At 40.6% G+C, this 288,358-nt stretch overlaps 11 protein-coding genes and 5 non-coding genes across 23 annotated transcripts in view; 11 read left to right on the plus strand and 5 right to left on the minus strand.

Annotated features, from left to right (window-relative positions):
• Positions 1-6,153, plus strand: part of RC3H1 (ring finger and CCCH-type domains 1) — a 91,463-nt gene extending 85,310 nt beyond the window's left edge. The window contains exon 20 of the mRNA XM_070746754.1: positions 1-6,153. This exon is cut by the window's left edge and continues 1,444 nt beyond it. The gene's annotated coding sequence lies outside the window, so the exon portion shown is untranslated.
• A 13,863-nt stretch (positions 6,154-20,016) lies between these two features.
• SERPINC1 (serpin family C member 1) lies at positions 20,017-34,118 on the plus strand. The gene is made up of 7 exons (XM_070746786.1): positions 20,017-20,229; positions 21,652-22,018; positions 23,108-23,323; positions 25,024-25,161; positions 28,042-28,435; positions 29,738-29,802; positions 33,869-34,118. Exons 2-7 carry the CDS (start codon positions 21,656-21,658, stop codon positions 34,040-34,042), a joined length of 1,350 nt encoding a protein of 449 aa, XP_070602887.1. The 5' UTR covers positions 20,017-20,229; positions 21,652-21,655; the 3' UTR covers positions 34,043-34,118.
• A 17,596-nt stretch (positions 34,119-51,714) lies between these two features.
• Positions 51,715-69,223, minus strand: ZBTB37 (zinc finger and BTB domain containing 37). The gene is made up of 4 exons (XM_070746783.1): positions 69,103-69,223; positions 57,128-58,078; positions 55,268-55,371; positions 51,715-54,067 (listed from the first exon to the last, which is right to left on the minus strand). The coding sequence occupies exons 2-4, from the start codon at positions 58,048-58,050 to the stop codon at positions 53,583-53,585; spliced, it is 1,512 nt and encodes a 503-aa protein (XP_070602884.1). The 5' UTR covers positions 58,051-58,078; positions 69,103-69,223; the 3' UTR covers positions 51,715-53,582.
• Positions 69,224-70,165: 942 nt separating this feature from the next.
• On the plus strand, positions 70,166-70,242 carry LOC139166096 (small nucleolar RNA SNORD74). The gene has a single exon (XR_011558897.1). It is a non-coding gene; the product is annotated as a small nucleolar RNA SNORD74 (small nucleolar RNA).
• Positions 70,243-71,339: 1,097 nt separating this feature from the next.
• On the plus strand, positions 71,340-71,419 carry LOC139166098 (small nucleolar RNA snR60/Z15/Z230/Z193/J17). The gene has a single exon (XR_011558899.1). It is a non-coding gene; the product is annotated as a small nucleolar RNA snR60/Z15/Z230/Z193/J17 (small nucleolar RNA).
• Positions 71,420-73,706: 2,287 nt separating this feature from the next.
• LOC139166097 (small nucleolar RNA SNORD44) lies at positions 73,707-73,773 on the plus strand. The gene has a single exon (XR_011558898.1). It is a non-coding gene; the product is annotated as a small nucleolar RNA SNORD44 (small nucleolar RNA).
• Positions 73,774-74,790: 1,017 nt separating this feature from the next.
• Positions 74,791-74,868, plus strand: LOC139166095 (small nucleolar RNA SNORD47). The gene has a single exon (XR_011558896.1). It is a non-coding gene; the product is annotated as a small nucleolar RNA SNORD47 (small nucleolar RNA).
• A 2,230-nt stretch (positions 74,869-77,098) lies between these two features.
• LOC139166088 (small nucleolar RNA SNORD79) lies at positions 77,099-77,176 on the plus strand. The gene has a single exon (XR_011558890.1). It is a non-coding gene; the product is annotated as a small nucleolar RNA SNORD79 (small nucleolar RNA).
• Positions 77,177-86,343: 9,167 nt separating this feature from the next.
• On the minus strand, positions 86,344-130,415 carry DARS2 (aspartyl-tRNA synthetase 2, mitochondrial). Of its 3 annotated transcripts, XM_070746766.1 has the most exons (18): positions 129,948-130,081; positions 126,721-126,820; positions 126,141-126,207; positions 125,863-125,920; positions 115,921-116,022; positions 114,830-114,925; positions 105,633-105,756; positions 105,499-105,545; positions 102,742-102,848; positions 100,037-100,106; positions 98,728-98,907; positions 96,145-96,252; positions 93,284-93,346; positions 92,177-92,329; positions 91,580-91,798; positions 91,107-91,217; positions 90,328-90,403; positions 86,344-87,183 (listed from the first exon to the last, which is right to left on the minus strand). In XM_070746766.1, exons 3-18 carry the CDS (start codon positions 126,143-126,145, stop codon positions 86,996-86,998), a joined length of 1,707 nt encoding a protein of 568 aa, XP_070602867.1. In that variant the 5' UTR covers positions 126,146-126,207; positions 126,721-126,820; positions 129,948-130,081; the 3' UTR covers positions 86,344-86,995. The 3 variants fall into 3 exon arrangements, with proteins under 3 accessions (XP_070602867.1, XP_070602866.1, XP_070602865.1); XM_070746765.1 differs by lacking the exon at positions 125,863-125,920 and having other exon boundaries at positions 129,948-130,415; XM_070746764.1 differs by lacking the exons at positions 105,499-105,545; positions 125,863-125,920 and having other exon boundaries at positions 105,673-105,756; positions 129,948-130,272.
• On the plus strand, positions 130,296-150,296 carry CENPL (centromere protein L). Of its 2 annotated transcripts, none has more exons than XM_070746787.1 (6): positions 130,296-130,493; positions 131,659-131,812; positions 135,679-135,927; positions 137,151-137,699; positions 140,445-140,610; positions 148,920-150,296. In XM_070746787.1, the coding sequence occupies exons 1-5, from the start codon at positions 130,333-130,335 to the stop codon at positions 140,514-140,516; spliced, it is 1,185 nt and encodes a 394-aa protein (XP_070602888.1). In that variant the 5' UTR covers positions 130,296-130,332; the 3' UTR covers positions 140,517-140,610; positions 148,920-150,296. The 2 variants fall into 2 exon arrangements, with proteins under 2 accessions (XP_070602888.1, XP_070602889.1); XM_070746788.1 differs by having other exon boundaries at positions 130,368-130,493; positions 131,636-131,812.
• KLHL20 (kelch like family member 20) lies at positions 147,610-163,865 on the minus strand. 2 transcript variants are annotated; one of them, XM_070746767.1, is made up of 13 exons: positions 163,599-163,865; positions 162,668-162,770; positions 161,881-161,939; positions 159,757-160,330; positions 157,029-157,187; positions 156,720-156,814; positions 156,313-156,428; positions 155,034-155,217; positions 153,211-153,354; positions 152,983-153,116; positions 152,232-152,440; positions 150,732-150,838; positions 147,610-149,320 (listed from the first exon to the last, which is right to left on the minus strand). In XM_070746767.1, the coding sequence occupies exons 3-13, from the start codon at positions 161,901-161,903 to the stop codon at positions 149,236-149,238; spliced, it is 1,830 nt and encodes a 609-aa protein (XP_070602868.1). In that variant the 5' UTR covers positions 161,904-161,939; positions 162,668-162,770; positions 163,599-163,865; the 3' UTR covers positions 147,610-149,235. The 2 variants fall into 2 exon arrangements, with proteins under 2 accessions (XP_070602868.1, XP_070602869.1); XM_070746768.1 differs by having other exon boundaries at positions 163,732-163,820.
• Positions 163,866-163,908: 43 nt separating this feature from the next.
• Positions 163,909-195,780, plus strand: ANKRD45 (ankyrin repeat domain 45). Its single transcript, XM_070746793.1, has 7 exons — positions 163,909-164,005; positions 164,462-164,779; positions 168,862-169,029; positions 183,760-183,854; positions 184,819-184,957; positions 192,564-192,608; positions 194,896-195,780. The coding sequence occupies exons 2-6, from the start codon at positions 164,476-164,478 to the stop codon at positions 192,596-192,598; spliced, it is 741 nt and encodes a 246-aa protein (XP_070602894.1). The 5' UTR covers positions 163,909-164,005; positions 164,462-164,475; the 3' UTR covers positions 192,599-192,608; positions 194,896-195,780.
• On the minus strand, positions 175,682-177,284 carry TEX50 (testis expressed 50). Its single transcript, XM_070746801.1, has 2 exons — positions 176,964-177,284; positions 175,682-176,117 (listed from the first exon to the last, which is right to left on the minus strand). The coding sequence occupies exons 1-2, from the start codon at positions 177,282-177,284 to the stop codon at positions 175,857-175,859; spliced, it is 582 nt and encodes a 193-aa protein (XP_070602902.1). The 3' UTR covers positions 175,682-175,856.
• On the minus strand, positions 187,753-203,583 carry PRDX6 (peroxiredoxin 6). The gene is made up of 5 exons (XM_070746795.1): positions 203,282-203,583; positions 196,633-196,789; positions 191,782-191,928; positions 189,715-189,861; positions 187,753-188,557 (listed from the first exon to the last, which is right to left on the minus strand). Exons 1-5 carry the CDS (start codon positions 203,371-203,373, stop codon positions 188,432-188,434), a joined length of 669 nt encoding a protein of 222 aa, XP_070602896.1. The 5' UTR covers positions 203,374-203,583; the 3' UTR covers positions 187,753-188,431.
• On the plus strand, positions 203,141-241,474 carry TADA1 (transcriptional adaptor 1). 4 transcript variants are annotated; one of them, XM_070746791.1, is made up of 8 exons: positions 203,141-203,616; positions 211,449-211,540; positions 215,269-215,334; positions 231,665-231,762; positions 236,709-236,918; positions 238,223-238,374; positions 239,775-239,937; positions 240,819-241,474. In XM_070746791.1, coding segments are annotated over exons 1-8 (936 nt in total). In that variant the 5' UTR covers positions 203,141-203,614; the 3' UTR covers positions 240,972-241,474. The 4 variants fall into 4 exon arrangements, with proteins under 4 accessions (XP_070602892.1, XP_070602893.1, XP_070602891.1 ...); XM_070746792.1 differs by having other exon boundaries at positions 203,511-203,616; positions 238,226-238,374; XM_070746790.1 differs by lacking the exon at positions 203,141-203,616 and adding an exon at positions 205,391-205,762 and having other exon boundaries at positions 238,226-238,374.
• A 3,776-nt stretch (positions 241,475-245,250) lies between these two features.
• On the plus strand, positions 245,251-276,879 carry LOC139164502 (regulator of G-protein signaling 5-like). Its single transcript, XM_070746708.1, has 5 exons — positions 245,251-245,418; positions 250,236-250,337; positions 263,832-263,893; positions 270,091-270,257; positions 272,418-276,879. Exons 1-5 carry the CDS (start codon positions 245,375-245,377, stop codon positions 272,577-272,579), a joined length of 537 nt encoding a protein of 178 aa, XP_070602809.1. The 5' UTR covers positions 245,251-245,374; the 3' UTR covers positions 272,580-276,879.
• The last annotated feature ends 11,479 nt before the right edge of the window (positions 276,880-288,358 follow it).

A 288,358-nucleotide genomic window follows, 5' to 3' on the forward strand; every position in this document is an offset into this window, starting at 1 on the left:
GCACGTGTATGTTCATTTATTGCATTTTTTAAAATGTGCAGATGTGGTCATATACACATGTGCACATTTGACTTTTGTCCTCCTCTCTCCATTTTACTGGCATTAAATAAGATGCATATGTGGAAAATCTGAAAGAAAATTTTTGCAACCTTTCTCTCTATCTTACACTTTAAATTTCAAAATGCACTGGCTATGTAATAATAAATTGCTTTGGTTGGGTAAAAGCAAATGTTTATTAATCTTGTTCTAGATTACTTTTCTTTCCTTAAAACATCCTTTTATATCCATTTTATTATTGAATAAAATAAGTTGTGAGCATACAGGCCCCCTGTTGCCTACCAGTAGGAAGAGTCAAAATAGAGACATTTGCCAAGTACTGATTATTTAATATACCGGTAGTTACCTAGTCAAGGTGTTGCATATTTACATATTTCACAACCTGGCTGGCCAAAAAATTAATGCCCACATTGCCTTGGGATTTGAGCATTCATTTAAAGAAAAAACTAAAATATGTACATGTGTGAATGCTTGCACATAAGCACATGCGTGCACATATTCATTTTTGTGTCTGTACCTATGTTATTAAGGATATTTCCTCACGATTCCCACTATTTTATAGCATCCAGGACTTGAAAGCACTCTGTGTGGTGTGTCTTTGTGTATGTATGTATGTGTGTGTATATGTGTTTATATATGTATAAACACACATGCGTACACACCCTCTCTCTTTTAAAAGACATTTAAATTATCTTTTCTTTGATTTATTTAATTCTGTATCAAAAATCAATATTGATATCATACAGAACTTTATCTTCTTTTCATACCCAGTCTTTCACTGTTCTTAAAAGAAAGTAGAAGAAAAACTTTGCTTTTTTAGATTCTCATTTAATGTTCTTTATGTACTCGGTTATATCTTTCCTGTCTTTCTTTCTGAAGTAAACTAATGTCATGGCATAATTAAAAGTTTGCTTATATAAATTATTTTTCTTGCCATGTTTCCAATATAAGAAGTCTTTTTAGTGAATCAGGTTCACTATTCCCAATATAAGGCCATTCTTGAAAGTGTTATCTTCCAAAGAAAATCCAACTTGGAATAACAGAAAAATTGGCTTCCATCTAGATATGCCAAGCAGACTTATTTCCTACAGAAAGTTTTCTGGCTAAAGAAAGGGAAGACTGAACATTTTTCATACATTTAACTATATATATCACACATAAGTATGGAAAAGTTGGGATTGTAATGACAAAACTATCCCCTTTTACATTAATCCATTCTTTAGACCATTTATAGCATGTCTGTGCCTCTAGATATTGTATATGCATAGGCCCATATTTTGTACACATGCATATTCTTCATGTTGTACATACGATTATTTTACATATGTACATGTACATATGTTCATAAAGTAGTAGGCAAAAAAGTGTGTGGAAGATGCTGTTGTTAACATTGAGAAATCTCTACTATAAAATTAAATGCTTTGAATCTGAGCTAACAAGACCTCCCATTATTTTCCTGTAGTTGTACTTTGTGCCCTATCTAGGTTAATGCCCTTTATGAATAAGCAAATAGTTTCTGTTTAACCTTTGCAGAGCACTTTGATCTTGGCTTAGTTTCCTGTTTTCTTCTTTAGGTTCTAGAGGACAAATTAAATTGATAAGCATGTAAAGAACTGTCTAACTTTCATACAGAACAATCTATAATACTGTATTCTCAGGTGTCTTTTTTAAAAACAAGCTTTTTCAAGTCCATGTATTAAAACTCCATAAAATTTATATTTGGGAGCAGAATTCAGGTTGATGTGGAAACAATGACACTTTGGTCTTATATAGCCATCTTCATGAACCTTGGCATTAGCTTCACATTTGGGGGTTTTATTTGTTGCAGGCCTGAAAAATATTTGCCTTCTGTCCATTAGAAAAGAGGAAACAAGCCAATTTGATGGCTGTGTTATGATCATAGCTGAATTTTTAAATATCCTTCACTTTTCATTTAGACTGCTTGTGGAGCTATAATACATTTTTCTGAGAATTGTTGAATAACTTTCATAGTTATGATCAATATCTTTTTTCTATAGAACATCAATATCACTCTCATCCAGCTCTGCTATATGTAATAAAGAGCAGTATGTAATTTTTTAAAACATATTTTATTTTAAACTTGGCTGGAATAAACTGAGTTGTATGAAATAGGTTGTTCTTTGTACTAGGATGCTATAGGCAAAACTTGTATTGTGTACTTAAATTTTAAAAAGTATTTGAGAGATACTAAAATATTTAACCTCAAGCACGTTTTATGAAGGATTTAGGTCATTTTTTAAAAAAAGAAAGCAAAAGCCCAGGTTTCAGAATATTAATTCAGTAATACTTGATTCAGTACCAGTACATGCAACTCAGACTTCCAGATTAAATATGTTTGGCTAATTAGGACCTGCAAGATCCATTTGAACATTGCTTTTTAAATTTCTGTTTCTTGTCTCTACATCTCTCCTTTTTATGTTCGCATCACCCTCCCTTTTTCATCCACCAGATAACAGCACGTTGCCTCAAAATAGAGCATTCAGATGAATTTGAGTACCCAATAACTTCTATGAAGTTGCATTTCCTTATGGTATTATTACTCAGTGATGCATAAATGTGGTATTGCCCCTACTTGTAGGCAAATGGGGGTCTGTATAAATATGGAAAAACCCTATTCACTTAAGGAGAGCCAAAGACTTGTGCTTTACTCTTGGTTTGTTTGTTGTTGTTTTTTCTTTCTATTTTTTTCTAATTATTTTACTACAATAGCCAGTTTGGATTTAAAATCTTATGTTTTCAAACATTAACAGCGGTAAATAGATTTACAAATTCTTGACTGTCAAGTCTTACAAACTGCATTCTATGATGACTTATTAGCTCATTTCAGAAGTGCTATGTTAAGCATCATTACGTTTGCAGCCATTTACCTTAATTACTTTACCTTTTAAAAAGATATGTGAATGTTGTCCCAACACACTTATATGTGTGTTATAATGTAATCTAAAAGTGTTTTTAGAAGAAACATTGTTTATTTTCACTGTTCCTGCTTGAAATTTTCTATTGAACTGTACTAGAAGTAAGTATGAGGAAACTTGAAAGATACTGGGGAGAAATTCTGAATAGCATCATCAATCTAATGTGTTTGCATAGTCAAATAAGTTGTTTCTTTATATTTGGCTGTGAAAAATATGTTGCACTGTTGCTTGGAAACACAACAAATAGTAACCTATTGTCTGCTTTTCCAAACCTATACAGAAATTTCTCTCGATAGGAATCACAAAACACATCCATGAATATCAGCAACATATAATGTAGTCAAAAAGCATTCTTATTTTCTAATTCTGTGGCAATGAATTGCTAATGGTAAGCATGGACTTAAAGCAAATAGTCCCAGAGAGAACCTCCTGCTTCCAATGTTACATTAATTATGAACTGCAAGTCTTGAACTATATTTTCCAGATGTCGTTTGACATTTTGGTTCCAGTCTCAGATCTCTCATATGCTTTCAAATCTTGCTGTTATTATGAACATCTGCTTTACTGTACAGCAATTGGTGTGGAGTGGGGGAGACGAGCTGTTGAAGAAATGAATTGGAAGTCATGCAGGTGCCTAGTTCTTATCCATCACAAAATACTAATAAGGATGGGCAAAAACTTTTCCAGATTATGACAATCCTATCCAGATAAGCTATTTACTTAGTGTGTTTTGCTATCACACATTGTAATGTCATTTACTAATATGAGTGAGAATTTTAATAGAGTTTTCTTTTAAAATTCTCAAAATACTGTTGTCAGTAACATGAATTCATACTACATATCCAGTCTCTGAACTGATTTGGCCAGAAAGGACACATGATACAAACAAGGAAGCACTTGAAGATGTCATCAATATTTGACAAACACTCCCCCCCCCAAAAAAAACCCAACCCACCCTAAGGTGTAATTTGATGTAACTAGAATGAGCCGCTGTGAGCACTGAGCCTATATGTTTCCCCTAGAATAGCTAAGAGTTTACAATAATTTTGTTAGATTTAGTACAAATTACCATGTTATCTAATCCTTGATAATATTTTGTATTGATTTCAAAATAATCCATATAGTTTGTTTGTTTGTTTCAAACAGTGATAAGATGAAGCACAGTTTAACTACTTAACCACCTAATCAAACAATATGGTGAATCAAATGCAGAAGTAATCTTATTTCATGTGCAGAAGAGAAATGAAATGCATTTAATAAAAACACAGTTGAAGTTCATTCTCATAGCACTAAATCATGGTTTCACATTAAATATAGTCATTCAGATGACAGTACTGGAGTTCCCTTGTTCAGGCCCCCTTGTACTTGTGGTACATATCACAAGTATCGGCACATAATTGTTTCATCATAATACACACAACAAAAAACATCAGTTAGAAGTTGCAGTTTTCCTTAGCCTATAGACCTATTCCTGTGTCATAATTAGTCATGAGGCAATTATGGGACATGAATAGGAACTACTAAACATCTTTCTGTGGAAGCATGATTTAACTTTTTTTTTTTTTGCTACAGAACAGGTATCACCTCAACATTATAACAGTCATAATTAAGTGCCGTTTGAAGTTCACTTTGCACACAAAGAAGTGGCTCCATTTTTTTTAAGATCTGTTGTGCAATATTCAGATATTAAACATGTCTTTTTTCATCAAAACAGCCCAGAGATTGGTATCTTTGTCACAAGATTAATAAGGCAATATAGGTGGGCTCAGTATAACACCAAGAAGTGCCATTCTCCTTTTATAAAATTTGCAGTGAGATTTCTGTGTTCCGTTGAATACTGTAGTGAATGCCCAACATGAAATGTTATAGCTGGGACAATTGCATTTTGACATCCATATGAAATTTAAAATTTGGAACAGTGAACCTCATTGTGTTGATAGTGTCTTGAATAGCTATAGTTACCATTCAATGGCTGCAGAGCTTCTATTCTGGTATCTAATATTACTTGCCTGCATGTTACATATGGCTGCCTGATGCTTTTTTTCACATATAAAAAGTATCTTGTTCGAAGACATACTGAAGGGAGGAGTCTAAAAGAACACACCAAAGTGCATCCTTCTCTCTGAAAATTAAAAGTACTAGGTATGCTAATGTTAAATGTATACATATATATATATATATATTATAAAAAACAAAATCCTGTGGCATATTGGTGTTTGCTGTAAACAAAATTTGTTTGCTTTTGTGTATGTTAAAAGTGACTTCAGGCACAATTGTAGTGGGAATGTCTTTCACACAAATCCCTCCAAAAGTGTGGGATATGTGCAAGAAGACTACCTCTGTGCTCTCTTGTTGTTAATGTTAGTTTGTTGTAGCAGACAATACTCACAAGTCTTTGGCATCCAAAACCAGATTGTGTAACTGGATCAGAATCCCACAGCTGGATTTGCATAAGGCACTCTTTCCAAGTTAGCCATTCAAAGGGAGGGATAGAGGTGGAGAGCAGGATAGGCAGACTTAATGAAAATTGTCTGTTTGGCCAGCTATCTTGGCAGCCCTCAGTTCTAATCCTGCACAACCCCCTAAAGGGTTTCTCTGCTGTCTGTTATGAGTTTACAATTGCCTTGCAGTCTCTGCTTGCTATGTAAGCAGCCTTGTTGCTAACCATGAACCCTTTTCCTTGAAGGCAACTTTAGTTCATTTGTTTTTTTTAAATTAGTTTTCAAGGATTGGCAATCAGCAATCTGGATTTTGCTCCTTATTTTTATTCAGCCAACTTGACATACATTATTCTCCCTCCTCCAAAATCTCCTAGTCATTTCCAGTTGTGGGATTTCTCTCTCTCTATGTGCATTCTTTATGGTTTGGGGGGGGGGGTGTTAAGCCAAGTTTCCTTTGATCTTTTTAGGATTGTACCAGTCTCCCCGAGACATTCTTAAGTCATTATCACCTTTTTGGGTGGAGTTCATTTTTTTTAATAACTTTTTTGACATTTTGGTGCATTTATGCTTGGGATAGAGCTCATGTAATTTACCAATCGTATTGATTGTATGTGATTGTGCCCTGCGGAGGTATATTTAACAAAAAATAAAATAAAGAAAAGAAAAAAAAGAATTAGTCTAGGGTGATGCTGATGATAATAAAGATTCCAAGATACTAAGTAACAGTGTGGGTGATTTTGTGAATTTGCTTAGATTTATCTGTTGATTGGTATTATAAAATGTTTATTCCTTTTCTCTGGCCTTTGCCTTCCTTCTGCTTGGTATTTAAAGTTCTCAGTATATGTGTGAAATATACTGAGAAATGATTGTTCCAGGTTTGGAAGGGTGCACTGATGTGGTATGAGCATGGTTGGGCAAATATCCCCTACAGAGCAGAGATGGGTTGCTGCCAGTTTGAACCGGTTGTTCAAAACCGGTAGCTGTGACTCCAAGACGAGAGCCAACCCATTCTTGGTCTCTGTGACAGTTGGCCTGCCCACCCCTGAGTTAAACTGACCTTTATTTTTGCTTCCAAAGCCCAGCTGATCAGGGGAGGCAGATTGAATTGCCTCTCCACAGCTGTTGGCTGCTCCTTGGCTAGTTCGCAACGCAGAAGGGTTTTTTGTGAAGTACTGAGCATGCCCAGCTGATCCGTTCCTGGAATGGACATGAGCAAAGCAAGCACATGTATGCAAAACATGCAATTGTCACCATGCACATTGGTGGGGAAGGTAAGTAGAACTCACCCCTAGCCACAGAGTGCAGGCAGGGAGGTGCTGGTGTGGAAACATACTACAGAGCTCAGGATCCCTGAGATCTTTTAACTGAACTTCTCAAGAGAAAAAATTGCAGACACACACTTTGAGAAGTGGTTTGGAGCTTTCTTTGCCAGCCCCCCTGATGACTTTGCTTATGGTAAACTGCCAGAAAAGGTTGCAAATAATAACCACGTGGCCACAGGACACTGCAGCCCAGGTTGTTCATGGCTGTCCCAGTTCTCTCATGCCTGTCGGTCGTCGGAGAGCTGGTCGAGAAGGGAGCGCCCACTTGCCTGGACTCTGCCATTTGGGTTATTTTACCTTCTGAGCATGCTCAAAGCATTTTGAGCATGCACAGAGGGTAAAATAACCCAAGCTGCAGCATCCGGGCAGGTGGACGGAGCCTCATGCTCCCTTTGCGACCGGCTCTCTGACAACCGACAGGCACAAGCGAGCCGGGAGCATTTCACCCCTACTGCAGCCATTTTTAAGGACAAGCCAGTTGCCAAGAACCAGATTGCAATCTCATGACCATGGAAGTACTGAGTCAGAACCTGAAAGACTGTACCACCTGTTCCACACCATCAAACTCTGAATGGTTGCTGAATGAGTAATCATTAACAGTTCTGCTTACACTCCTTTCATTAAAAAAAACAGGGTTTTCACTAGAACAGGTAAAGATAATTGATTTTGTAGCTTTTTGCTTGTTTTACACTTATTGTAACCAATACTATCAGGCTGAGAGCCACTAATATGAGTTATAAAACAGAAAAAGTAACTAGGCTAGGACAACTTAGGGGAAAGAAGAGCAAAATTTGACTTTAAAACAATTACTGTGATAGATGATAAAATGTTTTCTTGCTCCTGGTTCCTTTTTGAAACTGCCTTGGGCTCTTGATTCCTATAGCTAGTTTCAAGGCTCATGAACAAAGCTCATTAAAAAAAAAAGAATTCTTCTAATCCTTTCACTTTTTGGTATTGACTTTGGATTGACTATAGATAACTATAGAAGTTGAATAGGATTAGATTTTGGGGCAATGTACAACGGTAAAACAAACCAATATGTATTAGCAATAATTTTAAAAATAAAAATGGAAAGAGATGCTTAGAAAAGCCCCACATGAGAGTCAGCTGGAACCAAAAGCTCATAGAAACAAATGTTTATAGAGTCTTTTTGCATACAAGAATACAATGTTTTTTGAGCCTTTGGATAACATTGCATAATATAGGTAACCATATAGGAAAGGCTTTGTCCAGGTCCCATGAGCTGTGCAAGAAGAGATTTTGCCAAGAATTTACTCTGGCAAAGTACTACCTATAATAATTGAAATTGGATGATGACCCCCTGATATGTCAACCTGTGGTGACCCTCACCCTTCCAGTAGAACTACGGGCACCATCATCTGGTGCCGAGGGAAAAATGCTGGCCTTTTTGGATTCTAGGTGTACTAGGTGTGTAATCAGCCCAGTGGTGGTGGAGAAAATGGGATTGTGACTCGTATCCATGAAAGTGCCCATTGCCTTCTGTCAGTTGGATGAATCAGTAGCTGGAGGGACCCCCATTTTGAGGCTGAGCCAGTGGAAATGAGGATGGGGGACCACTGAGAGACTCTGAGTTTTATTGTGGCCCCAGGGATTGAGTGACCCCTCATACTTGGGTTATCCTGGCTCCAAAAATGGAACCCTGAGGTGAATTGGTGAGGCCACCGAAGAGTAGGTGGCAATAGGAGCCGAGTGCATCGCAGGAGATTAGAAAGTACCTAAGGAATACTGGGACCTTTAGCGAGAGGATGTCAGACATGCTCCCACCCCACCTACCCACAAACTGCAATATAAAGATCCAGCCAAGGGTGAAACTCCCTAAACCTAAAATTTACTCCATGACCCCTCGCCAGCTAGATGAGCTGCAAAACTTCATTGACAAAAACCTGAGATATGTCCATTCAGCCTGCTAAGCAACATGGCTGCTCCTGTGCTCTTCCAAGAGAAGTGTTGATTAAAAGAACCTAAACACCATTTGCATTGAAAACATGTACCCCTAGCCCTGATAAAGGGCATGCTAGCCCATCTAGCCAGAGGGAAGATTTTTACTAAACTGAACTTAAGGGAGGCCTACTGCTGAGTCCGAATTAAAGAGGGTGATGAGTGGAAAACTGCATCCAACTATCTGTTTACAATTGTGGGTGCTCCCATTTGGTTTATAAAGGGCACCAGCAGTGTTCATGCAACTGATAAACAAAGTGCTCTATCAACACCTTTGGGGGTGGGGGGGGAGTTGGTTTATTTTGATGATATTCTCATTTACTTGGAGACAATGGATGAACACATGAAACTGGTGCGATCAGTCTTGAAAAAAACTCATGACAGCTGAACTGTAGCCAAACTGTCAAAATGTAAGTTCCTCCAAAACTAAATTGATTATTTACGTTACCGCATATCACATGAGGATATTGAAATGGATCCTGAGAAGGTGTGGGCAGTCCTGGAGCGGGCAGCACCATGTACCTGTAAGCAACTACAGAGTTTCCTCAGTTTTGCCAACTTTTATCAGCAGCTCATCATGCCCAGATTGTGCTGCCAATTACAAACCACCTTAAAATGAGAGGGGAGGCCAAGCCTAAGCCTAGTTGGCCCTGGATTGGACCATGGAAAAGCAGCTTTTGAGAATCTCAAGCAACTATTTGCAGTCAAGCCAGTCCTCAAGCACCCCGACATGGATGCTCCTTTTGTGGTTCAAGCCAATGCCAGAAACGTGGCTGTCGGAGCAGTACTACTGCAAACAAATGCTGATGGGGCCCTATAACCTTGAGCTTACACCTCCCATAAATTAAACAACTGAAACCAAAAAGAGGTGGGCATTTGGGAGAAAGAAGCTTTTGCTTTCCATTGGACCCTACTGACCTGGAGGCATTTCCTCGAAGGGGCCAAACATCCCTTTGAAGTGTGGACAGATCATAAAAACTTGGAGGCCTTGAAGACCCTAGGAAGATATCATCTCAAAAGGCCTGATTGGCACAACATTTTAACCGATTTAATTTCTCCCTGGGCTACATACCTGGAAGCGGGAGACTTAATGGCTGATGCCTTATCTAGGTTGCCCCAGTATAACAGCACATGGCAAGAAATAATCCGACCTGTGATCTCTTCTAAACAACTGGCAGTTCCAGTTGTCACCAGATCTCAAAGAGGAGGGGCTTAGATCTTTCAGCTAACATATAACACTCAATTCACATTAGCATTGAAAACTTGACGAATGGTTTCTATCTCACTCAAATGAGTACACCATTGGCAATGGCCTCGCCTGGTTGAGAGCTAAGTTCTTATGTCCCAGCATTTACTAGGGTGCTGGTGCTGCAAAAGGCCCATGAGTCAAAGGCCGCAGGTCATTTGGGGTTTATCAAAACATTACATTTAGTAAAGAGACAATTTTTTTGGTCCTCATTGAAAAAGGACATTGAGGCCTATGTTGCTAGCTGCCGCAAAGAGGCCCCCTGGGAAACAACACTGGTTACTTCAAAATGTTGCTAGACCAGGGGTCCCATGGAAAGAAATATCCATGGATTTCATTGTTGAACTGCCTGAGAATGGGGAGAATACTGTCATTTGGGTGATCACTGACTTTTTTTTCCAGACCGGTCCATTTTGTGCCTTGCTTCAAAATTCCATCAGCAAAGTTTCTGGCTAAACTGTTTATTCAGCATGTCTACAGGTTACGTGGAGTACCTGAGCAGATAATAACAATGGACATGGGTGTCCCTTTCACGTCCCAATTTTGGAAGGAGTTGCTGATATTAGGCTCTGCCCATCACCCGCAAACTAATGGGGCCTGTGAGAGAGGTAACTCAGTCCCGGAGCAATAGCTCATATGCTATGTTAATTATCAACAAGGTTAGGGTGGTTGGCTACCTTTTGCTGATAGTTACGCCACAATATAAAGGACCGTTGAACTTACCTGAACGGTCTTCTCGCTGCACTGTGAGGAGAGTCCAATGTGGGTTGTTCTTCAGCCTCATTGGCAGGGACTGAGTTAAAAATTAACATAATTATTATGTCCCGCCCCCCTCTACCTCCTCAGGTTCAGTCAAGAAAAACGAAGGAATAGTGTAAACAAACCAATTTTATTAACTAAGAAGTTAAACTGGTAACGAACTGAACCCCTGGGCCAAGAAGCCGGGAGGGTTTGGACTCTCCTCACAGTGCAGCGAGAAGACCGTTCAGGTAAGTTCAACGGTCCTTCTCCCCTGCACTGTTCGGAGAGTCCAATGTGGGATATACCCAAGCAAACCAACTAGGGCGGGATAGGCTGGACCAGGGGTGTCTGAACACAAACCCATTGCAGCACTCTGCGACCGAATGCCGCTTCCGATGAAGCGAATGAGTCTATACGGTAGTGTCTGATGAAAGTCGTGGAGGCCGCCCAGGTTGCGGCCCGACAGATGTCATCGATTGACGCCTGTGTGTTCCAGGCGGCAGTGGTGGCTGCACTTCTGGTAGAGTGAGCCGTGATTGTCCTTAGCAAAGTTGTCCCACGTGTCCTGTATGCCTCCATAATGCAGGACCGGATCCATCGGCTGATAGTTTTAGAGGACACCTTGTTGCCCATGGATCCTGGGAAGAAGGAAACGAATAATGCTTCTGATTTCCTGAAAGAGCTGGTCCGTCGAATGTAAATCTTTAGAGCTCTACGGACGTCCACTTTGTGCCAGCGTAAGACTGACGGGTGTGAGCCGTGGGTACAGAAGTCCGGTAATATTATGTCCTGGGATCTATGAAATCTTGTGTTGACCTTCGGCAGAAAGCTGGGATCTAACCGAAGAGTAACCCGATCTGGGTGGAACACGCAAAGGTCCGGCCGGACTGATAATGCCGCGAGTTCCGACACCCTGCGAGCAGATGTGATGGCCACTAAGAACGCTACTTTGATTGATAGAAGGTGAAGCGTGATTTCTCTCAGTGGTTCAAAAGGAGGTCCTGTAAGGGCCTGTAAGACCAAAGTCAAATCCCAGGATGGGAAGTGATGGATAACTGGAGGAGAAAGATTCGAGGCTCCTCGGAGAAAGTCTTTAACCCATGGATGATGGGAAATCGGTCGAAGGGGGTCTGGTCTTAAGACCGTGGCGATAGCTGCCACCTGCCTGCGAAGGGTGTTTGGGGTCAGCCCTTCGTCCAGCCCCTTCTGTAGGAAGTCTAATAGATGTAAGATGGAGGCTGAGCGAGGGGGGATCTCTCGAGCTCTGCAGAATCTACAAAACGCTGCCCATGTCGCTTGGTAAATGCGAGTCGTTGACGGGCGTCGAGCTGATTGGATGGTATGGATGACCTTTTCCGACAGAGATTCCGCCCTCAAGCGGTCCCCCTCAATCTCCACACGGCAAGCCTCCACCACTGAGGCTCTGGGTGCACCAACGACCCCTGGGTGAGGGAGAGTCTGTGGTATGGGATCCTCCATGGCGGGGAGGTTGAGAGGTCCATCAAGTCCGCGAACCATGGTCGTCTGGGCCAAAAGGGGGCGACGAGAATCACCTCCGCCTGCTCCGAGAGTATCTTGGAGACTACCCTGGGTAGAAGGCAAGTCGGAGGGAAGGCGTAGAGTAGACCCCTTGGCCATGGGGAGAGGAGCGCATTGATACGGTCGGCTCCCGGGCACGGGAACCGGGAGTAGAATCGGCCCACTTGATTGTTGAGGTGGGTCGCGAACAGGTCCACTACCGGTTCCCCATAATGGTGTATAATGTCCTGGAAAACCTCCGGGTTCAATGACCATTCTCCCGGGTCGATGGTTGTGCGGCTCAACCAATCCGCCTGGGTGTTGTCTGATCCTGAGATGTGTTCTGCTTGGATCGAGACCAGGTGTGTTTCCGCCCAAGACATCAGGGAGTGAGCCTCCTCCATCAAACGGCCCGACCTCGTACCTCCCTGATGATTTATATGGGCCCTTGTTGCTACGTTGTCCGTCATGACGAGGACATGCTGTCCCTCTACCCGGTCTTTGAAGGAGTGGAGTGCCTTGAAGACTGCCCTTAGTTCTAGCAAGTTGATATTGGGGTCCCTCAGGTCGTCTGCTGTCCAGAGACCCTGGGCCACTCTGGAGCCGCAATGTGCTCCCCAGCCGGAGAGGCTCGCATCTGTAGTGATCATCACCTCCCGATGGTGTAGGAAGGGAGAGCCTCTGGTCAGCGCTTGGGACGTCCACCAGGGCAGAGAGTGACGGACGGGTAACGTGAGACGTACCTGGTGTTTGGAGTGGCTCATGCGTGCTCTTTGGAAGGGGAGGAGGAGCCATTGAAGCGGGCGGGCATGCAGCCGCGCCCATGGGACGATGCTGATGCAGGAGATGAAGACTCCTAGCAGCTGGGATAGAAGGGCCAAGGGGACCCTGGTGCGGTGCTGAATAGAAGCTATCAGCGTCCTCACCCTCTGCTGCCTCTCTGATGACAGGTAAACGATTCCGGCTGCAGAGTCTATCAGAGTTCCCAAATGTAAGAGCTGTTTGGTTGGATTCAGGTGGCTTTTCACATAGTTGATCGTGAAACCACAGGTCTCTAGAGAACGTATTGTCCGTTGTAGATCTAGTCTGGCCTGTTGAGGGCTGCTGGACAAGATGATTACGTCGTCCAGATAGGCCATGAGACGAATGGATCTGGTTCTCAGGTCGGCTGTCAGTACATCCAGAAGCTTGGTGAAAGCTCTGGGGGCCGATGAAAGTCCGAAGGGCATTGCCCTGTACTGGAAATGATGGTCCTGTATACAAAAGCGGAGGAAACGTCGATGATGTGGATGAACTGGTACGTGCAGGTACGCCTCTTTGAGGTCGATGGAGGTCATCCAGTCGTCGTGTCGGATGGATGCCAGGATTGACTGTAAGGAATGCATCTTGAAACGTTGGTAGCGAACGTAGATGTTCAGCTGCTTGAGGTTGAGAATCAGGCGGTAGCCGCCGGACGTCTTGGGGACCAAGAACACGATAGAGTAGAACCCCTGTCCTTGTTGATGTACTGGCACCGGTTCTATTGCCCCAATGTCCAACAGGTGTTGTACTTCCCTGGCAATCAGGGAACATCTTGGTTGAGATACCGACGGGCATTGTAGGAATCTGTCCGGAGGAGTCTGTAGGAAGTTGATGCGCAGACCATTCTTCACGGTATCTAGCGCCCAAATGTCGGTGGAAATAGCCGCCCAAGAGCCTGAGAAGGACTGCAGGCGTCCACCGATGGGTACCTGGATGGGTAAGTCATTTTTGTTTTCGGTACCCTCCTCTGTTCCCGCCCCGAAAGGATCTGCGGGGCTGTTGGAACTGTCGGTTCCTGTCTCCATAACCTGTTCTGTCGGACCTGAAGGATGGCTGCGTGTAGGAGCTCTGTCCATATGGCCTGGTGTTTGAGGCCGCAGGCGCGGCCGTGTCCGCTCGAAAGGGCTGCCTTCTGTAGTATGGGGCCGCCCGCCTGTCTTGCCTCCTCGCCGACCTTGGCAGCACCTTTTTCTTGTCTTTATCCTCGATCAAGACTTTATCTAGTGATTCTCCAAAAAGTGTGGTCCCTTGGTAGGGCGCGGTTGCAAGACGCCATTTCGATTTGGCGTCCGCTTGCCAAGAGCGGAGCCATATTAGGCGTCGAGTGGAAAGGTTGGTAGCCATCGCCCTGGATGAAAACCTAGAAGCAGCCAAGGTGGCATCGGCGGAGAACTCCGTGGAGGCGATCAATTTATTAATGTCTTGGCGAAGGCGAGCGTCCTCCGGGCCCAACCTGGGGAGGATGTCTCGAAGCCAAAGGATTGAGGCCCGGTTGAAGAAGGAGGCTGCCATAGCAGCTCTCAAGGACCAGGCACATAGCTGGTGCATTCTCCGGATCAGGTTCTCGGCCTTCCTATCATCGGGCCGCAAACCATCCGCCATCTCCGATGGAACCAGGGCATTGGAAATTAGTGAGGTAACCGGGGTATCCACAGCCGGGTATTGGAGCAAATCCTCTATTTCTGGATCGAAGGAGTAAAGCTTCTTGTCCAGAGCTGAGGGACCCAGAGCTGCTGCTGGTTGCTGCCAGGGCCTCTTTATGTTTTCTGCAAATATGGGCACTGCAGGAATAGTTTCTGAGTCCCTTTGAGGCTCATTAATGAGTCTGGAAGCGGGTAATGTGCCCACATCCTGGTCAGCCGACTTTTGGGCACTGGTCAAAGTTAGTGTGGTTCTGGCCTTGTTTAGGAGAACCCTGAAAAGGGGTGCCTTGAATACAGGCTGTTCTGGTAAGGTGGCTTCATCCCCCGACAGCTCATTCTCTGGGTCTGAAAAGGCCTCTCTGAACTCTTGCTCCTCCTGAAAAGAGTCATGCAGGGAAGGTGCAGGTGCAGGAGCTGACCAGATATCCTGCCTGCTGGGGCGAGGTGGCAGTGGGGATTGATGTTGTTGTTGGGCCCCAATTGCTATGCCCTGTGCATAAGCTGAAGCAATCATGTCTTGTACCGAGGGAGTCATGGCTTGCCAGTTATCTGTAGAGCCCCTGAGCCCTGCTGCTGTGGGCGTGAATGTGGCTGTAGCTGCTGGAGGTTGAGAGGCAGGCCTGCTCCATTCTGATCTCTGAAATCCCTCAGATGGTGGGGGGGCACTTAATGGGCGGTCTGGTGAAAGACCCCCAGCGCTTTGAAAGGGAGGCCCCTCGAAGGTGGCCGATGACAGGGGAGGAGGACCCAGCGGGCTTTGATAAACGGGTGGAATAACCATGGCTGAGGGGCTAGGCCCCTGTCTCGGTTTTGCTTTGTCCAGCTGGGCCTCGAGGGCCTTTATTTTCTTCTCAGCCTCCTTTAGTGCATTGGAGGACTGAGAGCTTTTCCCCTTAGATTTTGAGCTGGGCCCCTTGTCCTTACTTTTATTCTTGGAGGAGGAGGGCACAGGAGCGCTGGGACTGGATTGAGACATGTTTGTAACAACACCGAGCCAAAAACACGAGGTTACTGCTTAAAGCAAGTAAAATGGTGGACTAGGGAAGCTGGTGTCCCCTAAATAACATGTCATCTGTTTTTCCTGCTCGTGATTGGCTGGATACTAGGTAGAAGCCCATAATAGCTTCGTTGTCCTGGCAACGCCCTGAAGCAAGATGGCGGCCCTGGGATAGGCTGAAAAGAGCCTAGTCACTCTGACCCCTTAGCAAACAAGATGGCGGCCGTGATGTCAGGCGGGAAAAGCTCTGCTTTTGAAACGGCCGGAGGGGGACTCAGAGGCTTTGGCCCTGCGCCAAAATGGCGGGCGCAACTTCGGGCAGCTCGGCGATCACCTTCTGCACCCCCCCCCTTCAATTCCTTCGATCGCTGCTCCTCTGAGCAATCGGGAACAAGTTGGCTGCAAAGGGCCTCCGAACAGCTGATCTTTTTTCCTTTTTCCATTGCCGATCGGCAGGAACGCTGTCTGGGAGCTGCTGGGATCGCCTTACAGCTGATTTCCCCCCATGGGGAAATTCTGTGTACTGATTGCTCCTCTGATCGGTAAGAACCGATACTCGGAGACTCGTTGCGCTGGAAGAGTGGTTGGGGGGGGGGTCTGATCGCGGGCGTCAGGGACCCCAATCCAGCGATCCCTTTCAGCAAGGCAATACTCCGGAGAGCAGTGGCCTCTCAGGGATTGAAGAGACGGAGAACAATACCCCGGAGGGCAGTGGTTCTCGAGATCCAGGTCTTCCTCCTATAGAGAAAGGGAAAAAAAGGAGAAAAAATTATTGTTAGTAAACATCCTATAAATCTCACATACTGTGAGAAGAAAACTCATAGTCCCTACACTATGACTGAGTTTTTAAGACTGAACCTGAGGAGGTAGAGGGGGGCGGGACATAATAATTATGTTAATTTTTAACTCAGTCCCTGCCAATGAGGCTGAAGAACAACCCACATTGGACTCTCCGAACAGTGCAGGGGAGAAGAGGGTTGTACAAAGACATCAAAGATGGCTGTAAGAGGGACACTTTAAGGGACAAGAGAGATAGTTGGCCAAGAGCTCTGGCAATCGCAAAGATACAGCAGGGAGAGTGTCCTAAGATACCATGTGCTTTGCGCAAAGCAGTGTGATTCTAGGAATTAGAAATCTGGATCTGCCAGTAACAGGGAACTCTGGGCAGGGGAAATAACATAAATGAACCTGCCGTGGCCTTTTACCATCTAATTCAAACATTCTCCAGAAATGCGCTCTTGTATTAGATGCAGCACATACAAAAATTATGTTGCTTTGTAGTCGTACAAGAGTAATTACACCTGTGTGTAATATGTACCTGTTGTTGAATTGATATAAAAGATTGAATGAAAATAAAAATTACCTGAAATTTTTACAAATAATTTTCTTTAATACAATTAAATAAGATATGAATTATATCAATGTAAATTACAAATATAAATTACAAATATAAAAATTACAAATATGTATAGGATGTATAGAATAATACGTTACTGACAGGATGTAGAAGATAAGGGTCAACAGGATGATTGACATTTATGTTGAATGTTCTTTATATAAATATTTAAGGATATATGTTTATATACAGTATGTGTGTATACATGTACTTATGTGTATGTTTTCTTTTTATGTAAATATTTAATAAAGACTATTTTTAAAGAAAAGATGCTCTTGCAGCACATACAGTAGGTCATATTCAATAATTTCACCTTTCCTGTTTCCTACAATTTTTTCACTTTATTTTTTTATTTTTAAAATTGGATTTGTATGCCGCCCCTCTCCGAGGACTCACTGTTGCTCCATTCCACCATGGAACTTGAAGCTAGATCAGGGGTGGGCAATTAATTTTGCCATAGAGCCGCATGAGAAATTGAGATGGTTTTAGAGGGCCGGACTAATATAATTAACTCAGTTCTACCCAATACTGTATATTATTGGGTAGAACTGAGTTAATTATATTATAAGTATATATTATATATTATATATATAATTATATATTATATCTTGAACACCCGGTTCTTATCTAGAAAAGTTGGACCGACCTCCACGGGCCAATCACAGACAGCGGGCGGGCCGCATCTTGCCCAGATCTGAGCTAGATCCTAAGTGGTCATTAAAATCAGCAAATTTTAGATAAGTCCCTAATAAATGCCTCTCACCCACAAGCTCCATTTCATGGGTGATAATAATTTCTATGGGACAAGAATCTTCTTCCCACCCACCCACACCAGAAAAACCCCCCACCTGATTTCAATTTAATTTAAACGTTTTAGGTTTTAGCTTTTGCTTTATTTATCCAGGGAAAATAATAATATCTAGCTATAGGTAGAAGAAAAAAGATGTTCGAGGGACTGTATTTTCTGCTCAGCTGTGAATCCTTTAGCAACCATGAGTTTTGTTTATGCTCAAGTCAGTGTAACCACAGCTGTTTGTGGCTGGAAAGGCAGAGTGGGAGGAGCAACTAGAGACCTATTTATTTATTTATTTACAGTGATCCCCCGCTCGTTGCGAGGGTTCCGTTCCAGGACCCCCCGCAACGAGCGGGTTTTCGCGAAGTAGCGCTGCGGAAGTAAAAACACCATCTGCGCATGTGCAGATGGTGTTTTTACTTCCGCAGCGCTAGCGAGGAGCCGAAGATTGGGGGCAGCGCGGGTGTTTTAAAACGTCCCCGCCGACATGGGGGGCTCGCTAGCACCCCCCTAACCCGGGTTGGGGGCTCGGGGGGGTGCTAGCAAGCCCCCCATGTCGGCGGGGACGTTTTAAAACACCCGCGCGACTTTCCAATGAGTCCCGAAGACAAACGCGTTGTCTTCGGGACTCATTGGAAAGTCGCGCGGGTGTTTTAAAACGTCGCCGCCGGCATGGGGGGCTTCCTAGCAGCCCCCCAAACCCGGGTTGGGGGTCCGGGGGCTGCTGGCAAACCCCCCATGCCGGTGGCGACGTTTTAAAACAGCCGCGCCGCCCCCAATCTTCGGCTTCTCGCTAGCGGGCAGGCAGGCGGCTCCTCGCTAGCGGGCAGGCAGGCGAGAGCTAGCGCCAGCGAACGGCTTGTCCGCGCTCGCTCTGGCCGCTTTCGAGCTGAGTCCTGAAGCGAATTCGCTTCAGGACTCAGCTCCAAAGCGGCGAGAATGAATGGTGTGGGCGGGCGAAGGGCGGGCGGCAGCGAGGAGTTTGCGTGGGCGGTGGGGAAACTCCTTGCTGATGCCCGCTGCTCACCCTCCCGCCAGCAAGAGGGGGAAGACCCAGGGAAGCCGCCCAGCAGCTGATCTGCCGGGCACCATCTACGCATGCGTGCCCATAGAAAAAAGGGCACGCATGCGCAGATGGTGTTTTGACTTCCGGGTTGAAAAATCGCGAATTTCCCTGTTCGCAATGGTCGGGGACGCAATAACCGGGGGATCACTGTATTAGATTTGTATGCCACCCCTCTCCGTAGACTCGGGGCGGAATACAAATCTAATAAATAGATAAATAAAACGTTTCTGGACTTGCACACTCTGGTAACTCTTCTGGATGCAGCCACCAAGCAGAGTAGGGTGAAATTGATCAGAGGTCTGGCTGGGGCCTTTTTATTTCCCCCAGAGTCAAATGGAATAGCCAGAAAACTACTTTGTGTAGGTATGGGTTGGTATTTCTTATCGAAGAGCCTTAAAATGAAAATTCCCCAAAGATACACTCCAAACTGTTGTAGAGGGTATGAAGAGATAATCATGGCTGCTGTTCTTCAGGAGACAGTGGAAAGCTGGTAGAAAACGGCTCAGAAGCTCAATATTTTGTGAAAGGAGGTTTTAGCTGTGCTTGCAGTACCAGATCTGAGCTGCAACAATCCTGACAATCGATGGATGGTAGCAACATGTTAGAGATTTAATAGCTATAAGCATCTTGGAGGTTTCAGTACACAGGGAGGGAGGGGGGGAGTGGAGGAGAACACTATTCTTGTGTGGAACTACCCATTGTGAAAATCCTTGAAAGATGCAATGGGAGCCTGCACTGATGCATGGGAGCCTAACCTAGTCGTACCCCCCCTCCCATTGTTCTCCCCACTATTTGTTATTTGCAGGCTCTGACCTCACCAAGGTGTACTTTAATCACTCTTTCTGGCAAAGGGCTGGAATTCTAATTCAAGCACTCTTCAGAAATCACCATTGTTTGCTTTCCCCCCAAAGAATTATCTCTGATCTAACAGGGATAAGTCTTAAAATCTCTCTCAGTTGCCAAACAAAGATTATGTGCAGCAAAGAAGGTAACTTCCTTTTCGATGACTTTTCTCACTGGGTTGGGTCTCTGCCATATGTGTGGGATGTGTTTCAGATTGAACATTCCAAGTTCTCAGAATAAACATTGCTTTGCGCCACTATTTGTTTAACTTGCTTTTTGAGATCAGTGGCCTTTGACCCTCATGGCTTTCCCAACCCCTTTCCCCTTTTCTCCCTCTCTTGTTTTGGAGTTGGTTGAGGAGAATAAGCTTCATCAGAAATATTCGGCAGATTGAAATGTTCTTGTGCCCAAATTAACAATCCAGCCCTTTGAACATCCTACGCTACCAGAGAGCATAACACAAGAAAGAGGTAAGAAGTTTCAGATATTTATTATGCAAAGAAAACAGGACACAATGGTAGAAGTATGCAATTATTTTCACTAGAAAATAGGGATTGGTTAACAGAATGGGGGGAAATATAATTTTCCACATTCTTTCACAACATTTATTGTGTTTTATTCGCATTAAAGGTTTTCAATGAGAAATCTCAGAATCTTCTTATGGAACCACTTCCAAGTGAAATAGCAGCCTCCTCCGGTAACAGCTTTTAGGGAAACATTAAATGGCCACAAATGGTCAGTTATCTAGCTTATTGTTAGATTTTTCTCCAGAATCATTTAAATGTTCAACCTTTGGGGCTGTTTTTAAAAAGAAGAATGTTGGGGAGGTGCTTGCTATAAATCAAGAGGTGGTGAGTTTTAGTGCCACCTTAGGCATGAAAGTCCCTCTGCTCAACCCACCTCACAGGATTGTTGTTGCAGAGAAAATGGGAGAAAGGAGTATTAGGTATGTTCATTACTTAAATTAATTTACTGAGTTACTTAACTCAAATTAATAAAGGCAGGACAAAAAAGGCTAAGTCTAAGATTTTTTTTCTGATCTAGAACTATCAGAAAAAAAACATCAGACTTAGCCTTTTTTGGCTCAAGACAGTTTAATGGAATCTGATATGGTAAATAATAGGGCAGTCAAATGAATGTTTTTCTTCACAGACATCAACTTTAATGCTTTTTCAAGGAAGGTTAGATAAGTGTATACAAATTAGGCTCTATATCCTTAATAATCACAATAATATAGACTGCAAGTTGCTGAGGAAACCATGGCAGGAGATGGCTATTGTTTGTGATTGATTTTTATATAGCTAACCAAATATCTAATAAATGTATCTCATACCAAAATATCCTCTTTATAAGCAGTTGAACATCCTATAAAAATCAAAGATTCCATTTTATGTGGAAATTCCATTATTAAATTGCAGGTTAAAACAACATGCGGGATATATGCTAATTGTATTATTTTCCTTTTGGATCTGCTAGCTGAGATAATTTTTATGTTTTTCTATTTCAAAGTAGACAATCTCTTCATTTATATGAAGAGATTTGCATACTTGGTCAAGACTGTGGGCTGTGACTCCACTTACCCAACTCAAAGTAAAAGGAAATGTTGGGAATCTGTTGTAACTGTGCTTAGAAACCTATCCTTCATTCCTTCCTATTTCTCAAAGCAATCGCTAGGAAAACCGAATGCCAGGAAAATGCTATATTTCAGGGGAAATATGCATGTATCTCTTACTTTGGGTGTTTCAATGAAAAGTAGTGTTAGCTTTGTGTCAACCATTCATACCACTCCTCCAAATGGTTCACCACCACACTTTAATGTAAAATGGTCTTGACTTGACAAAAAATACATATTGTAATATACAGTCCCAAATGTTACTTTCTCTTGATTACAGGAAGATGCAGTTCCTGATACTGTTTTTCTTCTGTTTGTGCTTTATTGGCACCACAAAGCCCTACTCAGTCCAAGACATATGTACTGCCAAGCCAAAGGATATCCCTGTAAATCCAGTCTGCATTTATCGTAACCCTGAAAAAAAGTTGCAAGAGGAGGCAGATCAAGACAGAATTCCAACTTCTACCAACCCTCGTGTCTGGGAGTTGTCCAAGGCTAATTCCCATTTTGCTGTCCTGTTATATAAGAATTTAACCAATGGCAGGGATGAAAATGAAAACTTCTTTATGTCACCAATCAGTATTTCCACCGCCTTTGCCATGACCAAGTTGGGTGCTTGTGGCAGAACACTTCAGCAGCTAATGACGGTAAATCTCAGGTTAGGATTCTGGTCAGTTCCTTGGTGATTAGGTTGGATTTAGCTACTCCTGCAAAGATCATCCTTAAAATATTTTTTAAGAAAAATAGATATCTATCAAGCAGGTACAGAAGTTGGTGATAAATCAATGGATTACCACACTATCTGGAGAAAGCCTGATGTTTATGGGAACTTGGGAGGGGTGATTTTCACGAGGGAATAGATACAGCCACAAAGCACTCTTTCGAGAGGTTCAAGGCCATCACATGTCTACCACCTGGGTGAAAGCTGAGGGAATTGCCATGCTGGCACAACCTGAGTGGCAACATGACATGTTTGTGGGTGGGGAGCAAGGGATGTGAACTTTCAACTGGGCGGGAAGCTCAGATTCGGGTTCCCTAGTGTAGGTACCAGGATGGCTCCGGAATTAAATTGGAACTTTGAGGAAAACCTTGACTTTGATTTAAATTTGGATGTTACCTGGAACCTTGACAATGTCATTATGAAGGAAGTGTATTGCAGGCACTGTATATAAGATACTTTCGGCAATCATCTCCTTAAAATCCATGGATACTAGAATCGTTATGCACTAAATAATACATGTGCATGTACACACTCAGATTCTAAAAATCTAAATTAAAAACCTTTAATTGGTCAAAATGAAGGCAGCTTCATTGCTGTGGATCAGCCCAGCTTACTGAATTTTGAAAGCCATGTTTCTATGTACTTTGCACTGAAAACATTTTTGAATAAGGGTTCCCTCCAGACATTCAAATATTTTGGGGGGGCTGAGATTTCAAAGTCAAATAAAAAATTGTTATTAAGCATAAATCCAATCATTCTTTGCACAATTAATTTTCTAGGCTTCTTAAATAAGTAAAAGTAAATTTTCTTAAATACCTGAAATCATTACAATGTTAACTTTCCTCTGTCCTCCAAATGTGCCTCAAATGTGCCATGTTAATCTGGCATCACACTCTCCAATTCCAATATTCTAACTGAAAATGGGCAGGCCACCAAGTGGCATTTCTAGGCAGGGCCACTTCTTCCACTAGCTGAACTGCTTTCCAATTTCTTTCTCCTTGGTTTCTTTTTAAAGGTTTTTCAGTTTGATACCATTTCAGAAAAAACATCTGATCAAATCCACTTCTTCTTTGCCAAACTGAACTGTCGACTGTACAAAAAAGTCAACAAATCCTCCGAGTTGGTGTCAGCCAATCGCCTTTTTGGGGAAAAATCTCTCAAATTCAATGAAACCTATCAGAACATTAGTGAGGTGGTTTATGGAGCTAAACTTTGGCCTTTGAATTTCAAGGTGAGCTAAGCACAAAATATAATAGGGTAATGCTGCAAGTAGTTGAATATCATCTGTAAGCCTCAGAATCCTGTAATGGCCCTGAAAACCTTGGTGTGGCTCTGTGACTTTTTAAAAGCACCCTTGATTGTTGACTGAATGCTGCTGTGGGTGAACGCAACATAACATTTTCTGTTGTACTTTGGCTTTTGGCCTGGTGATGCCTCAACCTTTGAATACTATTGATTTCACTGTCTTTGTCTTACCCCACACTTCTTGGTTCACCACCCAGCCAGAAAAAAAGCTTCCAAAGAATTCAAACCTTTATACACTCTGTTATGAGAGTTTTGTTGCCTTTGTGTGTGCAAATTTTTGTATAGTCAGCATCACTTTTCTCCCCAATCCATATACATACTGTATGCTTCTTGGATACACATGTCTTAAAATGCTAACACTAATAATATATTGAAGTTATAATCAGTGTTGCAAACATGACGTTACCTCCTGGCTTGGCAAAAATGATTCGGTAATATTTGAATATTTCTCCAGTGATGATCCAACAATATAAATGCTATACCATCCTGTCTTGCAGGTGGATTAGCATGCCAATAATCTTTTCTAATTCTGAGTTTATCTGGACTAGTTGAGAAAAATTAAGAAATAAAAGAAAAGAAAAGAACTAGTACAGCCAGTTTTGATGCTGTCATTCTCCATTCAAGAGAGCAATTGTTCTGGCTATGATCCTACTGATTGTAGCATCCAAGTATAGTCTTGTTGCTTAGTTATTGCACTATGAAATTCTTTTTAATTTGCAAGGTTAGCCATGAGGTTGTATTAAATATGAGGTAGCTTTGATTTCTTTTAAATAGTTTAATTCAATCTTTAATACCATATAACCCCTAGAATTCCCCAATTGGCATTCCGGCTGGAGAATTCTGAGATCCAGGTTCACCTATCTTAAAATTCCCAAGCTTGAGGAACACTGCTGTGAGAAATGAGCTGATAATAACATGGGGAACTCAATTGAGGGGAGAGAATCTCCAAATGGCCATTAATATTTTATATTAATAACATTTAATGGCTTTCATTGTCTCTTGTATTCATTGTATTTCTTGTGTGTCCAATCATACTTGGCCAATAAAGTATTCTATTCTGTGCTGTGCTGTTCTGTTCTATCCTATTCTTATAAATATCTCATTGATATGTTAGTTTTGTATGCTATAATTTTCCTAGAGCAATGATGGCGAATCTATGGCATGGATGCCACAGGTGGCATGCGGAGCCATATCTTCTGTCACACGAGCTGTTGCCCTAGCTCAGCTCCAACATGCAAGTGTGCTTTGGCCAGCTAATTTTTGGCTTGCACAGAGGCTTGTGAGGGCGTTTTTGGCTTCCAGAGCCTCCCGGGGGAATGGGGGAAGGGATTTTTACCTTCCCCCGGCTCCAGAGAAGTCTTTGAAGCCTGGGAAGGGTGAAACATGAGCCTACTAGGCGCACCAGAAGTTGGGAAACAGGCTCTTTTCAGCCTCCAGAGGGTGGAGGAAGCTGTTTTTGCACTCCCCAAGCATTGAATTATAGGTGTGGGCACATACGCTCTTTCGGCACCCAAGGAAAAAAAGATTCTCGATCACTGTCCTAGAGTCACTGGAATAAAGTGTATTCAAATAGATAGACAATATATAAAATAAAAAAGCTAATTTTTTATTGTGTTTCCATTTCAGGAGAAGCCAGAATTATCCAGAGCAATCATCAATGATTGGGTGGCAAATAAAACTGAGAAGCGTATAACAAATGTGATCCCAGAAGGAGTCATCAATCAATTAACCGTTATGATACTAGTCAACACAATTTACTTCAAGGTATGGAAAATAAACCTTAAAACTGAAACTTGCAGATTTTTCTGAAAAGCTCCACTTTAAAATAATTTGGTTAACTTGACTTATTTTTGGGGTGGGGTGGGGGTGAGGTGGTATTCATTTTTTCTTTTTTTCTTCCACATCTTACAGAAATAGAAATTCACATACTTTCAAATTGGAATAATATACAATATAATATCAATTGCCAAATTCTTAATCAAAATTCTTAATTGTTTGTCTGTTTTGTCATTCACAGTGTGATAATCTTCCCTATTCTATATATCTTCCAATCTCATACTCAGTGTAATAATCTTCCCTGATCTACTTAATTTCAGTCATTCCCAGTGTAATACTCTTCTCTACTCTATATTATATAGTATATATTGTAGAGTATATGCATACTATAGTACTGTATATAAATACTATACAATAATATATATTGTATAGTATGTATATATGTATATATGAAAACAAATGTGTATATATATATACTGTATATATATATATATATACTATATATATTAATATACTCCAGCACAATTCTTAGCTCAGTTCCTCCCGCTCCAGCACATTTCTTAGTTCCTCTCTCCAGGTGACTTCAAGCTTACTTTTAAATCCTTTTGTTGCGATGTCGGCTCAGTTTCATCGGCTTAGGCACAGCAGCCAGAGACAAGCTGGTTCGTCTGATGGGGTATGCCAACCCCAAACCAGACCCCCAGTAGCATTCCAAGCATTGCCGCCCCTTTAGGGAGGATCCGTCTTGGTTCCATTGGAACCAAAGCCCCCTGGGCAGCGGGGATTTGAAGTTTCCCCATGGGCGAAGGGAAACTCCATGCCACCGGTGACATTGATTCCATTCCTGTCCCCGGCTAACTTTGAATTCAAATTGCAACCCACATTTTTTCAAGTTAAGACAAGCAAGAAGAACAAAGCTCACCTGATTTGATAAGTGCAATCTTTAGACCAGTTTACTTATTTCTAAAGGATGCTCCTCCTTCAATGAAAAAATGAAAAGGAAATGAATGAAAAAAAGGAGGAAGCTTGTCTGACGTCTTCAATTTATTTAAATGCCTTTGTTTAACTCCAACACTATGTACAGAAGATTGAATGCCTTTTGGCACAGTACCTTTTTGTAAAATGTAGTCAATTCTTTCATTGCTTAATTTTAAATTCTAAATTTTTCACAATTACATTTTACATCAAATTCTTTTATTATCATCTCTTCAGAATGAGTGTTGTATGATTGGTTTGACAGATTTTCCTTTTTTAATTAAATTAAATGGTTGTTTTAATGTAGTATTAATTATGAATTAATTAATTGGATTCATTTTATTGTTTTGTTTCTTGCATATGCTGTGAGCAGCCCCGAGTCCTCAGAGAGGGGTGGCATGCAAATCCAATTAAATAAATAAATAAAATAAATGTGATAAGATGGAAGCGCTCCAGGTCAGCTGCCAAAGACTTCCTCTCTAAAACCCTGTTATAACTATCATCAGGTCAAGAACCCCTGATGACCACAGACCTAATGCCTCCTGTGCAATTACAGTATTATTATTTCTTTTTCTGAATCTGGAGGAAATTAAGAAATATCAGTCTTAAGGCAGTGTGTAACAGAAAGAAGAACAATCATGCCTGGTTCTCAGTCTACAGGTTTTAGAACATCCTCAAGCTTTCACTTTTTCAGGATGCCTGGCCAGCAGCTAATGACTGGAATATTAGAAACATACTAATAAAATTTCCTATTGGTTCCAGCAACTATTGCAAGATTTTATATTGTGCAAGGAAACAAGCTGGCACCAGCATAGCTTCAAATTTAAAGTTAATGTCATGTTCCAGCAGACAAGAAATCCAGACAAAATTAATTGGATATTTTTTATCTTACAATCTGGAAACCCAGCACAGAATGACAAACAGTAAGGAAAACAAAGTCAGTGCTACTGTGGTGTAACCCTCCACCATTAAATGCCCCTCACCCCACCCCACCCTGGTTCCATCCCCTGTGCCCTGCTCCAATTACCACCCCTCACACACTGCCTCTTTACCAGCATCCTTGGAGCTGCTTTTGGCATGCCAGGCTACCTGTGCTTGCACACACACACTGCTGCCCATCTGGTCTGCTGCACATTAGCTGTTTATGAAGCCCGCAGCCCGGCTGGCCTTTTCCGGGTTCCATAGCTTCAGCAGGCTTGTCAGGGCTGTGCCCACCCTCCCCACAGTTCAGGAGAGGCCCTGTGGTGTGTATGCCTGATGCGCGGCTCAGTTGTGCAGCTTGTGGGCTGTCGGTGGGCATGAGTTTTAGTGGGCGAGGATGTGCGTCCCAGTTGACCCATCGAAATGGCAATCTCTGCATAGCAGGCGACCCGGGGACTGACAGTTAACCTTTCCCCCTTTCCATGTCAAAATATTTGCAACCTACTAAACTTCTATCTCCCAAATACCAATAAAATGTGCTTAGACCCTGCTTCCTAGTGGCTTTCTCCTTCCCTATTTTACTGTTTGTCAAAAAAGGTAGTGAAAGGACATGTATCTGTTTCTGCTTCTCCCCTTCTCCAGTGTCTAGTGGGATTACATTTTGTTTATGTTGTGAACATTTTCAAGAGATGTGTAACTCAATGTATCTAACATGGATTGGGTTGTATATTCCACTTTCCTATTCTCATAGTGGAATAGATTTTCCTTACAAATTTTCAATTAATTTTGTGGAAATCTGGATCCATTATAAGAAAATAAATGCACAGTTCTATAAAATATTTGTTCAGATCACATTTGTTCAACTAACACTTGAAGGTTTAAGAACAATAGTTTGAGGCGAGGTTGGTGTACTGCCCTAACCCATTCAATTTCTGGCTGATGATTGTGTTTTCTGTCACTATGTTAATTTAGGGTCACTGGAAATCCAAATTCCCTCTTGAAAATACAAAGGTGGAGCCTTTTTTTAGAGTCACCGCTGAACCCTGTCAGGTGCCCACAATGTACCAAGAAATGACATTCCGTCATGCTTCCATCGCAAGTGCCAAAGTCCAGGTGTTGGAGCTTCCTTACCAAGGGGATGATATTACAATGGCCCTTATCCTACCTTATCTGAACACACCATTGGCCCAAGTGGAGCAGCAGCTGACTGCAGAGAAGCTGGAAAGCTGGTTCCGTGCCTTGAGACATGTCTCTCTCTCAGTGCATTTGCCCCGTTTCAAGATAGAAAGCAGCTTCAGCCTGAAGGAGAAACTTCAAGAAATGGGATTAAGGGATCTTTTCAGCCCTGACCAGGCCAGTCTGCCAGGTCAGTTGGGATGTGCTTTAATGGGGAGCAACCATTATTTTGATGAATTTAGTAAAAAAATTATATTGCAGTCCCTCTCATCTATGGACCAGAATTCCCTCTTCAATATACAGTACTGTACTTTCCTACATGCATTGTGGGGGGAAAGGCTTTCCGTTTTAGTTCAAATAACCTTTTTGAAATGGCATTATAGCCCATGCCAAGGAGACTGGTAACATGCTATTTGATTAATCTGTTTTATTTAAAAGATGTCATGAGCTAACTTGTTTCCTCCAAAATAAGACACCCCCTGATAATAAGCCTAATCGGGCTTTTGAGTGCATAGCAATAAGGCCAAGCGCTTATTTCAGGATTCAAAAAAATATAAGACAGGGTTTTGTTTTCAGGGAAACATGGTATAGCTGATGTCTAGGGAATGAAGCTATGCTTTTTTATGGGTTAGTCAGAAAATGTGCTACTAGGTTCCTAATACTCCAGATAATTCAGAATGTTCATGCTATTTTGTTTAATATCTTGAAGAAGACTAAGGGTGGGAAAAATACTCTGGATGGTTGAAATAAGGACATCTCCTATTCCTGGATCAGAGACCCATGATTAGCAATGTGCTTAGTTCCTCTTCCTTGCAGATGCACAAGGATCTGATGGTTATTTGTAAGAATATCACACAAATGTACACAAATTTATCCCTCAGACTTTAACTATTATTTTAGCATACACCTATTTTCTAGTTTTAGATGAAGGGTGAGAAATGTGGATCTCCAGATATTGCTGAATTATAACTCCCACTGTTCCTTACTATAGCTCAAACTGGTTGGTGCTGTTGAGAATTGTTATTTTTCGACAATACCTGAAAAACAACCAGAAAAACAACCAAAGATCTCCTGCTGTTAACCATTAACTTGTAGTATGAATTGCAAGTCTCTTCTCTTGTAAAATGATTTTGCTGATTACCTTCCACAAATTCTTCACAGCCAGACAATACTGAAACAAATATGCCTGCCATTTTATCACAAAGCTTCATCGCACTTAGAGGTCCACTCTCTCCCATCGAAGCCAAGCACCGAGAAAGTGCATTCACTATGCAGCACCCCCAGAATGGTTTAACTCTGGACTCTTGACCTTGGGTGGGACAGAATACCTAAAAATATTTATAGTGTCTTTTATTCCAAATAAAACGATTGGCTTCTGCAGACCATCAGCTTTAGACCCCTAGATCATTATTAACTTCTGTGCCTTTTTGGTTTCTCCCACAAGAAAATTCACTCTCCCCCCCCCCCCCCTTTACACTGTTGTCCTTTTTAGGCATTGTTGAAGATCCCCAAGCGGGCCTCTATGTTTCTGACGCATTTCACAAAGCCTTCCTTGAGGTGAGTCAGCTTTCCTTCTTTGTTTCCATTCTACTTTGTTCTCTTTCCTAAATTACCGGTAAGCTTCAGCTCTTGAATAAATCTACAGTATTTGTTAGCTGAACCTAAAAGGCAAATCATTCTGGATCACCCTTGCACCACAGTAGAAATTGGTACAGGCAGGATCTATTTAAAGGAAGTGAAATATTTTCAAGGGAAATTATTTTATAAATTCTGTCCGTTTAAATCGTTTTCATTGTTTTCCTCCATGCAACATTGTGAGAAATGCTAGGCAGAGAGAATGGTTTTGGGAGGGTTTCATGATTGAGTTGCAGTTAAATCCAGATGCCCTTTCAGATGAAAAATCTCCTTTGGGGGTATCGAGAGTCAGTTTGGTTTAGTGGTTTATTACCAGGGTAATAGTTGGAAACCGTGAGTTCTAGTCCTGCCTTAGCCAATGAAAGTCAGCTGGATGTCTTTCAGCTCTCAGCAAAACTCACCTCACAGGGTTGTTATGGGGAAAATAGGAGGAAGATATGTTGGGTATGTTTGCTGCCTTGAGTTATTTGTAAAAATAACAAAGGCAGGAAGAAAACAAACAAAGCCTCCTCATCTAACTGTTGCCACTTGTTTAGTTGGATGGAAAATCTTCCTAGACAAACAGTCTTGCTAGTCCAGTGATTTTCAACCTTTTTTGAGCCGTGGCACATTTTTTACATTTACAAAACCATGGGGCACATTGAGTGGGTATGGGGGGGCGGCTAAAAAAAGTTTGGACAAAAAAATTCTCTCTCTCTCTCTTCCTCCCTTTCGCTCTATTTCTCTCTCCCTCCCTCCCTCTCTCTCCTTCCCTCTTTCTTTCTCTCTTCCTTCCTTCCTTTTTTGCTCTTTCTCTCTCCGTCCCTACCTCCCTATGTCTTTCGCTCTCTCTTTCTTTCTCTTTCTCTCTTGTTCTCTTTCTCTCTTCCTGTCTTTCTTTCTCTCTTTCGTTCTCTCTTTTTCCCTCTTTTGCTTTCTCTCTCTTTCTTTCTCTCTGTTTTCTTTCTCTCTCTCTCTTGCTTGCTTTCTCTCTCTCTCTCTCTCTTTCTTTCTCTCTTTTTCTCTCTCTCTCTCTCTCTTGCTTTCTCTCTCTTTCTCTTTCTTTCTCTCTCTCTCTCTTGTTTTCTTTCTCTCTCTGAGCTTCGTGGCACACCTGACCATGTCTCACGGCACACTAGTGTGCCGCGGCACACTGGTTGAAAAACACTGTGCTAGTCAACCTGTTTGGTTCCATCCACATCCTGAGATTATGCATCATAATATCAGCTACTCTCACTTAGCAGCTTCATGTAGACATTAAAGATGAGGCAAGAAGGGATGGGCCTCTGGGGGGGCTCCACAGAACACTGTGCTCACTGCTTCTCCATTCTTCCTGTTTGACTGGAAGCTTTGAAGCCATACAGTACAGTAGAACCTTTGGTCACACGGCCATAATCCATCCCATAACTTTAGTCACAAAACCGTTTGGCTGTAACCGTAACCTAATTTTAGAAATTTGGCATTTGCAAAAAAGAAAAAATGGTGTGGAAGGGAGAATTTGCTAGCGGGGGGGGGATTTTTTGGGGGGTTGGAACGCTATTTGGTTGTGGTCAGAAGCGTTTGTAACCAGAGATTGTACTGTACTGAAAAGAACAAGATAAAAGAATGACTGCATGCTCTGCTGGATGAAAGGAAAGAAGAGACAGATCTCTGACTACCTCACTGATCTCTTAGTAGAAACACTTTGAAATGAGATTAATGTTTACTGTGAATTAAATGACTAAAATAGGCAACTTTTGGGAACGGACAGCAAGGGGAAGGAAGTAACATTACTGTGTGTATTATAACATGCAATCCAATTCCATTGCTTTCATATTTGCATTAGACATTGTAACACAAAGACAAAAGGATGCCACTTGGGTTGTGATGTTGTGATGCATATTTTGTCATTTTAACATCATCGTGGAGATCTTTAAACTGATAATAGGAAGAAATTTTTAAAAAGATCAAATGACTTTATTGCATTTGAAGTCTTCTGTAAAAAATATTTTTGATCTTAGCTTTTTGGCAAACCTAATTTACCTCTTCTACTTTAGAACAGGATAGCAAGGAACCTTAGGACAGTGTTTCCCAACCTTGGCAAGTTGAAGATATTTGGACTTCAACTCCCAGAATTCCCCAGCCAGCTGGCTGGGGAATTCTGGGAGTTGAAGTCCAGATATCTTCAGCTTGCCAAGGTTGGGAAACACTGCCTTAGGACATGGAGTGACAAAGACAGGGGTGGGTTCTAACTTACCTCTCTTGACAGTTTGCTTTCTCCCATGTGGTGTGGGGTCTGCATGTGCAAAGCATGCGTGCGCATGCACAGTGCCAAAAATTCATTTTTTTAAAATAAAAAATGCAAAAACAAGATGGCGAGGCATGCACAGTGCCAGAAACTTGGCTTCGGCACATGCACAGAAGGAAAAAAACCCAGAAAAAATATTCAATAAAAATAAAAAAAATTAAAAGCTGGTGATATCATTGGGACATCACCAGTTACCATATTTTTTGGTGTATAAGACACACTCTGTATAAGACGCTCCTAGATTTTAGGGGAGGAAAACAAGGAAAAAAGTATTCTGAACCAAATAGTATAGTATTATATTGTTTAATAAAATACCAGTGCAGCAGAATACTTTTTGCAACCATGTATACTTTTTACAAACTTCAAACTTGACAGCTTCAAGACTTGTGGATTTCAGAATTGAAGTCCACAAGCCTTAAACTTGCCTGTTTTAAAGACCTTTACACTCCTAACCCCTAACACAGGGGTCTTCAAACTTGACAGCTTCAAGACTTGTTGATTTCAACACCCACAATTTCTCTACCAGTCATGCTATTAGGGGAATGGGAGTTAAACATGCCAGGTTTGAAGACCCTTGCACCCCTAACACAGGTCTTCAAACCTGTCAGGTGGCTTGCTTCAGGAAGTGGAGGTGGTGGCAGCGCTTTATCCAGCAGCATCTTGTGGAAGGGGGGAAAAAAGGGCAAATGTCGCTCCAGTCCCTTCAGTGCAGAACGAACGGAAGGGCAATTCCTTTCCCCTTCTCCCCTCATCCTGAGTGCAGAAGGAAGGCAAATTCCTTTCCCTTCCCCCCTCACCCCACCCAAGCATGTCCTTTCTGGGGTGTGGGCGTGCGGCTTGAGTCGCTCAGTTTGGCTGGGTCCCTTGACTTTGTGGCGCTGAGGCCACCTCCGTTTTGGAAATGGGGGGTAAGGAGGGTCCCTCTGGGCGCATCAATGGGGTGGGTTGGTGCAACTCTTGACAAGGGAGGTTTTCCAAACCAGAGTCTGGCAGCTGATGACCGGGGAAGCCCGCCCGGGTTCAATTCTTAGCCTAGCAGTCAGTGAAAGCTCTGCTGGGTAGAAAAGGGCACTTTCTATCGCAGTAGGGAAAGGAGAACCAGAGTCCCCACTGGTGGAAACGGGGAAGGTTTGTCTTCTTTTGTACTTGTTTAGTACTGTTTCTCATTCTCTTTGAAGATCCCCTGCCACCGCAGGAATACAGGAAAGCTGCTACCGCGGCTGCTAATCCTAATTTGGCAGTAAATTCCTCACCCCTCTCTTCCCTTTTCAAAGTTGTATGACTCAAATGAAAAACGAGTAAAATACAGGGCTGAACCTGAAATATATACTGATCAGATGATTTTGTTGTATGACTCATTTTATCAGTTCAATCAATCAACCTTGCTTAAAGTAGCATAAGGTTAAAAGATATATATTGAAACAAAAGACATATTTTTAGACCCTGCTTGCATATATTGCAATAGCATTTTAGGGAAGAAGCCCTCCTAACCTAAAAGGAAATGTCTAAAGCTTTGATGTATGCATCTCTGTGGCAAAATAAACCAGGGATAGCTATAGTCAATGACCCTAACTATGAAGTATTGCAGCTCTAATTATGCTCTTAGGGGAATTTTTTTTGTATGGGGCTGTGTGTGTGTGTATGTGTGTAAATCCCCACAACTGTTTCTGTTTGGTCTCTGACGAATGTTCTTAATCCAGCATGCACATTTTATTTCATCAGGTAAATGAAGAAGGCAGTGAAGCAGCTGCTTCCACCACAGTTGTAATTTCCGGTCGCTCATTTCCTTTGAACAAAGTTGTCTTCAATGCCAACAGACCTTTTATAGTACTCATTAGGGAAGTGGCTATAAATTCCATCCTTTTCATGGGCAAAGTGGCTGATCCATGTTCCTAAAATCTCTGATTTGCTATACTCTTGTCTTCTTAAACTAATCAATCAGTTAAATAAAAGAAAAAAAAGATTAAACCAACATCCAACTCTTGGTTTGTTTGTTTATTTGTTTGTTTGTGTTGGAAGGAACCTTGTAGGTTATCTAGTCCAACCCCCTGCTCAAATAGGAGACCCTATACCACCCCAGACAAATGTCAGTCCAATCTCCCCTTGAAAGTTTCAAGTGTTGGAGCGCTCACAACCTTCGCAGACAAGCTGTCCCACTGATTGATCGCTCTCACCATCAGAAAGTTCCTTTATTTTAGGTTCCATTACAAGAAGCTTACAAGCTCGCTGCATTCAGACAATCAGAGGAATCAGAGTAAAGAGTTCAATATACGTGTGCATGTCCAGAAATGTACCTACTTACAAGAAGCAGAGTCCAGAGCACTTTCTCAATAAATCACACTGTCTCAAGAGTTCTTATCTAGATATTTAGGGGAACGTGTAGCATTAGAAATGATGAAATTATAACAAATATATGACTGATTCTCTAAATGAAATGTTAAGATGATAGTACTGTTTGAAGTTACAATGGCACTGGAAAAAATGACTTATGACCATTTTGTTCACTTATGACCGTTGCAGCATCCCTATGAGCATGTGATGAAAAATTCAGACCCTTGGTAACTGACTCACATTTATGATGGTTGCATTGTCCCTTGATCGTGTGTTCTCCTCTTGTGACTTTCTGACAAAAAAAATGCTTGTTGAAGAGCAGGTGGTGGTCGTGGCCAGGAGGGCCTTTGCACAAGTGTGGGTTGTGTGCCAGTTACGCCCTTTCCGTGACCAACAGTCCCTACTCAGTCACTTATGCCCTAGTCACTACCCATCTTGACTATTGCAATGCGCTCTACATGGGGATGCCTTGAAGAGCATCCGGAAGCTCCAGTTTGTGCAAAATGCAGTGGCCCACATGGTTTTGGGTAGATCCCAGTGTGCACATGTTTCCCACCTCTCCTGCAAGAGGAGCATTGGTTGCCAATTTGCGTCTGGGTGCAATTCAAGGTGCTGGCTGTCACCTTTAAAGCCCTTCATGGCTTGGCACCAGGTTTTCTGAGGGGACATCTCTTGTCGGTCACATCTACCCAACCCATCAGAGCGGGGAGCCAGGGAATGTTGCAAGTCCCATTCCTGAGATACATCTGGTGGGACGCAATGCCAGTTTTTCCCAGTTTTATGTTGACCCATATAGAATCTAGGAGGTTTTTGTCCTTGGTTTTATGTATTATATTTCTGTAGAATTGTAGTGATCTTTATAATGCAACACCACCTCCTCTTGTGTTAGGTTTTTTCTTTTGAATACATGTATTACATGTAACTCATACTGATGAGTTACAGTAGATCATGAGGTATTATCATCTTCTAAAGATAAAACAAGGACAGAAACATGCCAAAAAGTTTATTACTTGGGGGAAAAAACAGTAAGAAACTTCTACAAATGAAAAATGAATATTTGCTAGAATCTTAAAGGTGAATTTTATCTGTTAAAAGAAAGCATCAGAGGTGGGATTCTACCAGTTCTAACAGATTCTCTAGAACCTGTTGTTAACTTTTTAAGCAGTTTGTAGAATTGGTTGTTAGAAGAAAACTCCATCTGCTTTTTTCCACTTTACAGGGGTAGTCCTGTAAGGTATTACAACATTCTGATGTTGTTTTTATAGCCTAATCCTTACTCCCCTGCTTTCAGAAATTGCCTAGTTAACCCTTAATACATTGTTAGCAGTACACCTAGACTTATTGTCTCCAGAGGGTTTTTTTTTCCTTTGCTGGTACTTTTTTGAAACCCACCACTGGTCAGTATCAGTGTTCCCTCTAATTTTTTGGGGGGTGGGTGGAAAAGTATAGTGTCTGAGCGGCAGTCCCTTCGGGACTGGGCGGCACAGAAATATTAAATAAACAAACAAACAAACAAACAAACAAACAAACAATTAAAAAACCCACCCTGTTTTGCCTCAGAGAATTTCAAAATAAAATACTGTACTGTGTGTCTATAACAGTGAGCTCATAATAGGGCAACTCTATCAATATCAAAATGCCACTTAAATAGTTGAGCTAGTTTCAAACTAGATTTTGATTTTCTTTCTCTCTTCCTTACTCCCATTCTTTTTCTTTCTCTTTTCCTTCCTCTCTTTTTTCTATCTGTTTCTCTCTCTTCCTTCCTTTCTTCCTCTCTCTCTCCTTCCCTCTCACTGTTTCCCTCTCGGCTTCTGGGCAGGTTTGGAAAACTCTGAGTTGAGGATGATTTTTAAGTGAGCAATTGCTCACTGCTCAGCTTAGAGGGAACTATGGTCAGTATGTAAAACTGCAGTGAAATTAAAAAAAAAACTCCATCTTTGAGTATTAAACCATTTAATTTTCAAACCACTCACATGCATAACATTTCTTTTATACAGTGTTAAAGAGGAAAATGCATTTGTTTTAAAATACAAACAGAGGTTCAAGTATACAGTTATAGAAATTTTCAGAATTCTAACCAAGTTGCTAACTTCTCATTCACATTTTAAAGCTGTTTGATAAGAGCTTTTTTTGTTGCTAAACTGCTTTAAAAGGAGTTTTATGCAAGTCTTTATCTTCACTATTATATTTTGTCATCTTCTACCTACATCAAAAGGAACACCTACAAAATCATTACCATCTAGCTTCCCTTTTATTCTCCCTCCATGTGCTTAAGGATCAGCGGGACAATAAGAGGGTGCATGAGCTTGGAAAATGAGGATCAAAAATAAATTGGGCAGTTATGCTGTCAATCATTTGCAAACAGCTGGCTTCCTTTTCAGCCCACTGCAAAAGAATACATTGATTTTGGTCATTCAAAACAATGAAAATCAACCCTAAATAATATACAGCAATACTCCAACAGGAAAGTAATTATTATCCATTTATTTCAGGTTCATGGAGGGCATCATATGGGGAACGGTTTGGTTTTAAAAAGGAAATCAGAAACAAAACCCACCTAGCAAAGAGAAGGAAAAATATATTTTAATGCTAAGAGTGAACAAGTATGGATGAGTGACAACAGCTCCCAACCCCCAAACAGACTTAAATCACTCTTTTCTCAAATTCTTACACACCCCATTAAAGCCAGGGCCACAACCTATTGCTCCCTTTATGAAAATTATCTAGTATCTGTGCAATCCAACCAATCCACTTTCATTTCCATATGATGTGGCCAAAAGATAGAATATTTTCTACAACGCAGTCAGTCAGGTTAGCAGAGCAACTGAACTCATACTGCCCAGTACAGGCCCAGCTTTCACTCAGCCACCATGAAAGCGCCACTCTCCCACTCCAATACAGTACAGTATGAATTTATTTGAGGCAGAGATATTTGCAAGAAAGTCTAAAACTTTCAATACAATCTAATCTGATGAAAATTCAGCCCATTTTATTGCTGCGAGTTCTGTATATGTTGCAAACCTTAGTAGTGTCTGTTGCATTTTCTTATAGCTCTGTAGCTTCCCAAATAGATGCAGAAACACAGCCCATTTCAATAAGCAAAAGCTATCCTATTTCACAAGAAACCATGCACGCCACCCTTCCAAATATTACATATCTGAATTTAATATGTGGGATGCAAACACAGCCTTTTGCTTTTATAGCTTTGAGGAGTGCAGAAGTACTGATAAAGAAAAGTGAGCATATATAATACTTTCACCTCCTGGGATGCAGAAGGAACTAGGCAGTCCAAAGTGTTAAAAAAATGTTTTCAACATGCACACATCTGCAAATTAAGCACCTCTTTTGAAAGCTGTTCTCACTTGTCTATCTATGCATAAATATGCACAGCAAGCAACACTTTGTTGGGACTCCCAGTGATGTGGTTGTGCATGCTCACAAACAGAGAGAGACAGCTGGGGATAGTCGTACAAGGGATGCAGAGCTGTTCAAACATTCAAGGAGGGGTCACTCATTTGTGCTACCATGTTTCCCCAAGCACATATCCCAGAAAATAAGCCCTCCCCCAAAATATTTAAACACATGTGCAGCCGGTCCCCTCCATTTCCTCTGGTTAGGGTTAAAGAGACAGAGCTGGAAATCAGGTAAGATGGCAAGAGGAGCCCAATCTTGTTCCATGTGCCTCAACATAATAAGACCTCCCCCAAAATAAGGCCAAGTGCTTAATTCGGGGTTCAAAGAAAAATATAAGACAGGGTCTTATTTTTGAAGAAACATGGTTGTTAGGGCTGCAAAAAACTCTATTCTAATCGCTTTGCACCAGGATAATCAGTGCTATCTATTTTCTACCTAAGACAATTCTCCTGTATATCATAGTTAACAATATCCATAGAATTTAAAGTGCTCGTGGGAAAAAGAAGGGACCAGGAGAAGTTAAAAAAACATACTTAAAGTGCCATACTACATTTAAAAGCTGACTTGTGAGAAATAATAGCAAAAAAGTATAATAATGAAATGGATTCTTGAAATAATGCAGACAATGCCTACTGCCTGTCAAGTGTGTGATGCTTTCTTTATCTTTATGTATCATGCATGTGCTAAGCTGCTAGCAGACTCCCCAAACATCTTGGGAGTTTGGGTTCACAGTGAGGTCAGGGATTGAGAGTTTCACTCATGTAGCATCTAGCATTGCTCACTGAGCATGCCTCTTATGGCTTGCTGCAGTGATTTTTTCTCAAAATTTACAGATTAATTACATAGTTTACAATCTAAAGCCTCATATGAGCTTTTCTTCCGGAAAAGCCTGGCCCAGATAATGTTGAGCATGGGAAGAAGAATTGGTATTTGTCAAGAGCCACAAGAGAGGGGGAACCAAAAATTCATTCTCAAATATTGTAAAACATATCCTCTTCCAAAAACACTGATAATCTGTCCATGGTGCATTTTATATTGTATATAAAACTCATAAAACACCAAGATACTTGTAGATACTTAATTCAACATACAGTGATTTGCAGTCAAGGTAGTAAAAAAAGCATAGTCCTTGAAAATCTATATTAGATATGCTTTGTCAAGAGCTATAAACAAGAATGTAGTTAGTTATATAAAAACTCAGTGGTAAAATAAATAGCACCAGACAAAGAGGCACGGAACTTTTTGCTGAAATTGCACAGCATTCTCTTCCTGAGCAGACTACAATTCCAATCCCCAGTGGCTGCAAGAGGAACAACACTAATTTCAATATTCTTTCAAGTTACATTTCCTGAGGGTAGGACATGTTATTCAACTAGACCACTGACATACAAGCCAGTACTACTACTGCTTCCCCAGTTAAATAGATCAATTTCAACTTCCTCTATAACAGTCTCTTCAATGTGTCACTTGTATTAAAAGGTGACTCCATGTACGTATAATGTAGAGGAGTGTCAAACTCAAGGGGTGCTTAGATCTGGCTTGTGCCCCCACCCCCACCCCCGGAAACAACAAAGGACCAACCTGCGGTTTCTCTGCCAGTGAAAACAGGGCTTGGGAGAGCTGCGTGAGGCATTCCCAGACTCCCATTTTTGCTGGCAGAAGTCTGTAGGAGGCCGTCGAAGCCAGAAACAGAGCTCACAAGAGCTGTACTTGTCCCTGCCAGATTCCGCTTTCACTGGCAGAGGGTTGCAGAATGCCAGCGCGGTCAGAAACAGAGCTCAGGAGCCTGTTTTCATTGGCAGAGTGCTCGGGACAACACAGGCACCCCCAAGACAAGTAACATTTAGCTGGCCATGCCCACCCAGGCAAGCCCCCACCCTGTGCCCCGAGATCAAACACAGCTCTGATGTGGCCCTCAATGAAATTGAGTTTGACACCCCTGATGTAGAGAAAAAGAACATATATTTAATTATTATGGATTATACCAAGAATAACTAGAAGTCACTAGTTTGATAGAAACAGAATGAGTTATAAATCACACACACACACACACACACACACTATCAGTTTTAAACAAACAGAAAATACCTTTTTTATGATCCCCATGTAGGATAAGTAGTCATAATTTGTTCTCATTTATCTCTTTCTTTGGGGCTTCTAGAGGAAATTTTCCACTCAGTTACCTTGTGCTTCTCTATTTCCTTTGAAGACCTTCCCATCTTTATTGTCAGTTGTGATTATTATTGATTTAGCAAACAGAATGCCATCTCCAAGTTTCATTCTAAAATGTAGTTCTATTAATGTACAAAATAATTGTTTCCATTATCGCAAAGAAAACATTATCACTACGTGCTGTAGTTTGTTCTAATACATGTAGGTTTGAATCGACATTCTTGAGATACTTAATTAATATTTTTCTAATAATAAAGTTAAAAAAATACACAATCTCCTTTGAGTTCTATTTCCCTACAAGCATGTTTCCATAATTCTCTTGGCATCAATATAGAAGTAGTTTGCCATTGCCTTCTTTCTGGTCTGGTCCACAGCTTTAGGAATCCTGATAATCTCCCATCCAAAGCACTAATTGGATCTCTTTCAAAACTGATCCTGCTTGGCTTTTTCAATATCTGCTAAATGACCATGGGCTGCCAGGCCGATAATCAAAAGAATTGCATTTGATGTACAGTATTTCAATAAAGAAACAACATTGTTGCCAGTGTATCCATTCACAACCTTAGTTCAGACAAAAGGAATGCAGTTTCTGTCATGTTTAATTTGATGGGAGGAAGCCAGCAGGAGCAAAATAAAAAGAGACAATCCTTTCTCAGCTTAATTTCCTAGCACAATGAGATAACACATATTTTCTATTTCCTATTTAGACAGATCTGTCCTATTATTTTGACTCTTCAATCACACAATTACGGTACATTCAAGTACAGCGGAAGAAAAGGAACTCTATAGAGTTTACTCAGCAATTAAAGCATGTTTTCCTAGCCTCAATTTCAGGTACCTCCTTAACCCAAAAGGCTTCCAAGGGACAACATGATGATTCACATTTAGTTTCCCCACTTTTCTCTACTGAATGTTAATTCATTAAATAAAGAGCAAGGCAGCTATTTGACATTATAGCCAATGTGGCTCATACAACTGATGTATGAGTGCAAGAAGCATAATATCCTACGGTAAAATTGGTAGTTTTCAATTCCCCCACCCACCCACTCAAGGATCCCTTTTGACACCAACTTGCTTACCGCAAATATTGGAGTGTGAAATTTATAGAATAGAGATTCAGACTGGAAGTACTCCTGTTGTACTTCCAGTCTGAAGGTTCCTTTCCACAACCAGGAATTCAGACTACATTTCTCCATGGTCTCCACAGTCTTTTCCCTTTATAGAATTTGGTAACTAATTAAAACATGAGTAATGTCTGTAAGTGCATATAAAAAGTGTGGTTAAAGAATATTTATTGCCATCTGTATTTCAATATTAGAAAAGCCCCTCTGTATTAATGGCACAGCAAAGGAAACAAAAGGTGCACCTGTATTCAGCATGTATTTGTCTTCACTACTTTGCTTTTGCTTCAAATGAATGTGAATATGAATATAAGGATGCAAATATAAGTACTCATGGAGATCAGGTACTGATGTTCAAATGCTCAGAGTAACATAAGAACCAATCCTATGCTAAATCAGTTGGTCCACTTTGCCTAGTAAAGCGACTCTCCATGTTCATAAGTACAGGTCATTTAGTAAGTTTTTTCTGTTGGAGACTGACTGCAAGCAAAGCATTTCTGAAATATGAACTTGACATCTTAAGATACAAGATTCTTACAGGGAAATTGTGACAAAATGAACCAGTTCTCTTCTGCATAAAAAGAAAAAAAAATGTAGCATCTATGGAAGGGAAAGAATTTTCAGTGTGCTTTTAACATTCTGGAAGCAATTGTGTGTTTATTTTTAAGAAGAAGACTGAATACTTTTTCAACAAGAAAGGTATCTACATTTCAACTCAAATCTTATTTCATATACTGTATTTGTTTTCTGCAAAGAGAAATGCACTTGTCAGAAATTTATTTATTTTTCATACCAAAAATATGGAGTATTGCAAATTCATCAATACACATTGAATCAGGCCCCTTGTATCCAGTTTCCAAATTATACAGTACCTTCTAGTTTAAACTATTAAACTGTGAGATTAAGGGTAGATTACTTAAGGAAGCACAAATGAAAGAAAAATATTTTATGAAATGCTGCACTGCAATTTTAAATGCTTAGTACAAATGTCTCAGCTTTTCATCAATAGTTAGAAAATAGTAAACTTCTGCCCCAACAACCATTTGGCAGCATTCTATTACATTAATTCTTGGGAAGAGACAAGGTCACTAAAGACTCCGTAATCAGCACTAATTCTCTTATTTAAACCACCAATTCACAGCAATAATTTCCGAGTACCTTATAGGAGGTTTTTTTTAGATTAAAACTGTATTGATAGTTACCTGAACTCTGATTTCTGCAAAAAGTGTGTATCTACCAAACAAATGGGATTAACAATTCAGTCACTGAATTAAAGCACCTTTATGTGGTAAGTGAAGGACTACACCTTCTGTTTCTCTTTAAACAGAAACATTTAGCGCTGACCAATCAGCATAAATGTAGGAATGATAGGTCTAACAATTAACTGCAGATTTCTGAACAGCACAGTTAGACGTATGCCTACTTGAATGTATGGGTGCAAACTGTTCTCAGTTGTGATTGGCTGGGGCATCTACATGTGAAGTATTGACTTCCTTGGTAAGAGACGGAGTTGCAAGAATATCTTGGTCATGCCCCTCTGCTGGGCTGGCTTCTTCCGTTTTTTTTATGACTTAGTAAGCAAGGAGACTTGTTTCCAATCTGCTCCAGCTAATTGAAGTCAATATTTCACTGTATGTTTGCATTTGTCTTTGTTTTTCCATCTTTGTTCGACTCCTTTTCCTAATATCTACCTCAAGCAGACAAAGCTCTCAGCGAAGCAGCTCTTGCTGCTAAACTTGAACCCGCAGCTGCTGATGAGTCAGTGGTTTTGTTTTAGCTCCTGGAACAGCCATTTCCACCTTCGGGACTTGGGTGGCATATAAATATGGTTAATAAATTCCTTTTCTATTTGGGCAGCTTTCTGAAGCTTTCCCCTTGAAGGGATTCTTCATTGGGGCAGGTTCCTACAATCTCGTGTCAGCTGCTGGTGGTGAGCTGGGCTTTCCCCAGTAGGCTGGGATGATCCCTGCCACCCAACGATCATTCTTTCGGCTAGCCCAGGGGTAGGCAAAGTTGGCTCTTCTATGACATGTGGACTTCAACTCCCAAAATCCCTGAGCCAATCATGCTAGCTCAGGAATTCTGGGAGTTGAAGTCCACATGTCATAGAAGAGCCAACTTTGCCTACCCCTGGGCTAGAGAAAGCGATTCTGGAGTCATGAGCCGCTGCAGGACCACAATTTGATGAGGGCTGTTCCCGTGCCGTTTATGTTTTGCCTGATTATTGCGGTTGTGGCTGGCTGCCTCATGATGGCACCACCATTTTGAATCAGACCAACTCTTAGCTGACAGTGGCCATTTTGTTTTTTGCCATTTGTACTTTCTTGCTGGTGCCTGCAAGGTCATTTCTCTGGCCTCAGGAGTATTTCAAGTCTGGTTTTTCATCTGATTCTTCAGTATCATCCTATGCTTGGCTACTTTTTTTTTTTTACTGGATTTGATTTTATTTCCATTTTCTGCAGGGAGGTGATTTCCAGTTTCAAGATGGCTGACCCCTCTTTCCCTTAGGAAATCTAGTGAGGGCAAAGAGGTCCACCACAAGAGCTTCCAGATCTACCGCAAAAGGGGAGTCTGGCCACATCAGGTCTTGACCTCCTACATCCTCTAAAGCATCAGCAGCTGCAAATAGGGGTACAGAGTGTAGGAAAAAAAGCATTGGACCATCTTGTTTCCCAAGGCTGCCAGGTTGGCTGAGGTTCCATAAGCGGAGGAGTTGTCCCCAGACAACTAGAGTCACCTTTTCCAAAATTTTCTCCCCATTCACTTAAGGAAGGGCATCTGTCCTGTCTTCAAGGGGACCCAGTGCAGCAGTATCCAGTTGCTTCTGTCCCATCTTATAGGGAGGAACATTTTTTGCCTTTGGCCCTTGTGTCACAATCTGCTCCTGCACCACTAGACGTGCTGTACTAGAAGTAACCTTCACTCCAACTTCTGTAGGGCTCCCTTATGGAGAAGGCCAAAGGCCCGTTGTGTCCCAGGATATGAGCCAAATTATAACACAAGCTATTTGAGAAAGTTTTGCTTCAACCTTTAGGCATCATAGCCATACACAATCCCTTCCCCTTGGATTGATCCATGTCCATGTATCAGGTTTGGAGCAGTGACTATGGTACTCCAATTCCTTCCTTGGCTAATAGCAAGGAATCTTTCAGGGAGGAAGAGTAGATAGATGATCAGGATGAAGGAGTGCTTCTGGAAAAACTGGCATTTACCGGTCTTTTCCATCTTACAATTTAGTCTCCTAGCAACGGAAGTCAATACCCCACATGTGGATGCTCCAGCCAAGCAACTAGAAGGAACGTGTCAGGTAAGAACCAACGTTCATTCTACAACAAAATGAAAAATGGATGCACCTCTCAGGATTATGCAGCAAAATAGTTTATATCATTGGAATACAAGATTCAGTTAAAACCAGAAATAAATGGAAAAAACCCAAGTAGATTATATATGCATTAAGCAACTTACTTTATCCAAACAACAGCTTCTTTCATATCCAGCTGCAACATTCTGCTAATGTTGAAACAGTTTGATAAGTGCCACATTCAGTATTTTTTGAACCAATTTCAATATGGAACTATTTGCAGCAATAGAAGCAATTCTTAATTCTTCCAATGCTACCCAGAGCAGAACTGAGTGACTCTCACTGAAAGAACCAATAACTTTACTTTCTCAGCCTCTTTACAAAGGAGGGCTGGGGAGTTATATAGTAAATAAATAAATAAATAAAAATAAATACAAGAAGGAGTTACTTACTAAATGAAATCTCAATTCTATCTAGTTGGATGTTGTGTGTGTGTGTTTATCTACACACACACACACACACACACACAGAATCAGGATTTGGGAAGATGTGCAGGAATTGGCCTTGAAGAACTCCTTTTTGTAGAGACATTTGACTCAGTGACTTGCAGGGGCCCTTGAAGAGTAAGGCTCATCAATGTTTAAGAAAAAATTAAACTCAATGTTTGCAACTGGAGGCAGTTTTTGTGTGAAAGATACCTAATCTTAGACATCAATGGTAACATTTTAAAACTGTTAACAAACATACAGATTATATGGAAGTAATATTAAAACACCTGAACTTGTTTAGTACTTATGTGACTTGGCAATTTCTGGATATTTGGCAATAAATATGCTACCGGACTTACAGTATTTGACAAAGAACAGGATAAGTTAAAGCCTGATTCCATAATCACTTTGACTGGTTTACGATTTTATGGCATTTGATGACCAGTGGTCATCAATTAATCTGTGACTAGTTTTTTAAAAGCTGCATATTGAGAATAAACTAATTCTATAGGCTCTGGTTCACATTCACTTGCAAATCTGAGCTTCCTTTCTTTTCAGCAGAACCCCAAATTCATTCCAGTCAAGATTAGCTTGTATAGTAAGGCAAAAGGTATTTTCATACTCTGCTATTGGTTTAAGCCATAGAAAGCTAATCTAGGCCATAAAGCTTGGAGGTCTACTAGCAGTTTTCATTCTGAGAACAAAAAATTCGAACAATGAATAATGAACAATTAAGGACATCAATGCCATGTGAGGCATGAATGGGGTTAGTCCAGTAGCATGTCAGATCGAGACACAGCAAGCCATATATTCCTGGAGCAAAAAGACATAGGATATTATGGGCCCATAAAATTTTGATTTCATGAAGAAGACATTAAAAATACTCATCATAATTAGCAAGTGTTAAAGAAATGGCTTCACAGGGGAAAAAGAGAGAGAAAGTGGAAGGCACCAGTTACAGGTTTTAAACAATCTTGAGATTTACAAATGGGGAATTACCTTTATAAAGACCAACAAATGTTCAGAAATATATCTGTAAATGTAGGTGTAGGAAGATACCAGAATTGGACCACAAAAATCCAGATGGCCCTTTAAAAAACAACAACAACTGCTCAAACGTGTCAAGCAAAATACTGCACTATCAAAACTCTCTTTCTCCTTTATCTGGGTAATATGTCCACAGGACAAGCAGGGGCAAATTCTGACAGCACACTCTCTTTCCCTGCACATGTAATGTCCATCTCCTTCAGCTTTTCACCAGCAAAATGAAGCCCTGGCTTGATCATGAGAATTGTCTTAGTGCTTTATTCCAGAATATATCTTGCTTGACAAAACTAGCATAGTAAAATTCGAGTAGACAAAAGTTAAATGAGTTAAATGAAAATTCGGACTTCAACCAAAGTAAAATTTTAAGGAATTTTCTGTCATTTAATTCAGGGAAAATTTTTTGTACTACTTCTTAATTGTTTTCTAACAATTTTTGTAAATATATATACAGGTAGCGAGAGGTGGGCTGCTATGCTGGAACGGTGACGTGTGCTCACCCCCGTGGCTCTGAGTGCTAGCAGAGTCCAGCACAATTATACTATTGCACCTGGGCAGGTAGCTCATGGTGCACCTGCGTGTCCACACATGATTTCGCTACCTGCCCAGGTGCAATAGCATAATTGCACTGGACTCCGCTAGCACTCAGAGCCACGGGGGCGAGCACACGTCACTGTTCCACCTTAGCAGCCCACCTCTGCAGGTAGTCCTTGATTTATGACAGCAATTGGATTTGGAATTTCGGTCACTAAGCCACAATCTCATAAAATACCACTGCATCCCTTAGTGACAATAATCCCTGCAGTTCTAGTTGCCATTGTAAATCAAATCTCAGAGTCCTTAGGGAAGGAAACTTCCTGCTGGCTTCCCACAATCAAGTCAGTGGGGAAACTGACAGGAAGTTACAAGTCCCAGATGGCTCTTAAGCAAGTCAGCAGGTAAATAAGGAGATGCTGCCAGATGGGAGAGGGCATAAGGGATGTGCATTTTGCAGTGAGGCTTGGGGGTGGTGGTGGCAAGGGTACACAGGAGTAATGTGAAATGTGGTGAAGTTCAGTGAAGGTATTCAAGAATTGGGGAGGGTGGGATGTCACTAGCATGTCGCAAGTGCAGACGGGCTATGGAAGAAGGGTGCATGAGTGGGCAATGACTTGCGACCTTCCCTGCCAACTCTCCCATTGACTCTCTGGGGAAACCAGCAGGGAAGATAGCAAATGATGATCATGTGATCATGGAGCACTGCAACCAGTCATAAGTGTAAGCCAGCTGGCAAGTATCGAGATTAGGATCACATGACTGGGGAATATGTTGGAATGGCAGGAACTCCAAGGACTGGTCATAGCCATCATTCAATCGATGCCATTGTAACTCTGAATGGTCACTAAATGCATGAGACTACCTGTATACGGAAAACATGACTTAAATGGCAAGTAATGGCATAAGTAAACAGGTTTTCCATAATGCATCCCTACAGAATATAACATGACACATAATCTGAGAATATTGAGCATATTTTTGTTCCCTGGTTGTGACATTCTGCAAGATTCTAAATCTAATCCAGCAATCTGTTTTATGTAGTAACTTTTCCTATAATTGATATATAGAATTCTATATCACAAGATGCAAAGACAGACATTAACTGACTTATTTGAAATAATTAGGCAAATTAAAAGGAATATAACTGCCAATACAGAACCTATTTGCCAATATGTCTCAATGAAACATGACCCTGCATATCAGAAGTGTTAAAAAAGGACATTCCCCAAAATATCAGCCTGCTATTGCAAGAAACAACATGCTGAATTCTGATCCAACAATGGTTCAATTTATGTACCTGCAAAAGTTGATCTTCAGTATTCAATTTGCAATTCCAAACTTGGCTTCCAGGCACTTATGTCCCCCTGTCCACCTCCAACTAAGCATCCTTTAGTCAACTTTGGTGAACTTGTTCCCTACAAAATAAAAATCCATTGCCAAGGAACAACAGTATAAACATTCAAAATATTTATATCAAAGAAAATATGCCCTTCAAAATTCTGAAGCACAGAAGTCACAATCAGAATGGTAGAGATAGTTGTCTACTAAGAAATTTTTAAAAATGCTATATTTAATTTTAACACCTCCTATCAAAGGCCAATGCATTGCAAGCAATTGACAAATAATCTAACCATTTTAAAAGACCTACTGTAATGTTATAAACATTATCTTAGAAAATAGATTTACCTAATCTGCATATAACCTATTGACAAAACTATGCAAAAACTCATCCTTTCAACCAGAACAGAATCCTTTAGGTCTGAATCCTGTGTTTCCTCCAACAGACATCAACTATAAATATGTAGCTTCTGATCCTTTTATAGTTCAGGACTGCAAAACTCCAGAAAATAATTTATAAGATTCATTCAAAAAATGTGGCATAGGCAGCAATCTCCAATAAGATTACAATTTAATTTATTTGTATTCAATGTATTTCAGATATTTTCTGTTAGTATATAAAATTCTGATATACTTACAGATCTTATATTAATAAGTAGATGAATCTTTTACTAAGAAGAGTTTACTTATACTAATAAAAAAGACATCTTTATATAAATTCCAATTATAATCATATTTCCAAATTCCACTTTTCAGGATCATTGTAATATATATTAACTGTGCCATGAAGCCTCAAAAGAGGATTTTCTAGAGCAATTCTGTGTTAAACCATGGAAAAGGGTTTTTTAAAACAAAATTAAAGGACAAGTAAAGCTTATAAAATATAAAAGTCACTTCAGTTTAGAATAACTGAACATTAGAAATTGAATACATCAGAAGTAAAAATCATTAAATCTAAAATTATTGGCAATAAATGTTTTCAAATTCAAAGATTAAGCTCTCTTCTGACAAAAAATTCTGTATTCTTAAAAAAAATACAGCTTACTGATCAACCTTTTCAGACATGGAAGGTATGTGGATCTCTAAATATACCATATTTTCCAAGTATAAGACGCACCTAGATTTTAGAGGTGGAAGAACAAAGAAAAGAGTATTCTGAACCAAATGATGTACTAATATATAATTTAATAAAATACCAGTGTAGCAGAATACCTTTTACAAACATGTACACTTTTTTAAAACTTCAGAGTTTTAAGATTTGTGGATTTCAATTCCCAGGCTTCCTTCTCCAGTCATGCTAGATGGGGTAATTAGAAGGCAAAAACAACCCAATTTTTGTGAAAACCAAGTGGGAAAAACAGCACGGTTTGCAAAACCAGGAACATATTTGCCATTCCCCAACACCCAAGAGCTCTCTTCAGGTTGGGGGTGGGCTTTGGGACAGCAAAAATGGCTGCATTCTTCCCTCTTTTAGGGAAGGTGCGTCTTATTCTCCGAAAAATACGGTAAGTTGGAGTCTCACAAGTATTTGAGAAAAGCATCTCTCATGCTCAAGGAAAAAACCAATACAATTGTTGAGCTTCTATTTCCTCTTTTTTTGTTCTACCTTTGTTTACACTAGCTGTTTTAAAATAAATCAGGCAATTCAGACATGCAATGCAATGATGTGTGCTAAAGTTATATTAATTTTACTCTATTGCTTTTGATAAGATTAATGCATAGCAGCAGACATAGGAAGATAATGGCAAAATTTTCACACTGCAGGGGAGGACAATTCTAATGCTCTGCCGTTCTTTGAAAGAGAAGAGGTAAAATGTAAGTTCAACCTACCAAATCTCATTAAAAACAGGAGATAAATTACTCACTACAGACAATTTTTGACGTTACGCATTAGGTAATGAGGTATAATATTAAATAATTTTACTTCACTTCCCTTTGAGTCACATTAGGAATCAATTTAGCACAGATGAAAAATGTCCTGATGCATTGAATAAAAAAATAGGTTACCAACATATCTGTACTACAGAATCCAGAGAATAATAATCCTTTGAGCTTGGGTGGCACCAGTGCCTAATGTCTCAACAATGATGTCCTGAAGCTCACTTCCAGATTTGCCTGTAAGGTTAAAGCACTGAATACAAAAATTCAAGCACAAGTAAATATTTCATTGCAGAACAAAAAAGGAAGCCTTACTGCAGGTTTGTTCCAATTCTGTCTAATGCAAACACTTTTATTTGCCGTTTTCGTTCAAACACTGCTAGCATTTATGAAAATGAATACTTTCCATTTTAGTTACACAAAGCATAATAGTCTAAAACAAGTTTAAGTAATGAAATAGGCTTTGTGAATTTATGCACCATCAGCTCATAACTTATTTGTATAAATAGCACATTGTTTAGAATAACTAAAAAAAAAAGAATAATCAAGATAGAATCTGAGAGAAAAGTAAGATCTCAAGACAGAATCAAGCAGTTCTTTCAGCTCCATCTGCATCAACACCACGGGTTTCCACATAAATGGTCAAATGAAGCTAGATTCTTTCCTAAGTGGCCCACTGCCCATTCTAGTATTTATATCCTGTCACCTGGCAGGGCAGAAAAACAGTTGTCAACAGATACAATGCCTTAATATTTGGCACAATTTGGATTATACGAATCGTAAAGACCTGCATATATTCCTGCAAGGCTTCTAACTCTTTAAAGAGTATCAGGCTCTTTAAGAACCCAAGAAAACCCACCCTTCTTTTTAGCTTCTCCAGTAATGCACATTTATGAGGATTTCTTGATTACCCTAGAAATGTACTCTCTGAATAAAGCCACAAAGCTCAGGATATTTTGGCAGCTCTTATATTTTGTGAAGCAACAGATCAAGATGTACACACACATGCACCTTCACACAGACACACAAAACAAAATATGGTCTCATTGAACACCACAACTGCATCCAGAGGTAATATTATTTGAACATAAACCCATAATTAACTGTAATTATGCTTTGTTGGAATAAATCAACCTTCACAAACTGTGATTTGAAATTGTCTGCTTCAATGAATGAATCATACCTAAGGTTCACATTTGCATGGGTCCAGCTTTCAAAATAAACTGTGTTGCTTTATAAAAGGAAATAAAAGTTTCCCAACTCCTCTGGAGATATTGAAAGAAAAGACAGGGAAGATTGCTGGCACAAGCCTCTTACAGGCTTTTTCCTCATAATGTAGTCTTCTGTTTGAATAAGCTGTCTGGATAACTAAAGCTATAAACCCAGTTCAAAAGAAGAATGGGCAAGAATATTGGCTCATTTGCATGCAAGTAAAAACGACATAATTCAATGGCTGCAACTAAAAGCACATTTCACAAGCTTTATTTTTCTTTTAAAATGAAGCCTAGGCTAAGAGGCAAGAAATTCTCAATGATTCTGGCCAGGCTAAATAAAGAGGAGTCTACCAGCAAGCAAGTAATGACTGATGACACAATCCTGGATTACTTGGTCACTCCTCTGTTCACAGTATCAGTCCAAAAGGAACTCACAGCTCTGTAAATGCCACATTCAACAATCCATTACAGCTCCTTGCCCCCTTAATATGTATGGATATTTACTGCATTCTGCTTTGTAGGAAACTCTTATATAGAAATGCTACACCATCGTCAATTCAGCAAAGAAATATTCCCATTGTAATTATATATTTATATATAGATATATATATTTATATCATACTTGTAGATAAATAAATGTATGCCTTACAAGTTTGATAACATTTTTAAAATTCTATTCTTAAATGCTTAAAAACTTTGTTATAAACTAACTAGAAATATTTTCCAATTCTTTTTAATGTAAATTGTCTCTTTTTGGTAGATTTGAAAGTTATGATTAAAGCAGCATATAGATAGATATATTCACATCTATTATCCTTCCTACTTCATCCAGAAGAAAAGTGTGTGTGTGGCTTTGGGAGAATCTTGTCAAACTCTAAAACAAGCGTAAATTAATCTTTTCAATGAGTTTTGAATTTATCTTTGTGATCACAAAGAAAAACCACTGCTTGCTTTATCATGAATTGGGGAATGGAACAAAGTCCTCAGTTAACATAAAAAAGAAATGCACACACAGGGAGGAAAGGGGAGAGTGTTGAACAATTTTCATTCTTCCTGCGAGCCTAATCAAAAGAGTTTCATTCTTAGAAACAAGAAATGTGTGGAGCAAGAAGGCAAGATTGGCGAAATATTATTATACAAATCTAAGCATGCTCAGCAAGAAACTGTTTCTTCCTATACCATAACATTATAATTCTTCTCTCTGTTCAATTCATGGCTCCACTACATCTCGTATAGTTTCTCTTATAAGTTTTGCTTCAGCCATTTTAACTCCATATAATCTATAATATTAGCATTATGCCAACTCTTCACCTTTATTCTACAGCATTGCTAATAAATACCAATAAAGAACTTATTTTGCAAATATAAGACACTTATTTGAAATATTTGCTCTCCTGCACATGTATTCTTTTAGTTATAAACAGAATATTAAAAAACATGAAATGCATATTTGCTGCATTGGTAAAGAGAGAGAGAAAGAGAGATCTTCCCAACTTCATATGTGAAATATTATAGAGATGTAAAGGAAACGTTTTCATTGCTTACAGGAAATGAGAGCTTTTACCCTACTGAACAGTAGGGGCATGTTTTTTTGCATGTTTTTCATATAAAAATATCAAATAGGGAAACAAAGACAAACCAGGATTTTTTCTCCCACTGAGATCCACCTATTTTGATATACAAATAATATTGCTGTTTCATTAGATCAAGTGCATGGGAGGCAAAGGATGACCTTTGGAAAAAGCCACTGTTTTAAAAATTCATCATAACTAGAAATCTACTTTTCAGTTTTTGCAGCACACGTAGAATACATGTTCTGCCCTACTCATATTTCACAACTGAAAATAATCACTCAAACATAGCAGACCCTCATACTGTAGTTACTGCCTTCTTTTTCAGTAGCTTAATTGCTTAAATATTGTGTAATCTTTAAAATACTGCTCAAAAAATTGTTAGCCTTATAACAAATAGGCAAGGCCACACATGTTGAAATGGCAAGCCTCCTCCCCCTAATAAAAGCCCTTAGATAATGGGTCAATTTTTAAAAAGATACATCAAATGAAAACAAGATAAAATACACTCAGGCATGGTTGGTTATAGTACAACAGCCATTGTTCTCAAAAAAGAATTACCTGGGAAATAAGAGTGGGGCACAAAACAGCAAAAAACAATTCTTGACCCCGTGTATCTTATGGAGGTATGATTTTGATAAATACAGATGCTGATGCTCTGCAAACACATAGCTAGATCTCTGCAGCACATCAGACCACAGGATCTCGTGCCAAGAAATGAGAAAAACCTATTTCTCCTTGTTACTACTGAATACTTTAAAAAAAACAGCCCACCCCTCCGAAGTTGTTAATCCCTGAATCAGAGGTTAGTTGACTCAGTTTCTGTTTTCTCCTTTCCAAGGAGATGGAGAAAAATAAGGGAAACCATAAGCACTTTAGTTACAGTACTGTATCTTTTCTGTTTTGGCAACCTCTTGGGAGTGTCTTTGTCCAGTGGCAACATAGCACAACCAACTACAGGAGCTCACCATCCCAGTGGGGTTTGCTTATCCTACAGAAGATCCCCTGATCCACTGGGCATATGGTCTCAATCTGGCCCAGTAGTCGATACAGATCCCTGTGCAGTTTCCCCAGCCAGACCAGCTTCTTCCCGAAGAGGAGACTCTTCTTCAGCTTGCCCTCTGGAGGTGACAGTGGTCTCTGGAGAGATGCTGTGCGACCCCTCCAGTGGCATGCAGCCAGGGTGATTCTTACGAAAGTGCTGGTTGAGGATAGCCTGGAAGGGGAAGCTCTTTCCACAGACATGGCAGTGAAAGGGCTTGTTGCCTGTGTGCTTCCGGATGTGGTACTCCAACTGATCCTTGCGGGTATACTTTTTGCCACACATCCGGCAAACAAAAGGTGTGATGCCCATATGAAGCCGCATGTGCCGGTCCAGACTACCTTTCTGGTTAAAGGATTTGGCACAATAGATGCAAGTCAGACGTGGGTTGTAACGAAACCATCGTTCAGACACTTCCTGCTCACGGAGATATTCCACATAGCCACTTACTCCAACAATAGCTGACTCCTCTACCTAGAACAAGAACATTATGAAGAAAAATAAATGTCGATTAAATATGATGATGGACATTAACAAGAAGGCTTAGACATCTTTATGGTTGATCAGCAAAATCCAGATTTAGAAGCATTATTTCTCAGAGTATTAAAGATTAAGACAAAAATACAAACACTGTTATGTTTATGCCTTGCCTGAAACTTCCTGGAATCATATGATGATCACTGTAAAAAACAAGATATATTGTAGAACTAAATGGTTTGATTGGCATGTAATGTACCATGGAAAGTTTTAATTTTTAAAACTCTACATGCAGCTTAAAATACATATACAGATTTCTTTTTTTAAATTTTAACCATGCTTTGTGTGGATTGTCCTTGAAGTACTTATAAAGCTATAAGAGCCTTGCATATTCATCAGTTGGACAAAATTAAAAATGTTTAGTTTGATTAGACAAAAATGTGGGACTGCCCTGTTTCACTAAACTGTCCTGTGCTTATCATACAAAAATCCCTAATATGAAATAAAAACATTTTCTGTATCCAAATGTAGAGGGTTTTCTTATGACGGTGGGATGACTAAAGCCAAATTTCTAAAATGCAATACGTATATTATATTTTTGCTTTTAATATGTTTCTGTGTGCATTTGAGTGAGCAGACAGGATTAGGAAACAAGATAAAATTCTGAAATATAGAGTGTTTATACTTCCAGATACATCCATAGAGGTCTCTGTATTCGTTCACTGATTAATAGTGTTTAGATACATATAAAAATCAGTTTCTTCACATTCCTTCCCAAAATTCATTTGACCTATTTTCTGAAGTACTCATACCCTATTATAATTAATAATAGAGCATATCTAATTCACCACTAACCCACTATATAACACATAGCAGAGTGTGTCTGTGTGTGTTTGTGTGACTTATGCACATATTGCAGTAATCTACATGTTAGTAGATAATGACTTTTGACTTTCCAGTCTAGGACTGATAAAATAACTGACCAAAGTCATTCAATTGGGTTTCCATATGTAAGGATCTTCCCATTGTTAGCACAACACCTTAATACTTGCTCTCTCTTCATCTCACACACACTCCACACACACACCCCAATAACACATAAACACACTCACCAACTGCAAAATGCTTCTCTATAGCTATTCCTATAAAATATCAGCATCATAATTATCATCACAGAGTTCATCAAGAGACACCTACCTGGGAACTGGGCTGCTTAGGTTCATCCATCCGCCACGGAGATTCACTTTTTGACCTGTACCGATCATTTACAGTAACCACACTACCTGAAGGGCTAAATCTGCAGATGGAAAATGTGATTAAGAGCTATTTGTGTAATATACAAATGCTCTAAAAAAATAAGAAACAGAGGAGATTCTGGTTCATCACTAACTGAAAACAGGAAGAACAGGAGTTGAATAAAATACAAAGCAAGCAAAAATAAATTAAGAAAACCCTAAAACTATAAATGGAGCTTGAAGTTTTATGAAGCAATTTAATTTCTCAACTCAGGAAATAAGTTAGTACTGTATAAGAAATGATGGCTTCACCTGAAACAAATTTTCAAAACAAAAACATGAGATTATTTGTACATTGCCTGCATAAGAAGTAATAAGAAAAAAAATAATTTTTAGAATTTTTACAGACTACTAAATCTACTGATGCATTCTTAACTTCCAAAAACTGTTGCATAAAATGTTAAACAGAAAATTAGCATATCAAAATGTAAGAAAAGCAGATTATATCTGATAATCAAACCATAGAGACCACCTCCTACACAAGATCAGGCAAGAGTATTTCTTCAATATTACCTAATTAGAGTTAAGAAAGAACATTCTCCAAACAAATTATCTTAATTCAGATTAAACTATCCTTAATCACTAAGGTGACTATAAAATTATGTTTGGTTTGTAAATTGGTTGAAAATAAATAAATAAATAAATAAATATAATATCTGAACTAGCAAATAGGTTATAGCCATTGCTCCGGAGGCTCCTATACTTAGGTACTGGAATGTTGAGAAAAATAAAATAATAAATAAAATAAATTTATTCAAACAAAACAAAAGAAAAGAAAAAATCTGCTGATATTTTAGGAATCAACTGAAAGAAAAGGGTACAATTTAGTCAGACCAAGTTAAGAGATTTGAAATTTTCCTCATGATGACTTTCAAACATGCAATTCTGTATATTTAAATAGAGAAAAATTTCGCTATTCACTGTCTTTGGTAAATGCCACTAATCATTGTATCTCATGTATTACAATATCCAGGGAATATGTTAAATAAAGTTTGGCCAGAGGCAATTAAGTCCTACTTAAAAAGCTCTATATTTAGAAGTTGAACTGTCACTATAATACTCTAACTGCTTCTTTGTCCAGTTTACTTCTTTAAATGTTGACGTTACAGACTACATCCAATAAGCTTTTTTTAATATATGTTTTGTTCCACTTCAATGTTTTTAGTTTATGAGCTTTACACAGCATTATCTTACTAGCATTATATTACCTATAAAGCCCTACATAGCTTAGGACCAGATTATTTACGGGACTGTCTTCTGCCTCATATTTCTCAGAGGTGGATTAGAACCTACAGGGTTGGCCTTCTCCGTGTCCCATCAGCCAAACAGTGCGGACTGGGGGGACTGGGCAGGCAGAGGGGGGCAGGGTTTCTCTGTGGCAGCCCCATCACTCTGGAACCAACTGCTCTCGGAGATCAGCACCGTCCCCACCCTCCTAGCTTTCTGGAAAAACATGGCTTTTGCTGGCAGGCCTGAGGATGTTGAACTACAGCACTCTGCTCCAGCCCCAGGAGTATGGTTGTTTTTAATTTTTTAATTGACTGCTTTATTGGGTTTTTAATTGTTGTATACTTTTTATTATTGTACACTGCCCAGAGTCCAACAGGAGTTGGACAGCCTATACATCCAATAAAACTTAAACAGCAGGAATTAAGCCTTAAGTATTCTAACATTTTTAACATGACATACAAAAGGTAGACTTAGACACAGTAGTAGTTGACAGTATTATTAAAAAGCAATAACAACATTCTGTCTTACCTGTCCGTTTCCGTGCTAGTTGGCCTGGCCACTTTTGTTCCTGATGAACCCAAACTGTAACTTTCTTGTCCCATTGATCCATGTCCTGTTGTATCAATCACCATGGCAGTGACTTCCTCAGCACTGCTCCCATCTTCTCCAGATGGCTGATTCTCTGTCCCCAGCCACTCCTCCAAGTTTTCTGTTTTGATCCGCACTGCTCCAAGGACTTTAACATCATCGTCCCCCTGCCCACCATGGTCTGCCATGCCTGTCTCTACATACCACTGACCTGCCCTATTAATCCTCAGTATGGGTTCCCGGCTTTCCACATCTGAGCTCTGTTCAATTATTTGAGGACTTGTAGACTCCTCAGGAGGACTCAGTTCCCGAATGTCCAGAACTGTGCTAACTTGGCCCATACGGCTGCCTTTTGGAGTACTATGATGAGGACTCAGGGAATGACTTAGAGGCGGGGAAGCCCAATGAGATTCTGGGGGCCTTTCTTGATGCTTTGTTCTTGTTTGGCTCAATTCCATTTCAACTTCAGCCACATTAATTTTGAAATGAATTCCCTCCAGGATTTGTGTACATTTGTCTATTATATGTTGCATTTGTAGAAAACTAGCTGCTGTCAGGTAACTTATTATATCAGCAAGCTGGAGGCATATTCTCCCTGTGTAGCAAAAAGAGAGGAGCTGCTCAAACACAGTGGGATTCTTGATAACAGAGATGGAGACTGTGCTCATTTCATTGAGCGACATATGATCTCGAAAATAAGGTGAGCTAGCAGCCAGCACTACCTTGTGCGCCCTAAAGGTTTGGCCTTGCACATTGACCACAATGTCACACAGCCGGCCCTGCATGCGAAGCTGGTTAAGATGGCTCAAAACAGAATTGCTGAAATCAGGAATCTCCAACTGAATGTTCCCATTTTTCTCCATGACGGCTCCAGTTGCAGGTGGAGCAACCCTAATGATGGAAAAATACACAGCTGATTTAGAAAGAATTTTTCCATTTCTACATGTTTTGCAATGCATGACATTTAAAAAAACCCTACGATTGATTTTTTAAAAATCCATTTGCATGTGATTTGAGTGAATATGACACATAAAATGCTATTTCCTTGTTAAAAAGCTACATGGGAAAAAACACAGAATGTTGACAATTGAGCATTAAATGCTCTTTTTTCACAACTGTTTCTCTTTACAATATTGCCATTGCTCAACATTCCAAGTACAATTATGCTAGCTAATAAACAATGTTTACCAATAAAGGAGATGGGTAATGTTACACTATATGATAATGTTACTTATTTCATGAAATGAACTGGGATTTTCATCTAGTCTTTCAGTAATTAGTGGGAAGATATGAAAATATGTTTTAATAGTCTTCTGAAGGGCAGAGCAATAAAATTATGCAAATACTTTGGCTTACTTTATAAGAAAACAGTACAATGTACTGTATATACATTCTTTCCATCACTTTATACATAGGATTTGACTTCTGCCATCCTTCTTGATAATCAGAAGCTCAAATTAAGATGTAAATTCTGTCAAAGCTTTAGAGCAAATGTAAACTATTTGCTTTATAATGTTGATAAAGGGGCCTCTCCAAGCTATGTAGTGATGTGAAGCATCTATGCAAGGATATAGTAGACTACTAATTCTCATTTATCATTTCATTGGTAACATACCTTTCACTCACTAATACACATAGAATTGATACTATTAAATAAAAATTCATTGATAATAAAACTACTGTACTTTTTTGGAGTATAAGACGCAACCCGCCCCCACTAAAAGTGAGTGAAAATTGTGGTGTGTCTTATACACTGAATCTTGTCCAGGCTTTGCCCACCCATCGACCCCCACCCTTTGGACATTTTCTGCTTCCGCACGTTGTAGTCTACTATATCCTTTGGCCTCTGCACATGTTTTTGGCCTCTGTACATTGCATTTTCGTCCGGTTTCAGGCAGCAGGGATCAGCAGTGGCAAATTGACCACATAAAATTGACTGTGGAGGCAGCAAACAGGCTGTGGCAAGTGATCAATGATGAATAGGTTGCACTGTTGGCAAAAAGGTGGTGGCAAAAAGGCCGTACCGAACAGGCCACAGCGGTGGCAAATGGGCCACAGTGAACAGGCTGCAGTTGTGGCAAATGGGCTTGTAGCAGGGGTGGCTAATGGATGGTGGTAAAGAGGCCGTGGTAGTGGCAAATGGTGGCAGCAAAAGGGCAGCAGCAAATGGGTAATGCGGCGGCAAGTGGGCTGTGCCGAATGGGTCACAGTGACAGCAAGCGGGCAGTGGCAGCGGCAAACAGGGGAAGGACCGTTGAAACTTACCTGAACGGTCTTCTCGATGCACTGCAAGGAGAGTCCAGGATGGGTAGTTCTCAATCTGATTGGTCGGGACTGAGTTTAATTTTAATATTAGGCAGGCACCGCCCCCTTAGCCCTCCAGTCTAAAGGAAACGAAGGAGCAGTAAAGCTAACAAACTTATTTTATTAAACCCTCAGGTAATCAAAAACTTCCAAACAACCAAACAAAACCACCACCTTCCAAGGGGACCCCGGTCCCGGATTCGGGCGGGTCTGGACTCTCCTTGCAGTGCATCGAGAAGACCGTTCAGGTAAGTTTCAACGGTCCTTCTCCAATGCACTTGCAAGGAGAGTCCAGGATGGGATATACCCAAGATATTAACTAAGGGAGGGAGAAGGACGGACCGGGGGCTCTGAGAAGGAAACCACCCGCTGTAACACCCTCCTCCCAAAGGCTGCTTCCGCAGAAGCAAAGGAGTCAATTCGATAGTGTCTGATGAATGAAGACGGAGCTGCCCAAGTGGCTGCCCTACAAATGTCCTCTAGAGAGGCCTGGGTCCTCCAGGCCGCTGTCGTAGCCGTACTGCGTGTGGAATGTCCGGTAAGTCCCTGTGGAACAGGTGATCCCTTAGATCGGTAAGCCTCCCTGATGCACTCACACAACCAACGGCTTATCGTCCTAGACGAGACCTTAGTGCCCAAGGACCTAGATGCAAAGGAGATGAATAAGGCCTCCGAAATCCTGAATCCCTGGGTCCTGCGGATATAAATCTTCAAAGCTCGTCTCACATCGAGCTTATGCCACCGCAGTTCCGAAGGATGAGTCCCATGGCTACAGAAGTCTGGTAACACAATCTCCTGCGCCCTGTGGAAGGTAGAGTTGATCTTAGGGAGAAAGGCTGGGTCCAATCTTAATACGACTCTGTCAGGATGAAATCTACAAAGGTCCTCCCTAGTAGAAAAGGCTGCAATTTCAGAGACCCTCCTGGCAGATGTGATCGCCACCAGGAAGGCAGTCTTGAGTGTTAACAAACGGAGCGATATATGGCGAAACGGTTCAAATGGAGGCCCCGTTAAGGCGTGAAGCACCAACGACAAGTCCCAGGATGGGAAGCGATGAATTGGTGGTGGCCTGATGTTGGCGGCCCCTTTCAAGAAGTCCCTAATCCAAGGGTGTCTGGCGAGGGACCTATAACCATCCCCGCCTATGATTGTGGATAGGGCGGCCACATGGCGACGTAAGGTGTTGGGCGCTAGCCCTTTCTCTAGGCCCAATTGAAGAAAACTTAAGACCAAGGGAGGGGAAGCTTTTTGTGGGTCCACCTCCCGCTCCTCACAGAACCTGGAAAAGGAAGCCCAGGTTGTCTGGTAGATTCGTCTTGTCGAAGGCCTGCGCGCGGCCTGAATAGTATTGATAACTGACTCTGGTAAGTGATGACGTTCTAGGTGTTGCCGCTCAATCTCCATACGGTCAACTGCCACCATTGGGGCTCTGGGTGGGAGATCGAGCCCTGAGAGAGAGATATCCTGTGATCCGGAATCCTCCAGGGGGGAGACACTGACAGTTGCATCAAGTCCGCAAACCAATTGCGGCGCGGCCAGTAGGGCGCCAGCAGCAGCACCTCCGCCCGTTGCTCCAGAATCTTCCGGATTACCCTGGGAAGGATGGAGGTCGGCGGAAATGCGTACAGAAGTCCTGGTGGCCACTGTAGCCGAAGGGCGTCTACCCCTTCCGCACCCGGTGACGGGAAGCGGGAGAAGAAGCGTGGGAGCTGAGAGTTGTTGTGGGAAGCGAACAGGTCTAAGATTGGGTTCCCAAACCTGTGTACAATGTCCAGAAAAATTGTGTGGTCCAGCATCCACTCCCCTGGGTCCAAGGTCTCCCGGCTCAGCCAGTCCGCGCACACGTTCTCCACCCCTGAAATGTGTTCCGCGGACAGGGAAGCTAGATTGACCTCCGCCCACCTGAGCAGGGTCTCCGATTCCCTCATCAGTCGTCGAGACCGAGTCCCCCCCTGTCTGTTGATGTGAGACCGGGTAGAGACGTTGTCGGTTCGGACTAGGACGTGCTGACCCCTTATTAGGTCTGCGAAACTCAGGAGAGCTAGGGAAACTGCCTTCAATTCCAGGAAATTGATGTTGACTTTTCTCAGGTCCGATGAATCCCAGAGGCCCTGGGCCATATTTGATGAAAGATGGGCACCCCAGCCCGTCAGACTGGCGTCTGTTGTCACCGTGAGAGGGTATCGTTCCAGAAAGGGGGAACCCTTTGCTAGGGCTGGGGATACCCACCACTGTAAGGACCGTCGAACCCCGGAGTCTAGACGCACCCGTAGGTGTGAGTGACTGATCTTCCTTCTCTGGAACGGTAAAAGGGACCACTGGAGGGGGCGTAGGTGGTACCTGGCCCATGGAACGATGTCGATACATGACACCAGTGTCCCAAGAAGCTTGGAGAGGAAGGAGAGTTGAGGGTGTTGTTGTGACGCCAGGCCTCGAATCATTTCCCTGATGGTAGATTGCCTCTCTTGGGACAGGAAGACCTGGCCTTTCCTGGAATCTATATTGGTTCCCAGGTGAGCCAGCCGAGTCGTGGGGTTCAGGTGGCTCTTTTCGAAGTTGATCGAAAAGCCATGATCCTGTAGCGACTGAATTGTCAAGTGTAAGTCCTGTAATGCCAGGTCCTTCGTTCTGGACAGAATCACGATGTCGTCCAGATAGGCGAGTAGGCGCACCGATCGCTGTCTGAGCCCAGCTGTTAGGACATCTAGCAGTTTTGTGAATGATCTTGGGGCCGATGAAAGCCCGAAAGGCATGGCCCTGTACTGAAAATGGACCCCATCTAGACAGAAGCGCAGATATTGACGGTGAGGAGGAAAAATGGGGACATGGAGGTAAGCCTCCTTTAGGTCTATAGATGTCATGTAGTCCCCGTGTCTGATGGCAGCCAGAATGGAGCGTAGAGAGTGCATTCTGAACCTCCTGTATTTTACGTAGCGATTTAGTCCTCGAAGGTTCAGAATGAGCCGCGCCCCCCCTGACGACTTTGGAACCAAGAAAATAGCCGAGTAGAATCCCGTACCCTGTTGAGGCAAAGGGACCTCCTCGATGGCTCCTATCTCCCTCAGGTGAGCTACCTCTTGGTATAGGAGCCTCCTTTTGGGAATGTCCAAGGGGGCACGACAAGGCAGATAGCGGCAAGGAGGAGGGCATAGAAACTCTATTTTTAGGCCCTGAGAAACCGTGGCAGTCGCCCAGGGGTCCGATGAGGTGTCTGACCAGACGTCCGAGAAGTGGATTAGTCTGCCGCCCAGAGGAGTGTCCGCAGGAAAGTCACTTAGTCTTTCTGTACCCCCTGCCTGAACTTCTGAAGGGGCGTCGGCCCTGGAAAGCTCTAGTGCGGTCATATTGTTGGGTCCTATCGGAACGAAAGGAGCCCTGACCAAAGGATCCAGTAAAGTAGGACCTCGACCCCTGGTTGTTGGTCGAGGAGGAGTCGTTCCGAAAAGGCTGTCTCCGGTTGTAGGGGGTGAAACGCCTTCCCTGCTTCTTGGTGGAGTTGGGCATCACCTTTTTCTTATCCCTGTCCTCCACCAATACATCGTCCAAGATGTCTCCAAAGAGCTTCTTGCCCTTGAACGGGGAAGAAGCAAGGGCCCACTTAGACTTCACGTCGGCTTGCCAATTCCGGAGCCAGATTAGTCTGCGGGAGGCGACCGACGAGGCCATCGCTCTGGAGGCGAACTTAGCGGCATTGACTGTTGCGTCCGCGGAAAATTCAGTGGCCGCTAACAGCTTGTTCAGGTCCTGGCGCATTCTCGCATCCTGTGGATCGACTCTGGACTGGATGTCTTTAATCCAGAGGAGCGTAGCCCGATTAAAGAAGGAGGCTGCCGAGGCTGCCCTTACGGCCCAAGACGCCATTTGATGGGTTCTGCGAACAACATTGTCCGCCCTTTTGTCCTCGGCCCTTAACCCCTCCTGAGATTCCGAAGGGACGAGGGCATTGGAGACCAGGCTGGTGACCGGCTTGTCCACGGTAGGCAACTCCAGAAGGTCCTCCATAGCCTGGTCAAAGGTGTAAAAGCGTCTGTCCAGGTTGGACGGGCCCTGCCCCGTTGCAGGGCTCTCCCATGGCCGTTGCACAGTCTCCAGAAATAGATGAGAAGAAGGTACGTTAACCGTCTCCTGCTTCGGGAACACGAAGAGGCCCCCTGAGGGTTGACCTGGTGCCGAAGGAACACCTTGACCTCCTTCGCCCGCCTGGTCAATGGTCATCTTGGCCTTGTTCAACAGGACCTTGAAAAGGGCGGATTTGAAAAGGCCAGGTAAAGCAGGAAGCTCCGGTGGTTGGTCATCGCCAGAGAGCTCGTCCTCCGCCTCGCTGAAGTCATCCCTGGAAAATTCATCCTCATCCCTGGACTCCAAGCCGGAAGGAGAAACTGGAGCAAGCCAGGGGTCCCTGAATCTCGATGGAATAGGGCCCGCAGGTGTTGGCTGTTGTTGAGCCACGCTTGCTTGACCCTGCGTATAGGCGCTGACAACAAGGTCCTGTAAGGCCTGGGGCATACTCTGCCAGGCATCCTGTGCCGTGCGCAATCCAGCAGCCGTAGGGGTGAAAGTGGCTGTTTGTGCCTGACCACAGTGAGGAAGGACTGGCTGTTGAGCAGAGTAGGAGGAATGCCATGCTGCTTGTCTCGCAAATGTGGATGTCTCGGGCCTAGAAGAGGTAGAGGGTTGGAAGGGCCTCTCCGGTGACCAATCCCTCTCAGATGCCGAGCCTACAACCCCTGGAGCAAATACGGGGGAGACCGGCGGAGGGATGGTAATAAGGGGCTGGGCAGACATAGTTGGTGGACCCCCAGCCCTCTGAGAAGATTCCAGCTGCTTCTCTAGCGCTTTAATGCGCTTCTCAGCCTCTCTAAGAGCTGCCCCCTGCGAGGATTTCTGCTTCTGAGGCTTTATCTTGGGGGTAGTAGGCCTGGTGACGCTGGCCTCCTCCCCGGCCGGAATTGACTGGTCAGCCATAGTATAAAAAGCGCTTCCTCAATTTACTCACAGAGATCGCTGATCGGAATCGTAGTGCTTCGCAAACGCTAGCAATAAAGACCGCCAATTGTAACTGCTCGGTTGACTACTGCGCCTGCGTGCCCCGGGAAGAGGAGACACTTGGCGCCAATTGAGGAATGATTAAGGCGTTCCGGCGAAAATTGCGTCATAAAACATGGCCTCCGGACCGTTGTCCTGGCAACCAGAGACGCTCGCCGAGCGCGAACCGGCCTGCCCGTTCAATTTCGGGCTCTCAAGATGGCCGGCGCGACATTACCCAGGAGGCGGGCGGGAAGTTTCTCTGATCTGCCCGTCCTTGGTTCTTTCTAAACGCCTGGGGGAAAACGGCTTCAGCCGATACTTCCCCTGCCGCCGGTATTTATCTGCCAATCGGCATCCATTCATCCTCTGTTGATGTCGAGGGGGCGAGGGGGGGGGGGCGCGGAGCCACTCCCCTGCTGAAGAGCCTCCCTAGGCATATCAGCGATCCCAGGTATGTTCGCAACGGGCGGGGCGGACCCTCCCGAGGCGTCAACCTCTTCCTCTCCTCCGGGGTCTACCTCGGAGGTAGTCTCCCCGGGTGCTCACTCCAAAAAAACCGGCTTGCCAAGGAGGAGCAGCAAGCCCCTGGATGAAACCCACTGGAGGTTTTAAATCCAGGGCTGCATGAGGAAAAACTTCCCCCCAACTGCACCTGCAAGAAGAAAAAGACAAAGAAGAATTAATACATATAAAAAAACACAATAAATACACATTTATTGAAGAGAAAACTAACTCTAAGTCCCTTTACTGCGACTGAGTTTTTAGACTGGAGGGCTAAGGGGGCGGTGCCTGCCTAATATTAAAATTAAACTCAGTCCCGACCAATCAGATTGAGAACTACCCATCCTGGACTCTCCTTGCAAGTGCATTGGAGAATGGTTGGTGCTGAATGGGCCATGGCAGCGGCAAACGGGTTGCAACGGTGAATAGGTGGCCAGATGAATATGGGAGGGATGCTGGGAGGCAAAGGCAGTTTTTTTTCTTTTCCTCCCTCCTCCAAAAGGTAGGAGCATCGTATAGTCCAGAGCATCTTACACTCCAAAAAATATGGTATATTTATTTTATTTTTTTACAAACAGTAAAAAATCTCCTTTGCAGTAAACTCTGTGTCAGGTTGTATATTAGTCAAGTTGATAGTTAATGCAAGAATGGTATACTGCATCTGCTCTATATGTTTTTCAAAGATAAAAACTGAAAATAAATAATTTAGTTTCTAGCCATAACTACTTATATTCCTGGTAGATACATAATTCAGGAAAATAAATCAGAAGACATCAGAATGGGTTTCATTAAGAATACTACAAGAAAATATGGATATGAAAACAGCTTATGCTGATAATGTATCAAGAAGTGTAGTTGTTAGTTACAAAGTCATGTCCGACCCATCGTCACCCCATGGACAATGTTCCTCTAGGTATTCCTGTCCTCTACTATCCCCCGGAGTCCATTTAAGCTCATGCCGACCGCGTCAGTGACTCCATCCAGCCATCTCATTCTCTGCCGTCCCCTTCTTTTTTTGCCCTCAATCATTCCCAGTATTAGGCTCTTCTCCATCAACAAGAAGCATACAAGAATAAATCTTGGTTAGGTATGTTATTTTGCCAAGTTCAACATAAAAAGCAGTACGTTGTATCTTATTTATTTTGTCTATTATAAGGATGATCAGTTCATCTATATCAGGGTTGTCAAACGCATGGCCCACAGATTAGATGTGTCACATGCTTAGCAAGGGGGGGGGAGTCCTGAATAGATCATGTGATGCCACTGTAACACAGGTTTGACACCCCTGATCTATATCTATGTCATATTTTTAAGACAAGAAAGTTTCCTTAGATTCACTCTTACTTAATTAATGTATGCAGCCTATGCTTCCAATATTTCTTCTACAATGAACAGATAACAGTTGGAACTCTACTTTCACCCATGGCAAGAGGGAGTTTGTTATGCTTAATGCGTGAAAAAAGGGATACAAAACCTCATTTATTACATTCCTTTTTTTCCATTAGCAATTAGCAATAATTAATTATTATTCCAATTATTAGGAGCAACATACATTTTACATCCTTTTGTTTAGAATTCTCCATCTGCTTCTATTTTTTCAATAGTTCTTTTCCTTTTTTTATGAAATAAAAATGATAGTACCAATAAACTTGTTTTTTTTAGTGTATGGCAACTACATAGCATAGGACCAGACTATCTCTGAGACCTTCTGTCGCATGAATCCCAGCAACCGGTGAGATCCCACAGAGTTGGGTCTCCTTAGGGTCCCATCGACCAAACAATGTCAGCTGGTGGGACCCAGGAGAAGAGCCTTCTCTGTGGGGGCCCCAGCCCTCTGGAATCAGCTTCCCCCGGAGATTCGCACTGCCCCCACCCTCCTTGCCTTTCAAAAGTTTAAAAACTCATCTTTGTCACCAGGCCTGGGGTTACCCCTGACCAACAAATGTTTTTAGTATGATTTATTGAATGAATGTTAATGAAAGTTTTTAAAGTTAGAATTTTTAAAGATTATTTTTATGTATATTAATTGGATGAACTGTACTATTGTGTCTTTGTATACGCTGTGAGCCGCCCCAAGTCTTCGGAGAGGAGCAAAATACAAATCCAATTAAATATAAATATACGGTAAATATAAATATTAATCTTGGATTGGTACCCAGTTCTAACTCCAAATCTCTTATTGGAGTGAAACAGGATACTCAGTATTCACTTTTAATTATGTTCCCTTACAGTACAGTTAAAAATTATGGTAAAATATTCCGTAATTTGAAATTAGATATGAGCTTTGAAAATGGAATTTTTGACTTACACAGAATTAACAGAGCCTGATAAGATGCTTTAGAATTCTTTATTTCTATTGTATTACAAAAAGAAACATCCATTAGCTGTATTTTATTGCATTAGTCTACTATGGTATTGCAGGGACACAATAGTGAACACGTTTAGAATTACAGTATTAATAAAGTAGTAAAATAAGCAAACTTCAATCTAAAAGCTAGTTAGATATCAGCAATAATTATATGCAGACTGTTATGCACAAATTATAGAAACACAATGAAAATTAACAAGATGGGGAAAGACCTCCTGAATCCATTGTAGGGATAGCGTAGGTGTTGAATAGATTATTCTGAGCAATTTCTTAAAATGTACAATTGTTTTTCCATGTTCTTCTAGTCCAGGGCTGTCAAACTCCGGGCCCATGGGCCAGATACATCAGGCACTGGCCATGTGGACGCCCAGTTTATCAAAGGGAGAAAATGTCCTGATACATCACGTGACACTGCCTTGATGATGTAAGTTTGACACCTCTGCTCTAGTCTATGTATATAATCTATAAAGTCAGACTTCAAAAAATTGATTTTTTTTTTACCATTAAGTGAAGTGATAAAGCACGTTATGTTTCTTTTTAATTTTAGTAAATATAGTTTAAATATATTTTAAAAATTCAATTTAAAAAAAAAAAAGAAATTTAAAATCTTATTGTCAAATCTTCCTTTCCCTCATATACACTTGCTCCCATATCCTGATTCCAGACCAGATCTGTGTTCAGATGTCCAATAATAAGAAAAGCACAGGTGAAAAATCAGAATTCCATGCAGTGGAGCTTCAACTGTGGCTAATCAAATATTTTCATTAAGGCTGATGCTTCATTATTCAATAATATTTACACTATTTCTACATTTGTTAAATCTGCTGTTTTGCATTGCACATTTTTTCTTATAAATTCAATTTAAACTATTGTAAGCAATCAATTGCATATATTTATTTTATTCACATATAGAATTAATATTCTGGCTTGTCCTAACCCTACTGCTAATCTTGAACTTTGGTTGGCTCTCTGTTTAATTAAACAGGAAAAAATAATTCCCAACATTACAAACAATTAGATAAACTTTTTACTCAGTTTTTTCCCCAAAAGAAATCAGGTGATTTCTCCAGCCACACATAATTTTGAATGAGGATCTATAACATCTCTTCGAACGAATGCAGGTTTAAGAGTATAAACTGCTGAATTCATTTTTGGAGTATTTTCAAAGAGGCATGCAGGCAAGAGCAAAACTACCAGGCAGCATATTTTCAATCCTCCTTCCAACTTTCTAAACCTTTCTCCCCACAGAACCCTTTTCTTAGTTAGATCCAAACAGTCCAAAACCCCCAGCAAATTGCAACGAAACCAAAACGCTTTGCTCTTACAAAAAATACCTGAAGAGGACAGTTAATTAAAATGACAAAGCTGAGGGAGGGATGTATGGGTGAATCAAAAGCCAAGTACGGTGGCTGCAAATCGACAGATTGCAGCGGATTTGGGGGGAAGGTGCAAAAGATCGAGGAAGAGGTCAGGCAATCTTGCCCAGAGAAATATATTTTAGGAGGAGCAAAACTCCGTTGCTAAGATACAGCAGGGGAGAGAGAAGTGAGGGTAGAAATTCGGGGGGCATGCAGAAGCCACCCCGTTCTTCTGGGAGGCAGCCCAGAGTGACTGTCCTCGAGTGCGCCCGAGGGTGGGGAAGAAAGGAGAGAGAACAACTCTCCGGAGCTCCTTCCCTTTCCCGAGGGGACCGAAAAATGCATCGCCTACGTACCTCCAAGGGGGGGTGGGACGAGCCCGAACACCCTTCCGGAAGCGAACCCCCCCAGAAGAGAAACGCCCCGGAAGTACATATCCCCCCTTTCGTCTTTCTTGATTGACTTGCTTTCCCCCCAGCGCCCACTGAAACAATCTTCGCGTCAGGTAGCCCCACCCACAGGAATGAGCCCACCACGGAGAGGGTGGAACCTGCGCCTGGCTGACCGCCTGGGTAACTTGTGGCGCTGAAGGGGCGTGGGGAGGGGGAGGGGGGACTGTTGTGCGTAAGAATCATTTTTCCTAGGGCGTGGCCACGAGAGGTGGAGCTATGCAAAAAAAGCGTGCCCATCACGTGACTCCCGGAGACATTGCACGGCCTGTATAAAAAGGAGGGCTGTGGCCCTCGCTTTCTCTTTTGGAATCTGCCTTTGACTGTGTTGCTGTGTGAGTATCGTGAATATTCTCTGTCTCTGTCTCTTCCCCCCCCCCCCATTGATGTTGCTTTGCTAATTTCTATAGAGGACGTTGGGCCTTTAAAAGGTAACGTTGGTTGCGGATGACCTTGGGGAGGCACGGATGGCGTTGGATTATAGAGCACGCGCTCCGTTTTCCCCCTCCATATTTTCTTCTGCTTTTGCCGTTGAGCGTAGGTGGCGCTGCAATAACGGCTCAAAGGAAACAGCCTTTCCAGATGGGCCTCGTGGGTGAGGAAAGCATAAGGCTGACCTTCTAAAAAGTTTGAAAATGAATCCCGCACGCAATAATAATGCGAATAATCCTCATTAAATCCATAGCTTCAAAGAGTAGAACTCAAAAAAGAAAAAAAAGGAATTTAATGTACTGAGAATGGGAGTGAGCTCCAGCCTCTCCGCCTTGATTTTAGGGATGGATCCGAAATGTGTGATTGCCGGGATAGAACTCTGATCTATTTAAAGATCAATTTAAAATAGATATATTTAAAGCTCTTAAAAATGACTGGCGGGTATTTTACTGCAAAACATGGATTTAATTACATTGCAAAGCAACCTACGAGAGGGGCTTTCTGAGTAACAACCTAGAAGAAGAACCCAATTTTTTTTCCTACCTGCAAATGATGATAAATTATGTTGGTAGGGACATCTGAGACTCTGATGAATGCCAACAATAGCTGAGCAGGATTCGGACCTTAAATTTAGGTGTGGCAAGAATTAACTATTTTTTATTTATTTATTGGATTTGTTTGCCGCCCCTCTCCTAGGACTTCTTTCTAACTGTCTGAAATCTTATGCTCTGGTCTCCCAAAATCTATCCCAAAATAGATCTTAAAATAATAAATTTTAGGGAGGAGAAAACCTTTCAATTAGGTTCAGCTTTATTCAGATGGAATATTGCTTCGTTTAATTCTAATTTGTGTCACGTGGCCTTTTTAGAAAGGGCTACCTACCACGAGGGACAACTTGTATTCAAATTACATATTTCATAATTCATAACAAAAAGCAACTTCTATATCTGATCTGAGTTATGACTCTCCCAATAACTGCAGGTTGAGAATCTTGTTTATTGAAAGGTTAAGTGTGAATGCAAATTTTGAATCATTTCATATTTGGAAGTGATTGAGATGACTATTTTGTCCTGGTGTAATTTGCAAATTAAAAAATGCCTATGGCAAGGAACAAGTGCAGTAATATCCTGCTTTCTATATCCTATTTAACTGAAAGTGAGAGGAACTTGCTGCTTTTGCTTGAAGGTTGTAGGCAGTCTTTATTCCCTCCTAAAAGAGAAAGTAAGAGTCCTCATTGTTGGCATAATCAGTGTTAAGGTTGCAGGTCAAAAGGGCAACTGGATTTCTATACATTCCTAACCAAATACTGCCAACACTTATATCTACTTTGTTTTTAAAAATAGTTCTTGTCTGATAAATGCTTATTTACTTTGTAGATCCAAAATCTCAAGCTAATGCTGTCTGTAAAGGTATGTTTCTGTCCTTGTACATACTAAGTAAATAAATGTAATACTTTTAGTTGGGCCATTGTGCCATAATGATGATGCTTATTTGCTACTCTTGAGAAATTAATGATGAGAATGCTTAACCCACCTTTGTTTCAAACTGAGGCACAATCTATGCTCTTAAAAAGCATCTTCATCCCTTTTTAAAATTCAAAACAGACATTAAAAGATTTGCTGTTTTCTTTACAGGGTTTCACGAATGATCATGCAACAAAGATTGGTAAGTTTTAAGATATAAATAGTCTGTCAGCTTCTTTTGTCCATAGAAGGATGCGTGTGATGAAAACATAGTTCAGCAGATGATCCGTGATGAACTCTTTGTCTTTCGCTCCTATCTGATGCATCCTCTAGTTAAAGCTGGTCTGATCCTAGATTGTTCCTGTTACAGATAGTCCTACTTCAAGTAATTACTTCAAGTAATTGTTCATTAAAAACCCCTCTAGCCTCAACAGTAACTTGTTAGCTGATTAACATTTTTTAGATTTCTGCTGATAAACATGAAAATTGTTATTTCATTGTATTCACTTAACTATCTGAATTTAAAATAAATTGTATGCTCCTCCCACAATATTACATTCATGTTGTATGTCCTAGCAACTGAATTGAATGTCTTTTACAGAATCTCTGTTTGCAAATATGGGAACACTACCCATTGATGTGCTGGCTTTTGGGTTTTCTAATATGGACCAGCTTTAGATGAATAAACATGTAAGTTGTAAAGAAACAAAATATGATCTATTAGGCTTTTTCTGCATTACCAGGCAGAATAGTTTCAATGTTGCCAGGAAGGTTCTTGGGTATTCTGAAATTGTCACAGTCCTTTATTAGTTTTTATTTAATAATGGTTCTTTATTTACAACAATTTTTACAGCATTTTTGTATAGTTACATTGGCAAGCATCCTAGTTTGGTTAGTCTTTGTTAAGCGTTATTTAATAAATTTGTACACTGCCAGACAACCAGTGATTCTAAGTGATTTATAAATGAGAAACAAAACAACAATAATCAAAACCACAAAAACCAGAAAGCAAAAAAGCCCATTTTTATAAGCCGGCTGTGCTCCATCTTAATCAAAGAGCCATGTGAAAAGCCATGTCTTTAAGGCCTCTAAAATAGTATTGAGATGGGGGGCACTTGTGCCCTGTGTTTCTGCTGTTTTTTCCGTGGTTATTACACTTTGAGTTTGGAATTCATTCAGCTTGCCGAACAAAAGAAAAACAATTGAGCCATGGTTCTAAGTTTAATGATTTTCCATATTTGGGATCTGTTCATTTTCTGTGACTTGCTGTAATAGTGCACCTTCTGCCCTTTAAAAGTTGTATTGGATTCTATTTGCTAATTTGTTGTGCTGTTCTGCAATTACAACATTTCAGGCTGTGTTGCTTAGAAATGCAAAGCAAATTTGCTAATGCAACCATTTTAATTACGTCCATCTTTAATTTATCTGTAACAATTAATGTTCAATCAATTGGATTGGTAGCTAAAAGGACAAATTAATCTACTGTATATGATGCTGAATCAGGTCGCTGATACATATGAGGATAAATTGAATACACTGATACAGTAGATCACAACAAGATTTGGAAGAAAAAAATTGCAAAAAAAAGCTAGTGACTAAAAAAATAATTCTCTTTATAGGTCTTAATGGGATTGAGCTGTCTTTGAAGAACCTCAAGAAAAAGCAAGATGAAATACAGAAAATTAATTCACTGAGCAACATTACAAAATATTAAGGATATTCCTTTTTTAGGTATATTTTATTTTATTTATATTTTATTATATTTTATTTGGTATTCTAATTTAAGGCTGAGAAACTATTCTTCAAATTTCTGTCATAAGTTCCTCCAATTAATTCCCTATATACCTATAAGGAAGGAATTTTGCTGTACTGCATAAAATTAAAGCAGGCAATTGCAGCTAAGGACTTATGAAAGATTGAAGGGGGCCAGGCAAGCATGTTGGGGAGGGGAGTATCTTGTGAATTTAAGCATATTGCCTGTGAGATATGCAAATTCAAAGGCAATGGCTAAGTAAGGTGGGCAACAAAGCACCACAATTGATCTATGTCAGTGGGAGTATAGGGTAATGTACATGTAAAGGTTAAATTTCAATATAAAGTAAATAGAAAATCAAAGGCCTGGCAAAAAAAGTGAATTTTTACAGAACATTGAGTGGAATCAAACATTCCATTGTCCCAAAGCAATTGAGGATGTCTTCTCCCACTTATCAGAAAGAAGCCTTCCAAAGGGCTTAATCTTCCATATAAAGATTTGTAATGGGAGAAGCTTCTTTGATAGTTCCTACCTAAGCCATTTGGACTGGTTCTAATAATGGTCTTAATCATTTGTAGGTTTTAATTTTAATTGCTGTTTTATAGTTTATTAGTAACCATAAAAATGATGGATAATAACAAATTGTAATGAGAACAATAATAAAGTAACACTGAAGCAGTTTTCCATTCTGATCTTGTCCGCTTCTGTGGCAAATTAAATATTGCAAATTGTTGGAAATCCATAAGGATTTTCCCAAGCCGCCTTGGAAAAGTTTGAAAAGTATTTCTTGCATACATGTGGCAGATTGTTCTTATGTGTTAATTAAAATATACTTGATAATTTTAAGCATTTAATGATGCCAGCCTGTATGATGAAAAGCTAATAAAACTGACTTTAAAGATGGAGGTCTGTGATTAGCTCTACCTGATTGGGTACTTATCTGGATCCTCCATGATTAAAAAAATAATTTTCTTGGCTATCATCAATCTTTCTTTTCTCTTTAGGACTTGGAGTAACGCGAGGAGGAATTTAAGAGCAAAACTGACAGGTAAGCTACTACAGATAACAGCTTAACCATGTTAGAAATTGCATAGTGTTTTGCAAACAGGATGGTCCTTCAATGTAATATAATATTTACTAATACTATATTAGTAAATACAAAAATGACTATTTGACTAGATATTCTAAAGATGAGTTCAGAAGATTATTCTGCAAAGAGATCTGAAAACCTCCCAACAGCATATCTGTCATGGTCACCATTTTGCTACCACTTTGAATCCTGCTCCCTGATATTTTTGCAGTGGGGGAGGGAGGAGAATGGAATGTGGGAGCGGGGTCTGGGAGCCAGGTAGTGCTGGCCCAACAAGGAAGAAGTACCCTAAAATAATGTGGGGATTATTATTTATTAGTCAAAGACTGATAAGGTGGGGAGGAGTCTCAGCGAAAAAGAAAGTTAAGCATTGTTTTTGCACTGATTCAGCAGATTCTGGTTTGCTACTTTTTTGTAACCATTTTGCTTAGGAAAGTATACTCTTGGTCATAAGAATGGTCCAGGGGTCTTCCTTTACTGAATGGGACAAATGATAATATCCTTTTGCTGTTAACTTTACTGTTAAGTCAGTTTTATTGGAGACCTAGAAACATTAAGTCAGTGGAATTGCTGTGGAGCTACTATCATCAAGACTGATCTGCTATACTTTAGAATATAACTAGTAAAACTTAAAAAGATTATGAAATATCTGAACTGAAATTGGGGTGTGTGTGAAAAAACACTGCAATATTACTTTGTTCTTGTAATACTAAACTTCCAATGTTTTGTGTTTGCATATATAAATGGGCATTTTTTATATTAACTAGGCTTTGAGGATGGAATTACTGTATTGAGGTAAGAGTTTAGTTTTCATTATTCTGTACTAATGATTTGGTCAAAGTTTTTTATCCAGTTGTAACCAGTGATGAGATTAGATTCTGCCAAATGAACACTCATGATATTAGCATCATTCCGTTCCACTTTTCACTGAGGTTACATTGTTCAGTCCTGTGATTAGGCATTTATAGAAAATAATTGCTTTCCCAAGCAATTTAACTTATTGATGTATATTTAACCCTGCTGTTCTGTTCGGGTCTGTGAGACCCGAAATCAAGGTTTGAGACCCTGTAAAAAATTTTCCCTGCATATCTGAAACTTGAAATTTCATGACTTTTCATCATTTCAGGGGTTCTCTCTATGAGAATTTTTTTGGGGGGGTGGGAGGTTTCTTTCTTGCTGAAAAAAAAAACCTCCCTAATGTTATGTTCCCAGGTCACCCTGACCCGGACCGAAAACTCTTCATTTGCAGTGCTTATGTTTGGTCTTTTTGAAAGCTTTTTTCACTTGGAAAGTAGTCTGAACATTTCTTCACACAATGGAATGAAAATTGAACTGAAAAAATTAATCCTTATTGGTTTATTTTGCCCATAAATGTGCCTCCCCCCCCCCCGTTTTTGTGAAAGTTTTTTCAATTTATGGATAGTTTTGCTTGCAAAATGCAGTCTATTTTACTGGAGTTGGTGTGGGAATGGTACCTTGAACATTTCTGAATATAAGAAAAATATAAAGGAACTGAAAAAAATGATTCTTACTGGTTTTTTAACATCAGAAATAAGGCCTCCCTCCCCCCCTCGGCTGCTTGCAACCATTTTCACTTTATATTTACGCAGGCTTCAAATCCAAAATATTTTTAATATCTTAGGCATTCATTTACTCAATTTAACAATGCTGATCATCAAAAAAATATTTGTGGGGGTGGGGAAAAATTTTTTTTTCTGGGCAAAAAAAAAGTCACGTTTAGTCTGTTCGGGTCATATAGACCCGGACCAAAATGATTTTTTTTAGGTACTTGAATTTGGTATTTTTGAAAACTTTTTCAACTGGAAAACTAGTTTGAACATTTATGAACATAATGATATGAAAATTGAACTGGAAAAATTGAGACTTATATTTTTATTTTGATCAAAAAGCCCCTCCCCCCATCCTTTCTGAATTTCGTGTCAATTTCTATTTTTTAAGGCTACAAATCCCTAAGGAATTTTCCCCCAAAAGGTTTGATATACTAAATTGAACATTTCTGAATATAAGAAAAATATAAATGAACTGAAAAAAATGGTTCTGCAAATGAAGAGTTTTCGGTCCGGGTCAGGGTGACCCGGGAACATAACATTAGGAACTTTTTTCGAACAGAACAGCAGGGTTAAAAGTACTGTACCTTCTTCATCTTCCTCAAGAACATAAGATTGCAAATGTATTACTTTGTGTTAATTCTGCAGCTTTAGCAATGTGCAATTCTAGTCAGCAAATTTTAGATTTGGTTACTTTCCACCAGGAAATAGGCTTCCTTACCCAATTTGGAGCAAAAATTAGAAAGAAATTAACTGAAAATATTTCTGAAGTCTGTATTGAAGTTTTATAATTCCCCCCCCCCCCCCCATTTTTCAAAAACTTAGGTTTACTGTTTTATGGAATTTCTTGATAAGGTCAGTATATTATTTTTATAATCTAATTATTCAGTCTTGGAAGTTGATAAAATGGCTGAATGACTTGCAGGCTGAATTGCTCCTATTAATACTTCTAATATGTTCCCTATGAATTTCACCATGTCAGATTTCATGAAGGTGGGATGAAAAATGACTAAAACTAGATGTGATGGTTTTACATAATGCCTCCCAAAAACCTCATTGAAATATTCCTGAGCCAGAAACAGCAGTCTTGCCTGCATGGATGATATCAATGCCACATTGGGCCTCCACTCAGTTCTATAAAAACAATCTTGTAAAAAGAGTAGGGACACCTCAATACAGACATAAAGGGTGTTTCCAAAATGCAGTGTGTGTGTGGTAAATAAGCACATTTGCTGCATTTGATTTTGCTGGAAAAGCCAATGATGTTTTAAGAGTAGTGGACAGAAACTTTTCTGAGAACTGAAAACACTGAGGCTTTATGTTGCTAATATTTAGTGATATGTCATAGTACCATAACTTAGTTTAAAATCTGAGACAAAATTGTTAGCGAAAAAGTGTCTGTTTTGCACAACTACATAAACTGCTGATGGCTTACAATATTTTTCATTTCAGATTAGTTTAAAAACTGGCACCTGATGGATAGAATAGTTTTGACCTCACACTAATGGTAAGTTCATGTTAAAGAGACGGCATTAAATTTCAAAATGAAGCTTGTGTTCTTTGACCTTATTTTGTGTTAAAATAAATGTTTCCTTTGTACTGTTAATGATGAAATTGAAAAAAAGATGGGAATCTCTCTGAAAAGTAGTGAAGATACAATTTTACTGAGACAGTACAAACTATGTGAACTACATAATTATTGTGTAGTGTTACATTATGAGATATATAATCAACATAAAATTTTGGGTGGTTTTTGAAATAAATCTGTATTCCAGTTTGAAAATCTTTTTAAGCAACAATAATTACCATGTGTGATCCTGGCTTTGCAGGATGCATAAATGTGTTTTAAATCATTACAAACTCAGCTGTCTAGGGAAAAAAAGTACTTAAGAGGCAGAGAATTTATAAGAATTACAGCAAATACCACAGTTTGTTCCTGTTTGAAGTATCTGCCTATGTGGCTCAAGGTAGCTGAATTCCATTTCATCTCTTCTCCACAATTAATAACTTTTAAGAGAATGGAGTTGTGGAGACATGGAAATTGTTTTGCTGTAAGCGCAAAATGGAATTTTCAAGTATTCTGAAAGTTTGAATTGAAAGCATCTATAATGCTTTGAGCTGGAAGCTGGTCTATTGAAACTGCTTCAGTTTTACGGGAACTTAAAAATGTGATATCTGGATGAAAATAAACATATCTTGCCATATTTCTAATTAACAGTAGACGCTACTAAAGCCTGAAAGCTTTGTTTAGCTTTTAAAATGGTGTTTCTCCTTGTTTTCAGCAGAATAATGCAAGTTTTGTAGAGCTATTATAAGTTTGTTTGTAGCCGCACTTCAACCACGCATGGAAGAAACAATGTAAATGAAAAGTCAATTTTGTGCAAGTTGGAACTGACAGTTGGCTTTCAAGGTATGTATACCCTATACTTAACATGCTTATTTTCTTGAGAATGGTGAAATGATGATACCGCAATCTTGAACTCTCTTTCTGAATATGTGATGGATTATCCAAGATCTGACCCATTCACGTTTCACATTGCTTTGTATCTCTAAATAGGAAATATATTGGCTTGATTCCTTTTCCTTTTTCTCCTTCCAGATCTGAGAACCTGTCCAGAAATTACTGTTTTCAAAAACATTGGAAAATACTTTGGAATCCAAAGTAGATGTCATTAGATTAAAAAGAAACACTGGACAATAAAGATTTTACTTCCTGAACACTTTTGAGTTGCATCGGTTTTTTTGCTATGAATTATGGAAATAAACTAATCTATGACAATACCATTTAACATAAATCTCTTCACAATTTTGTTTATATATTTTTAAGTTTACTAATTTTCACTGATGTTATAAGTTGCTTTGCATGTTCAGGTTTGCACTTGGGATATTCCATAACATTTGTAGAACTTGGATATGTTTTGGCATGCTCTCAGGCTTTAGCTGTCTGGAAAGACCATAAAAGTAGCTCACATGGGTGGCTGCTGCTCATTTTTTTCTATAATTTGCTTGTAATGCAAATTACACAAAAAGACAATGCTATGCTTTGAACAATCACATTAAAATACTTGGAAACTGATTATTAACAAATGCTGTAGGGTAAGGATGTCAAACTCACAATGGCACAGTGGTGTCATGTGAGATGTACTGGGACTTTTCTCCCATTAGTAAATGGTGTGGCCAGCACATGATGGGCCGGGAGTTTGACAGCCCTGCTGTAGTGGAACAAGAAAAAATAATTGTGGCCTTGTTAGTTGTTATACTCCAGTCCTTGTACTTAATAATGCTTGAGTTTTTCATTCAACAAAAGTGATGTTAATCCAAAGTTCCTTCAGTGTCAGGAAAAACCTCACTGCTTTGAAATGTGTATAGCTTCGCCCACTGCTTTCCTGTTGTGGATGCTGTGGTGGGCTTTGAGGTACACAGCAATTTGGGTGCAGGTTGGCAACCTTATCAAAATCCAGGACATCTTTGAAATGATTTTCTTACCTCAGTGTTCTGTCTGGGTCCCTCCAGAAGCCAACACCAACCAAAAAGTATCAGACACACTGGTAAAAAGCAAAGGCAGTTTATATAATTCAAAGCAAACACAGGTAACAGAAACTGTCGTTCCAAATAGGAACACGCTGGAACTCCACAGATGTTTCACGAAGGCCATGAAACAAGACAGGATACTTGCTGTCAAAATCAACGCTGGAGATAGACCGTTGAACTTACCTGAACGGTCTTCTCGATGCACTGCAAGGAGAGTCCAAGATGGGTTATTCTTCAGTCTGATTGGTAGGGACTGAGTTTTAATTTAAATATTAATTACTAGGCAGGCACTGCCTCCCCCTTAGCCCTCCAGTCTAAAGTAAAGCGAAGGAGCAGTAAAGCAAAAAACCATTTATTAAACAATTTAACTTTCAAACACTTAACTGTAACTAGACAACTCAACCACCCACAGTAGCCCTGGTCCCAGAGTCGGGAGGGTTTGGACTCTCCTTGCAGTGCATCGAGAAGACCGTTCAGGTAAGTTCAACGGTCTTTCTCCAATGCACTTGCAAGGAGAGTCCAAGATGGGATATGCCCAAGTTATGATCACAGGGAGGGACAAGACTGGACCAGGGGCTCCGAGTAGGAACAGACCCCTTGCAGCACCCTCCTCCCAAATGCTGCTTCCGCCGAAGCAAGAGTCAATCCGATAATGCTTGATAAAAGTTGACGGAGCTGCCCACGTGGCCGCTCTACAAATGTCCTCCAAAGAAGCCTGGGTTCTCCAGGCCGATGAAGTGGCCGCACTTCGAGTCGAATGTCCTGTTATCCCTGGTGGAATAGGGGATCCTTTAGTCCTATATGCCTCTGAAATACATTCCCTCAACCAGCGGCTGATAGTTTGAGAAGACACCTTGGTGCCCATGGTTCTAGTGGAAAAGGACACAAACAGGGCTTCTGACGTCCTAACAGGTTGAGTCCTCCTAACATTTAGGACTCGTCTCACGTCCAGTTTATGCCACCTCAATTCAGAGGGGTGAGTCCCACGAGCACAGAAGTCCGGAAGTACGATATCCTGAGTCCTGTGAAAGGAAGTGTTTACCTTTGGGATAAACGCCGGATCCAGTCTAAGGACTACTCTGTTTGGGTCAAAACGACAAAGGTCTGGTCTTGTTGACAAAGCGGCTATCTCAGAGACCCTCCTGGCTGAAGTGATTGCAACCAAGAAGGCGGTCTTAAGAGTCAGCAACCTTAGCGACATCTGGCGTATGGGTTCAAAGGGAGGACCTGTCAGTGCGTGCAACACCAAGAGAAGGTCCTAAGAAGGAAAACGATGAATCACTGGTGGTTTAAGATTGGCCGCTCCTTTCAGGAAGTCCCTGATCCAGGGATGTCTGGTAAGGGAACGATAGCTGTCTGTTGAAATAATGGTGGCCAGAGCGGCGACATGACGGCGTAAAGTATTAGGGGCAAGGCCCTTCTCTAGGCCTGCCTGCAGAAAGGTTAATACAACGTGCGGTGACGCCGTCTGAGGATCTATCTCCCGCTGTTCACAAAAGTTGTAGAAAGCAGCCCAAGTTGCCTGGTAAATTCACCTTGTAGATGGTCTGCGGGCTGCTTGTATAGTGTCAATAACCGTGTCTGGCAAAGCTTGGCGTTTTAGATATTCCCGCTCAAGCGCCACACGGTTAGTTGCCACCACTGTGGCTCCGGGTGAGAGAAGGACCCCTGTGTTAGAGAGATCCGTTGGTCCGGTATCCTCCAGCTGGGTGACATCGATAGTTGCACTAGGTCCGCGAACCAGATGCGACGGGGCCAATACGGGGCTATCAGCAGCACCTCTGCTTTCTCTTCCAGGATCTTCCGTATCACCTTGGGAAGAATGGATAGAGGCGGGAACGCATATAGAAGACCCCGAGGCCATCGAAGGGCTAGGGCATCCACTCCTTCGGCGCCCGATGTCGGAAAGCAAGCGAAGAAACGAGGAAGTTGGGTGTTGAGGTTGGTTGCAAACAAGTCTATCACCGGCTCCCCGAACCTCCTCACCGCCTCCTGGAAAATCTCGGGGTCCAGTCGCCATTCGCCCGGGTCGAGTGTCTGACGGCTGAGCCAGTCCGCCCACACATTCTCCACTCCCGAGATGTGCTTCGCTGACAGCGAGGCCAGATTCGCCTCTGCCCATCGGAGAAGTGATGTCGATTCCTTCATCAACCTCCTTGACCGTGTTCCCCCCTGTCGGTTGATGTGGGAACGCGTGGAAACGTTGTCGGTCAGGATGCGTACATGATGACCACGTACTAGATGAGCAAGGCTGTGGAGGGCCAATGAAACAGCCTTCAGTTCTAGGAAATTTATATTGATCTCTTGCAGGTCCTGAGGATCCCAGAGTCCCTGAACTATGTGTGAGGAGAGGTGTGCTCCCCACCCTATCAAACTGGCGTCCGTTGTTATTGTAATAAGGTCCAAGTCCAGGAATATGGAGCCCTTGGTCAGTGAAGGGGACCTCCACCATTGTATAGAATTGCGTACCCTGGTACTGAGAAAGACTCTCCTGTGAGAGTGACTGGTCTTTTGTCTCTGATATGGCAGCAGGAACCATTGGAGTGGGCGTAGATGGTGTCTCGCCCATGGCACTATATCGATACATGAGACTAGAGTTCCTAGGATTTTCGACAATAGGGCAAGAGTGGGGTATTGTTGAGGCCCCAGTTCTCCTATCAGAGTCCTGATTGTTCTTTGTCTTTCCTGGGACAGAAAAACCATGCCCAGGCTGGAGTCTATAGTGGTGCCCAGGTGGGGAAGGCGGTTTGTAGGTGTTAAGTGACTTTTTGTCCAGTTGACTGTAAAGCCATGGTCTTGCAGAGTCTGAATTGTCAGCTGTGAGTCTCTGTGTGCCTGCTCTCTGGTTCTTGACAAAATGACGATATCGTCGAGATACGCCATCACGCGTACCGACTGGCGTCTGAGACTGGCCGTGAGGACGTCCAGTAATTTTGTGAACATCCTGGGAGCGGAAGAAAGCCCGAAAGGCATCGCCTTGTATTGGAAATGTGTGCCGTTTAAACAGAATCTCAGGAACTGCCTGTGATGCGGAAAGATGGGTACGTAAAGGTAGGCCTCCTTCAAGTCTATAGATGTCATAAAATCGTTCTGCCTTATGGAGGCCAGGATGGACTTTAGTGAGTGCATTTTGAATCTCCTGTATTTCACGTAGAGATTCAACTGCCGAAGATTGAGGATCATTCGAACTCCTCCTGAGGATTTTGGCACGAGAAAAATTGCCGAGTAAAATCCCTTGCCTTGATGAGCCAGGGGTACCTCTTCTATAGCCCCTATCTCTAGAAGGTGAGACACCTCTCGGTATAGGAGCTTTCTCTTTTGTGGGTCTGACGGGATACGGCAAGGCAGGAAACGTTGGGGGGGAGGTTGAAGGAATTCGATCCTCAGGCCCTGGGAAACCGTAGATGTCGCCCATGCGTCTGAGGACGTGGTTTCCCAGATGCCCGGGAAAAGCAGCAGCCTGCCGCCTAGGGGGGCATCGCTCGGAAAGTCATTTGTTTTTCCTGAAGCCCCTGCTGCCTCCTCTGAAGGGGCGGCGACCTTGGAACGATCTACTTCGGTCCGTCTGGTAGGTCCTATCCGACCTGAAGGATCCCTGGTTGAAAGAGCCCTGGAAGTACGGCCTCGTCGTCTGGGAGTTGGACGAGGAGGGCCCTGCTCGAAAGGGCTGTCGTCGTTGATAGGGGGTGAAACGCCTATCCTGCCGTCTGCTAGCCCTGGGCATCACCTTCTTTTTGTCCTTGTCCTCGATTAGGACATCATCAAGGACTTCCCCGAACAGCTTCTTTCCCTTGAACGAGGAGGAGGCTAGACTCCATTTGGATTTGACATCCGCCTGCCAGTTGCAAAGCCAAATGAGTCTGCGCGAGGCCACAGAAGAGGCCATTGCTCGTGATGTGAACTTTGCGGCATTGATGGTGGCATCCGCTGAGAACTCTGTGGCCGCCAACAATTTGTTGAGGTCCTGACGAAGTCTTCTGTCCTCTGGGTCAGCCCTGGCCTGGATTTCTTGAATCCAGAGGATCATGGCCCTGTTGAAAAACGAGGCCGCCGAGGCAGCTCGCACGGCCCAGGCCGCCATCTGGTGGGTCCTGCGAACCACGTTCTCCGCCCTTTTGTACTCCGCCTTCAGGCCCTCCTGTGACTCAGATGGTACGAGGGCATTAGATACCAGGCTCGTTACGGGCTTGTCTACCGATGGGAATTCCAACAACTCCTCCATCTGTTGGTCGAAGGTGTAAAATCTGCGGTCAAGATTGGAGGGTCCCTGGGCTGCCGCCGGGTTTTCCCACGGGCGTTGAATGGTCTCCAGGAACAGATGGGAAGATGGGATGTTCACTGTCTCCTGCTTAGGGAAGACGAACAGGCCTCCTGCTGGCTGAGATGCCTCCGGGGGGACCGCCTGGCCGTTCTCGCCAGCCCGATCGATGGTCAGTTTAGCCTTATTCAGGAGCACCTTGAAGAGGGAGGACTTGAACAGGCCCGTGTAACTGGGCTGTTCTGGCGGCTGGTCATCTCCAGACAGGTCATCCTCAGCAGCGCTGAAGTCATCTCGGTAAGAATCCTCTTCATCCATGGATCCCATCAAGGACTGCGTGGCAGGAGCCATCCAGGGGTCTCTAGACCTCGTTGGAGGGAGTCCCACTGGAACCTGCTGGTGCTGTTGTGCCCCCGTGACAAGGCCCTGGTTGTATGTGGTAGTGATCAGCTCCTGAAGGGCCTGGGGCATGCTCTGCCAAGAATCCTGGGTATTGTGAAGGCCTGCCGCCGTAGGGGTGAAGGTGGCTGTCTGCGCGTATGGCAAGGATTGCGAAGGCGGGTAGTTGGAAGGCCACCCTGCAGCTTGTCTCCCCAGGCCATAGGTCTCAGCCCTGGGTGGTGGCCAGGTCTGGCTCCCTCTCTCTGGGGACCAATCCCTCTCTGAGGCTGAGGTCGCTGCCCCCGGGTAAAACGTGGAGGGCGGGGAAATGGAGGGATTGGTAAGTAATTGCTGGGTGGAAGGCAAAGCCGGCCCCGTTGCTCTCTGTGAGGCCTCCAGCTGTTTTTCAAGCGCTCTGATGCGCTTCTCTGCATCCCTTAATGAGGAGCCCTGCGCAGATTTTGTCTTAGAGGCTTTTTCCTTGGGGGTGCTAGGCTTGGAAATGGTGGCCTCTTCCCCAACTGGCGCTGCCTGGTCTGCATGCCCCGAAAAGCAACTCACGATTTTGGATTAGTGCCTAAAACCTGCTGCGTTGTCCACGGAGCACCGTGCGATCGTGGGCAGTCTCCAAGAAAACGAAAGCGAAGTGGGAAAAAGTTTCCCCTTCTGCGCCTGCGCGTTTTCCCTGCCGGTCTCAGCAAAGGCTGTGTCCGAGCACAGTTCCGAGCCGGCGACCTCACCAACATGGCCGCTGGCTGGTTCCCATAGCGACGGGAGCTGATTGGGTGAGAGTCGGCAGCCGGGAGACTCCGGACCCTCCCAAGATGGCCGCCGATCGTTGCCGTGTCGACCCCACCAAGATGGCTGCCGGACGTTTCCCTGGCAACCAATTGTAACATTGTAAGCGGGCGGGAAGCTGACGATTCCCGCCCTCTGCGATCGGCCTCGCTATGGCTCCAAATTTTTTCTTTAGAGCCGATCCGCTGCTGCGAGCGAATTGGGGGCGCGGATCGGCTCTCGCCTGCCTTCGTTGGGGGAGGGCCAACGGCCTCCCCCGTGGGCCGCTGGTGAGAGGCGCTACCTCTCGGCCCCGTGGTATATTCGCCAAGGGGGGGACGGACCCCCGAGGCGTCAACCACCTCCTCGTCCTCCGGGTGCCACCTCGGAAGTAGGCTACCTGGGCGCTCACTCCCAAACCCACAATGGCAGCTTTGCAGAGTCCTCTCTGTCTGTGTGGGTATGAGCAGGGAGGAGCTGCAGGCAACTGGGTTAAACCCACGGGAGATTTTGAACCCAGGCCCGGCTGAGGCAAGATTCCCCCATCTGCACTTAAAAGAAAAGGAGAAAGAGAAAAGGTGATTAGTATAATACCAAGATAAGCAATAAAAACAATAACTTTACAAGAGAAGTAACTCAGGAGTCCCTTTACTACGACTGAGTTTTTTAGACTGGAGGGCTAAGGGGGAGGCGGTGCCTGCCTAGTAATTAATATTTAAATTAAAACTCAGTCCCTACCAATCAGACTGAAGAATAACCCATCTTGGACTCTCCTTGCAAGTGCATTGGAGAAAAACCTACACCTCCCCCAAGTCTTCCAGATTTCTAGGCCACAAGCCAAGATCAGAGACGCCGAGATGCAGAGCAGGGTCACAGAACTTCCATTCAATAACGCTCCACAAGGCTGTAAGGGCTGGCCTGCCTTTTTCAACCCTGCTGAGGAGAACCACACCCAAACCCAGCTGTTGCCAATTCAATGGTGCAAATACCTTTCTAATTGGTCCGTCTCTGAGCAGCACGTTGCTGTCTCATGTCTATTATGGCCTGTGTTTCCTCATCCAGTGAGTCCAGGCTACTGGCTGGGCAGAGCCACCCCCCCCCCCCCGGGGCTCTCAGGCTGCTCTCCCTCCTCCTCTTCCTGACTTTCCTCTCCCCTGTCTGCCTGGTCCTCCCCCTCCTGTTCACTGTCCTCCTCTGGGCATGGATCCAGCAGGAACGCAGCCGGTCCCTGAGGAGCCGCAGGCTGAATCACAACACCTCAGATACACATCTTACTTCATTTTTCATTACTTAATGAGCTATAGTACCTACTGATAAATTTGGGCTTGTATCTATTTTTAGAGGCATTGAATTAATGGCTCTTTGATGCACTGACTCCAGCCTCAAGTCCACTCCTTGTGAAAGTCCCCAACACTTTGAATTGTCTTTTCCTGACAATCCTCTGCAGGCTGCGGTCATCCCTGCTGCTTGTGCATCTTTCTTCCACACTTCTCCCTTCCACATACGTTTCTATTAATGTGCTTTGATATAGCACTTTGGGAACATCCAATTTCATTTGCAATTATCTTCCTTAGGAAGGGTTCCAATGATGACTGAGACCATTTAAAGGCTCAGGTGATATGGCTTAATTAGCTGAGAGAGGGACACTGAGCCTGGAATATATTGTTTTCACAATATTGGAGAAATGTACTTTATGGCAGTAAAGTCACTAACTACAGTACTCCCAATTGAAATAGATCTACTTCAAACATGACTAAGTCAGGATTTAACTCAGCTGCTAAACAGGACACTGATACATTTCAGATTTTACTTTTACAGACCTTTAAAACTGATGTGGCTTCCTGGAAATATACAATATTCTCTATTATTTAAAAGAAGACACAATAGCACTGGGCCTCTTCAGATCAAGCATTTATTTTAAAAAGCTTCATTTTGTTAAGCTGTCATGAACAATAATAAAACAGTCTTTTAAAATAAGTCTAATAATTTGAACATTCTACAGACATAGTTGTTGACACCTTACATCCAGTTCAGCAGAAAATTAAAATCTGTCTCCCAGAAATTTGTCTCCTTGCAGCTAGTTTCAATTTCAGTTTAGCACATGGCAAATCAGGGTTGGGAAGCTGATAATTAGTTGCTTGGCTTGACTCTTTCAGTTTGCTGTGAGGAGGTAAATTGCTGGGAAGCAGAGGCCAAAGAGTGGGGGTGGCTGGGGCTACATTCAGTATATAAGACACACCCATGTTTTTTGGGGGTAAAAAGGTACGTCTTATACTTTGAAAAATATGGTATATAACAATAGTAATAGGACATGCTATCTTTTGAACATAATATTTTAATTCAGATATACAAATATAGTCTCATATTTGTGATGATTCCATACTTACCGTACCATTAGAACACAGGTGACACAAAGGAAATTTCATGATATAATGAAGGATGCCCTTGATTCTTCGAACAGTTCACTTTCCCCACAAATAGTATTGATAATCTGCTCACTAGTGACAAATTTAGTGTCTGCTAAGATTTCTGAAGAATAGATAATTTTCAATTAGTCCTTGCTTTAGCTTCTGTCAAGGGCCATGTAACCTGCACATGATATGGCTCAAGTTCTTGCGGGTCAACATAATCTGGAGCATTGCTCATCAAATCTCTTCCCTTGAAAGATTTAGGGAAAGCAATAACATCTCGAATACTCAAACCTCCAACTAAAAGGCAAATCAGTCTGTCAAGCCCTGAAAAAGAAATGCATCAAATATTAATAGTGCTATAAAGTTAGGTTTTGCCCAAAGGTACAGCTATCAATGAAGTTATAACAAGTATTATCAGTATCTCTCCATTAATAAAATATATTGTACAGGTAAAATAAGTAGAAGGTTCGTTTCAGAAAAAAGCTGTTGGAACTTTGCCTAACACTTTTAAATTAAAAAATGGATGAGTCTGTGAAAGGCGAAATAATATGCACATACAGTAGACCAGTATTTCCCAACCTTGGCAACTTGAAGATATTTGGACTTCAACTCCCAGAATTCCCCAGCCAGCAAATGCTGGCTGGGGAATTCTGGGAGTTGAAGTCCAGATATCTTCAAGTTGCCAAGGTTGGGAAACACTGCAGTAGACTGTAAGAGCTTATTCTATGTACATGCTAAGTCACTCACTGCTTTATTTATTTATTTATTTATTTATTTATTTATTTATTTATTTATTTGATTGATTGATTGATTGGATTTGTATGCTGCCCCTCTCCGGAGACTCGGGGCGGCTAACAGCGACAATAAAACAGTGTACAATAATAATTTGGTATTAGAAATGATTAACAATCCATTAATATAAAAACCAAACATACATACATACATACCATGCATAGAATTGTAAAGGCCTAGGGGGAAAGAGGATCTCAATTCCCCCATGCCTGGCGGCAGAGGTGGGTTTTAAGTTGTTTACGAAAGGCAAGGAGGGTGGGGGCAGTTCTAATCTCTGGGGGGAGTTGGTTCCAGAGGGCCGGGGCCGCCACAGAGAAGGCTCTTCCCCTGGGTCCCGCCAGGCGACATTGTTTAGTTGACGGGACCCGGAGAAGATCCAGTCTGTGGGACCTAACTGGTCGCTGGGATTCATGCAGCAGAAGGCGGTCCCTGAGGTAATCTGGTCCGGTGCCATGAAGGGCTTTATAGGTCATAACCAACACTTTGAATTGTGACCGGAAACTGATCGGCAACCAATGCAGACTGCGGAGTGTTGGTGTAACATGGGCATATTTGGGAAAGCCCATGATTGCTCTCGTAGCTGCATTCTGCACAATCTGAAGTTTCCGAACATTTTTCAAAGGTAGCCCCATGTAGAGAGCGTTACAGTAGTCAAGCCTCAAGGTGATGAGGGCATGAGTGACTGTGAGCAGTGATTCCCGGTCCAAGTAGGGTCGCAACTGGTGCACCAGGCGAACCTGGGCGTATGTCCCCCTCGCCACAGCTGAAAGATGTTTCTCTAATGTGAGCTGTGGATCGAGGAGGACGCCCAAGTTGCGAAACTTCTCTGAGGGGGCCAGTGATTCTCCCCCCCAGGGTAATGGACGGACAGATGGAGTTGTCCTTGGGAGGTAAGATCCACAGCCATTCCGTCTTGTCTGGGTTGAGTTTGAGCTTGTTGACACTCATCCAGGCCCTAACATCCTCCAGGCACCGGCACATCACTTCCACTGCTTTGTTGGCTGGACATGGGGTGGAGATGTATAACTGGGTATCATCGGCGTATTGATGATACCTCACCCCATGCCCTTGGATGATCTCACCTAGTGGTTTCATGTAGATATTAAATAGCAGGGGGGAGAGGACTGACCCCTGAGGCACCCCACAAGGGAGAGACCTAGAGGTCGACCTCTGACCCCCTACTAACACCGACTGCGACCGACCAGAGAGGTATGAGGAGAACCACTGAAGAACAGTGCCTCCCACTCCCAACCCCTCTAGCCGGTGCAGAAGGATACCATGGTCGATGGTATCGAAAGCCGCTGAGAGGTCAAGAAGCACCAGGACAGAGGACAAGCCCCTGTCCTGGGCCCGCCAGAGATCATCCATCAACGCGACCAAAGCAGTTTCCGTGCTGTAGCCGGGCCTGAATCCAGACTGCTGAGGACCTAGATAATCGGCTTCTTCCAAGGACCGCTGGAGCTGAAGTGCCACCACCTTCTCAACAACCTTCCCCATAAAGGGAAGGTTGGAGACTTGACGGTAGTTATTGAGTACAGCTGGGTCCAGGGAAGGCTTCTTGAGGAGGGGGCGCACAAGTGCCTCCTTATAAGGAGCCGGAAAGGACCCACTCCCCAAGGAGGCGTTGACAATCTCCCTGCAACTTCTTGCTATCTTTTCAATGCTAGGAACTTTTCTGGAATGAAGGAATTATAACATATCTTTCATTAGTTTAGAAAACCTCTCTGCTAATGTCAGTTGGAAAACTGTGTTGGTAAGCAACATGCCTTTAATTAACTGTGGTACAATTGAGAAATATATCAGAGGGATGACTATTTAACTGCTGAATCAATAATGCTTTATAAATGTTTTACTGAGTATGTTGCCTTTTTGATGACTGGGGAAAAAATCCCCCAAAAGAGAGAAAAGCTTTTATTTCTCCTTTCAAAAATAACCAATTTACAAACCATTATTGTTTTGTTCCCAACTACACTGAGATAACAATAAGTCAGAATAAAGATTAAATGTTTGATAAACCTGATAAATGAAGAATATATTCTTACATACTAGTTTTGTGTAATGAGCTAAGCAAATTTTTACCTAGCTTAGCTATATTTCAAAACAATATTTTTTTTACTTGGGAAATGTTTGCACTTTCATCCCCTAGAGATTTGCACAATTAGTTTGGAGAAATAATTGGAAAATGATTATCAGAACACTTAAGAACAGAAACCCCCCCCAGAAAAAATAGTTGACCACACCCAGACAGGATATTAAAAGGAGGATTTCTGGGTAAAGAGGTGTGGTGTTCCAACCTTCGTAATGGGAGCAGTCATACATTTGGGGTTCCAGAAATGCCTTGCTGGCAACTTGCTATTAGTCTTCTAAATTCATCAGGCAGAGGAAAACCTTGGAAGTTGTAAGTGTTTATGTGTGACCAGAGAAACATTATTTCACTGAGGACTCTCGGTGGCTGCCCGGACCTTTATCTCTTAGTCAATTTAGCAGGGAAAGTTGCCAAGATGGACTTAAATGCCTGAATTTGCTTGTATAAATCCTGCTTTTCATATAAAAGTGTTCAATTTGAAATCTCAGTGTGTGGATTCTCCCTTAGTTCCGATCTGCTTCAGCCAGAGCAGAACAAAAGTAAGATAGTCAAACTTCCTGTATGTAGCAAAAAGAAAAAAAGATACTGACCTAGTGCAATTCCTCCGTGTGGGGGTGCACCACACTCCAGAGCTTCAAGGAAGTGATAAAGCAACTCGGTGTTTTCCTAAGAATGTAAGAAATTGATCAAACAGGCTTTCTGTTCATAGAGAGATCAAATAGGGAAATTCATAGGCAGGGCCAGGGTGCAAATGTAGTTTTCCTGTATATTCATTTTTAAAACAATATTAATATTTTTAACAATAGTAAAAGGTAATACAAAATAAAATTGCACTGAGATATTTCTTCTGACACAAGAATAAAATAACTACAATCGGTTTACCATTGAATTAATGGAAAATTACCTTGAGTATTGTTTGCTTCTTGATCTTTGGTTTAGTGTTAATCTTGGTGTTAATCTCTGCTCATCTTGGTGTTAATTGCTGTTGAGGTGTTTTGCACATTTTGTTTTGCTTTTTAATGGTCTCTTCTGAACAATGTGTAAATAATGTTTATCTCTCTGTACCTGATAATGGCACAGGAATTAGAATATTTTAGGCAAACTCTACCCACTGTCTGGAGGTGGATCCCGAGCAGCTCAAAGTTGACTCACCCTTCCATCCTTCTAGGGTCAGTAAAAATGAGGCCCCAGATCAGTAAAATGAGTCAGTAAAAATGAGGCCCCAGATTATTGAGCGCTGACATTTGTAAACCATCCAGAGAGAGCTATAAAGTAGTATGTGACAGTATATGTCTAATTGCTATTGCTATTTGTTCTGAAATTTGCTTATTCCAAATTAAATAAACACTATTTTAGTACAAACAATTACCTTCAAAACTGTCTCAAGTATGAACCGCTGCTGCTTTGCATTATGGATCCGAATAGAGCCACCTCCGATCTCATTACCATTCAAAACCAGGTCATAATGCTGACCTCTAACCTAACAAGCAAAAAGAAGGAAACATTGTAATTTGTATTGTTATGTATATCTGTCAAAATCCTTGTGAAACAGCAGACCCCACCCAATAGTGCTTTTGCAACTAATGGGAACTACAGTACAGTACATCTGAAGATGACAGAAACAGAATGAACATTCTGAACAAGATAATTAGAAGACAAGTAAACCATGTGTATAATCCTAATTTTCTCTGGGTCTGATTTTATAGTACATCATTTTCAGATAAGATAGATTTCTTGTCCTAAGATTAAATTGCTAATAATAAAAAATACTTTGCTTTTATCATTTTGTCCAATTCTTTGTCTGCAGTATCCTGCTTTGTATATTAAAAAACATAAAGGCACCTGTCTGGGATCTGAGTAGAGAAGATGCTCGTCCAAAGGATGGGGAGCAGTGAAAGGATGATGAGCAGCTTCTAATTCTTCCGGATTTTCTTCTTTGGGGAGGAAAAGTGGGAATTCTACCACCCAGAGGAAGTGAAAGGCAGAAGGGTCACGAAGTAACAGGCCTTTTGCTTCCAGAAGTTCAGCACTCTTCAATCGTAGCTTTCCTAATGCAGAGCACTGAAAACAAATGAGAGTAGAAGAGAGAAGGTGCTAAGGCCTCATAGAAAGACACAGCACTTGCATCTCTAACTCCAAGCTTTGTATTATTATCGACTTGTAATTGTCAGGAGCAATTTTTTCTGAATATTTTTAAAATTCTGATTGAAAATGCAGTGGTTATTAGTCATTTGTTAGAAGGTAATTTATTCAAGGATGAGTTAATGTTCATTTTAATAAAGAAGGAACAGCTCATCAATGCAAATGTCAAGTAGAGGTACAGGTGATTTCTTGCCGGTCAAGAGGAATCAGATATAATTTAAATTTAAACAAATAAATACATTTAGATTTATTTTTGCTGTGCCCAAACAAAACTAAGAGCATCCATATTCTACTTACCACCTTTTTGTGTTGGCCAGCAGCAAGCAACACTAGATCCTCCACATTGGCCTTAACTGTTTTGATAAACTCTTTTTTTTGCTCTTCATTAAGATATTTTTCAAGTGGGGACTTCATGTTGCCATCAGGTTTCAAAATCAAACATGATATTAACTATACAGGACAGAAAAGTTAATAAACAGCTCAGCACTTCTTGAAAAGAATGCAAATGAAACCAAAGGTATTCAACTACTTTAATTGCTCTTCTTCAATATATGGCAATGATTTTCAGATCCCATGAAACAATAGTTAACCAATAAAACTAACCAAACCCAATGCAGCCTAGTTTACACCAAGTACTTTCTGGGATGGAAAAGAACACCGTTATATCTACTGACAATAGCTTAAGTATAAGGAATCATTGTCTAGTGTTAGGGACCAACTTTTCCACACAGAAACAGCTGGAAAAACTTAACTTGTACCTACAAAGTTGCTAGTATTGAAGTTACTAAGATAGACCAATAGTCTGAGTACAAGGCCACTTCCTATCCTTTTATGAGAAAGAATAACGAGGAAAAGCAGTGATATAAGCATGGAATCAAGCAATTTAAGATTTCTTCAAATAATATAAGCAGGCCAGCAAAGAGTGTCTGCTGATTTTGGAATCCTAAGAATCCCTCCCATGAGCCATACATTTCAGTTGTCTCACACACACACCCTTTTTTTTTCTAAAAAAGAACTCTATCATATACAGCATTCTCCCACCCCATGCAAATATTCATAGTGGCTCTGGCAGAGTGCTTGCCTGTATGCAAAGTAAGATACTTACTTTGAAATACACTTTCAGAAAGTTTTAAGCTCTTTCATTCTTTAATATGAATTAAGTCAGTTTGTACAATGTAAGAAGGACTATAAAACAAAACTTACAATCAAAAGTCTATCTTGATCAAAATCATCTTCACACAATGGGCCAGCTTTTTATTTTTCTTTTAATCCAAATTGAACTAAATTAAAAGAACTGGAAATTCTCCCTGTCCCAGCCTCAACTGATGCAGGTTTAAATTTTGCATAGCCCAACATAAATTCTCAAAAGAAAATATTTCTTGTTTGTAAGTATTTTCCCCATACCTGGTTAAATTGGGATTTTGATAATTCATTTAAGGACTCCAAATCTTTAAACTGTAGATATTTCTAGAGACAAAGATACATAAACACTAATAAATAGATTATGTTATATTTTAACTGATACTGTTATACATTTGCCTATTATTTTTATATGAAATATTTTGTTTCAAAACCAATCTTAAATTAAAAAATACTTTCAGATTATATTTTCAGTTCTAGAAAGGAATCACATACAGCAAAAATGAATTAATCACAACAATGATATATAGAGAATTCTCTCCAAAACGATATAAAATCCAAGGAAAATAATCTTAAAACAAAAAAAAAGTTTGATTTCTTTTTTTCCTATCGTTCTCAATGATGCAATTAAAATAATTTCTAAACAGGTATTAAGATTCTATTAATAAACATAGATAAAACAGTGATGTTCAGATTAGATTCTTGCAAACTATCATCATGAGATAAAAAGAAACAATTTTGATGCACCATAATCTTGTAAACTTTTAATCACTATTTTAGTGCCTCTATAATTACAAACACAGGCTTGATATTAAATACCACAACAAAGAAAAACACAGTTTTCCTGTCTCCTAACTGTAGCATCAACTGGCAAAAGCATCCATTCACAAGTACAGTAATACCTCATCTTACGAACCTAATTGGTTCCCGGGGGAGGTTCGTAAGACGAAAAGTTCGTAAGACGAAACATTGTTTCCCATAGGAAACAATGTAAAGTCAATTAACCCGCCGCCGCCGCTGAGAAGCCCCGCCGCCCAGCTGTCACTTTTTGAAACAGCCGGGGGGCTTCTCAGCATCCTCCTGAACCCAAACGCCAAACCCGAACTTCCGGGTTCGGCGTTCGGGAGGTCGCCGAGAAGCCCCCCGGCTGTTTTAAAAGGTGACAGCCGGGCGGCAGGGCTTCTCGGCGGCCTCCCAAATGCCGAACCCGGAAGTTCGGCAAAAGTTCGGGTTCGGGAGGCCGCCGAGAAGCCCCGCCACCCAGCTGTCACCTTTTAAAACAGCCGGGGGGGCTTCTTAGCATCCTCCTGAACTCGAATACCAAACACGAACTTTCGGGTTCGGCATTCGGGCAGCCGCCGAGAAGCCCCCCGGCTGTTTTAAAAGGTGGCATCCGGGCGGCGGGGCTTCTCAGCGGCCTCCTGAACCTGAACTTTTGCCAAACCTCCGGGTTCAGCATTCGGGAGGCCGCCGAGAAGCCCCGCCGACCAGCTGTCACCTTTTAAAACAGCCGGGGGGCTTCTTGGCGGCCTCTCGAACGCCGAACCCGGAAGTTTGGGTTTGGCGTTCGGGTTCAGGAGGACGCTGAGAAGCCCCCCGGCTGTTTCAAAAAGCGACAGCCGGGCGGCGGGGCTTCTCGGCGGCGGCGGGGTCGTAAGAAGGAAAAAGTTCGTAAGAAGAGGCAAAAAATTTCTGAACCCCAGGTTTGTATCTCGGGTTGTTCGTAAGACGAGGGGTTCATATCATGAGGTACCACTGTATCTGTTTGCCTGCAATTCCTCCACATTTGGCATTCAGCTGCAAATCAATTTGAGAACTAGTAGGGCAACAGTAAATTGAGGTGGATTTGAATTAGGGAGATCTAAACTCGACCCAAAGTTGAATATATGAACTCAAATGAATGCCCTAATTTAATAATTATTTCTCACAATTAGTCTGTTGTTGTAAATGATTTCATATTGTGAGAACAATGTAAATAATGACAAGTGCACAGAACGTAAGCATGCTTAATAAATCAAGGATGAAAAGCTGAATTTAAAACATTTATCCAAATGTGACTGACAGATCATAACTGGGATACACCTTCAATAAATGTACTGTATTTCTTTTTAGTATTTGACTGTTGAACAAAATTTGAAATTATACCAGCACCCACTGTTGTGTATATTCATTTAGGTATTTTTAGAGATAACCCTGCAGAGTCCCAGTTTTCAGAGAAGAGAAAATCTCATCTGACTGTCTATGATGTTCATTCCACTGACTGATGGACATAACTATATATAACTCTATGATTTCTAGCTTGTACTTCAGAATGGGGTTGTGCGGAAGAAGTAGGAAAGAAAACTGCATTGATAATATAAGATGCAGCCTTTCCTAGTTTTCTTCCCATTCTTTTTTCACACTAGAAATCTGGGCTGATTTCTATATTTTGCATAACTGTTTCATTTCCACCTATAGATTAAATATTTTTTCTTTCACTTTTTTTTAGTACTGAAGTGCTATGAAGAACTGACAGCCCAGGTTTGAGGCTTGAACTTCCATGAAACAGGATGAGCTCCCATTATTTGCTTCAACTCCTACATACCTAACAGTTTGAAAGCATGTGAAATAGAATAGATTAATAGGTACCACTTTGGTGGGAATGTAATATTTGATGTATAGCCATGCTGGCCACATGAACATGAAAATTGTCTTTGGACAATGCTGGCTCCCTTGAGAAGAAACCATAACCTACAGTAGGGTACGACTGACAGAGAAAACTTTATCTTTTTACTTCTTTCTACAAGGACGTCTATCTCACAGATCACCATTCTTCCTCTCCACTAACTACTGAGTTAGCCAAATCTCCATAAGTGTGCTTTATTTTATTCAGTATTATTTTAATTTCAATATACAAAGAAATACATTAGTTTAATGTGTTCTTATTTTTTAAGAAATAGATTTTACTGAAACCAGTTTGACGTCTCCTGAAAAGATAAATTTTGCTTTTTCAATCATCTACTTGTATGCAAGTCCAAGAGAGAGAGAGAACGTATTTGTATGGTTCATCATAGAAATAACAACTTCATAAATTACAATATCCAAGATAAAAGATATTTCCCCTTCCCACAAACACCCTCACTCACCGCTCCCTGGGGAATGCAAATGGCTTTCACTGTACTGTAGGGCTCACTGAGAGAATTTTGCAAAAAGCCAACATCTACATTCCCGAGAATGTGACTTACATCAACGATCTGACATTGGAAGAAAAGATATAAATATCATAATTGTGACAACAGGAATATGACTAGAAAAAAACAAGGGAAGGAAAAGCTGTTTCAAATGCAAATGAAAAAGGGCTTAACTTTACAACCTATACCCGTGGTGAACCTTATGGAAGTGCCCTCTCTGTGGGCATGCGAGTCGTCACCCCAATCCAGGTCCACCACACATGCACATGTGCCTCCTGCCAGCCAGCTGGTCATTGGGTCTCTGCTGTGCATGTGCAGGGAAGGCAGTGGTGGGGGCATGTGGGGGGCAGTGCACGCATGCACAAGGTGCGTGCACGCATTTGCATTGGGGTAGGGGCACACGCTTTGAGCATTTGGTCTGGAAAAGCCACCACTGTCCTATACTCATCAGCTGATGAATTTTGTTCAAGACATTGGAACAGCTGCCACTACAACCCCTTTTAAATAGGAACACAGGCTTTGGGCGGAATTCTCATAACATGGCTGATAATTTATGGTAGTCAATAAGTCAGTGCTTTAGTTTCAGGAAAGATAGACTTCCCCCTTCCCAGTTTCTAATTTAACAAATTCAGTATGCAGTACAAAAACATTTGGGGTATCTTAAAGAGAAGAGTTGTGATTGACATAAGCTTCTGTAACTCAAGACATTGGTACCTTGGCACTCAACTGCTTTGAAATTAATTAAGCTTGGTACTCAGCACATTTTGTCATGAAAATTTTGTCCTGATACGGATCATTATTTGGTACTCGATCCACAAGCTAGAATGCCCTGGTGTTGGCTGCCTTGTGACTCACTATATTATTCCTTATGGGAAAAATCTGTTTGGTACTCATGGCCTCCCAGAACGAATTAATAATAAGTACCAAAATACCACTGTTATCAAATGTGGCAAATGTGTATAAGAACTATCAACAATTACTGCTTTAAAACAGCAGAGATCTCCATATTTCTCTTTCACACAAATTAAAAGTCAAAATGCATTATAATTTGATAAAATATAAGGATTATTTATTAGTCATTTTAATGTATATTCTAGAATAGATTTGCTTCAACAGATTTCCTGTTATTTGAACAACAAATTGGAGGAAAATGAGATAATCATGGGATTATCCTACCCTTATATGACTATATCTGATCATTATCTCATTTACATTACCTTGTTCTTTTACAAGAATGGTTAAAAGCATATCTGGAAATAGATTTTGATTGGAACTGAGGTTTGATGGCTTGTAGAAGTTAAATTCAGCTTACATAATAAATTTTCCTTAATTTAAAAAAACCTTTATATCCTTGAGATCAAGGAATAAACAAACAAGTAACCCAGCATTATGAAGCTGGATCATCTAATTTCGCTAGTCTCACAAATAGAATGGTATATGTGATTTCCTGTAATAGGCTGTGTCAGCACACTTAGCTCTGCCTCATCACAAAATTCTGCACAGATCTACATAAGATTGCTAGGAAAAGCCAAAAAGTGGTATTGAGACAGTATTAAAAGTTCTTTGTTGCCCATCTATTCCTCCCAGTGAGACTGTGGTATTTTTGAAGAAATCTGTTAAAAGATGGGAAGAGATTAATGAATTTGATCCCCAGAAGCTAAAGGTGTCATGGGTAAGAAAGTCTCTAAATTATGCCATTTAGATTAGTTACCTAATTGTAGACAGGCTGTCTTTTTTTCTTCTTCCATGCCTGGTACTTGGAAATTATCTGGACCTGTTTGCATTTTTCTTGGCAAATTTTATTACAAGTGATTTGCCACTACCTCTTACCTAGGGCTGAGAAAAAGTGACTGATCCAAGGTTGTCCACTTTGCCAAGGGACTATAACTCATGGTCTCCTAATTTCTAGCATGATACCTTAACCACTACACCAAACTGTCTCTCTAAAAATGATATAATTTGACATAAATAAAATTTAAACAAATTCCTCTTCACCACAAGTGCTTTATTAAATCAAGGTTGTACGGAATGAAACTTGGAAGTAGTCCTGTATTGGGACCCACCCATATGGGCAACTGGTAGTTAAGGCAAAAATTCATTTTAGCTGTCTAGCAATAAAGCCAGTGAAAGCCCCGAGGTCCTTATGTATTTTGTAACAAGCAGCATTTAGAACTGGGATATCAAACGGCTAAGAAATATGAACAAATTAGCGTAAATTCAAGATGAAAATTACGCAACATTTCACTCACTCAATATACTGTTGGCAACACCCACACTTGAGAAAATTTATCAAAATATCAAGAAATCCCAAAACAGAGATGGCAAGATACCATCAACGAAGATATTACGGGCCTGCATCCTGGAGACGCAGGTGACCGTGCAAAGTGGTGCTCAATTATCCAAAAAGTGGACCCTATACCTGTGGGAATACACTAGGAAGAAGATGATCAACAAATCCCATTACAATTAACAGGCCTTCAATGTAACAGCGGGAGTGTGGGAGTCAAGCAAATGGGTAATTCTGGTAAATGAACATGCCTTCATTCCAAAACGAGTATCAGGCTTATCAGTCCCATAAGTAGATAGCGCCTCATCATAGGTGATTGAAGGGAAGGGTATTTTGATAAGCCCCTTTTCCTTAGGCCAGGAATACTGCAGCAATCCCTCGATTAAAGCCAGAATTCCATCTTGGTCCACAAATGACATTTCAATATCTATCTTTAGGGGGCGAAATAAACAAGATTTTTTAAAAAAAGAAATAAGACACATAAATATCACCATTATTGTATTTAACATTTTTTCAACATATATATTTCTTTGAAAATGCAGTACTGTATACTAGAAGGGTTACAATTTTAGATGACCGTCTTTCCTTCAGAATCTAGGCTTATAGCACTCATTTCAGTGAAATACTTGTATATGCTCAGATTTTGTAGCTGTATCTTAATTTCATGGTTTTAGGCTGATTTCTTTGCCCATTCATTCTCTCTTCTTTGTCCCTTCTATTCAATTTTGTGGGAATTTTCTATGCTAACCTGTTGCAGGGAAAAAACCATGTTACACATATTTATTACAGAAGGTATACCTCAAATGATGTTTTTAGATGAAGCAAATTTTATTGCACACAAACTAATCCTAGCAATTTTGCAAATGTAGATTAGTTTTAAAACACACAAAGTATCTCTGAGCAACTCTCTGCCATATACTCAAATCAACCCCATTTATAAAATAATTATTAACATCCATATAGAGTAGTACCTCTACTTATGAACTTAATTTGTTCCTTGACCAGGTTCTTAAGTAGAAAAGTTTGATTCCCATAGGAATCAATGTAAAAGCAAATAATGCGTGTGATTGGAGAAACCACAGGGAGGGTGGAGGCCCTGTTTCCTCCCAGATTACTAGAGAGGCCCCATGGAGGCTTTTCCCCGCCTTTTCCGGCTGTCTCCTCCCAGGAGATTCCTAGAGAGGCCCCACAGAGGCTTCTCCCTGCCTTTTCTGGACTTGTTTCCTCCCAGGAGAGACCTAGAGAGGCCCGGTTACAGTTTCGGAGGCTTGGGTTCTTAAGTAGAAAATGGTTCTTGAGAAGAGGCAAAAAAATCTTGAACACCCAGTTCTTATCTAGAAAAATTCTTAAGTAGAGGCGTTCTTAGGTAGAGGTACCACTGTACTTACTATTTGATTCTATGAATAAATAGTGTTCAGAGCTGACAATTATTCAATTCCCAATTACTTTGCAGATTCAGATCTTCTTCCAAAGCCACTAAACTCTCAATTTCTAAACGGATGATAATCCTTGTAGTTATTTTAATGCTTTTTAATCTTATTCCAAACAAAAATAAATTACCTGAGTGAATTCAGGCTGTCTGTCTGGTTTTGAACCTTCATCTCGGTAACAGCGGGCAACTTGGAAATATCTGCCATTAGAAAATTACATTCTGGTTGCAGAGTATCTTTCTCAAGTAGCATGATCTTTCAAAACAGGGGGTTTGGAAAGAATATACATCTGAAAAAATGGCTATAATCTGAATTTAAAATATAACAAACATTTGTTCTCTATTTAGAAATTGGTTAATCTATAGGCACAGAAAAGTCCCCCTGTGTGGGGAACTGCAAAGAAAAAGAAGTGGTTTATTTGTCTTGTTTTGCCTCAGACTTTCTACTGCATCTCCAGTTCAGTCCAAGGTGGAAATGTGTAAGTGGTTTTCATCAGTGTGCTGATGACATTTCACTCCAAACTGGATGATCCTAGTAGTTTCATAGAGTTATTAAATAATATTAAATTATGTAATATTTAATTAAATACTGATACTGGAGCAACCAAAGGAGTGAGTGCTGTCTCTCTCACACACATACCTCCAGCTACTGACTGGAATCACCTATTCAAGTAGAAGCAGAATCATCATAAAATTTATACATGCCATGAATCAAAAGCCTGGTTCTCCATCTCATAGATGAGAAGATTGTGGCCATAGACTGCACAATACAGAAAATATTTGCAAGAAAATTTCAAGCATGTGAATATTCTAAGTTTGCATAGAGAGTTACAGTACTATTAGGCAGATTGTTCTTAGCACGGAACTTGATTATTATTTATTTATTTTATTTATTACTTAGATTTGTATGCCGCCCCTCTCCGAAGACTCGGGGCGGCTCACAACACGTGGAAACAAATCATAAATAATCTGACAATTTAAAATATTAAAGATTTTAAAAAGACCCCATATACTAACAGACATACACACAAGCATACCATATATAAATTAAACATGCCCAGGGGAAGATGTTTCAGTTCCCCCATGCCTGACGGCAAAGGTGGGTTTTAAGGAGTTTACGGAAGGCAGGAAGAGTAGGGGCAGTTCTAATCTCCGGGGGGAGTTGGTTCCAGAGGGCCGGTGCCGCCATGAAGGGCTTTAAACGTCATAACCAACACTTTGAATTGTGACCGGAAACTGATCGGCAGCCAATGCAGACTGCGGAGTGATGGTGAAACATGGGCATACCTAGGTAAGCCCATGACTGCTCTCGCAGCTGCATTCTGCACGATCTGAAGTTTCCGAACACTTTTCAAAGGTAGCCCCATGTAGAGAGCATTACAGTAGTCGAACCTCGAGGTGATGAGGGCATGAGTGACTGTGAGCGATGAGTCCCGGTCCAGATAGGGCCGCAACTGGTGCACCAGGCGAACCTGGGCAAACGCCCCCCTCGCCACAGCTGAGAGATGTTTTTCTAATGAGAGCTGTGGGTCGAGGAGGACGCCCAAGTTGCGGACCCTCTCTGAGGGGGTCAATTATTCCCCGCCCAGGGTGATGGACGGACAGATGGAGTTGTCCTTGGGAGGCAAACCCCACAGCCACTCTGTCTTATCCGAGTTGAGCTTGAGTCTGTTGACACCCATCCAGGCCCCAACAGCCTCCAGGCACCGGCACATCACTTCCACCGCTTCGTTGACTGGGCATGGGGTGGAGATGTAAAGCTGGGTATCATCCGCATATTGATGATACCTCACCCCATGTCCTTGGATGATCTCACCCAGCGGTTTCATGTAGATGTTGAATAGCAGGGGAGAGAGGACCGACCCCTGAGGCACCCCACAAGGGAGAAACCTAGGAGTCGACCTCTGACCCCCCACTAACACCGACTGCGACCGGCCAGAGAGGTAGGAGGAGAACCACTGAAGGACAGTGCCTCCCACCCCCAACCCCTCCAGCCGGTGCAGAAGGATACCATGGTCGATGGTATCGAAAGCCGCTGAGAGGTCAAGGAGCACCAGGACAGAGGATAAACCCCTGTCCCGGGCCCGCCAGAGATCATCCATCAATGCGACCAAAGCGGTTTCCGTGCTGTAACCGGGCCTGAAACTCGACTGCTGGGGACCTAGATAATCGGCTTCTTCCAAGGACCGCTGGAGCCGGAGTGCCACCACCTTCTCGACAACCTTCCCCATAAAGGGAAGGTTGGAGACTGGACAATAGTTGTTAAGCACAGCTGGGTCCAGGGAGGGCTTCTTGAGGAGGGGGCGCACGAGCGCTTCTTTATAGAGTGATGGAAAAACTCCCCTCCCCAAGGAAGCGTTGGTAATCTCCCGGGCCCAGCTCCGTGTCACCTCCCTGCTGGCCGAAACCAACCAGGAGGGACATGGATCCAGTAAACAGGTGGCAGAACTCACAGCTCCAATGGCCTTGTCCACTTCATCAGGTGTCACCAGATCAAACTCTTCCCAGACAGGTGGACAAGTACGTGCCCCAGTCACCTCGACTGACTCGTTGTCAGTCGACTCTGTTTCACAATTGGAGTCAAGGTCAGCCCAGATCCGAGCGACTTTATCAGCGAAAAACGTGTTAAAATCCTCGGCACTACTCTGCAAGGGCTCCCCAACTCCCCCCTGGTTAAGAAGGGAGCGGGTCACCCTAAACAGATTAATTGGCAAATAATCAGTTTGTGTGACAAACTGACTCAATCTATCCATTAACTTCCCACCACAAACTGCAGACCAAAGTTTTAGTGCTAGTTGAAAACATTATTGTGCTGGTGGGGCCCCAAGAAGCTCACCTGTCCAGTCCTCCTACCATTAGAAGCTGTTTAAACTGCTGAGGGCTCTGAGGAAGTGAGTAGAACTTTCCAGCCTCCCGGGAAGGCACCACAAATTCTTTTGCACCCTGGTATTAAAGGGATGATGTAATTTAAAGCTGGATTTACATTGCCTTTAGGTGAAAAAAAATTAGGAAACTTCTAGTTTGAATACTAAATATTTATTTCAGCCAAACCTCTCTTGAAAAATTCAATCCACTACCCATTGCATTTAATCAGGAAATGGAAGTGCATCATTTTCCAAAAAATATCTCCTGCACAGCCAGTGATGTATTTAATTTACATCACTGCTCCCCAACATTTCTGGCTCCATGAATCAGCAGCAGCAGTGGAAGGGGGAGAGGGAATGGTTTGGCGTATGTAACCTTCCTCCCACATATGAAGCTTCATGCACTCGTCCACTGCTTATGCGCCAGCAGGCCAACCCGAGGGTTGGGGACCCCGATTTACATGATCATACAAACTTCTAGTCAGTTCTCATGTGAGAAATTAACAAAAGTTCTTGAAACATATTAAATAGTAAGAAAACCTAGGTTACTGCTTTTCAAGATAAACTTTTTTATCACTTTTCTGTGTGCATAATGGCACAGATTAAAATGAAATTCCAGTGCCTTCTCCCCATATACAGTAATACCTCGTCTTACGAACCTAATTGGTTCCCGGGGGAGGTTCGTAAGACAAAAAGTTCGTAAGACAAAACATTGTTTCCCATAGGAAACAATGTAAAATCAATTAATCCGTGCAACAACAAAAAACCCCTGCAAAAAACCGCCGCCGCCCAGCCGTCACCTTTTGAAACAGCCGGGGGGCTTCTCGCGGCCTCCCGAACGCCAAACGCCAAACCCAAACTTCCGGGTTCGGCGTTCTGGAGGCCTCCGAGAAGCCCCCCGGCTGTTTTAAAAGGTGACAGCCGGGCGGTGGGGCTTCTTGGTGGTCTCCCGAACCCCGAACCCGTAAGTTCGGCAAAAGTTCGGGTTCGGGAGGCCGCTGAGAAGCCCCGCAGACCGGCTGTCACCTTTTAAAACACCTCCCGAACCCAAACTTTTGCCAAATGTCCAGGTTCGGGAGGCCGCCGAGAAGCCGCGGCGCCCAGCTGTCGTCTTTTAAAACAGCCGGGGGGGCTTCCCAGAGTCCTCCCGAACCCGAACGCCAAACCCGAACTTCTGGGTTCAGCGTTCAGGAGGCCTCTGAGAAGCCCCCCGGCTGTTTTAAAAGACTACAGCCGGGCGGCGGGGCTTCTCAGCGGCCTCCCAAACCCGAACTTTTGCCAAATGTCCGGGTTCGGGAGGCCGCCGAGAAGCCGCGGCGCCGAGCTGTCTTTTAAAAAAGCCGGGGGGGGGGGGGCTTCTCGGAGGCCTCCCGAACGCCGAACCCGGAAGTTTGGGTTTGGCGTTCGGGTTCAGAAGGACGCTGGGAAGCCCCCTGGCTGTTTTAAAAGGTGACAGCCGGGCGGCGAGGCTTCTCAGCGGCCTCCTGAATCTGAACTTTTGCCGAACTTCCGGGTTCGGGAGGCCGCCGAGAAGCCCCGCAGACCGGCTGTCACCTTTTAAAACAGCCGGGGGGCTTCTCGGAGGCCTCCCGAACACCGAACCCGGAAGTTTGGGTTTGGTGTTCGGGTTCAGGAGGACGCTGGGAAACCCCCTGGCTGTTTTAAAAGGTGACAGCCGGGCGGCGGGGCTTCTCACTGGCCTCCCGAACCCGAACTTTTGCCGAACTTCTGGGTTCGGGAGGCTGCCGAGAAGCCCTGCCGCCCGGCTGTTTCAAAAAGCGACAGCCGAGCGGCGGGGCTTCTCTGCGGCGGTGGGTTCGTAAGAAGAAAAATGTTCGTAAGAAGAGGCAAAAAATTTCTGAACCCCGGGTTCGTATCTTGGGTTGTTCATAAGACGAGGGGTTCGTATCATGAGGTACCACTGTATATACATACATACAGTACACATGTACAGTACATATACTGTGAACATACAGACATTTCTGATACTTGATTTATACATATAAAATATATAAATTGATTTATACATAACAGATATAAAAGCACACACATATACTCCAAATCCCTATGAATCTCATGAAGTCAGGAAGAATTTTTTAAAAAGATTTCACTCTTTAAAAAATGTAAACATATCCATGAACAAAAAGAGACAGCACTTTCTTGTGTTTCAGTTGTTATTTGACAGGTTGCATTCCTTGCAGCTTCTCAATAACTAGTGTATTAATGAAGGCTTTGGTTTCAGAAAATGATGCTTAGCAACCATTATGTTAACAACTCTCTTTGTCAAACAAGCTATAAAATAACTTCTTTGTATCTTTTTGGTTTATCTCCAAAGTTCTCAAGTTTCTATTGTTCTCTAAGTAATCTTTAGTGGAAAGGGAAATGCCAGTGTCAGTAAACAAAGGCTGACTAGACAACCGCCATCCAATTTTAGGTCATAAGCTTCCTATTTGTAATGCATTGGGCCAGAAAAATCCTTGAAGTAACCATGGCAGCTATAAAATTCTGACCTGGTGAGTTCAATATGAATGATGAATCCTCCCAGGACCCAAAATATCAGCCCCACATCTAAGACTTAAGTCTTAGAAAAGAAGAATTATGAGTAATCTTAACAGCTGAATTAGTCACTCTTCTTTTACATGTTTGGACTATATGATATAATTAATTTCTGATATTTGATAATTTCATACAACAATATATGTACAGAAAAGTTATCTTTGCACACTTACTCCTGGTGTTTTCTTAAATAGTGTTGGTGTTTCTACATCCACAAAATCTAAAATAAGATTTGATAAATTTTATCAGCACCACAGCAAGTGAAAGGAGAAAAAAAGTTAACTATTAATAATTCTGTTTCTCTAACCATAACGATTACAGAGATATTCTCGCATTCTCATCACCACCTGGGATCTCAGCCGGAGGTTATACTGCATCTGAATACTTCTTAAGTCCAAATAACGATATTGCATTCGCAGTGCCTCAGTTTTCTGCAAGAAGGAAAATTATACCTTGTATAACCAACACAAAGCACATAATATTGTTACCTAAATTAAAAACTCATCAAATTTGCAGATGACACCAAACTGGCAGGAATAGACAACACTCCAGAAGATAGGGGCAAAATACAGAAGGATCTTGACAAACTTGAACAATGGGTGCTATTTAACAAAATGAAATTCAATAGTGAAAAAAGTAAGGTTCTACATTTAGGCAAGAAAAACAAAATGCAGAGGTACAGTATATGTGGTACATTGCTCAACAGTAGTAACTGTGAGAGGGATCTTGGAGTCCTAGCGGACAACCATTTAAATATGAACCAGTGGTGTGCAGCAGCTGCCAAAAAAGCCAACAGAGTTCTAGGCTGCATTAACAGAGGGATAGAATCAAGATCACGTGAAGTGTCAATATCACTTTCTAAGGCCTTGGTAAGGCCACACTTGGAATACTGCATTGTTTTGGTCGCCACGATGCAAAAAGGATGTTGAGACTCTAGAAAGAGTGCAGAGAAGAGCAACAAAGATTATTAGGGGACGGGGGGGCTAAAACATATGAAGAACGGTTGCAGGAACTGGGCATGTCTAGTTTAATGAAAAGAAGGAACAGAGGAGACCTGATAGCAGTGTTTCGATATCTCAGGGGTTGCCATAAAGAAGAGGGAGTCAACTTATTCTCCAAACCACCTGAGGGCAGAACAAGAAGCAATGGGTGGAAACTAAACAAGGAGCGAAGTAACTTAGAACTAAGGGGAAATTTCCTGATAGTTAGAACAATTAATCAGTGGAATGCTCCAACACTGGAAATTTTAAAGAAGATGTTGGATAACCATCTGTCTGAAATAGTGTAGGGTTTTCTGCCTGTTGTGTTTGGGCTTGGGCCAGCCGTTGCTTCCACATATGGGAGAGATGCAGTACAAAATGAATGCGAAAGCCTGGCTAACAGCCAGGAAGACGTGGCAGACAGCCCTGAGGATGAGGCCACTGGTTCAGAGGAGTTGGCAGACAGCACGCAGGACCCAGCAGACAGTCCAGGGGATTTGGCATGCAGCCACTCAGACAGTCTATCCTCATTGGATTCCGATGCAGAACAACTCATAGACATGCTTAGCCGGAGAGCCATGCAAAGGAGGGCTCAATTAAAGTACTATTACCGGTTATCAGAGTAGCACCTGGGCTGGGTGTGGTTCTCATACTGAGGGCTGGGTGTGGTTCCCCTAATGAGGGCTAAAGGTATAAAAGGGAACAGAGGCAAAAGGCAAACTGTGGCTGTTTATCTGTGTGACTTTGTGGTTCCTGCTCTGAAGCTTCAGTTCCGTGCCTTTGGATTTCAACCCAGCCTTTTCAGGCACATGGGAGGTGAAACCTCTGGGACTAGCTGTTTGCTCTCGAGACTTCAAGATTCAAAGGACTCCTGAAACATTTCTGCTCCGTGCAGGTTGTCTTCGTTTGCTTTTTCCTGTGCTTTGTATTTGGCTGACTTACGCCTTGCACTATAGTTTATTCCTGACAAGGACTGTTTTTGTTAACCCTTTTTTGTTTGTTTAATATAAGTTTGCTGATTAGAAAAGCACGTGTGTGTTTGATTTCTTTTCCTTGGACTGTTACTAATCGCCTGAGCCCAGTCAGGCAGAACACTGCCTAAACAGGGGACTGGACTAGAAGACCTCCAAAGTCCCTTCTAACTTTGTTATTGTTGTTGTTATTATTATAAAAAAACTTTTTATGCTGAATAATTACTTTTTACTCATTTCTTCCAATTCATATCTTGTCTATTACTAAATATACTCCTCATGGCTGGAATAATTTTACAGAATAATAGAATGATGACTGAGTCAGAAAGGGATCTTAAGAGATCTTCTAGTTCAAGCCTTGCTCAAACCAGAGCCTCCATATGTTTTTTTGTGGCAGCCATTCAAATATTGAATTTGTGGCAACCATTCCAATATTGGAGGACTGCTACCATGTCACCTTAGTTCTTCTCTTTCTTAGACCAGAAATATCCAAACGTTCATTGTATGTGTCAGCCTTCAGCCCCCTTTGTTGCTTTTCTCTGCATTCTCTCTAAAATCTCAACATCATTTTGATATCATGGTGACCAGAAATGGATTAAATATTCCATGTGTGGTTTTAACAAAGCAAATATAAGGCAGTACTAAGACTTCATGAGATCTTCATAATAACACCCTCTTGATGCAGTCTACAATTGTGTTAGTAGCTGCAACTGCTTCATACTTAAATTTTTGTCCTCTAGAACCCCTATCTAGATCCTTTTCACAGGGATTTAGGTACCTGTTGAGTCAGGTACCACCTATTCTATACCCATGTATTTGTTTTTTTCTTGCTTAAGTGTAAAACCTTACACTGAGTTGCATTTTGTTGGATAGGGTCCAGATTTTAAGTCTGTCAAGATCCTTTAGGATCCTGAGCCTATCTTCTAAAGTCTTGGCTATTCCCCTTAGCTTTGTGTGGTCTGCAAATCTGATGAGTTTCCCATCCACCCCTTCATCTAAATCAACGGTCCCCAAACTATGGCCCGCGGGTGAGTGACAGGAGCACAGTATGCATCCACATCCTGTGCTCCTGGCCACTGTTCCCTCTAGCAACTAGGGGAGCTGGGCGTCGGAGTTGGGGCTGGGAGCGGCAAGGAAAATGTGGGGAAGTCTTGCACTAGTGAAGGTTCGCACGCACCTGTGCATGTGAGCTCCCCATTCCACTGCCAGTCCGCCATGCACCTGGGGGAGTGGGGAGGCTGAGCACTCCGCCGCGGACTTCAAAGAGGCTTGGCACCGGCCCATCCACAGCGGACAGTGCCGGGGTGGCAGCGGCTCTCTCTCCTGTGTCTATTGCTGGCGCCTCCCGCCAAGGTGGGGATTCCACCCGGAGGAGGCGGTGAATCTCTGTGCCCACTCGCTGAGGCACGTCCGCATTCGAAGCCGGAGTGACAGAGGCAAGAACATCCCCCTCGATCTCATCTCACCCGAGGTAATGGAAGGCCTGCCGAAAGCCGAGCCGGGCACACAAACATACACGCACACACCCGACTCCTCCTCCTCTTTGAGTTGCCGGCTCCCGTTTTCTGAATGGGGATTGAATGGGAGTCCGGGGTCGGAGGGTGGAGGCTTGTTGGACGAGTCCTCCCCAGGGAGAGAAGAGGGAGGGTGAAAGAGGGAAGAGAGAGAGAGAGAGAAGTGGAGAGAAAGAAAGAAAAGGGAAAGAGAAGGGAAAAAGAGAGGGAAAGAGAAGTGGAGAGGAAGGAAGGAAGGGAGGGAGGAAGGAAAGAGGGAGAAGAAAGAGGGAGAGAGAAAGAGAGAGAGGAAGAAAGCAAGAGAGAGGGAGAAAGAGAGCAAGAGAGAGGGAGTGAGTGAGAGAGAAAAGGAGAGGAAGGAAGGAGGGAGGGAATAAGGAAGGGAGGAGAAATGGAGGGAAAAGGAAGGAAGGAAGGAAGAATGAAATGAATGGAGGGACAGAGGCGGGAAGGACTTTTTTGGGGGGGTGTAAATTTTTTAAAATTTTTCTCTCAACATACATTCAAACAATACAGTTTACCATCTAATTTTCCATGAATAAAATGTGTTAGTAACTAATATCAATCATCAAAAAAGTTGCAAAAGTATTTTTTCTAATGTTGCCATCCAGGTACATACTTTTCTTTTAATTAAATTCCCTCCTTAATGTTCCTTCAAAAAGTACACCACCAATTATAATTCTAACTTATTAACCATTATGCCAAAGTGCTTCCTTCTTTCTTTATACATTTTTCTATAAACCAAGAAAACCTTGTATAGCCAATCAGATGTTAACAAAAGAAAATTAAAAACAAAACATAAACATATATGAATTTCAGACTTCTTCCCCCCCTCTAAATAGTACGTTCCCATTTTATTTTTTACTTTAAAATAAGGTATATGCAGTGTGCATAGGGATTTGTTCATAGTTTTTTTTAATAGTCCGGCCCTCCAACAGTCCGAGGGACAGTGAACTGGCCCCTGTGTAAAAGGTTTGGGTACCCCTGATCTAAATCATTTACAAAGATGTTGAAGAGTACAGGGCCTAAAACAGAATCTTAGGATAGCTTACCAGATTTCCCTTTATGTAGATGTAGTTCCATTCAAGACTACACATTGAGTGCAAATGTTCAATCAGTCACTAATCCAGAAATAGGTTATGGTCTACTTTGTCACATGCCTTACTGAAGTCCAAATACAGTGATACCTCAAGATACGAACTTAATTGGTGCCGGGAGGAGGTTCGTAAGGTGAAAAGTTCGTAAGATGAAACATTGTTTCCCATAGGAATCAATGGAAAAGCAATTAATGCGTGAAAGCCCAAAACTGAGAAACCGGGAAGCCGGCCGCCACCACCAAAGGAGGCTTGAGCCTCCCTTTGCCCCACGCTGCTTCGCCCTGCCTGTTGTCCTGGGTGAAGTGCTGGGGGGAGGGAGTCAGGAAGGTCCTCCTGCTCCCCTCCCCAGCCAAAAACACAAAGACAGGCAGGGCGGAGCAGCGTGGAGCAAAGGGAGGCTGAAACCGCGGGCGGCTTCAGCTTCCCATTGCTCCGCGGGAGCGGCAGACCGCCTTTATATTTTTGGCTGGGGGGGGAAGCAGGAGGCGCAGGATCGGGCCGGCGGTGGGCGCGCCGTGAGGTAGCAGGTCAGCATCCTGGGCGGCTGGGCGGAGGGCGAGGAGGCGCGGCCGAGCGGACCTGGCTCCGGCTAGACCTCCAGCGAGAATGGGGCCGGCACTGGGTGCGGCGGCAGCGGTAGCGGCGAGGTTGTGTCCGATTCGGGGCTGGCGGCCCCCAACGCAATGGGGAACATCGGCGCGGGAGGCAGGAGAGGACCGGGCGACTGGAGCAGCAGCGCGGCTTCTTTTTGCCTGGGAGGGAAGGTGAAATGCCGGCGGCTCTAGCAGCTGCTACGAGCGGCATTTCACCTTCCCTCCCAGGCAAAAAGATGCCGGGGAGAGGGGCACGCCTTCCGCCTGGGAAGTCCGGCCCCATCATCCCAGAATGCCGGCAACTTTTTGCCTGGGAGAGAAAGTGAAATGCCGCTCGTAGCAGCTGCTATGAGCGGCATTTCACCTTCTCTCCCAGGCAAAAAGATGCCGGGGAGAGGGGCACGCCTTCCGCCTGGGAAGTCCGGCCCCATCATCCCAGAATGCCGGCAACTTTTTGCCTGGGAGAGAAAGTGAAATGCCGCTCCTAGCAGCTGCTACGAGCGGCATTTCATCTTCTCTCCCAGGCAAAAAGATGCCGGGGAGAGGGGCACGCCTTCCGCCTGGGAAGTCCGGCCCCATCATCCCAGAATGCCGGCAACTTTTTGCCTGGGAGAGAAAGTGAAATGCCGCTCCTAGCAGCTGCTACGAGCGGCATTTCATCTTCTCTCCCAGGCAAAAAGATGCCGGGGAGAGGGGCACGCCTTCCGCCTGGGAAGTCCGGCCCCATCATCCCAGAATGCCGGCAACTTTTTGCCTGGGAGAGTCGGCTGCGGGCGGGAGGAAGGCGATTGTTCCGCTGCCGCCAGCAAGGCCTGGCTGGCAGCGGAAGATGTAACGGAGCCCACGGGGGATTCGCTTTCCTCCCGCCCGCAGCCGACTGACCGTGGGCTCCTTCGCAACCTCGGAGAGCTTCCAGGGCATGAAAGCTCACGAAAACCAGGAAGCTCTCCGAGGTCGGGAAGGAGCCCACGATCAGTCTCGGCTGTGGGCGGGAGGAAAGCGAATGCCACGGGGCTGGGCTCGGCTCCCCCCTCAGCTCCCCCCCTTACCAGCCCCGCCGCGGAACGCTCCATTCTGTTCCCTGCCGGCCTGATTGAGCGACCGGCGGTCTCCATTCAGGGAACAGAATGGAGCCTTCCGCGGCGGGGCTGGTAAGGGGGGGAGCCGAGGGGGAAGCTAGCCCAGCCCCGTGGCATTCGCTTTCCTCCCGCCCGCAGCCGAGACTGATCGTGGGCTCCTTCGCAACCTCGGAGAGCTTCCAGGGCATGAAAGCTCACGAAAACTAGGAAGCTCTCCGAGGTCGGGAAGGAGCCCACGGTCAGTCGGCTGCGGGCGGGAGGAAAGGGAATGCCACGGGGCTGGGCTCAGCTCCCCCCTTGGCTCCCCCCCTTACCCGTTTGAGCGGCCGGCGGTCTCCATTCAGGGAACAGAATGGAGCCTTCCGCGGCGAGGCTGGTAAGGGGGGGAGCCGAGGGGGGAGCCGAGCCCAGCCCCGTGGCATTCCCTTTCCTCCCGCCAGCCCCTCAAGTTGGATGCACCCTCGCTGGCCCGCTCGGCCGCGCCTCCTCGCCCGCCGCCCGCCCAGGATGCAGACCTGCTGCCTCGCCCCACGCCCGCCGATCCTGCGCCTCCTGCTTCCCCCCCCCAAGCCAAATATACAAAGGCTGTCAGCCGCCGCCCGCGGAGCAATGGGAAGCTGAAGCCGCCGGCGGTTTCAGACTCCCTTTGCTCCAGGCTGCTCTTCCCTGCCTGTCAGACCGTCTCTGTGTTTTTCGCTGGGGGGGGGGAGAGCAGGAGGACCTTCCTGACTCCCTCCCCCAGCGCCGGACCTCCTGCCCTCTCTCCCAGACAAAACCCCAAAGTGGCCTCCCGAACCCGGAAAGAAGCCCCGCCGCCGGCTGTCACCTTTTAAAACAGCCGGGCGGCTTTCCAGCAGCCTCCGAACGCTGAACCCGGAAGTTCGGGTTTGGCGTTCGTAACACGAAAAAAGTTCGTAGGAAGAGGCAAATTTTTCCTGAACCCCGGGTTCGTATCACGAGTTGTTCGTAAGACGAGGGGTTCGTATCTTGAGGTACCACTGTATACTATGTCCATAGCATTTTGCTGATCCATTTAATCATTTTGTCAAAAATGCAATAAGATTTGTCTGACATAATGTTTTTGACAAACCCATGTTCACAGTTATTGATATCCGATTGATTGGTCTGTTGTTTCCTTGATCTATTATTTTCCTATTTCTGAAGATAGATCAACTCTTTTCCAGTCCTCTGGTAGTTTCCTTGTGTGCCAGGATTTTTGAAAGATATGGTCAGGTGATTCCAAGATTATGTCTACTAGTAATTTCAGAACTCTGGGATGTAATCAATTTGGTCTGGTGATTTAAACTTGTCTAGAGTGGACAGGTATTGTCTTATCATTTTCTTGCCAATAATTTTTACCAATTCGTGATTTGTATTTCTAATCTGTTTTTTACAGTACTGTTTTTGATAGGTTGGACTATTTTTTTCTATTGCATAAAGACAAATGCAGAGAGAATTAAGCATCTCTATTTTCTCTCTGTTGCCTATGACCTCCTTACCATCTTCTCCTGTTAGGGTATCAATCAGTTCCTTGACTCTTTTCTTGTTTTTTATATGTTTTTGACATTGTTGCAAGTCTTACTTTATTCTGAATCTTAGCTTTCTTGATTTTTGTAGATTCTGGCATATGTTGTTATTTTCCTATAGTTATGTGCCCCTCTTTTTATTTTTTATACCTGTCCTTTTTGTTTTTCAGAATCATGTTCTGATTCTTCTGGGATCTTTTCTTTTAGTGGTATTGTGAGACTAGACTTTGATAATCTCATTTTACAGAGTTTCCTAAGCTTCTTGAGTTGTTTTCCCCTTAAAGATGTCCATTCATGGAAGCCTTCCCAAGCTCTAAAGTTTATTGAAATCAGCTCTGTTAAAGCTTAAGACATCAGTCTGACTTTGTTCTATTACTTGTGCCTGCATTATGTTAGCTTCCAATTATCACATATTCACTCTTCCCCAACGTTCCCATAACCTCTATTATTTAATCTCTGTTACTGAGAATTAAATTAAGTAAAGCTGACTTTTCCTTCCCCCCCTCCCTACTTTTTGGCAGTTCCTTTTTCTCTCTTTTGGGAGTCAAAGTTGTTTCCTAGTTATATCAGGAACCTGTTTGATCTCCCACTAGACACAGTTTGTCTCTCAGTCAATGTCAGAATAATTAAAGATCCCACTACTATTCTATGTTGTATTTACATTGTATTTATTATATTGTGCTATTTTTTTATATTACTACAAATCTCATCCAATTCTGATTTATAATAAAAATGCATGGGCTCTATATTAAAATGTCAGTTTTTAAGGATAGCAATTTAAACTCTTGCACTATATTCTATCAATTTTGGCAAATTTCATCCCTCCTAGATCCAAATCACTCTGGAATCTCTCTGGATTTTATTTTATCTGAAACCTTGAACAATCCAAATATTCTGGGTTTGCTTGTGCTGAACAGCAGTTAGTTCTGCAGAATTTCCTGAATGCAATGATTTGTTTGGATTTGAAGCAAAATACACTTTCCATCCCTTTTCTTCTCTATAGAGAGGAAATACAGTAATACCTCAAGATACGAACTTAATTGGTGCAAGGAGGAGGTTCGTAACACGAAAGGTTCGTAAGACGAAACATTGTTTCCCATAGGAAACAATGTAACGTCAATTAATTCGTGCAACCAAAAAAAAAAACCGCAAAAAAATTGGCAACATCCAGGAAGGCCAATGGAAATTCTCCCATCTGCAGCGTCATCGGTCTCCGGGCAGATTCTCCCCTCGGTTTGAATTCACTTCAGAACCCGGAAGTTTGGCAAAAGTTCGGCGTTTGGAGGCTCCTGGGAAGCCGCCCGGCTGTTTTAAAAGGTGACCACCGGGCTGGGGGGCTTCCCAGCAACCTCCTGAACCCCGAACTTTTGCTGAATTTCCGGGTTCGCTGTTCAGGAAGCTGACGTCGCTTCCTTTGCTGAGGGCAAAGGAAAATCTGCCCGGAGACCGATGACGCTGCAGATGGGCCAATGGAAATTCTCCCATCTGCAGCATCATCGGTCTCCGGGCAGACTTCACTTCAGTTCGTAACTCGAAAAAAGTTCGTAAGAAGAGGCAATTTTTTTCTGAACCCCGGGTTCGTATCATGAGTTGTTCGTAAGACGAGGGGTTCGTATCTTGAGGTACCACTGTACAAGGTTTAAAAAGAATAGATGTGCAAGAACTCTCAAGGTATGCTGTCCCAAATATTCTATTAGGTAGAAATAAATAGCAGATTAAACAGAAATAAGAAAGGTATACCTACCTTGATGCAATCTTTTATTTCAAATGGTAGTGTCTTACAGTAGTTAAGAACCTCTGCAGTTTCTGCTTTTATTTCAATATCTCCAGTTTGCATCGTCTAAATAAAAGAAAGAGATCACTTTAATTTAAAAAATAACAGTATTTATTGTTCCTAGAAAATAAATTCATTGTGTTTTTTAACAAGTTGGTATGGTAGTAGGATAATTTAGCTTGGCAAAATGCAGAACCTTATTTCCATTTCACCTTCAAAAACTTGGAGCTTGAGACCAAGAGTTTCTTTGAGCTCCTGAATCTCAAGTCAACATGTGTTTACCCATTTCAACTCACAACATAAGGTCCAGGCAAGAACAAGTTTAGGGAAAGGGGAAAAAAGCCTGGTCTTCCTGGCTTATCTAAATAGCTAAATATCATAACTATTTTTGCAGTATTGTCAGTACTTTACAGAGAATGACAAAAAAAGATCTCTGCCTTGAAGATAAATTTGTTGGATTACCAACCAGGCGCAGGTATAAATCTTCAATTTTGGGGGGGGAAATTTCAATCCTACAGACAAGAACAGAAACTTCAAGGGCTTACTATTGTCAAACAAGTTGCTTTACAGCAGGCTAGAAAGAATCCATATATAAATATACATATGATCTGCCTGCTGCAAAGCATAGAAATCAATCTATCTGGGAAATGAGAGTGCATGAAAAGAGTGGGATTTGAGGAGAGATATGAAGAGAATGTAAAAAGTAATTTATTGTGCAGGTACATTGCCTGGAAATTCCAAGCACAGAAGACATTAAGGCAGAAATTGTGGAGTCTTTTGACATGACAGGGCAGAGTACTTTTGCAGTGCTAAGCTGAAGAAGGATACTTCCAAACCAAATAGCTGTCAAGAAGACAAGGATCATTCTATAGCTACCATTATAATTAATAAGATAGTTGTTCACCAAATTGTGCTCCCTGGCTACTTCCAAGATACTTGCATGGTAATGAAAATGTGCAAATTTATTCTCAGTAGGTATAGCTTTTAGGAGATCATTTTGGTAGCCCAAAGCAATAAACTGTACTTATTTAAAAACAGAGGTTCCTCCTTAAAATACTTACAGGATTTGTCTGTCCAGGAGGCCGGGGAACAACAATCCCAGTCACTCGCACAACAGACTCAACTGGAGCATCAGAAAAGAGCTTCCTCAAATGGGAAGCAGCCTGCAAAGCAAGAAATAGATAAATCAGAATATGTATAATTAACAGAATGTCAGAAATAGCATTATTAAAATACATTGTGTCTGGTGGTTATCAGCTAACTCCAATCTGACAATTAAATGGCACCTGAAAGCCCTGCCATCATCTTTTAATTAACTTAAATATTTGTAAACATTCTTTTCTCTTTTTAAATTTTAATATTTATGTACTGTTTTTATATTTTCATATTTTATTGTATGCTACCCAGTTTCTTTGGGAGGGAGATGGGTGGTTCCAAAATGTGATAAGTAAATAATAAATGCTATCTATTAAAGTGTTTATTGAGACAACTAAAGTGTTGCAGAAGTTAAGGTGTCAGGCTAGGAGCAGAGAGAACTAAGTTCAAGTCTAACCTTTATTTATTTATTATTTATTTATTAGACTTGTATGCTGCCCCTCTCCGAAGACTCGGAGCGGCCGTAGAAGCCAATTCTCTTTCAGCTCAACCTATCTCATCGGGTAGTTAGTGAAGAAAAAAAAGTGTTATATGATGTCACAAGCTCTAAATAAAAGGTGACAAATAGGAGAATTTGCGCATGCGTCGAACCAGATAGACGCATCTACAGAGAGCTCCCTAATGTGAATTAGGAAAAGTGAAAGTTAACCCCTGACAACCCTCTCTAGCTTGGTGTAAAGCGGATTGAGGGGGAGCGGATTGAACGGAACCTTTGAAAACTTTACAAAAAAGAGCCAAAGAAGGAGCAAGTTGCAGTTTTAAACGTGAGTAGACGGAAAAGTGAGAACAAAGGAAAAATGGCAACTACTATGGAGCTGGAGGGAAAAATGGATTCACTGTTAACGGCATTTGCTAATATGGGGCAGTTGCTCCAAGACATGAAAAAGGAAATAGCTGCCATTGGTGCAGGCGTTGCTGATTTAAAAGAGCAGTCGAAAACACAAGATCAGAGAATTGTGAAACTGGAGGAGGGGAAAAGTCGCCAGGAATTACGTATAATTAACTTGGAGGACAGACAAAGAAGAGCTAATCTCCGCCTGAGGGGATTCAAACAAGATTTTGCAGAGGGTAAACGTCTTATCCAAGCAATTTACCAATGGTTTGGTGAAATCAACATCAAATGTGATCTAGGTGAATTTGAAAGAGTACATTGGGCATTTGGTTCTCGGAGTCAAGGAGATCAAAAAGATGTTATCGTAAGATTTAATTCGGAAAGGAAAGCGGCAGAAATTTTCAGAGAACTAAAGCAGATTTCAAACTTACATTATAAAGCCATTCCAATACGCATTTTAAAAGACTTGTCTGCAGAAACACTTAAGATGAGAAACCAAATGAGAGGCGTCACGTCCCAACTATATGAAAATGGAATCCGTTTCACATGGCGTTATCCTGGTACAGTAATTGTCTTTAAAGATTCCAAAGTTTTCCAGGCGAGATCTCTGGATGAGGGGAAGAAACTGCTTCAACAGCTGGGGATCGATTCGAAGGTAATTTCCCAGGCATCAACATCGAGAAGAGAAGAGGATTTGTTTATGCTCCAACCAATTCGTGCAGCAGAACAAAGAAAAGAGGAAAAAATTGCAGCTCTTCAAAAGGAACTTGAATTACTTCAGGAAAAGGAAAAAAGAGAAGAACCAAGAATCACGTGCCAGAAAAAGAAATAATGAACTGAACTGAACTGAGCTGATCTGCCAACATGGTATTATTGCTCTCAATTAACTAACTTCTTCTTTGTGTATTTTACGCTAACTAACAAGGGGAAAAGAGGGAAGGAGGGGGGATCTTTCTTTATTGTATTAAAAGGGGAGAGATGGGGGAGGTCTCTAGTGGAACACAAATTCAGGAGTGCCTCTTGGAGAACGGAAATTCTTTTCGTTACCTCCCCTTGGGGGGGGTGCAAGGGAAGAGGCACAAGGGTGGGGGTTCATGACAACTAACAAATACTTTTCCAACAGGCTCTGCTTTGCAGGAGGGGGAAATACAATTAAAATTATGTAAAATGGGTGAAACAGTGATATTGTCGTTAAATGTAAACGGTCTCTCATCACAGAAAAAACGCTATAGAATTATGAAGCTGGCTAGGGACAGTAGAGCTGATATCTTATTTCTATCAGAAACTCATAAAGGGAGGAAAAAATCAGATAAATTAGTTACAAATAGCGAGTGGCAGCGGGTCTATGAGTCGAGAGGGACGGCAAAAAGCAGAGGAGTCGCCATCTTGATTAATCAAAGAATAATATTTCAATTAATTGATATTAAAAGAGACAAAGACGGTAGAATGCTATTTATTAAGGGGAAGATAAATAATAAGCCAGTAACTTTAGCAGTAATCTATGCCCCCAATGTAAATGCAAAACAATTTATAATGAATGTAAAGCGGAAATTAGATAACTATGCGGAAGGCACAGTGATTTTAGCAGGCGATTTCAACTTGGAATTAACAGCAGGGAGGGGAGAAAAGAAAAAGTTACATTTAAATAAAATCAATATGATGGACCTCCATGAAAATATAGTAAACAGGGATACATTTTATTCGGCAAGACACAATAAATTTAGTTGCATTGATTATATATTAATCAACAAAACAGGGGAGGTACAGCTTAAGAAAGCAGAAGTTAAAAGCATTTGGTTATCAGACCATGCCCCATTGTTAGCAGTGATTGAAATAGGTGTTGGTAGGCAACAAAGGATTTGGAGATATAACCCTGTGGTTTCGGCTAGTGAGAAAAATAGACTCAAATTACAAAAGGAATTGAGTGAATTTTTTAGTATTAACGCAACAGGTGAAACTAAGCAAACAATAGTTTGGGATACACACAAGGCTGTTATGAGAGGTAATTGTATTAGCACTGAAGCTTTTATTAGGAAATCCTGGGAAGCTGAAAGAGAAAGCCTATTAAAAGAAATAGATTTAATTCAAGAAACTTTGAAAATTACAAGAAATAGAGCCTGGAATACATTATTATTATCTAAGAAAAAGAAATTACAATCTCTTGATGAAGAGAGATGGAATAAAATGAAGATGATTGTAAAACAGAGAATCATGGGATGGGGGAATAAATCAATGAAACAAATGGTACATTATTTGAAAAAAAGAAAAGAGAAATCCCATATCTCTGCTTTAAAGGATAAGGAAGGTGCAATAAAACGTAGTAATGCAGAAATGGAAAAAATAATGAGTGATTTTTATGGGAATTTATATAAAAAAGAACATATTACATTGCAAACTATAGAGGTTAATGAGAAATTAACAGAAGAAGATAAACAAATTTTAAATGCAAAAATAACAAATGATGAGATATCTAGAGTTATTAAAGGGTTGAAACTTGCTAAAGCCCCAGGCCCAGATGGTTTTACTGGTGAATATTATAAGACTTATAAGAATGTATTACTACCGCATTTGGAAAAATTGTTTAATAATGTAATTGAGACTTTTGAAACTCCACAGTCGTGGAAAATCTCAGAAATTGTAACTATCCCAAAGCCGGATCGTGATTTAATGGACCCAAGTTCCTATCGCCCTATCAGCTTACTTAATCAGGATTACAAAATATTTATGAAAATATTGGCAAATAGGGTAGAGAATATCTTACCAAAGGTAATTGGAGAAGACCAATATGGATTTGTTAAAGGAAGAAAGATTTATGAACCAATTAGAAACGTGGTTAATGTTATACACCATGCTACCAATACCAAAAGAAAACTAGGTATTTTAAAGTTAGATGTGTACAAAGCCTTAGATAAAGTTAACCATGATTACCTGTTTCAATTATGTAAAGATTTAAATATGGGAGATTCATTTTGTAGAATTATAGAAACAATTTATAAGGATAACATAGCTCATATTAGAGTAAATGGCAACAGAACAGAGACGATTAAAATTCAGAATGGAACTAAGCAGGGTTGTCCATTATCCCCAATGTTATTCGCATTGGCAATTGAGGTTTTAGCAAATAAAATTAGAAATGATAAGGAATGGAGAGATTATCAACTAGGAAAACTTGAATTGAAATTAAATCTCTTTGCAGATGATGCTATACAGTGATCCCTCGATTATCGCGAGGGTTCCGTTCCAAGACCCCTCGCGATAATCGATTTTTCGCGATATAGTGGTGCGGAAGTAAAAACACCATCTGCGCATGCGCGCCCTTTTTCCATGGCCGCGCATGCGCAGATGGTGTTTTTACTTCCGCACCTGGAAGACCCAGGGAAGGTTCCTTCGGCCGCCCAGCAGCTGATCTGCTCGGCAGCGCCGCAGCAGCGAGGAGCCGAAGATCGGGGTTTCCCCGCCTCCCACGCAAAGGGGAAACCCCGATCTTCGGCTCCTCGCTGCTGCCCGCCCGCCGCTCGCCCGCCGCTCGAGAGCAAGAGGGGCAGAGATAGAGAAAGAGAGAGAAGGAAAGAAAGAGATGAGAGAGGGAGGAAGAGAGTGTGAGAGAGAGAGAAAGAGAGAGAGAAAGAAAGATGAGAAAGGAAGAGAGTGACGTCATCGGGTGGGAAAATATTTTTAATTAATATTTTTTGAAAAATTGCGATATAGCGTTTCGCGAAGATCGAGATCGCGAAAATCGAGGGATCACTGTAGTGATGTCTGAAACCCCAATTGAAATGATGAAAAGAATAAAGATCTTGCTCCAGGAATTTAAAGACCAATCGGGACTTATGGTTAATATAGAGAAATCGGAGATAATTTGCTTAAATATAGGCCCTAAAGAGCAAATTGAGATACAAAAAGTATCAGGATTGAAACTAGGATGTAAAAAAATGAAATATTTAGGAATTTGGTTGTTTAAGAATCTGATTAAAATTGCGACAGCCAATTATAATTTAATATGGAAGAGAATTCAGAAGCAGATAAAAAATTGGAGGGGAAAAAGGTTGGGGAGAATAGCTAGGATCAGAGCCCTTAAAATGATGATAATACCAAAAATGATGTGCTTATTTCAGGTTTTACCAGGCACCTTCCCTGGGGCAAAACTGAGAGAATGGGATAGTAAACTAAATTTTTGGATTGAAGGAAACAAAAGGCCTAGAATAAGGAAAAAATGGCAGTTTGCCCACGAGAAAGAGGGGGGGTGGGGGAGCCCGTGCTTAGTACTATATAGAGAAGCATTTCAAATAGAAAGATTAATGGAATTACAGTTATGGGGGGAAAAGAAGTGGGTGAAATTGGAAAAGGAAATTAATAATATAAATAATAAAGAGCTATTATTTAAAAATTGGAGTAGAATAGAAATCAGTAATTTAACCGACCCTCTGAAAGCATGCTTAGAAATATGGTCCAAATGGCAGGGAAAATGTGGAACCAGAAATTCCAAATTATCAACGTTACACGTATTGAATACAGGTTACGATGTTAACTTAAGCAGAATTATAAAAGTATTAAATAGCAAAGGGATAATGAGAATTGAACAATTATATGAGAAGGACGGAAGAGTTAGCAGAACTCGGTTGGAATGGTGGCTTGGTCAACAGAAATGGCTGCAGATTAATGCAATAAGTAAATACTTAAATAAAAGTGAGAATAAAGAAGCTTTCTTACGAGAAGAAAATTGTTTAGAAAAAATAATAAAAGAAAAGATCAATGAGACAAAAGCCCAAGCCAGTAACATATATAGAATGTTATTGCAGGTGGAAGAGGAAGTAACAAAAAGTTTGACAAGATGCTGGCAAAATGAATTACAAATAGATGAAAGTGAAATGAAAGAAATAGTAGAAAATATATATAAGATTAAAAATACAAGAGTTAAAGAGATGAGAAGGAAAATCTTACACAAATGGTATTACACACCGGCACAACTTGCACACTTCCAAGGGAAAGAGAAGGGTAATTGTTGGCATGGTTGCCAAAAGAAGGGAATCTTTATGCATATGTTCTGGGAGTGTGTAGAAATTCAGACATTTTGGAAGGAAGTACAGAATGAAATTAATAAAATGTTAAATATCAACTGGATAATTACAAAAGAAATAGCGATTTTAACTAAACAAAGGAAATTAGGAGAATTCAAGGAAATAAAAACTGCAGCATTGGAAAGTGCTCAAGCAGTAGTGCTATTGGGTTGGAAAGACTCTAAAAAATGGACATTACAGAATTGGTACTGGTACATGATGGATCACATACATTTTGAAATTATGGAAATAAGATTAAACCATTTTGATGAAAACAAATTGGAGAAGCTGATGGTACGATGGAATAAGGTGAAAGATTATATGTTGAGTAGAATCTGTGATGTAAATGTGAAAAATAAACTGCAATCACTCTTTGAGTAATATCTAATGCAAGGTAGAGCCAAGTAAATACACATAAACAAACCAGAAAAATTTTGAACCCCTTGTAATGGGTGGTGGTGGTGAAGGGGGGTGTTTTTGTCTGTTAGGTGATGGGCACACGCACTGTGCACTGTTACATGTTTGTTTTATGTAACCATTTTATAAAAATCAATAAAAATTATATTAAAAAAAAAAAGGTGAGAAATACAGTGATCCCTCGAGTTTCGCGATCTCGATCTTCGCGAAACGCTATATCGCGATTTTTAAAAAAATATTAATTTTTTAAAAAACCACTTCCGCGTTTGGCTTCGGGAGTCAGCTGGGAAGCGGCGCGGCTGTTTTAAAAAGTCGCAGCCAGCCTGGGGGGCTTCCCAGCACCCCCCCGAACCCCGAACCCGGGTGGCCGGGCGAGCAGCGAGCGAAGGGCGGGTGGCCGGGCGAAGGGCGGGCGAGCGGCGAAGGGCGGGCGAGCGGGTGCTGGGGGGGCGGGGGGCAGCCGACATTCAAAGCAATCTGTCGGCTTCCGCACTTTCGTCGCTCCCCACCTCCACCATCTGCGCATGCGCGGCCATTGAAAAAAGGGCGCGCATGCGCAGATGGTGTTTTTACTTCCGCAACCCTACATCGCGAAAAATCGATTATCGCGAGGGGTCTTGGAACGGAACCCTCGCGATAATCGAGGGATCACTGTAAATCTTTTTTTAAAAAATATTAATTACAATTAACATTTCTGGATCAGAACAAATTCTATCTTATCCAAAATACTTTACAAAAAGAGTACATCATGTAGCAGTTGGTAAGAATAAAATCAAAATGCTAATGTGGAAATTAAGTTCTTTTCATTCTAGATGCATGTTTATATGTAGAAAGACACTTTAGATATGCTTTGAAATATTTTTTATTTCTTTGTAGATTATAGGCCTGAACTTTAAAAAAATGATAAACACATTGAAAAACAGCTTCAGTCCCGTGACCATCGCCCCGTTCTATGATGCATATGCGTGGCTGACGTGAAGAACAGAGCACTGACAATCATGGGACTGGAGTTCTTTTTTGGCATGTTGGAGAAGCAGAGGCTGGTAGTTTTCAGTGCAAGAAGTCTGCAGCTTCAGTGCAAGAAGTCTGCAGCTGCTGCCTCTTTTTCGGCTTCTAATGACAAGGAAGACAAGCCAATATGGGCTGGTGGGGAGCCCAGCGGCAATGACTCAGCCTTCCCTGGCAGCCAGCCACAGGAGGAAGGTAAGGTCATGGGACGAAGAAAGAGGTGGTCACGGGGGAGGAATTGGGGAGATTGAGTAAGGGTGGGGGCCTCTGAAGGAGGGGAAATGGGGCGATGCGTAGCAAAGACAGCATGCAGGAGGCGACCTTTGACGGAGCCACTTCAGACCTTAGACAAAAAATAGAAAAAAGCTGCAATAGCTGTAAGTCAGTGAAGGGCTACCAAAGTTTTTACTACCACACTGGGGGTGTGGCTAATGCAGGACACCCTGCATTTTCTTTCAACATCTTTCAGTGCAAATTGGGTGCTCTGGGGTGGAGCTCCATTTTCGCTACCCCACTGTGTTCCCCTCTGTCCGGGGCATAGCCCACCCCTGCTATAAGTTCTTTTTTTTTTTACTACTGGGTTCTGTGGGTGTGGCTTTTTGAAGTCATGTGACTGAGGGGGCATGGCCAACTGGATGTCACTCACATCAAGGTGCTACCCCAAGTCGCACCCACAGAACCGGTAGTAGAAAAAAAAATTGAATCTCACCACCGGGACTGTAGAGGTATGAATATTTATAATACTGTATTGTCTTTTACAAGGAGTGTGCACTGAAAAGCTAGCTTTTCTAAATGATAAAATTTCATTCAAGAGCCTGTCTTAATTTAATTTCAGAGCCTGTTTAAAATTACGCTTACCTAAATGAATTATATATGAACTATAATTTTAAAAAGAGAAAAATAAAAAATTCCAGAAGTTTATGTTCTATACAAAGTAATTTTCCATTTTCTTTAATATCTGATCAAACAACATTCTGCTCTCCATTTTGATATTTGCCTAAATATAAAAATTAAAGAATTTATCATGTGTATTGAAAATCTTTCTATCACAAAATTTGATGGGAGATACTGAATTCTTTATGTACTAAAATTTACATATCTTTACAAAGGAAAAGATATTCACTTAATTAAAATTACTAAATGTTACATGTTTTGAATCAGCAAATTAGAGATTATAAAACTGATTATAGCAATTTTATGAGGTAGGAATAATTTGAGAGAGCAACTATGAAAATTAAAAATTTACCAGTAATCCTGGAAGTCTGCTCAGTAGTATTCCAAATCAGTATTGCTAAAACATTACAAGCAATCCTCAACTTACAACAGAAACCAAAACCAGAATGTCCATTGCTCAATGATGCAGTTGTAAACACTTAGCAACAGCAATCCACGCAATCCCAATTCTGGTGTTAGCTGAATCCTACAAACCTCAAGTGAGGCAACTTTCTGTAGACTTCCCATAACCAAGTCAGAAGTTACCTGATAGATAAGGGTAGGGGAAAGGGTTGGGAAGGGTCCAAGAGAGTGGTGGTGCAGTAAGGGGCATGCAGGAGGCACAGGGAGGGTTGAGAGAGTACATGGAGGAAACACAGCAAGAGTTGGAGCAGCTGTGTGAGAAGCCCAGCAAGGGGAAACAGAGTGAGGTTCAGAAAGGATGTACAGTGATCCCTCGATTTTCGCGATCTCAATCTTCGCGAAACGCTATATCGCGATTTTTCCACCCGATGACGTCACTCCTTTCCTTTTTCATCTTTCTTTCTCTCTCTTTCTCTATCTTGCTTCTTCCTCTCTCACACTCTCTTCCTCCCTCTCTCATCTCTTTCTTTCCTTCTCTCTCTTTCTCTATCTCTCCCCCTCTTGCTCTCGAGCGGCAAGCGAGCAGCCGGGCAGGCGGGGTGAACGGGCAAGCGGCAAGCGAGCGGCTGGGTGGGCGGGTGATGGGCAAGCGGCAAGCGGCAAGCGAGCAGCCGGTCGGGCGGGTGAACGGGCAAGCGGCAAGCGAGCAGCCGGGCGGGCGGGTGAACGGGCAAGCGAGCAGCCGGGCGGGCGGGTGACGGGCAAGTGGCAAGCGATCTTGGGGTTTCCCCTTTACCTGGGCGGCGGGAAGACCCAGGGAAGGTTCCTTCGGCCGCCCAGCAGCTGATCTGCTCCGCAGCGCGGCAGCAGCGAGGAGCCGAAGATGGGGTTTCCCCTTTGCCTGGGCAACGGGGAAACCCCATCTTCGGCTCCTCGCTGCTGCCGCGCTGCGGAGCAGATCAGCTGCTGGGCGGCCGAAGGAACCTTCCCTGGGTGCCGCCCGCCCACCATGCAAACTCCACCATCTGCGCATGTGCGGCCATGAAAAAAAGGGCGTGCATGCGCAGATGGTGTTTTTACTTCCGCAACCCTACATCGCGAAAAATTGATTATCGCGAGGGGTCTTGGAACGGAACCCTCGCGATACTCGAGGGATCACTGTATTAGAGGTGCAATGAAGCTCAGGAAGGATGTATGAGGGAGAGGTAGCACGGACTGAGGAGACTAACTCCACTAACTTGTGGTTTTCTCTGCCAACTTCCCCGCTGTCTTTCTGATTCACATGAACTCAGGATGCTGCAACAGATTGTAAATGTGAATTGGTTGCCAAGGGCCAAGATTTCTGGAAATCTGACTGAGGACTAGTTCTAACTATCATTTGTACCAGTGCTGTCTAACTTTGAATAGTTGCTAATTAAATGGTTGTAGGCCAAAAACTAGCAATACATTTATTTTGATGCAATGCTTGTTGGCTTCCTAGCAAAAAGCTACAAAATCAAGTTTCAATAGCACTTACCTCATCCTTAGGTATGAGTATCTGTGTTAGTCCTTGGAAATCTCTCAAAACCACAAACTGTTTATGTCTAATAATGGAGACACATATGTGTAGACAAGTTAGTAACACTTCAGATTCAACCCCTGCATGGAGCTCATGAATATGCAGTGCACAGCTCTCCAATGACATCTACTGTAAACAATCCGTAGCCACAGAACAGCTGGAGACAGCTCGACTAGACACTTTTACGTGACATTTAAGTGTTTCACATGCGATAAGACTTCGGTAGTACGGAACATTCAAAATGTAGTATCTGAGCATTACTTTTAACTTAGGAATTTGACCCTGGTCCTTAATTCACTTAAATTCATTCTCCCTCACCCTCTCATTCTCTTTCCCCCCTCCCTCTTTGTATTTCAAATTTCTTAACCATCAACCTCTTACTGATTTTTCTATAGGCATAATAATTATAGAGAAGAAAACAGAAACAAGATTATATTTTTATATCCCAAACCCTGATGTAGTAAGGCAGACTGTTATTTTAATCTTTTCTTTAGCATAAGCAATTTAATCATTCCAAGTCATTTTATTTTCAATTTACCTCTTATATTGAATCCATCCACACAGAGTGACCTCTTGACCTATATGAGCTGATCGCAACTCCCCACAAGTTTTGGACCGGGCAACAAAGCTATTGACATCTTGAGATAAAATTTTGTTAATTTATAAAATGTGTAAAAGTACATTTTTTCTGCAATCCAATGAAAATTACTAGGCCAAATAATACAGTTATCAGTTATCAATACACATGATATCAAAGCTTCATTCAACAGATCTACTGTATATCATAATTAGAGAAGGTGCATGAGAAGTGCACTGTAAGTCAGGGAGACAGATGTGACAGCATGAGAGGTGTGACAGAGATTGAAAGCTCAGCCCTACTGGAAATGATATGCTAATGTCAAATATATAATGGAAAAAACAAAGAAGTTGTAAAAAGGAGTAATGTTTGCATTTTTGGTTACAGCTAGCCAGTAATAGGCTACTTCATCTGCCCATTGAGCAATCTGTATACTGACCAGGAAGCAACAATTAGAATGTTTTAGAATTGAGAACATAAAAGAGGCTTGTTTAACTAATATGCAGAAAATATCATAAGAAATGAACATGAGGAAAAATAGAAATATGAATTACATTTTTTTGAAGTAACATCAACACCTCCGGTATCAACAGACGATACCGCCTTGTTGGCTTGAAATGAAGATTTAAGTTACTTAATATTTAAATGTTTAATACTTAAACATTTAAGATTACATTTAGGAGAGTGCAAAAGCCAATCTACTGATCAATATTAAAGCAACTGATTAAATATTATGTCAAAAAGCAAGGTTAAGGTAGTGCAAATAGGTGGAGAAAGGGTTAAAGTGCTCAGAAATTCACAGACAAGATGACTGTAATTATGAAATAGAGTCTTTTTGGAAGAAAGGCTATGACAAATATGTAACAGTAAAATGAAGAAAAATGTCAAGACTATGCTTTTCCCAGTCATAACATAGCTGTGAAACCCAGATGACCAAAAAGCCTGAATGAAATAAAAATAACTTGTTTTTGAATTACTGTGCTGGAGAAAAGGGTTATGGGTATTATTTCTGCAAGACAAAAATAATCAATAGAATCAGGTTGCTCACTGGAAGTTCCCATACTATAATGAATCCAAAGCTTAAATATTGCAGAAGCATAACATACAAGCAAAATAAACGATGGGGAAAAAATGGAAGACAATCGAGAGAAAAAGAACCAAGGGCTAGACATTATTGTTGATGGCCCAAGCACAAAAGAATATAAAATTTCAAAGAACAGTAACTAAAAATTAGTTAGTAACTAAAAAGCAGAAATTATGAACAACTTCATTAAAATATCAATATAGTTTTCACAGTCACTACACAGAAATGATCGGCTCCCGCCCTCTCCTGAGATTTGTGTGTTACTCTCCAATCTAGCCTCAAAGCCAGAAAATTATTTCCCAAGGCTGATCCTACATATTTTTTCCAATATCTGCCAAAGTCTGGCGGGTGTTTGCAGGTGTGTAGTAGGCTGGGTTGGTAGTTGGAAACACAACCAATCCAGCAACGTAATTCCAGCAAAGGAGTTCTTCTGTCCTATCTAGGGAACGGGCAAGTCCCTTGGTTTCGTTGTATGGCCAGTCTGACATTATATTAACAAGCAGCTTGCCATTGGCAAGGAAAACTTATTTATTTGTCTATTTATTTTCTCAAATATCTATCTATCTATCTATCTATCTATCTATCTATCTATCTATCTATCTATCTACTGTATCTATCTATCTATCTATCTATCTAGTACGTGTTGGTAACATACATGGATATCACGTCGAAACTCGACTACTGTAATGCTCTCTACATGGGGCTACCTTTGAAAAATGTTCGGAAACTTCAGATCGTGCAGAATGCAGCTGCGAGAGCAATCATGGGCTTTCCCAAATATGCCCATGTTACAGCAACACTCCGCAGTCTGCATTGGTTGCCGATCGGTTTCCGATCACAATTCAAAGTGTTGGTTATGACCTATAAAGCCCTTCATGGCACCGGACCAGATTATCTCAGGGACCGCCTTCTGCTGCACGAATCGCAGCGACCAGTTAGGTCCCACAGAGTGGATCTTCTCCGGGTCCCGTCAACTAAAGAATGTCGCTTGGCGGGACCCAGGGGAAGAGCCTTCTCTGTGGCGGCCCCGGCCCTCTGGAACCAACTCCCCCCAAAGATTAGAATTGCCCCCACCCTCCTTGCCTTTCGTAAGCTGCTTAAAACCCACCTCTGCCGTCAGGCATGGGGGAATTGAGACCCTCTTCCCCCTAGGCCTTTACAATTCTATGCATGGTATGTATGTATGTATGTTTGGGTTTTTATATTAATGGGTTTTTAATTGTTTCTAACATCAGACTACTATTGTACACTGCTTTATTGTTGCTGTTAGCCGCCCCGAGTCTCCGGAGAGGGGCGGCATACAAATCCAATAAATAAATAAATAAATAAATAACGCTGTTTATATACGGGGGTGGACAAAAAAATGGAACCACCTTGCAGCTTTTCCGTGGAATCCAGATTTGTGAAGCTCCCTTCGAACAGTTTTTGTGGAAACTGGGTTCTGTACGTGTCTGTTGAGCTCTGTAGTGATTTTAGGAACTGCGGTCTAACAATTCGCTTTAGAGTCTGACGGTCTCTCTCAGACAACTTCGACTTACCAGACCTGTGCTTGGCTGAGGATGTTTTCCCTTCTCTTTCAAAAGCAGTCATTACTTTTGAGACATTACCTCTTGATACGCCAAACATTCGGGCACTTTCTGTTACACTAGCGCCTGCCATTCGAGCACCAACAATTTGGCCTCTTTGAAAGTCTGAGAGGTCTGCCATTTCTAGAAGGTTATAACCAATTTCCTTAAATTTCTGTTAAAAAAAAAGGTAGTTAAAAAAACCATCAAATAACAGAATTTAAAAAAACCCATTAAAATATGTCAAGTTTTGATTGATTTGAACATGTTCAAACATTATGATGCCAAAAAGTCAAGTGTTTCCATGTTTTGGTCCACTCCCTGTACATAAGATGGGTACTGATAAGAGGGAACAAGGGACGGTAGGCTAGTGCACTTATGCCCGCCCCTTACACGCCCCTTACTGACTACTATCCTATAACCTTCAATGTGTATTATTGTGTATTGGACAAAATAAATAAATAAAAAATAAACTTCCTCCAAACCCCCGACCTTTCGCCCGCTCTTCCCTCTCACTGCTACCCCGGGGTTTCACAGACCTAGGAGGGTCGTATCCATTCCGAACGACGCTCCTCTGCAAGAAGTAAGCCAGCTCCACGGCTTTGCTTTTCCTTCGGGAAATAACAGCTTCAGGGGACCATAAAGGACATGTAGCCGACGCATGGTCTTGCCCAGTAAATAGAGACCCCGGCCACTATATAAGACAAGAAAGGCAACGAAACTTCCGTCTCCTAGCCCCCACTTCCGAGAGGCGGTTCTTCCGTCACACGAACCGCGCTCCCGCGGCCATTTTCAGAGGCGCGCATTACTTTGGGCACGAGGCGCTTCCTCGGTTCCACGCCCGAATCAAAGATGGCAGCAGCCAATTAGAGGACTTGAAACACCGATCTCGCTCCGTTCAACAGCTACCCGCATTCCAAAAGCATGCGCACAACAATCCCCCATCGCCGAACTGGCTGTCGGGAAACGGGGTTTTTTTTTCCTTTCAAAAAGAAATCGCCCGCCTCGGTTTTAACTGTTGGTGGCTCAAAGATTAGGGAGCGATGTCTTCCCGGCGGTTGTCGGCGGCCCGCCATCGCCGAAGGGTAAGACAAGGCCTGCCGGTGTTACGGTTTTCTAGGCGCCGCCGATATAATTTTTTGAGGGGGGTAACTGCAGGAAGTCCTTACCCAAATTTCGCCTCCATGCGAGCGTCGTAGGAATGGTTACGCCACGACCCGGTGAAACGGGTGTGCGTTGTGTTTTTTATATTTATGCTGGTCTTTGGCCATAATAAATTTGCTGTCTATCTTGACAACTCATTTCACCGGTCCAACAAAGGTAGACGACAGACATCATTCTTTTATTTTCAGCATTTTTCAAATGGATGATTTAACAAATTAATGATTTTACTTTTTTAATATTTAATATTTGACTTTTTATAACTCTTCATTGTATTATTTATTGTTGTAAGCTGCCCTGAGACCCTTGGGATTGGGTGGCATAGAAGTCAAATAAATTAAACAAAATCATCCCTTTTGAATGATTCAACAAAATCAAAAAAAGCCGTCCTCTGGGAGTGCGGCGGCATGTAAGGCTAAATAAATAAATGCATACATACATACATACATACATACCCTTATTAGATGTTTCCAATGGATTTATTCTTCACATAGCAATAGCAGTTAGACTTATACTGTATACTGTTTCACAGTGCTGTACAGCCATCTAAGCAATTTACAGAGTTAGCATATTGCCCCTTATAATCTGTGTCCTCATTTTATGGATGGAAGGCTGAATCAACCATGAGCCTGTGAGATTCGAACTGCTGAAGTGAGCAGAGTGTTAGCCCTGCAGTACTGCATTCTGACCACTGCCTATGTTTTAAAAGGTGTGATGATGTTCCACTCTGTTGTAATGATATTTTAAAAAGGCACATCCTTCTTCTGTTGTTTACATGCTCCACATTATTTTGAAGAACTTCATTCTCATTCCCTTTTAACAGATAAAGAAGTCTTATGATCACAATGCACCAAATTTATGTATAGTGGTTATGAAGGTATACAAGCAACTGAGCAGATTTATATGCTGAAAGATTTATTATTAGAGTTGGAAGGGACCTTGCTACTTTGCTAATTTACTACTTTCTGATTCACGTTAATAATTATATCAGTACAACTTACCAAACTATGAGATGAGATTTTCTTATTCTGTGTAACATGTTTGTCTAATGATAATCTGTTTACAGGATACTAGCACTTCTAATTACAGGAGAATCAAGGCCGTTGGAAGAACAACTACGAACTATGGATCAAACCTTACAAACACTGCCTATCTTTCAAGAGGTGTGCTATCCCTCAAAGAAAGAAAAATATTTGATCATACTCCAACTAAGATCATGATTTCACAAAATCCAGATCTACAGGTAAGGAATAATGAACAATGGCAACACGTTTGAACAACTAAAAACTAAGCAATTTAAATTAGAATAGAATACAATTCTTTATTGGCCAAGTGTGATTGGACACACAAGGAATTTGTCTTTGGTGCATATGTTCTCAGTGTACATAAAAGATACATTCGTCAAGGTACACCACTTAATGATTGTCATAGATTACAAATAAGCAATCAGGAAACAATATCAATATAAATTGTAATGATACAAGCAACAAGTTACAGTCCTGCAGTCATAGGTGGGAGGAGATGGGTGATAGGAATGATGAGAATAGTAATAGTAATGCAGTCTTAGTGAATAGTTTGACAGTGGTGAGTGAATTATTTGTTTAACAGAGTGATGGCAGTCAGGAAAAAACTGTTCTGGTGTCTAGTTGTCTTGGTGTGCAGTGCTCTACAGCGTTGTTTGAGGGTAGCAGTTGAAACAATTTATGTCAAGGATGCGAGGGGTAAATTATTTTCACGGTCCTCTTTTTTATTCATGCAGTATGCAGGTACTCAATGGAAGGCAGTAATTGTTTTTTGTGCAGTTCTCATTATCCTCTGAAGTCTGTATCTGTCTTGTTGGGTTGCAGAACCTAACCAGACAATTAGAGGTGCAGGTAACAGACTCAATAATTCCTCTGTATCAGCAGCTCCTTGGGCAGTCAGAGCTTCCTGAGTTGGCACAGAAAGAACATTCTTTGTTGTGATTTTTTGATGACTTGATGTTAGATGTCCATTTTAAGTCTTGAGATATGACAGAATCTACATATTTGAAGGTCTCTAATGTTGATACTGTGTTATCTAGTATTGTGAGAGTTGGGTTTCTCCTAAAGTCTACCACCATTTCTATAGTTTTGAATGTGTTCAATTCCAGATTGTTCTGGTCGCACCTGGAGGCTAGTTATTCAACCTCCTGTCTGTATGTTGTTTCATTGTTGTCTCAAATGAGATCAATCACTGTTGTATCATCTGCAAACTTCAGTAGTTTAACAAATGGATTATTTGAGATGAAATCATTGGTATATAGAGAGAAGAAAAGTAGTGAGAGCACACAGCCTTGGGTGTGTGTGTCTGTGTGTGTCTGTGTCTGTGTGTTAATTGTACAGGTATCTGATGTGATTTTGCCTAGCTTCACTTGCTTCCTGTCTGTTTGGAAGGGCAGGCATCCACAAATTACTCATCAGGACAAATATTCTTTGGAGTTCAAGGGTTGGCTGCTTAATGTGATATGCTCAAAGTTAAACATGTATGGAAATAAAAACATGAATAAATAAAAATGTTTAGTAAATAATTTGACACAGCAGAGAATATGACAAAATGTATAATGTCTGGTTGGTTGGTTGGTTGGTTGGTTGGTTGGTTGGTTGGTTGGTTGATTTATATAAATATAAATTGAACGGGTCCAAAGACGGGCTACAAGAATGGTGGAATGTCTTAAGCATAAAACGTATCAGGAAAGACTTAATGAATTCAATCTGTATAGTCTGGAGGACAGAAGGAAAAGGGAGGACATGATCGAAACATTTAAATATGTCAAAGGGTTAAATAAGGTTCAGGAGGGAAGTGTTTTTAATAGGAAAGTGAACACAAGAACAAGGGGACACAATATGAAGTTAGTTGGGGGAAAGATCAAAAGCAACATGAGAAAATATTATTTCACTGAAAGAGTAGTAGACCCTTGGAACAAACTTCCAGCAGACATGGTTGGTAAATCCATAGTAACTGAATTTAAACATTCCTGGGATAAACATATATCCTAAGATAAAATACAGGAAATAGTATAAGGGCAAATAGTATAAGGAAATAGTATAAGGTCTTTTTCTGCCGTCAGTCTTCTATGTTTCTAAATATAAATGTGTGGGAAATAATTCGAGTGATATGAATATATGTGTAGATGATATACAGTGGGCCAAGAGCCTGAATTGCAGCAAATGTCATTGATGATGCAACAAATATAAATTAAACAATATATCAATAGTTGTGTAGAAAAATGAAGTGAACAAGATATTCACTTAAAGTTTTTGAATCCTTTTGAACTTTAAATATTTCTGCATAAATATTATCTAAAAGTGGTCATATCAACTGTTCTCCACTCAAGTTCTAAAATCTAGATAACCCAATTATACAAACAAATCACAAACATTATACTTGTTCATTTATTTATTGTGGAATATGATTTTCAAATATTGAAAAGCTGGGTTCACAAACTTTTAAGCACCTCTGCACATAAATGGTGAAAAATCAAAGCAAGTTAAAGAATTATATTAAAGGTGGGGAAGAGGACAGACATTTTAAGATGTAGTTTTGATTGACATTTTAACTCACTAATCACTAGTAGCATTTCTACTAATGGGTAGAGAGTTCAAATGTCAATTAAAAGTAGATAAACTGATTTTATAATTGACCATTTTGTGGTTTGGAAATGAGAATTGGATAAGTTGGAAAAAATTGGATAAGTTGGGAAAAAACCAAAAGCAGTAAGATTGAAGTACTTAAGAATTACAGTACATGTGTATTTAAATAAAAAGACACAGGATCAATAATAAAAAGATGCTAATTGTAAGCCAGTTTGGTGTAGTGGTTAATTTAATTTAATTTAATTCAATCCCAATGGGACTCAGGGCAACTTACAACAGTAAATAGTACAGTGGTACCTCATGATACTAACCCCTTGTGATACAAACCCGGGGTTCGGAAATGTTTTGCCTCTTCTTACGAACTTTTTTCGGCTTATGAACCCACCACAGATCGCAAAATGGCACTCCACTGGGCGCTGCCGCCCGGCTGTCAACTTTTAAAACAGCCGGGGGGCTTCTCGGTGTTTTCCCGAACCCGAACTTTTCGGGTTCAGGTTCGGGAGACCGCCGGGAAGTGCCGCCGCCCGGCTGTCACCTTCTGAAACAGCTGGGGGGCTTCTCGGCGTTCTCCCGAACACCGAACCCGGAAGTTTGGGTTCAGGGTCCCGGAGGCTGCCGAGAAGCGCCCGGCTGTTTCAGAAGGTGACAGCCGGGCGGCGGCGCTTCTCACCGGCCTCCGGAACCCGAAAAGTTCGGGTTCGGGAGAACGCCGAGAAGCCCCTGCTGTTTTAAAAGGTGACAGCCGGGCGGCGGCGCCCAGTGGAGCGCCATTTTGCAATTTTTTTTCTTTTTGCACAGATTATTCGCTTTTACATTGTTTCCTATGGGAAACAATGTTTCGTCTTACGAACGTTTTGCCTTATGAACCTACTTCCGGAACCAATTAGGTTCGTAAGATGAGGTATTGCTGTACAAAATGAAATACAGTATTAGTAAAAGAACAGTAAAAACCATAATAAATCCTAATGAACTATCCAATCAAACCCACATACATGCAGAATCAGTTACAGATCAGACATGATAAGATGTTATATCCATGGTCCCCAGGCTTGCCAGAAAAGCCAGGTCTTCACAGCTTTTCGGAAGGACAGAAGGCTAGGAGCAGTATGTACATCCCAGAGACCAATAAGAGCACACAGAGTTGGCCTCCTGCAGGTCCAGACTAAGCAATTAAAGTTGGTGGGGTTGCGGGAGAGGGCCTTTTCTGTTGCCGCCCTGGCTCTATGGAATCAACTCGAATTCTTTTTTATTGTATTGTGTTTATATTGTTTACTGTAAGCCGCCCTGAGTCCTTTGGGATTGGGCGGCATAGAAGTGTGTGTAAATAAACAAACACTGGTTTTAGATAATATAAGATAGAAAGGTACAAAAATAGCAAGGTATTATGTAAATTCTTTGCAATAATGTTTTTCCTGCTTTGTAAACTATGACAGGAAAATACAGATTTTAATCTCTCCCCCCCCCCCCCCATTTATAAACTTTCTTTTTGTTGCAGGAGGAAGCTGGTTATCCGATACAATTCATTGTCACTAAGCAGTGGACCTTAAAGAGTGTCACTCCTCTGCATAAATTCTCTTATGGACAATTGCGGCAATATTCTAAACAACTGAGTAATATTATTACTGCACAAAAGGAAAAGAGATTAGTACTGGATGGTGAAACTGATTCAATGTTTCAAGCGAAGTTTTCTTCATTTTCTGTTTTGAAAAACAAAGGAAAAAAACAAACAGCAGTTCTTATTGAGGTAAGTAGGCTTATCTAATAAGTAACTAATCCAATCTTTTACTAACATTTGATACTTTGGAAAGATATTACAGTGAGCAAGTTATAAGAGAACTTTGTTCTGGATAATTTTGTCTATCTATCTACTGCAGCTATATATATCTGTGCTAAAGTGTAATAATTAACTCATGTTTCTTCAAAGTTTATTGCATTCATTAAGGAAGATGAAAGAATATATTTTTGCATGCATGTATACACGCGCACACAGAGAGAGAGAGAGAGAAGGAGGGAGGGAGAGAGAGAGAAGAGAGGTTGAAAGGTTACAAAATGCAGGTTTCTGTTGGTAAGGTAGCATGAAACAAATCCAGCAGAATCAGACCAAAAACTGTTCCATACTTATGCAGCTCTGAACAATCCTAAGGGGAACAATTTGGCCCTGCTGTGGTATTTTGCAATATGCTGCTTTTGAATCTGTGGGTTGCTATACAATTTCTGGGTTCCTCCACAATTTGATTGTGCGGTTAAAGCAGCAGGCTAGAACCTGAGAGACTGTGAATTCTAATTCTGCCTTAGGCAGAAGCCAGCTGGATGACCTTGGGCTAGTGACTTTCTCTCAGTCCTAGGAAGGAGGCAAGGGCAAACTACTTCTGAAAAATTTTGCCGAGAGAACTGCAGGAATTCATTCAGACAATATCCCACAATTGGACACTACTGAAAGGAGGGGGGGGGGGAATCTTCCAATTATTTATTTTGAAAATCGTTCTTTGGGAGTGTAATACTGAGTAGCTTTGGAGGGTGTACTTTCACATAAATCCAATAGAATCCCTGCAAAATATTCATGTATTCAGAAATTCATCTGATCATTGTGAATCTGTAACATGAGTGGTTAGGTGGCCTAGAGGTGGAGCTCTTGCCTCTCAATCAGGAGGCTGTGAGTTCAATCCTAGGTAGAGGCAGATAGTTCTCTCTTTGGGCACAAATGACAATACATTGGCAACAGGAAGGGCATCCAGTCAGTAAACACTCCGTTAGCTCCATTCAGTTGGCCAGACTCTACCCCGCAAGGGATTATGGGTCATTAAAAGATGCTGATGATTGTGAATCTGTAGCATATGATATGGTACAACGTGGAAATCAGTTAGAATAACTTTATTAATGTATTTATCATAAGTTCAGAAATTATCTCAATTTTATAGAATTGTAATAAATGTATTCATGAATATACCTATTTATAATTTTCTTTAGATTATGCAGAGACCTCAAATGGGAGATGATGAGGAAGAGAAAGAAAACAAGGTGGTATGGATGGGTTGTTTGTGTTATGCTTGTACAAGTGATTTTGTTGAGACTCTCCCAGAGGATTTTACTTGTTTGCCTTTATTTCTTGTACATGGTGCACAGAGTTATTCAAATATTGTTGAAACTTGGTTTCAGCAAACTTTTGATTGTTATTTCAGCCCATTGCATATCACTCCTATCTATCTTGCATGGATGGCTGCAATATGGTCTGGATGCGATATGGACCGCTATACGCATGCAACAGAATTGACTTTCTCTGTGCCATGTCTACCTTATCCTTTGGATATTTCCTATGCTATCCATTTTGAAGATGCAAAAACTCTCTGGGATTCAATACACAGTATCCAAGGAGAAGTTAAACAGGAAGAAGTGGAATTATTCATGAACTCCCTTTACAAGCACTTTCATAGGCACTTCAAGATATATTTATCAGCTACCCAATTAGTGGGAGTTTCTACATCTGTAGCCTCTGTCCATTCATTGGGAAAAATAAAGGTAAGCAACTTGCTTTTTTGATCAATTATAATGTGAATTTGCTTTAAAAGGCAATATTTGGAAAGAATATTGTAATAGCATTAGGCACCTCTGATCATATACAAAGGTTTTCCTCCCAGTAATATCATCTGCAGATATGGATATTTATTTATTTATTAGAGTTGGAAGGGACCTTACAGGTCATCTAATCCAACCTCCTACTGAAGCAGGAGTTCCTACACCATTTGAGACAGATGACAGTCCAATCTTCCCTTGAAGATCGAAAGTGTTGGGGCTCTCAACCTCCACTGGCAAGCTGTTCCACTGGTTGATCGCTCTCAGTGTCTGAAAGTTTTTCCTCACTTCCAGGCTGCATCTCTCTTCTATCCATTATGTCTGAGTTTCCTAAAAATGGAGCTACTAAAAAGCACTATTCCTTTTTGCTCTATCTTCAGAATCAAGACAAGATTGCTGCTGCTGCTGTTTTGTTCTTGCAGAATGGACTGCTAGGAAACAATTGTGGCAACCTAATGGTTTATTTTAATCCCATTTGCAAACCAAAATATAATGGTCACAATAGTAGAGACTTCAAAAATAAAATGCCCACAGTATCTGAAAGAGAAAATTGAAGCTTTTTAAATGTCTTCAAATTTCTATGTTTTTTAAAACCTTTTTTTCCAGAATACGGAGCACTTTTTTTCTGCTACAGCTATCTACAGATAGTTCTCGACTTATCACAGTTTGTTTAGTGACCATTCAAAGTTATATTAGTCACTGAAAAAAGTGACCAATGATCATTTTTCACACAACCATTTTAGCATTCCCTTGGTCCTGTGATCAAAATTCAAATGCTTGGCAACATTGCAGTGTCCCGGGGTCATGTGATTTCCTTTTATGATTTTCTGACAAGCAAAGGGGAAGCCAGAGCCATTTAACTTCAGTAACTTAACAAGCAGCAATATTTTTTTTAATTAGTTTTTCCTGTGGTCCAACTAGTATTTTATCTAGTAAGTTATTTTTTTCGATACCCAGCGTGTTTTTATCTTTAGTAAATTTTGATTAGATTTGTAAATATTCCCACCATTCTGTTTTTTGGCCTATAATTTCCAGTTCTACTCTAGATTTAATTTCTCCATTAGTATTTATTATATCCTTATATCTTATTATGTTGCTCTTTTTATGCAGATTAGGATGTACGTAGGCTTCTAGAGGTACATACCATGTTGGAATCCATTTGTAAAATTGTTTCCTACTTTTCAGCCAGATATTTAGAAGAGGTCTTCTAATAAAGTGATTGGTAAAATATTTATGTGTTTTTGATCTATTTTCCCATAAGTAAAAATGCCAACCTGAGTGGAGATCATGCCCGTCTAGGTTTCGCAGTCTAGTATTAGTCAGGAGTATCCATTCCTGTATCCACACTGGGGATGCGGCATTATAGTAATCTTTCCATATCGGCAAGGCGAGACCACCCTCCTCCTTTCTGTCCTACATGTATTTAAGTCAAATTCTCGGGCGTTTATTTTGCCAGATAAATTTGTTAGTTAATTTATTCAGTTTTATGAAGTAGTCTTGATTTAGGTGAATCGGGATTGTTTGGAATAGGAATATAATTTTAGGTAATACACTCAATTTAATCGTAGCAATTCTTCCCATAAGTGAAAGCTGCAATTTCCTCCATTTCTCAGTATCTTTTAAAATTTTGACGATTAATTTATCATAGTTACCAGTAACTTAACAATTGCAATGATTCACTTAACAACTTTTGCAAGGAAAGTCGTAAAATGGGGCAAAACTCACAATAAATGTTTCACTAAGCAACATAAATTTTGGGCTCACTTGAGGTTATAAGTTGAAAGGACTACCTGTAAAAGTGAAACATATTAAAGCACACCAAGTAAACATGGTATTGCCACATTTTTTGGAGTATAAAACGCACCGGAATCTGTTCAGCTTCAGCACATTATTTTATCTCCTGGTTAGGGCTAAAAAAGCCCTTTTCAGAGGGAGTAAGAATTAAAACAAGCCTACAAAGATTTAGGGCTGGGAAAAAAATCTTTGGAGAGAGTAGGAAGATCTTTAGCACCTAGTTAGGGCTGGGGAAAAAAAGCTTCAAAACTACATTAGAAGTATAAGATGCACCCAAATTTTCAGCCTCTTTTAGGGAGGAAAAAGGTGTGTCTCAGACTACGGAAAATACAGGAAGTACAGTACATATTTTGTTTTAAGCTTTTAAAGGGCTGGTAGACGAGACAAACTACAGACCCCTTTAGTCAAGGAATTTTGACTGATGGGGCCAGGAAGCCTTTTCTGCCTGCTAGAATATCTTGCTCTGCAAAATCAGATCTGTTTCCCCCCTTTTGGCCTTTTGAAAGGCCTCCACTGTGCCAATTCATCCAGGCACCCAATGGCACATTAGAGGTGACTGAATAGAATAGGGAACACCCCATCTCTTCATGTGCACTTTTCTCCCTCCCTCTCCATCCTGCTTAGTTCTACTTTAATTGAATTTTTAAATTTAAGAACTTTATTGTTTTAATGTTTTAAAACTACATTTTATTCAATATCTGTAAGCCACCTGGAAATGCCTTTGGTTAATGGGCAGCATACTTGTTTAATAAATAAAGTTAGCTTTCTTTAATGTTTTGAGATATTGAAGTCTATATTAAAAGCTAGGCTAAAATGAAAACTTTTGTTGATTTTTTTTGTTTGCTTGTTGTTTCCATGGATCTAATGGTATTTCTCTCTTCCTTTTTTTAAAATCAGATTCACCATACCCAATATATGATGGGAGTTCTGTCACTGCTCACAGAACTGGCACTTTCAAAGATAATGTGACAAATTATATCTCAAAGTTAACTACAGAAAATTATTTAGAATAGAAGATTATGGAATTGTTTTTATCCACTCTTCTCTTGTACTTAAATAGAAGGTAGGTTAAATGTAGTGTTAAGAGTTATATAGTTCCATCTTTTCATATTTCTAATATAGATTATTAAAAAATATATATTACTCAAATTTACAGTATAATGTTTACAATTGTCTACATCAGGGATCCCCAAACTATGGCCCGGTGAGTTATTCAGAAAAAAACCCCATGGAGATGGTATCCAATTTACCTATTATATCTTCCCTAAATTTAAACAACTATGGAATATACTAATTCATATAGTAAAGCAAGGAAAAATAGTGAAAGTGTAATTGGGACATACAGTATTTCATCTAATTGAGGCCTATAATTATGAATCATAAAGACCAGGGTTGGCTTATTCTTAATGATTCTAGGAATTTGGACTTTGTACAAAATAATTTCACTCCCATTCTCTTCCTTTTGTTTAATGGTCAGCGTTCTGTGTTGTTTAGTCCTCAGTGAGGTTTTGGGAAGTTTATAATATTTAAGAGCTTTAAAATAAATTTAAATTTCCTTGTGTAATATTTTATGGCATTACATAATTCACCTCAGCATGACAGGTGCCCCTATATCAGGGATTAAATTGGGGTTATGATTGGGGTTATACAAAACCTGCATTCGTAATAGGTTACTTACTTCAGTGCAGGAGCGGGTGGGAGGGTGCAAGATAAATTATCTATGGTGAGCACCATCTTTATGTTACTATGTAGGCAAGAGGTGGGAATTGCTTCAAAGTGGAGCAAACCAATTGCGAAATTTGAAAAAAAATCCTGATAGTGACAACTGCTTGGCAAGGCAATACTGTAGATCAGTGTTTCCCAACTTTGGCCACTTGAAGATATCTGGACTTCAACTCCCAGAATTCTGGGAGTTGAAGTCCAGATATCTTCAAGTGGCCAAGGTTGGGAAACACTGCTGTAGATTGCCTCAAATGGGATCTCCTTAGAGTGGAAAATTTATTTATTATTTGGATTTGTATGCCGCCCCTCTCCGAAAACTCGGGGCGGCATACAAATCCAAATAATAAATAAATTTTATATTATATATTATTTATTATTTAAAATGCTAAGCAGAATCTGGGCAGTCATTAGCCATGGAGTTGAACTACTGTATTTTTTGGAGTATAAGACACACCTTTTCCCCTAAAAGAGAGTGAAAATTTGGGTGCGTCTTATATACTAAATGTAGCCCCGCCCAGCCTCTCAAATGGAAGTTTCAGAGACTGAAAATAGCCTGTGAAACCTCCATTTCAGAGGCTTTCTTTTCAGTCTTTAAAACTTCTGTTTGAGGGGCTGGGTGGGCTACAATGGGAGTTTCAGAGGCTGGAAAAGCAAGGCCCAGAGCTCACAACCATGCAGCCTGTTGCTAAAGTTCACCTCAGGGAACAGCTGATTGAGGGTATTCAGGGAGGCCATCCACCCTCCCATCAGCTTTTTTCTTATTTTCCTCCCAAAAACCTAAGGTGTATCTTATACTCTGATGCATCTTATAGTCTGGAAAATACAGTAAGTCTCTTAAATTTTTTCTTTAGGAGGAAAAACATAGGAAGGATGTAAGAGGATAATTTTCTATACTTTGTTAAGTGAATCATTAGGTATTTAATGGAATTTTACAAAGTGGAACGAAGGCATGACAAAGTAGCAACAATAATACATTGGAAGAGCTGCAACAAATAGCAATTACCAAGAACTGGGCAGACCACAAAATAGAAAAAATAATAGAAAAAGAAGCTAAAATGCTCTGAGCCATTAAGTATTCAAACAGACAGGTACCTGCCATATAACACCCCAGAATAACAATTATGAACAAGAAAGACAAAAAAGTCTGGATAATGAACATAGTTGTACCTGAAGACAGCAGGATAGAAGAGAAAGAAATTGAGAAAATCATAAAATATAAAGACCTGAAAATAGATTGACTGTGACAAAATAAATATAGTACCAATACTGTTAAGAGCCTTGGATGCAATTCCAGAAGAACTGGAGTATCACTTAAACATCATTGTCACTGACAAAATCACTGGTCAAATTGCAAAAGGGGCAGCTTACTACAGCAACCGCAGATCCTTGGGAAGGATGAGTGGATAAAATGCCAAATACAATCTAAAACATCTGGCTGACTGTATGCAACTAACAATTAGTTCCTTATACAGTGATACCTTGTCTTACGAACTTAATTGGTTGCAGGACGAGGTTCGTAAGGTGAAAAGTTCGTAAGACGAAACAATGTTTCCTATATGAATCAATGGAAAAGAGGGGCGGCATACAAGTCCAAATAATAATACCATGCCGCCTTGATTGCATCAGCGGAATCCCGCCCGGCCGCTCTGTTTAGGGTGACCCGCTCCCTTCTTAACCAGGGGGGAGTTGGGGAGCCCTTGCAGAGTAGTGCCGAGGATTTTAACACGTTTTTCGCTGATAAAGTCGCTCGGATCCGGGCCGACCTCGACTCCAATTGTAAAACAGAGTCGACTGACAACGAGTCAGTCAAGGTGACTGGGGCATGTACTTGTCCACCTGTCTGGGAAGAGTTTGATCTGGTGACACCTGATGAAGTGGACAAGGCCATTGGAGCTGTGAGTTCCGCCACCTGTTTACTGGATCCGTGTCCCTCCTGGTTGGTTTCGGCCAGCAGGGAGGTGACGCGGAGCTGGGCCCAGGAGATTACCAACGCTTCCTTGGGGAGGGGAGTTTTTCCATCACTCTATAAAGAAGCGCTCGTGCGCCCCCTCCTCAAGAAGCCCTCCCTGGGCCCAGCTGTGCTTAACAACTATCGTCCAGTCTCCAACCTTCCCTTTATGGGGAAGGTTGTCGAGAAGGTGGTGGCACTCCAGCTCCAGCGGTCCTTGGAAGAAGCCGATTATCTAGGTCCCCAGCAGTCGGGTTTCAGGCCCGGTTACGGCACGGAAACCGCTTTGGTCGCGTTGATGGATGATCTCTGGCGGGCCCGGGACAGGGGTTTATCCTCTGTCCTGGTGCTCCTTGACCTCTCAGCGGCTTTCGATACCATCGACCATGGTATCCTTCTGCACCGGCTGGAGGGGTTGGGGGTGGGAGGCACTGTCCTTCAGTGGTTCTCCTCCTACCTCTCTGGCCGGTCGCAGTCGGTGTTAGTGGGGGGTCAGAGGTCGACTCCTAGGTTTCTCCCTTGTGGGGTGCCTCAGGGGTCGGTCCTCCCACCCCTGCTATTCAACATCTACATGAAACCGCTGGGCGAGATCATCCAAGGACATGGGGTGAGGTATCATCAATATGCGGATGATACCCAGCTTTACATCTCCACCCCATGCCCAGTCAACGAAGCGGTGGAAGTGATGTGCCGGTGCCTGGAGGCTGTTGGGGCCTGGATGGGTGTCAACAGACTCATGCTCAACCCGGATAAGACGGAGTGGCTGTGGGTTTTGCCTCCCAAGGACAATCCCATCTGTCCGTCCATCACCCTGGGGGGGGAATTATTGACCCCCTCAGAGAGGGTCCGCAACTTGGGCGTCCTCCTCGATCCACAGCTCACATTAGAAAAACATCTCTCAGCTGTGGCAAGGGGGGCGTTTGCCCAGGTTCGCCTGGTGCACCAGTTGCGGCCCTATCTGGACCGGGACTCATTGCTCACAGTCACTCATGCCCTCATCACCTCGAGGTTCGACTACTGTAATGCTCTCTACATGGGGCTACCTTTGAAAAGTGTTCGGAAACTTCAGATCGTGCAGAATGCAGCTGCGAGAGCAGTCATGGGCTTACCTAGGTATGCCCATGTTTCACCATCACTCCGCAGTCTGCATTGGCTGCCGATCAGTTTCCGGTCAGAATTCAAAGTGTTGGTTATGACCTTTAAAGCCCTTCATGGCAATGGACCAGAATATCTCCGAGACCGCCTCCTGCCGCACGAATCCCAGCGACCGATTAGGTCCCACAGAGTGGGCCTTCTCCGGGTCCCGTCAACTAAACAATGTCGGTTGGCGGGCCCCAGGGAAAGAGCCTTCTCTGTGGCGGCACCGGCCCTCTGGAACCAACTCCCCCCGGAGATTAGAACTGCCCCTGCTCTTCCTGCCTTCCGTAAACTCCTTAAAACCCACCTTTGCCGTCAGGCATGGGGGAACTGAAACATCTTCCCCTGGGCATGTTTAATTTATATATGGTATGCTTGTGTCTATGTCTGCTAGTATATGGGGTCTTTTTTAAATCTTTAAATATTTTAAATTTGTCTAATTATTTATGATTTGTTTCCACGTGTTGTGAGCCGCCCCGAGTCTTCGGAGAGGGGCGGCATACAAATCTAAGTAATAAATAAATAAATAATAAATTAATAAATTAATTAATGTGTGCAAGCCCAAAATTCACCCCTTTTGCCAGCCGAAGCGCCTGTTTTCATGCTTCCCCTGAGGCTCCCCTCCATGGGAAACCCCACCTCTGGATTTTGTGATGCTGCAGGGGAATCCCACCAGTGCAAAAACAGCATCGCAAATGCTGCGATTTTGCTGAGGCTTCCCTTGCTGGGAAACCCCACCTCTGGACTTCCGTTGCCAGCCGAAGTGCCTGTTCTCGCGCTATTGAGATTCTCCTGCTAGGATTCCCCTGCAGCATCGCAAAATCCAGAGGTGGGGTTTTCCATGGAAGGGAGCCTCAGGGGAATCCCACCTGTGCGAAAACGGGTGCTTCGGCTGGCAACAGAAGTCCGGAGGCGGGGCATCCCAGTGGCGCCGGTGGGTTCATAAGGTGAAAATAGTTCGGAAGAAGAGGCAAAAATATCTTAAACCCCGGGTTCGTATCTCGAAAAGTTCATATGACAAGGGGTTCATAAGATGAGCTATCACTGTACTTATATACAGTACAGTATATACTTGCCTAATTTCTTACTACAATAATCATATGTCCAACAAGACTATTTGGATTACTATGCCCAACAAGGCTAGTCAAGTTGCTATAATATTATTGCTCAACTAGACTGAACCCAAGTGAGCTGCAGTTGGTGTTATCCTTGGATAAACATATGTTACCCATTTCTGGGTAACATATGTTTATCCAAGGACCACAGATTTGTGGTTTGGGAATCTTTTGAGATTCATGTCTCCTGCTTGAACAGGTGAACTTTGTGGCTAGTGGGCTTTTGCCCAACTTTGCACCAACTGCAGTTATAGTGACACGCCTGCATGCTGTCATTATGACTTGTATATAAGAATGCAGTATGCTTTACAGGGGAGTCCCTTTGTGACAGTCTTAACTGACTTTTTACATTAGGAGCATATTAGCAATTTGTTACCAATTCAGGTATAATTACAATTTAAAGTACTGTAGAGTCTTTTGTGGCTTGACATTTGGGCACCTAGAACATTGCTTTCCTCCAACCAGATTTGGCCCAACCTGTTAGGTCATGTAGAAAAGTGCACCTGTCTTGTTCCACTTTCATAGCGATGGTAAAAAGTATTGCTTCTTTGTTGTGGCACTAATGTTATGGTATGACTTCTCTACTAAGATCAAACTGAAAATCATTTGTTGCAGCTTTTTCAAATAGCTTTTCCTTTATACTATTTGCATCATTTGTTTTCAATTTTTGTTCCTGATTTCTATTGTATGTTTAATTCTGTTCTTTTTACTGTTACATTGTAATTACATAAAAACTGAATAAAAGAATATTGGAGATTACAAGTTTTAATAATTAATCTTGCTATTGCTATTTCCCAAAACAGTAAAGAATAGTCTTTTGACTATTGCAGCATGCTCTATATGGGGCTGCCCTTGAAAAGGATCCAGAAAGTTCAAATGGTTCAAAATGCAATGGTCCACATGATTTTGTGCAGGCTTAAATGTGCACGCCATCTCTCTCCTATGGGAGTTGCATTGGCTGCCAATTTGTTTCTGGATCCAATTCAAGGTGCTGGTTGTCACCTTCAGAGCCCTACAAAGGCTATCTTTTCCTGGTCACCTCTACCTGACCCACCACAGTGGGGAGACAGGGAATGCTACAGGTCCCTTTTTTTAAGGAGGTCCATCTAAAGGGATCAAGAACAAGGAATTTCTCCATGTCACTCCCTTCAAAGTGTTGGTTATGACCTATAAAGCCCTTCATGGCACCGGACCAGATTATCTCCGGGACCGCCTTCTGCCACACGAATCCCAGCGACCAGTTAGGTCCCAGAGTTGGCCTTCTCTGGGTCCCGTCGACTAAACAATGTCGTTTGGCGGGACCCAGGGGAAGAGCCTTCTCTGTGGCAGCCACGGCCCTCTGGAACCAACTCCCCCCAGAGATTAGAATTGCCCCCACCCTCCTCGCCTTTCTTAAGCTCCTTAAAACCCACCTCTGCCGTCAGGCATGGGGGAACTGAGATATTCTTCCCCCCTAGGCCTCTATAATTTATGCATGGTATGTTTGTATGTATGTTTGGTTTTATAAATAAGGGTTTTTTAATTGTTTTAGTATTGGATTGTTACATGCTGTTTTTATCACTGTTAGCCGCCCCGAGTCCACGGAGAGGGGCGGCATACAAATCAAACTAATAAATAAGAACAAGGGATTTCTTCATGTCACTCCCTTCCTATGGAGCATCATCCCTACAGAGATAAGATTCAACTCTACTTTGACACTCTTTCACAATGCCCTGAGACCTGGTTTTGCCAATGGGCTCAGCAACCCCAGAGCACAATGGAGCCCATCAAATGGCTTGTTTGATTGTTGTTGCCATGGGAGGATGTACTCTGTGTGTGTGTGGGGGGGGGGGTGTTACTGTTGTTATTGATTTTATGTTTTTTATTGTAAGTTGTCTGGAAAGTAAGTTGGGCGACCATATAAAGTTTGTTAAATAACTGGCCACAATTTACAGTTTTCAATCCTTTTTAGGGTTCCTATAGTTCTTCTCTATTACAATAGCGTAACACTACAAATAATGAAAAAAGAAAATACACAAAAGCCTTACTGAGTGTACATATATTAACTGACCTATGTAAAAAAGCATTTATAACTAGAATAAGCAAATTTGTTTTAGTATTACAATGTAAATTTGGCAAATATAGGAGTCATGAGAGAATAGAATACTCACACAGATTTTATTTAATAACACTATACAAGTTAACATGCTAGAAAAAGCATAAATGATATGTAAATTGTTTACAGAATACATTTTCTTCTTAAAGGTGCAAATGTTCAATATGTAAACACAAGAACGCAAACCTTTAGGGTAAAAGGTTTTATCGTCTCAAGTAATGTCTCCCCAAATTTGATTTATGATTCTCCACCCCATTCCAATCTATGAATAGATATAATAGACACTGAAGATGCTTGAATTTATTAACAAAGTTGTTTCTTATAAATGTGAAACAGGACACTTTAGTCTCACTTGGTTTTTCCCCCCAATGGTTATAATCCACCAAGGTCAAAGCAGTTTACCCATTCTTTTGCAACGTTTGGAATTATAACTGTTAGTGTTGCAGGATGTATCAAATTAAGAATTGTTATCACTCAATTCATATATAAGCTGTACATAGATATCCTGCACCTGATTCAACTGCAATGCTGCCATGGTTTTAATAAATGCATTTTTACAATCCAATTTTCAAACTGGTCTAAACCACCCACCCCACCCGAATAAAACTACATCTTAAGGATAAATATTGAAAGCTAAACTGAAAGTCCTATTGTTCTAATCACTTCTTTCAGAAGCATAGTAAGACTGGCCTTCTTATACTTTGGAATCCAGACATTTAAAGCAGAGCAAAGATATTTCCTGAGGCTAAAGTGGGAATTAATTTCTTATTAATTATTGAGGGTACTTTATCTCCTTTCTTTAACCCATACTCTATGATAACTGTCCAGATTTGTGATTGTGTATTGGAGAAATGTTCCCACTGCCAATAGCGAAATGCATCTAAAGTTCACACTCATTTCAGTAAAATTAATGGCACTGAATAAAAGTAGATCTGGGTTATTGGATTGCTTGTTTAGTTTCATGGAAACTATCTAGTAAATTGTGCTAAAACTTCCCTATTTCTATTTCTTGTTCCAATAACTAGATCACAAATTTGCAATACTTTGTTCTTGTTGCTGAGTAACACTGATGTCCTTATTTAATAGTTCTATGCTGTATGTGTGTGTGTGTGTGTGTGTGTGTGTGTGATTAATTAAATGGAGTAAATCTCAGTTTTAAGGAAACTCCAATACTCTCAGTACAACATGTTTTAAACAAAATCTATCACTAATCCTGCTCAAGTGAGTAGGTTGAATGCCATTTTCTTTACAAGAAGACAGATGTAGAGGACCATCTGGCTTTATTATACTTTCTGAACAAGGCAAATGATGTTCATAGCAACATTGCTTTTATAGCTTGTCGCTTCTTCACACAGGTTCACCCCTTTAAAAGAACTCACATATATCTGGGATCCTAGACAATGCTTGGAGTAACAGTGGATAGGAGGATAAAAACAAGGAAACAAGGAGATTACTGTTCCAGGAAGTTTTCTGCAGTTGGGTAGCACTTTCTTCCTTAATTGTAGCTGAGAAGAGAGCAAATGTTTGAATATCCACTACAGTTCCAAAGGAAGAGGCACAGCAAGAACATAAGTGATCTCATTTTACTAGAGTCTTGAAAGGCTCTTAAGTTACCTAACACAAATGTTTCAGTTGGAATGAAGAAACAAGCAGTTTTTTCCCTTTGGCCTTCTACCATATATGGGATTCGCAGTGTGTCATTTTGATAACCCCCACACCTCCTCCAAGCCGACGATAGTTCATTCCTCCATACAGCCTGCAGAAGAAATAGTATGTTTCTTATAACAAAAGATAGAAGAATCAGAGATAAGACTGCTGAAAAGTCTAAAACAGGATTCTAAATACAATTGATTTAGAAAATGAGACACACATTTATATTAAATATATGCAAATTTACATGCTTATAAGTCAACCAACTTGTGTAAGAAGTTCATGAGAAGGTTTTTCATCATAATGTCACAAATGTTATGTTTTTAATTCTAATTTTATTCACTTACTATGATGAATTAAATGATTAAAATCTGGATGAAACAAACTGAAATAATAAAAATGTATTAAAACTTTAAAATATAAAATGACAGTGAATAAGAAATTGTTTTACCCTAAGCTTTCATTTTCCAGGCAAATTTTAAATTATTTTAGAAGATCCATTATTGATTAAACCTTATTAATTATCAAAGCATACATGGTTTTTCCTATACATTATTGGGATTACAACACGTTAAGCAATGACTAATCAAAGTTAAACAAACTAAATTGTCAATATGTTTGATATATTGAAGGTTTGTGTTCCTTTATTAAGAAGTTATTTTCTTTCAGCTCTGAATTAGTTAAGCTTGGGAAAACTAAGAACAAGTTGGGAATAAACTAGGAAGAAAGTATCACTCATTTCTGGTATGTGCTAACATGCAAATTACTAACTACTAACATCTCTTGCATATTCTCAGTTTTTCCTCATAGAATTTGAGTAGCAAAATATTTTTAATTTTAGAATGAATATACCTTGCCTATACCAAGTTAAAGGTAATCTGTGTCTCAGATCTTTCTACACATTTTATTTAAGGTAAAATCTTCAATATCTACAAATGTCCTATCTGCAATAAGACCAATGACTTAACCTTTAAAGAAATTAGAATTCCAGAATAGTTCAGTTTGGGCATTAAGCTGAATTTCACAACCGATATAATTCTCTTATGATTTATTCTATGTAAGAATAAATAAGATAATAGATATGTGTTATCTTTGTGTAGTTCTTCTGGTATTAATTGTGCACTTTTATACTACTTTAATCAAACTCACTTCCATTTCAAAAATCATAGATCATGAATTCTGAATGTATGTGGGTATATGTCTGTATTGTACAGACATCACACTACACCAGAAATGTGCTTTACCTGGCTTTGGTTACATTCATAAGGAGGATATTTCTGTGAGCAGCAGATGCATGTACCTGCTGCTTGTGTAAATCGAGCTATGCACAGCCACTGCTTGTGTGGAACCATCTCCTCTCTCCTCCCCCACCACCGATCCGCAAAGCCAGAACAGTTGGTGATCCCTGCCATAGATTATAACTTGTTTTTGAACTAACCCATTATTTTCAACGGCTGATCAAAGGGGTAACATGTTGAAATAAATACAATGTGACTTATGTTCAAAAGTTAGTTTACCTCCATGTGTTGGCATCAGGATCAAATACCTCAATAGTCTTCAAGTATGTTGTGCCATCAAAGCCTCCCACTGCCATTAGTTGTCCATTCACTACAGCAAGTCCAACCTAAGAGATAATTAAGGCTGGTCTAGTGATTAAGTCTGGTCTAATGGTTAGGTCAGTCACTCTCAGTCTAACTCATTTTATGGAGTTGTGGGGGAAATGGGAGGAAGAAGAAATAGTAGTATTCTTGAGTTATTTATCAAAAGAATAAAGATAGGATGATAAATAAATATTGCTGTTAATTACGTAAGTAAGAATGCTGCAGAACAAATTTTTAATGTTCAGTATTCAGTGTTCTAAACTGCAACTGTAGCGATGGCAATTCCTGCAGTCCCATTGCCATTGTTAGCTGAATCCTACGGTCATTAGACAAGGCAACTTCTTACTTCCCACAACCAAAGTCAATGAAAAAGCAGGCAGGAAGTTGCAAGTACCAGGTTGGCAGGCTAGTAGATAAGTGGTTGCTGCTGTGTGGGAGAAGACATGAGAGGGTATTAGGATGCATGAGGGGCACGGCGCAGGTCAGGCAGGCTGCCTAAGGAGATGTGCAAGAGGTGTGCAGCTTGAGCAGCACAGTAGGCACTGCTTGGGGTGGGTGCAAAGGGATGTGCAAGAGGCATAGTTGGAGAAAGTGCAAGAGTATATGAGACAGCACGGATTGGGGAGGTGTGCAAGGAACAGTTGGAAAATAGAAGATGCCGGTTGGGTGTACAATGGTGAGAGGGAGGTGCAGCAATGTTGTGGAAGGTCCACAAGAGTGCCCAAATGGTTGGCATGGCAGAAATACAGAGAGACAGATGAGGGGAGACTTAGCCCAGTGACTTGCAACCTTCCCTATTGGCTTTGTCATTAACTTTCTGGAGAAGATGGCAGGGAAGATTGCAAACAGTTGACTGCAGGGTACCTGGTAATCACTCAAAAGTATTAAAATTGTCTGGACTGCTATCATGGGACCTCAAGGACGCTGGGATGGCCAGATCTCCATGAAGTGGTTATAACCACCATTCATTCAACACTATTGTAACTTTAAATGGTTGCTGAACCAAGGGACACCAAGGACTACCTGTAATTATTTTTATGCACACGTAAAACACTTGGAATAGTAACATTGCACAGATCATCTTACATGCCTAAGTTTCATTTAGATACTGTAACATACAGTATCTAAAGATCTTCCATTACAAATGATCTTGTACTGTGTAATCTGATATTTTATAAATAATTATTATAATACATATCAACGTGGAGCCAGGGTTCATTCAGCTATAATGTCTATCCACAAAACAAACACATTTCCCCAAAGAAAACTACCAATATTGTGCTACCTTTTCCTTTTACAAAAATCTAAGTTTTTAATTGCAACTTTTGCACTCCTTTTAAATTGGTCTCTTAATACTCAACAGTCTAATCATGGAACATATGGACAAAGTAGCAGTTAACCAACCAAAGACCTTACCCCACTACGGCGTGATGTCATAGCTACTACAGGAGACCACTGGTTAGTTCTGGGATTATATCGCTCAGCACTGCTAAGTTCAGTAGTATCATCTCTGCCTCCCACAGCATAGATCATATCTTGATACACGGCACAGCCTAGGTGCTTACGTCGAGTGCCCATAGGTGCAATTGTATGCCAGCGATTCTCCTGGGGATTGTAGCGTTCCACTGTGGATGGTTTTTATGATACTGGTCAAACAATAAAAACATCTAACAATAGCAAAACACAGTCTAAACACACACACACACTATTAATAAAAGAATAATCAGAATAGATGAGATACTGCATCAAACAATAAATTAATCTAATTCAGTATTCGGTTTATATTGGTAGTCCAGCAAATGTTTGAAGCAACAGAAGAATGTTTAAAAAGTAGTACTGTAGTTTGTATATTTTTCCAATCTGCAGCTATACTAACTAAAATACTGGTTCTGTTCAATTACATTCTACATAAATGTTTTAACCCCAAGGAACTGTTAATCACTCTTAATCAAAACTCTCAATTTATCTGGAAAATCTGTCTATCAGAAAGAGATAATTGATCTACTTAATGAAGAATTAATGAGGTATAACAACTTGATAAATTGATCTTTCCTGCTGTGTTAAAGGCTCATTTTTCCCCTCAATAACACTGATAACAATTTTTTCATTGTTCAATGTCCCTGAGCAACAAAGGCATGAAAGTAAATTGAATTTCTATGGGAAATACCTGTGTTCAGAGGTGATGTCCCATCAGAACCTCCAACAGCATACAGGAAACCCCCTAACACAGCTACAGCCACCCCAAGTCGCCTAGTACTCATGGAAGCTACACGAGTCCATTTGTTTTCTTTTGGATCATATCTGAAACAAAAAGAAGGAAATATCTCACTGCCATTCAAAGTAATTCTGTTATCTTCCTGAAGGAACTCTGTTTCCAAGTTGATTTTTAAAATACCTTTCAACGATGTTGAGACAGGAAACACCATCCTGACCACCTACAGCATACAGATATCCACCAAGTACTGCCACCCCAACACTGGTTCGGCAGGTGCTGGTAGGTGCCACATCACTGCTCCATTGATTGGTTTTTGGATCATATCTGGCAAAGGAAGATAGATTTCAGGTCTTCATCTTGTAAGTTCTCATTCTTTTTCTTACGAGTTGCATATTTTCTTCTCTTGAAACTTCTATTTTTTCATCTATATAGTTAAGAGTTCACCTGGACTGAGATTAAATACGAGACTAAAAGCAAAACTATATTCAGAGTAATATTTTGGTTCGGAATAAATAAGTGATTCACTCCAGAAGAGGGAGAAGAGTGGAAGGAGGTGAAATTGTTTTTGTTTTTTTGGAAACTTTTATTACCTGATACATACAAGTGTTCAGAGAGGGACGGCATACAAATCTAATAAATTATTATTATAATAATTATTGTTATACTTAATTCTCGCTGGATTGCTCATGATTTTTAAGATATTGTCTGGCTTATGTGTTGAATTTAAACTGTTGCTTTTAATGCTAACTTATAGTTGATTCCAAGATTGCTTATATTTTTAAACTGAATATTGTATCAACACAAACCAAAGAGGTGGAGAAATCTATTAACTAAGAGTTGTATTTATATGCGCATGTGATGATCCAAATTAAAATTTTCTGATTTTACTTTTTCAGGTTAGTGTGGCAAGATCTAGATTTCTTTCTTTGGCTTGTTCTCTACTGTTTTACAAAGCAAAATTTTGAGATTACATTAAGGGTTTTGCACAGTTCCCTTTATCAACAGAAGATGAAGCTGCATAGCCTGTTTTTAGTCTGGAGAGTCTACCTTCAAAGAAATCTAAAATTCCTATGCAGATAGCCCTCAACTTCCAACAAATTAGTGACAGTTTAAAGTTACAATGGCACTGAAAAAAGTGATTTATGACCATTTTTCACACTTAAGACCATTGCAGTATCATGATCACGTGATCGAAATTCAGATGCTTAGCTATTGTTTCTTATTTATGATGGTTGCAGTGCCATTGATTATCGTTTGTGACCTTCTGACAAGCCAAGTCAATGGGGAAGCCAGATTCACTTAACAACCATGTTAATACCTTAACAGAAATGATTCACTTAACAATTGTGGCAAAAAAAGTCCTAAAATGGAGCAAAATTCACTTAACAGTCACTGAGCAACAGAAATTTTGGGCTCAATTGGGGATCATAAGCTGACTATCTGCATACTTTTTTTAAAAAAAGAAAAGAAAAATCCTGAGTCATACAAAAGCCATGTGAAGATAATTTCTAGATTCCATCTATTAAGTAATATATTGGAATATAATTAATGATTAGCATGAGGATTTTAAAAAGTCTTCCTATGGCTGAGGCTGAACCTTTTATCCAGACTTTAACAGTCTCCAGATGCGTCACTTGTTTGGCCTGGGGTTGTGATATACAACTGGTATTACCCACATAATAGTGATAGCCAATCCCATGCCACTAGATACATTCACCCAATGGCCTCATGCAGATGTTAAATAGAAAAGATGAGAGTCCTGAGGACCAACACAAAGCAGGACTTGGAGGTTATCTCCTGTCCAACACTTAACTGAAACTGCCTCTGGGTAAAGGAATAAAACCACCATAACACACTGCCAGTGTTCCCAAATTTCAGATACTATGATATATCTGGCTTTTCCACTAAATAAATGATTTATTTATGCCTTAATAAATAAATCATTGCTATAATGTTAGCAAGCACACATTGAAGAACTTGTGTTTTGTGTGATAGGAACTTACCTTTCTACACTATTTAGGTAGGAAGAACCATCATGTCCTCCTACTGCATAAAGAAGATCATCCAAGACACTAACTCCAACCCCACATCGTCTTTTGCTCATGGAAGCCACCATCCGCCACTCATTTGTTTGAGGATCATAGCGCTCAACACTGGAAATTGCATCTCCACTACACCAGCCACCCACTGATAAAATCAAATTGAGAGACAGTAGAATGCCAGGATATAATTAGACACATGGAGTGTGGGGTCAGATAATACATACATACAAACACAGACAAATGCACGTGCACACGCCTCTAAAGTGCATATTACACCCAGTAGACAAATTTCAGCTGTCTGATCAGCCAGGAGGAAAGAAAAACAGGTAACAGAAACAAGATTGTTATCTTTCTCCTGATGTGCAATAAATGGGTACAATATAGAAACATGATGGCAAACCTATGGCATGCGCTTCCCTGAACTCTCCGGAGTGCAAAACACAGCACAACAGTCAAACTGGAAGTGCATTTTCCAAATTTCCGGTTGCCTGTTGGGCTGTCTTTTGCACTCTGGGGCTTCAGGAAACTTAGAAAAATAAAATATAGAGAAAGTAGGAGACCACGAGTTAGGTGACTTTGGGTCAGTCAAACTCTCAATCCAAGTCACCTCACTTGCAAAAGTGCAAAAGTGACCAAGGGGGCAAAAAATTGCAATTTTTGTCTACTGTATGTCTTAATCTCATTGATAGGTATGTTTCTGTTCACTGATAAATTCCTGCCTGTATACCAAGACCAGGTGGCTCTCCCTCCCTGCCTACTACTTGCAGAAGTAGGGGAATTCCCCGTAACCTCTGCCTGATGGAACACAAGGAGAAGATTCTCGTCTCTGTAGAGCTGTAAGAATTATGTGAAGGAGTATAAATGAGAAAATTAAAAAGGTACATCAACCACAGTGCAAGAAATCATATGCAGCAAATAATGTGAACTACAAAATGTATCAATTCTATCTACTGTTGTCTCTTTTATGTTTTGTTTTATTGCAGGATTTCAAGGTAACACAGCCAGATCACTTTTACTTTTGTTGCTACAATTTCTCTGGCAATGCTTTTCCTCTTTCTTATCCTACTTTCAAATTTCTGGGTGAGGAACCTGATTTTGTAAGACACATTGTGAATTTTGCATCACACCATATTTTTTCCCCAAGTAAGAAAAACACAAAGATTTCTTGGGATCTAGAAAAAAAGCAAAGGCTTTTCACAACTGACAAATATTACTAAGAATTATGGACATGTATGCATACCTGCAAAGAGCACCTCTCCACAACGGATGGGTTTGCGTGGTCGAGTTCTAGGGCCCTGCATCAATGGTCGTTCTTGGGGCAACAGCAGATAGTTCTTAGCTTCGTCTACTAAATCCCTACAAATATATTAAAATACAGCTCAAGGAAAAATAAGTACTGCTAATCTGAAATATATTTTTTAATATTGATGGTATTGTTTTATATTGAAAGATGAAGCATGAAGTACATATTTTGGTCTACATATGTATTTGTTGATAGAAAAGATGTCAAAAGTAAACATTTTTCGAAAGCAGGTCTTAAGAAAGAAACATTAAAAATGCTATGGACTGACATAATTTTTAACAGAGCAACTTCAATTCTTCATGTTAAGAAGAACTGTAAACTAGTTCTCATTAGTAAAGACTTACCTACATTCTTCATCACTTTTAATGAGGGGATCAGAGCCAACTGTGCCCACCAAGAACTTTGGACTAAGCAGTGGCAAGCGGACATGTTGCAAAACCTATCAATCAAGAACAATGGATCAAAAAGTAAATGCTCCACTACTCCGGGAGACCTAGCAAATTCCAATGATTAAATTAAGTGTGATCAACCAACTCTATTTTTGTTCATATTAATAAACAACAGCACTGTAAATAAGTAACAAAGAAATGTATATCCTGCAAAATAGCATATTTGCATAAGTGCAATCATGTTAAGAAATGTAAAGGCTGTACCTGAGGAAGCTGTGGGCGCCTTTCTTGAATGCTGTATTTGACCCAAGCCATTACTGCGTTGAACACTTGTTCTTCGCTCCGGACATTGAGTTCATCACTGGAAATGATGTCAATAAGCTGATTGGCTGGAAGTAACATGAATTCTTCACTTTCCATCACCTATAATAAGATAAGATTTTAAAGTAAGCAGAGTCATTTGGAAATGGAGAAGTTCTGTCAAAAAAAGTACTTCAGCACCTTTAGCTTTTGCATATTCCAGCTTAGGCATTTCGTAATATATCTAAAGCACCATTTTTACATACAATAAAATTTATGTAAGAAATATATTATTTACATTAAGCCATCAACATAAATTATCTAAGTTCAAAATCAGCATGGGTCATTAAGCAGAGTCATTTGCTTTGATTTCAGAAGCATTAAATTAAGATGTTTGCCAACTATGGGTTAAGAGTGGCCTTTATAGAGTTCTCCCGGTAAGTCTCAGTTTCTTCATTTGTAATCAGGAAATAATGATAACCCAAAATGCTATTGAGAGAATAAATCATTTCAATAAAGCAGTTACATCTGTAATGGACAAAAAAAGTAGAGAACCTAAAGCAAAATTACCCAATGCATTGTAAGCAACCTTTTGATCTTAGTTTCTGTCAAAGACAGAGTGCCTCAGGGATACAAGATGGACTCACTTTATCCCACCTCCTTTTCATCTGCTTTCTCTAAATATACACACAGGGGCTGTGCACCTCAAGAGGGACTCAGACTGCAAAAGCTGCCAAGCATTAAAGTGGTGCGAAATACAAGCTCCTGACAAGCTGCAAACATGTACATATGCATTCCCTCTAGGCCCTCGGTGGAAAACAACTTTTTCCAAAGATAGAAGGGAATCCATAACATTTTTATAACATACAGAACTAAGAAAAATGATATTATCTTGCCCCACTGGAATCAGGTCAATTGAAGGAACTTTCTGAAATATCTTTTTTGGACTGTTTTTTGGAAGTGCAATGCAAAATATAACAATTGTACAGAACTTTACATCGTCTAAACCCCAGATTCCCAGGCAAGATAAAATCACCTTAATACTTTTAATAATAAAACCATATTTGAAGTTTTACTGAGGAAAAGATTGAGATTGCTTTGCTCCTATTTCAAAATGCATTTAGCAACTCCGGGAAATCATTATTTTATCTTTTTTAAAGATCCAGCTAAACTTGTAAACTTTAAAAAAATAAAACATTGTATTCTAATTAGTAATTGTGAACATTTTAGGATTTGTTGGTGAAGGCTAATATGTAAACATCTTAAATAAATAATAAAACATTCTAGTAGATAGCTTTTTCTGCAGCTGTAGCAGCACAGTATCTTTCATCAGAGTTGTTTCAATACAGGCTTGGATGATCATTTGTTGGGAATACCAGGATCACAAAGATAATCTCCAAGATTCCTTCCTTTACATTCCGTGATTCAATTCCTTTTATAAAGTTCTATTGTTTACTGAGCAAGTTATAGATTTCAAATCAGTTTATTCTAAGAATTCTGTTAACATTTTATTCAAGTATCATCAACAGTATTCAGTATTTGCAGGGTCACAATTTCATTTGGCTGACAGGGTCCCAGTTAAACCTGTATTTTATACATGGATATAATCTTTTCCCAATGAATCAAACATGAAGATAAATTATTTTAAAAAGATTATGAATATTTCCATTATTCACTTCATAGATCATCACATATCAAGCTGCATTTAACTATGTTTAAGAAATGCACTGTGAAAAAATAATCCATGGTCAATTTATTATTAATAATAAATGATTATTAATAATTAACAGAAATAATACTGTTCGATTATTAAATAGTACAAAAAGTCGTAAGATAACAATCACCATACTGAAATTCAGCTACACATGGCCTAGAGCAATGTTTTCCTTATGGTTGTAAAATTATCGTCCTAAGAATAATACTTTCACTTGGTAGTGCAATACTATTAGATTTCATCAAAATACATATTTTAGCAAATATTTTCTTCTGTAACCCTATTAACTGTAATTTTACATTATTCTTGTTCTCAAGTTAGTAAAATTGAGGAACTCCACCAAACTAAAAATTTATAATTGTTCTCAGTCAAAATATATTTATTCCAAAACATTTTTGACATTTATAGTGAGCAATATCAAAAAGAAAAAAAGGTTTATTATAAAATGAGAATGTTTAAAAATTTAGACTTGCAAAATGCATGTAGTTTTAAGATTTGGTCTATGCAGAATAATACTGTACAACTTAAATTAAAAAATTATGATACAGACATCCAGCCCTATTATGTCATACTCATTTTGATTAATTACACATTTACTTTCAATTAAAGTAAAAATATTCAAACATTAATCAGATTCAACAAATAAGATACAGCCAAACATTTTAAAATATATGAAGCAACTTTCAGTATTCATCCATAATAAATAGCTACAAATAAAGGAAATAAGGAAAAATAAAGGAACCCATAGAATCCCTGCATGAAAAACCCTTGATAACAGTATGTGGAATAAGGATTTTAGCTCATATCTATTTTTGCTGAATGAAACTTGTAATTGAAGGGAAATTGGTTTTGCTTTGTTTTCTTTTGATGCTGAGGACTGTTCAAAAACAATGAACCTTCATCTACTTTGGTACAGTTCATGTTGCCACTTACTTCCAATGCATATATTGACCAGATTTTAATTAAAGGGTTACTCACCTCTTGAAAATTATGCTGAGTGAATTTATCAGCAATTCTAAGAAGTTCACGGCAAGAATGAGTATCAGCAAACGCTCGAATGCCAAGGCAGTTGGAAGGATCCAACTGTCTTTTCAGAAACTCACAACAGGCTTCTTGGATCTCAGCTAGTTGGAGAAGGCAAGCAGCTGGCAGTAAGGTCTGAACATTGCCCTCTTCTACTGTAATTTGGGAAGTATATGCAAAATCAATAAGCAGTTCCATGGCCCTTTCATCAATGTCTCTGATCACCACCTCAGTTTGCCGGCTCTCTGCAAGTTCTCCTGTGAACATAGCTCGGAAGTAGGGACTGCAGGCTGATAAGATGACTCGATGGGCATAGATCTTTTTGGCCCCCACAACCAGCACCACATCACACAGCTCCCGGTGCTTACGTAACAAATTGATAACCTCCAATGTTTGGCGAGGGTGCTTGTCCGAGATGTAAGGCATGCGAGCAGGTTGTGGCACTCCTTCTGGTAGTTTGTTGGGATCTCCAAGAGTGCAACGGCTTGTTACATCCATTCCGGTTTCACCTGCTCGATTACTAGTACACCTAATAAAATAACAGCAGTAAGGCCATTGGATAGTAAACATTACACCAAAAATGTGAAGTGGACAAGCATTTATTAAACTAAAGAGAGAAAGAAAAGTGCCATAAGAAACTTCATCGTGACAGGTTTTTGATAGAAGTAATTCAACAATGAAAAGAACAGTAATATAGCTATTTACAGATCTCTTTATTAAAGGGAAAGTGCATCTATCATAGCTGGAAATACTTTAATGAGGAAATATAAGATTCAGACTAAACAAATTTCTAAGAAAATATTCAAGATAAAATGGATGTACAAATTTTCTTGTAGAATCCAAATAGCGAAAGCTATGTGAAAACATTAAAAAGCCAAACAAAAATATGAACAACTAATAAAATGAGTATCCTTCCTCAAATAGAAAGATGCCACAGTTGTAGAGGGCTCTCTAAATTTTCTATAAAAAAGAAAAGTATTTTTTCCCTGAATGCCCTATATAAATAATAGTACAAAAAGACATGGGTAAGGGGGAAAAGGTCAAGGTGTATCCATGGCTTATTGAACAGCGTATAGTGGCGATGTTTACATATATCCCAAAGCTAAATATATTGCAGCTTTGTTCAATGTGTGACCCTGACACTTGGTTTCTCTGATACCAGTAGTCATAGTTGTTTTAAGTAAAATCTTGTTGAATCAGACATCCAGAAGATAAAGCAGGTGAGGTTTATTTAAATATGTTTTCTATACCTTATCCATTATCCTGTTTTATATAGCTGTTGCATATTCAAGTTTTAATCTCAGTAATTCAGATTAGATTACTAAGTAAATGATGGTGATTATTATTGTACATGGACGACAAATAAATAGCTGTAAGTTAAACTAATTATGCAGACATAGGTAGGAATTAGTAAAGACCAACCCTTATAGCAAACCTAACACTTCATGGATATTTCCCAATAGAAGAATAATTTACCATTGTATTCATCCAGCATTTTAGTTCTCAGTTTAATTTATAATTCAGGAATTCCCAGATCATCTCCTATCTGAGTACTAACCTGGCCTAAGTTATTAGGTTCCAAGACCAAACAAGATTGACCAAATGCTGCCAAAACTTTAAATGACACATCTACGCAAAATTTAAATTTATAGAGGATGCACTGAAGCATCCTCTATAATGGGAATAGGCAACTTCAAAAGGCATGACCAACTGTGAGAGATACTGACACCTTTGATTCAAAAGCCATGAGAGGTTGTAGATCGCTCACTTCTGTATCAGTCTGTCTTTCCAAAATGCAGTGGCAACTGTAGTGGACCACTGATCTCAGAGGAAAGGAGGATAAACAGAAAGCTTTAAAGTACTGTTGTCTAATAGATAGATACAGATTAACAGAATTGGAAGGAAACTTGTAGGTCATAGCCGCTCCAAGTCTCTGGAGAGGGGCAGCATACAAATCTAAGAAATTATTATTATTAATTATTATCTAGTCCAACCATTATCTAGATTATATACATTGATTATAAATCATAATTTAGCATGGCCATGTCACAATTCAAACTACTTAAGTATTTTAATTACCTGCGCATTGGTTTTGTGTCCATGCACTGCAAAGAGTAGTCCTTAAATTATTGTTGACCCTAGGCAAAGAATAAAAACAAAACTATGTAACGAAAAGGCAACTAAAATAGTTTGTTACGTATTTAAGAATCAGATTATGTGCCACAAAATAAATTTTAAGATTTACAGTGGTATCTCTGTTTACGAACTTAATTCGTTCCATGACCAAGTTCTTAAGTAGAAAAGTTTGTAAGAAGAAGCAATTTTTCCCATAGGAATCAATGTAAAAGCAAATAATGTGTGTGATTGGGGAAACCACAGAGAGGGTGGAGGCCCTGTTTCCTCCCAGGAGATTCCTAGAGGGGCCCCATGGAGGCTTCTCCCTGCCTTTTCCGGTTATAGTTTCGGAGGCTCAGGTTTGTAAGTGGAAAATGGTTCTTGAGAAGAGGCAAAAAAAATCTTGAACACCCGGTTCTTATCTAGAAAAGTTTCTAAGTAGAGGCATTCTTAGGTAGAGGTACCACTGTATTATTAACAATTTCCACCTACAGTATTTGTATCCTTTTCCAAGCCGACTCTGACACTACTAAACCATACTAAATCTATGTTTAATTCTTGCTTTATCTTATATAAAATAGATAATTTAATCTGATGAGCATACACTGGACTGTGCATAAACAACTGTCAGAGTTTAGCACTGTCTACTAAAATAAAAATGTATACTTATTCTGACAAACAAAACAAACATTTGATCAGTTGTCATTATATGAATACATTTGAAATTTAAAAAGCAAGATTAGTCACTCACCCTGTGATAAAATAGAGGTACAATAGAAGCTTAATAATCACTAATTCTTGCCTTCAACTCATTTTATCCACTGAGAACAGCAAGATTGATGACATCCAGATGCCTAAAAATAAAATGCAAACAATGTGAAATGGTTCCCCTAAAAAAACCATCATTGTTCTTGTTGTCTGCAAATTTTTGTTCACCTAGAAGAGTTTAGATACCACAGAACACTTCCAAAAGATGACAGTAAATATTATCCTTAGTTTCAGAGAGTAAAACCCATACAAGGGCTATCTAAACCAATGAACACTGGAGCATTGATAAAGAAGGTAGATATATTTACCAAAAGCCTGCTTTTGATCCACAGGATCTGTGATGACAGTTGGGAGTCTCTCTGCCAGATATTGATTATGTAATAACATTCATTCCCTCCTCCACAATCCCTCACCAGCAATTTGGGCAACTGTCCAGTATTCCCCCTTGTATGAACCCGCTAGACTTCATTGGAAGTTCATTCACTTTTAACTTTTTTCCATCCCAACAAGACCTTTAACAAGATATGGGGTGTGACTATTATCTTCACATGACTGATGAAGGCATAAGCACTGATGCTAGCTAATATGTTTACAGGAACTAAGCCGAGATTTCCTTTTCAAGGTGGTAGGCAACCAATTCTATTTCCGCGGAAGATGATCAACTACACGATTTATTTAAGAAATTTAAACACCCCTTCATTCCGGAGATCTCCTGATCCTGCTTGAAGTACCTTGAAAACAACTTGGGGGGGGGGATAGATTTCAGGTTAGATGGAGCTGATTTATTTTTGCTGTGCTACACTTCAGCATGCCCTTCGAGCCCAGGGTTCCTCTCTCCATCTTTTCTCCCTTTTTACAACCTCCCCTGACCTAACGGTCCGCGACCAGAAGCACTGCCAACCCTGGAAACTGACCTCCCGAGTGGAAAGATAATGGAGCTGATTCTGAATCCCAGCGGCGGCCAGCTCAGAAGCCGTTGCAAGGAAATGCCATCTAACGGCATGGGCTCTGTACGGTATCTCGGACGGGGTGGGAGGAACGAAGTACCTTCCCGACTGCCACAGCCGCAATCGTTCCCACAGTTCCCACTGATGCCGGAAACTGCCAGTAGGCAGCACTCCGTCACCCCCCCACCAACAGATTTTACCCGCCGGAAGTTAATCCTTCAACCTTAGTCTTCCGGGCAAGAACTTCAACTGTCGGTTCAAGCGTTCCAGCCTCAGCTACGCGGAGGGGTTTCTATGGCGACGGGGTTACTGTTTTTCTTCCCCCCTTTCGCCACCAGCCAGGAAATATCGGGGGACTGGGGACCCACAAGGAGGTTGGTTTTGAGTTGGGTCAGGATGAGACGGTTTCAGATTCTAATTCCCATTCATACCATCGTTTCGATCAAGTTTTGTTTTACTGATTAGTGTACTGTATATATAAAACAGTGTTTCCCAACCTTGGCCACTTGAAGATGGACTTCAACTCCCAGAATTCCCCAGCCAGCATGCTGGCTGGGAAATTCTGGGAGTTGAAGTCCAGATATCTTCAAGTGGCCAAGGTTGGGAAACTGATATAAAATGATTCTGCAATCTGCACTCTTGTAATTTCACATATAAGGTTGAAAATAATGTTGACTAGAAAAATAGACATAATCTATTGAAGAGTATCGTGATCTAACGTAGTTTGGAAATGTTTTGGGGAGGAAAAGTGGAGGTTTTGTAGATGCTTTGAATCTGTACAAACCATATCCCAATCTGTACTTTAATTATTATTATTATTTTAAATTAAGCTAATCTTGTGAAAATGGAACCCTTGGAAGAAACAGTGGCTTCAACAACAGCACATGAGGATGAGGATATGAGATTTCAAGAAGAACCAGAACATTTTAATCCTCTCTTGATGGCTGCCTTAAAGGGTGATATGGAAGAAATACAACAGATTTTTGAGGATGCTGAGGATCCTGATCATGAAAAAGCCAATAAGTTTTTAATGGAAAAGGATATTCTAGGGAGAAACCTACTATTTATAATTTGTATGGTTGGTCAGAATGACATTATTCAGTTCCTGGCAAAATATGGAGTTGACCTGAAGGATAAGACAGCCAGAGGTACACAATGGTCTAGATCAGTGGTTCCCAACATGGGGTCCACACCCCACAGTGGAGCAATTTTATTTTTAATAGGGGCAATTGGAACCTTGTTTAAACCAAGTTAATGGCCTTAAAGGCTTCTTCCACATGAGTAGGAGTTCACTTTTTGAATAGTAAGAATTATATGTCGGAGGGGGTATCAGGATTTTACAGATGCTTAGGTGGGACATGGGCAAAAAAAGGTTGGGAACCACTGGTCTAGATATTTTGAATTAAGCATCACTTAAGAGTCTAGGAAAAGGTCTCTTAAGAATTATGTCAGTTTATATTTTGAATTTGAAAACTGACACAGAATGCTATAATTGATCGGTGCTCATAGTTATTTTTTCATCTAACAGAAGTTAGAGTTTTCTGAATTAAGCCTTTATTAGTCCTTCAATTCATTTTTCTTTCCTCTCTTTTTTCTTCATTCAGTCATGTCCAATTCTGGGCGACTGCTTGGACTAATCCCTGCAGTTTTGTTGGGAACTTTTTAAAAGAAAATGTTTTGCCATTGTCTTCTTCCTAGGATTGAGAGAAACTGACTACCCATAGTGAAGTAGACCCAGAGACAGGGTTAGGGGAGAACGGTATCTTTATTTCAGCTCAGAAAAGGTAAGTGACTTTCAGCTAGTACCGTCTGCTCTACCTGGGAGAAACCGCTCCTTTTATACATTTGCGGTTCCCGCCAAAGCAAGAGCAGCCGCGTCTGAGCCAATCAGGAGCGACTTCCTGATTCTAGCTCAGACAGCGCTTTAACAAGGAACAAACTATTTACAGAGATACAAGGTAGCCATTACAGGATACAACACATAGTTCTTGAGAAATCTTCAGAATTAGGATGGTGCTGACAAAAATGACTTACGACTTGTCCACATGGTCATGTGTTCTCTAACCTTAAACTTTAACCATTAAACAAGATTTGCTCTGTTGCATTCTCTATTTATATCTAATTCTAGCCTAACATCAATTTTCACTTGTGTTATACCTCCCACCTCCCCCAAATAGATTCTCAAACGTTCACCACAGAATTTGTTTATACTACAGTATAGTCTCCTTTAAATCCTGGTTTGGGAATTTTTTTTTGCATATATAAAGTTCTATTAAGATTTATAGTGTAAAATATTTTAGCATAAAATATGTAAAATATTTACCTATAAAAGCCAGTGCTTTAACTACAGTTATTAAATCTTCAAATAATTTCTAGATTTCATTTTTTTTCTACTTCAATCCTTAAGCTCAGAAGCCATATCCCAATAAAAACAAGTTGTTAAAAAGATTTTATCTTGCCATCTTAACCAAATATATATTTTTTCTTTTTCCCTCTGTTGTGGAACGATGTATGTATGTATGTATGTATGTATGTATGTATGTATGTATGTATGTATGTATGTATAGGGACTGAGAGGCAAAAAGGAAGCAGTATGCTTCCTCCCATATTGGTATACCAGGAAGATTCATCAGAAAAATATATATATAACTCTTCCTTTGTACAAGCTGATGCAGGAGGATAGCCTGGCTTAGAGGTTAAAGCTATTATCTTATAGGCTGGCTGCCCGGGTTCAAATCTGATGAGAGCTAAATACAGTTTGATATATATCTATACTATTCTCCCTTCATTTTCATTATCAGCAAAATATATTACACATACATACACACACACACACACTTACACTTATTAGTGTTTCTAAAATATTATTTATAAATACTTCTAAGTCTTTAACCTTAAAGAGAAAATCCTTTTTGCTTAAGACTATAAATATTTCTCTAAATATTTTATATTTATATTTAGTTGTAAATATTTATGTATTTTTGTGGATAGGATATGAGTGAGATGGTTTTTAATCTGTCTCTGGCATAATTGCATCCTATGCTGCTTTATAATATTCTGTTCCTTATCTTTCTGATCAAATAACATTTTTTTAAAAAGCTTTTTGTTGCTCAATTTGTATTTCTTGGCCAATTAATTAAGACTGGAATATTTCAGCCTCTCCAACAAGCAGTCCAAAAATGCAAATTATAATTCCCAAAGTCAAATAAAAGTGGCAAATTCATGAAAATGATGAAATGTCCACACAGCCTTATGTTTCTCCAAGAAAAAAGTACTTGCCATATTTTAGCTCACCTCTGGCAACCTTCCTCCTTGTCATTCAATGATGATGTCCTCCAAAATAACTAGATCTTCAAAAAGGAGGCTTTTCAGTCTATTTCTGAAAAGATCCTCTTAGTTTAATAATAATAAAGTGTTTAAGAAATGAAAGGTATGACTCCTTGTCTGTTTGAAAAACAAATACCAAAACAATCTGTTTTTTAATCAATGAAGTGATTTTGGCCCACCTCTTAGCTTATGGCCTTCTCGCTTGGCTACCTTGGTATGCCTCTCCAGTTTATTTTCAAACTGCTGCTCTGTGGAGGACGTATGGGGTAATTTTGGGACTTTCTCTAAACCAGAAGAGTTATATAAACGTAGGGAACTCAGATGTCTTGTTTGTAAATTGAAAAAGCTTTAGTCCAGAAGAAGCATTTCAGACTGTTCAGTCAATCATCTTCATTGAATGTCTGAATATACCATTTCTATAGCTAGGATAAAAAGTCCTAGAATTCCTTGGCAGCATTTGCTTGGCTTCTTTACCTCTTCAGGCCATTAATGTCATTAGCTCCCTATGTTTCCACTGAGCAACTTTTTATACCCAATTTTTCAATCTAAAATACTTATTTCACTTTATTAAAGTTTATGTACTATTCTGAAAATTTTACTTCTCTATCAATCAAATGCATATATGCATTTTTGTAAAAATATGAATAATGGGTCTAGAAAGCTTAGAACTAAGATGCCTCAAACATGATCTAAGTAATGCCCACAAGATCATATGCTGCAACGTCCTGCCTGTCAAAGACTAGTTCAGCTTCAACCACAACACAAGAACCCACAACCGATTCAAGCTTAATATTAACCGCTCCAAACTTGAGTGTAAAAAATACAACTTTAGTAATCGAGTTGTCAAAGCGTGGAATTCACTACTAGATTCTGTAGTATCATCCCCTAACCCCCAACACTTTACCCTTAGACTATCCACGGTTGACCTCACCAAGTTCCTAAGAGGTCAGTAAGGGGCATACATAAGTGCACCAGAGTGCCTACCGTCCCCTGACCTATTGTCTCTCCTATATCTCCTATATATTCTTTTCTATCCCTATATCTTTTTCTACTATTCTCTTATACTGTAGTTACATTTTACTCCTTTATTTTCTCCTGTATTCTCCCTTTAATACATTCTGCCTAATTATATCCTCTATAACCCTCATTGTGTATTATTGTGTATTGGACAAAACAAACAAATAAATAAGAATAGTTTTTTTTAAAGCTGATAGCTTAAAGCAATGTTTCCCCATCTTGACAACTTTAACATGCCTGAATTTCAACTCCCAGAATTTCCCAGCCAGTATGATGGACAATGTCATGGTTGAGAAACATTAGCTTAAAGAGATAAAGACTTAAAGAGGTAAAGCTTTAAAGAGATAAAAGACTGAATTCAAGACTTAATTCATAGAGGGTTTTTTTTAATAGAAAATACTTGGTAGAATTATTTTATAGAAAATGGTATGTATCTCTTGTTGAGATACATATGATTAGGTAAAAGTTTATGATAATCTTGGATTAGAAAATATTTTACAGAAATACTGAGTTGAAGGTTCATTGTAAACTTCAGTAATATGACAATTAAACATATATACTGTACAATGAATGCCTTTTAAATGTTTTAACAGGGAACAGAGTAAAATGTATGAAGACAGCTTTTTTGTTTATATGTTAATGATATAAAGGGAATGCTTGTGAAGATACTCAGTACATGTTTGTTTGACACTATATACATGAAGGTACCTATGTACCTCATTTAGCTTATTTCTTATTCCTTTTCTGTACTTTGCATGCATGTTCTACATATATTTAAGCATTGAGTCAGTATGGCATTCTGAACATTGATTGATTGACCATCCAGCATTAATCTGATGGTTTGCTAATGGGCAGTTATGCACACTGATTTGTTTTGTTCCCTCAGGTTATACACTTCTTCATTGTGCTGCAGCCTGGGGTCAGCTAAACACACTGAAAACTCTGGTAGAACTGGAAGTTGATATATATGCAACTACATTCCGGGGTGAAAATGCTAGAGAAATTGCAAATCGATATAAGCAAGCAGAGTGTGTTGAATACTTGGATTGGGCAGGTAATATTAATAATTGTTAAGCTTCTTTGAGATATAGATTTAGCTTTACAGTATTCAAGTCAGCTGAATTCTGAACAAGTATAAATGTCAAATATTTATAGTATATCAACCATATAATAACAAAAAGTTATTTTCATGGAGCACATTATGGAGAAGCTATTTTCTATCTATTATATTGTTTTTAAAAAGACAATTTCCCAAAATAGTTAATTTGTGCTGCAAGACATTAATAAAAGGTCAATTAACGTAAAGCTGTTTAAAAAAAAGAGAAAATGTGTATTAGGATATTGCATTTACCCTATTTTGGGGGGGTATAAGATGCACCAGAGTATAAGACGCACCTTCATTTTTGGGAAGGAAAATAGGGAAAAGAATCTGCTTACCAGGTATTCATCTGGCTAGCGTCCTTAATCTGCTCAGCTTCAAGACATTATTTTATCCCCTGGTCAAGGGCTTAAAAAATTATTCTGAGAGAGTAACAATGAAAGAGCTTGCAAGCTGGTAAGAGCTGGGAACATCATTAGCACCTGGTTAAGGCTGGAAAGAAACGTTTGGTGCAAGTGAGACAAATGGGAAAAAACCCTGCAAAGACCTAGGGCTTGGAATACATTATTCGCAGACAGTAACAATGAAAGAACTTGGGAACATTAATAGCAGCTGGTTAGGGCTGGAAAGAAACATTTGGAACAAGTAAAGCAATGAAAAGGCAGTATTGATAATACTAAAAAAGATAGAGATAGGATTCAAAAAAATCTAGACAAACTTGAAAAATGGGCTGAAACTAACAGAATGGTATTTAACAGAGAGAAATGTAAGATCCTACATCTGGGCAAAAATAATGAAAACAGCACATATAGAATGGGAGGAATATGTCTGAGCAGCAGCACAGGTGAGCAGGACCTGGGGGTATTGGTAGATCACAGATTAAACATGAGTCAACAGTGTGAAGCAGCTGCAAAAAAGGCAAACACAATCCTGGGATGTATCAAGAGGAGCATAGAATCTCATTCACGTGAAGTAATTATTCCTCTCTACAGTACTTTGGTATGACCACACTTGGAATACTGTGTTCAGTTCTGGCGGCCCCAAATTAAAAAGGACATTGATAAACTAGAGCAAGTTCAAAAGAGAGTTATAAGGGTGGTGAGTGGCCTGGAAACCATATCCTATGAGGAACAGTTAAAATATCTAGGGATGTTTAGTCTGCAAAGGAGAAGACTAAGAGAAGACTTGATAGCTGTCTACAAATATCTGAAGGGCTGTCACAGAGCAGAAGGATCAGCATTGTTCTCATTAGCATATGGAAGGACTAGAAACAATGGAATGGAACTGCAAGGGAGTAGATTTAGATTAGATATCCGAAAAAAACTTTCTAACAGTAAGGGTGATAAACCAGTGGAACAGTTTGCCATAGGAGATGGTGAGCTCCACTTCACTGGAGGTCTTCAAACAGAGACTGGACAGTCATCTTTCTGGGATGGTTTGATGAATCCTGCATTGAGCAGGGGGTTGGATCCGATGACCCTTGAGGTCCATTCCAACTCTATGATTCTAAAAAAATCCCTACAAACACTGGGTTTGGAAAACATTCCTTGCAGAGGGAAACAATGAAAGAGCCTGCAAGGTAAGAGCTGGGAACATTGTTAGCACCTGGTTAGGGCTGGGGCGGAGTGGGGGGGGGAAGCTACATTCAGACGCACTCAAATTATCAGCCTCTTTTAGGGAGGAAAAAGGTGTGTCTTATACACTGAAAAATATGGTAGGTAGAAAGGCTAAATATCTCAACTAGACATATTCTACAAATGAAGACCCATATACTGGTACCGTTTCCCCCCAAATAAGACATCCTTTGATAATAAGCCCAATTGAGCTTTTGAATGCATGGCAATAAGGCCAAGCACTTATTTCAGGGTTGAAAAAAAATATAAGACAGGGTCTTATTTTCAGGGAAACATGATGGTTTTCTAGACCACATAGAGCTGAGTACTGTATAGCTATTCAAATTTCATAGCAAAGAGAAAGAAAGAAAAAAGCAGGAACTGAAACATATATACAAAATAAAGTCGAAGGAGGAAAGTAAAAGCTCTTAGCAAAAGCCCTAAATGAATTAAGACCAGATTATCTATGGGACCGTCTTCTGCCTCATGTATCCCAGCGGTAGATCAGGTCCCACAAAGTTAGAAACGTAGAAGATTGACAGCAGAAAAAGACCTCATGGTCCATCTAGTCTGCCCTTACACCATGTCCTGTATTTTATCTTAGGATGGATATATGTTTATCCCAGGAATGTTTAAATTCAGTTACTGTGGATTTACCAACCACGTCTGCTGGAAGTTTGTTCCAAGCATTTACTACTCTTTCAGTAAAATAATATTTTCTCACGTTGCTTCTGATCTTTCCCCCAACTAACCTCAGATTGTGTCCCCTTGTTCTTGTGTTCACTATCCTATTAAAAACACTTCCCTCCTGAACCTTATTTAACCCTTTAACATATTTAAATCTTTCGATCATGTGCACCCTTTCCCTTCTGTCCTCCAGACTATACAGATTAAGTTCATTAAGTCTTTCCTGATACGTTTTATGCTTAAGACCTTCCACCATTTTTGTAGCCTGTCTCTGGACCCAATTTTATCAATATCTTTTTGTAGGTGAGGTCTCCAGAACTGAACACAGTATTCCAAATGTGGTCTGACCAATGCTCTATACAGCGGGATCACAATCTCCCTCTTTCTGCATGTTATACCTCTAGCTATGCAGCCAAGCATTCCACTTGGTTTCCCTACCACCTGACTGCACTGTTCACCCATTTTGAGACTGTCAGAAATCACTACCCCTAAATCCTTCTCTTCTGAAGTTATTGCTAACACAAAACTGCCAATACAATACTCAGATTGAGGATTCCTTTTCCCCAAGTGCATTATTTTACATTTGGAAACATTAAACTGCAGTTTCCATTGCTTTGACCACTTATATAGTAAAGCTAAATCTTTTGCCATATTACAGACTCCTCCAGGAATATCAACCCTATTGCACACTTTAGAATCATCGGCAAATAGGCAAATCTTCCCCTATGTCACTCACAAACATATTAAAAAGAATAGAACCCAGAACAGACCCTAGTGGCACACCACTTGTAACCAGTCTCTGCTCAGAATACTCGCCATTAACAACATCTCTCTGATATTTGAGCTTGAGACAGCTACAAATCCACTGAACTATCCAGGGGATTAAGTCCAATATTCATTAACTTATCTATCAGCTCTTATGTGGAACCGTATCAAAGGCTTTGCTGAAGTCCAGATAGGCAATATCCATGGCACCACCTTCAGAGTTGGCCTTCTCCAGGTCCTGTCATCCAGGCAATGCCGTCTGGTGGCGCCTAGGGGAACACCCTTCTCTGTGGCAACTCTGGCCCTTTGGAATCTACTCCCTCTGGTGATTCGTACTACCACCACCCTCTTGGCCTTTCGCAAGGTTTAAAAACTTACCTTTGCTGACAGGCTTAAGACCGTTGTGTGTTAACCTCTTACTCTGGCCAATGATGTGAATGTATACTGATGGGATGAATGTGGATGGCTGTTTTCTAAGTACAGTGGTAGCTCTGCTTAAGAACGCTTCTACTTAAGAACTTTTCTAGATAAGAACTGGATGTTCAAGATTTTTTTGCCTCTTCTTAAGAACCATTTTCTACTTAAGAACCCGAGCCCAGAAAAATTTCCTGGGAAATTTGAGAGTGGCACGAAGGCCTGGCCAGTTTCCTGCTATTCCCCCTTTAATCCTGGCCAATTTGGGCTTTTCTGGGCTGCCAGAGGAGCCTTTTGGTGGCGCTTAAGGAGGCTTTGGCAGCCCAGAGTGAACAAAGCATTTTCCTTTCTCTGGACGCTTGGAGAGGGAATAAACCTCTGCCAGCACCCACAGAAAAGAAACTCTCCCTTCTCTCTGGGCAGCAACTGTCCTCCTCCTCTTCTTCCTCCTCCTCCCACCCAAATTCCGAGCTTTTATTTCTTTCCTAATGGTTTTGCACACATTATTTGCTTTTACATTGATTCCTATGGGAAAAATTGCTTCTACTTACAAACTTTTCTGCTTAAAAACCTGGTCACGGAACGAATTAAGTTCTTAAGTAGAGGTACCTCTATATTAGTATTTTAGATTCATTTTAGATTTTGGATTTCTGATATGTTTTATTTATCTTTGCATTTTGTATTTATCTTGTTGTGAGCTGCCCTGACTCTATGAAGAAGGGTGGCATGGAGGTCCAAGTAATAAATAAATGAATGAATGAATGAATGAATGAATGAATGAATAAATAAATAAATAAATAAATAAAATAAAATAAAATAAAATAAAATAAAATAAAATAAAATAAAAAGGAATCCTTATATTATATTTCACTATAGTTAGTCCTGGGATTACAGTCCTTTCTTTAATGACCAAAGTTTCAACAGCACTGAAAAAGTGCACTTTTTTCGCACTTACGACCATTGGAATATCTCTGTTCATATGATCTAAATCTGTTCACTTGGCATCCAGCATGTATTTATAACAGTTGCACTGTCCCAGAGTCATGTGATCACCACTAGTTACCTTCCCAACCAGCTTTCATCAAGCAAAGAGGTCAGATTCACTTAATGAGCCCCATGATTCTCTTAACAACTTCTGTGATTCCTTTAACAACTGTGGCAAAAAAAGATCATAAAATGAAGCAAAACTCACTTAACAACTGCCTTGCTTAATAATGAATATTTTGGGCTCAATTATGGTTGTCAATTGTGACTACTTGTACAACCAATAGGATGAGGACAACCAGAGATAATTAAATTGTCCAACAAGCACATTTTTTTCCCGTAGGCATCTAACATGCATTGAAACTAACAAACCCATGAAAAAGTTTTCTATTTCAGAGAGATAGGTAAAAGACTCTCTGCTTTTCATCAGCAATCTTACCTCTGAGGCCTCAATAATCAAATGAAGCATATTTTTTCCATACAACTATGTAAAACTTAATACTGGAACTTCTTATTCTTACTACAAAGGAACTAAAAATAATAACTTAGCATGCAAACATTTTATCTAAATTTGTAATTCCACTTTAATTTTTGAATGGACATTCTTAATTTGTAATCGGGTAAGAGATCACTCGATTTTAATAATCCTATGCTTTTGTGCTGTTTTGTAGCCTGGTTGCCCTATGTTTATAATAGCTGGATATAATCAAATGATTACATAGGTCAATGAGCTCATTCTCTAAAGACGGTAGAGCACCTTTTCAGCCTACCAAGTTTTATTATAAAATATGAGCTATAGGTTGTGAAAATTTGCACTTTTCAATAAAATTTACTAGTTTGAAAAGTTATCAGGAGTCCTCCTGATTTTCCTCTAAAATTAGGAATCCATCATGCAAAATGCAGTTTACTTTTGATTCAGCACATTGTGTGAAACAAACCTTTAATATTAAAATTAATAGCAAGGTATGATCTCTGGTGTCTATTTCTCCCACTAACTTTGATCTTGAACCCGTTGGTCACTTCACAACAGAACCATAATTCTGGCTTTGCAATTCTTGCTACTAGTGTTTTCAGAGTTATTGATACCATCATATTTATTAGCCTGGATAATAATACAGGTAGTTATTGACTTAGAACTGGAATTAAGCCTGAAATTATGGTCAAAAATCACACTAATGGTTAAGTGGGTCATCACATGACTAATCCAATTTTACAACATTTTTTGCAGCAGTTGTTAAGCAAATTCAGTGTCATTAAGGAAAACAAAATTGCCTTCAATGACAATTTTTGCAGGAAACCAGCAATAAATCCTGGTTTCTGGCAAAAAGAGAAGTACATTATGGTCACAGCACTGTGGGATATTGCAAATGGACTTAAATGTGGGCTGGTTGCTGAGAAACCAAAAGATGATGTGGGTCATTTTGGGGGGAGGGCGTCTGTCAGAACTTTAAATATCATTAAGTGACCAGTTGTAAGTCAAGGACTTCCTGTAGTAAATAATTCCTACTTCTGTTCTTGGGTTCTTTGACTGTCTTGATGATTTTGTCATTTTGTGAGAAGTGTCTGTACCTGATCAGTACTCAAAGAAAGAATAATTTCTTATCAAGATGTCTTCAGAGCTGGAAATATAACTGATCACGATACAAGAGCACTAAAACAAAGCAGGTAAAACTGTCTTGAGGATGATCAGACAAACAGGTTCTGAGGCTAAAAAGTAAAACAAATGGATCTTTTCCTCTCTTTTGATCTCTGGGTAACTTACATAAACTTGACTTTTAGCTACTGAATGGCTCAGCCACCTTCTCATGCTTTTAGGATCACTGGCCTTTTGTCTGTACTTTGCTTGCCTGTTTTCCCTGAGCAGAAACGTATCAAGAGATGGATTTTTTCCCCCATCTTTCTTTTCTGTCACATAGAATTAACTATATCTGAAATCCAGGGAGCATGAAGAATGCTGACCTGGTGAAACAGCACCACTTCCTGAGTAAAGGGAGTTTTATATTAAAGTTCAGTCCGTTTTATATAACAAAGGTAAGATCATATTGAAGACTCACTCCATTATCTACCAAATACAGTCTTTAATTTTTGAGATTGTAGATGCAAATCACTTTGGTTTCACTTTAAAACAACATTTAATAGCCCCTTTGTGTCTTCTACAGTACAGTCCATAGTATCCTGCACAGAATCTAACTCAGTATACCAAGCAACCTATAGTGGAGCTTTGTTACTTCCTTTGCCATCTTATTGTATTGGGAGCAACACTCCAAATATTCATTAAGAGCTGAATATAGGAAGGAAGAATTTTGGGGGGCCTATACATTATATGGTGTCTGCACTGGAGCTATGGTTGTGCAGACAACCTGGAAAAAGCTGTTCGTCTTCATCATAGTCATCATTTTTTCTCTTTTTGATTAATTTACGGTATTTGATTTCTTTTTTGTGATGATGGGTGACACGCTTCATGTATTTCATCATCTTGGAAGTGTTAGTCACTAACTTGTAGAGCATTTTGTTCATGTCTTGGCTATAGTCATCATTCATGTCTGAGACAACTGATACTTCTGTTCTTGGGTTCTCTGACTGTCAAGTGAAAAAAAATTATAAGCATGTTAATGTTGTTTTAACTTTATACATGATAATATAGTGGAGACATTAGCATTAAGGTAAAAAAAATAAAGCTTGTTTTTTACATCAGGAAAGTAATTCAGTGATGATTCCATTTATTGATGTGTTTGGAAAATACAGAGTCTGCAATACAGATTGCAGATATGGATAATAATTTTTAAATGCACAACAATAGAAATTTTATATGGACTAGATTATATCAGATTTTAGCCTTTCAAACAAATCTAAGTTCCCTCCAAATGAATTGAAAATTTAACTCCTAGAATTCCATATAGAAGCAGAGAAATCTAGGAGCTTCTATGAATTAGCAGTTATATATTATGCAGAATATGAATATATACACACACACACAGTACATATATTGTAGGGAACCACAAGTGCTATTGCGGCATACAAATCTAATAAACTAAACTATAACTGTAACATGTTGTAAGCCCCCCTGAGTCTAAGAAGAAGGGCGGCATAAAAATTGAATAAACCAACCAACCAACCAACCAACCAACCAACCAACCAACCAGATATACGAAGACCAATCCAATAGCATTCTTACTAAATTTAATTTAATTTAATTTATTAGATTTGTATGCCACCCCTTTCTGGAGACTCGGAGCGGCTAAATCTGCTTAGACAATTGGAGGACAGATGTTGGGAGTGTGAATCAGATGTAATAATTACATTATCAGCAGACAACATAATTTTATTTGATTATGGATAGGAAATGAAAGTTAGAGGTCAGGCAGTGGTATAATTGGGAAAGGATGAAGCATCCTCTTCATTGCACAGCTGGTATCTGAATCTTACCTTTGTGCTTTTGGTCAGTTTCAGTTTGGGTAAAAGGAAGTGTACAGCTAAACCTATAGCTATGACAAGTGCCACTTTGTAACTAGCATATACTACTTCTAGGCACCCTTTAGATAATCCTATGCCAGTAAAACACTGGTATATGCGACATATTGAGTTGTGAAAGAGGATTGATTGCTCTTTAGTCACCAATTCCAGATCCTGTGGAGTCATTTCCCAAGCAACTCTTGTCCAGGCTGGTCGTTCACAAAAACCTAGAACATCTTGCATCAGGAAGATAGTCCACAAAAGGAAAATCTGGCAAGAATGATACACAAACATTTTATGCTATTTTCAGACAAAAATATCTCTATGTGATGGATGTTCCTTGTGTAGGAGTTGAAGCAACTGGCCGTTGAGGTTCATTATGGACTGTCGCAAAAGAATCTTAGTCAAATAAATCCTTCCATGATAACCAAGCTTCCTGCCTGGGCATTAGAGAGATTTGAATGTGGTAATATTAGTCCATCAACTGTGAGAAGATTCTGTGATGTCATAAAGGAGCTCCAGATCTTATAGAACAGTGTCTATGAAGTCAATAAGAACTGAAGGAAAGTGTTTCATAGTAAACAAATGTAAGACAAAGAATACAAAATGTCTAAAATTGGAAATATCCTACTCTTAAAACAAAATGTACATTTATCAAATTATTAGCTGTAGACATATCTTGTACCATAATGTTGTCAACACAAAAAGCACATTGTAAAATTATTTATATATCCTTCTCCTGTTGATCATTTTTCCCCTTGCCTATGTTGGGAATGGGCCTGTCATACTTATTCCTTTAAAAATGCCATGTTTTTATCTGATACCGGTATCAGATAAAGAAATCTTTAATACTTGAAAATGCTGACTAATTAATGCCATTCCTAAGGGAAGAAGGTAAGGTGTGTTACTTAATGAAAATGCAGTACAGATGCCATGAAAAAACCTCAGCCTGCATTTGAAATAATGAGAACATTAATAGAGATATTTGAAAATCTGACTATATTTTCTATTAACAATTTCATATGTAAACATGTATAAGCATGCATAATGCTTTCCCTAATTCTGAATAAGGCATTTCTGAAAATCATAACCTAAAGTGAATATTTACTAAAAATCATTGACAAATGTCATTTTATTTTTGTAATAAATGATTGTTTTCTGAGTGTAAGCTGCTTTAATGTACTGGAAGAAAATAAATTCTATAATATTTTAATATAGAAAGTTGTTATTGAAATTATTGAAATGATTATTCTAATTATCTTCCCCAAAACAGTATAAATATGTCTTGAGGCTTTATTAATTTTGCTGGTCAGATGATAACCTTGCATTATATTAGATGGTGAAGGGAGAAGACATAGCTCCATAATTTATACATACCGTATTTTTCGGAGTATAAAACGCACCTTTTTACCCTCCAAAAGAGGGTGAAAACTTGGGTGTGTCTTATACACTGAATGTAGCCCCACCCATCTACCCACACTCTTTATCTCTGCCTGCCAGCAATTTACCTCCTTGCAGCAAACAGCAGCAGAACCTGATTAGCATAAGGCACTGATTATCTGCCTCCCAACACTCAGCTGATTGATTGAAGTTGCCAGCAAGCCCATGTGCTAAAATGAAAGTGAAACAAAAATGAAACTAAAGCTGCGCAGAGGCATATTGGAGAGACAAAGACAGAATTTTATTTTCTTGTGCTAATCAAACTGTCTGAAACTGTTTGTTTTTTGCTGCAAAGAGGTAAGTCAATAACTATAAATGCCTATAGAATGTTCAAATTATTAGACTTATTTTTTAAAGATTGCTTTATTATTGTTCTAGACCAGGGGTAGGCAAAGTTGGCTTTTATTTATTTATTTATTTATTTATTTATTTATTTATTTATTTATTTATTAAATTTGTATGCCGCCCCTCTCCGTAGACTTCTATGATATATTTATTTATTTTATTTATTATTTAGATTTGTATGCCGCCCCTCTCCGCAGACTCGGGGCAGCTCACAACAAAGTGAAACAATTTACAACAAATCTAAATTACAGTTTTAAAATATTTTAAAAACCCCATTTTCTAAACAAACATACATACAAACATACCATTCATAAATTGTATATGCCCGGGGGAGATGTCTCAGTTCCCCCATAACTGACGACAAAGGTGGGTCTTAAGGAGCTTACGAAAGGCAAGGAGAGTAGGGGCAGTTCTAATCTCCGGGGGGAGTTGGTTCCAGAGGGTCGGGGCTGCCACAGAGAAGGCTCTTCCCCTGGGACCCGCCAACCGACATTGTTTAGTTGACGGGACCTGGAGAAGGCCCACTCTGTGGGACCTAATCGGTTGCTGGGATTCGTGCGGCAGCAGATGGTCTCAGAGATATTCTGGTCCTGTGCCGTGAAGGGCTTTAAAGGTCATAACCAACACTTTGAATTGTGACCGGAAATTGATCGGCAACCAATGCAGACTGCGGAGTGTTGGTGAAACATGGGCATACTTAGGTAAGCCCATGACTGCTCTCGCAGCTGCATTCTGCACGATCTGGAGTTTCCGAACACTTTTCAAAGGTAGCCCCATGTAGAGAGCATTACAGTAGTCGAACCTCGAGGTGATGAGGGCATGAGTGACTGTGAGCAGTGAGTCCCAGTCCAGATAGGGCCGCAACTGGTGCACCAGGCGAACCTGGGCAAACGTCCCCCTCGCCACAGCTGAAAGATGGTTCTCTAATATGAGCTGTGGATCGAGGAGGACACCCAAGTTGCGGACCCTCTCCGAGGGGGTCAATAATCCCCCCCCCAGGGTAATGGAAGGACAGATGGAATTGTCCTTGGGAGGCAAAACCCACAGCCACTCCGTCTTATTCGGGTTGAGTTTGAGTCTGTTGACACCCATCCAGGCCCCAACAGCCTCCAGACACCGGCACATCACTTCCACTGCTTCGTTGACTGGACATGGGGTGGAGATGTAAAGCTGGGTATCATCAGATGTAAAGCTGGGTATCATCAGCGTACCCCATGCCCTTGAATTATCTCACCCAGCAGTTTCATGTAGATATTAAATAGCAGGGGGGAGAGGACCGACCCCTGAGGCACCCCACAAGGGAGAGACCTCGGGGTCGACCTCTGGCCCCCCACTAACACCGACTGCGACCGACCGGAGAGGTAGGAGGAGAACCACTGGAGAACAGTGCCTCCCACCCCAACCCCTCCAGCCGGTGCAGAAGGATACCATGGTTGATGGTATTGAAAGCCGCTGAGAGGTCAAGAAGCACCAGGACAGAGGATAAACCCCTGTCCCGGGCCCGCCAGAGATCATCCATCAACACGGCCAAAGCAGTTTCCGTGCTGTAACCGGGCCTGAAACCTGACTGCTGGGGACCCAGATAATTGGCTTCTTCCAAGGACCGTTGGAACTGGAGTGCCACCACCTTCTCAACAACCTTCCCCATAAAGGGAAGGTTGGAGACTGGACGGTAGTTATTGAGTACGGCTGGGTCCAGGGAAGGCTTCTTGAGGAGGCGGCGCACGAGCACCTCTTTATAGGAAGATGGAAAGGATCCCCTCCCCAAGGAAGCATTGACAATCTCCTGGACCCAGCTCCGTGTCACCTCCCTGCTGGCCGAAACCAGCCAGGAGGGACATGGATCCAGTAAACAGGTGGCGGAACTCACAGCTCCAATGGCCTTGTCCACTTCATCAGGTGTCACCAGATCAAACTCTTCCCAGACAGGTGGACAAGTAGGGGCCCCAGTCACCTTGACTGACTCGTTGTCAGCCGACTCTGTTTTCCAATTGGAGTCGAGGTCTGCCCGGATCTGAGCAATTTTATCAGCGAAAAACGTGTTAAAATCCTCGGCACTACTCTGTAAGGGCTCCCCAACTCCCCCCTGGTTAAGAAGGGAGCGGGTCACCCTAAACAGAGCGGCCGGGCGGGATTCCGCTGATGCAATCAAGGCGGCATGATACGCGCATCTTGCCGCCTTGAGCGCCACTTTGTAAGTCTTAATAAAAGCTCTTACAAGTGTTTGATCAGATTCAGACTTACTCCTCCTCCATCGCTTCTCTAGACGTCTCTTCTGGCGTTTCAACTCCCGGAGCTCCTCGTTGAACCATGGAGCTCTACGGGGTCTAGCGCCACGGAGAGGTCGCAAAGGCGCAATCCGATCAAGAGCCTCCGCTGCAGCCTTGTTCCAGGCTTCCGCAAGAGACTCCGCCGAACTGTGGATGAGTGCCTCTGGAATAACCCCAAGCGCCGTCTGAAAGCCCTCTGGTTCCATCAGGCGTCTGGGGCGGAACATTTTAATTGGTTCCGCCTCCCTGCGGGGAAGGATTGGAGCCAGGAAGTCAAGCCGTAGTAGAAAATGGTCTGACCATGACAAAGGCAATACTTCTAAGCCCCTTAGTCTCAGACCATTGCTCAATTGCTCAGAGAGGAATACCATGTCGGGTGCGTGTCCTCCCTCGTGAGTCGGACCCTGTATTACTTGAGTCAGGTCCATGGCTGTCATGGTGGCCATGAACTCCTATGCCAGTCCAGAGGCTTCGCCGAGTGACGGCAGATTGAAGTCCCCCAAGACAATAAGTCTGGGGAACTCCACCGCCAACCCGGCTACCTCCTCGAGCAGCACAGGCAGGGCTTTTGACACGCAGCTGGGAGGCAGGTACGTGAGAAACAAGCCCACCTGAACCCCTAAGTCCAACTTCATCAAGAGAGACTCGCAACCCGCAATCTCTGGAGCAATGAGTCCATGTAGGCAAAGGCTCTCCCTGGCTATAATAGCCACTCCTCCCCCCCTTCCCTGGGGTCGAGGTTGATGCCATATCTGAAACCCAGCTGGGCAAATTTCAGAGAGAGGAACTCCTCCCTGTGGGCCCAGCCAGGTTTCAGTAATACATGCCAGGTCGGCCTCCTCATCCAGGATCAGATCCCGGATGAGGAGAGCTTTATTTACCACCGACCTGGCATTAAGCAGCAGCAACCTGAGCCCAGGGCCAGAATTACACTCATCACCAGTACCCAAGGTTGAGCTCACAGAGCCAGAACAAGGGATCGTTATTAAGCAACGATCCCTCGTTCCCCTGGAACGGCTAACTCTGTGGCCCCCACCATATCTGCCTCTCCCCAGCAACACCGGGATTTTCTGACCCTCTGTCACCCCAGAAATTAGTGCCCCCTGGGAGTTGAATTTCAACTCCCAGAATTCCTGAGCTAACATGTGCAGGAAGCAAAATCTTGTGCGAGAACACGTGGCTGCATGAGATTTTGGCGATTTTTGGTTCCGCGCATGCGTGGAAGCCAAAAACCCACCAAATCTCACGAGGTGACATGTATGCACCTGCCGGAGACATGAAGCAACTTGTGGAGCGCACCAGTGGCAGTAGGAGTAGCAACTCTTCACTGGTCATGCCATAATATAATATGTAACTTTCCTTTGTGAAATCTGAAGGGAAGTAGCTTATTTACACATTCTGATAGATTGCCTATGTATATGTGATGTTAAGGTAGTGATTTAAGAACTGACTAACTGCTGCGATGATGCACTGATGTAATAATGAGAATGAGTCAGCAAGGTTTTAGCTGTTATATCTTTAAGAATCTGTATAAATAATAAGAGGCCCTTTTAGGGCATCTCTCTCTCACCATGTGTTCTTCCCTGCTGTAATTTACTGATTGTTTGACTTCTGCCTATAGTACCTGTATGTATAATATATACAGTATTATTTTGTAGATAAAACCACTATTTATTACAAACTTCTGCTTGCTGTTATTGTTCCTGGGATGTCTCATATAGTAAAGCTGTGCACACTCTGACATATCATCTCTACAGGGAAACACTGATATTGAGATTACTGCAAAACAAACCATACCATTTTGAAGTTATTAGCCAGAAATTTAAAAAACAGCAGGAAAGACATTGGTTGATATTGCAAACACAATTAAAGACAATTCAACATGAGAAGAGCAGATAAGCAGCAAATAGATGTATGTGCATTCTTGCCGGCTTCTTTTAAAAAAATCAATATGTATTAAATGGTAAGAACAGTTTTCATCAAGATTATTGCAGATTGAAGGCAGTTTAATCTTTCAGTTTCTGACTGTGTTCTCAATAAAAATATACCCTCCAAAATTATTTTTTTCCTAGAAACATCTCATATAATTTAGCAATCTCTAAAATGGATGGCTTGCTGGGAGAAAATGAGAAATCTAGATACCGTATTTTTCGGAGTATAAGACGCACCTTTTTTGCTCCCTAAGAGGCTGATAATTTGGATGTGTCTTATACTCTGAATGTAGCTTCCCCCCCCCCCAGCCCTAACTAGCTGCTAAAGATCTTCCCAGTTCTTACCTTGCAGGCTCTTTCATTTTTTCTCTCTACGAAGAATGTTTTTCAAGCCCTAAGTCTTTGTAGGGCTTTTTTTCCCCATTGGTCCAACTTGCTCCAAATGTTTCTTTCCAGCCCTAACTAATTAACAATGTTCCCAGCTCTTACCGGCTTGCAAGCTCTTTCATTGTTACTCTCTCCAAATAAAGTTTTTTTAAAGCCCTAACCAGGGGATAAAATAATGTGCTGGCTAAGGACGCTATCCAGATGAATACCTGGTAAGCAGATTGTTTTCCCCATTTTCCTCCTCAAAAACGAAGGTGCATCTTATATTCCGGTGCGTCTTATACTCCTAAAAACATGGTAATGCACAGAATCTAGTAAATTTCAGATGTGGTAGACTTGCTATTATATAATATGACAGCATTTTTTTTATATTCTCTTTGTTATCTTTCCTTTTAGAGGCCAAGCAGAATTTACGCAATCTTATTTTCCAAATCCAGGCAACGATCACTGATCCTGAGAAAGTTCAGGGAAAGCTGAATAAAGAAGATAAGGTACATAATTTAATAATAATATAGGTTTTCTTTATATTATGGTGAGTTTAAATTTGGCTAGTTTGCTCTAAAGCTGGTTCAAATGAGTGGTATGTTTGGTATAATTAAAAATACATGTTTAATGCCAAAACTTATTTGATAGTTACTGACTCATGGTTACTGATAACCTCTGATGACCCTATTAATGACCCTATAAAAGTATTAAAGGATCATCAGAAGTTTCATTTCAAATGTCAACCTACTTATCAGTCTTTTGCGAGGACCAGGTAGGACAAAATGTCACATGATGTAGGAGACCTTAGCTAACATCGCCAATTCCAAATCTTTTAAATCATGATTTATTGGTGACTATGTGTAACACACATTCTGAATAATTAATTGTTATATGTAGCATTTTTGTAAGCCACACATGGTTTTTAAGATAAATAAAAAAGAACAAATTATAGTAAAATATATTTTTTCACACAAATAAAAACAAATAGCCTGGAATTAGTTGATTATAGTTCAGATATTAATTTCATAGCTATTTAAAGTAAATATATGAACAAATGTTTCTTTATATTGGAATATCTCTAGGAAGTTCAGTATTTGACTACCAAATTTTATATCTGAATTCATGCATAGAAATTTAGAAACATGTTTACCGGTAATACAATTTGGTAACTATTAACTATTTCCCAAGTGTTTCTTTCAATACATCATATATCCTAGCCTTTGTTATCTGAATGGCAGAGCAAATATGCTAACAAAGTCACATTTTTACTTCTGTATTTTTGTATTTTTAAATTTCTCAAGAACTCTAATATTTATAAATAAATATTTTAGGATGAAAAATAATTTCCATTTTCTGAAATCATTCAAAAGTTACTATACCTTGCATGCCTGCGTTTTGGCTGGATTATCTCTAATGGTGGTTGCTAAAAATGCTGTTTTTTGCTGATACTCTTATTTATTCTTTGTGTAGACAACCTCTATCAAAGCTTGTCAGGCCAAGTTGGACTGGCTTGAAAATACAAAAGAGCCTAATACACAAGAATTTATTGATCAGAAGCAGCAGTTGGAGGACATAATGCTTCCTGTTTTCACAAAATTGGCTGCACCACGTGAGTATTTGTAAACTTACTTTTCGATAAAATAATTCTCACATTTTTAATTGCTATTTTATTTTCAGGAAGTGTTTTCTGCTGGCCTATACTAGCAATCTTTGAAACTTTGCCTAATCCAGAATAAATTTCTCTTAAAAGATTTACTTCTACCTGCCAACTTGTTAAGTTTACTGAAATGACTCCTTCCAATTAATTTTAGGATTTCCACTGACCCTTCAAATGACAAATCTATACTAGTCCTTGGTTACCAACCACAACTGGTTCTAGTCACTCTGTTATTAAGCAAAACATTATGTTTTGTTGTTGAACTGTTGGACTTATCTCTCCCACTGTGATTAAACTGATCACTGCAGGTCATTAAGGGAAACATAATGTGACCATAACTTGTCATTTGCTTGTTAGCATCCAAATTTTGATCACATGACAGCAGAGATGGTACAATGGTCATAAATGCAAGGAATGGCCATAAAGTTATTTTACTCGTGTCAAAGTATGGTACTTCAAACAGTTGCTAAAGACGCCTATTAAGAGGTTTTTCTGATCTTTGTTTTTGCCAAACAAGTCTTCAGAAATTACTGATAAATAACTCTAATTTGCCTCATCATTGTACCAGAAATCTGTTCTTTGTCTAGATCAGGTGTCTGCAACCTGCAGCTTTGGAGTCACATGCGGCTCTTTCATCCCTTTGCTGCAGCTCCCCATTGCAGCAGAGGGATGAAAGAGCGGCTGCCCTGTCTAGCGATGGCTGGAGTCACAGTGCAGAAGTTAAGTGCCCCTGTATTTGCCTCTGTGCAGCAGCAGGATTCCACCTTTGCCTGGTACATTTCCTACCAGAAAAGAGGGATGGGAGAGAATGGTGGAGAAAGTCTTCGGAGAGGGGCGGCATACAAATCTAAGTAATAAATAAATAAAATAAATAAAATCTTGTGGTCCCACAGAGTTGGCCTTCTCCGGGTCTTATCGACTAAACAATGTCACTTGGTGGGCCCCAGGGGAAGAGCCTTCTCTGTGGCAACCCCGGCCCTCTGGAATCAACTCCCCCCCCCAGAGATTAGAACTGCCCCCACCCTCCATCTTTAGCAAATTAGTTAATACCACCTGTATTGACAGGCATGTGAACATAAATAGCATTTTATTACTTTAAATCTATTGCTTAACATTATTAGTTTAACAAGACAGAGGGCACCATGGCAATAATACAATGCTGTCTCAAATTGCCAAATAGGCAATTTGGGGATGGAGCAAGTGATAATGGTTTTCTGTATGAGATGGAGTGGATATTATTAAAATAGAGAGCTTATTTCTTTGTATCCCACCTTTATTATTTTTAAATAATTCAAGGCAGCAAACATCTTATACAGCTTCCTCATCCTACTGTCCCCACAACTGAGTCTGCGGAGAGGGGTGGCATACAAATCTAATAAATAATAGTAATAATAATAATAATAAATATAATATAATAATAATAATAATAATAATAAAGATGATCCAAAGTGCAGATTCTGTAAAGAAACAGATGAAACAATTGATCACATACTCAGCTGCTGCAAAAAGATCGCAGACTGACTACAAGCATAGACATGATGCTGTGGCAGAGATGATCCACTGGAACTACCATTTACCAGTGGCAAAGAACTGGTGGGATCATAAGCCCGAAAAAGTGGTCGAAAATGAGCAAGCAAAACTACTGTGGGACTTCTGAATTCAGACTGACCGAATTCTGAAGCATAACACACCAGACATCCTGATTGTGGAGAAAAAGAAAGTATGGATCATCGACATCGCAATCCCAGGGGACAGCAGAATTGAGGAGAAGCAGCTAGAGAAATTAGTGAAATACGAAGATCTAAAAATCCAGCTGCAACGACTCTGGCATAAGCCAGTGAAAGTGATCCCAGTGGTACTTGGCACGCTGGGTGCAGTGCCAAAGGATCTCAGCGGACATTTGAAAACCATCGAAATTGACAAAATCTCCATCTGTCAATTGCAAAAGGCCGCTTTACTGGGATTGGCAAACATAATTCGCCGCTACATCACGCAGTCCTAGGTGCTTGGGAAGCGCCCGACTGGTGATGAAATACGAAATCCAACATAGTGATCTCATTTGCTGTGTTGTACTGACATAATAATAATAATAATAATAATAATAACTACTCTGTGAGATGAATTGGGCTGAGAGAGTGATTGGCCCAAAGTCACCCAGCTGGCTTTCACATTTAAGAGTCTACGTAATCTGAAGGGTCTAACTACAAAGTTTCATTAGATATGAGAAACTTTACTGTTATATCTCTATAAACCAAAAACAATGACTTGTTTAATTCTAAAGTACCTTGTTTTTTCTCTTCTCTAATACTGTGCTTTATCTATTACGTATACATATATTTGAATGTATGCAACCTAATAGAATACATAGTGCAATGAATGGTATATTTAAAATATAATGGATACGGATTATAAGATATGAGAAATATTCTTTTTAAAATCAATGAATAAACTTAGAAAAAAATAATTCTAAAGTAATGCTGTCAAATCCCATGAACAGGAGTGAGGGCCCACAGTGATTTAAATCTAAAACTGCTTTTCTACAAAATAAAGCATAACCAAGGCCCAAATGAACTGAACTTTTTCCCATAAAGATTAAAATAACCAAATCATTAGCTCAGAGGTACAATATTCTATGCTTCTACTAGATGTGAAAGACAAAACCTGTTTTTAGAAAGAACTTGAATGATGTCCTGCATAAATTCCATTGTGTTGACGTATTTAAGAATGAGCAAACAGTAATACATAAATATTTTAACTTGATTTATTTTCTGAACCAGCTAAATAAATCTTTGTTAAATCTATTCCATATCTCTGCTTTAATCATTCACAAAATTAACATAAGTTCTTCTGAATTAGGCTTTTAATTAATACAGTAGATTAATATGAAAGTCACAAATACAAGTAATGGTTTATTCAATTTATTTCGTAAACTGAATTCAAGAACCTTCATTTCTGATGATCTTTGAAACATAATGCAAGATGTCTTTTTACACATGACAGAAATTGATTCCCATTAATGAAAAAATATTAATTCGCTGTTCATGAATCATATTTTATGTAAAGTACATTGAAGAAAAATCTGTACTGCTTTAAAAGTGGTAAATTCAATTCCAAGAAGAAGAAGAAGAAGAAGAAGAAGAAGAAGAAGAAGAAGAAGAAGAAGAAGAAGAAGAAGAAGAAGAAGAAGAAGAAGAAGAAGAAGAAGAAGAAGGTGGTGGTGGTGAAGAAAACTGATTTAATTTGAACAAAACAAGCCTAAACTGATTTGCTGAAGCTGTAAGCCACACTAGTCACTGGGTTAAAAGAAATTAATAAAAGCTTTGCTTCCCTTTTTTGTCTCAAAGTATATTTCCACACATTTAATGCAAACAGTCCTGCAAAGTCCCAGTGATAGCATTCCATTTATATTATTTCTTTTCACAATTGCTATGGAGAGGTGTAACGAAGATAATTCTTGCCCGATGGAAGTTGCTTAGTGCAAATCCCTCCTGGAAACAGCTTTTTGGCTTCTTCATCTGATAAGCTTGGAACAACCATGACCTGGTCTCCAGCCTCACAAAGAAAGAAAAGAAAAGAAAATTAATAATAATTTTATTCTTATTTGTATAGCCCAGCCCTAGAACTTTCAATCAATAAATCAGATTACATGAAATGCTATCATCTTCTCAGACATATATTATTGCATTATAGATGTTACTGCATATATTCTACATTTCAAACTATGATGAACATTTCTATAGTTGAAATATCTTAACATGTTTCATGTAGTTCACAAAATAGTTATAATGCATACATCTAAGACTAGGATATAGTTCTGCACCTCTTTATACCACCTCAATCCACCTCTTTATACCACCTCAAGCATTTTGTTAAAACTATCTGTCCTGGAAATGCAAAAAAAGCACAAACTCCTACAAAACAATGGCTACCGATTTTGTCTCATATTACCTTGATATTTAAAATAATTTACAAACTAGGTGCTCTGTATGTACACAGAAACAGACAAAATACAGAACATTACTCCCCCTGGCAATAAGATATATTGCCAAATTGGAATATTCTTCCACAAATATTCAAAACACCTTTCGTGTAATTTTCCAAACAAAAATGAAATTTATCAAGATTTCACAAGGTTTCTTAATCATTTTTTCTCTCCCCCTGCTTTTTTAAAAAGGCATTTTCAACTGATGAACTTATGAGCATTATAGAACCTGAATTAGGAAATCCATATTTCAGCTTTTAAATTGGTTTGAAAAATATAAATTGTATCAATGTGGCAAATTCAGGTTACTCTAATAAAACTAACCCTAATGTTTTAAGGCACAAAAAATATTAATGGAAATGCTGATTAAAAAAATAAAAAAGCTTACAAGCCTAAATTGGAGTATACTTGTAAGAAATTGAAGTTTATAAGAGATTATGGCTGGAGAGCCCACAATTGTTTATAGGGCTGTCATAAATATATCTATGATTTTTAAAAATATCATCAGGACCATGAATCCTTCCATTTAGGACAATGGTAACTTGGTAATTCCCAACACTAAATAGTACTCTCAGGAGATCTTTCTCTGATTCATGAAGGTCATTATCCAATCTATTTGAATATTGTTGTATTTAGCAATATATAGAAAAATCTGTTTCTTCAAAAGCTTTCACTGTAACTGAATAAAATTTTAGATTAAAATGGATTTATATAAATAAACATCTACCTTCCAGTCAACAGGTGTAGCAACCTTCTTAATAGCTGTTAATTGCAAGGAGTCAACAACTCTTAGAATCTCATCAAAGTTTCTTCCAGTGGTTGCTGGGTAGAGGATAGAGAGTTTCAGTTTCTTATCTGGGCCAAAAATAAATACCTACAGGACAAAGTTACAGAATTGTAAATAAAACAAATTATCGCATAAATACTACTGTTCCATAAATTATCAATTTCTGGCAATCTTTTATGGAATTATATAGTTCAACTATTTAGTGTTACATTTTTCCTATGACAAATAGCAAATGCATTGGGGGGCAGTGTATTTAATAAAATGTAATTTTGGGTAGAATTTTCCCATATAGCCTAAGTTCTAAGTTCAAAATCATTTTTATCCAGTATTTGTTATCTTAAACCTGGCACAATTATGATATGTTTTATCATTAAAATGGGAAATGTTTATGTAAGATTACTTATGTACAAAAGAAATTTGCGACATAGATGGGAACTTTCCTGCACAACTATTCTTTTTTATATATATCTTACAAATATACATACATATTCAAAAACACACACACCGCAGCACAAAAGGGAAGATTAGTAAATAACATAACAATTGAAAGATTAGAGGAAAATCTACCTGTCAATATATTTCATGTTGAGTTTGTTATAAATGGAGGCGGGTTGGGTTCCTCCTGGTTCACCTGAACCTGTAGCGACCCACTGGTGATGTGATGTTCATGTCACTAAATTGGATTGGTTGATGCCACCATCTTTTTATTTTTATTTTTTAAAAAACAATTTCTGGGGTTTTTTTTCCCCTTCTGCATGGAATCCTGGGGGGGTAGGAGTGGGGGTCGTCTTAGTCCCAGCCGGTTTTTGCATCCCTGGATCCCCTCAACTTTTCAGTCCCAGAAAGTGGCTGAAAAATGCCTTCCTGTTTTGCAGCCATGCACCATTTTCTGTCCTTGCATCCTTCCCATTTTTGTTTTTTCCTTCCACTCTGAAAGGAGCTTCAAGCAAAAAGAAGCGGAGGGGGGGAGGGGAAGGATTGGGGAGAATGAAAAGGAGGAGGGCTTTCAGGCTCAGGGAGGGCTTGAAGAATTCAGAAAGTGCCTTTCCCCTTTTCTCTTGTGCTGCTTTTATTTCCAAAGCCCACCTCCCCGCTCCTCTCTCTATCCTTAAAAATGGAGCTCTTGGTCCAAAGCAATTGGTGTGAAATGAAAAGAAGATTTAAAGGAAACAAAGTTGAGCTAGTTTGTAAGGAAAACAAGTACTGACAAGGTTTGGTGCAAGCCATACTAATATTCCAAACTAATAAGCCTTAATGTCTGATTAAAATGGGTAGTATTTTCCATTTGAAGAAGAAAAGCTTAGCTCAGACTATTGCTATTAATTTCTTAAAGGTTAGTCCCCTTCTTCCCTTCCCTTAGTCTTTATGTAGTTGAGAGATAGGGTATTGATTAGTATCAGGTGTATTATAGAGAGAAATGAAAACTACTGTAACAACAGATACTTTGTGCCCAAACCATGTGTGTTTTGGTGGGGTGGGGAGAAAGGAAGAAAGAGGAAATGTGTGTGTGTGAGAGAGAGAGAGAGAGACAAAGAAAGAAAGAAGGAGGAAAGGAGAGACAAGAAAGAGAGAGAGAGAGAGAGAAGAGAAAGGAAGGGAGGGGGAAAGAGAGAACTCTGCTATTATTTTTCATTGTTCCATTATTTAGCACGTGTTAATATTTTATACTGACCTTGCACCCAAGAGTGATTTTACTGCCTTTCTTTTGCCCAAGGCTTCCACATATTTTTCAGTAATTTACATGCATTGCTTGTCTATAGTCCAGAGCATAAATGGGTGTGTTTTTATTTGTAAATCAGGTTGTATAAGTCCAGCTTAATAAACTGATATGTCAAGTTTTACATATATAAGAGAAAGAACTCTTGTGATCTTTGACTTTTAAGCTTGCTGTCAAATGTCAGCAATAACAGATTAAATAGAAATAAGTCAATGAACCGTACATAAGCAACCGAGAAAGCTGCAGCCTGCAAAAAAGCAATATTAAAGGGACAATGCATAGATATTTACCACACGAGCAGTCAAAGGCATTCCATCTTTGCCTATCTCATCTGGATCCAGCATGCCAAGTTGGACTGAAAGTTCCCGTTTTAAATCAGCAATTATTGGAAAAGGGAGTTTGTCACTAGGCTTATCGCTGTTGTAGGCATTGATATCCTGCAAAAGTGGGAAATGTAATGTTGTATTAAAAATGTATTCAATTACCATTAGTACAAAGTCAACTCTGAACAAAATAGTGCTGTTTCATTTAGTTATAAAAACTTTGTTTTTAAAAGCCCTTTATAATGATTTATAAAAATGATGAAAACACTCAAAACTGTTTAAGCCAGAGTAAAATAAACAAAAACAGCTTAATTTAAAAAAAAACAAAATGCTGCAAAGAGGCTTTTGAAACATTTTATTAGTGCTAATGGAAAAAAATGTGGAAAGTCACATTCAAAATGGGGAAACTAAGATATTTGTTTAACTAAACTGTACAGCCATTTGAGACTACCAATTTTTTTGTGAAGTACTGGCTCTCCACAGAAGTGATTTCTTTATACGAGAAGCCAATTATTAGCCTCCTTACTGAAATGGCATGCCTAGTTTCTTGCATAAGTTGTAAAGCAGAGAAGTGGAAAATTTAGGGCCCTAGGGCCACAGTTCTATAGTTAGGCAACTAAGTAATGGTGACATACTACCAGCAGAAGGAAGATTAAGAGCCAGACACAAAAATAAGTTAGAGATATTTTCCATCAGACAATGCTGGCATATTTTATAATTAATCTAGATATATTTTATGATTAATACAGGTGGACAAGACCCTGTTGTCAGCAAAAAAACCTGAATGATTTTTGGTAAGTGAAATTTTGATCTATATGTAAGTTATAGAGCACATCTGGCCAAATTTTTAAAAAATCAATGAGACAATCAAGAAATCCCTGAATAGACTAGACTGAGAAATAAAAAAATACTTCCTGGAAGAAGGTAATGTCAAAGAATTTCAATGTACAATATACTATCATAGGTAGTCTTCAACTTACAACTTTAACAGAGGCTGCTCATTAACAATCAGAAGATGATCATAAAGTGGGTCACTTTTCCCCCCCTCTTTGCAATGCTCATTAAACAAATTACAATTGTTAAGTGAATCTACAGTTGTTAAGCATATGCCATTAATAACCAAATGGTTATTAAGTTAAATAATTGTTCTCTATGGGGCATTTTGCTGAAAACTGGAAGCAAACACAGGTTTTCAGCAAAGTTGTAAATTGTGGTTTCATGCCCATGATACCGTGAATGCGGATTGACTGTCAAGAGTCTCAAATATGATTATGTGATCATATGAGAAGAGCTGGCCACCAAAACTGGCTCTTAAGTATCTTTTAGGAGGTCAGTTGTAACTTTGAAAAGTGGCTAAACTGGTTTCAAGTCAAGGAGTACTAGTACATGGGCTCCTTATAGTCAGCAGGAACCAAACTCAAGATCTAAGAAGTTACTTTACATGCTTTCATGAATTCTTCTCAAATGTCCCATTTTCTACAGTGCAAGGTTGAATCCAATGTCTGGAGCACAATATGAATTCAATATATTATTTGAATTGCCTTTTAAATGTACTGTACTAAGATGATATGCACAAAGTAATTCATATAAAAGATAGAGTAGGTAGAGTATCTACGAAAGTTAAGTAAGCAGTAGCAGATATGAGAAAATAAGTATACTGTATGTATTTTTGGGAAGAGAAACAAGCAAAACCAATTATTGTGGATGATGCTACTGAACATTTTTGCTTTTTCTCATTTAATAATTTGTCTGAACTTTAAAAACTTTAAGATGCCATTTTCATTAAATAACATCAGCCTTTTGAATGCTACTTTTTATGCCTAAGTTTTTAACTGAAAGTCCAATTAATTTACATACAATTTATTCATCTGCAGCTTTATAAAAATTTGCATGCTAGTATTTTGTGCATATGAAACGATTTCTAAAGTTTAGCATCTCTTTAAAAAAAAACTCTGTATAAATAATTAAGTGACTTCACCGAACGCAGGGAACATCTTGAGATTTCTTTGAACAGTCAACCTACTCACCTACCCACTGGGTATTAAAAAAAGATGAGCAATTTTTATTTTCCTTTTTTAGAAATCAGAGTGGACTTTTTATTTTAGTAGATTTCATACACTGTTTTCAAGCAGTGCATAGGCAATGTTTACTTGTGCTTTCTAGAAAAGGAATTGTTTTTCAATTATCTGGAAAAACAGCTGAACAATTTTAAAAAATCTGTACAGAGCAGCAGCACAGCAGTAGTGTCATGTTACTAAGTACTGTCAACAGTCCTAATAAAAGTTTTACATTGCTGCTCTTCAGTTATTATTTTGTATATATGAAATTAGTTATTCTTTCTATAGAAGCACTTATTTCAATTTTTTAAAAAGATAACAGTATGTACAAGATTATATAACTTGTTATAAATAACTAAATAATGGAGTAATTAAACATGCATAATGAAATGCATTCTTCGGTTGAATTTGGTCTGAGCTTCAAGCTTAAAGAGTTTTGAAAGTATTAAAAAGTGCAGCTCTGCACGAAATGTTTAGCAAGTTCTAACACAAACAAAAATATAACTTTATGACAAGTAAGCTATGTGTTTACATTAAGAGGCTGTCCTTTCTATGTGTTTTCAATGCAGCAAGCTGTCCTATCATGGTGGTACGGTACTACAAATGATTTAGCACCAGATTTAAACAGCGCATGTGACAATTTTGCTATGCATTTTTTTCATTTGCTGGTATAGTCATATCCAAACTAACTTTTTAAAAAATCTGTCATGTATTAGAGCACAGGAAAGGATAATTATAAATTTATGAACCTCATGAAATTTATTTATTTTGACACATTTCCTATAATAAGCCTTCCAAAATACAAGTCAGGATGACTGAGTACTGCAAATGGTGAGGCAAGAAGCCACATTTTCAGGTTGGACACAACCCTGTTATATAAGTACTACCTAGGTATCTCCTGATCTTTGAGGTAAGAAGAGAATGATCAAATTTTTGTTTACTCAAAAGCCTTGTAATTTAAACCCTAATACAAACTTTTCTGTAATGCTCAATCTCTTTTTAATGGCTTTTATCTTGTCTGCAGGAAATCAACTCAAGCAGCAAAGGTGCCTAAAAACTCCTCCTGTGATCTAGTTCCTGTACATTGGCTTCAAAGTTAGGATAACCAAGGTTTAGTGTTTATGAAAACTTCTGGGTGTGAAAACTGATGTCAGATGTAATTATATCAGCATAAAATTAAATCCACTATTCTGTAAAGAGAATAACTATCAAAACAATCTTAATGCTTCAATATATTTATTGATACATACAAATTACTATCTTTACTGTAATTTTAATTTTGTCTTACACTTCGAAAAAATTGCTTTATTGATACACACGCTTAAACCTGTTTACTCTATAATGTGTCACACCTAAACCTCCGTTCCTTCTAAGCTGCGCACGTCTGCGCACGGGCCCCCCAAAACACCCCCCGCGCACCCTTTTACAAGGGTGCGCAAGGAGCTGCCCCCACCCCCCGCGCCTCCAGCCCCCTCGCGCCCCTGGCTTCTCGCTGCTGCCCCCCGCCCGCCCGATCCGCCTGTCTCCTCCTCCGCTTCCCGCCTTGGGGTGCGGCTCCTCCCGCAGCGGGAACACCCGCCCCGCTGCTCTCGCAGTCCCTTCGCCAAGAGAGCTTTCGTCCCGGGCTGTCAGCGAGGGGGCTGCAGGAGAGGCGGGGCAGGCGTTCTCACAGCGGAGACCGGCGAAGGTGATTTTCAATGTCGGCGAAGGTGATTTTCAACGTGCCCAACATTGAAAATCACCTTCACCAGTCTCCGCTGTGAGAAGAACAGAGAGAGAACGAGAGAGAGTGAGAGCAACAGACAGAGCAAGATAGAGAGAAAGTAAGAAAGACAGAGAGAGAGAAATAGGGGGGAGAGAAAGAGATAGCAAGAGAGAGAAAGAAAACAGAGAACGAGTGAGAGAGGGAGAAAGAAAACAAGAGAGAAAGTGAGAAAAAGAGAGAGAGAGCAAGAGGGGGAGAGAGAGAGAGAAAGAAAGCAAGCAAGCAAGGAAGTGAGAGACAGAGAAAGCAAGAGAGAGAAAGAAGAGTGGAAGGAAGAGAGAGAAAGAGAGAAATTGTAGAAAAAAGGGGAGAAAAAAAGAGAAATGAGAAAATGATTGAGGCAGAGAATGACAGGAAAGAGAGAGAAACAGAGAGAGAAGTGACTCTTGATTTAAAGCATATGGTAAAAGCACTTAAATAATAACAGAGAAAAAAACCCCCAGCCCTCACCTGTTTTTATTAATAGTTATGTTTTTGGTTTTGCTGGTTGTTTTAGTTTGAATAGTAATGGATTTTGTTTTTTTTTAATTATTAATTTCTTTTAATAAAAAAGAAGGGATTTTTTTCTTATTTGTTTGTTTGTTTGTTTATTTCTATGCCGCCCAGTCCCAAGGGGGCTGCCGCTCAGACACTATACTTTTCTGCCCACACCGAAAAAAAATTAGAGGGAACATTGACCTAAACTATGATGCTAGGAATTATTGTCTATTATATTTAAAGGAAATATAATTCTGAAACCTCAGCAACGGTTTTGTTTTTATTTTTTTCATACATTGAGACAGGAAAGAGTACTCTAAAAAGGCCTTTTCTTTTAAAAATAAAATGTGAAAATCACCGTCCAGCCTACAGACATGATTAATCCTGCCCATTTCAGCAATCCCTCAAAACATTAAATGCAGATTATCAAAATGTTTTCCATGCCTCACTGAAAATAACATTCCAATTCTTAGCGTGCCTCTTTCTTTTTGTCATCGCGCCCCCCCCCCTCAAAAATACCTTGCACCAAGCGTGGTGGTCACTGACAGAATCAATAGAGAGGGCTATTAATTTAACATTTCGCTTGGCAAATTCTGGTGCTAATTTTGCTGCTCGACCAAGTTCTGTGGTACACACTGGAGTAAAGTCCCTTGGATGAGAGAAGAGGATGCCCCATCTGAAAGAAAAAGAATCACATGGCAGATAGCATTGAAGGCTAGTGAGCCAGAGCTTATTTAAACTGTTATTTCAAAGTTTTTTTCAACTGTGAACTGGCTAGCTGAGAGGACTCGACACTGGATAGCATCAAGAAAGTTTATAGCTTGGAGTATTTAAATGATTCTTCTCCTTAATTTTACTCCTTTCCCCCTTTTTCTGATTTTTGAGCACTACAGCTCAGCCATTTCCAATACAATGTATCAGATAAGAAGGACTTTAAATCCCATATCCTAAACAAAGCTCAATCTTTTGTTTGCTAGGGATTATGGGATCTAAAATCAAATTTATCCTAGGGGACACCTGGGTGGAGAAGGCTAGGCCATCCCATGGCAGAATTCTGGAGAACTAGAAAGCTTAGTTGCTTTAATAATTTTAACATATCCCATCCTCCCCCCCCCCCCCCATATTCTTTATTATCTTTGTTCTTTCCACTTACGGTACCTTGTACTCGCCCCATTATGCAACACATAGCATTTCATTTGGTTCTTAGTCATGAATACCTTCTCAATTAAAGCACTGTCCAGTGCCAAAGAGATTATAACCTTGGCAAGGCTTCATTACTGTTGCTCCATTAATAGCTAATGCTACCATCCACCTCTCCAAACTGGTCTGCCTGGATTTCTAGGTCTTTTGGTGGAAATACACATGTACAATATACCCAGATATTTTTGAAGAGTAGAACAATATTCCAAAATCCTTTGTGCAAGATCCAGCTTTTGCTTGACAATGTACGAGCAATGGTTACCGGTAAGTCAAATTTGAATTGAGTAGCTAGTTTCAATAAAAGTGGAGATTGCAGTTACATACATGCTATAGTTGCAAACAAACTCTTCCCTTTTTATTACTTTTTAGAAATTAAGCATAATGGAATAAAAAATGTTAATGAAGTAATATTTTCTTCTAAGAGCTGTGGGGTCATTTGAAACAAAATGTTAAAAATTCTACATATTGTTATATAATCCATATGAGAAAAATATATTTCAAGTTTAATTCGTCTTAATGCTTAATTTATGTCTACACTTTCTGTCTTGGTAATTTTTGGTTTATTCTGATGTGTGAGCCAATTTCAAGCAAAAAATATGATTTCTAAAATTATACAAGTTAGCAAATGGTTTAGCAAACAGTAATTCAAGTGAAGAAGACCTCATTATGGCTTATTCAGTTGCATGAAAGTTACACAGAGGCTGTTCATATTATCAAGGATTTGTTAAAGAGTTACTGTTAAAAAGGCAACGGTAATATAATTTCCATTCTGTACATTTGTTATCATTTTGAGATTACAGTACTTTGGATTGTTATAAATATTTATGGATGTGTTGGCGACAGAAGCTGCTGTAATAACATAAATGTTGCAGACAGTACTATGTAATTTGGATGCTGGAGCAGAAAAGTAGTGTAGGAAGTTAGCACCCACCCTCTTCCTAGAGGAATGAAGTGTTTTAGGAAATATTAAAAAGGCAGAATATTCTATTTCGTTGGATGAGAAAAGGAGAAACATGTTTGAAAGCACACCTGCACATCCACAGGCCTCATTGAAGCCTCTGGGCTATTTTTTGCCATCCACAGGCTCCTGAGGCTTTCCTGAAGCCTGGGGAGGACAAAAACAGCCTCCTCTAGCCCTCCAGAAGACCAAAAATCAGTTGCCAGCGTGCATGTGCGTGTTGGAGTTGACATAGGGCAACACTTAGCGTACCCTCAGATATGGTTCTATATGCCCCCTGTGGCATACGTGCCATAGGTTCTCTATCATGGCCTTATACCATTTCAGATGAATGGTTGCCCAATTTTTTCTTTAAAACGTCCAGTGTTGGAACACCCACAATATCTGGAGGCAAGTTGCTCCACTGATTAATTATTATCACTGTCAGGAAATTTCTGCTTAGTTCTAAATTGCTTCTCTCATGGATAAATTTCCATCTATTGCTTCTTGTTCTGCCTTCAGGTGCATTGGATAACAATCCCTTAGATATTGGAACACTTCTATCATGTCTCCCCTAGTCCTTCTTTTCATTAAACTATCCAATTCGTATAATTGTTCATATGTTTTAGCCTCTACATTTTGTTCCCTAATTGTCTTTGTTGTTTTTTTCTCTACAACATGGATTTCCATGTGAATTTGCTTAGCAGGTAAATATCCACATTCATCCTTCAGTATTCCTGATTTTAATATATTCTATCCTGTAATCTTGCCTATTGCAAAGATTCATTTTGTCTTTAGTTTTTCCCAATTTGGTATCTTCTATATACAGTATATCAAACTCCAACCTCTGAAACTCTCATCCACCATATCCTTCTCACATTGGCTAAGAACTAATACTCTGGAAATTGCCAAACTGGACTCTAGTCAAGCAACTGCTACCGGGAAAACAAAACTAATTGAGCAACAGGAATGTACCCTTTGCTCTTTTGTCTATACCAACTAGAATGAAATGATTTGTCTCAGAGTTGCACTTTAATGTTAACCCAAGTGATTATATCAGATTTAAAGAAAGCAGAGTTTTGCATTTCCACTATGATGAACAAATGTTTTGTATTTTATGTATTGCCAGAGTAATATTATATTGGAGGAGCATAAATAAATTGTTTTTCTATAAATCTAGTTATAAAACTATTCCAAAAGTTATTATTATATATTTCTAAGCCTAATGATTAATTCAACCTGGAAAATGACTGCAATTTTCATTAATAAAAAAAATATCCATACAAATATATGGGTCTAAGTTAGAATGTTCTAACAATATTGTAACACTGCTGCTCAAATGGAAAAGACAATTCCAACTCCTAATCCTTACAGACTTGCTATTGGCCCAAATTGAGTCATTTCAATGAATTCTTTATGGTATGCCTTTAAAATAGGGAAACTGATCAATTTGAATTTTGCTTATTACCAGACATATGTACCAGCATTTAAGCCTCCAACTTATCCTCTAAAAGCAATCAAATTAGAAGTCTTCAACTGCTATTTCCTGTTTTGTTCAAACCATGGGTTGGCAGCTTTGAAAAAACCCATACATCAGAGATTATAACCTGGTTTCTGGGCCAGGCAAATAAAAAAATGGTGATTACAAGACTTGATAAGACTGTGTGTGCGCTATAACCAAAGCTTGCCACAGATGATTAAATTGTGATTTTTAAAAATAAATCCTAAATAGTTATCAGATTACATTGCAAATTTATACCATTCATTACCTTGACTAGGAAGTGAGAAGCAAAATTTATTTTATTTATTTATTTTATTACTTAGATTTGTATGCCGCCCCTCTCCGAAGACTCGGGGCGGCTCACAACACGTGGAAACAAATCATAAATAATCTGACAAATTTAAAATATTAAAGATTTCTAAAAAGACCCCATATACTAACAGACATACACACAAGCATACCATATATAAATTAAACATGCCCAGGGGAAGATGTTTCAGTTCCCCCATGCCTGACGGCAAAGGTGGGTTTTAAGGAGTTTGCGGAAGGCAGGAACAGCAGGGGCAGTTCTAATCTCCGGGGGGAGTTGGTTCCAGAGGGCCGGTGCCGCCACAGAGAAGGCTCTTTCCCTGGGGCCCGCCAACCGACATTGTTTAGTTGACGGGACCCGGAGAAGGCCCACTCTGTGGGACCTAATCGGTCGCTGGGATTCGTGCGGCAGGAGGCGGTCTCGGAGATATTCTGGTCCAGTGCCATGAAGGGCTTTAAAGGTCATAACCAACACTTTGAATTCTGACCGGAAACTGATCGGCAGCCAATGCAGACTGCGGAGTGATGGTGAAACATGGGCATACCTAGGTAAGCCCATGACTGCTCTCGCAGCTGCATTCTGCACGATCTGAAGTTTCCGAACACTTTTCAAAGGTAGCCCTATGTAGAGAGCATTACAGTAGTCGAACCTCAAGGTGATGAGGGCATGAGTGACTGTGAGCAATGAGTCCCGGTCCAGATAGGGCCGCAATTGGTGCACCAGGCGAACCTGGGCAAACGCCCCCCTCGCCACAGCTGAGAGATGTTTTTCTAATGTGAGCTGTGGATCGAGGAGGACGCCCAAGTTGCGGACCCTCTCTGAGGGGGTCAATAATTCCCCCCCCCCAGGGTGATGGGCGGACAGATGGGATTGTCCTTGGGAGGCAAAACCCACAGCCACTCCGTCTTATCCGGGTTGAGCTTGAGTCTGTTGACACCCATCCAGGCCCCAACAGCCTCCAGGCACATCACTTCCACCGCTTCGTTGACTGGGCATGGGGTGGAGATGTAAAGCTGGGTATCATCCGCATATTGATGGTACCTCACCCCAAAATGGCAGCATTTTTGGTAACTAGACCTTTTGGGTTAATTTGAAGGACAACAGCACAGGTGTTTTCATAAAAGAGTATGAAACTAAAGGACTTTCATTTTTTAAAGCATCTACATCTTTTCCTGGGATGCATGGATAAATCAGAAAAATCCAAAAATCCAAAAAAAGCTATAATAATTGTTATGTTCTCCCTTCTGTCTTTTGAAATTGAACCTGAACCACTACACAAGCCTAATATCTATATCTATATCTATCTATCTATCTATCTATCTATCTATCTATCTATCTATCTATCTATCTATCTATCACTAAATATGTTAATTTTGTAGGTCCCAATTAGATGTTAATTTTGTAGGTCCCAATTAGATCTAAATTAGTTTCTTTTATTGTATGAGCTTAATGAATGTATTAAGTTTTGGATAAACTTAATACATTCATTAAGCTCATACAATAAAAGAAACCAATTTAGATCTAATTGGGACCTACAAAATCAACATACTTAGTATAATTCCCCAATGTAATTAAATTATTCTTAGTTTTTCCCCCAGTTTCCAAAGAAAAGCTGCCTGGCTCTAACCAAAACGGGCAGACAACAATACCACAATTCTTCCTTGCCCCATGGGATTTTAAAAAAACCAACCCAAGTTAAAAAGAGGGATGCTGACAAACCTCTCTTTCTAGCATCATATTTACAATACAGTAATAGAGTTTTGTTAGAAAATAAAAACAAGGCAGGTATTTGCCAGTGCTCTCCTGGAAATCTTATCAATTCATTCAAGAAAAAAGAGAAATTAAGATAGGGCAATAGAGAACATTTTGTAGACAGGAAGTGGCTGGGAATAATTTTATTAGTTTGCCTTCTAATAAATGGCTGTTCTGCAACTGACATTTCCCATGGAAACTATTTAATGAAGAGGAATTCCTTCCCTACAGCAACCATTATGTAAGAGGTTCTCCAACATTCTCAAAATTCAAAATGTGCCTCCAATAATTTAAAGATTGCCTACTTTGATTCAACAGTTATTGTGACACTAAATTCAGTACATTTTTAAGGTGATTAAGCACACAGCAAGTACAGTAGGTGCACTTCATGCTACAGAATACATTTAATTAGAAGGATAGAAGAATAAAGGTTAAATTAAGAAACTCTGAAGACCACAAGCTAAGAAGACTGTACCCACTTAACTCAAAAGTGCAGCACAGGAAAACTTTGCCAAGGACTCTCTGATCCACCATTCAGTTCATTTTTGTGAACAAAGTGTTTTAGAAAATTCAAAAGAATATGAACAATTTATCAGCATATTTTCTCAGTAACTTACTCAAAAGGTTTCTGAGAACATAGAGCTTGTTGATATATTAACTCTTTTGAAAGCCACATTTTGTGACAATAAATATTGTACAATAAAAAACCTATTCAATACATGCATGGTTTTTTTCTCTTTGAACTTTTTGCCCACCAATTTCAATGGGACTTTGCATTCCAGCCTTAAGAAGTAAGAATTAAAGTCCACTTCTTTCGCATTGTACATATTTCAATAAACAATTTATTCTTTAATTATTAAAACTATTTATATTCTACCTTTCATGGTAGGTTATAAGCCATACAGAAAATAATTATAAATAAATAAATAAATAAATAAATAAAGGTAGAACTATTGTTTGGCAGAACAAAAAGGAAACAAAGTTTTCCTTTTCCTTTGTTGTGGAGTTAGATAAGGAGAAATATTCCCATCCTCCACCCAAGACAGTTAATTCATGGTTTCCACAAATATGCTGCAGCCCTTTTAATTACTCTAGCTCAGGGGTCTCCAACCTTGGCAACTTTAAGACTTGTGGATTTCAACTCCCAGAATTCCTCAGCCAGCAAAGCTGACTGGGGAATTCTGGGAGTTGAAGTCCAGATATCTTCACGTGGCCAAGGTTGGGAAACACTGCTCTAGGGCAGGGGAAGGCAAAGTTGGCCCTTCTATGACATGTGGATTTCAACTCCCAGAATTCCTGAGCTAGCATGATTTGGCTCAGGAATTCTGGGAGTTGAAGTCCACCAGTCATAGAAGAGCCAACTTTGCCCACCCCTGCTCTAAAGGGCGAAGCAGTCCTAGCAAGCGAGGACCACCGAACAGAGCAACCCTATTAACACCCAGTCACCGCGGTCGCCCCTCGTACTCACGAGTCTCCCAGGAATTCGTGGAAGCGGATGGGACCGTGCGTGGTGTCGGCCTGGAAATTAGGCGCCTCGTCTCCTAGCAGCAGGCCCGGCATGGTTCTCCTCAACGTTTGCTGCAAGAGCGAGCAGGAGCCTCAGCTGCGTCCGAACAACCGAAAGGCAGAGTGGAAGGAGTGCGGGAACAACGGGACCCACAGAGCCTAGCGAGGGGGCGCGGCTTTAAGGGGCGGAGACGGAAACCTTCCGCTGTGAGGCTTACTTACTCTCGCTTGTTAACAGAACGCCGCTTTTATAGCACAGTAGGTGCAGACGAAGGGAAGTTTACGGCTGTGTCGAATGTGAGTTTTCCGATTCTCTGAAGCAAGTCATCTTATGCTGCACGGCGGGGCTTCTTCACAATATTCATATAATTGCAGGCATAATTGGGGAGAAGGCTAAAAAGTCAGGCAATCGGGAGAGCAATTAGTGTTTTTATTTTATTTATTTATTTATTTTGTCCAATACACAATAATACACAAGGTTATAGAGCAGTGTTTCCCAACTTTGGCAACTTGAAGTCCAGATATCTTCAAGTTGCCAAGGTTGGGAAACACTGTTATAGAGGATATATAGAAATAGGAGATATGGTGTTTATTTTATTTATTTATTTATTTATTTGTCCAAAACACAATACATATTGAAGAGAATAGACATGTAGTAATATATATAAAGAAAAGGATAGAAGAAAAGATATAAAAATAGAGGAGAAGATATATGAAAGAAAAGATAATATGAGATAAAGGAGAGACAATTGGACAGGGGACAAAAGGTGCACTTATGGAACCTGGAGAGGTCAATCGTGGATAGTCTAAGGGGAAAATGTTGGGGGTTGACACCACAAAGTCCGGTAATGAGTTCCAAGCTTCCACAGCTGGATTGTTAAAGTCATATTTGTTACAGTCAAGTTTGGAGCGGTTAACATTAAGTTTGAATCTGTTGCGTGCTCTTGTGTTGTTGCGGTTGAAGCTGAAGTAGTCATTGACACAGGATGTTGCAGCATACGATCTGGTGGGCAATACTTAGATTGTGTCATAGTTCTAAGCTTTCTAGGCCCAGGATTGAAAGTCTAGTCTTGTAAGGTATTCTGTTTCGAGTGGAGCAGTGAAGGGCTCTTCTGGTGAAGTAACTTTGGACATTTTCGAGGGTGTTGATGTCCGAGATGCGGTATGGATTCCAGACAGATGAGCTGTATTCAAGGATGGGTCTGGAGAATCAACCCTAATGTTTCTCTTTTAGTATCATGTATACAAATATTATTATGTCTTTGTATACCACCAATAGGTACTTGACAAAACAAACAAATAAATCGACGCCAACTCAGGAAAAAAATCTCCAAGGAGACAGCCTGGGAAATGTTAAAAGACTGGCGAGGGCGCAAGAAAAAAATTGGGTCAGTCAGACGTCTGACCAAAGCACTTGAATCAAGTTATTTAGGACTGCAATTAAAAATCGCTGTTAATTTAATTTTTTTGAACTAAACTTCCTTTTGGCCCACAAATAAACCAACCATGAAAGGGGCTAGTGCCTTTGCATCACGTTGGAGAAGGCGGGGAAGTGGCTTCCCCCTTTCTTAAAGGAAATCTTGAATGGATTGCACACGTTGATATGGACTAAGTGATGGGAAGCCGCTTGTTAGAAAGTCTTACTTGCAAACACCTTCCTTGGGTTTAATCCCACTGGCCTGCACTATTCTTTTTTTATTTATTTATTTTATTTATTGATTTTGTCCATTGCACAATGAGAGTTATATTGGGTATACTGTACATATAGTAAATATATAATGAAGGTTATAGAGGATATACTCATAGTAAAATACTGTACAGTATATCTAAGAAAGAAGAGAAGAGAAGAAATATGAATAAAATATATCAATGATAGAATAGAATAATTATAGGAAAGAAGAATGGTATAGGACAGTGTTTCCCAACTTTGGCAACTTGAAGATATTTGGACTTCAACTCCCAGAATTCGCTGGCTGGGGAATTTGGGAGTTGAAGTCCAGATATCTGGGAAACACTGGTATAGGAGATACTGTATTCTGTCTTTAAAAAAAATAGGGTGAGCAAAATTTAAGGCTGCAATCCGATTGGGAAAGAGCCTGAATGTCCGGAATGAAGATCCTCCCCTCCCCCCAAGTTAGCATCTAATAGGATCTGGTCCAAAGTTATTGACATTATCTAATTTTAACTCATTTTAGAGGCATTCTGAAATCAGAGACTTAAAGTCTCTTTGGAGTTAAGCTGCCGTACGGCCAGGAGTTGCGAAACAAAGAATCAAATTAAAACGGGAGAGAATTGCTATTGAGGTTGACGCGGCCTCGCGGGCAGTAAAATGAGAGCGGGCGGGCGCATGCTACTGCCCGGAGCGTGTCATGGCGACTTACGTGAGTGAGCTGGAGGTGGCCAAGAAAAACCTGAGCGAAGCTTTGGGAGAAAATGTGAAGCAGTAAGTGATTATCAGCGCCTTTCCCCCCCCCCCCCCCGCTTCCCGCCGTTTTTTCGTTTAAGCCTTTGGCCGTATTTTTGCAGCAGAGGCCTAGTTGGCATCGATCTCGATTTTCTCTTGCACCGGGTGTTTTGTAAGCTCTAGCTTAAATAGATGCCCAATCAGGTCCTTACTTTCCGTGTAAAAATCTACTGCCCTTTCTGAATAATATTTTTATAATACTATTTAATATTGAATAATATTAATTTTTCTTCAGAACCGGATAGGCCGGCCTTATTTCAACCCTGCTTAGCAATACAAATGTCCCTTAACCCCCCCCCCCCCCCCCCCCAATGAAATGTTGATTTGGGAGGATGAGAGATCCAGCTGCTCATAGGTGGTAGAAACTAGTCCTTAAGGAACAGCAATCCAAGGCTTTAGGCTTTCAGTTATTAAAGAGATCACAGCCATCATTTTAAGCCACTCTCAAGTGCTTCACAAATTCTCAAAGGTGATTTTTGTGCACCTTGATGGATAGTCATGCACACATTCATGTAAAATTTTTAAATAAAATTTATGTAGAACCACTGCCTAAAAGTTTCTGCACCCGTATTCACAGAAATATTTACTTAATTGTGTTAAACAGCAATTATACCCAGGAAGTAATTCAGCAACTTATTTCTGAATAGACATATAGGTCTCTAAAATACCATAAGTCTCTAATTTTCCTGCAATAATTTAATGCAACTTGATTTTTAGAGGTCAGGCCCAAATAAACCACTGTGGTTTTGTGCATATACAAAAATAAAGAAGCCAACTATTTGTAGCAGGCCAATATTTATTATTATTGTTGTTATTGTTGTTATATTTGATTTGTAAGCTGCCCCACTCTGGGCAGCTTACAACAAATAAAAACAACATTTAAAAAGAACAATATTAAGAATAATGCAATTGAGTACAAAATGAGACAAAAATAACATATATAGGTTTTTAAATTTTTTATTTATGTATTTATCAAAGGACACAATGGGAATACCACTCTGAGCCATCCTTCATACCCACAACCAGTATTAGGGAAATAGGCACTTGGGAAAACCAGTGTGGGGTAAGTGGATAGAAAGTCTGGACTTTTATATGTCAAACTTGAGAAATGATAGATTTCCTACTTCAGAAAAGGAGAAAGGGATCCAAAAGCTACATAACAGTCATGCATAGTAGATACCTGGGAAGATTTAAAATGAATTCTAAAGCAATTGAGGTAGATTTATCAAACTATATTTTAAAAGGTTATCTCAAGGAAATTCAGTGATTTCCTTGGTAGATTGTAGGGATTCTATGTGTGTAATGTAGGGGAAAGTGCGGAATTTAAGACCAGTTTGCAAAGTTGTGCTTGTCGCAGCATCCCTACAGTCACACGATTGCAATCCAGATACTCAGTTCGGGACTGGTGATTATTAAATCACAATTTATTTGTTTGTTTGTTTGTTTATTTATTTATTTATTTATTAATTAGATTTGTATGCCACCCGTCTCTGTAGACTCGGGACGGCTAACAACAGTAATAAAACAACATATAACAAATCTAATATTTAAAATAACTAAAAACCCTTATTAAAAACCAAACATACACACAAATATACCATGCATAAATTGTATAGGCCTGGGGGGAATGAATATCTCAATTCCCCTATGCCTGACAACAGGTGGGTTTTGAGGAGCTTACGAAAGGCAAGGAGGGTGGGGGCAATTCTGATCTCTGAGGGGGAGCTGATTCCAGAGGGTCGGGGCCACTACAGAGAAGGCTCTTCCCCTGGGTCCCCCCCAAACAACATTGTTTAGTCGACAGGACCCGGAAAGGCCAACTCTGTGAGACCTAACTGGTCGCTGGGATTCGTGTGGCAGAAGGCGGTCCCGGAGATATTCTGGTCCGATGCCATGAAGGGCTTTATAGGTCATAACCAACACTTTGAATTGTGACAGGAAACTGATCGGCAACCAATCAGACTGCGGAGTGTTGGTATAACATGGGCATACCTAGGGAAGCCCATGATTGCTCTTGCAGCTGCATTCTGCACGATCTGAAGTTTCCGAACACTCTTCAAAGGTAGCCCCATGTAGAGAGCGTTACAGTAGTCGAGCCTCAAGGTGTTGAGGGCATGAGTGACTGTGAGCAGTGAATCCCGGTCCAAATAGGGTTGCAACTGGTGCACCAGGCGAACCTGGGCAAACGCCCCCCTTGCCACAGCTGAAAGATGTTTCTCTAATGTGAGCTGTGGATCAAGGCGGACACCCAAGTTGCGGACCCTCTCTGAGGGGGTCAATGATTCCCCCCCCCCCAGGGTGATGGACGGACAGATGGAATTGTCCCTGGGAGGCAAAACCCACAGCCACTCCATCTTATCAGGGTTGAGTTTGAGTCTGTTGACACCCATCCAGATCCCAACAGCCTCCAGGCACCGGCCCATCACATCCACTGATTCGTTGACTGGACATGAGCTGCAATCATTGCTTCCCACAACCAAAGTCAAAAGTTACCCCAGCTTCTTCTTTTTCACCTGCCTATGCTGTGTACCCATGGCACCAGACCCATGGAACTGTCTGTGGCATCTGTGCATCTGCTCATGCTCCAAAGCCCCTGTCCATGGCACCCCTATGTAGCTGCTGGTCTGCTTGCCTGTGAGTGACTCCTGCCTCTTCCTGCTTAATGACTGAAATGGTACTCAGATTACAACAGAAACTGGGATTCCAGGATTGCTGTTGCTAAGTGATCCAGTCACACAACGTTATATTTTACAACTGCCTTGCTTAGCAACAGAAATTCTGGTCCCAGTTGCTGTGTACCCTGAAATTAACAATCTCAGTTTTAACACGGCATCTAATAAAAAAAATGAACATGTTAGTTTAATGTAGGCTGCAGAACATGACAATATGGTGGTTATATAACTGGCTCAGAAATCAAACACCATGCATTCTGTTAGTATTATGTACATAACTGGTTGGGTTTGGCAATGTATCTATCAATGTATGTTTAAATGAATTATAATGCTATAGCTTTAAGAGTTAGTGTTGAAGTTAGCCATAAGAGGGAGCCAGAAGCCTGCCCCCCCATCTGATTACTCTGCTATTTCTGGTTTGTCTGTGTGACTGTACTGTAGAACTGTGTGTTCAAATGATGGTTTAATATATTTTGTAAGTAAGGCTTATAGTATTGTTTAATGTATTGAGAAAGGCTTATAATATTGTATATGTATTGTGAGTATTGACTGATGTAATTATGTATGACTAGGATTGTTCTTGATTAAGCTATTTGCCAAAGTAAATAATATTTATACATGTAAAATATCTGGTTATATGAATTACTACTTGTATCTCTGGGCTATCAGCTAGATATCTGCCACCTCCATGTTTCCTCTGTGCATCCTTGGTAACTCAAGAGTCACTCTTCGTACTCCTTTACACTTAACACATTCTCATCAAATTGATCTGAGATATGGGGTAATATGTTGTACATTCAATCCTAACTTCTATATACGTCAATATTTTTAAATGATTTGGTGGGGATAGTGGGGGGATAGATGGATAGAATGCTTATTAGATTTGCAAATAATAAAATAGGATTAAATATTTGAATATCCTTGAAGTAGGAATAATTTTGAACAATCTTGACAAGTTAGAGAAATGGGTAAAAAAGTAACATTTAACAGAAACAATGGAAATTCCTTCATTTCAGAAACAACATTCTATGTATAGTAGTATAGAATATACAATCTCTGCAGGGGTGAAATTCTCTGGGTGTGGCTCGGTGGGTCAGGGAGGGTAAGGATACTGCAAAATCTCCATTCTCACCCCACTTTGGGGCCAGCCAGAGGTGGTATTTGCTGGTTCTCTGAACTACTCAAAATTTCCACTACCGTTTCTCTAGAACCTGCTGAATTTCAACCCTGAATCTCTGTCTTAATAATACAGTTCTTTTGAGAAAAAAAAATCTAGCAAAAGAATTTGATTGAAAACTGATTAAAATTTTAATATAGCTGCAAAAAAGGTAAATTAAATTTTAGAGTGAATTATAGAACATAATTTTAAAATTATAGTTCTACTTATGTTACCACCATTTGCTGTACACAGCCCAGAGACACCATGAAATCTTATTTTTGGGATACTAATTTGTCGCTTCCCATCTCTGCTTTGTATTTTTTCTTGGCAACTTAATTGCCAGTTTTACTGTATTTTGCTGTTTTATTTTGCTGTTTTCATTCAGTATGCAATGATATATCAATGCAATTTGCTATTATTTAAAATATATAATTTTAAAATTTTTATAAGGTAAAGCTGTGGTAAACGATAGTGATTTTTAAGAGTTGGAAAATTGCTGTCAAGTTCCTGATCTTTAGCTATCTTATAAAAATGGGAGTGAAGAAAACTATGTAGAAGGAGGAGAAAACAGTATAAGATAGTTATTGTCAGCAGATAGGGAAATATTTACTGGACAACCAGGTAGTCTTTTAACATTTTTTTGAAAGGCAGATTTGCATTACAAACTTTAACTGACTTAATTATCATAACCACTACCCTCTTCAATGAAAAAGTAGACTGCCACTGGAGGACAGTTTAATTTAAAGTTTGGAGCAAAAATTAAGATAGTAGAAAAAGGCATTCCCTAGTATACAGAATGATGAATTTTGATTATCAAAACTCCCAGCCCATGAATTGGATGGCCTCCCTTTTAACTTTTCCTTTCGCCTCTGCTTTATAAATCCCATTTCAAAGAATGCAGAGGGTTTATAATCATAAAACATCATTTATCTTCTTCCTTTTTTTCCTGACTAGCTCTACAGTTGTTTGAAAACCTATATGATTTACTTCACCTGTTTGTCTTGTCCAATAAACTTATTCTTACCCTGAACTAATGTTCAGTCATAATTAAAAGCAACCTGTTGCTTTTGGGGCCAATAACAGGGGAAACAAATATAAATATGAATCTTTCTTAATATTGGGCTTGCTGTCATTCATTTTACAATCAATATGAACAGAATAACTTTCCCTATAAGCTCTGGAAATATAGAGCTGAGATTCTGAAAAATTCCAAGTTGTGTATGCTCAGATAATACCTGATTTTTTCCATGTTTGAAATAGACAATAACATTTACTGCCAAGGGTAAAAGTAGAAAGAACATAACCTGCATTTTGTCACAGTGAAAAAAGCCTTTTTGTGAAGTAAACTTTGGTAATTTGTGAAGTAAACTCCAATAAACTATAACTGGAAGAAATTGTATGATAATATTGTGTTTACTTAAGATAGGTGGGGCAAACTGCACTCTACAAATTACCTTTGTACTGTCTTCTCTGGCTAAGATTTTATAGTCCTCTCTGGCTAACTGAAGGTGGGAAACAGATAAAACACATAGTGTGGGCGCTAACATAGATGTATCACTATAAAAAATTAGCAATAGCAATAAACCTAACCTTATAATATTTAATGTGGCCCACATTGTTCCTTAGCCCTCTCTACATTCTTGGCCATCAAAAGGTTACCCCATTCCTCACTTAGGACTGGATGAACTTGAGATTGAGATTCTGTTCATTGAATATTTTCTTGCAATTATAAGAATTCTGTAAAACTATAATAATCTCTCATAAAGCAACTAAAGAAGAAAAAATTAACTTTTAAAATCCATTATTGATAATTCATTATTGATATCTTACACAGGTACTGGGCTAATCTGAAACTATGGTTTAAGCAAAAGATCAGCAAAGAAGAGTTTGATCTGGAAGCTCGGAATCTCCTCACTCAAGACAATGGTATGAAAATAAACTCTGAATTGCTCACCTAGTTTTCTGAATTCTTCAGTTTCAAATGTCTAGGGATTAATTTAATGCTTTGAAATACAGTGGTACCTCAAGATACGAACCCCTCGTCTTACGAACAACCCGAGATACGAACCCGGGGTTGAGGAAATTTTTGCCTCTTCTTACGAACTTTTTTCGTCTTACGAACGCCAAACCCGAACTTCCGGGTTTGGCATTCCAGAGGCTACTGGGAAGCCCCGCAGCCCGGCTGTCACCTTTTAAAACAGCTGGGGGGCTTCCCAGCAGCCTCCCGAAGCCGAACCCGGAAGTTCGGGTTTGGCGTTCGACTTCGGAAGGCTGTTTAAAAGGTAACAGCCGGGCGGCGGCGGCGGCAGGTTGGGAGGCCGCTTTGGGTTTTTGGCTGGAGGTCCGGCGCTGGGGGAGGGAGTCAGGAAGGTCCTCCTGCTCCCCCCCCTCAGCGAAAAACACAAAGAGGGTCTGCCGCCGCATGACAGGCAGGGCGGAGCAGCGTGGAGCAGCGGGAGTCTGAAACCGCCAGCGGCTTCAGCTTCTCATTGCTCCGCGGGCGACCGCATTTGTATTTTTGGCTGGGGGGGGAAGCAGGAGGCGCAGGATCGGACCGGCAGCGGGCGCGGGGAGAGGCAGCAGGTCTGCATCCTGGGCGGGCGGCGGGCGAGGAGGCGCGACCGAGCGGACCCGGCTCAGGCTCTGGCTAGGACGGGGCGGGCAGCTTCTGCCCGAGTGCTCTTGGCCGGCGGGATTCAAAGTGCTGGGGTGAGGGGGTGTCCCGACAGCCCTACCCCCACCCCAGTGCTTCGCCTCCCGCTGGGCAAGAGCGCTCGAGTGGCAGCCCCCGCTCCCCCGGCACAAAGCTAACTCCGCCCCCTGGGCAGCCAGAAGGCTCCTTTGGGAAGGCGGCCGCAGGGGGAGGAGGTGGAGAGACTTTGAATCCCGCCGGCCAAGAGCACTCGAGCAGAAGCTTCTGCCAGACACGGGCGATGAGGGGGAAGCTTCTGCCCGAGTGCTCTTGGCCGGCGGGATTCAAAGTGCTGGGGTGGGGTGGGTGTCCCGACAGCCCCACCCCCCACCCCAGTGCTTCGCCTCCCGCTGGGCAAGAGCGCTCGGGTGGCAGCCCCCGCTCCCCCGGCACAAAGCTAACCCTGCCCCCTGGGCAGCCAGAAAGCTCCTTTGGGAAGGCGGCCGCAGGGGGAGGAGGTGGAGAGACAGGATAACTTTGCGCCGCTTCGGAGCCCATTTCTGTCGGGACATCTCCCACTCCAGCACTTTGAATCCCGCCGGCCAAGAGCACTTGGGCAGAAGCTTCTGCCAGACACGGGCGATGAGGGGGAAGCTTCTGCCCGAGTGCTCTTGGCCGGCGGGATTCAAAGTGCTGGGGTGGGGGTGTCCCGACAGCCCCCCACCCCACCCCAGTGCTTCGCCTCCCGCTGGGCAAGAGCGCTTGGGTGGCAGCTTCTGCCAGACACGGGCAATGAGCGGGACGAGCGGCGCGGAAGCTGATGGCTGTGGCAGCTGATGCAAGAGGCTTCCGCGCCGCTCGTCCCGCTCATTGCCCGTGTCTGGCAGAAGCTTCTGCCCGAGTGCTCTTGGCCGGCGAGATTCAAAGTGCTAGGGTGGGGGGGGGGGCTGTCGGGACACCTCCCACCCCAGCACTTTGAATCCCGCCGGCCAAGAGCACTCAGGCAGAAGCTTCTGCCAGACACGGGCGATGAGCGGGACGTCACTTCATTCCTCCACGTCACTTCGCCGCTTCGCCGCTCCTTGTGGCTGGGGGGGGGGGGGGGAGTTAGGAAGGTCCTACTTCTCCCCCCCCAGCCAAAAACTCAAAGCCTATCTCCTGCCGCACGGCTGTTTTAAAAGGTGACAGCCGAGCGGCAGCGGTTTTTTGCGGGGGGTTTTTGTTGTTGCACGGATTAATTGACTTTACATTGTTTCCTATGGGAAACAATGTTTCGTCTTACGAACCTTTCGTCTTACGAACCTCCCCCCGGCACCAATTAAGTTCGTATCTTAAGGTACCACTGTATAAATTTTGAAATACAGTAATACCTCATGATACGAACTTAATTGGTGCAAGGAGGAGGTTCGTAAGACGAAAGGTTCATAAGACGAAACATTGTTTCCCATAGGAAACAATGTAAAGTCAATTAATCCGTGCAACCAAAAAAACCCCCGCAAAAAAACGGCTTTCGGCGACTGCTAGGAAGCCGCGCGGCTGTTTTAAAAGGTGACAGCCGGCCTGGGGGGCTTCCCAGCACCCCCCCGAACCCGGGTTTGGGGTTCGGGGGGGTGCTGGAAAGCCCCCCAGGCCGGCTGCGACCTTTTAAAAGAGCCGCGCCGCTTCCCATCTGACTCCTGAAGCCGAATGGCAAAGCCGAACTTCCGCGTTCGGCTTCAGGAGACAGCTGGGAAGCGGGGCGGCTCTTTTAAAAGGTCGGAGCCAGCCTGGGGGGCTTCCCAGCACCCCCCCGAACCCCGAACCCAGGTTCGGGGGGGTGCTGGGAAGCCCCCCAGGCCGGCTGCGACCTTTTAAAAAAGCCGCGCCGCTTCCCAGCTGTCTCCTGAAGCCGAACGGCAAAGCCGAATTTCCGCGTTCGGCTTCAGGAGACAGCTGGGAAGCGGGGCGGCTCTTTTAAAAGGTCGCGGCCGGCCTGGGGGGCTTCCCAGCACCCCCCGAACCCTGAACCCGGGTTCGGGGGGGTGCTGGGAAGCCCCCCAGGCTGGCTCCGACCTTTTAAAAGAGCCGCGCCGCTTCCCAGCTGTCTCCTGAAGCCGAATGGCAAAGCCGAACTTCCACGTTCGGCTTCAGGAGACAGCTGGGAAGCGGCGCGGCTCTTTTAAAAGGTCACAGCCGGCCTGGGGGGCTTCCCAGCACCCCCCCGAACCTGGAAGTTCGGCAAAAGTTTGGGGTTCGGGGGGGGTGCTGGGAAGCCCCCCAGGCCGGCTGCGACCTTTTAAAACAGCCGCGCCACTTCCCAGGTGTCTCCAGAAGCCGAACGGCAAAGCCAAACTTCTGCGTTCGGCTTCGGGAGACAGCTGGGAAGCGGCGCGGCTGTTTTAAAAGGTGACAGCCGGGCTGGGGGGCTTCCCAGCAACCTCCCGAACCGAACCCGGGGTTCAGAAAAATTTTGCCTCTTCTTACGAACTTTGTTCGAGTTACGAACCGGCGTTCGGGAGGCTTCTGGGAAGCCCCGCCGCCGATTGTCACCTTTTAAAACAGCCGCGCGGCTTCCCAGCAGTCTCCGAACGCCGGTTCGTAACTCGAAAAAAGTTCGTAAGAAGAGGCAAAATTTTTCTGAACCCAAGGTTCGTATCACGAGTTGTTCGTAAGACGAGGGGTTCGTATCTTGAGGTACCACTGTATACATAAATGTATAGCATCTCAATATTTAGTTACGGTACTAAAAAGTGCACTGTGGGAACAATATCATATTTTTTAACCTTGAAGAGTTTATCATGCCTGTTAATATGCAATACTTACAAGAATTTACCATAGCAAAACTTATCCTTGAAGAACTTTTAGAGATAAAAGCTGAAAATGTTAAGTTGCTGAATTAGGAGCCTTATATTTAGTTTTGGACTTGAAAAATGCTATTACCGTATATGTTCTGTGCAAATTTATGAAGTTAATGCAAATGTATGTTTCCTAATAAAAATAATTGTCATAATTGTAATGCAAACCATGTCTTTTATTTTGGCAGTCCATTTTCACAATGACTTCTTGCTAGCTATTCTTACACGATGTCAAATCTTGGTTTCTGCACCAGGTAAGTCACTGAAAAAGTCTTTCACATATGGATTGAGAGACCTATAGTGTGTGTAACCTATGGTATTTCTACTGTTCATTTCATGCTATATTGGGGCACACTTTAAGAAGTTCATATTTATCTTTTAAAGATATTTCTTTTAAAGATACTGCTTTTTCACTTTTCAGAAACTGGTCAGTGAAAGTACTGTTGTTTTTTTACATTTTTGGATTTTAAGATGGAAATAGGAACAAACAATATTAAATTCTACCCACTTACCCATCGTTTTCTTAAAACAGAAATTTCAGGGTTTTTTTCAGATTTGGCTTGGCTCAGAGTGAGAATAGAAGCAGTTTCCATTCCAGATACCTCCCACTCTGATTTCCAGTTTCAGTTCCCCAAAATGTAAAGCTGGACCATAAAAATCTGATTGTCCCTTCTAGGAACATGAGCATGTCATTGGAAAGCTTTTTGTGACCTATGAAAAAAACTGAGTTGCAGTCCCTGACTCTTCCCAATTTTGTTATTTCTATAGTAAGAGTATATGGACCTTGTGAGCACAATCACTTAGGAGCACTACACATGGCACATCTGTTGCAATGAGTATCTTTAAATTACTGGCTTAATCTTACATTAAAGCAAAGGAACTGAACTTGAACAAGGATTGAATCCATAGAGGATATTCAGGTATGCTTGAATATCTTATTAGTAAGTTCAACAAGGTGAATATAATGGTCTTACAGTGGTACCTCTACCTAAAAACGCCTCTACTTAACTTTTCTAGATAAGAACTGGGTGTTCAAGATTTTTTTGCCTTTTCTTAAGAACCATTTTCTACTTAAGAACCCAAGCCCAGAAACATTTCCCAGGAAATTTGAGAGCGGCACAAAGGCTCGGCCAGTTTCCTGCCATTCCCCCTGGGTTTCTCTCTCTGGTGCAATGTATGGGAGGTGCATGCTCCTCCTCGCTGTCTCAGAGTCCCTCTTTTTTTTTAAGCTTTAAAGTTTTGGATTTTTTTGATTCCCCTCACCTCACTTTCTTCCTTTGGCAGCAACTGTCCTCCTCCTCTTCCTCCTCCTCTCACCCAAATTCCGAGCTTTTATTTCTTTCCTAATGAGTTTGCATGCATTATTGCCTTTTACATTGATTCCTATGGGAAAAATGGCTTCTACTTACAAACATTTCTACTTAAGAACCTGGTCATGGAATGAATTAAGTTCGTAAGTAGAGGTACCACTGTATTTCCTTGGATCTCCCAGAAACAAAGTGAAATGCTGAATAAACATATAGAAACATACAGTGGTGGCCAAAATGGTGGAAAACTTTTGGGAAAAGTGTATAGTATTTTTGAGGTTGGATAGCTAATACCACTGCTTGATTTTAGAGCAGTACTATAAAATTATATATCAATAGAAAGAAGATTTAATCAAGAATGTAATGCAATAACTTTAATGCAGGATTTGCTATTAGAATAGCAGTTATAAAGAGGAAAAGTGAAACATACAGAAAAAAAAAAGATATAAAAATGATCTTCATGTCAGATTATGCTTAATTTGTATGCCGCCCTGAGTCTTCGGAGAGGGGCGGCATACAAATCTAATAAATAATAATAATAATAATAATAATAATAAAAAAAAAATAGTTTGATAACCTTTAGTATGAATTACAGCCTTACAGTGTCTTCCCATGCAGTGAACCGTCTTTTAGTTTTGCAGCTTGTTATAATGTGAAACCAAGATTTAATGATTTCCTCTATTAACAGGATTTTTTTGCTGGGTCGCTTCTGACTAACAAGTTTCTTTAGTTGGTTCCGTAGATTTTCAGTTGGGTTAAGGTCTGGGGCTGGGATATTCCCAGACCATTCAAGAATGGAAGTTGATTATCTTGAAACCATTTTTTGCACATAGTAGCAACATCACATGAAGCTGAATCCTGTTGAAATGTAAATGCTTCATTGTCTTGGAAAAGGTCATGTGTGGTAAGCTTCAGTTTGGGCTCAAGTATTCCATTCATTTATTTTTGGCCATTTATATTCCCTTTTGATGTCAGACAACCCCAGATCATAACACTGACTGGGTGTTTCACGGTGCATGTAATGCAATCAGGATGCAAATCTTCCCTGATTCTTCTCCTTACATGTTTTATGCCATCACTACCAAACAGGGAGATCTTAGTCTTATCATTATTTAGAATGATAAGACTCTTGTTCCTCTGTCCAGGTAACATGAGCTGAGTCTTTTCAACCTTTGAGAGATAAAAGTGGCCTTTTTTATGGAATTCTAGATTTTAGGCCAAATTCCTGCAGTCTGAGCCAAACAGTCCTTGCACTCAACTTCACATTGCATTGTGCCATTTCATCTTGTATACACCCAGATTATTTTCTTTTGTCACATAGGCACAGTCTCTTAATTCATCTATCATCACTTGCTGTTGTGCACCTTTTTCTGCCTTTACCAGTTTGGTTTTATAGTGACTTAAGTCTCCTTATCCCTCTTCAAAAACTTAGAAATGCCACATTTGGTTAAATTTCCACCAAATTTTCTTCTAATTTCCTATAACTGTAGCCTTGTTCACTTAATAATACTATTTTACATCACTTTCTGGGTGACCAGTGAACTCTTTGCACCATTATTTTAATTTTACAAGCTCACTAAGTGAAAGATCACAAAAAACCCAACCAACTTAATAGTGATTGCATAACAACTGACAAATGTTCTCTCTCAGTTCAATACATGACATCAATAACTGAATCCTACTGTGATCTGATTGGCTCATTGCCAAAACAAGATGACATCTGATTGGCTCTGTAAACACTCATGTTCATTGACTACAATTAGATGAAAGAAAGCTACCTGATTTCACCTTAGCAAGTTGTGCTTCTTTTTACTGGTTATTTGGCTATACATTTTCATAGAATACAGACAATTGAACAAGCTTTGTTGCATTGCATTCTTGATTAAATTAACTTTTCATTGATATATAATTTTATGGTACTACTCCAAAAAATGTGGTGTTATTAGCAAGTGGTGATTCCAACTTAACCGCTGCTACCAGTGCTGACCGGCACGTGTGTGTTTTGGAACAAAATTTGGCAATATTTGTGCAGGTAGCAAATCTTACGAGATGTGTGGGCATATGAGATTTTGGCAATTTTTAAACAGAAAATCACCAAAATCTCTCTCGTGTGCATCCTCTTGAAAGATTTTACTTCCTGAGCATGCGCAGAAAAAAAATCTCGCTGGGATGCGTGCACCCCCCGCCAGTCACCCAGAGCTGCATGTTCATTGCAGTTTTCGTTACCAGTGCGCAGAGTGACCCGTACTGGTAAGGAACCCATTACTGGTTATTAGCCATCAAACCTCAAAAATACATTTTTCCCAAAAGGTTTCCACAACTTTTTGACTTTTTCAATATTTCAATATTGAATTGTTTTGAATATGTAGTTGTTGAACTTCATTTCCCTCTTTGAGGAAGATAGGTTGTTTAGAAATGTGAAATTTCAATGGACTACATTTTTCTACTCCTTTGTGTAATTTAAATAAACATAAATGCAAATTTTGCATGTATAAAAATCCATTTATCATTATAGAATCAGGTCAGGGCAAATGATTAGAACATGGTTAAAGAAGATCTGGGAGGAACCAGTTTAATTGACACCTCAGACACTTAGTTTGATTTGCTTTTTGTTTTTGAAGGGTGTGGTATCACCATGCCTAAATTGAAAAAGCCATCAGAATCTTGGAAGAGGTTTAAAAAGATTGCCAAAAAATATTCATTCCACTGTCCAGAAAATCAACTACAAGTGAAAAAGATTTCAAATAAATGTCAATTTGCCCAGGCAAAAAGAAGTCTCTAACAACTCCAGAATTTCATCACAAGATCTACATACACAAAGTGCATGAATTTACCATTGGAAAGAAGTGGTGTAAATTAGATCTACATTGGGGGAGGGGGGTGTAGCAAGAAAAAACCTTCACTGTCCAGAAAGAATATCAGGGCAAATATAAAGTTTGCTATAGATCTAGATAAAGGTCAGACCTCTGGAACATTGATGAGGCAAAATTAGAGTTATTAGCCAGTAATTTCTGAAGACAGGTTTCAGCAAAAACCAAAGACCAGAAAAGCCTATTAGCAAATGGCGGTGGAAATTTTATGGTTTGAGGCTGTTTTGCTGAATCATGGTCTTGGCAGTTCATTATCAAAGAATCTTCATTGTATCAAAGGGTGTTGGAAGATAAAACTTTCTGCTAGAAGGTTGAAGCTCGAAGGAAACTGAACCTTGCAACATGACGTTGACCTCATTTAACATTCTGTTAAATCCAAGGAAGGCTGGGAAAAAAGAAACATAAAGTTCTGGAATGGCTAAGTTAAAGCCTGGATCTAAATCCCATTAAGTTGTTGTACATACAAGAAACTCCTGACACATCACAGAGTTTTAAAAAATCATGCATGAATTAGGGACAAAATTCCAGTCGATGTCAGACTGGTAGACCATTATAAAGAAATGTCTACCTGAGATTGTTCTTGCCAAAGAGGACAAAACCAGTTACTAGAACCAAGGGTTCATTTCTTTTTTCTACAGAGGAAAATAGAATATCCAATTATTTTTGTTGATTAAATAATTGAAAGTCAATTTTCATATTTTCTGATCAATTATTTACATGCTGCTTGAATAAAGATAAAATAATTTTATGTCCACATATGTTAAATAGAAACAAACTTTATATGGGATATCCATAATTGTTCGCATGACTATATACAATATAAGCTCCCACTTGGTCATGAGGCCTCTAGCATGAAACTAACATTATTATTATTTAAATCACAAGACTCTAATATGAAAATGTGTAGAAAAAAGGAAATTGTACTTGCATACTTCCACATAATAGTACTAGTCCCTTGAAATTGCTTTGTCAGCTACTTATGTAACTGACACACTCATTTTAGCTGTAGGTGGAAGGTAACTCTAGACATACCATACCAAATTGATATTTCTCAATCTATGCTACACCTTCTTTAGTACACAAAGAGGCTTCTGGATTAGGATATTGTACCTCTCTTATCACAGAACCTCAAAGCAGTGCATTTAGAAGCAGGAGAAGCTGTTCTGAAGACATATTTGGCAAGAAAATTTGCAATACAACCTCCACAGAACAAAACTTAATTTTCCAGTTACCGTATTCTAGGATATTTTTTTAGAATGTTTATGTCCTCTTAGAGTAAAACCCTTTTCAAAATGACCTCTAGAAACCAGCTTGAATATAGATAACAAACTAAAATAATATATAATAGATTTTAAAAATCAACAACATTCCAAAATAAAAATCCCAGCGACCGGTGAGGTCATACAGAGTGGGTCTCCTTAGGGTCCCGTCAGCCAATGTCGGCCGGCGGGACTTAGGGGAGGAGCCTTCTCTGTGGGGACCCCGGCCTGCTGGAATCAGCTCCCTCCAGAGATTCGCACTGCCCCCACCCTCCTTGCCTTCCGAAAGAGCTTAAAAACTCAACTTTGTCACCAGGCCTGGGGTTACTAGATCTTCCCCCTGACCAACAAATGTTTTTAGTACAATTGTTGAACGAATGTAATGGAAGTTTTTAAAGTAGATTTTTAAGGATTTTTATATATATTAATTGGATTGATTTTACCACTGTTTCTTTGTATATGTTGTTAGCTGCCCCGAGTCCTCGGAGAGGGGCAGAATACAAATCCAATTAATTAAATAAATAAATAAACAAACAAACAAACAAACAAATAAATAAATAAACAGATAAAAATTAGCAATAATTCTAAAACATACTGTATTTTTTGGAATATAAGATGCACTAGAGTATAAGAAGCACCCTAGTTTTGGGGGAGGAAAATAAGGGGAAAAATTCTGCCTACCAGGTATTTACCTGGCTAGTGTCCTTAGTCTGGTCACCTTCAGTACATTAGTTTGCTGGTTTCGAACAGGATAAAAAACAGTTTTTCCAATAGCTTTTACTCTGATATATCTGATGATGTGTAAGTCAAAAGTTGTTTTGGTGGAGGGTCCAATTTGCAGTTTCACTTTCCCATTTGTGCCGACAATTGACAAGATAACTTACTCTCTGGGGAAAAAAAATACTGTGGGAACAAGACACCTCTAACACCCCTTGGTGTGTGTGTGTGTGTCCAGGCATGCAGGTGGCACACAGAGCCCAGCTTAGCTCCACTGTGCCTGCACCTCCCGCCAGCCAGGTGATATTTGGGTTTCTGCCGCGCATGCATGGGGGGGATTGTAGAAGGCTGCAGTGCAAGTCCCCCCAGTCCATTTTGGCTGCAGGCAGGCATACTAGGCTAAAATCAGCACTAGGGGCTGGTAGGGCCCTCTCACAGCCATTTTGGCTTCTAGGGAGGCTTACTAGGCTTACAATGGGCCCCAGGGAGGGCCATGCAAAGATGCGCGGGAGGCAGGGGAGATTAGGATGAAAAGATACCTGGGCAGTGCTGGGTCATCAGCTAATTCCAAAATAAAAATGGTACTCATGTATCACTCCTTCTTTATTGTTAGCCTTTACTGTTCACTTTTGATGAAAAGTTGCCCTGACTCCCGTGGGATTGGGTGGCATAGAAGTTGAATCAATCAAACAAACAAATAGTAACATAAGTTGGAGGGTGGCAAAAGAATCAATGCATTCTTTCCAAAAATAAAAATTAATTATTGAATCTGAGAAAGTGAATATGGTTTTGAAGTATGAGTAGCACTATTTTGCTCTAGAAATAAAGATGAACTGTTAGTTATGGCTCAGTTGTATTCATCTGGAATAAATGATGTTTTTATGCAGCCAAATTGTAATATTTTTCATTAGCTACTGGAAGAGAAAGTGTTATTATTAAATACCTGCTTTGCACATGGAACTTCCCCATTGCTACCCCCCCACCCCCCAAAAAACAAACCTCTGGCATCTTGAGACCTTCTGCCTCCATCAATAAAAATGGCAATCTACAGTGTAAATATTTGAAGGTTGTTTAGTATGAGGCTGTTGCAATTCACAGCATCTTATCAAGACTTTCAGGGATGTTGCTGCTATGCTTTCAAGTTTATGACTGCAATTGTGGACTATAACATTCATTTAAGCAAACAATAGATGAATACTTCTGGACCCTGCAAGATACTGCGCTATCCTTTGATACTTTATTTTAAAATGAAATATCTGTTCTAATACTGTCTCTCTATACAGATTGTTGCTTTTGCCAAGGACAAATGATAAAGGCTATTTAGATATTTGTGGATTCACTGACCAACTAAATTAGCAAATAGGGAGTACAGTATATTGTTATGTAAAATGTTTGCCAATTTCCTAATTGCTCAGTTAGGAAACATAAAATATGACTATGCTTTCTTTCCTTAGCCTTCTGATTCTAAATTAACCTTATTATGCTATTTCTAGAGACTAAGATGCTGATGGAAGGGCAATTAATTTTCCCAAGGCTAAGGAATGCAGAATATTGGTAATAGCATTAGCAAAGAAATGCTAATGAATTCTAAAGCTGAATCAGTACACTTATTCTAATTGTAGATACTATAACATTATGAGAGACTAAGTTGCACAATACAAACCTTTACTGGGTAAAAGAGTAAAAAATATACAATTTTTAAATGATTCAATTGTATACAGATACAGACTTTTCAGTATCTTCATCAATGATTTAAATGAGAGAATAGAAGGGGAATTCATCAGATTCTGGAATCAACTCCCCGTGGAGATTAGGATTGCCCCCTCCTTGCCTTCCGTAAACTCCTGAAAACCCACCTATGTCGCCAGGCATAGCAAAATTGATTTCCCTGATTGTCCTGCTTTAAGTATGGTTATGATTGTATGGCTGTTTTAAATAAGGGGTTTTATAACTGTTTGTTTTTAACAGTTAGATTTGTATACTGTACTGTATTGTTGTTGGAAGCCGCTCCGAGTCTTCGGAAAGGGGCAGCATACAAATCAAATTATTATTATTATTATTATTATTATTATTATTATTATTATTATTATTAATAATAATAATAATGATGATGATTCACAGATGACACCAAATTGGCAGGAATTGCCAACATCCCAGAAGATAGGCTCAAAATCCAGACTTGAACAAAGTGTCCTATCTAATAAAATGAAATTCAGTATAGAGAAAAGCAAGATTTTACACCAAATGTAGAGATACAGATACAGAAAAACCAAATGTACAGATACAGATTATGTGAAACATGGCTCAGTAGCATAACTATGAGAAGAATCTTGGAGTTCTAGTAGCCAGTGACTTAAATATGAGCCAGCAGTATGCTGCAGGCATCAAAGAAACCAATGCAATCCTAGGCTGTATCAACAGAGGGATAGAATCAAGATTACATGAAGTGTTAGTAGCACTTCATAATGTTTTGGTAAGATCACACTCAAAATACTGCACCCAGTTTTGCTCACTGTAGAAACTTAGAAGATTGACAGCAGTCCATCGAGTCTGCCCTTATACAATTTCCTGTATTTTATCTTAGGATGGATATACAGTGGTACCTCTACTTAAGAACGCCTCACTTAAGAACTTTTCTAGATAAGAACCAGGTGTTCAAGATTTTTTTTTGCCATTAAATTTCCAGGAAAAGCCAGGAAACATTTCTCAGGAATGTTGAGAGCGGCACAAAGGCCCGGACAGTTTCCTGCCATTCCCCCTTTTGATGATGCTTAAGGAGACCTTGGCAGTCCAGAGCGAAAAAAGCATTTTCCTTTATCTGGGCACTTAGACAGGGAATAAACCTCTGCCAGCGCTCTGAGAAAAGGAACGCTCCCTTTGCTCTGGCCAGCCAAGGAGTCACCACAGCGAAGGAAAGGCACCGGCTACAAAGTGAGCGAGCGAGAGGAGAGGGGAGCCCTTCAGCCTGGGAAAGAAGAGGCAGCAGGTAGCAGCAGCAGCAGTCAGTGTATGGGAGTATGGGAGGCAGCCTCGCACTGGGTGTATTGGAGGCGCATGCTCCTCCTTGCCACCTCAGAGTCCCTCTTTTTTTTTAAAGCCTTAAAGTTTTGGATATTTTTGATTCCCTTCACCTCACCTTCTTCCTTCAGCAGTGACTCTCCTCCTCCTCTTTTTCCTCAACCTCCTCCCACAGAAATTCCAAGCTTTCATTTCTTTCTTCGGAACGAATTAAGTTCTTAAGTAGAGGTACCACTGTATGTTTATCCCAGGCATGTTTAAATTCAGTTACTGTGGATTTAGCAATCATGTCTGCTGGAAGTTTGTTCCAAGGATCTACTACTCTTTCAGTAAAATAATATTTTCTCATGTTGCTTCTGATCTTTCCCCCAACTAACCTCAGATTGTGCCCCCTTGTTATAATATAAAAAAGATGTTGAGACTGATATAAAAATAATATTGAGACTCCGGAAAGGGTGCCAAGAAAAGCAATTAAGATTATTAGGGTACCTGAAGCTAAAATATATGAAGAATGGTTGCAGGAATTAGATAGGTCTAGTCTGGTGAAAAGAAGAACTACAGTTGACATGATACCGTTGACGTGATAGAAGTGTTCCAATATTTGAGGGGCTGCTACAAAGAAGAGGGGAGTCAACTTATTTTCCAAAGCACCAGATAGCAAAACAAGAAGTGATAGATGGAAACTAAACAAAGAGAGAAGCAACCTAGAACTAAGAGTAATTTCCTACAGTGAGAACAATCAACTAGTGGAATGGCTTACCTTCAGGGGTTGTGGGTGCTCCATCACTGGAGGATCTTAAAAAGAGACTGGACATCCATTTGTCTGAAATGTATAGGATCTCCTGCTTGAGCAGGACTAGAAGACCTCCAAGGTCCTTTCCAAATCTGACGATGATGAAGATAGATCTATGAGGACAAAGACTGAATAAACAAACCACATATCTGTCATTGGGGTGAAATAAAAGTCTAAGAGCTGCATTCTGTAAATTTTTTATCAACATATAATTGAAGCCAAATTAAATTTCCATTGATAAGTTTGACAGTGTAGAACATTAAAATGTTCTTTCCCAACAGGCAATTACAATGTAGCAATGAAAATCTTAAAGGATAACTTGGCCAAAGAAATTGCTTACAATCTTGTTGATCCACTTAGGTGTGAAGAAATTAAAAAAGGCCTTTTAAAATATTAATCATATTACATTCAATTCATTTTAACTGTATTTATCTTGCCCTAGGTTCTGATCAGAATTTTAGATCATCTCTCTATTTCTTATTTCATTTGTGTGAGAATTGGAAATAAACCAACTTACTGATTCCGAAAAAGATTTTTCTGAATCATTGTGCCAGGCTAAACAAAATAATCATGTCAGATTTAGATCAGGGGAGTTGATGTTCTAGCTTCCACTTGCCTGCAGAACTTATTGGGTGATTCTGGACCTTCTGTCTGATCAACTTAATTCTTAGCATATTTATGGGGATGAAAAAGGGTGATACACCAGTGATGGTGAATCTTTTTCTGCTTGGGTGCCAAAAAGGTGTGCACGCGCACAATAGGTGCGTGCGTGTGCCCATATTCATAATGCAATGCCCTGTGCATGCGCGAAACCCTCACGTACTGCTCCCCCTGCACATGCGCACAGGTCTCACTGAAGCCTCCTGACTTCTAGTAGGCTGTTTTTTGCTCTCTCTGGGTTCAAGGAAGCCTCCTGAAGCCTGGGGACGGCAAAAAATGGTCCACCGGGCCAATTGGAAGTTCAGAAACAAAAGGAAGTGGAGTTGCCCTACTACAGTGATGGGCAACCTTTTGAGCTTGGTGTGTCAAAATTCGCCAAAAACTGAGCATAACTCGGGTGGTGTATCACCTTGAGAAAAAAACTGGGCGGCATAGAAGTATATATATATATATATAGGTAGGTAGGTAGGTAGATATATAGGTAGGTAGGTAGGTAGGTAGATAAACAAACAAAAATAAATATAAATATAAATAAATAATAAATCCCTTCTTTTTTATTAAAAGAAATTAATAATAAAACAAAACCAAACTCTATTACTATTAAAACTAAAACAACCAGCAAATTCAAAAACATAACTACAGTATTAATAAAAACAGGTGAGGGTTGGGGTTTTTCTTTCTCTGTTATTATTTAAGTGCTTTTACCATATGCTTTAAATCAGTGATTTTCAACCTTTTTTGAGCCGCGGCACATTTTTTACATTTACAAAATCCTGGGGCACACCACCAACCAAAATGACACAAATCTAATAAAAAAATAAAAAAAATAAAAAAATACATACATACATACATACATACATACATACATACATACATACATACATACATACATAAATAACCCCCTCATATATACAATCCCATGTAACATCCCCTTATAAATACAGTCAATCATCAATCATCCCTCCTGAAATTTATACCACTGTCTCATTTCTGGGTACTTCTCCTGTCTTTCCCCCTTTTCTCTTTCATGTTTCTCATTTCTCTCTCTTCCTCCCTTTTCCCCTCATTCCTTCTCCCTCTCACTTCTCCTCTTTTTCCATCCCTGTCTCTCTCCCCCCCTTATGTGTGTGTGTGTGTATACACTCGAACCATTTCCAAAACCAGTTGAGGGCTGGGTTTTTTTCATCTTTTATTCTTTTCAAAAACAGGTGTGGGCTGGGGGGGTTCTTATTATTTGGATGCTTTTTACCATATGCTTCAAGAATCACCTCTCTCTCTCTTTTGTTTCTCTCTCCTCTCATTCTCTGCCTCATTTTCTCATTTCTCCTTTTTTTCCCCATTTTTGTTCTCCTTTCTCTCTCTCTTGCTATCTTTTTTTCTCTCTTGCTTTCCTTCTCTCTCTCTCTCTCGTTCTCTCTTATTTTCTTTCTCTCTCTCTCTTGTTCTTTCTCTCTCATGCTTTCTCTCTCTTGTTCTTTCTCTCTCTCTGTTCCTCTCTCTCGTTCTCTCTCTTATTTTCTCTCACTCTCTCTCTCATGCTTTCTCTTGTTCTTTTAAAATTTTTTAAAAAGTGTGGGCGCACGTTACTATGCATGCGTGAGTTCTGACATCCATAATTCGCTACCCCTCCTCTCTCTCTTTCTCTCTCCTCCTTCCTCTCTCATCTCTCTTTCCTTTCTCTCATTCCCTCTTTCTATCTATCCTTTCTATCTCTCACTCTTTCCTTCTCTCCCTCCCTTTCTCTCTTTCCTTTCTCTCATTCCCTCTATCTCCTGGGGCTGACTGCGCCTGCCCTGCACCCCCAACCGCGGAGGGAAAGCATTTGCCTTTCGGCACCGCCAACCCCCCCTCCACCAGCAGCAAAAGCCTGAACGACGGAGCCGAAAGGCAAACGGTGCATCCCTCCAGAAGCAGCAAAAGCCGCCCTAAGCGGCGGGGCGCGCCGTTTGCCTTTCGGCTCCGTCGTTCAGGCTTTTGCTGCTGGTGGAGGGGGGGTTGGCGGTGCCGAAAGGCAAACGGCGCGCCCCGCCGCTTAGGGCGGCTTTTGCTGCTTCTGAAGGGGTGGGCGCCAATGCAGCAAAAGCCTAAGCGGCGGGGTGCACCGTTTGCCTTTCGGCACCGCCAACCCCCCCTCCACCAGCAGCAAAAGCCTGAACGACGGAGCCGAAAGGCAAACGGTGCATCCCTCCAGAAGCAGCAAAAGCCTAAGCGGCGGGGGGCGCCGTTTGCCTTTGGCGCCTTCCCCTCCACCAGCAGCAAAAGCCTGAACGACGGAGCCGAAAGGCAAACGGCGCGCCCCGCCGCTTAGGGCGGCTTTTGCTGCTTCTGGAGGGGTGGGCGCCGATGCAGCAAAAGCCTAAGCGGCGGGGTGCACCGTTTGCCTTTTGGCACCGCCAACCCACCCTCCACCAGCAGCAAAAGCCTGAACGACGGAGCCGAAAGGCAAACGGCGCGCCCCGCCGCTTAGGCTTTTGCTGCTTCTGGGGGGGTGCACCGTTTGCCTTTCGGCTCCGTCGTTCAGGCTTTTGCTGCTCGTGGAGGGGGGGGGGTTGGCGGTGCCGATGCCAAATGCTTTCCCTCCGCGGTGGGGGGTACAAATGGCGCGACGTCTACGCAGGTTTTTTTTTTCAGACTCTCTTTTTTGCGAGCCGGGCATGATTTTTTTAAATTACAAATTAATAATAACCCCTCATCCTTCCCCTCTTCCCCTCCCTATTTTTCTCCCTCTCTCCCTTTATATTTAACCCTTCCTTCCTCTCTTCCTCTCTCCCTCTCTCCCTCTCTTTCACTTTTCTCTTTGGTGAACCCCCCAAACTGTTCAGACTCAAGAAAAAGCTTATCAAGCGGGGTGGGGGGTTTGTGAAAATCTAGTTATGAGCCGCCAAAGGAGGAAGCAAATGGCGCGACGTCCACGCAGGGGTTTTTTTTCACTCTCTTTTTTGCGAGCCCAGCATGATTTTTTAAAATTACAAATTAATAACCCGGTAAGGGTTTACCTGTAACAGCTATAAGAGAAACAGCAATTAAGTTATTCAGCCCTCCCCGATGCGATCGACCCAAGGTGAGGAGACACCATGCGCTGCTCGTGGAGGGAAAGAAGCGAAGGAGGGGAGGGGAGGTTGGAGTAGATTTCCTGGCGGAGCGATATGGGATGAGCAGTTTAATGTAAGCAAAGTAGGACCCCGGGTAAATAGCCCTGGAAGTGAAATTAAAATTGCAACCGGCGCAATTTTTTAAAAAATTGGTGCAAAACAAAATTAAGGGGAGAGGAAAAATAATAATAATAATTGCAGTTGCTGTACTTGCAGTCGGTGGGAAATTGGAAAGCGGGGAGATTTGCATCTTCACCACTCTAAGCTCCCTGTTTCTCCGGCGGCCGCGTGTCACCTAAAATGGCTCCGCGTGTCAGTGCTGACACGCGTGTCATAGGTTCGCCATCACTGCCCTACTACTTACCTTCAGATAATTGCAACCAGGCCTCGCATACTTGCCCCATTTCTTTTGCACCCTGGAGGGCTTTTCTGAAGACCTGTGTAGCTGATAACAAACCAATCCAGAACTCTATTATCAGCTGCAGAAACCTTCAGGAAATGTCTTTAGTAAAGGCCTCTGGAACTGATAACATCAATCTGGAGCTCTGTTATCGGCTAGAGAGACCTTCAGGAAAGGCCTTTAACAAAGGCCTCTGCAGCTGATAACAGAGCTCTGGTCGCGACAGGATATAAATCTAATGAATTAATAAAATTTCCTTCAAGTGTAGCTCAATGTTAGATTATTTCATGATGTATCAATCTATTTTGCATGGCAACCATATAAAGATGATTTGCCAGTGCCTTCATCTCAGATGTTTTTCATCTTTCCAGGCTAGTTTAAAATTCTGACATGCAAGAATTGCCATAGAACTTCTAACCATGCCTACTTTTGAATTCTGTGGCATACCAGTTATAACATAAAGCCATACATCTTTTAGAGATCCATCTTAAAATTTATACCTGGAACAAGTGAAGTATATATAATACCTCAGATATAATTCAGATACAAAGGACTCAGATTGTTGGAGGCAATATGCTGACTCTGTAAACTGGTTAGAGGGAGCTGTAAAAGCACTAAGAAGTGGTATATAAGTCTTATTGCTATTGTTATAATTCACAGTCTGCATCATCTCTTTCCTTGCTTCTTTTTATTTAATCCTTAAATATCCCCATTGCCTGATGCTCCTTTTACCAATCATTAACATTTTCATCATTTGCTTAGTCATATCTGTTTAATATGTGTATAAAAATGATGGTTGCATAAATTGTGTGGAAAACCTTTAACATAGAAGATGATTAGATATGAATAAATGAAAACTCAAAAGCGCCTGAGTACACATTGTAGACTTCTAATAAATATACAGTGACTACGTGACTGCAGCTAGGTAGCAGGCTTGGCTAAATCAATTTGCAGATGAGTGGGTTTACAGATGATAAATTATATAGCACTAAAGAATACAAATGAAAATGAGACTGGCATTTATCTCCCCCCCCTTTCTCCTTTTTTAATGACATTACTGTTACCAAACTGTAGCCTGGAGGTGTATTTTTCCTTTCATTTCTCCCAAACATTGGGACTTGGAATTAATACTTGCAGAATAGGCATCTACAGGGAAGTAAACAGTGTCTTATATGTGATTATATCACACATCAGACAAATACTGTGAATTGTATACTTGCATCAGATTTCAGGACATTTTTATGAAGACCTTGTTTAACATGATATTATTAATTCATATATAAACTTGATTATATACTGATTATAATAAATATTTATAAACAGGAAAAATAAACATTATTAAAATATTTCCCTATACTAAAGTTTGAGGTCTTGCTGTAAGCTAAATTTCTTCTCCAGCAGTTTCTCAGAGGAAATTTCCTTTATTATTGTGGTTGAACAAGGATTTTTTACTCTGCAGTATATTTTTAGAAGATTAATCACCTGAATTATATACAATATTTCAGTGCTGTCATCCCATTAATACTACTACTACTACTACTACTACTACTACTACTACTACTACTACTAATAATAATAATAATAATAATAATAATAATAATAATAATACAATGGAGTTGGAAGGGACCTTGGAGGTCTTCTAGTCCAATCCCCTGCTTGGGCAGGAGACCCTACACTACATAGCACAAGGCAGCCATCAATGTCCTGTTAGTAGGCTGGGCAGAGACAGTGATTGGCCCGAAGTCACCCACTAAGCTTTGATAACTGAGAATGAACTAGAACTTGGCTCTCCCCAAGCTTCTCATCAAATCAAGAAAAGCTGTTTTATAATTGCTATTCTGTGATGGTGAACCTTTTTTCCTCAGGTGCCAAATTAGCATGTGTGCGCGCTATCGCGCTTGCACAAGTGCCCACACCCATAAACAGCTTCCCCTGCCCCCCGGAGGCCCTCTGGAGCCCAGAAATGGCCTGTTTCCCAACTTCTTATGGGCCCAGTAGGCTCGTGTTTCACCCTCCCCAGACTCCAAAGGTTTCCCTGGAGCCAAGGGAGGGTAAAAACACCCTCCCCCATCCCCCGGAGGCTCTCGAAGCCAAAAATGCCCTCCGCTGTGGCACCTGTGCCATAAGTTCACCATCACTGCCCTAATATAAGTAATACAATACATTTTGAAAACTTACTGAGGAATACAGTCTAAAATAAATGCAGTCTAAAATGACTCTAGTTCAGATAGAGAACATCATACAGTTAAATACAGTTTAAAATATCACTGTTGAGTCATCTGGGATGAAAATAAGAATATCCAAATTACAGTAAGCAAGATAAGAAAAGAAATAGGTAGATGACGATTAAGAGAGATGGTCTGCAAAATAGAAACAGCTAAGAAATACTGTACTTAAATTAGGCAGGGCACAATTTGCTAATGTACTAATTATAAAACTTTGTGTTTTTCTCTGTTTCCTATTTTCAGAAGGTGCTGGCTCTCTGCCTTGGACAGGAGGTTCTGCGCCGAAACCTGGCAAGCCTAAAGGGAAGAAAAAATTTTCTTCGGTTAGGCAGAAGTTTGATGTAAGTTTCTCTTATGAGACTTAGAAACACAACAGTTCCATTTCAAATCCTTGTTATCCCACCAGAATACCCGGTATAACCAGTAGCATTTATTACACTTTGCAATTTTCTCTCTTCACCAATACAGAGTAGAGTATGGGGAAGCATTGATAATTCACTGCAGTGTTTCTAATTTGAGCAACAGCCACATATGCAGTATTGCCCTAGGTCCGTGATGGTGAACCTATAACGTGTGGAGCCATATCTGAGGGCACGTGAAGCTGTGCTCTATGTCAGCTTCAGCATACATATGGGTTCTGGCCAGCTGATTTTCGGCCTTACGGAGGGCATGGGGTGGTTGCTTTCGTCTTCCCCGGGCTTCAGGAAAACCTCTGGAAACTGTGGATGGTGAAAAACAGATCCAATGACCCAACTGGAAGTTTGGAAGCCTGGGGACGGTTAAAACGACTTGTCCCCAGCCCTTCGGAAGGACAAAAATCAGCTGAGATTTGTTTTTCGCCATCCACAGGTTCTGGATAATTCAGTGATTCTGAATTATCCTACGGGGGTAGCGCAGGAGGGGTTGTGCACACATGCGTGGGGGAGGGCATTGCATTATGAGTGTAGGCACAGGGGTGGGTAGCAGGCAGGACAGGGTGGAACGCAGTTCCACCGGCGGAAATGAAGCTGTGTGCCCAGCTCCAGCTGACTATCCCCCTCTCCCATCCTCTTCCTCGGAAAGCAGCAGGGAGACCAGCACCAGCAGGAGTTGCACGGGGCCCTTTTCCTCTACCCTCTTTTCTCAACAGTTGATCGGCACCCATTCACCTAGCTACCCAGCCTGAGGCAGGGGGTGACCCAGGAAGGAGAGCGCATGAAACATGAAGTAAATTGTCACCCCAGAGAGCGACACTTGTGACGTTGTAAGTTGAGGACTTAACAGTTCACTTGAACAATGATGATCGTTCAAGCTACTCCCACCTGGTCACATGGCTAGCAAGCCATTCCTACTCAGTCACATGGCTGGCAAGCCACACCCACAAAATAAGCCGCACCCACATTGTGGCAGTAAAATTTTTAGCTGCCCATTACTGTGTGGGCATGCTTGCGCACGCTATCAGGTGCACACGTGCCCTTTTGGCACCTGAGCAAATAAAGGTTTGCCATGATTGCCCTAGGTTGTAACACAGCCAAAATATTTGCATACCTCTATTTCTCTTATTTAATGTAAATCACTGAAAGAAGACTTTCCAAGAAATGTGAAAGACTTTTACAAAGATCTGAATGGTGATGAAAAAATATAAGAAAGGACGATACCAGTAAAACTGAGGCTTGATTTATTCCATGCAAATGTGCATAAAAATTAAATGAATGGCAATAAAAATTAACAAAATTTGTAGCTATAGTGTGAACAGATAAAGTAATCTCACATCACTAACCAGAATATCTCCGGGACCGCCTTCTGCCGCACGAATCCCAGCGACCGTTTAGGTCCCACAGAGTTGGCCTTCTCCAGGTCCCGTCAACCAAACAATGTCGGTTGGCGGGACCCAGGGCAAGAGCCTTCTCTGTGGTGGCTCCGACCCTCTGGAACCAGCTCCCCCCAGAGATTAGAATTGCCCCCACCCTCCTTGCCTTTCGTAAACTCCTTAAAACCCACCTTTGTGGTCAGGCATGGGGGAACTGAGATATTCCTTCCTCCTTTCAGGCCCATACAATTTATGCATGGTATGTTTGTATGTATGTTTGGTTTTAATAAGGGTTTTTAGTCATTTTTAATATTAGATTTGTTTCATGTTGTTTTATTGTTGTTGTTAGCCGCCCCGAGTCTACGGAGAGGGGTGGCATACAAATCTAATAAATAAATAAATAAATAAATAAATAAATAATAAATAAACATTTAAAAAGAGTAAAGTGAATTTTAAGTAAAACTTGCAAATGTTTTTAGATGTGATGAGTACCAGAGGAGTACCATCTTGGACAGGGAGTTCCAGAACATCGTTACTCCAAAATTTCAGGTTTTTCCCATCTTGGTTTATATTGAATCTTCCAGAATTTAGGGTAGACTTGAATTAATTCCCTTAATTAGTTCAGGTCTAGGCTAGGATCCATAGATTGTATTTAAGACATTGTAATGGACAGTACACTTTTAACATTGGGGCTGCTGAAGACTGCAGCAGGGGAGACCTTCAGTTTGTAAGTGGGCAGGTAAGAAAAATAAAAATGGGTCTCTTGTATCAAGCTTAGTGGCTACATAGACTGGTCAGTGGCATGTGGCTTGCTCTTGCCTTTTCAGAGCAGATTAGGTTTAGTGGATCCTACCAGCACGAAGGATAGTGGACAGGACAGTAAAATTTTATTCCTTTCCTGCCTTCCTTTTTTGTTTGTTTGTTGTATAGGGCTAGACTAATCACTTTGATCCACTTCAGAATTACTTATTGTGTAACTTAGACAACACCCTTGTGCAAATCCAAAGCACAGGAAGCATACAGGGAGCGATCTTCATTTTGGCAAGAGCAGCACAAGCCTCTGGAGAACTCAGAGCAGAAATAACTCATAATCAACCCATAGACCAGTTTTATCTCTAATAAAGGGAACTTGGAAGGATTAAATTACTACATTCCTGAGTACCAACAGTTTCTTTCCCATTGAGATAAAATAGAAAGAAGGAGGGAGACAGAGGTTTTCCTTTTGAATCTCCTCTAGAACAGCAGCTGCCAGTAGAGAAAGAAAGAAAGGAATCTAAGCATACAAATGTACCCACCTTCCCTAGTAAATTCTTGCAAAGCACTAGAAGGAATCATAAAAAATATGAAGGAATCATAAAAAGTCCCTAAATCTAAAAAATATTCAATTGAATTTGCTCTCCCTGAGATCATCATCTGCGAGCTGTCCTTAAATACCACACTTCACTTCCTTCTCTGTTACAGAGCCCCTACACTGCTAACATGGGCAACCTCCTGCCGCCCCCCCTCTTATCTTTCTTGGTGACCTCAATCTATTTCTTATTAATTGGACCCTAAATGAATATACAAATGATCCTATACATGCAACCCTCTACAATACTGTTACTAATCTGGGACTAATCAACTAGTAACTAATAACACTAGACTCAACCACTGCCTTGATCTCATTTTTGCAACAGTTCAAACATAATTTATGGACTACAAATAAAAGATCATAGAGCCGGAGTGGCGCAGCAGGTAGAGTGCTGTACTGCAGGCCAGTGAAGCTGATTGTAGATCTGTAGGTCAGCGGTTCAAATCTCTTCACTGGCTCAAGGTTGACTCAGCCTTCCATCCTTCTGAGGTGGGCAAAATGAGGACCCGGATTGTGGGGGCAATATTCTGGCTCTGTTAAAAAAGTGCTATTGCTAACATGTAAGTCGCCTTGAGTCTAAGGAGAAGGGCAGCATAAAAATCGAATGAATTGAATGAATGAATGAACAAACAAACAAACAAACAAATAAATAAATGAGCCCTTTTCCAACAGTGACCATAGCATGATGTTATTAGTTTATCTTAATATAAAATACAATTAAGAAAATAAAAATAATGGGAAAATAGGGGAAGGAAAAAATGGAAAGGGAAGAGCAGATTTTCTTGGAATTCTTGTATCAATTGTGTTGGAAGGTTTATATTTAAACCAACATAATAAAGTTTTGTGTCAGGTTTATATTCCAAACTTGCAATTGAGTGTTTTGCATTGTCAGCTTCTTGTGAAATTGCTCAGTACTTTGGTAATTTTCTACACATAATTGCATCTCTGAAGTAATTTGAGTAGTTTTTATAATGTTCTTAGAACATACCGTAGCTGATCTATAAATTGATAAGTTTTATTTAAGATTTTTTAAAAACACATCTCTAATGCTCCATCTTCTTAGCTCCCTCTTGTGGTTAAAGAGTAGATTTTTTTGTAAGTCTTTTAAGAATTGCTGGCCAATCAGAATTCATAAAAATCAGAAGGTTTTAGCCACTCATATAGCAAAGCAGACCAAGCTACAAATTACTTAAACATAGTAAAATAAAAGCCTCAGCTTTTTCCATCAAAGTTCTATCAATCGGGAGAGTCCAGAAATATTTCACAAGAAGATTCCTTCACTCCTCTGCTCACACCAAAATACCTTATTCCACCTGACTTGAAATACTGGGATTAGACAATTTACAACTAATTTACTAAATGTCAAATCATATATCAAAATATCCTTCCTGTTAATGACTACTTCATGTTCAACCGCAGCAAACACACGAGCATGTAATAGATTCAAGCTAAATGTAAACCGCTCCAAACTCGACTGCAGAAAATATGACTTCAGCAGTAGAGTGATCAGTGCCTGGAATGCACTACCTACTTCCCCAAACCCCAAAAACTTTAATCTTAGACTGTCCACAGTTGACTTCACCACTGTGCCTACTGTCCTATTATCCTCTTTTATTGTTACTTTTTACTTATGTTATGTTTATACAAACTACTACTATACTATACATGTTTGACAATTAAATAAATAAATAAATATTTTTAAAAAGATACTTCATGCTTCCTTACTTTAGCTTGCCTTCATTAGCCCTCTTTCTTTTCATTTAACAAGTAAGAAGTCTCAAAAATAGCTCAAATCTTCAAAAAGGAAAAACCGGGTGTGACTGAAGAGAACCTTTTTTAGTTTAAGAAATATGATTCTTAAAAGTGATTAAGAAATGAAAGGCATAACTTTATGACCTCACAAGCTCACTTTGAAGCACAGCTCCTGACAGAGAATGGGATGATTCTGAAACTCTTCCTAATCCAGGAGAGTCATAAAGGAAAGCCAGTTCCTTTGGTTTCTAAGTTGAAAAAGTGACAGTCCAGAGGGAGCCTGGGTGTATTGTCAGTTGGTCATCTTCACTGGAATTCCCAACATTTTGACTGTAAATGTTATTGGCTAAATAATGGAACGTGTTGTTTTTGTTTTGTTTTGTTTTGTTGTACAGCACCGGTTCCAGGCCCAGAATCCCTTGTCTGGAGCTCAGCAGTTTGTGGCAAAAGATCCCCAAGAAGATGATGACTTGAAGCTTTGTTCACACACAATGATGCTTCCCACTTGGGGCCAGCTCGAGGGAAGGATGATTGTCACTGCTTATGAGCATGGCTTGGATAATGTCACCGAAGAAGCAGTTACAGTTGTTGTCTATGCTGTAGAGGTGAGATTACACAGAATGGCAAATTTAGTCATGAATACTCCGATACATTGTGTATATGATGTCAAGTTTGGCATTAATTATTTGCCTTTGTAAAAAATAGGAGCAAAAAGCATATCCGTATTACAAGAAAACAGACCTATGAAAACCATTTTGTCTGCTTATTAATATTAATTTGTGGAATTGTTTTTGCACATATGTCCAAGATTGAATACTTTCTTGTTGTAAGTATACTGTATGTAGGCAAAGTAAGATTGTGCTACTTAAGGAACAAAAATGTATGGACTAACATAAGTTTCCTTTGCCTGTCTGTTTTCTTGGGAAATTTTATTTTTGCTTTTAAAGAAAGCTTTTGTTTTTTAACTACTTCATGCTTTATCAGAGATTCAATTGAGATCAATATTATAAATGGACAACTTCTTGTCCCCTACGGCTCCTTTTTTCTGTTTTTTCTTATTACAAGACTCTGTAGAATCTAGAAAAATGTTATGTGATGATGCCATCATTTTTATTCACCAATATTTTCTATTCATATGTGAAATGAACAGTTTGAAGGGTCCCATCTAATGTCTTCATCGATGTGAATTATTCTGGAAAATTTCCTCAAGGATTTTTTGAAATTAGCCTGGAAGCTGAGAAGGCGATGACAAATTGTGTCGCTGGTTTAGTACCTCTTAATGTTAAGAACAGAATCTTGATGTCACCTTTCTTCCTTTATTCTTGAAAGAGACAAATAGGAATAAAGAGATGTGGCCATTCTCAATTCTCACTTGTTTCTGGTTGCAGGAGTTAGTAATTCTGACTCTAAGAATTTCTGACAACATACTCTTGCTAAATTATTTGTGTTGCCAAATAATTGTAGTTTGTAATTTGTAGGCTTCCCACAAATAAATAAAATCTGCAAAAACAAAAATTTTGACCGTTTTTTGTCTGCAGGATACAAACAAATTTAATTCACAAATATTATTTGTATTTTTAATTATTTACATCTTTCATTAGCTCCTCGCATGCAGAAGTTAGAATCATCTTTTAGAGTCAACATGAGTACCTCATTGACTAAAGTTGGGCTTTATAGAACCAAGGGAACAAGATGGGTGTCCAGAGGTTAAACAATAGCAAGTCATAAACCAAATAACGGGCTTTGACAAAGCAGGTATACCTGGGGATAGGCATGGATTTCAGAATAGAGTGATGGCCAGAAACAAGGGGGAATACAGGCAGTGCCCTTTATGTTGCAATCATAAGAAGCATTGGATACTTCAAGGTTTGGGTTTTTTGCAAGCAGTAAAATATTTCTTTCTCTATAGAAGCATCTTAAGGATATCCTTTCCTCTGTAATATCAAGAAGAAAGGCTTACCGTGTAAGGGATGGTCACTTCAAATATGCCTTTGGAAGCAATGTCAATCCACAGCCGTACCTGAAGAATAGTGTCATTGCTTATAATAACTTAACTGAATGGTAAGGATTTGCTTAATACTAATGCAGCATAAGAGAGAATGTGAGAATATGGAACTTAATTTTTAAGAAAAATGGTCTAATAATCGGTGGTTGTATTTTTAATGAGAAATTGGCCAATCTAGGCATTATTTACTAAGCAACAAAATTTCTGGAACCATATGCAGTGTGTGTGTGTGTGTGTGTGTGTGTGTGTGTGTGTGTGTGTGTAATATCTATCTGTCTGTCTGTCTGTCTATCTATCTATCTATCTATCTATCTATCTATCTATCTATCTATCTATCTATCTATCTATCTATCTAATCTCTGTCTGTCTGTCTATCCTGCTCAAAAAAATAAAGGGAACAGTCAAATGACACATCCTAGATCTGAATGAATGAAATATTCTCATCAAATACTTTGTTCTGTACAAGGGTGAATGTGCACAACAGCCTGTGAAATTGATTGTCAATCAGTGTTGCTTCCTAAATGGACAGTTTGATTTCACAGAAGTTTGATTTATTTGGAGTTATATTGTGTTGTCTAAGTGTTCCCTTTATTTTTTTGAGCAGTGTGTGTGTGTTCATTTATATGCATATGCGTCCGTGTGTGCATCTATGTATATGTATATGTACGTGTGTGTGTGTGTGTGTATGTATGTATGTATGTATGTATGTGTAGACATATATACACACACACATATACACGTATACATGCTTGCATATGCACGCACGCATGCACACACATGCATACAAATAAATAAATAAATCTTACCGGCTCAAGGTTAACTCAGCCTTCCATCCTTCCGAGGTTGATAAAATGAAGACCCCGATTGTTGGGGGCAATATATTGATGTTTTAAACCGCTTAGAGAGGGCTGTAAAAAACTGGAGCGCTATCTCACTGTAAGTGCTATTGCCTTTGAATGATACAATCATGATCAAAAGTTATGTCTCCCCTGACTTCAGTATTACATTTCCTACCTTTTTGTGTATTGTTTATTTTAAATAATTTGGTTTTGTGCATGGATAAAGAACCACAACATGGATTATATTAATAATTGTATAAGTTTTATTTGGATGTTAATTCTGGGGAATCTCTGGAGCTGGGTGAACTATAAATAAAGCAAACAAATAAATCAATAAATATTTTCATAGTATGCATATTTGCTTTAGGTTTTGTTGAAAAAATGCTACTACTAAATGCTGCCCAAAAGTTTCATTTTTATTCAAATGCAGCCTAATGTTATACAACATTACTCAGACCAGACATTGCACATGACTTTCAAGTGGCTTGGTGTGGGGGGTCTATGTGCCAATTAACACTTCTGGTATTCAGGACAGAATCTGAGCCAGCAGTGAACTCTTTCTTTTCCCCTAATAGGATGCAAAATCAATTTTTCTCCAATTTGTGTCTTTTTCCTAGCCCTCCTACCTACTTGGCTCCCCCACCTGGTCAAAACCTTGCTTCCCATCTACCACCTGATGATGCAGAGCAACAAGCAGCCCTCCTTTTGGCCTGTTCCGGGGACACCTCACCAGCAACCCTTCCCCCAGTGAACATGTATGATCTCTTTGAGGCACTGCAGGTAACTTTAACAGATTACAGTATATATATTAATTTCAGTTGCTGTTCTCCTGATGGAGATGTTATTTCACAAAGAACTTACTACCAAGTAATGGGGGAAAGGAAAGAATACCTAGAAATAAAATAAATAGTTTGCTTTCTATTTGGTCTTAAATGTGTGTGCTGCCACATCTTTTAGATTCATGGTGTCTTACAAGAACATAACACACTGAATCGTCTGAATATTAACCTTAATCCGAATAAAAACATAATTCAGTTTAAATTTGTAAATCAACTTTTAAAAAAGTTATATATATAATCAATTAGTTACAACTTTTTATATACATGTTGTACGCGTGTGTGTGTGCATACTGTGGGCTGGCTTATGCCCTGCATTTTCTTTCAACATCTTTCAGTGCAAATTGGGTGCTCTGGGATGGAGCTCCATTTTCACTACCTCACTGCGTTCCCCCCGTCCGGGCAGTAGCTCACCCCTGTGTATACATACACGCACACTCCGTATTTTTCAGACTATAAGTCGCACTGGTGCATAAGACGCACCAAGATTTCGAAGAGGTAAGTAAGAAAAAGAGGAGTACTGTGCAGTTCTCCCAAACCCTCTGCGCACCGTGTTTTTGTGAAAAATGAATAGGTTTTTGTCCCTTTTTTAAAAAACGGGAGCATTTGCCCTATCCTAACCCCCAGGAGCACTCTGCAGACCTCCCAAAACCTCTGCGTGCCCATTTTCACATGGGGTGGGGCTTCGGGAGGCCAAAAATGGTTGTATTTGGTGTATAAGATGTACCAACCTTTTATGTGTGGGGGCAAAGTCATCTTATACTCTGAAAAATATGATATATGATTAATTTGAGCCCAGTAAGATTTTCACTTGTATACTTACAGATCCACCGGGAAGTGGTTCCAGCCCATACTGTCTATGCTCTCAACATTGAAAGGATCATCCTGAAACTCTGGCATCCAAACCATGAGGAGCTTCAGCAAGACAAAATCCATCGGCAGAGGTTGGCTGCGAAGGAAGGCCTCCTAATGTGCTAAGACTGTTTCCAGTGCTGACTTGGCATTTGGACTTTTGAATCTCAACATTTGCATTATTTTATGAGCACTTTCTGGTAGAAGTGTGAACATGTTTCCCATGGAAATATGACTCAAACTGAAGAGCATATAAGCATAAAACAAAGCCCTGATTGCTTAGAAGATTGCCTATTTTGCTGATAACTTTCAACAAAATGAATGGCATTCATTTTGAAAATCTTTCTGTTCAACTAGAAAATGGATGTTGCAGCAAAAACCACATTTTTGTTTTCATTCCATCCTTAATATGTAAGTTGATGCTCTGTCTATTTGCAGTACAAAGATAGAGTTCCTATAGTCACCCGATACATAGGCCATCTAAGCTGCTGCTTTGGGTTGTTTTTACAAATATATATTGTAAATATATTACACAAAATTTTGTTTTGTTGGTATTTTTTTTGTATAATTCAAGTTTATTACATGTTGGAGAAGTCCTGGTTCATTAAAATAAATTTTATTGTAAGATAGTTTTCATTGTAAAATATTTTTTCTTTGCTGTTTCACCCTGATGATCTTTTGAAGTATATTTTGCCTCTTTGAAAGTACCAAGTTGTTTGCTTAGGTAGGTATTCAACAGAATTTATAATTCTTTAAAGTGAATCTCCTACACCCTATGTTTCACAGCAGAGAACTAGAGAATAGAGAGTTTTCTTTATTTGTGATTCAGCAGTATTTTGCAATATATCTAAATGAGGTAAAGATTGTCAAACAGAACAGTGAAAAGTTCCTTAGCCATAAATGATAGCTCCACAAAACCCAGAACTAGTTGAGGTTGCAACGTAGGAATTTTTTGTTCTGCAGATCTGTCTAGAGGATGCCTGAGTCTCCAGTGGAAAGAAAATCCCCATTTATTTCTAACAAATAAATTATAGAAATAAATCAAAAAGACTATTTGTTTTTAAAAAGCTCTGGCACAATGAAGATCACAGCAGGAAAATATTCATCTTCAATCTGTTGGTCATTTTCTTCCGTGAAAGTGAGAATAGGGATTTGTATGCTTGTTTGTTTTTTACTTAGTGAGGAATTACTGTCATACAGAATAATTTGAATGGGTTCCATATTAAAGAGGCTTAGAAGAAATTCAAGGAGGGTGATTTCTAAAGGAAGAGAATGTAAACATATCTAATAAATGAACCTAGCGGCCGGTTTATTCCTGTAAACATGATTCTTCATTACTCAGATGCTAAAAAGAACTCCAGGCACAGATTGTTCATCAAACCTCTCTTCAATCAGTGAAACGGAAGTATTCCATTTCAGGAGCAAAAGATCAGACTGCTCATAAAATCTTTCAGAACTGTGGTAAACAAGTTCATTTCCAAACAATTGCTGTTGATGTCAATGGAAATGTGTCCTGAGGCCTTAGTGCCCAGTCCTGTATGTGTTTACTTAGAAAGTACCATATTTTTCAGAATATAAGACACATCTTCGTTTTTGGGGAGGAAAATAGGGAAAAGAATCTGCTTACCAGGTATTCATCTGGCTAGCGGCCTTAGTCTGGTCAGCTTCAGCACTTTATTTTATCCCCTGGTTAGGGCTTTAAAAAAACTTTATTCGAAGAGAGTAACAATGAAAGAGCTGTGAACATCATTAGCACCAGAAAGAAACATTCGGAGCAAGTAGAGCAATGGAAAAAACCCTGCAAAGACTTAGGGCTTGGAAAACATTCTTCGCAGAGAGTAACAATGAAAGCTTGCAAGCCAGTAAGAGCTGGGAACATTGTTAGTGTCTGATTAGGGTTGGAAAGAAACATTCGGAGCAAGTAGAGGGAAAAAACAACTACAAAGACAGGGTTTGGAAAACATTCTTTGCAGAGAGTAACAATGAAAGAGCTTGCAAGCCGGGAAGAGCTGGGAACATTGTTAATACCTGGTTAGGGCTGGAAAGAAACTTATTCGAAGGAAGTTAGAGCAATGAAAAAAAACTCTGCAAAGACTTAGGGCTTGAAAAACATTATTCGCAGAGAGAAACAAGGAAAGAGCCTGCAAGGTAAGAGCTGGGAAGATCGTTAGCAGCTAGTTAGGGCTGAAAAAAAAACTACACTTAAAGACGCACCCAAATTATCAGCCTCTGGGGGAGGAAAAAGGTGCGTGTTAAACTCCAAAAAATCCGGTAAGTTTCATCTTTCTCAGCATGTCTTAATCCAAAGTATACATTTACAATTGCAAAAGGATTTGAAGAGGGCAGTTTGTGTCTTGCACAAGTCCATTTGCCCTGATAAAATCCATGACTAATAAAATCAGTTACAAGTGTGGAAGTGCCCAGTTCAAATCCCATCCTAGCTATTAAATATCACAGTGACTTTAAGCCCTTGATCTTCCACATGCTACGTGGAGATAAATAATGGTTGATTTTTTAAATCATTACCACTGGGGAGGCTTGAGTTGTCGATCATATCAAAATGGCTATATTTCTACACTGAAGTAGTTGCTAATTCCATTTGACCTGATACCATCAATAAAAAAAGATGTCCATAAGATTTGGTTTAAAAAGCCAAGATGTTGGGAATGACTGCAATCAAAGCTCCATTTTTATAACGTCTGTAAAAGATGTCTCAAATTTTTATACTATACAGACACTTCTGCAGCTAGTTCAGTAATGGGACCCACCCGGTACGAATGGGATTGGCGATCCATTAGGACTTTTTAGTGGACTCCGCAGTTTGGCGAGGGCAGGCATGCACCCAACTCATGTGTGCGCGCCCCTGCACGAGACTTTGCTTCTGCGCATGCGCCCAAAGCGAAATCTTGCATGAGGATGTTTCGCGGATGAGATTTCAGCAATTACACAGAAGCAAAATAAAGGTGAAAATTGCTGAAATCTTGCCCGCGTGAGCTTTTTCTTCAGGCGCATGCATGTTGGGCATGCCTGCATCCACACCGGCCTTGCGATCCCAGTACCGGTAGGAAAAGGTAAGTGGAGCCCTTCACTGAGTAGTCATTGCATATCTGCAGCAATGTCCTTTTGCAGTAATTTTCATTTGCTAGAGAAGGATAGAAACAATAGGAAGCTGAAACATTGTGGTTTGAGCTCTCTTTTTTATTCCTCGGAAAAATAGAACCCAAGGTTTCATATTTCATCCTAGAAACACTGCTAATTTTTGTAGTCCTAAAACCTGAATATAGATAGTGTAAAACCCAATATAGATAGCTGTATATGAAAATGACAGTATTTCTTCTCTAGGTTCACCCAAGCAGATATCACATTTGCTAGTTATACTAGCAAAACAGTTTCCCAGTTAGAAATGTGGCAAATTTATTTATTTTATTTTTATTTATTTATTTGTTTGTTTCCTTTGTCAAGACTGTATTGGTGGTATACAAAGATATAACAATATTTATATACAGTACATGATACTAGTAAGAGACACATTAAGATAGGGGACAGAAGTCACACTGGTGCACTTATGCACTCCCCTTACTGACCTCTTAGGAATCTGGAGAGGTCAACAGGTAAAGTTTTGAGGGTTAGGTTATGCTACTACAGAGTCAGGTAGTGAGTTCCATGCATCAACTACTCAGTTAATAAAGTCATATTTCCTGCAGTCGAGTTTAGAGCGGTTTACTTTAAGTTTATCTGTTGTGTGCTCTTGTGTTGTTGTGGTTGAAGCTGAAATAGTCATTGACATTGATAGTCATTAACAGATGATTTTATGGACTATGCTTAGGTCGTGTTTAAGGCAATGTAGTTCTAAGCTTTCTAAACCTAGGATTGGAAGTCTAGTTGCATAGGGTATTCTATTGCAAATGGAGGAGTGGAGGACTCCTCTAGTAAAGCATCTCAGGACATTTTCTAGAGTGTTTATGTCTGAAATGCAGTGTGGGTTCCAGACAGATGAGCTGTATTCAAGGATTGGTCTGGCGAAGGTTTTGTATGCTCTGGTTAGTTGATAGAGATTACTGGAGCAAAAGCTATGTAGGATTAGGTTAACAACTCTTGAAGCCTTTTTGGTGATATTGTTGCAGCGGGCTTTAGCACTTAAGTCATTTGATATAAGTATTCCAAGGTCTTTTACCTTTTATACATTCCATTTATTTTGTCCATAAATAGAAGAAAACAATTTGCCCATAACCTGGCAGGATGAAAGATTTAAAGGATTTTGAGTGAGCAGTAATTAATTTGTGGAACATAAAATGAGGGGAAAATCCCATTTCTCTCAGCTCTGGTGATTGAGCTGTGACTTTCTCATCTCTGTTCCTCTGCTCAGAAACACTAGACTGAATGTGATTGGCCAAAGGGGCTGGCTGGGATTCAAGGCAGCCGCTTTATATCTTTCTGAAAAAAGGCAGGCTGTGTTACAGACAGCGAGCGCTTCTGCCTTCTGCCACACCATCTGGTTGACTTCAAGGACACAATAACCACACGGCAAGATGTGCAAAGGATTAGCAGCCTTACCCCACACTTGTCTGGAGAGGTGAGAGAACAAGTTTATGCCTATCAAAGAGGAAAGGGATGAGGATGATGGAGAGAGCGGAGCCTCTGCAGCAACCTGGGAGAGTAAAAACTTAGCCCAGCTCTGTGCAGAAGAGATGCCCGCTTAAAGAAATGTTGGGAAGTTTTGTTCACATTTGGTTTTGGAGGAATTAAGCAAGTGAACTGACTAAGCTGATGGCCTTTATTTCTCATTGGGCTTGAGATCAGAAAGGTAAATTACATTTGGATGCATAACCCTAAAAAGGGGGGGGGGATATTAAAACATAGTTAAAGAATGAAGAGCCAAATTCACTCAAAATATTGTTAAATCTACCATGGGTGGTAGAATGATGTATTGCACATGGGTTAGTAATATGAATTTCTTATTCAAACTAGCATAATTAAAAACTTTTTTTCTTCAGTGAAAATGTAAAAAGCGCTTTTGAAAGGAAAATTATGACCAAGGGAAAGATTGATTCTCAGATATGATGCACTTTAAAACTCTATCTCACACACTTTCACAAGAATATGATGAAGATAGTCTTACATGAACAGTTCTTGTTATAATTGGTTTGGCTTTTTCTTATTCTTTTAATTACTTTCTCCCCAGCTTCATGCTAAAACCCAAGATATAAGCAGAAGGCTACTGAGATAAATGTCTTATGACAATTCAATCATCATCATCATCACCATTGTTCAAAAGGTTTTCAGGGATTGTAAGATACTGATTTCTCTAAAGTTTCCATCCATTATTGAATACAATGAAAAAACAAAATAATTTTTTGAGCTTTCATTCACTCACCCATCTATCTACTCATTTACCCATTCATTTGAACAGTATAAACCTTTATACCTAATTGTAGCTATTATAAAGAAGGATAAATTTAAATTTAAAATACAGATGAGGACATTATCTTCAAGTGCTAATAGTTTTATTTCCTAACTATCGTAAAATAGCAGAATTCTAACCTATTTATTTGGGAAAATATTCCAGCAAATCAGCATCAGTTTATTTATTTATTTATTTATTTATTATTTGGATTTGTATGCTGCCCCTCTCCGAAGACTCGGGGCGGCTCACAATGGATAGTTTATGGATAGAAATGATATAACTCACATCCAGTATAAATGAGTTTACTACTTCTCAGTTTCAGAACTTTGTTTTGGTTCAATGCACTAAAAGAACTAAGACTAAAAGAAATCTCTGTATTTCTAATGACTAGTTAAGGAAGGAAAAGAAATTGGTGGTTTAGATAATTGCAGGCCCTGATAAACACTGTGATAAAATTATGGAATAAAATAAAAAAAGAGCAGGATCTTAAAAATGAAACTTATATATGATGAAGAGTCATGAATTTCAAAAACTTTTCAACTTTTAATTAGTCTGAAACAAACCAAAAACTGGTATTTAAACTTGACAATAGTCTTTTATCACAATGTCCCAGCATAATGCAGGAGTAGACAAACCACTTGAATAACTTTGTTTTAAGGCTATTAGAATCTATTGATTCCAGATCTTCCTGTGTGTATTTCTCTTTTTAAGATTTTACTTACTGTCTATGAGCAATTTTGATTCAAGAAGATTTTTTTCATAGAAATTTGTTTTTTAGCCATTCTAATTATTTTTGCATTATTCCATATAGGGTTCCTGAAAATATATCTGGCAAATAAAAGGGTGTAAATATATATGTCAAACCTTCCTAGATTAAGAGTAGCTTTTTATTTCTGAGTGTGAATGTTTGTGTGATGGCCAATTAATTTTTGCAGACATTCCTCTCTGAGTTATGGCAGGGATTATGATACAAAATGAGATTCCATTGATTGATAGTGGAAAAGCCAAGTCATTTAATTGTTCTCTTATATTTTTTGCCAGTTGCTTTATTTTATTTATCTTTTAATTTCTGAAGACATGTTTTGTCACATCTTTGGCATTATCAGGGCAATGCTGCTTTGCAATGAAAATTTTACCCTATCTGCTATTCCAGAGAAAGAAATGGAACACAATGTCCATATCCATTATGCTTTTATTTCTTAACTTGGATCTGCATTAAGATTTGACTCTTGACTTTGGTGACGACCCATGGGTAGGTTTCTTAAAACCAAGTTCGGGACGGTAATAAGAATAGGATTAATGCTTCACTATTAACCTCTACCTGAACTTCATTTTTTGAAATGAACACTGGTACCATTGGTATATGAAATCTAATTACCCTGTCCATAAGCTTTTTACATGGGATAACTATGTTAAAATGTTACACTTTTACCTGGTGTTACTTATAAATCTGTTTAGAATCTAGTTCTCACCCTGCCAGACTTATAGTGAATGATATAATGATTTCAACAATGCATTTGATGACATCCTCCTGTATATTTACCCTTACAAAATAATTTTACCTTGCTAGATGCTTTGGCGACTGTTTAAGCAGCCTACTCCACATTTGTACATTAAAGAGTCTGTATCAACCTGAAGAGAACATCCCAGCTAAGGGGGATAGTAAAATTCTACAGAAGACAGAATCAGTATTCAAAAGGATCTTGACCAGCTGAAAATGATAATTTGGGGGCAGAGAATGCCCTCCCTAGCCTCCTCCAGTCAGTTCCACTCATCCCCATTCTCTCAATATTTGTCTTTTCAACTTATCACCTCAGTGTGTCTAATGACAGCTCTGATATATATGGATATGAGTTTATATTATTTTATCCATAAGGAATAAATGGGAAATTAGCACTTAAAAAGGAAATGGCCTTATTTTAACCCTCTTTAATAAATAAAACTAGATTTTTTGGGGGGGGGGGGGGTTGTGTTATCTTTAGAACCTCCAACTAGGGTGTGACCCAGCACTATCAAAATATCTAACCAAAATGTGCAGAAAAATATTTTTTAATCTGTGAATATCTAAAACATCCAAATTTAAATTTTCTCAGGTATGTGTATGTAGAAATATATGCATGCACAAAAGTATATGTTCAGTTCTTTATTTTGTAGTTTACAAGAGAAAAGGTTTCATTTCTATTATTAGGACAGGGGCCTGAATACACTCTGTGCCATTTTAACAAGACTGTCCTTACTCAAGAGACCCTTCGGTCAACAAGGAGCATGGGGACTTAGCCACTCTTTGGCCTATGAAGAAGGCTCTTCCTGGGTCAAATGAATAGATTTCTTGGAACAGCTGATTAGGAAAGTGGCCTTAGTATGTGATGACATCCTCCAAAGAGATGGATGAGTTACGCTTTCATTTCAAAATCTGAAGAACAGTTAAAAGGATAACATTTCAAAAAAATCTGCCCATGGAAATAGAAATTAAAGCAACTTAAAAGACTGATAAGAAGTGACATCAAGAGACTTTCAAGGGCTCCATTAGACATTACATTCTTTGATGATTTACTTTTGAAACACCTGTAGGGGGAAAAGTTGCCTGTATCATTGATTGATTCTCTTAAGTATTGGATGGGCTATTCTTTACATTTAAAATCACTGATTATTTTACAACAACTAAGCTTTAAATCTGAGAGCAGTACAAAATATAAGGGGCAAACTAACAAATGTTTCAGAATTTCTTTGCAAGAGTGCTAACAACCAAACTAGCATGGCAATTATTATTTTTTTAGGCATGAGAGCAAATTTCCCTGAGACGTCATACTGAGTAGCAAAGCTTTAGGTTCAGCTGCTGCTAACTTGCCAGAAGATTCTAAGGAGTTACCTTGTTAGAGGTGCTGCGCTTCCTTTCAGCAGCACAGCTGACGCTTTTGTCAGCACTAGGATGCAAAATAATGAGACAGTGTGAATGAGGATAACACTTGAGGTGAAATAAAAAGCTCAGCCGAGGCACTTTACGGGAATCATTTTTGTGCTTGCTTTTAATTTAAACATCTGCTTTTCCCTATTGTAGGACATGGAGGGCTCTTGATTTGGTTCATGGTATACAAGACCAGAACAGATCCCTGGCAGACTTGAGCTTTATAAGGACTACTTAAAAGACAATCTTATAACAGATATCTGGCAAAATTAGTATTGTGCAATCTCTCAGCCTTATTCATACTACAGTATATTATGAGTTCAAGATTCTAGATATCTGGTACAAGTAACAATGGCACAGAAGCATAGAGTTAGTAGATTTTAGAGATCTCGCCCAAGCCAGGAGTTATCAGATGTAAACTACTGCCTTCACGCAAATTACATGGATTATTTTACTTGCACCTATGTACAATGATTTACCCTTTCTTAAATACATACAGTACTTGTGCCTTCTGTTTCCCCCCTCACATTTTCCATAAGTTTTATTTCCAGAAATGATCCATCATAGAGAAAAAGAATCCGTAGATGTACTGGGATCCATTTAAGCCAGCACTGAATTAAGGCTATAATAAGCAAATAAATATTAAAACCAGCATACAACCATAATATAAAATACTGGACTTCCATCCCTTCTGTGGTGGCCTCTGGCCTCTGTGGTGGAGAATTATTTCACAATTTATTCTAACTCTTCTGCCATTCATCTAAATAAGTGAGGGATAAGTAGGAAAATATTATTTTAATAATTAATGACTTCAGCTGAAATTAAATGAAATAGGATGACAGTAACTCTACTGACTGGAATGAAAGAAGCTGTGGTCAAACCGATTCAGGTTATCTGAAGTCGACCAGGCTATCTTAATTGAACATACTGTGCTATTTCATTCATATAAAGACTGTAACAGGTTTGGATCTCATAGCTTTCAGTAGAATGCACTGCTGCTCAGATGGAACATCTTTTTCAATCTTGCATTTAGGGGAAACTTCTGTATGTTCATGTATCCTTTCATAATTTTTTTCTCCAGAGCCAAAGAAATCAAGAAAAAATTGGGCACGCTCCTCCAGAAGCCAGACTCGGCTATTGACCTTATCATCCCTTACCCAGAGAAGCCGGCAAAGGTTCAAAAGTAAGTATATAACAATAATTAGTCTATTTACCATGTCCATATGAGTGGTGAAATCCAAACATTTTCCTTACTGGTTCTGTGAGAGTGGTATGGTGGGCATGGCTTGGTTCTATTCTGTGAGCCACCCCGAGTCTTCGGAGAAGGGTGGCATACAAATCTAATAAATAATAATAATAATGAACTGAGTGGGTGTGGCCAAATTGATTGGTCTCGCTCTTAGGACATTTCTCTTTAGTCCAACTCACAATAAAATAGCACAATAAAATAGTACTATTCCAATATTTAAAATAGAATAGAGTTGGAAATGACCTTGGAGGTCTTCTAGTTCAACCCTCCAGAGTGCAAAAAAACAGCACAAGGGGCAAACCAGAAGTCTGTTTTATGAACTTCTAGTTTGCCCATTTGGCCGTTTTTTCACCATCCTCCCCTCCAGTGAGGCCAGTGCACATGTGCAGGGATGGAGGGGATTGTGTACATGCGCAGGGGAAGTGCAGGGGGTGCGCATGAATGTGGGAGAAGGAAGGGTGTGCATGCATGCTAGCATATGCACACACACTCTTTTGGCACATGAACCAAAAAAGATTCGCCATCACTGCCGAAGGGCAAAAGTGGCTTGGATTATTCAAACTGACAGTATAACATCTGGTGTGAAGTAAGAGGGCGCTCCCTACTGCAGGTATTTATTCACATTATTCTCAGAAGATGGTCACAGGAAATGTGTACAAATGGCCCACTTTTTGTTGGCTTCACTCATAACAGCAAACTGACATGACATGTGGAACTTTTCCTGACATGGATGGGAAACGTGTTTCAAACAAGTAATTTCAAATTCAAACAAGCAATTCGGTTTCAGGAAAAAATTATCCTGCACTCTTCAACTACTATGCTTCAAAAACATATGGACCTGAAAACTTGTTCAGGGCAAATCAATAGACGCATTTTACGCAGACTTCTGTAAAGCCTTCGACTCAGTGGTTCATGATAAACTACTTCTGAAACTGAAATCCTATAGCATCTCTGGACCCCTACATGATTGGGTAACTGCATTCTTATCAAACAAATGACAAGTGGTCAAAATAGCGAATGCCATATCTAATCCTTTTCCTGTTAACAGCAGTGTACCCCAAGGCAATGTATTAGGACCAACATTCTTAATACTCTATATAAATGACCTTTGCAATCACATTACAACAACTGCATTATCTTCACTGATGATGTAAAACTCTTCAATACCACTGACAACATTGCTACCCTCTAAAAAGACCTCGACTTTGTGTCTGAATGGTCAAACATCCAGCAACTCCAAATCTCAACCAACAAATGCTCTGTCATACACATTGGCAAAAAGAATCAGAACACCAAACACAAGCAAAATAGACAAGACCTTGCAGACAACCCTCACTCTGTCAAAGACCTTGGAATACTCATATCAGATGACTTAGGTCCCAAAGCCCACTGTAACAACATCGCCAAAAAGGCTTCAAGAGTTGTTAACCTAATCTTATGTAGCTTCTTCTCCAGTAGTATCACACTACTAACCAGAGCATACAAAATATTTGCCCGACCAATCCTTGAATACAGCTTATTTGTCTGAAGCTCACACTGCATATCAGACATAAATACATTAGAAAGTATCCAGAGATACTCCAAACTTGACTTTAGAAAATACAACTTTAGCAACAGAGTGGTTAATGCCTGGAACTCACTACCTGACTCTATTGTTTTGTCACTAAACCCCCAAAACTTTACCACTATACTGTCTACTGTTGACCTCACTCAATTCCTAAGAGGTCAGTAAGGGGTGTGCATAAGCGCACCAGCGTGCCTACCGTCCCTGTCCTAATGTTCCTTCTTATCAGTACCCATCTTACAGATATAAACAAAGTTATATCTATGTATATTACTAATATGTATTTGACTAAACAAACAAACAAACAAAATGTTGCCATGTCCAATTCTATAAGAATACTGTTTGGCTTCATTCCATTTGCTGTTTAAATGCAGAGCAGGGGTAGTACTCAACTTACAATTCATTTAATGGCACTGAAAAAGGTGACATATGGTTGTTTTTCACATGGCCATTTCAACATCATATGATAAAAATTTGGGCACTTGACAACTGATTCATGACAGTTGCAGTTTCTCTGCGTTGTGATTACCATTTGTAATCTTGTGACAAGCAAAGTCAATGGGGAGCTGGATTCATTTAACAACAGTGTTACTAATTTTGCAACTGTGATGGTTCATTTAACAACTGTGGCAAAACAGATTGTAAAATGGGGCACAATTCACTTAAGAACTGACTTATTTAGCAACAGAAATTTTGGGCTCAGTTGTGGCCATAAGTGGACTACTGGAATTGTTATATTCCACTAATTCTTACAACAGTCAACATTTCCTTAGAAAAGGAAATCACATGTTGGGCTTCCATCGTTGGGCTTCCATTCCATTTTGTAAATGATACAAAACTCAACAAAATTTTAAATCAAGTATTTGATGATGAATTTATTTCCATGATGTATAGGACAAGATACATTTTTCATTTTGGAAACATCAAAATCAGATCAGCCTGAAATATATTTCTGTGCTTGTCTCATAATTCTAGTATGTTTGAAACTAATGGTGTCAAGAAGACTGTTTTTCTTAATGAAGAAACCTGTGATTCCTTATTGTATTTTATTATATTGTATTTTATATGTATTTTCTTTTTTAAATAAAGATCCAAATCCACTAGTAGTGTGGAAAGTGGTCAGAGTGACTTTGCAGGGAGTGCAGAAAAGATAGAGGGAAGAAAGGAGGAGAGGCAGATCTCTCCCTACAAAAAAGCAAACTTGCTTTGTATATACAGTACTGTAAATTATAAAGAATACTAAGGGTTTTTTTCCTGAGTGTCCTTGCCAGATACTGAAAGCTTTAAAATCTTCCATCCCTCCTTCCCTGATAAAAAACAATTACGAGCACAAGAAAATATCTGTACTTCTGGAGTAGATTATAATCTACAAAAGCTTAAATAGTTAAAATATGTTAATATTTAAGTGCCATTAAGACCCTCAGATTGTTTGCCTGCTTTTTATTTTTTATATATTTATTTTCTTTGCTACAACAAACTGACACAATTAGTCCCTTTAGAAGGTTTTGTATGTTTTATTGTTCGACCAGATTGGAAGCAGGCAAATTTAGGAAGAGCTACATGAGTGAAAACAGTGTGAAAAGCTAGTGATGCATTGATAAGACCATTAGAAAAAGTAGCTCAATTTCTGTTTATCTATGGACTTCAAGAAACTTGATGCTGCTGCCAAAGGCTGATTGCTGACATTAATCACTGTCATTTTAATCTGTGAGAAAGCAGTCTCCCATCTGTACCAAAGACAAAGTAGTTCCAGGAACTGGAACAAAATGAACACCAGTAGCATTGATGCTATTAGGGAAAAAAGTGGCCTTAATGCACAAGGGGAACCTCTACTGGCTGATTGTCCCTGAATCTGTTTCCAATTAGGCTGTTAAAAAAAAAGACTCAGCAGACAGGCTGATTTAAAGATTGCATGATGACGGACACAGTTGATAGTAGTATAATTTTAACCACTACTGCAGACAAATTAGGTAGACCGTGCACTCCTTTCAGAGCCATTTGGAACAAATTAGGCTGTGGTTTTATGGGCTGTTTTGAACATCATAATTCCCTTGTCATGGCAATTGAAACAGATGTGGTGAGGCAGGTTCTCCATGGGTCTTCAGGAAGGGAAGTATTTGGTTTCTCATTGGGGAGGAAAAAGAAGACCAGGGTTGTTTTAGTAATGAGAACAAAATTGTAGGTATCCGATCCCAAACCCAGCTGGATTCTGGCAGTATATCAATTTTGAGACATAAAATTTGTTGAGCAAATTAACCTTTTTTTTCTTTTTTTGCATAATTATTCTTTTTAAAATAGAACCGTGTTTCATAATTTGGTCTGGTCTGATTTTGCTCAGAGTGCAAAGATGCAAATATTTGAGGTTTCTTCCCCTGATTATTTTCTGTCCTTTCTTTGGCCTGAACAGACCTTTGCCTTAAACAATTAAGCAGATCTTATCCACATAGACAGAAACTTTTATTTGATGAAAGCTGATTCTCATGAACTTTAATGTCAGGCCCCAAACCACTTCCTGCACTTATACAGAACTTAAGGAGGCCTACGAGTCCTGGATTAAGGCCAGGAAAAATGGTCTTGTCTGTTGACAAGATAAAGCTCCTCAGCTTAAGCCAGTAAAATGGAAATGATTTTTTTAGGATGGTTCCAGTAGTGAGTTCTAAAACCCTTTACTGCCGGTTTGCACAGAAGCATCCCGGGCAAGTGGACAGAGCCTCCCGCCACCGGTGCTACCGGTTCTTAGAACCAGTCCAAACCGGAAGCAACCCAACGCTGGGTGGTTCATCCTAGTACAAACTGGTTAATTAAATAGGGAAGAGGTTAAACTTATAATAAAAGGTTAATATGTAATAAAAGAAGGATATGTTGCTGGTAAGAAAACATGAATCTCTCATTAAGATGAGGTGAGGAAATTTACTTGATTATAGGCATTAGCTACTTTTAAAGTTGCCAAACTATAGGTTGCTGGGAGAGATGTTCCCTGCATTATTGGCCTTCAGCCCCTTGGGGTCTTTCTAACACAGGTCTAGCACTGTTTTGGGAAAACACTAATCTGGGTCAAAAACTATGATCTGACTGACAATCCACATCTGCAGCCAGTTTATAGGATGAAATCTATAGGCATTTCCTGGGGGTTCTTCCCACATATATTCTGCATTCCTATGCCATGTATCCTACTTGTCAGTCAGGCACAGGGTGAAGCAGGAAAGAAAATTGCTGCAGGAGAGTGATAATATTAGCAGCACTTACATGCAGAGCATGGATTAGAATAGGCAAAAATGGGGCTGCCCTTGTAAAGTAAGAAATAAAACAGTAGAAAGTAACACCACCTGCAGGCCCTTGTGAGAAGAGGCAATAAAATGAGGATTGCATTTATATGAGATAACAATAAAATTACATAAATGTCACCAGGACTATAGTTCTTTCAAAGACTCATTAAACCTGTGTAATGCCTCCCCACTCTTACCAAATGCCAGTTAGGTGTAATTACATGAACAGATACAATTATGGGAGCCGGGTGTGAGATCTCTCTGGCAACCTAAGCCGCAGAGGGCAATGCCTAGCAATGTGAGGGGAAGAGCATGGCAGCTACAGTCTAATGAGGCAGAGAAGAGCTGGGCAGATGGTAGTTTATGACTTCATGATCACCAACATAATCAGTGAGGCATTGCAGATGACTCACGTGGCAAGACATATGTCAGGAGAAGAGGCAAAACACTACTTTGAAGCTGGAAGAGCTGCATATGAATTTAACCTGCTCCATGACATTAGGGCAAGCCAAGACACAGACTGAAGGAGATGTCATAATATATCTAAAAATGGTTAGTGGGACATCTTTGTCCTGCAGATAGGAGACATGAGGATCAGCATACCTGTTAACTGATAAAAAAACAACATTCCAAACCAGGGTTGTAAAACTCCCGGCCCATGGGCCATATGCATCATGCACTGGCCACACCCACACCCAGTTTAGCAAAGGGGGGGAATGTGATGCCGCTATGATGACATGGGTTTGACATCCCTGTTCCAAACTATTGACCAACCTATTGACCAATTCTATTCTTTATCCTCTTTTTAACAGAATAGAATGATGGTTAGGCAGAAAACATTGTGTATGCAGTCAATCTAGTGAGATTGTAGTTCTATAGCAGTTGACCTATAATTTTATTCATTAATACACACCCCCATTCTATTTTTATATGTATCCCTTTGTTTATTAAAAGTGCTTCATAAAAGTACTGTGATGACATTCACAGTGAGAGAAATGGCAGCTTCAAACTTCTATTTCCTGATTTCAGAATATCCCAAAACTACACCCAGTTTTGTGTCTTTTAGTAGTAGTTTTATTGGTGAGCTCTTTTTTCTCTTAGGCTTGCTGGTGTCTGTATGGACCTCTATAGTAGTTGTTATTTTATTTTACATTAATACTTTAATTTCAAATCCTTACAGCCTGGGTAAAATCAGGTACGGTAGAACCTCTTGTCACAACCATAATTCGTTCCATAACTTTGGTCACAACCCAATTTGGTCATGGCTTGAACCTAATTTTGGAAATTTGGTGCTTACAAAAATAAATGATGTGGAAGGGGAAATTGGCCACAGAAAATTTCTTTTGGGGTGTGTGTGAATTTTTAGGTTGGAACCTGATTTGTTCGTAGGTCAGAAGCATTTGTGACTAACGGTTCTACTGTAATTAGTATCCACTTTGTCATGAGAGTCTGTAGCATATTCACTTGAGACAAAAGCAATCATTTTCTTGACCAGCGTGGGAACTGATGATAAATCTGTGGGAGAGACAAAACCAGATACCAAAGCCACAGCCAAAACGGGGAAAATTCAAACTTCTGATTCTGAAAAATAAAATGAAAGAATGAATACTCAGGGGAGGGAATACTGTCTGCATGGAAAACCATTATCCTCCATTCAGCCCCATTCTGCTTTATACAGAACACAAAGAGTTGAAAATAAAAAAAGATGAAAGGGATGAAAAAACCTGAAATGTTAAAGAAAGATTATGAAGAACTGTACTTTAAATGTTTATGTAATCTTTCAGTATCAGAGAATAACCAAAAATAGTGTTATCATTCTATCCCTATATAAAATACTTTTTCTCTTGCCCCATAAGATGCCCTATAAGGGACTTGAACAAGGGGTTGTACTAGAAGACTTTCAAGGTCCTTCTAGCTCTGTTATTCTATTTGATCTCCATGTATCTTTTCCTCAAGTTCCATTACCTCAAGGAGATAATAAGCTTTTACAGATTAATTTCTGGCCTTACTAATTTTCTTGGCCATACCAATATCTGGTTCCTACTGGTAGCGAAAATTGAACTGCGTGTACAGCTTCGCATCTCCGGCATGCTCATGTGCACGTCCGATCAAGATTTCCCTTCTGTGCATGCGCAGGAATCAAAATCTCACAAGAAGATGTGCGTGTGAAAGAGATTTTGGTGATTTTTTTCCTTCTGCACATGCACGGAAGCAAAGATATAGCCAAAATCTCTCTTGTGCATCCCCTCGTGAGATTTTGCTTCTGGCACACGTGCAGAAGCAAAATCTCGGTTGGACGCGTGCACACGTTGGAGACATGAATCTGCGTCGGCAGCGCACCGGTGGTGGCTGGAGTGGCAATCCCCGCCTGGGCCATACTATTTCTCCAGCTGTTTTTCTATTCGTTAACAAGTCAATAGAGCTGTTTATCATATTGAGCAGCAGAGAAAAGTACATTTTTCTGAAATGATGATAGTTCCATGATCCTGCTGCAAAGTCTTCAGTACCATCTAACTGCTTTTTATAGTTGCAAATATATATATATACTTGCATATACAGTGATACCTCGTCTTACGAACTTAATTGGTTCTGGGATGAGGTTTGTAAGGTGAAAAGTTTGTAAGACGAAACAATGTTTCCCATAGGAATCAATGGAAAAGCGATTAATGCGTGCAAGCCCAAAACTCACCCCTTTTGCCAGCTGAAGCACCCGTTTTTCCGCTGCTGGTATTCCCCTGAGGCTCCCCTCCATGGGAAACCCCACCTCTGGACTTCCATGTTTTTGTGATGCTGCAGGGGAATCCCAGCAGGGGAATCCCAACAATGCAAAAACGGGTGCTTCGCTGGCAACGGAAGTCCAGAAGTGCAGCATCGCAAAAGCACCAAAGTCCTCGAAACCCCACCTCCAGACTTCTGTGTTTTTGCGGTGCTGCGATTTCGCTGAGGCTCCCCTCACTGAGAAACCCCACCTCCGGACTTCCATCGCCAGCGAAGCGCCCATTTTTGCGCTGCTGGAATTCCCCTGCAACATCGCAAAAACACAGAAATCCGAAGGTGGTGTTTCCCATGGAGGGGAGCCTCAGGGGAATCCCAGCAGCGCAAAAACGGGTGCTTCGCTGGCAACAGAAATCCAGAGGTGGGGCATCCCAGTGGTGGCAGTTTGGCTTTGCAAGGTGAAAATAGTTTGGAAGAAGAGGCAAAAAAATCTTAAACCCCAGGTTTGTATCTCGAAAAGTTTGTATAACGAGAGGTTTGTAAGACGAGGTATCACTGTATATATATATATGACACTTACATCAATTATTAGCTGTATTTAGGAAATCATTGACATCAGTTCCATGTAAACTGCACATATTTTTAGTCCTTCCAAATAAGGTTTTTTCTTACTTGGAAGGACTAAAAATATTATTTATATTTACCATAGAAACATTGTTACAATAAATTAGGCAAAATCCAAATATCAAATGACTCAAAGTGAAACAACAAGAATATAAACTTCAGGCATTTGCGGATGACTTGCTGTTTATATTAGAAAATCCACTAGAAGTAGGGACAATACTATTAGAAGAAATAAATAAATTTTGAAATGTAGCGGGCTTAAAAATTAACAAGAAGAAAACTAAAATAATAACTGAAAATCTATTAAACAAACAAATTAAAGAATTAGAAGAAAAACTGGGAATCCAAGTGGTTAAAAAAATTAAATATTTCAGAATAACACTGACAGCTAAATGTTCAACAACCAAGAAAGATAATTATATTGAATTAAATAAACAAATAGAAAAAGATTTGGAGAAATGGAATAAATTACCTATTTCTTAGAATAAGGAGAATTGCAAACATTAAGATGTCCATACTGCCAAAATTACTTTATTTGTTTCAAACTATCCCAATAAAACTAGATAGAAAATATTTTGAAGGTTTAAACAAGACGATATCAAAATTTATTTGGGCAGGGGAAAAAATCAAGAGCTAAATGAAAATATTTACAGGACAATAGAAAACAAGGGGGCTTTGGACTCCCAGACCTGGAAATATACTACCAGGCAGCAATACTGCAATGGATAACAGAAAGGATACTCCTTAGAAATACAAGAATATTAATACTCTAAGGCAGTGTTTTTCAACCAGGGTTCTGCAAGGGCCAGCCAAGGGTTCCATGACTTAATAAGAAGGTAAGGCAAAGCAGTTCTCCCCTTCAATCCTGCGTGCTTCTGCAGCGGGGCAGACTCTTCTTCCATCTCATGTCCGGCAGATCAATCAAGCTAAGCAGCAGCAGCTGCCAAGCAGGAGGAGGAGTGGCAGCGGCATTGGCTCTGACAGCAGCAGTAGCGCCTCTCTAGCCCCTCGCTGCAGCAGCGCGGTCAAAGCGCAGGCTGCAGCAGCAGAAGGAGGAGGAAGTGGGAGCAGTTGCCTCTCCAGCACCTCCGACGCAGAGCTTCCCAGTCCATACCTGAGGCGAGCCAGGCAGCTCAAGTTTTTCTCCCACTCCTCCTCATGCCTCCTTCCTGTGCCTACATACATGCAGCTGTGCTCGGCGAAGCAGCCAATTCATTATCTCTCTTTTCCCTGCACAGGGGAAGAGAGTGCGCCCTACTACTACCCTCACGCTCGGAGCCTGAGAGGGCAGGAGGAGCAGAAGGCGGAGTGGAGGGCATAAGCTCTGGCTTTGTCTTCACTCTGAAACTCCCACTAGCTCTCGCAGCCGCCAAAAAATGGAGAGGGAAAGTGGGTGGAAGGGAGCGAACGGCCTCTGCTTATTGCCCTGCTCAGGCCCGGCGCTCCTGCCGTGGGTATGTGGCGCGAACTCTCTCTCTCTCACCATCTGTCTGATACTCCACAGCCACGGACCCCCATGCAATAGCAGCATTTGCTGATTCTGCCTCCAGAGGCTGTATTACTATTACTATTAGTTTTCTCATCATTCCTATCAGCGACCTCCCACTTATGACTATGACTGTAACTTGTTGCTTGTATCCTTATGATTTATATATATACCCTGAAGAAAAAAGGTTGGAAAACACTGCTCTAGGGACATGTCCTACAGGTTGGATGGCATGGATTTTCATGGGACAATGACTATGACTGTAACTTGTTGCTTGTATCCTTATGATTTATATTGATTTTTTCTTCATTGCTTATTTGATCCCTATGACAATCATTAAGTGTTGTACCTCATGATTCTTGACAAATGTATCTTTTTTAATGTACACTGAGAGCATATACACCAAAGACAAATTCCTTGTGTGCCCAATCACACTTGGCCAATGAAAAAATTCTATTTCAGCTTCAGGATATACAGCTTAATGCAGTGTTTTGCAACCAGGGTTCCGCCAGAAATCTGACGACACCAAAGGGTTTCCCTGAAGAAAAAAGGTTGGAAAACACTGCTCTAGGGACATGTCCTACAGGTTGGATGGGATGGATTTTCATGGGACGAAAAGCATAAAACACATTCCTATTTCGATAACCATAAAATTAGAGAATCATTACATAAAACATAGATCAAAATAAAATACCAGCATTACAAAGAAATCCCAACTTGGTTCTTCAGTATGGAAGCAATTATTCATCCCAATACAATAGATAAACACAAAATGGTCTGATACGCAGAAATACTGGATGTACAGTACAAGGAAACTTAAAAGATATTGAAACTTTGAATCAACAAGGAGTTAACATTGATTGGTGGCCATATTAACAGATCAGATCTAGATTAAAGGTTGATAAAAGGAAATTTGTAATAGCAAAAGAGAAATCAGGATTAGATAAAATTTTATTGGGGCCCGGGGAAAAATGATAACAAAATTTTATAAATATCTATTAAATTATAAAATGAAGGAAGAAATTGTTCAGGGTAATATGATCAGTTGGGCAAGAACTTTGAGTACAATATTAATCTAAACCAGTGGGAAAAAATTGGAGTAAGAATTACAAATTAACTAAAGCAGCCTCCTATAAAGAAAATCTTTATAAAATGTACTATAGGTGGCACCTACCACCAGCGAGATTGGTCAAGATGTATCATCATATGAATTCTAAATGTTGGAAATGCCAACATACAAATGGAATATACTATCACATGTGGTGGACCTGCCCAATATTTAAAAGATACATCTGGCTCGAAGAAATAATAGAACAAAAAATCAATATGAAACCAGAAGCGTTTTAAATAGGCATATCCGGTGAAGGGCTACCAAACTTTTTACTATCACACTGTGGGCGTGGCTTATGCAGGACACCCTGCATTTTCTTTCAATATCTTTCAGTGCAAATTGGGTGCTCTGGGGTGGAGCTCCATTTTCGCTACCCCACTGCAGTCCCCCACATCCGGGCAGTAGCTCACCCCTGGGCATATCCGATCAAAAAATTGAAAGAAAATATTGGCACATTATATTACATATACTAACAGCAGTAAGAATATCACTGGCACAATATGGCAACATACCAACTGACAACCGCTCCAAACTTGACTGTAAAAAATATGACTTTAACAATCGAGTTGTCGAAGCGTGGAACTCATTACCGGACTCAATAGTGTCAACTCCCAACCCCCAACATTTCTCCCTTAGACTCTCCACGATTGACCTCTCCAGGTTCCTAAGAGGCCAGTAAGGGGCGTATATAAGTGCACTGATGTGCCTATTGTCCCCTGTCCAATTGCCTTTCCTTATATCATATATCATATATATTCTCTCCTTATCTCTCTCTCTGTCTCTGTCTCTGTCTCTGTGTGTGTGTGTGTGTGTGTGTATATATATATATATATATATATATATATATATATATATATATATAATATATATTATATATTCTCTCCCTATCTCTTATATCATATATATTCTCTCCCTCCCATCTACTTCTCTTCTTTTTTACTTTCTATCTTTATATCTTTATATCCGAAGATTTTTATTAATATTGCTTCTTCATTGCTTATTTGACCCCTATGACAATCATTAAGTGTTGTATCACATGATTCTTGACAAATGTATATTTTATTTTATGTACGTTGAGAGCATATGCACCAAGACAAATTCCTTGTGTGTCCAATCACACTTGGCCAATAAAAATTCTATTCTATTCTATATATATTACTTAATGTCTATTCTCTTCCATATGTATTATATATTGGCCAAAGAATAAATTAAAAAAAAAATGTAATTATTAGAAAAATTCTAGAATGCAGAGAATTAGATAAATTGACAATAGAATTATATCAGAAAGAGGATTCGGGATACTTTGAAGTTTGGAATTTGTTTTATAATTGGTTGGAAAGGAAGAATAAAAAAAGAAAGATGATGTATAAATGTATATATTGATGTTTAGTTAAAGAATGAACATAGGATTTTATAAGTTTGATTGTAAAAGATACATATATTTACTGATAGATAAATAGATTAAAAACTACAAAGGAAATACAGTTTATATGAATGACATTAACATTAAGACAATTTACCATAGAACAGTCATAGAGGTTGATATGTATATTTTTAAGTGTGTTGCTTTGTATTGTTTATATGTTTATCCTTAGTTTAATGTTTTTTGATGTTGATATTTAATAACAATTATTTTTTTTAAAAAAATAAGGCTTTTCCTAATCACCAAGTTAAGTGTGTTGTCCACCAGTCCTTGAACCATCAGAAAACTACACTACTATAAAATTTGTTACTTTCATCCTTCCCTCATCATCATGTCACTAAATAGAGTAGTCCTTATTTACAGTATACACTTTAATATTAGAGATTGGAGAATTCTCTGGCTCAGGGTTTTCCATCAAATTCAACCCTTAACAGGGTTGGGAACAGGGCTATGGAGAAGATAAACCTTGATAAATGGTTAGAAAGTAGGTTTAGACTCTATTAAAACTCATTCTATGGTAGCAAGCATTTTTCAAAGACTTGATGGAAATCTGATTATTCACTAATATTAGCTGATAATTGGGCTCCTTTTGGTGATGTTTTAATGTTCTTCCATATAACAAAAGGGAGTTAAAGTGTGAAATAGCAAGTGTATGATTCACACACTCCTATGTCATCCCATGGCTGCTCTTCACTGCCATGGCTATTCAGGTCTCTGAATTATGTATTGATTCAGAGACTTGGAGTCTAGTACAGAGGGTGGATTTGGCCTGAAAAAAAATGGATTTTTATATCACCGAAAGATAAATAGTTTTGAAGTTCACAGTGTCGGTATTGGGGGCGGGGGAGGAGTGTTATCTGCACTAGCTTAATATGACCTCTAGGAATATAGTGTGCCAAATAATTTCTGTAGTAAAATCATATTATCTTCAAAGGAAGAATAGTACTTTAAAAGTAGAATACATAAGGACAACTTAAGGCTGTGTCAAATAAAGACATTGTAAAGGCACAGGAAGGAGATTGCTGGACCATATTTTTGCCACAGTTAGCTTCAAGTGAGAGAAGGCTGAGAAAAATTACAGAACTGTTGAAAGATTACAAAGAAGTTGTAAAATAATGAATAAGGTAGAGCAATCATTCAATAAAAGACTGTTCAGGCAGTACCAATCCTTTTCTGGCTTGTTGATCTAAAGAATATGCTTTAAATATTTTATATATTTTTATTTTAATATTTACACAGGCCTTCCCCAGAAGAAGCTTTGCAGTGGTGCAATTCTTTGGAAAAACTCCTTCAAAACCCTTGTAAGTCTTTTGTAAAGATCTCAACCTATTTATCCTAAGAATAATAAGGGCTATGTGAAACTACAGTAAAGCATTGCTATGTCATCTATGGAGGAGTTCTAAGATAACAACTGCAATAATAACTTATTGTCATATTTATCTATATGTATATTTAATCTTATATGCAGTATAAAATTATATCAGCCTGTATCTCAGTTCAGAAGCAGAAAGATCAGAATACACCTGGGATGTATTTATATCAAACCAACTCAGTTAGCCTCATTACCTGTATGTCAGGGGTGGGTTCTAACTTGCCTCACCGCCAGTTTGCTTCCTCCTGTGCTGCATGGGTGTGTGCATATTACATGTTGCATGGCCAGATGGATGCACATGCATGCATAATGCCAAAAAACAAGCCCCTGCGCATGCGCAGAAGCCAAAAACAAGATCGGAGCATCCGCAGACCAGCACCGACAGAACCTGCTCTGTGACATTACCACCAGTTTATTAATGGTTTTAAAGAACTGGTAGGAACCCACCTCTGTTGTATATATATAATATATTAACTTTGGTGGGTTTAGTCTTTTATTGTCTTAACACCATTTTGTTAATCCAGCCCATTTGGTTTAATAGAGTAGAATTAGAATGAGATGGAAGGGACCTTGGAGGTCATCTAGTCCAGCCCCCTGCTCAAGCAAGAGAACATATACCATTTTAAATGAAAGACTGTCTAGACCAGTGATGGCAAACCTGTAGCATGCATGTCACAGGTGGCACGTGGAGCCATATCTGCCGGCACATGGGCTGTTGCCTTAGCTCAGTTCCAGCATGCATATGTCTTCGGAATCTTCGGAGAGGGGCGGCATACAAATCTAATAAATTGAATTGAATTGAATTGAATATGCATACTGATGACCAGCTGATTTTCAGCTTGCATGGAGGCTCTTGAGCCTGGGGAGGGCAAAAAAATGCGCCTATCTGTCCCACCAGATGTTGGGAAATGGGGGTCGGCAGGGACATCGTACGCGCATGCATGGGTGGGCAGCATGGGGGTATCACCTGCACCTGTGCGGGTGGCAGGGGCCATTGAATTATTGGTATGGGCACTTGTGCATACGCTCGCTTTTGGCACCCAAGGAAAAAAAGGTTCGCCGTCACTGGTCTAGACTGTTTTTGAAAACAGTGTTGGAGGGGCCACAATTTCTGGAAAAAAGCTGTTCCACTGGTTTATTGTTTTCACTGTTAGGAAGTTTCCCCTTAATTTCAGCTTGGTTCTCTAATCCAGGCTAAGTTCATGTATAAACCAAATTGTATATTAATAAGGCTATAATAAAGAAATAAATCTGTGGGCAATCCATTATGCTTCAGGTAACTACACATACATGAATTTGTCCTATAAACAAGAGTATGAAGCAAATTCAGTTTCCACTGAAGCCTGTAGGGAGAATATGGGTGAATGCAGGATCTGAGAAAGTATGTCTCCCCAGATAAGAGCCAGCCCAAGGCAATGTACTAACATTAACAACAAAACCACATTTCATCCCCCTCCTCCCCACCAAATTCCATGTTCAAAATGCAAGAGGAGTTCAGTTCAATTTTTCTTCAACCCTGAAGACATTTTCTTCCTCTGATACCCTCCAAATCAGGGATGAGTTCCAGTTACCTTTGTTACTGGTATGCATCGCAATGTCACAGATATCAATTTCATATTCTTCTCCTTTTTTTCCTACTGCACTCTATCTAACTTTTAAATCACCATTCAACTATGCATTCAACATCTTTATGATTTTCATTTGGAGTTAACAAACTAGGGGTAGGTGGTAAAGACCCATGGTGCTTGGGATCGCTGCCAACATTTGGAGGAGAGATTGAATCCTGCCAAACCTGGGTGAGTCAAGGTCGCAGGATTTCCAGGTGACAGCCTGGAAATGATCAGAGCCCGCAAAACCTCCCAAGGTCAGCAGGGCAAGCCATGACAGCCTAAGGCCCAGCAAGGCACCATGGAGGAGGCTGCTCTTCTGACTGCCCACGCTGGTGTAGGCCAGCGGGAATCACAACCAGGATTATGTCAGGCCCAAAGCACCATGGGTCTTTACCCCATAACCACTGCAGCTGCTAGGGCCAATCCCTTATGCCCACTAGCCTGTCACCTCACTGTGGATCAAGAGCCAGCCTCCGAAGCACTGGCTCGATTGATTCCACCTGACCCATGGGATCATCAAGTAGTGGTTACCAGAGTCCAGGGCAGCAGGACGTGGATGAGTCAGGGCCTTGGAAATGCTCAGTCTGGGGATGGGAGAATCACCGGAAGAGCCCAATGAAAGAGGAGACAGTTTGCTACCTTTGTCCCCAGCTGAGGGGCTGCGAGTTGTCTGACTGGGCTTACCACCCCAGCTGTGGCTCTCTGTGGATCTCTACCTCAGACCCACCTCTGCCCCCAATGCTATTTTCTTCATTTTCCTGGCCTGCAGCCCAAGAATCAGTTGGGAGCCAGCCCAAGAGATACCCACTTGATTGGTGATTTGGCTCTGGAAATCCTGAGGAGCTGCTGAGAGGGACCTCCACTCAGACAACTGAGTGGCCTGAGGCACTGCTGGAGGTGCTGGCTCCTGCCCCCACACCAGAGTTGAAGACCCCTGACCCAACTAGGCCAAGGAGAAAGCCACAAAGGGGGATGAAAGAAGGAAGATTTGCCATTAGGTCGCTGAGATCTCCGCTTCCCCAATTGGGCAGGGAGGAACTCCAGCCCAGGTGTCTGGGACCTTTGATAGCAATGACGAAGGTGAGGATGACTAATTGGTGAGTGAAGCCATCTGCCCTTTCACCATCAAATCAAGGATAATAGCGCCAAAAACTGTGGCCTTGGGGGAAGTGGATGTGGTAATCGACAAGGATGTACCTGCTGTCTGATCAACCCACCCACAGTCCTAGAGCAGTATTCAGGAAGGAGGGGTCTAATGTGCTACCCCTGCATCGCTCACAGACTGCGCCATAAAGTTCATGCTGGGGGTTAAACTACCCAAGCCAAAGATGTACTCCATGACCCCCAAAGAGATGAGAGAGCTAAGGAATGCATCTACGCTAACCTAACCCATGGATTCATCCAGCTTGAAAAGTTTACACTGGCCACTTCGGCCCTCTTTAAGGAGAAAAAAGATGGATTGATGAGGCTTTGCATGGATTTTAGAGGAATTAATGCCATATGCATGGAGAACAATTACCCATGAAGGTCATGTTAGCCCACCATGCTAAGGGGAAGGTGTTCACCAAACTGGACATATGAGAGGCATACTACTGGGTGAGAATCAAAGAAGGGGAGAAATATAAAACTGCCTTCAACTTTCCCCTGGGTAGCTTCCAGTTCAAAGTAATGCCTGCCGTCTTCATGCAACTGATAAATGAAGTGCTGCATGATCACCTGTTGTTGTGTACCTAGATGACATTCTCATCTTCAATGAAACCCTAGAGGAACATCCAATGCCTCAGGTCTTGCAAAAAATCCTGATGGCTAAATTATATGTGAAGCTGTCAAAGTGCAAGTTCCATAAGCCAGTATAAACTACTTGGGCTACTGTCAAGTAAGGGTGTAGAAATGGATCGGGCCAAAGTAAAACTGAGTGGAGGTGAGCAATGTGGGAGAAAGAAGCCTATGTGGTCTGATGGGCTCTACTGACCTGGAGGCACTTCCTCAAGGGTAGTTCCATGCCTTTTGAAATATGGATTGACACAAAAATCTAGAGGCACTAAAGACCCCCTGCAGACTCTCTCCAAAACAGATTAGTTGGGCACAATACTTCAAATGATAAAATTTTGAATGGAAGTACTTCCTGGGGGAGGCGGAGCCTTCTGGATGATGCTTTGTTGTGTAAACCACAATACCACAGTAAATGTGAAATGGTTCACTCAACCTGCATCACAAGTGGTAACCAGGGGCCAGACTACACGAAAGAGGGCCACAGATGGGGGAGGTGACCCAAAAGCTGAAAGACAAGCTGCTGGCTGACTCATGGCAAAAGATAACCTGGGAATACTAACCCTCAAGTCTGGACTAGCTGGAAGGGTTCTAAATTGTATATGCCCAGCACCTTGTGACTTCAAGTTCTTCAACAGAGTCATGACTCCAAACAAGCAGGGCATTTTGGCTACTTGAAGACCTTGCACTTGGCCAGAAGACAGTTTTGGTGGCCAAAGATGAAGAAAGACATTGAGGACTATGTAAAGAACCATGCCACTTGCACAGCCATGAAGACAAGGTTGGGGAGACTCCTGGGCTCCATCAGGCAGATTTGTCCTGATCCTAGGAAGAGATAGCTATGGATTTCATTGTTGAGCTCCCTGAGAGTGGGGTGTTGATGTCCGCCAGCAGCCCATGCAGCTGGTAACTTGAGTAAATATAAGTTTGAACAAACTGTGTGCGTACTACATTCTTTCTGGTCTGTAGCTGGGCCAGAACATGGGGAAAGTATGGTCAATTCAACCATCATAGATTAGTTTTCGAAACAGGCCCATTTTGTAGCTTGCTCAGGGCTTTCATCAGCATGGAAGGTGAATAATCTATTTATCAAACATATTTATAGGTTGCATAGTGTCCCTTGTAGAATCATTTCTGTTTGGGGGTCCAATTCACCACTGAGTTCTGGAGGAAGTTTGTGAGAACCATTGGGACTTTACAAGGGCATAGTTCAGCATTTCATCAGAGTACTAACGGGGCCGTGGACATGCAAATGCCATGGTGGAGCAGTACTTGAGGTGTTATATCAACTATCAGCAAATGGACTGGGCAGAGTTACTGTTATTTGCTGAAGTGGCATATAACAATGCCGAGCACCATAGCGCTGGCTTGACTCCTTTCCAGATAGCCAATGGCATGTCCCTATGCCAGAACTCCCCAGAGAGCCATCCTCCTCCAAGTCACTAGTGGAGTGGATGGAGTCGCTAAGGAAAGCATGGGAGAATACAAAGCAGGCCCTAAGAGAGATGTCGAAGAGTCATAAAAAGCAGGTCGACAAGTACTGGTCTTACCAACTGCAGGTGGGGTTTACTTGTCTATGAAGTACCTGAAGTTAATACTAGTCTCTATGAAGCTTGGTCCGAAGTTTGTAGGACCATTTCCAATAGTGAAAGTGATCAATCTGATTACTTTACAACATCTACTTCCCCAGTTGCTGGGAAAAGTGCATCTGGTTTACCACAGTAGTCTGTTGGAACCTGCATTGAGTTCATAAGTCTGACCAGCAGATTGCGTACCACCTAGGCTCCTTGTGGTCAAGGGTCAGACGCACTATGTGATAAAGAAAATCTTAGACTCAAGGGTGCATAGGGTTCGGTTAGGTATTTAATGTACTGGAAGGGGTACCCTCAGGGCAGATAGACTAGTAAAGCAATGCCATGACAAGTACACCCAAAAACCAAAGGGCCCTCCTGGAGGAAGGAGAGGGAGTTAGAGGTATTGAGTAATCCTACTGTGATTTGTCTCTTGCAGAAATGCTTCTTCAATTGAGGGGGGGGGGGCAGCAGCCTGTCAATCCTAAATCTGACCTGGCTGTGACTGGTCCAATTTTGGTGGTGGGTTCACTTCTCACATGGATTCAGGCTGACACAGTTTGGAGCTGAGAGGGGAGAGTAGAGGTGGATGGACTCTTCACCCAAAACAACCTAGCCATCTGATGAGTTCAGATACATTCCAATGGCTGCTGGCCATTGGAGAAGGAGGAGAGAGGTCGCCAAGAAACCAGCCCTTATCCCAATTAGACAATGTGATATATTGTTTTGGGAAAATGAGAAACTTTTACTTTAAGTAAGGTGGAAAGTGTGGGAACATTTAGTACTGGCTTTCCACCAGTTTGTGCCAAGATGATGTATCTAAATAAATCTTTGAGGAAACGGACTGCCTTGCAGTTCTGTTTGCAGTGGATACATTAATTGGAACCTGACATTTACAATTAACACTTAAAATTAAGGAAAAATAAGATACTGAATATTTCTTGATATGGGACCTATTTTACCAATGGTTAGCTAATAAAAACAGAAGTTAGAAATATAGGGATATAAAAAGATAAATGTTACAAAGGAAATTTGTTAAAGCAAATAAGTTAAATATTATTGTTATTATAGTATTAATAATATTGTGATGAATACTACTGTAAGTATCTTGATTATGACTGCCTAAAAATAATTGTAACTGACATTTTTAAAAATCATTTTTTTTCTCTGTGCAGATGGTCTTGCCAGCTTCCGGACTTTCCTCCAGTCTGAATTCAGTGAAGAGAACATTGAATTCTGGATTGCATGTGAAGATTATAAGAAGAACAAACTGTCTACCAAAATGGCTGAAAGGGCCAAAAAGATCTATGAAGAGTTTATCCAAAGCGATGCTCCTAAAGAGGTTAGTTGTCTCTTGAAGGTGTCCTCATGATTAGATTCCATTGAGTGCATACCTAAACACATCTCCTTTCCCTTGTCACAGAAGAAATAGCTGGTTTCTTCCAGTTCTACACTATATTGAACAAAAACTGTATTTGTTAAGGTTACAAAATAGACATCAGAGACTTCTAAGGAAGGTGTGCAACAGAAGATTGGTCATTAAAAATTACAGGATAAACAAATCATTGAAAAGTGACCCAGTCTTCATACAAAGCAGACCAATACATTCCTACAAAGAACCAATGGTGGGATTCAGCCGGTTTGTACCGGTTCAATAGAACCAGTAGCTCACTTTTTGTTCAGTTCGGTGAACTGGCTAAAATCTCCCCTCTCCCCTCCCAGGCTAACCCACAGAAATAAAGAGGGAGATTCCTTCACATTTAGGGTTGAGGGTGAGAAATCTGAAGGAGCTGGTTCATCCAGACATTCTGAGCAAGAACAACATGTGTTTCAAGGAAGGAAATTGCCTTTTTCTCCCGTGAAGCAAAGCTGCACCTTTCCCAAGAGAGCCAAGCAGAGGATTCCCTCATGAGGAGAGGGAGGAGGCTGTGGGGAGCCCATCCCTATCTCCAGCTCTGCTGCACATGAGGGGCAAGCCTGCTGCGACAGCCAACCTGACCCTAGGCGAGTCGGATTGCTTCAGCTGTGAGGAACCTGGCCTAAGGTTTCCATCACACAGGTTTCCTAAAGGTGATAGGAACTGAAGCCCACCACAGCTGAAGAGTTTAGCTGAGCTCTGAAGTTGAACGCACCAGTAAAGCAGTAGTGCGCCCTGAGCGAGGAAATATTGTGCACTTTGTGAGTGTGAGTGTCATGCACAGAATTCATACTGTGCCCTCTTATTGGTGTTCAAGGGGGATAATTGTGTTAAATACAAATCCTTTATTTGAAAAATAAAAGGACGGATTACAATATTGATAATGAATGTAAACAAAAAGGCGGTTTCCAAAACGTCCCTCCCTCACCAAGTAAAGCCTGAGTTGCCTCCCAGAGTGAGACATTTCAGAACGCCCAGCTTTCTTTCCCGCTCTTTCGCAGAGGAAGATGAAGCCAGCATGGCCCATGGGGCAGTGAGGGTGTGTGAGAGAAGCTGATGGTTGAGGCTCTGGCCAGCCCCCCACCCTCCAGATTCCCTGATTCAGGGCAGAGATAAAAAAGAGGCAGCCTCTGCTTACATCCCCCCCCTTCTCTTGACATTCAGGCCTAACATTCAAGCCCTATATTGTTTTTTTAATATTTAAAATGGTCATTAGGGCAGAGAAACAGTTGTTACATTTTGAATCCCACCTCTGAAAGAGCTCGTGAGTTGGAAGGCAAAACAAGGCAGGGAACTACATTAGTGAGATTATTGTTCCCTGAAGCACAAAGTGGTGGCAAAGTGCTATTTTTAAAGTGGCATCTCCTGATTTGAGATTAAAACAGCATTGCTAGATTATGATCATAAAGAACTGGTGCTGAAATTATGCAATTAGTGGAGGAAGGATATTATTTTGCACCACTGCCAGCCAGGGGTGTATCATAATTCCTATAGTTTGATTTGATGATAGTTGGCTTCATTTTTCTAACATTTCTAACAAAAATATTACTTATGTGAATTCAATGTTTCTCTTTTGACTTCTTGTTATAAATATTAAATGTATATTTATTTCAACTGTACTTATCAAATAATCTTTATTAGCTATTATCTTCATATATGGAATTGCTATTGGCTTCATTTTTTTCCAAAAGCTCCATGTAAAATATATTCATACTGCCCCCACCCTCCTCGCCTTCCGCAAGAGTCTCAAGACTCAGCTATGTCGCCAGGCCTGTGGCAATTAGATCTTGCCCTCCAGACCAATAAATGTGATGCATTGTGTGATTGGACTTTTTTGACATTGGGTTTTTAGCTGTAGTTTTTTAATGTATTAGATTTGTCTTGTACGCTTTGTTTCTATATTCTGTGAGCCACCCTGAGTTTGCAGAGAAAGGCGACATACAAAAATAATAATAATAATAATAATAATAATAATAATAATAATAATAATAATAATAATAATAATAATGTTGTTGGCTTGATTTGTGTGAGATAATGTGTCCTATGTAATTCCTATAGCTATCTACTCTATCTCCCTCCTATCAGGTGAATATTGACCATTTCACCAAGTCAGTGACCATGAAGAACTTAGTGGAACCATCTGTAAGCACTTTTGACTTGGCCCAGAAGAGAATCTTCATGTTGATGGAGAAGGATTCCCTGCCCAGATTTGTGCGATCCAACTTATATGAACAGTTAGTAAAGTAGCAATGTAGTGAGCTGTGCAAGGCATTGGTACACAGCGCAGGGTCATTGCTTCCTCCAGTTACTAGTAATCAACATGTGTTATTTATATGGATAGTTGCTTTGCTTTGTATTTATTCCAGACATTGAAAACTCAAAATCTGTGTTGTTAAACATAGTGACCATGCTGTACTGTTTTGGTCTTTATTTTATTTTCTTACCTCTATTTTTATCTCCACTACTCAATGTTGCTGGTACAAAATTGGCTTAGATAATACCCCAACCAAAAATATGACACCAATTATTTACATGCGAAAGACCAAACTGTTTGTACGACCTGTCTGCCTTTGATATCAAGTTTGTAGAATCAGATTTTAGAATCTAAGGGATATACGATCTGTCCTAAAAAGGCTACCTGGGTAGCCTATAAACATTGTTTAGTTAGCAAGTTAGTAATTAGATATGCAATACACATAGTTTTCAATCCATGAGACAAATATATGTTATTGCCACTGATAAGCAATCACAAGTTAACCAGTAACTTCACAGCGTCACGGACAAAATAAAGGAGAATGCAACATGTATTAAAGAAAGAAAGATCAAGCTTCAATGTAGCGCATATCACCCATAGCTATGGAGGAGATAGAGAACAATATGACTTAGTCAAGGGAATGTGAAACAAAAATACAGTAATAAAAACAATGTCTTTTGCTTTTTAGATATTTTCTCAGTGAACTGTATTTCATATTACTACCAGAAATAATGCTCTCCCAAGATTTTAACTCAACAATTTAACAGGTAAATATCTCATTTTATTGCATCCATTTCTGATGACAGCTAGTATTTGCTATGTTGTCATGAACCAATGGAAACTAGTAAATATCAGCATTTGCTACATAAAGTAAGGAAATATTTAACAACATATCCCTCAAATAAAACCTAGTTACCTTAATATGAGAATCCTTGAATTACATTTGTTAGTAGCAAGAAAGTGATGATTTTGGATTTATGAAAAAAAAAAACCTAAAGTTAATGGTATGCCAAAGAGCAATTATATATTACTGGAATTAAATAATCAACTGCTCAGAGTTAAGTGGTTGATCAAAATCCTGGGCTGATTTGTTGCTAAAAGAGCAGCTTGAAAAAAACCATAAATTGACAGACACCCTCACAACTAGCAGACAATAAATATCATACAATAGTGAAACAGTTACAATATCCATTTTTAAATAAAAAATCTCTTCATAAAAGCTGAAGAATGTTGATCTGGACAATCTGTCACCCATCAAGCTACATTCTATTAAATTTGTCCACTACTTCAATAAATCTTCTATTTTTGAAGATTTAATCAGTCAATAAAACCAGATTTTAAGTTTCCTGTGGAAAATACACCATTTAGGGGATTTCAAGTTGCAAAGGTTCTATTATTAAAGAGAGAACAGAGAATATTGAACCTTGGAATAACAGTGATAGATTCAGAATCCATTCTGCAGTGCTAAGGAGGTGAAGTCAATCCAAACCCTGTGCTGAATGGTTATTACTAAAATATTTAGGGAAGGGGTAAGGCTGAGAATAAATCAGCGTACCTGTCCAAACAGTATGACTTGTTTAACAACCCAGACCTTTTGTTACCTCTCTTATCTATTTCTTTTCCACATTAAATTTAGAAGTGTTATATTTTTATAATGACCCTGCAGAAATTCCAGTGCTCATGCACAGCTTTAAATAACCTTCCTGAAATCTTATGAATTATGATACAAATATTTAAGCTGAACCTTAAGCTGTCTGTAGCACACTTCCCAAAGTATTATTATACCACATACTTTAACCACAAGATTTAAATCTTCTTGTAATATATGTACTAGTAACATCAAGATATTTAGCCTGCAGTGACATGAATAGAAAAGGCATCCAGATAGAATTGAAAAATGCATTTAATTTTTTTTTAAAATAGACCAATTGTATTAGTCTAAAAAATAGTTTAAAGTTAAATCCTCTATTTTGAAAAATACCAGTCAACCATTCAATAGAGCTGAGAGAGTGACTAAATCTTTCAGTGCTGTTTGCCCATCGCCATTGGCTGTGGTGGCTGTGCCAGATGGCCAAGGCGATTTCATGTCATGGCAGGATGTGCACAGAATTCAGTTTCAAGTGACAAGTTGTCTAAAATCATCCAACTAGAGGGTGATTTAAATTCTTCTCTAATGTATTTTTTTTCCTGGTTCCTCCCCCCCCGAGAGATGCAAATGGTTGTAATATTTTATTTTTTATCAAAAGGGAAGGTAAACATGGGTGGGCGGCTGCCCAGGGGGGGGGGGGTAGGGGGGAAACGCAGTGGGGTAGCAAAAATGGAGCTCCACCCTAGAGCACCCAATTTGCACTGAAAGATGTTGAAAGAAAATGCAGGGCATCCTACATAACCCACACCCACAGTGTGGTAGTAAAATTTTTGGAAGCCCTTCACTGAAGGTAAGCCATAATTGCCACTATGCCCCTTATATGATCTAGTGGAGCTCATGCAAAAAATGGTCAAACTTAATCAGGTCCAAATACTCTTTACATGGTTTAGTTTTTTTCCTGAGCATCCTGAGCAGCAAAACAAAACAAAACAAAACCCACAGGGGAAAGGGGGCCCAAGTGCTCTGCTTCCTTTGTTGTTGTTGTTTTCTTACTTCATCCTTTTACACCATCAGTATCCTCTTCTTACTTCATTGGGTTTCAATTGCCTCATTCCTGCCGCCTAATACTGTATTCAATTTTCCAACTGCTAAGTGTCGGCCTTCAGCATTTAGGCAACCAAGCCAACTATCAATAGTGACCCAGATTTAAATAGCACCGGATCTTGCATCTTTCCTCTTAGAGTGCTGTCAACTGAATGAGCATTTAATAGCTTAACAAAAGTAGATTTGGCCTGTTAAATATATCCAAAAATATAAGTGCCAGAAAATTTCACCAGCCAGGTCATTGCTTCCAGGTCTCATGAACTGCTCAATAAACAACATCTGTTTTCTCAAGCTAGAAATATTACCAAACTATCTGGCCTTTACAGAAAAGTATAGTTGAAAGGAAATACCACAGAATAACCACTCTACAGTGCTTTAATTATCATCTTCTCTTGAAAAATAGGAAAGTGAACACAAGAACAAGGGGACACAATCTGAAGTTAGTTGGGGGAAAGATCAAAAGCAACACGAGAAAATATTATTTTACTGAAAAAGTAATAGATCCTTGGAACAAACTTCCAGCAGACGTGGTTGGTAAATGCACAGTAACTGAATTTAAACATGCCTGGGATAAACATATATCCATCCTAAGATAAAATACAGGAAATAGTATACGGGCAGACTAGATGGACCATGAAGTCTTTTTCTGCTGTCAGTCTTCTATGTTTCTAAAAAAATGAGAGATTGAGCCTTGTGAAATTGTGAGGTGATTATGTGATTATTTCCAGAGTCCATTTTGGAGAGCATATCCATCCTACTGAGTCACAAATCATTAAGATCTTGGAGGAAGATTTTCCAATTACAGCCATAGCAACCGGTGGCCTAGAGAAGTCGGGAAAACCTAAACCCTCAAAGAGCCAATTTGACCCATTTCCCACTGAGAAAAAACCACCAGGAGCCACAAAACCTGAGTGGGCATGGCCAACTTGACATCACTCATTTCCATCAAGTCACATGACACCCCCCCCAGCCATGTCTAACCAGCTGGTCATTAGGACAGAGAACTGGGAACCATAAAACCCTTCTCTCTCCCTTCCCATCTCCCTCCCCCCTGCCTCTCCCTCTCCCTCTGTATCTCTCTCCCCTCTCCATCTCTATTTCTCTATGGCTCTTTCTTCCTTTCCTTCTCTATCTCCCCCTTCTCAGTACTGTATCTCTATTTCCCTATTTGTATCTCTGTGGCTCTATGTCTCTCTCCCACCCCCCTCTGTCTGTATCTTTCTGTCTCTCTCTCCCCTTCTCCCTCTCTCCCCTCTTTCGCCCTCCCTTTATCTCTAACTCTCTCTCCCCCCCTTTCTGTATCTCTCTCTCCCCTTCTCCCTCTCTCTCACTCCTCTTCCAGCACACATTATATAAACCAGCCCCTCCTTTACACTATAACTTATAACAGTTCATTTAGTGACTATTCAAAGTTACAACAGCACTGAAAATAGTGATTTATGACTGTTTTTCACACTTAAGTTTGTTGCAGCAGCCCTACATGATCAAAATTCAGATGCTTAGCAAATAACTCATATTTATGACAGTTGCGATGTCCAGGGGCCGTATGATCCCATTTTGTAACCTTCTGACAAACAAAATAAAAGGGAACATAAGATTCATTTAAGAACATAACTTAACTGCAATTTACTGCCCTAGGCAAAGCATGTAGTTGATTCCCCACTCTCAAACCCTAAGGGTACATTTCTATCCTGAAGTCTGAAGGAGCTTGTCAATATGTTTAACCCAGCAGTTTCTTTACTTGGCACTAGGATATCCCTGTTGACTTGAAATGAAATAAACAGAAGTTCAACATTTGTTAAAATTGTAGTAAAAGTAACATTTAAATGTTGCTTCCACACTTACGGTCTAAATATATCATGCATGGTTAAAGGTTAGGGTTAAATCTCAGCAACATCATGAGAATTAAAAAGTTATGCATCATTTTTTCCTTAACTTCACTGCATAGAATATATTGGGCTAAATTCTCTCCATGCATCTAAAATGGAAATACAGTACTGTATTTAAGTATGTTTTGTCTCTTGAAGTGGGTATAGGGTTTGGATTCAAATTTATATCAGAACATGATAATTATATAGACTTGTCTAGTTCATTATTATTCTTAGTGGCTATTGTGGGTTTGGGCTGATTCAGGATAGAAAGCAATGTTGTAATATCCTTGCTGGATGAAGGACTGCAGACTTAAGGTAATAACTGTCACAACAAATGTGATTATAATTGTACAAGATTTGAATCAGTGTTGGCTATCAGATTTACATTTAAGAGTTGTCCTGTTTTAATTCCATATATTGTAGGTATATTTATAGATCACAGTTTTAGAGCAGCTTAAACTTTTTGTTGAAGGAGAAATGAGAAATGCTGGTTGTAACAAATAATTTCATAATTAAGTTTGTGTCTTTTCCAATCTGAATAGAAAACAGTGATAATATCAGTTGAATGGGATCATGAACAATCAGGTCCAGGGTCTTTCTGTCATCTACTATAGCAGGGGTCTCCAAGCTTGGCAACTTTAAGCCTTGGCGGATTTCAACTCCCAGAATTCCTCAGCCAGCAAAGCTAGCTAGGGAATTCTGGGAGTTGAAGTGCATCAGGCTTAAAGTTGCCATGGTTGGAGACCCCTGTACTAGAGGATGCAATGTACCAAGGGTTGACCCATCCATCTAGGCTAGGGAGACAATGTGCTATGGTGTGAAGATCTGGACTTCAACTCCCAGAATTCCCCAGCCAGCAAATAAATTCTGGGAGTTGAAGTCCAGATCTCTTCAAGTTGCCAAGGTTGGGAAACACTGACCTAGGGCACCAGTTGCTAGCAATTGGATTAGAGACATCACCGAGGGTGGCTTGTTAGAAGCACATTTCAGACCTAGTGTTCCTCAAAGTAAATGGGATGGCATGGGATGCAGGTTTAGATGGTCCAATATACTTTTCTCTTTTTCACCCTGGGTGCATGTCACAAATGAGGTCCTCATATTTTATTTTGAAACCAACAACTCTATGAGCTAGATCAGATTGAGTGAAAGGAAGCTGTTGAACGCCGTCCAACAAATTTCATGACTAATTTTCAACAGTGCATTACTCCAGGGGACAATCTATTTCTCATTTCAAAGCCACTATAACAACAAAGAAGCTGAGCAGTGCTTAAAAAACTAGTGGGGATATTTTCAAACATTCTTCAAATTTGTAATTGCTATACCACAACACTATCCAAGACCAAAAGATATCAAATACAAAGGAAGATATTAGTTTCAAAGAAATTTAGTGTACTGTGCTCTTCAACACTGGATTCTCAGTAGCAATAGCACTTAGACATATACTGCTTCACAGTGCCTTATAGCCCCCTCTAAGCAATTTACAAAGTCAGTATATTGCTCCCAACAATCTGGATCCTCATTTTACGAACCTCGGAAGGATGGAAGGCCGAATCAACCTTGAGCCGGTGAGACTTGAACTGCTGAACTGCAGGCAGCAGGTAGCAGAACTAGCCTGCAGTACTGCACTCTAACCACTGCACCGTTATGACTCCAGTAAGCTCCAAAATGCTGTTAATAATAAGTTACCTTGATATTCCTGGATTTTCTTTAATGGAGGCTATTTTCTGAATGGGAAGGAGACAGAAGGAGATAGAGAAAAAAAATCTACTCCATTTCCTTTTCCATTTTTTAACACGTGTTTCTTATCATATTAGCAGACATCCATTATTTTGATTTGGTCTAGCTGTAGTAGGTAGAAGTACTCATAGCAATGGTCACTGGCTTCAGCTTATGTAATGGAAAGCTTTTTACATGCATGCAATATGTGCAATGTTAAAACATGGCAGAGTTTAGGTCACCTGGTGGTGCCCACCATTTTGGAGGCATGAAAAGAAAACATTCATCACATGTTATAAGAACTTTATTGTTAATAGGGAAAAATCAGGTAAATCAGAATTGTAATTTTGACACATTGCACATTATTCTTGCAAGGATTTCACTTAAAGATTCCATTCAAAATTGTGCCATTCTTTGATTTGCCACAGCAAATACAAACGTGAAATGTTTCCTGAATTTGAGACATATTTTAACAGTAGATCCAAACTATTGTTTACTTTTTGGTAATAGAGATGTCCTGCCACTGCTGCCAGACATAAACATCTAATCATTCCCATAATAGTACCATAGATTTGTGAAACACGTTTTTATTCCATTTAATGTTGAAGGCCATGTATGTTGGACAGTGCCTGAGGGATGGGGGAGCAGGGAGAGAAGAAGAGAGCATTGCAAATTTTTATTATGATTATTTTACATCCTGCTAGTGAGATGGTGGACTTGTCATAGCTGATATATTATTTATCCTATTTATCCTATTATTAAATAACACACAGTAGTTATATATTTATATTCATATTACTTTTTTATTATTGCTTGTATGGTTATATATATAATAAATATTGTGTCAGAGGCCTCAGAGTTTCCTCAAAGCATAATTTTATTTGGGATGTCATATCGGCCGGTGAAAACCAAGTTTGAAGGACCCAGAGTTTTCCCCCATCCAAATCAAAACCCAAAGTTCTTGCCCCCAGGTCACATGTCCATCATGAGGTCCAATCAGGTCACAGTCCTAATTCCGGCTAGCTTTGGTCTATGCCCTTCCAACACCTGGAAGGATGTCCTTGGCTCCCACAGGAAATAATGATATTTTGGCTACATATCCCTCAGCTATCTCTACCTCCCCGCCTCAGGTTCTTATAGCTCCACCTGGCCTCGCTGTGGCAGCCCTGAAGATTCTCCCAAAATGGCTTCTGGGCTGCCATTGGTAAAGACCTCTAAGTTCTTCTCTTGCACAAACTGCATGAATGAATAGAATGTAAGCAAGTTGTATTCTTCTGACACTTGTATCCATTGCATTGAGGCTGAGCAGAAAACTTTTCCTGTAGATTTAACTATGTAATAACTTCTTTTTCAAAATGTGTATGGTAACTTTTGCTAGAATGTAGTAATTTGTGACTTGAAAAGTGCAAGTCACAGATGGATGTCAGATTAAAAATATTTAACCAGTTTTCCACCCAGTGTTAAATAAAGCATATCTTACAATTTCATAAAGTGCTTGTTTGTGCAATACTGTTAGGCAACTGCCTTTAAGAAACATAGCAAAAGCATACAAATGAAAAAAAAAATAAACCTCTGTTCTGTGCATCAGTGCTTCATCCCTCTACACCTCACTCTTTCTCTACAACAGCAGCCTACCATTCATCCTCTGTCAACCTCTGGCTGGTTACTCTATACATGCAGTTACAGTATCATTTTATTTAGATCAGGGCAAAGAAGCTGTGGAATTAAGAGGCAAGGCCAGGTATGGTAAGTGGAAACAGATTGAAAACAAGACTTGAAGTAAAGCAAGTGCAGGCCCATTAATGCTGTCTTGGTAAATCCACAATCTCCTTAACTTCTCGTATATCAAGACTAGTTGATAAACTGTGGAGAATTGAAATTAGTTCATGCAGAACATTGAAAGTAATATGAAAGAAGTGTCTCTTCTTGTTCTGCCGGGCTTCTCGTTGAGAGCCCCCAATTAAGCCCAAAGAGAGAAATTAAAGGAACTAAAGTTGTTTTATCGAAAGGAAAATACTTCCAAACACACTGTTAATCAGTTAAAGTGCTCTCCCACAAGTCAACAGCCTTGAACGCTGTGAGGAACACAAAACAAAAACAGAGCAGATAAAAGGCAGCTGTGAAGACGTCAAAGCTACCCCCTTTCAGAGTCCTTGAGTCAAAAACTTAACTGAGTTAGTCCAATAGTCCTGGAAAAATCTTGAAACAGGTCAAAGAGTCCTTGTGAAATCCTGATGTAAAACGCAGTTCTCACTATCATCAAACAGATAAACTTCCACACCCAGAGGCAGCAACGCTAGCTATTTAACAGCAGCCCCATTAGCCTAATTACCCCGGCCACAGGTGATCTCCCTTATTTCCTGTAATATTTACGCAGTTGTTCTTTCCTTGACATCACCCTGTGTCTGCGCACATCTATGAATGTCTCCCTTTCAGAATCTAATGATGATAAGGAAGATGATTCACTAATGGGGCAATTATCTAATGGGCTGCCTGTCCTTACCTCCTCCATCAACCCCACTTCTGAATCCTCCCCAGACGCTTCACTGTCGGAAGCAGTCGGCAGCAAAACGGGACTCTGACAATGGGAGGATTTGCTCACATCAACCCCCACAGTCCTTGGAGCAGGAGCTGGCCCAGAGCCAACCACAACACTTCTATTATGAAACACCCATAGAAGCAATATGTGTCTCCAAGCTGTTAATGATAATGACACCTATTTTAGTTTTTGAAACTTGAGAAGTAGAGCTACTACAAAGCCAACTGGAGTGGTGATGGTGAACTTATAACACACAAAGGTGACATGCCCTGTTTTCTAACAACAATTATTCTCAAAGGCATGTTCTTAAATTGCAGAGGCTGCATGAGAAACCCTCAGTAGGTCACTTGAGACATCTGTGCTTTTGGGTTACCTGTGGAATCTCTGAAAATCAGACAAAAACAGGGTGTGCTTTTAGGCATTCTCCAAAACTGTTAAAAAGCCAGCCGGCGGCTCTCCTTTAAATAGAGGGCTGCCGGTTGGAAGAAAAAAATAGCACTCTTTTATTCTCCCGCTCTGCAGAGCGGACCTGGTTGGGAACAGTCAGCTAATATGCAAATCCTAATACATGACAGGAACAGCCTCAAGTAGGCCATAGAGGCCTGTCAACGGAGAAAGAAAACACCACCTGAAGGTAAGTGCTACAAAGCCAACTTATATCACCTTTGATCTGATCTAAATGTAGTTCATAAAATCATATATCAAAATGTCCTTCTTGTTAATGACTACTTCACCTTCAACCGCAGCAATACACAAGCATGTAATAAATTCAAACTAAATGTAAACTGCTCCAAACTCAACTTCAGAAAATACAACTTCAGCAATAGAATAATCAGTGCATGGAATGCACTACCTTTCACTGTGGTTTCTTCCCCAAACCCCAAAAACTTTAACCTTAGACTGTCTATAGTCGACCTTTCCCGTTTCTAAGAGGTTTGCAAAGGGCATGCATAAGCCCACCACTGTGCCAACCATCCCTGTCCTATTGTCCCCTTTTATCATTACTTTTTAAATTTGTGCTATGTTTATAGAAACTACTACTATCCTATACATGTCTGACAAACAAACAAACAAACAAACAAACAGACAGACAGACAGACAGACAGACAGACAGACAGAACAAACAAACAAACAAACAAACAAACAAACAAACAAACAAACAAACAAACAAACAAACAAACAAATACAGTGTCTTCTAATATTAGCATGGCTGTATTTCTAGATGTCCAGACAGATCCTATTATAATGGGATCTTTTATTAAAAGATTAGCACTGTCGCCTGCAGTTGGTGGAAAATAGCGCCGGCGGATTTACCCGCTGGTGCCTTTTGCAGACAGGGGCTGGGAAAACGCTGAGACACGGCGTAGCCGCCATGTTTTTCAGCCGAAGTCTCGCGAGATTGCGCAAGACTTCGGCCGAGGATCGGGCCAGAATGGCCCGATTGTGACGCTGTCCAGGCGGGGCCTGCGAGCCCTATAAAAGGGCGTGCAGGCCCCGGCTCAGCCTTTTCGCCCGGACAGCTGGGGAAAGCAGACACTCGGCTGGGTGTCTGCTCTTCTGGCACCATCTTGTGTGCCTCGTGGCGGACGCCATTTTGTCGAGCCTCATCAGAGGCTCGTGGAGCTGCAGTCGGTGGAAAAGGCAGTAGCAGCGGCGGGGCCTCACTAGGAGCCTTGCCGCTTTTGGAGAGTCATTGTTAGGGGCCCCCGGGACCGGGGGGAGGATCTTACATCGCCCCCGTGGGAGCGTGGCCGCGGCTTGCGGGCAGAGGGGGGTCTGTGTTGGGCCTCCCCAGGATCGCAGGGGGGTTAACCCCTTTATACACAGGGGGCAGTCTGGCCTCGAGGTAGGCATTTCAGCGTGCCCCTTTGCCTGTTTGGGCCTGGGGCCGGTCGCTGCCCTCGGTTAGGGGCTGGGGCCTTCTGGCACCGGCCTCTCAGTTTAAACAAGAACACTTTACACAAATAATAAAATAAAGATAAAAGGTTTATTATTTCGCATATCTTATTTATTTGTCAATATTTAATATTATAAGGACTTTCCTTCTTGTCCTTTAGCATAAGTTCTTCGTTTATTGATAACTTGCCCCGGTAGGGGGAGTGGGACTTGTGCCTCCTGTGGCTCAGGATTTGTCTCTCTCTCTTTCCTGGGCCAGGGTCCACGAGCGGCTGGAGGCTGCCCTGGGATGGGACCCCGAGGCAGTGGCGGCCCAGTCCGGGCAGGTGGCCCAGCCTCGGCTGATGGCGGCGTTGCCTGGCCCCGGGAGGCCGGGGCCACCCTGGATGTCTTCGACCCCTTACGGGGCAGGTGAGGTTGCACCACACACACCTTCCACTTCTTTTCTCCCGGTGCCTGGACAGGCCTTTGTTCTGCCGGGCTTTGGGAGTGGGGCTGGTTGCATGGGGTCTCCCTTAGGCACCTGTGGCCAGGTTTGGTCCCCGCCAGATCTTGCGGCGGTGGCGCAGATCTCTGGGGCGGCTTTTCCGCCGGGGCCTGGGATGTCAGGGGCGAGGGGTTGGAACCCTCCGGCGCCAGCCGTAATGCCCCCGCTGCCGGTGTTGCCTTACCCGGTGGGGATGGGGGGGTTAGGAATGGGGGCCACCATGGTGTGGGACCCGTTCGCCAGTTTAAAAGCGGGGGCGATCCCATGCGGTTTACCGGCCACTCCTCTGGGGTTCCACCTTCACCCTTCGGTGAAGGAGGCGATATGGAAGGGGGAATATGTTGATTTATTTTCCATTTTGAAGCGGGAGGTCCCCATCAGGACAAAGAGGTAGTGCCAGGGGGAAAACCCGAAAAACCCAAGGTCAGCAAGTGTTTCAGCTCTTGGCTGTACGTTTTCCTGACCTATGCCACGGTGGTTATTCAGAGGCAGCCGGCCATGGCCATGGCTTTGATTAAGTATGCTGACCTCATTGCCCGGGCTCACTTTGAGTATAAAGGTACCATCTGGCGGCACTACGACAAAGGGTTTAGAATGCGGCTAGCCTTTGACCCGACCTTGCCCTGGGATGTTTTATTATTATTATTATTATTATTTGGATTTGTATGCTGCCCCTCTCCGAAAACTCGGGGCGGCTCACAACAAGTGAAAAGACAATCCAATACATTAATCCAATTAATTAAAATATTATAAATTTAAGAAAAACCCCTATACTAACATACACACACACACAAGCATACCATATATAAATTCAACGTGCCCAGGGGAAGATGTTTAGTTTCCCCATGCCTGACGGCAAAGGTGGGTTTTGAGGAGTTTACGGAAGGCAGGAAGAGTAGGGGCAGTCCTGATCTCCGGGGGGAGTTGGTTCCAGAGAGCCGGTGCCGCCACAGAGAAGGCTCTCCCCCTGGGGCCCGCCAACCGGCATTGTTTAGTTGACGGGACCCGGAGGAGGCCCACTCTGTGGGACCTAATCGGTCGCTGGGATTCGTGCGGCAGAAGGCGGTCTCGGAGATATTCTGGTCCAGTGCCATGAAGGGCTTTAAAGGTCATAACCAACACTTTGAATTGTGGATGTAGTGGTGCCACTCCCCCCTGGTTAAGGACTTGACCTTTTTAGAGCTCTTTCCCTTGGTAGTGGCCTTAGAGCTTTGGAGGGAGCAGTTCAGGGACAGGACTGTGCACTTTTGGTGCGACAACTTGGCAGTGGTCCATGTTGTGAATGCCCTGTCCTCTAAGAGTGACAGGGTCATGCGGCTTGTCCGCCATTTTGTGCACAGGTCCTTGTCTCTGAACGCTTTGTTTTTGGCTATACATGTCCCCGGGATGGATAACGGGATTGCTGACACCTTGTCCCGTGGTCAGTTGTCCAGGTTTCGGACCCTGGCCCCGTGGGCAAGTGCGTCGCCGGAGGCTTTTCCCGACCACCTTTGGAGCCTGGGTGGGCTCCCGGGCAGTGGAGAGTAGAGGCCTGCTGGGCTATGGCCCTCTCAGGGGTGCCTGGCACTCTGGGGGGCTTAGCAGCAGGCAGGTAAGGAGTTTGGGGATTTCAGGTGGGATAGGGGTTACCCCTATAGTTGGCCTGCCCCAGTTGTATACCTGGCCATATTTTGCATCCAGCTTAGGCTCGTCGGGCCCTGACGGGGCAGCAGCGGTCGCTGATTAGTCAGGCTTTGGACAGTGGCTTGTGTCAGGTTTTTGTGGGGCCCTATGGGTTAGCAAGGCCAGGGCCGTATCGCAGGCTGACGAGTCACTCCGTGTCTTTCATTTCATCGCTTTAGTCTAGCTGGGTTCTAGTGTCCAGGGTTTGGCCAGGCCAAGTATGGATCCCGCCGGTTAGGGAACGCTTGTTCCGTACCGGCGCTGCCACTAGTGCGGTACCGGCGTTTCTCGATACGGAGGATTTGGGGACGGCGACCGCTGGCGGTCAGCGGCCTATTTTAGGGTACGAACGGCCGGCTGAGGGTCCGGGGTTAGATCTTAGGCCAGGTTCCCCTTTGGTCCTCTTCTATTAACCCTGTCAGGATGCGACCGACGGTGTTGCTTCGGGGTCATAGAGCGCTCCGTCGACCACTGAGCAACAATTACCGCTGGGGGGACCCTGCCGTCGTTGGCGGCTGGGTCATTGTTGTCTGGCGGGGGAGAAGGGGTGTGCGGTGGGAAGGGTGTTCTACCGCTATGGCTGGGATGGCGGCATCCCATTGCTGCACCCAGGTGGTGCTGGGAGGGCGGCATCCCATTGCTGCGCTCAGATAGTGCTGGGAGGGCGGCATCCCATTGCTGCGCCCAGATGGTGCTGGGAGGGCGGCATTCCAGTGCTGCGCCCAGTCGGTGCTGGGAGGGCGGCATCCCATTGCTGCGCCCAGTTGGTGCTGGGAGGGCAGCATCCCATTGCTGCACCCAGTGGGTGTTGGGGGCGGCATCCCATTGCTGCGCCCAGATGTGTGCTGGGAGGGCGGCATCCCATTGCTGCGCCCAGATGGTGCTGGGAGGGCGGCATCCCATTGCTGCGCCCAGATGGTGCTGGGAGGGCGGCATCCCATTGTTGCGCCCAGGTGGTACTGGGAGGGCAGCATCCACTGCTGCGCCCAGGTTGTACTGGGAGGGCAGCATCCCATTGCTGCGCCCAGGTGGCTGGTCTTGCTCCTCGATGGCAATGACCTGGGCCTGCTTGGCGGTCTGTCATTGATCTGCCAGGCTCACGAAGACCGCGGTGGCTTCGCACGGGTGGCCCACCATGCGAGTGGTGTGGTCTTCGATCCTCCCGGGGATCATTTGTGGGTCGCCATTTCCCTTAGGGCCATTCACCGGTTAGCGGGGAGCTACTTCAGGCCCTGGGTACGGTAGTCAGGGAATTAGGTTGGGTTGTAGTTGGCCCATCCCCTCATCACTGTAGATCGGCCGTGGCTTTACCGGGCCGACAGTGTTCACCTGTCAGGACAGGGGAACACCATTTTCTTACAGGACCTGCAGAGGTCTCTGCGCGAGCTGGTGCAGTTAGAGGTGGGAGTCGGGGGCCAAGATAGAGATCTGACCCCCCGCTCCGTGGCAGGTTAGGGGCGGAAAATTGGGTGGTGGTTTAGCAACTGCGTGTTCTCTATTGGGCATCTTTGGGGATGATTGACAGGTTCTCTCTAAGCTTGTGGTGGAAGCGACCTGAGCAGTTGGGGGGAACCTGTCTTTGGGTCCCGCACCTTTAAGTCCCCTGTTAGGGGTTAGCCGGCGGGACCTCCCACATGCAAGTACATGGCAGGGTCTCAGGTGAGGGAGGGGTCCCTCACCTGGACTAGCGTGGAGCTACGCCCATAAGTTGCCCAGGAAGTTTATCTGACGTCATTTTCCGCCCCGGAAGCAATTGTTTGACCCTGCAGGTCCATTGTTTGGGTCATAGTTGGTTATGTTAATTATGCTAATTTAATTAAATAAATTATGCAAATTTATTTTAATAAAAATGACCCAGTTTTAAATCCAGCTCTTGTGTCCGTGTTGTTACTCCGTCTCTCCTGCAAAAGTCTGTTATCACTGAATTATTTGCAGTTGCAAGGCTGGGTGTTTGAGGGGGTAGCAAGGAAAGAGACACTGGGGAGGCCGGAGTAAGGAAGGCAGGGAAAGGGGTGCAGACCGGGTTGAATGGAAAGGGGAAGGAGGGGGTTGCCCACCCGGGGTGCTGGTTAAACTGCACAGTTCAGCTGATCTAGTTATGAAACTATGCATAGCCAATTAAAATTGGCCTTTGCAAAAAAGATAAATAATTAGGGATGAGATTTCAAATTCTTTTCAGCTATGCATAATTGTTACTGTTCTATGACTTTCCTCACGTACAGTAGCTGTACTGAAATGTCATGGCCTTTACTGGGACACAGTTTGATTTTACATTGTGTCTTATTTCAAAAACTAACATTTACTTTGCTCTGCACTGATAATAGTCTAACCTAATAAGGAAATATTACATTTGCTTTATTTGTATATTGTTTTATTATAGAATTCATTTCAGTTTCTTTCCTCAAGACGAAAGCCTTTCAACATTCCAATTAAGGGATGAGAACTAGACAGATCCTTGGTAATTGCAGTCCAATCTCTTAATCACAAAAATAGAAAAACTGAAGGAGACAAATGTTTGACACTGGATTACAAAGGAAGTTTAGAAGAAAGCAGAGTTTATTCTAACATGCAGTTGGCTGTTTTTTGCATTGTTGGAAAAAATTATGCAGTAGGAGAAAAATTCCAGAAATTTATCAGAAAAAACAAAAAGAAAAACCATAGAAAATTAGTATTTTTCCTTTTCAATTATGTTGTATAATTTCATTATTGTATACTATATGATCGTTTATACTTTTGCATTAGCAGTGTATTATGGTCTCCAGTTACTTAACTAATTAAATGCACTGATGTTTGAATTGTGTATAAATAAGACATGTAGCTTTTTTACATGTTAAAGAAACCCATCATAGCACCATCTGCCATGCTTCCACTAATATTATATTGAACATGTCTGGTTTTTCTTTTGTTTC

This window comes from Erythrolamprus reginae, chromosome 3 (assembly GCF_031021105.1).
Source record: "Erythrolamprus reginae isolate rEryReg1 chromosome 3, rEryReg1.hap1, whole genome shotgun sequence".
NCBI classification, from domain to species: Eukaryota; Metazoa; Chordata; class Lepidosauria; order Squamata; family Dipsadidae; genus Erythrolamprus; species Erythrolamprus reginae.

Coding starts and splice junctions, on each gene's coding strand:
- TEX50 (XM_070746801.1), bottom strand. CDS start 177,284: ATGTTTGTGTATCATTCTTGCCAGATTTTCCTTTTGTGGACTATCTTC. Junction 176,118..176,963: donor AACTGACCAAAAGCACAAAG/GTAAGATTCAGA, acceptor TTCACTTGACAG/TCAGAGAACCCAAGAACAGA.
- KLHL20 (XM_070746767.1), bottom strand. CDS start 161,903: ATGGACACAAAACCAATGCGCAG. Junction 153,117..153,210: donor TGTCTCAACATCGTTGAAAG/GTATTTTAAAAA, acceptor TTTTTGTTTCAG/ATATGATCCAAAAGAAAACA. Junction 149,321..150,731: donor CCTGATGCCAACACATGGAG/GTAAACTAACTT, acceptor TTTCTTCTGCAG/GCTGTATGGAGGAATGAACT.
- PRDX6 (XM_070746795.1), bottom strand. CDS start 203,373: ATGCCGGGCCTGCTGCTAGGAGACGAGGCGCCTAATTTCCAGGCCGAC. Junction 191,929..196,632: donor ACCACCACGCTTGGTGCAAG/GTATTTTTGAGG, acceptor CCACTTTTGCAG/GATATCAATGCCTACAACAG. Junction 188,558..189,714: donor CTACACCTGTTGACTGGAAG/GTAGATGTTTAT, acceptor TTTCTTTGTGAG/GCTGGAGACCAGGTCATGGT.
- CENPL (XM_070746787.1), top strand. CDS start 130,333: ATGCGCACAACAATCCCCCATCGCCGAACTGGCTGTCGGGAAACGGGG. Junction 130,494..131,658: donor CGGCCCGCCATCGCCGAAGG/GTAAGACAAGGC, acceptor TTCTAATTACAG/GAGAATCAAGGCCGTTGGAA. Junction 135,928..137,150: donor AAACAGCAGTTCTTATTGAG/GTAAGTAGGCTT, acceptor AATTTTCTTTAG/ATTATGCAGAGACCTCAAAT.
- DARS2 (XM_070746765.1), bottom strand. CDS start 130,071: ATGCGTCGGCTACATGTCCTTTATGGTCCCCTGAAGCTGTTATTTCCC. Junction 116,023..126,140: donor TACTCATACCTAAGGATGAG/GTAAGTGCTATT, acceptor CTTGCTTTGCAG/GCTGCTTCCCATTTGAGGAA. Junction 114,926..115,920: donor CTCCTGGACAGACAAATCCT/GTAAGTATTTTA, acceptor TCTTTTATTTAG/ACGATGCAAACTGGAGATAT.
- TADA1 (XM_070746789.1), top strand. CDS start 205,689: ATGGCGACTTACGTGAGTGAGCTGGAGGTGGCCAAGAAAAACCTGAGC. Junction 211,541..215,268: donor TCTCCTCACTCAAGACAATG/GTATGAAAATAA, acceptor TTATTTTGGCAG/TCCATTTTCACAATGACTTC. Junction 236,919..238,222: donor TTGTTGTCTATGCTGTAGAG/GTGAGATTACAC, acceptor CTTTCTCTATAG/AAGCATCTTAAGGATATCCT.
- LOC139164502 (XM_070746708.1), top strand. CDS start 245,375: ATGTGCAAAGGATTAGCAGCCTTACCCCACACTTGTCTGGAGAG. Junction 250,338..263,831: donor AAGCCGGCAAAGGTTCAAAA/GTAAGTATATAA, acceptor ATATTTACACAG/GCCTTCCCCAGAAGAAGCTT. Junction 263,894..270,090: donor AAAACTCCTTCAAAACCCTT/GTAAGTCTTTTG, acceptor TTCTCTGTGCAG/ATGGTCTTGCCAGCTTCCGG.
- ZBTB37 (XM_070746783.1), bottom strand. CDS start 58,050: ATGGAGAAAAATGGGAACATTCAGTTGGAGATTCCTGATTTCAGCAAT. Junction 55,372..57,127: donor ACTAGCACGGAAACGGACAG/GTAAGACAGAAT, acceptor TTCCATCTGCAG/ATTTAGCCCTTCAGGTAGTG. Junction 54,068..55,267: donor GCAGCCCAGTTCCCAGGTAG/GTGTCTCTTGAT, acceptor TGTTCTAGGTAG/AGGAGTCAGCTATTGTTGGA.
- ANKRD45 (XM_070746793.1), top strand. CDS start 164,476: ATGGAACCCTTGGAAGAAACAGTGGCTTCAACAACAGCACATGAGGAT. Junction 164,780..168,861: donor GAAGGATAAGACAGCCAGAG/GTACACAATGGT, acceptor TTGTTCCCTCAG/GTTATACACTTCTTCATTGT. Junction 183,855..184,818: donor AGCTGAATAAAGAAGATAAG/GTACATAATTTA, acceptor TTCTTTGTGTAG/ACAACCTCTATCAAAGCTTG.
- SERPINC1 (XM_070746786.1), top strand. CDS start 21,656: ATGCAGTTCCTGATACTGTTTTTCTTCTGTTTGTGCTTTATTGGCACC. Junction 22,019..23,107: donor CACTTCAGCAGCTAATGACG/GTAAATCTCAGG, acceptor TTCTTTTTAAAG/GTTTTTCAGTTTGATACCAT. Junction 23,324..25,023: donor TTTGGCCTTTGAATTTCAAG/GTGAGCTAAGCA, acceptor TTTCCATTTCAG/GAGAAGCCAGAATTATCCAG.